The 221,746-nt window shown below is 42.9% G+C and overlaps 4 protein-coding genes and 1 pseudogene across 24 annotated transcripts in view; 3 read left to right on the top strand and 2 right to left on the bottom strand.

Moving 5' to 3' along the window:
* Positions 1-31,153: 31,153 nt before the first annotated feature.
* On the bottom strand, positions 31,154-113,269 carry med27 (mediator complex subunit 27). The gene is made up of 8 exons (XM_035784933.2): positions 113,032-113,269; positions 108,596-108,740; positions 68,486-68,616; positions 57,153-57,246; positions 42,353-42,460; positions 35,992-36,033; positions 34,751-34,828; positions 31,154-32,402 (listed from the first exon to the last, which is right to left on the bottom strand). Exons 1-8 carry the CDS (start codon positions 113,232-113,234, stop codon positions 32,268-32,270), a joined length of 936 nt encoding a protein of 311 aa, XP_035640826.1. The 5' UTR covers positions 113,235-113,269; the 3' UTR covers positions 31,154-32,267.
* Positions 113,270-114,087: 818 nt separating this feature from the next.
* Positions 114,088-197,622, top strand: ntng2a (netrin g2a). Its single transcript, XM_052461234.1, has 8 exons — positions 114,088-114,671; positions 115,503-116,211; positions 125,193-125,836; positions 175,923-176,095; positions 176,624-176,647; positions 194,782-194,949; positions 196,269-196,403; positions 196,700-197,622. The coding sequence occupies exons 2-8, from the start codon at positions 115,975-115,977 to the stop codon at positions 196,921-196,923; spliced, it is 1,605 nt and encodes a 534-aa protein (XP_052317194.1). The 5' UTR covers positions 114,088-114,671; positions 115,503-115,974; the 3' UTR covers positions 196,924-197,622.
* Positions 197,623-207,697: 10,075 nt separating this feature from the next.
* Positions 207,698-208,194, top strand: LOC118394028 (globoside alpha-1,3-N-acetylgalactosaminyltransferase 1-like; annotated as a pseudogene).
* A 1,035-nt stretch (positions 208,195-209,229) lies between these two features.
* Positions 209,230-211,099, top strand: endog (endonuclease G). Its single transcript, XM_035784930.2, has 3 exons — positions 209,230-209,946; positions 210,181-210,290; positions 210,480-211,099. Exons 1-3 carry the CDS (start codon positions 209,410-209,412, stop codon positions 210,760-210,762), a joined length of 930 nt encoding a protein of 309 aa, XP_035640823.1. The 5' UTR covers positions 209,230-209,409; the 3' UTR covers positions 210,763-211,099.
* Positions 211,100-215,993: 4,894 nt separating this feature from the next.
* Positions 215,994-221,746, bottom strand: part of dab2ipa (DAB2 interacting protein a) — a 116,173-nt gene continuing 110,420 nt past the window's right edge. For 6 of the 21 annotated variants that reach the window (XM_035784922.2, XM_052461224.1, XM_052461227.1 and 3 more), the window contains 3 exons: positions 221,017-221,219; positions 220,781-220,868; positions 215,994-220,285 (listed from right to left, as the gene is read on the bottom strand). In XM_035784922.2, coding sequence (XP_035640815.1) covers positions 220,127-220,285; positions 220,781-220,868; positions 221,017-221,219 — 450 coding nt within the window. In that variant the 3' untranslated portion in view covers positions 215,994-220,126. Of the gene's footprint in view, positions 220,683-220,780; positions 220,869-221,016; positions 221,220-221,746 lie in introns of all 21 variants that reach the window. The other 15 variants (XR_008063809.1, XR_008063803.1, XR_008063805.1 and 12 more) reach the window with 15 other exon arrangements.

The following is a 221,746-nucleotide window of genomic DNA, read 5'->3' as shown; positions in this document are numbered from 1 at the left end:
AAATCTGCATTGACCCTTTTTGAACAAACTGTTTTTTAAAAATCATTACATACACTGCTGCTACTGTTTATTATCTATCCCGTTGCCTAGTTATACACTGCGTGTACTAAACATTATGAATGCTCTTTCCATGACATAGACTGACCGAGTGAACTGAATATTAGGAAGGTATTCTTAATGTTTTATACACTAAGTGTATGTACACATCTACCTCAAATCTACCTCAATTACCTTGTACCCCTGCTCATCAACTCAACTCGGTACTGGTACCCCATGTATATAGCCAAGTTATTGTTACTCATTGCGTATTTGTTATTAATTGTATTATTACTTGTATATTATTTCTCTATTTTCTCTCTCTTTACATTGTTGGGAAGGGCCCATAAGCATTTCACTGTTAGTCTAAACCTGTTGTTTACCAAGCATGTGACAAATAATATTTGATTTGATTTGAAATCAGCAGGAAATCTGTCAGATCAATCAAGTCCATTCTTGCAGAGATTGCAGGATAGTTGGGCAGGGATGCACTACCTCTGCTCAGGGAAACTGATATATCCTATAGCCTATTATGTCCATTTGACAAAGGCAACTCTATACCACAAGCTGAGAATATTCCTTTTGTTATACCCTGTTGTTCAGTGGACATTGGTGGCCACTAGATGGCCATCTATCTCTATCATCAGCTAGTTGCTCAACAACATGATCTAATTGATGCACAGGAGCAGGTGAGTTTCCTTCTATAACATGTTTATTTTTATGTATCTTTTTGAACCAGGAAAGTTGCATCAAGATTGACATCTCTTTAAGTGAATCCTTGTCAAGAAAAGCAGCATATAAATACACAATATATTTAAAGTCCTCAGATTGTACTCCAATCTGTACATCGTAGAATGTGACCAATAATGACCTCACTTAAAGATATGACTACCTATCTCATTATTGAGATTTGAGTTAAGAGAAAAGTATTATTTGATGGTTGAGCTGAGGGTGAGAAAGTTTTCCATTGAGACAGCACACATCTTTGATGTTTATGTTTGTTGGGGTGTGTAAAAAACATTGAGAGCCACACTAACTGCCATAGCGCCGGCGACACACACACACACACACACACACACACACACACACACACACACACACACACACACACACACACACACACACACACACACACACACACACACACACACACACACACACACTCCTTTTTCAATGATTAAAATTACAATACCTATTCAAACTCTGCTCTTTCGGAGTATTCCTTCCCATGTGTTTTGTTTAACTTATATTTATGCTGTGACGATCACAAATACAATTTGGTAGACGGGTTCTGAACAACATTTCTACATACTGTAGAGAAGGCTTGTTTAATAAATGTATTGATCTGTTTTAGAGGGAGGTACTGTATCTGCAATGGGGTGTAGTTTCTAATGAGGTTTTACCTCTGGTAATGAGTTATTGGATGGGGTGAAACACAAAACCTAAAGACCCAGACATCAATGTGGTTTTACCATGGCTCAAAGCCATCGCATCACTAAAACTACAACAGCAGTATCACAATTTGTTTAGGACCCCAGGAGGTTTGCTAAGATATTAGTAATTCATTATTCATTCAAAAAAGTTTTTCAGTTGCAGATCTGTATGCTGTTTTCCTGACCCCCCTGGTTGCCTTAAAGTCTATGGGCATCTAGTTAACATCAAATAGGACAAAACAAACAATACCCAGCATTGAGCGAGTGGTCCAATTCATTAACAGCTTCACTAATAGCTCTATGAATAACAAACACACTATCCTCTCCTCTCCAAGGAACCCATACACACGGCATCAGGAGCTCAGTATGGGCTGCATGTGTTCAGCTGAAATATAAATTATAGTATACTCAGTCTATGCACTTCTCACTGCCTCAGTACATTTATTATCAAAGACCAAATTTACATTACTGAGAGGGAGGGAGAGAAGGGGGGTGAGGGTGTGTAGAAGGTAGAGGATGGCATGCATTTATGAATTCATGAAAAGTGAGAATCATGCTTTTCCATTTTGTGTGGGGTAAAAATGTGACATGCAGAGCAATCTGTCCAGAAAGAAGTCAACACCTTCTGACAGGCCATGTTTGATGTATACCCAACCCACTACACCACTGGTGCAACAACGGTGTCTTTGCGGCTTTACACAAACATAACTCGAGGATACCACACCCATTTCAATCAAATCAACCAATCACATTTATTTCTAAAGCCATTTTTACATCAGCAGATGTCACAAAGTGCTGTATAGAAACCCAGCCTAAACACCCAAACAGCAAGAAATGAAGATGTAGAAGCACGGTGGCAAATTATAAAAGTATATGGCCGGGACAAGGTAGCACGTCAGGTGAACAGGTCAGGGTTCCATAGCAGCAGGCAGAACAGTTGACACGAGCAGCAGCACGACCAGGTGGACCGGGGACAGCCAGGAGTTACCAGGCCAGATATCCTGAGGCATGGTCTTAGGGCTAAGGTCCTCCAGGAGGGGAGGGAGAGGGAGAGAGAGAGAATTAGAGGGATAATACTTAAATTCACACAGGACACCAGATAAGACAGGATAATTACACCAGATATAACAGTCTGACCCTAGCCCCCCAGCACATAGACTATTGCAGCATTGATACTAGAGGCTGAGACGGGGGGGGGTCGGGTGACACTGTTCAACAATACCCCTGGACAGGGCCAACCAGGCAGGATATAACCCCACCCACTTTGCCAACGCATAGCCCCCACACCACTAGAGGGCTATCAACAGACCACCAACTTACTACCCTGAGACAAGGCTGAGTATATCCCACAAAGTTCTCCTCGTCCGCACGAGCCCGGGGGGGCACAAAACCCAGACAAGAAGATCATGTCAGTGACTCAACCCACTCAAGTGATGCACCTCTCCTAGGGATGGCATGGAAGAGCACTAGTAAGCCAGTGACTCAGCCCCCGTAATAGGGTCAGAGGCAGAGAATCCCAGTGGAGAGAGGGGAGCCAGTGACTCAGCCCCCGTAATAGGGTCAGAGGCAGAGAATCCCAGTGGAGAGAGGGGAGCCAGTGACTCAGCCCCCGTAATAGGGTCAGAGGCAGAGAATCCCAGTGGAGAGAGGGGAGCCAGTGACTCAGCCCCCGTAATAGGGTCAGAGGCAGAGAATCCCAGTGGAGAGAGGGAAGCCAGTCAGGCAGAGAAAGCAAGGGTGGTTCGTTGCTCCAGTGCCTTGCCGTTCACCTTCGCACCCTTGGTCCAGACTATACGCAATCATAAGACCTACTGAAGAGATGATCTTCAGTAAAGAATTAAAGGTTGAGACCGAGTCTGAGTCTCTCACATGGATAGGTAGACATTCTATAAAAATGGATCTCTATAGGAGCAAACCCTGCCTCCAGCTGCTCGCTTAGAAATTCTAGGGACAATAATGAGGCCTGCATCTTGTGACCGTAGAGTAAAGTACATGTTGGTATGTACAACAGCACCAAATCAGAAAGATAGGTTGGAGCAAGCCCATTTAATACTTTGTAGGTTTGTAGTAAAACCTTGAAATCAGCCCTAGCCTTAACAGGAACAGAGGCTAGCACTGGAGTAATATGATCCAATTTGATTCTAGCAGCCTAACTGAAGTTTATTTAGTGCTTTATCTGGGTAGCCAGAGAGTATAGCATTTCAGCAGTCTAATCTAGAAGTAACAAAAGCATTGATTAGCTTTTTTGCCTCATTTTTTGAAAAAGGTTTCACATTTTTGCAACGTTACGTAGATGGAAAAATGCTGTCCATTAAAAATTCTTGATATGTTCGTCAAAAGAGAGATCAGGGTCCAGAGTAACCCAGAGGTACTTCACAGTTTTATTTCCGACAACTGTACAACCATCAAGATTAATTGTCAGATCCAACAGCAGATCTCTTTGTTTCTTGGGACCTACAACGACCTTTTGTCCCCGTTTAAAATGAAAACATTTGCCGCCATCCACTTCCTTATGTCTGAAACACAGGTTTCCAGGGTAGACAATTTTGGGGCTTCACCATGTTTCATCGAAATGTACAGTTGTGTGTCGTCCCCATAGCAGTGAAAGTTGACATTGTGTTTCAGAATTACATCACCAAGAGGTAGAACATACAGTGGGGAGAACAAGTATTTGATACACTGCCGATTTTGCAGGTTTTCCTACTTACAAAGCATGTAGAGGTCTACAAAGCATCATAGGTACACTTCAACTGTGAGAGACAGAATCTAAAACAAAAATCCAGAAAATCACATTGTATGATTTGTAAGTAATTAATTTGAATTTTATTGCATGACATAAGTATTTGATACATCAGAAAAGCAGAACTTAATATTTGGTACGGAACTTAATATTTGGTACATTTGTTTGCAATTACAGAGATCATACGTTTCCTGTAGTTCTTGACCAGGTTTCCACCCGCTGCAGCAGGGATTTTGGCCCCCTCCTCCATACAGACCTTATCCAGATCCTTCAGGTTTCGGGGCTGTCACTGGGCATTACGGACTTTCAGCAACCTCCAAAGATGTTCTATTGGGTTCAGGTCTGGAGACTGGCTAGGCTACTCCAGGATCTTGAGATGCTTCTTACGGAGCCACTCCTTTAGTTGCCCTGGCTGTGTGTTTCGGGTCGTTGTCATGCTGGAAGACCCAGCCACGACCCATCTTCAATGCTCTTACTGACGGAAGGAGGTTCTTGGCCAAGATCTCACGATGCATGGCCCCATCCATCCTCCCCTCAATACGGTGCAGTTGTCCTGTCCCCTTTGCAGAAAAGCATCCCCAAAGAATGATGTTTCCACCTCCATGCTTCACGGTTGGGATGGTGTTCTTGGGGTTGTACTCATCCTTCTTCCTCCAAACATGGCGAGTGGAGTTTAGACCAAAAAGCTCTATTTTTGTCTCATCAGACCACATGACCTTCTCCCATTCCTCCTCTGGATCCTCCAGATGGTCATTGGCAAACTTCAGACAGGCCTGGACACGCGCTGGCTTGAGCAGGGGGACCTTGCTTGCGCTGCAGGATTTTAATCCATGACAGCGTAATGTGTTACTAATGGTTTTCTTTGAGACTGTGGTCCCAGCTCTCTTCAGGTCATTGATCAGGTCCTGACGTGTAGTTCTGGGCTGATCCCTCACCTTCCTCATGATCATTGATGCCCCATGAGGTGAGATCTTGCATGGATCCCCAGACCGAGGGTGATTGACTGTCATCTTGAACTTCTTCCATTTTCTAATAATTGCGCCAACAGTTGTTGCCTTCTCACCAAGCTGCTTGCCTATTGTCCTGTAACCCATCCCAGCCTTGTGCAGGTCTACAATTTTATCCCAGATGTCCTTACACAGCTCTCTGGTCTTGGCCAATGTTGAGAGGTTGGAGTCTGTTTGATTGAGTGTGTGGCCAGATGTCTTTTATACAGGTAACGAGTTCATAGATGTGCAGTTAATATAGGTAATGAGTGGAGAACAGGAGGGCTTCTTAAAGAAAAACCTACAGGTCTGAGAGTGCCGGAATTCTTACTGGTTGGTAGGTGATCAAATACTTATGTCATGCAATAAAATACTAATTAATTACTTAAAAATCATACAATGTGATTTTCTGGATTTTTGTTTTCGATTCCGTCTCTCACAGTTGAAGTGTACCTATAATTAAAATGACAGATCTTTACATGCTTTGTAAGTAGGAAAACCTGCAAAATCGGCAGTGTATCAAATACCTGTTCTCCCCACTGTATAGTGAAAACTATAGTGGTCCTAGAAAAGGAACCTTGAGGAACATCGAAAGTTACCATTGATTTGTTAGAGGACAAACCATTCACCCACTCTGCATCTCACAAAGACACGGCGGTAGGAACCAAAAATCTCAAATTTGGACTCATCAGACCAAAGGACAGATTTCCACAGGTCTAATGTCCATTGGTCGTGTTTCTTGGCCCAAGCACGTCTCTTCTTCTTATTGGTGTCCTTTAGTAGTGGTTTCTTTGCAGAATTTCGGCCATGAAGGCCTGACTCACGCAGTCTCCTCTGAAAAGCTGATGTTGAGATATGTCTGTTACTTGAACTCTGTGAAGCATTTATTTGGGCTGCAATTTCTGAGGCTGGTAACTCTAATGAACCTATCCTCTAACTCTGGGTCTTCCTTTCCTGTGGCGGTTCTCATGAGAGCCAGTTTCATGATAGCACTTGATGGTTTTTGCGAATGCACTTGAAGAAATGTTCAATGTTCTTGAAATGTTGTCTTGAAGTAATAATGGACTGTCTTTCTATTTGCTTATTTGAGCTGTTCTTGCCATAATATTGACTTGGTATTTTACCAAATAGGGCCATCTTCTGTATACCACCCCTACCTTGTCACAATACAACTGATTGGCTCAAACACATTAAGAAGGAAAGAAATTCCACAAATGAACTTTTAACAAGGCACACCTGTTAATTGAAATGCATTCCGGTTGACTACCTCATGAAGCTGGTTGAGAGAATATCAAGAGTGTGCAAAGCTGTCATCAAGGCAAAGGGTGGCTTCTTTGAAGAATCTCAAATATGAAATATATTTTGATTTCTTTAACACTTTTTTGGTTACTACATGATTCCATATGTGTTATTTCATAGTTTTGATGTCTTCACTATCTTCACTACAATGAAGAAAAAAGTAAAAAAGAAAGAAAAACCCTTGAATGAGTTGGTGTATCCAAACTTTTGACTGGTATTGTACATTACCCGCCAATATCCTCTGTCATACCACATGAATGATCTCAGTTGAAACATTTAGGCTGTGGTTACTATATTCAAGTTGTTCTTTGGAAAAGTGATATCAACGACAGTAACTATAGGAACTGTGCTCTAATCTGCATTTTAAATGGAAGAGGTTTGAAAAAGATGCCCACTCTTCCAACCTTGGCAAAGGTCACCTCCAGCACTGAAGTGGGACTATGGCTGTCAAAGTACATAGACAGCTTGGCCAAACCACTCATCCATCACGAGCAACTATGTCTACTTTGCACACCCAGATAACAGGGGAATTAAGAACAAGTCCAGAGATCAATACATTATTTAAGAGGCAGCATGCAGATTGGTGATAAAAATGTATGAGTGTCCTCCACCCCTCCCCATCCCCCCACCTCTCTCTCTCATTCTCTATCTCACTCTCTCTTACCCATCTCTCTTTCTGCCCCTCTCCCCCCTCTCTCTTTTATTCCTCTCTCTTTCTCCCTCTCCCGGTCTCTCGAGTTCTCTCACACACACTTCTGTGTGCACATGGTGATTGCTTACAAAATTCACTAAAATGTAAAATCCCCCCCAGGCCTGAGAGATGCACCGTTCCCATCTATTATTGACGCAGACCTTGACAAGTCTTCCATGAAAGAGCAGAGGAAGGAAGAAGATCTCATCCCAGGCCCCTGTCAGTGGGGTCACGCTGTTTTATTTCAGGTGACAGGCCCTGTGATTCAATAAAAACGTATTGATGGTGAGCTACTATCCCATCCACATCTCTGCTCTGACCCCCAACACACACGCAGACACGCGCACGCAGACACGCACGCAGACACACACACAGACACGCGCGCACACAGACACGCACGCAGACACACACACACAGACACGCACACAGACACGCACGACACGACACGCACACACAGACACGCACACAGACACGCACACAGACACGCACGCAGACACGCACGCAGACACGCACACAGACACGCACGCAGACACGCACACAGACACGCGCACACAGACACGCGCACACAGACACGCACACAGACACGCGCACACAGAGACGCACACAGACACGCACACCTTTAAAATATAGCAATATTGTATAACAGTGCAGACAATTTTACAAGGTTTTAATTCCTCTGTTTGCTGGTCCATTCCCGATACTTTTCTTTGAGTATCGCTTCAGTCTGTATGACCTTTGACTGTGTACCCTTGAGGAAATGCAGTCTATCCTGGAATAAGAAGAACACATCCCTCATTACTGTAGTCTGCAGGAAGGACATGCAGCGACAGTCTCTCTGTGACCTTGTCCAAGCACACAGCAGTGGCCACGGTCCTAAACAGGCTTTTCCCCCGAGGTAAAGGAAAAGACAAAAGACAGTAATAATATAATATATATAATAATAATAATATATGCAGGCTTTTATCCCCTTACAGTCATGTGTGCATACATTCTACGAAAATTGAACAAAAGATGCTCTACCAACTGAGCTACAGAAGGACCAGTATGCTTAAAGAGTGATTACATGGGATCTGATAGGGGAAGCTGAGCGGGTCCTTTCAGCGATGCAGGAGAAAGATGGAAGCAGTTGGACAGGGCCAGGGGAGTAACACATCTGCAATACATGGCGTTTAGACCAAGCCATGTGGAGCAGGACAGAGGCATGGTGCTTAAAGCCACCTCTTTAACTTTCTGGCTCCTGATAAATAGAGGATAATGAAGACCTTGGAGAAGTGGCACCTCCAAGATCCATTATTTATCCATGTCCATATTACAAGCATAATGTACCGCTACACCAAAAAAAAACATCTTACATCACACATCATTAAGATTGGTGCACTGGTAGAGCAGACTTATTTTAAGAGTGCTCGATGAGACAGGATCTGATGAGAGTCTCTACAGTAAAGCAGTGGCAGCTGGTGATTTAAAAAGTTGAGGAGGATGATGGAGACACTGATGCAACAAGGAATAAAGGAGCAATTTAGAGGCTGAAAAGCCATGGGTTTCTGTTGCTTGGTCAATTCTCTCCAAAGTAGTTACTAAAACATAATCATAAATTAGTATACTACTTGGGACAACATACTTATGAAGGAACAGAGATATTTGAAGTGTATGCTACTTGCAGTAATGCCCAGGCTGACAAAGTGTACATAGTCATAGTCATGGAATTATATGAATTGGACACAATTTACTATTTTGGAAACATTATTTAGAGTTTTATTATTATTATATATTATTTTATTTTTTACTCAAAGGTTATTTCCAGAGAAATGCTCGGGAATATTTCACAGTATAATTGAAAATGTCTCAAACTACCTTTGGCGGTTTATAGCAGGAGTACTGATGTAAAAAAATATATATACAGTATTTGTATGATGTATCTTTAAAGAAAAACAGCTTGAAAGATATTCAAATAGATTTCCCATCAAAAGGAATTTCTAATATCCCTCCCTCATTGGAATGCATGGTATAGAGCGCTCTATTTTCTTTCTGCTTACATATTTAGTGGGAATATGACAGCTAGCATATCGCTCCCAAAGTAACGAGGAAAGCCAGGATAAATATTCACACATTAATAAAAGAATGATGAAGCATTTTCTTCTAAATGAATTTAGATGCGGTATGTTCTAACATAAACTAAAATAAACTGGGTGGTATCTGATTACAGAAATTAGCAGTGTTGACATTTCTTTCATCGCTGTAGTTTAAGTGGTTTCTTACCTCAAGGTATGAATTGGTAATGATTCAAAGTTATATACTTTTTTTGTAAGATTAAATTATTTTAAAGTAGTGCTTAATGAGGGGCTCCCAAGTGGCTCGACAGTCGAAGGCATTGCATCTCAGTGCTAGAGGCGTCACTACTTTGATTTGATTGGATTTATTATTTATTTATTATTATATATACCTTTATTTAACCAGGTAAGCTAGTTGAGAACAAGTTCTCATTTACAACTGCGACCTGGCCAAGATAAAGCAAAGCAGTGCGACACAAACAACAACTCAGACCCTGGTTCGATTTCAGGCTGTATCACAACCGGCCGTGATTGTGAGTCCCACAACTGGCCTAGCGCACAACTGGCCTAGCGTCTTCCGGGTTTGGGTTTGGCCAGGGTAAGTTGTCATTGTAAATAAGAATTTGTTCTTAACGGACTTGCCTAGATAAATAATGGTTAAATATATATTTTTTAAATGATGCTCAAACCTTCAGGACATCAAAACTTCCTTGACAAATAGTATTCCACATTCCATGGTTATCTTGCTCCTCTTTGAATAGAGGTCAATTCACTTCCTTTGTGAACAAGCACATACATTAGGTTAGTATTCTGGTCATGCACTTCCCCCAATCTAAGTAGGGGCCTTCAAACAGCAGAGAAATCTAAAATCAAACGCATTGAGGAATCATTTAAGAATGGCCCCTGGAGTGATCTGCTCATCTCTAATGAAGGTTAGACTTTCATGCAAATTAAGGAAGCTATGGTCATGTTAGAGAAGCTAGATCAGAAATAAATCTACACGTTTCCAGCTGAGTTCAAATTGTAGAATGCAACAGTGTAAAAGTGCACGTTTGTAATTGGTTGCCCATCTGTTGTATGGTAATTAGCTACCTCTTATTACTGACCCTCTGTGTATAATGACAGTATATACTGTAGTAAAATGAGAATAATACAACAATGTTGAATGATAATTAACTGCTACATCCAAAAAAAGGTGTGATCATGTGAATGTGCTTTACATTAGATTTGTTTCAGAAACAGAAAGCATTCGTTGATTGAAATTGTGTCTATATTCCAAATCCAATAGCAAATAAAAAATGAATACTGCATATTACATCCCGGTATACAAGGTTTTATGAACAAACTTAATGTAATAATCGGTAGTCACCTCTTACTTGATGATATATTTCATCATTTTGATTTGCTTATAAATTAAACAACATTGCAATTTCTTGGTGAACATCCTCTCTTAGAAGTTGACACGAATGAAAGAGAAATCAAATCTCTGGTCTGTCACTGAGTAAAAAGATAATCCAACGAAAAAGTTATAGATTTTGATAATGAGCCTCAAATAAACATTAAATGCATTATTAATTTTGAGTGAAGGTCATATGTGATCGTGCTCAACTAATACGATTTCATAAAGTATAATTATTTAATTCCATGACCTCTATCAGATCATTTAGCACTCCATCATATCCTTTCCATTAGGATGAGAGGGGGCAGAGTAGGGTAAAGCAGGGCTGCCATGCCCATTGAAGCTGTATACATTAGGTGCATGTTGTCTTTGGGGTAGGGAGATCAGAAGTGACATGCACCAATTAAGCAATGGCCAAATTTGATCTTTGAATGCACAGTGCATTCAGACCCCTTGACTTTTTCCACATTTTGTTACGTTACAGCCTTATTCTAACATTTATAAAATAAATGTTTCTACATTATCAATGAACACAATTGAACTCAGCACTTTCTTAAAGCTCCTTTGGCAGAGATTACAGCCTTGAGACTTTTTGGGTATGACGCTACAAGCTTGGCACACATGTATTTGGGGAGTTTCTCCCATTATTCTCTGCAGATCTCGTCAAGCTCTGTCAGGTTGGATGGGGAGCGTCACTACACAGCTATTTTCAGGTCTCTAGAGATGTTAGATCGAGTCCAAGTCCGGGCTCTGGTTGGGCCACTCAAGGACATTCAGAAACTTGTCCCAAAGCCACTCCTGCGTTGTCTTGGCTGTGTGCTTAGGGTCATTGTCCTGTTGGAAGGTGAACTTACGCCCCAGTCTAAAGTCCTGAGCGCTCTGGAGGAGGTTATAATATAATAATAATAATATATGCCATTTAGCAGACGCTTTTATCCAAAGCGACTTACAGTCATGTGTGCATACATTCTACGTATGGGTGGTCCCGGGAATCGAACCCACTACCCTGGCGTTACAAGCGCCATGCTCTACCAACTGAGCTACAGAAGTTATCATCAAGGATCTCTCTGTACTTTGCTCCGTTCATCTTTCCCTCGATTCTGACTGGTCTCCCTGTCCCTGCCGCTGAAAAACATCCCCACAGCATGATGCTGCCACCACCATGCTTCACTGTAGGTATGGTGCCAGGTTGCCTCCAGATATGATGCTTGACATTCATGCCAAAGAGTTAAATCTAGGTTTCATCAGACAAGAGAATCTTGTTTCTCATGGTCTGAGAGTCCTTTAGGTGCATTTTGGCTGTCATGTGCCTTTTACTGAGGAGTGGTTTCTGACTGCCCGGTCTACCATAAAATTCTGATTGGCAGAGTGCTGCAAGATGGTTGTTCTATGGAAGAGGGACTCTGGAGCTCTGTCAGCGTGACCATCGAGTTCTTGGTCACCTCCCTGACAAAGGCCCTTCTCCCCCGATTGCTCAGTTTGGTCAGGTGGCCAGCTCGAGGAAGTGTTTTGGTGGTTCCAAACTTCTTCCACTTAAGAATGATGGGGGCCACTGTGTTCATGGGGACCTTCACAGCTGCATAAATCTTTTGGTACCCTTCCCCAGATCTGTGCCTCGACACAATCCTGTCTCTAAGCTCTACGGAAGATTCCTTCGATCTCATGACTTGGTTTTTGCTCTGACATGCATTGTAGGACCTTATATAGACAGGTGTGTGCCTTTCCAAATCATGTCCAGTCAATTTAATTTACCATATGTGGACTCCAATCAAGTTGTAGAAACATCTCAAGTATGATCAATGGAAACAGGATGCACCTGAGCTCAATTTCGAGTCTCAAAGCAAAGGGTTTGAATAGTTATGTAAATAAGGTATTTCTGTTTTTTATTTTTAATACATTTGCAAAAAATTCTAAAAACCTGTTTTTACTTCGTCATTATGGGGTACTATGAGTAGATTGATGAGAAAAAAATCTAGATTTGATACATTTTAGAATAAGGCTGTAACATAACAAAATGTGGAAAAAATTGAGGGGTCTGAATACTTTCCGAATGCACTGTATATGCAAATATATATATATATATATTTTTTTTTTAGACTTTCAGTGTGCAAGTGGATACATTTGAGGAAGCCTCGGCCCTCATTTTCAAAAGACATCATGCCCCTGTGACAAGTCTATGTGCTATGGCGTAGGAACTGCATCTGTGGATCTCATCCCCAATCCACATAGATCTGATCTGAGAGTTTATATGTGGCAAGTTTAATGTGAGCTGATCTCCATCTTTTCTGCATTAATGTCTTTGTGTAGAAGAACAGGCTGACTCGACAGACGTTCTCTGCATGTGTTTGAAGAGTCTAACACCCCCCGAGCCCTGCGAGATACAGATGGTCATAGGGATACAGATTAGTCCGGAATGTGGATTGAGCGGCCCTCTCTCCACAGCTATGATTTAATCCAACAGTGTTACACGATTTCCATTTAAAAAGACAAAGGACGTGTGCAGTATAGTTGCCTGGCAGCCAGCGCTGGTTCTTCCTCTGCTGTTTTTATTTAGGATCATTCTCCAAGATTAATTCCTCTCCTTCCTTTTCCTGCCTGCCAGTTCAGGGATTAAAGTAAAACATTTTAACAAAGCTGTGCTCTCTGGGAGCAGGACGCGCTGTGGAAAAGATTGAGTAACACCGTTCCTCTGAGAGTTTTAAGAAAGGACTAATGTATTGCCCCCAAACGATCAGTGCATGTCTGAGAGTAATGTGCTTGGCAAACCCAAAAGCACTTGAGAATACATTTTTAATGCCACTGTCTACAGTATATCCCTTGATTTTGCAACATGTAATTTAGTGCCATGGTCAATTTTATCACATGGAAAGTGGTCAATAAAACCTGCTTGAAACCCCCAAATAATTAGTTAGTATCATGTATCTTGGATTATTTGATCAATTCAACTGTCTATAGTAAAACAAATTATTTACTTTGTTGGAATTGGAAAATTAAAACCTCAAAACCCTTTGAAGGAACAAAAATATAGGCCTGGAGTTGGAGGGTGGGTGACTGGGAGGTTTTGAACCTGGGTCCAGTTTCTCACGGCACTGCTAGCTTCCCAGGCTACAGCCGGCTGAAGCATGCATTGATTGGCTGATAAAGCACAAATGTATTAGCCGGCCCTCATTAGCATCCTGTTAGGGATGACCTATACCCACTGAGCCCTACCACGATCTGACGTCAATGGATTAACAAGCAGCACAATTCTGCCAGGGACAGAAAATCAGTTAACACTTGTCAGAGAGCCCAACATCAATACAATTCACATCATTAACCCCCTACGGACCCCACAGTAGCACTTTCAAGATGCAACTCGGATACAAACATCTATTTTAATATTTACATTTAATTAAATATCAATCAGTCTTCTGACCTCAGTGATTTGCTAATCTCCAATCTAGATTTCAAGGTGTGTTTACCACTGGGGGCTGTAGCTGCCCTGACTGTGCTGCCTTTAATGCTCTGCCAGGCTATTGATACTGTAGCTGCCCTGACTGTGCTGCCTTTAATGCTCTGCAAGGCTATTGATACTGTAGCTGCCCTGACTGTGCTGCCTTTAATGCTCTGCCAGGCTATTGATACTGTAGCTGAATTAACTTTAGTGGCTTCAACCAGCCAGGAAATGCTTGTTCCCAGAAGGAAGAGAATGGGGGAATATATTGCACATTGATTATAGTACTTTTTCTATGCTATTCTAGTTCCCTTGTTTTGTTTAGTAGGCACAACAAATAGTATTCAATTATCACAATAGGGCCCAATTTCCAGTCCTCCAAATCTGTTAACCTACATGCTTTTGCAGTAGTTTACTGAACTGATAGGGACTCTAATTTAAACACAATTATCAATGAATTAGAAGACTTCCACCCGGTGCCCACTGAAAACTTCTAGGAATAACGCATTCTTCTTTGAAGTAAATTCAATTCTGTCAAATATCACACTAAAGCACTGTTTCCAAATAAAGAAACTGACATTAGAATGCTGTAATTCAGCATTATGAAAAGTTCAAGCACTTATTCATAACTGTACATTTGCATAGATATATAAAACTGACAGCATTGAAGGAACAATGCCCTGGAGATGATATTTAATTGGATGACTATAATGAATATTTTCATACGTGGGGTTCATCAGGGCAGTACATCTCTCACTGTTTATTGCAAACTTATTCTGTGATTAGCCTGTCTAATCATGTCGTTGTGCTTTTCTTTTCTCTCGCCCAGTGCTACAACTTAATCATAGGCATTAACATTTACACAGAATAACGTTTAAGAACATCATCATAAAACTATATACTGCATGTCTACCATTACAAACTCGTATTGGTGAGTTCCAACTACTGGACAATGTACCAACAGTATCAATGTTATGGCATGTACATTAGTGAATGTCATTTCATCTGTTTAGCCAGGAAAGTCCGCTCAGTAATAATTCCCACTGTTTTCCAGGGAATCCTGGATTCCATAGAATCAATAAAAACACACAATCAAATAAAAGTGAATGTGATTGTAAGACCACCTGTGGCCAACTGCCGGGCTAGATTTGCCACAAATCATTCCCCTTTCTCCCTAATACTGTGCATCTTGTACTTGACTTTGGTTTCTCTCTATGAAAGTTTCACCATCTGTTATGGAATGGGATACAATTCTATTTCTGTCCAGGAGCCAGTAGAGCATCCGATTCAGAGAGCTTTCAGGGCTGGTGTATCACTAGCTTGGTGCCTCACTCCTCCTCAGCCAAGAGCCCCCCCCAACTGTCATTGAGTACAGTAGCATGCACACAATGTGATAATTGTGAATAGTCATATTAAAATATTTTGATTTTAACATTTACATGCTTTTCAAGAAGAATGATTTCCCTAATAATCCTGTTTACATGGACATCTAAAATCAGGCTTCCTGATGAAAACATTCTACCACAGTGACCACTTTATATTTGGGAAGCCTATTTCATTGAGTTTGGACATACAGTGCCTTCAGAAAGTATTCATACCCCTTGACGTATTCCACATTTTGTTGTGTTACAGCCTGAATTCAAAATAGATTAAGCAAAAATAAATATATTATTTACATAAGTATTCACACCCGAGTCAATACATCTTGGAATCACCTTTGCCAGCGATTACAGCTGTGAGTCTTTCTGGATAAGTCTCTAAGATCGTTGCACACCTGAATTGTACAATATTTGCACATTATTCTTTTAAAAATTCTTCAATCTCTGTCAAGTTGGTTGATGATCATTGCTATACTGCCATTATTAAGTGTTGCCATAGATTTTCAAGACAATTTATGTCAGAATTGTAACTAGACCACTCAGGAAAATTAAATGTTGTCTTGGTAAGCAACTCCAGTGTATATTTGGCCTTGTGTTTTAAGTTATTGTCTTGCTAAAAGGTGAATTTGTCTCCCAGTGTCTGTAGGAAAGCAGACTTAGCCAGGTTCTCCTCTAGTATTGTGCCTGTGCTTAGCTCTATTCCATTTATTTTTTATTCTAAAATACTCCCTAGGCTTTGTCGATGACAAGCATACCCATAACACGGTACAGCCACCGCCATGCTTGAAAATATGAAGCATGATACTCAGAGATGTGTTGTGTTTGCCCCAAAAATAAGACTTCTTTGCTACATTTTTTGCAGATTTACTTTAGTGCCTTACTGCAAACAGGATGCATGTTGTGGAGTATTTTTTTCTGTACAGTCTTCCTTCTTTTCACTCTGTAATTTAGATTAGTATTGTGGAGTAACTACAAAGTTATTGATCCATCCCCCAGCTTTCTCCTATCACAGCCTTTCAACTCAGCAACTGTTTTAAAGTCACCATTGGCCTGATTGTAAAATCCCTGAGCGGCTTCCTTCCTCTCCTATTGCAACTGAGGTAGGAAGTTTGCCTGTATCTTTGTAGTGACTGGGCGTATTGATACATCATCAAATGTGTAATGAATAACTTCCCCATGCCCAAAGGGATATTCAAATGTCTGCTTTAAAAAAATAGGTGCCCTTCATTGCGAAGCATTGTAAAACCTCCCTGGTCTTTGTGGTTGAATTTGTGTTTGAAATTCACTGCTCGACTGAGGGACCTTGCAAATATTTGTATGTGTGGGGTACAGAGTTGAGGTAGTCATTCAAAAATCATGTTAAACACTCTAATTGCATACAGAGTGAGTCCATGCAACTTGTGACTTGTTCAGCACATTTTTACTCATTAACTTTTTTAGGCTTGCCATAACAAAGAGGTTGAATATTTGACTCAAGACATTTCAGCTTTTAATTTTTAAACATTTCTAAAAACATAATTCCACTTTGACATTATGGGGTATTGAGTGTTGGCCATTTACACAACATCTCAATTGAACCCATTTTAAATGCAGTCTGTAACACTACAAAATGTGGAAAAAGTCAAGAGGTGTGAATAGGGTTGGACATTTTGGGAAATATTCAGAGGTGGAAACTTTCGGTGGGAATTAACGGGACTATATGGGAATTAACAGAAATATATGCAAATTAATATTAAATCCATTTAAATGTAGATGTTGTTTTAATTGGATATATTTGCCATATCATATGGAGACAGAAACATAAACCTTTTACATTATCATAAGTAGAAATCATTGCAAATGACTAAATCCTTCCAATAGAAATGTTAAAAAACAATTTAGTTATGAATTGAACTTTAATTAAATGAGTTGACTCTTCATATGGGATGATTTAACTGAACAACAAAAGAAAGGGAATATTGAATGATCCAATGACCCAATGATCCATCGCATCTCCCAAAAACGTTTTCAACATACATCTGTAAATTGATAGTCTAGAAACTAAAGCTGTGGTTGTCTTCCTCTCAGGCTACCATGTCTTCTCCCTGGACATCCTCAATGTCCACCTCTTGAACATCAGACTCTGAGGCCTCATCTTCACTGTCACTTTCCAACCTTGTTGAGGATGGCTCATTGTCAAGCTCAAAAAGCCTCAAATATGTCAACCCTTGTATTGGTCAGCCTGTTGCGTGCTTTGTTGTGCGTATTCCTTACAAGGACCAGTTGCGCTCTGAGGCGGCTGATGTTGGTGGGATTTGGAGGATGATGGCGGCAACAGGGGAAAGAGCCTCAGATCCACAAAGTCCCTTCCACCAGGTGGGTGATGGGATATGTTGGCATGACTGCCATATTGCATCTCCATCCCAAAGCACTTTATTGGAAGTGTACTTCGCCAGACCCTCATCCAGGCCAAGGTGGCGAGACACGGTAGTGATGACACTATAGGCCTTGTTGATCTCTGCACCAGACAGGATGCTCTTGCCAGCAAACTTGGGATCCAACATGTACGCTGTTTTTCAGAACTGCAGTTTCCTCTGCTTGGAGCAACAGTGAAGTGGGCAGGGCAGTACGGATTTCTTCTCTTACATCTGCTAGCAGAGTCTGAACATCAGACAGGATGGCATTGTCTCCCACAATCCGTGCAATGGCTACTACTATAGGTTTCTGGAGTTTCAGACTGCTTACCACTCTCTCCCAAAATACATCATACAGGAGGATCCTCTTGATGTGGCTGTCCATATTGGCAGACTGTGATATGGACATTTCTTGGAGAGACTCCTTCCCCTCCAGGAGACTGTCAAACATGATGACACCACCCCAATGGGTGTTGCTGGGCAGCTTCAATGTGGTGCTCTTATTCTTCTCACTTTGCTTGGTGAGGTAGATTGCTGTTATAACTTGATGACCCTTCACATAGCTAACCATTTCCTTGGCTCTCTTGTAGTGTATCAATTGTTTTCAGTGCCATGATGTCCTTGAGGAGCAGCTTCCATGCATGAGCAGCACAGCCATTGGGTGTGAAGTGAGGGTAGGACTCCTCCACTTTAGACCAAGCAGCCTTCATGTTCGCAGCATTGTCTGTCACCATATCTTGGCCAGGTCGCAGTTGCAAATGAGAACTTTTTCTCAACTAGCCTACCTGGTTAAATAAAGGTGAAATACATAAATCAATCAATCAATAAAAACCAGTGCAAATACTTTCTGTGGACCAAGGTCATTGATGACTGCCTTCAGCTCATCTGCAATATAGAGATCGGTGTGTCTGTTGTCCCTTGAGTCTGTGCCCTTGTAGAATACTGATTGAGGGGTGGAGATGATGTAGTTAGTTATTCTTTGCCCATAAACATTTGACCACCCATCAGATTGCAATACAGTCTTTCTCTATAAATTGTATTGACCTTCACTTCACTTGAACCGTATCTACATGTACATACAACCTCAATAAGCCTGACTAACCAGCGTCTGTATGTAGCCTCGCTACTTTTATAGCCTCGCTACTGTATACAGCCTCACTACTGTTTTTCGCTGTCTTTCTACTGTTGTTTTTATTTCTTTACTTACCTATTGTTCACCGAATACCTTTTTTTTGCACTATTGGTAAGAGCCTGCAAGTAAGCATTTCACTGTAAGGTGTATTCGGCGCATGTGACAAATAACCTTTGATTTGATTTGAACTCTGCATCCAGCAAATTAGTAGATAAATCATGTCTGGTTGGAGAGGTGTATGCTGGGCAAAGAACATTCAGAAATCTCTTCCAATACACATTGCCTGTGAGCATCAGAGGTGAACCAGTTGCATACACGGCTCGAGCAAGACACTCATCAGCACTTCTCTGACTACGTATTGAGTCAAAAAAACGTCTGATTCCAGGAGGACCATGAGTTGTTGCTATCGATAAGGATTCATCATTTTCACCTCGATTAGAAGTAGAGGGACTTTTGTCAGAGGTTGGTTGTTGTCAGCGCTGAGGGAACTTTATGCACTTGGCCAGATGATTCTGCATCTTTGTTGCATACTGTGATTTGGCACAGTATTTGCCAATGTACACAGCTTTTCCTTCTAAATTAGCTGCAGGGAAATGCCTCCACACGTCAGATAGTGCGCACGTGACATTGTCCTGTAAAGACTAGAAAAAAATGAGTAAAAGAAAAACTACAATTCCATGTACAGACAAATAGTTAAGCAGTTAGATTAAACAACTCCTTTGTAAGATACATGTTTTAAAATTAAATGTATGGAAATAATTAACACTCCTCAGTTAGCAAACTCAAGCAAGCTAAAACCCACATTGTAGCAAAAACTAACTAGCAGAAGTTGTTAACAAGTTAGAAATTATTTAAACACACTTTGCTGGAGGCTACTATTTACTAGTTAACAAATAATCATGTTCGTCATGTAAAATATATTCACCCCACCCAGTATTGTAATCAAAACTTACCAGAAAGCACGTAGTTCTTGGCTCAGACAGTGTAGTAGTGTGGGCTCAAAAGCATCTCATTAGTGTGCAAAATCTTGAGAATCAGCTGTACATGTGATGGAAGAATGAGCTGTGCATGCAGAGGATTGCAAATCCATTGAATTGGGGATAGTTTAACCAAAATATGCCACCAGACTTAGAACTGCCTTATGTGTAATTCCACAAAAAAAGGTTCACTGTTATAAGCTAACTTTTTTGATGAATTTAAGCAAAATTTCCCAAATTCCCGGGCTTAAATTCCCATGGAAAATTTCCAGTATGATTCCGGAAATTTACCGGAAAGTTTCCGACCCTTTTGAAAACCTAGGTGTGAATACTTTCTGAAGGCACTGTATAAAGTCTGTATGTGAAAACCATTCGCAATTTTTTTTTCTCCAAACTCCAAACTTGAACTACTGGTACATGTTATAAAATAATCCAAGATGCCATAGCAGTCAGATGTCTTTTGTCCCAGTCTTGTCGTGTCCCTTGTATATATCTTTAAAAAAATATTTTCTAAAGTATTATTCACCTCATATTCGGAATCCCCCAACAGAAGCTAGCCAGCTCACTACTAATCAATTAACCACTGCTAGCGGTCATCAGCTCGGAAAGCTCTCGCCAGTTTGTACAACGCGACTCAAACCAGAGCATACAGGACATATTTTCTCTCCATATCCCCAGATTCCTACCGCAAGCTCTGGACATTTACACCTGGATCTTCGCAGCTAGCTAGCTGCTATCCGAGTACTGGCTAATGTCTGTCCCGGAGCAAGCACCAATTAGCCTGGAGCTAGACCATGCTAGGCCCTTTCTCCCAGCTAGCTAAAGAGGCCCATCAGCCACTCCTTGTCTACAATACCCGGACCCCTTCTACTGCCGGTACGGAACCTCGCCGATCCTTCACGAATGGACTGCGACGTAATCTGCTCGAGGGGGTACTCAACTGGCTTCTACATCGCGACCACCCCTGAATGCTCATCCGATCGCCGCGTCCCGCTAGCTGCTATAGGTCTAGAGCATATTGGACTGTTAGCTGTATAGATCCATCGGCCAATTTCTTGGGCCACTATACCTATTTTGCCAATTGGACTTGGACGCCTCTGCTACTCGGAACCCTACTAATCCATCACGACAGGTCACCTCACGCAGGGACCAAAACAGACTTTCCTCTGTCGAGACGTCCCTATAAGGCCCTTCTGCTAGCCCCGGTCTGCTAGCTTGTTAGCCCCGGCCTGCTAGCTGCCTGAATCACTGTGTCTCCAGCCAGCCCAACCACTCACTGGACCCCTAGTGATCACCAGGCTACGTATGCCTCTCCCTAATATCAATATGCCTTGTCCATTACTGTCCTGGTTAGTGATTATTGTCTTATCTCACTGTAGAGCCTCTAGCCCTGCTCAATATGCCTTAACCTACCATTTAATTCCACCTCCCACATATGCGGGGACATCACCTGGTTTAAACGTCTCTAGAGACAATATCTCTCTCATCATTACTCAATGCCTAGGTTTACCTCCAATATACTCACATCCTACCATACCTCTGTCTGTACATTATGCCTTGAATCTATTCTCTCACACCCAGACCTGCTCCTTTTACTCTCTGCTCTGAACGCACTAAACGACCAGTCCTGATAGCCTTAAGCCATACCCTCATCCTACTCCTCCTCTGTTCCTCTGGTGATGCAGAGGTTAATCCAGGCCCTGCAGTGCCTAGCTCCACTCCTACTCCCCAGGCGCTCTCACTTTTTGACTTCTGTAACCGTAAAAGCCTTGGTTTCTTGCATGTTAACATTAGAAGCCTCCTCCCTAAGTTTGTTTTATTCATTGCTTTAGCACACTCTGCCAACCCGGATGTCCTAGCCGTGTCTGAAATCCTGGCTTAGGAAGTCCAAAAACCCTAAAATTTCCATCCCTAACTATAAAATTTTCCGACAAGATAGAACTGCCAAAGGGGGCGGTGTTGCAATCTACTGCAGATATAGCCTGCAGAGTTATGTCTTACTATCCAGGTCTGTGTCCAAACAATTTGAACTTCTACTTTTAAAAATCCATCTTTCCAGAAACAAGTCTCTCACTGTTGCTGCTTGCTATAGACCAACCTCTGCCCCAAGCTGTGCCCTGGACACCATATGTGAATTGATTGCCCCCCATCTATCTTCAGAGCTTGTGCTGCTAGGTGACCTAAGCTGTGACATGCTTAACACCTTGGCCATCCTACAATCGAAGCTTGATGCCCTCAATCTCATACAAATTATCAATGAACCCACCAGGTACAACCCCAAATCCGTAAACACGGGCACCCTCATAGATAATCCTAACCAACTTGCCCTCCAAATACACCTCTGCTGTTTTCAACCAAGATCTCAGCGATCACTGCCTCTTTGCCTGCATCCGTAATGGGTCTGCGGTCAATCGACCACCCCTCATCACTGTCAAACTCTCCCTAAAACTCTTCAGCAAGCAGGCATTTCTAATCGACCTGGCCCAGGTATCCTGGACATCCTGTCAGTAGAGGATGCCTGGTTATTCTTTAAAAGTGCATTCCTCACCATCTTAAAGAAGCATGCCCCATTCCAAAAATGTAGAACCAGGAACAGATATAGCCCTTGGTTCTCTCCAGACCTGACTGCCCTTGCCCAGCACAAAAACATCCTGTGGCGTTCTGCATTAGCAACTTTTCAGGGAAGTTAGGAACAAATATACACAGGCAGTTAGGAAAGCTAAGGCTAGCTTTTTCAAGCAGAAATTTGCATCCTGTAGCACAAACTCAAAAAAATTCTGGGACACTATAAAGTCCATGGAGAATAAGAGTACCTCCTCCCACCTGCCCACTGCACTGAGGCTAGGAAACACTGTTACCACTGATAAATCCATTATAATTGAGAATTTCAATAAGCATTTTCTACGAATACCCATTCTTTCCATCAGGCTACCCCTACACCGGTCAACAGCCCTGCGATCCCCACAGTAACTCGCCCGATCCTCCCCCACTTCTCCTTCACCCAAATCCAGATAGCTGATGTTCTGAAACAGCTGCAAAATCTGGACCCCTACAAATCAGCTGGGTTCGACAATCTGGACCCTCTCTTTCTAAAATTATCTGCCGGAATTGCTGCAAATCCTATTACTAGCCTGTTCAACCTTTCTTTCGTAACGTCTGAGATTCCCATAGATTGGAAAGCTGCCGCGGTCATCCCCCTCTTCAAAGGGGGAGACACTCTAGACCCAAACTGCTACAGACCTAGATCTATTCTACCCTGCCTTTCTAAGGTCTTCGAAAGCCAAGTTAACAAACAGATTACCGACCATTTCGAATCACACTGTACCTTCTCCGCTATGCAATCTGGTTTCAGAGCTGGTCATGGGTGCACCTCAGCCATGAACGATATCATAACCGCCATCGATAAGAGAAATAACTGTGCAGTCGTATTCATCGACCTGGCTAAGGCTTTCGACTTCATCAATCACAACATTCTTATTGGCAGACTCAACATCCATGGCTTCTCAAATGATTGCCTCGCCTGGTTCACTAACTACTTCTCTGATAGAGTTCAGTGTGTCAAATCGGAGGTCCTGTTGTTCGGACATGTGGCAGTCTCCATGCGGGGTGTCACAGGGTTTAATTATTGTGCCGACTCTCTTCCCTGTATACATCAATGATGTTACTCTTGCTGCTGGTGATTCTTTGACCAACCTCCATGCAGACGACACCATTCTGTACACCTCTGGCCATTCTTTGGACACTGTGTTAACTAACCTCCAGATGAGCTTCAATGCCATACAACTCCCCTTCCGTGGCCTCCAACTGCTCTTAAATGCAAGTAAAATTAAATGCATACTTTTCAACCGATCGCTGCCCGCACCTGCATCACTACTCTGGATGGTTCTGACGTAGAATATGTGGACAACTACAAATACCTAGGTGTCTGGTTAGACTGTAAACTCTCCTTCCAGACTCACATTAAATATCTCCAATCCAAAATTAAATCTAGAATCGGCTTCCTATTTCGAAACCAAGCATCCTTCACTCATGCTGCCAAACATACTCTCGTAAAACTGACCATCTTACCGATCCTCGACTTCGGCGATGTCCTTTACAAAATAGCCTCCAACACTCTACTCAACAAATTGGATGCAGTCTGTCACAGTGCCATCCGTTTTGTCGACCTGTACGCTCTCTTTGGCTGGCCCTCGCTTCATACTCGTCGCCAAACCCACTGGCCCCAGGTCATCTACAAGTCTCTGCTAGGTAAAGCCCCGTCTTGTCTCAGCTCACTGGTCACCATAGCAGCACCCACCCGTAGCACACGCTCCAGCAGGTATATCTTACTGGTCACACCCAAAGCCAGTTTTTCCTTTGGCCGTCTCTCCTTCCAGTTTTCTGCTGCCAATCACTGGAACGAACTGCAAAAATCACTGAAGCTGGAGACTCTTACCTCCCTCACTAGCTTTAAGCACCAACTGTCAGAGCAGCACACAGATCACTGCACCTGTACATTTGTAAATTAGCCCATCCAATCTACCTCATCCCCATACTGTATTTATTTATTTATCTTGCTCCTTTGAACATTTACATTTACATTTAAGTCATTTAGCAGACGCTCTTATCCAGAGCGACTTACAAATTGGTGCATTCACCTTATGACATCCAGTGAAACAGCCACTTTACAATAGTGCATCTAAATCTTTTAAGGGGGGGAGAAGGATTACTTTATCCTATCCTAGGTATTCCTTAAAGAGGTGGGGTTTCAGGTGTCTCCGGAAGGTGGTGATTGACTCTGCTGTCCTGGCGTCGTGAGGGAGTGTGTTCCACCATTGGGGAGCCAGAGCAGCAAACAGTTTTGACTGGGCTGAGCGGGAACTGTACTTCCTCAGTGGTAGGGAGGCGAGCAGGCCAGAGGTGGATGAACGCAGTGCCCTTGTTTGGGTATAGGGCCTGATCAGAGCCTGGAGGTACTGAGGTGCCGTTCCCCTCACAGCTCCGTAGGCAAGCACCATGGTCTTGTAGCGGATGCGAGCTTCAACTGGAAGCCAGTGGAGAGAGCGGAGGAGCGGGGTGACGTGAGAGAACTTGGGAAGGTTGAACACCAGACAGGCTGCGGCGTTCTGGATGAGTTGTAGGGGTTTAATGGCACAGGCAGGGAGCCCAGCCAACAGCGAGTTGCAGTAATCCAGACGGGAGATGACAAGTGCCTGGATTAGGACCTGCGCCGCTTCCTGTGTGAGGCAGGGTCGTACTCTGCGGATGTTGTAGAGCATGAACCTACAGGAACGGGCCACCGCCTTGATGTTAGTTGAGAACGACAGGGTGTTGTCCAGGATCACGCCAAGGTTCTTAGCGCTCTGGGAGGAGGACACAATGGAGTTGTCAACCGTGATGGCGAGATCATGGAACGGGCAGTCCTTCCCCGGGAGGAAGAGCAGCTCCGTCTTGCCGAGGTTCAACTTGAGGTGGTGATCCGTCATCCACACTGATATGTCTGCCAGACATGCAGAGATGTGATTCGCCACCTGGTCATCAGAAGGGGGAAACCCAGTATCTCTACTTGCACATTCATCTTCACCATTCCAGTGTTTAATTGCTATAATTACTTCGCCACCATGGCCTATTTATTGCCTTACCTCTCTTATCCTACCTCATTGTACATGCTGTATATAGATTTTTTTTCTACTGTATTATTGATTGTATGTTTGTTTATTCCATGTGTAACTCTGTGTTGTTGTATGTGTCACACTGCTTTGCTTTATCTTGGCCAGGTCGCAGTTGCAAATGAGAACTTGTTCTTAACTAGCCTACCTGGTTAAATAAAGTTCAAATAAAAAAATTAAATGTGCAGATCAAATACATCGCTGGAGCTCTGATTAAGCCGTTTACATGTCTAATAATTTTTTTTTTTAATCAGAAAACCAGGTGTTTTAATCAGCGTATGCTTACTTCGATTATTACGGTAAGGTGTTGACCAATGTCATACTCTGTCTACTCCCATAATCAGTTTAATATCAAATTATTAGAAAGCATGTAAACATACGGAGGACCAATGATATGTACTACTTGCTTAGGTTCCTCACTTTGTTGCATCATCATTTTAAATGCCATTCAAATGTGTCACTGTATCTTTCTATTCAAACATTATGATATACAATCATTATTGTGGTGTGGTTGGACAGGTTCACAGTTAATGACCTTTCCATGACCAGAGAGAAGGCAGGACTCACGTGGTGGAGTGCTGCTGATAACACAGTGCTAGTTGGAGATCTGGTGGTGGAGCCAAAGAACAGATGGGAGTTGGATGTGGCCTCCACTGCTGAGGCCGATCCCGGTGTACGCACCTCCTACATACGCCTAGGGCTGTGTGAATGGAGCCTGTCCAGGCTTCTCCTGGCATCGAGAGGAACTCATCACCATCTGCCTCTCGGGACAACGACTGACCTCCCTTACACAGACCTCCTTCCACCTCCCCTCTTCTCGGTAATGCAGGCAGAATGGGAGTCCATGGTTAAAAAAAAAAAAACACCTCCACTGTAATTAAGAAATGTCAGGGTGTCTGTTCAATAGGTTTTTGACAACCTGTGACATCGACTTAGCCACTCTTTTATTATGCTGTCAGTTTCCATTTTCATGACGAGGGGAAACTTTATAAAACAAGGAGGGAACACGTCTTGTCTGTGTATAATGTCAACATTTTATAACATAACACACATTATAGTGTGTATTTGGATAGTGAATCCTGTGAGGATAATTGAGTATTCTTAACTACCAGTGTGTGCACTGAAAAGTGTGCTGAAAAAAGGCTTACAGCGCGGGGCACAGTTGGCTCTATCGACACCAGCCATTCAGCAGCGTTGCTAGCTACACACCTTACATCCTGCTCTCTTGGTCTTCTTTCACACCTGAGGGGAGAGGAACACCAGCACTCATTATTAATCATAAGCAGTGTTGGGGAGCAATAATTAGGCATTCCAAGGGAGAATGTGTGTGAGGTGGGATGAGGAGGGGGGCTGGGAGAGGGTGGGATAATGGGAGTGGAAGGATTACGAGGAAATGCAGCAACAACGGGTAACTCAAAGGAAACAGGGGAGGCTAATGGAAATGCAGAGGTGGGACAAGACTCTTACTTGTAAAAAAATATATATATATAGTGGGGCAAAAAGTATTTAGTCAGCCACCAATTGTGCAAGTTCTCCCACTTAAAAATATGAGAGAGGCCTGTAATTTTCATCATAGGTACACTTAAACTATGACAGACAAAATGAGAAAAACAATCCAGAAAATCATATTGTAGGATTTTTAATGAATTTATTAGCAAATTATGGTGGAAAATAAGTATTTGGTCAATAACAAAAGTTCCTCAATACTTTGTTATATACCCTTTGTTGGCAATGACAGAGGTCAAACATTTTCTGTAAGTTTTCACAAGGTTTTTACACACTGTTGCTGGTATTTTGGCCCATTCCTCCATGCAGATCTCCTCTAGAGCAGTGATGTTTTGGGGCCGTTGCTGGGCAACACAGATCTAACATCTAGTGGAAAGTCTTCCCAGGAGAGTGGAGGCTGTTATAGCAGCAAAGGGGGGGACCAACTCCATATTAATAGCCATGATTTTGGAACGAGATGTTCGACGAGCAGGTGTCCACATACTTTAGGTCATGTAGTGTACATCGTTAGTTGTTAGTTATTTAGCTAGTGAATTTTATCCATATAATCATAGACATTGTGCAAGTAAAAACACCTCAAAACAAGAACAAAATAAACTACATTAAACTAGCAGGAATTGGCAGAGACGTTTGGATGCTCCTTCTTATTGTTCTATTAAAGTGAAACTTCACCGCTAGACACTATTTGGGGTGTTCTTCCAGTCTCCCTACATAATTCTGATTGATGATCGATCGGGTGTTTCGTACATAATTATGCACTAAAGCTGTGTTATTTTATTTTTGCGCAGGGATAGTTCAACCAATGACGTCATTGGTTGATTGAGCCTGCTGTCTGATATAAAAATGAATGGAGTCATGTTTTGTAGCAATGGTTGTGGCCTTTGTGTTTTTGGCCGATTGCCCCCTCACACTAGCAGAGAGTAGATATGGTTGCCCTTGTTCAATAGAGACACTGGACTTGTCTCATGGAAGTTCCCATAATTAGCTAAAATGGCTGCTTCTGAGGATTCCTCTTAACAAGAAGAGCTGGATGACACCATTTAAAAAATACACTGCTCATAAAAATAAAGGGAACACTAAAATAACACATCCTAGATCTGAATGAATGAAATATTCTTATTAAATACTTTTTTCTTTACATAGTTGAATGTGCTGACAACAAAAATCACGCAAAAATTATCAATAGAAATCAAATGTATTAACCCACGGAGGTCTGGATTTGGAGTCACACTCAAAATTAAAGTGGAAAACCACACTACAGGCTGATCCAACTTTGATGTAATGTCCTTAAAACAAGTCCAAATGAGGCTCAGTAGTGTGTGTGGCCTCCACGTGCCTGTCCCTACAACGCCTGGGCATGCTCCTGATGAGGTGGTGGATGGTCTCCTGAGAGATCTCCTCCCAGACCTGGACTAAAGCATCCGCCAACTCCTGGACAGTCTGTGATGCAACGTGGCGTTGGTGGATGGAGCGAGACATGATGTCCCAGATGTGCTCAATTGGATTCAGGTCTGGGGAACGGGCGGGCCAGTCCATAGCATTAATGCCTTCCTCTTGCAGGAACTGCTGACACACTCCAGCCACATGAGGTCTAGCATCGTCTTGCATTAGGAGGAACCCAGGGCCAACCGCACCAGCATATGGTCTCACAAGGGGTTTGAGGATCTCATCTCGGGTACCTAATGGCAGTCCGGCTACCTCTGGCGAGCATATGGAGGGCTGTGCGGCCCCCCCAAAAAATGCCACCCCACACCATGACTGACCCACCGCCAAACCGGTCATGCTGGAGGATGTTGTAGGCAGCAGAACGTTCTCCACGGCGTCTCCATACTGTCACGTCTGTCATATGTGCTCATTGTGAACCTGATTTCATCTGTGAAGAGCACAGGGCACCAGTGGCGAATTTGCCAATCTTGGTGTTCTCTTGCAAATGCCAAACGTCCTGCACGGTGTTGGGCTGTAAGCACAAACCCCAACCGGTAGACGTCGGGCCCTCATACCACCTGTTTCTGACCGTTTGAGCAGACACATGCACATTTGTGGCCTGCTGGAGGTCATTTTGCAGGGCTCTGGGAGTGCTCCTCCTTGCACAAAGGCGGAGGTAGCGGTCCTGCTGCTGGGTTGTTGCCATCCTACGGCCTCCTCCACGTCTTCTGATGTACTGGCCTGTCTCCTGGTAGCACCTCCATGTTCTGGACACTACGCTGACAGACACAGCAAACCTTCTTGCCACAGCTCGTATTGATGTGCTATCCTGGATGAGCTGCACTTCCTGAGCCACTTGTGTGGGTTGTAGATTCCATCTCATGCTACCACTAGAGTGAAAGCACCACCAGCATTCAAAAGTGACCAAAACATCAGCCAGGAAGCATAGGAACTGAGAAGTGGTCTGTGGTCCCCACCTGCAGAACCACTCCTTTATTGGGGGTGTCTTGCTAAATGCCTATAATTTCCACTTGTTGTCTATTCCATTTGCACAACAGCATGTGAAATGTATTGTCAATCAGTGTTGCTTCCTAAGTGGACAGTTTGATTTCACAGAAGTGTGATTGACTTGGAGTTACATTGTGTTGTTTAAGTGTTCCCTTTATTTTTTTGAGCAGTGTATATATTTTTCATAGGAACATACAGCCATATTTATTTGAACCGTAATACACTGAAGAGGAGTTGAAACCGCGAGAAAAAGTAATTGCGAGACCATCAAGCAGTGGCGACAGCCTAGAGCAGCAGTTACCAATAGTCCAGAGAAGTATTCTTCTGATGTTCAGTCAGACAACCGTTAGATTGCAACACTAGCTAGTGTAAACTATCATATACTGTACCATTTCATGTTTTCATGATTCATTATTAGGAGTGAGTCGGTTTTCCAAACATAAAAGGACATTCACATCCTCAAGTGTACAGTAGCTACCCAGTGTTCCAGAGTCTGGTCTTATGGTAACGTGAAGAGTCCAGACTAAACACTGCCCCTGGAGGCAGGGGTACGATCCCAAGGTCCCCCACTTTATTCTGTATATCAATCAAATTGTATTTATATAGCCCTTCGTACATCAGCTGATATCTCAAAGTGCTGTACAGAAACCCAGCCTAAAACCCCAAACAGCAAGCAATGCAGGTGTAGAAGCACGGTGGCTAGGAAAAACTCCCTAGAAAGGCCAAAACCTAGGAAGAAACCTAGAGAGGAACCAGGCTATCTTCTGGTGGCCAGTCCTCTTCTGGCTCATATCTCATATCGCGTTCCGGTGTATCCCATTAAACAACAAAACAGTGTGGCTTCCCAGGAGGACATAGAGCGGCCATTTTTTCAAACCTCTGATTAAGGCCTGGTGGCTATTTTACACAGCTAAATAAACTGGACGGAAGGGGTGTGTGGAGCTTCTCTGAACGGAACACTGACCGCTTCCAATGGACGGACGGACAAAACAGATGGACAGACACACGGTTCTGTCCTATGGAGGAGACGGCACTAACAGTATGCTGTTACCACCATCATCATTATTCCTTTTATGCTTCATCTGAATAGCTCTTTCTTTGGCTGATTCTACATCGTAACATAAACAAAATCAATCATTCAGAGCTGGAAAGCCAGAAAGCGACATGTACAGAGGTGACAAAGTACAATGTCCGTACTGTACTGGGGAGGTTACGAAACAATGGCCCATTCTACTTTCACTCTTCATGCAATCTCAACCCCTCACAAACTCATAGTTTTTTTCTAAACTGTGCAACAAAGTTTTTAGTTTGGAGAGTGTTGTGTGCTGTCTCTTTGTGACTTAAAATACCCTGATTTCAGTATTTCAGTTTTGCATGTGGTGTAAAACATTTACACTACATTTGACTGTGAACTGTACGCTCTTTGAGAATGTGCCACGGATCCTTGATAACTGCTGTTCACAGTCACAAAGAGCCCCATGAATGATGAAATGCATGCGTAATGTCTAATCTGAAAATTGATGTACAACATTGAAGACTAGAGATATTCAAAATGTGTTGTGAATTGACAAGACCCTTTCCTCCAGAAGACTGAGATAAGATGACAGACGGCTACAATTAAAACAATTCTGTACTTTATTTAGACAATGGTTATAAAAAAATACTATTTTGAAAATGTACAAAAAGGCAGGCATCTAATTCTACAGATGTAGGATCTTCATTTGAGCCAGTTTGGTACAGCAAGAAAATAATCCTGCAGCAACAGGAAACTGAAATTATTATGTGGATTATAATTTATGGACATTTTATGTAGGGGTTGATACATTTTTTTGTAAGGGAAAATCAAGTCAAACTACTAAATGGAAATTACAAACTTTTAAAACCTCAAATAGACTACAAGTTAAAAATTTCCTGCATTGCAGGAAAGTTCTCCTGCAATAGGTTCTCCTGCAATAGGGTGATAAAATTAAGATATTACATCTGTACAAAATTAGCAATTCCCTTCGCTTGCCATCTAAATACATAAGGGTCATGACCTACTTTTTGAAGTTGACTTTTTAACAACCACCTCACAAAAAATACTTTTCCCTCCACATATCCAGCATAGATCAAGAAATATTAAACCCAGCTCTTGTATAAAAGTGACCAATTACAACACAATGCTAAAAAACAGCACAAGATTTGGGGCATGAATATGTTCGCTCAGCCTTTGATGCAAAATAACTTTTTATTTTGTTATTTGGAGAGTTGTGTGGAACAGAAGAAAAGGGTTGCCGCACAACCAGGGGACTGGAGTAGGAGCAATGAACAACTCTCTATGAGGCAAACATTTGGTCAGCTGTGTGAGATTAGGTTAAAGGTAGACTCATTAATATGACATCATCATACACAGCAGGGGAGGGGGGGACTTACAGACCTAAACAACATTCATGTCATGTTAATGATGGAAGAGTCAACGGTGGCAGTCTTGGCATTTTAATTTGGATGTTGACGTCTGTAAACTGGAATTCCCCCTACGTACTGAAGCCCTCTCTTCATCCCAGTCGGCTACCTGATGCCTATTCAACCAGGAAGTGGACTACCGGGCATGATAGTCTATATATCCCGGGGTTGTTGATCTACATGCACAATGTAGACAGAGGTTGAAGAGAAGGTGAAGTCTTGACATGCTCTCGTCTTATCAGATGAGTTGTCAGAGCAGTTTCCAATGGAACCTGTCCCCACCGTTTCCTCATTGCCTGCACGTGTCGTGGAAGGCCTCCAGGGTACGAAAGTCTCTCCAGGTCGGGGGAAGTCCATCTTGCAGAAACTTTCCACAGCGCTGACAAGGGGTCTGGAACAGCTTGATGTAGCTTCTTAGCCAGGTCTGCCGAGGAGAGTAGAAAAGGGACATTCAGGCTGGAGGACAGTTATATATTTGTCAGGAGGATTCACCAATAGACTGATTCTAGTAAAACATGACATTTTTAATCAAAACTCAATGATGGCCACTACAATGAGCATATGTGCTGACAATGGTGAGAGAGACCCAATGTGGGGGCCTGCGGTTGATCCACCTAGGGGGGTGAAATGGAGCCTCTCCTCCTGCTTGGGCTCCACCCGCTTTCTCTCCCAGCCAGTCAGTGGGCTACAGCCAGCCACACCTCCTTCTCAGTCACACACCTGGCAGAACACATTCACCGGCACCATCAATCTAGAGGATTAAAACCCTGCTCCAAGATTCATCACCAGCCAGGGTAATGTTCACCACTGTCACTGGGAAGCGTGAGAAAAGACCCATTACAACAATCTCAGGTCAGCTCTGCAACCAGAAGGCTACATACAGTTATGTGTAAGGAGAGAGAAATGTCTCTGGAATAGCAATTGAGAAACAGGTGCAGAAAAGCCATATTTGTTTGACTGTTTTAGTAGCTATTTAAGACGGGACTTCGGGCCAAAAGTTCCCTTCAACAGGATTGATTGCAGACATACAGTACCTTCAGAAAGTACTCACACCCTTTTACTTTTAGATCAGAGGACAGGACCGCCGAATGCTGAAGCGCGTAAAATAATTGCCTGTCTTCGGTTGCAACACTCACTACCGAGGTCCAAACTACCTCTGGAAGCAACATCAGCACAATAACTTTGTACATTTAGCTTCCTACTTCTAAGAATCTGTACATTTAGTTTCCTATCATGACCATCTATTTTAATCAAACATTTTTTTTCACCTTTTTTCTCCCAATTTCGTGGTACCCAATTGGTAGTTACAGTCTTGTCCCATCGTTGCAACTCCCGTACAGAACTCGGGAGAGGCGAAGGTCGAGAGCCGTGCATCTTCCGAAACACAACCCAACCAAGCCACACTGATTCTTGACACAACGCCCGCTTCACCCGGATGCCAGCCGCACCAATGTGTCGGAGGAAACACTGTACACCTGGCGACCGTGTCAGCCTGCATTACGCCCGGCCCGCCACAGGAGTCCCTAGTGCGCGATGGGACAAGAACATCCCTGCCAGTCAAACCCTCCCCTAATGACGTTGGGCCAATTGTGAGCAGTCCTATGGGTCTCCCGGTTGTGGCCGGCTGCGACAGAGCCTGGAGTCATGCCCATCTTTTCTATCTGAATATTTACATATATTGAGAAATAATCACATACTTAAATGTAATATTGTATTTCACTGTTCTTAGGTCCTACTCTAGCACATCAGTGGTATCCTGCAAGTGTTGAAGTGATCTGTTTTAAACAGATCTGTTTGTAAAGTTTGTGCTAGAAATGAGTAAGTGATTGCCAAATCACTACAAGACAAACATGGAATCAATAAGTAAACAACTAAACCATATAAATACTATTTATAGTGCCTTGAAACGTCTCATTCATTCTAAGATTGTCTTCAAACGTATTGAGACAGTCTATAGATGCACCTTAAAGATGTCTTGACTTTTTAAGATGTCTTAAGACGTTTCAAAACATGGTGATGTCTGGGTATGTAGTGATCATGTCTTTCTGGACAGTGTCAAGCTGTAAATGAGGCCAGGCCAGTAAAGGAGGTGCCCCGCTGTTGGCCCTGAAGCCGAGCCGTTGAGCTGTCCGTTTGAAACCCCTCCCTAAAGGACGGCGGTGCTACCCAGCCCCCACACCCTGGCCGGGTCAGATCAAAATAGTATCTCATTGATTTTCAGCACCGGAGAGGAGCGGCTAATCAATCTCCCTCACTTCAGCACTAAGAGCATGGATCTACAGAGTGGACAGTCGGGCTATTTAAAGACTAAAACATCAAAACACTAATATATAACCCCGCCCTGCACTCCGGGAAGCCAGGAGTAAGAACATCCGATGGTACCTGATACATCACACAATAACAATGACAAGTATTTTCTATGCTTCCTGAGGTACCTCCTCTATTGGACTCTATGTGGTGTCTGGCTACTAGCGTCAGTGAGAGATGGAAGCTTTGTCTGACTCAACCAGTAGTTATTCAGTAATAGCCTGACAATTTTCAACCCCCTCCTCCCCTTATAAAAAATTAGTCTCTGAGCTTTAAATCAAATGAGGTACTGTTACAGTACTGTGTGATAAGATGCCTGGACTGACTAGCAATGGAAGTGCAATCCATCGGCTATGTGTACATGGTGAAGATATGGGACAAAAGACAGTGGATTATCAAGTAGAGGAGCTTAGACAAAGGGTGGGAGAGGGTTATGTAGAGCGTTTGCTTTGTGAATGTGCTCACCATGAAGGACCGTACCACCACGTCGGGCATTTGTGGAAGTTGGTAGTGCAGCAGAGCAGTGGTGGCATGATCCGTAACCTTAAGAGAGAAAACGGGGCTTGAAAAAACCCATGAACATTTGAGAACATTCCAGGTGTCTCTGCTAAACCTGAAACAATAAAATCACATTAAGCCTGCCAGTTAATTTTCAATTCTATATGGTTTTATGAGCAAGCATTACATAACATAATCAATTCAAGCAGTCAAGTAAAACAAGATGTTTTCAAAGAGAGAGTAATTATTACTCAACTTTTAAAATAACTAAAAGAGTTCTGGTAGAATACTGCATGGTTGTCATTGGAGCAATACTAATCATAGCGTATACTGTATCCATCTCTCACTCCTACACATTCACTTGGCAGTGACTGGGTTTTTTATTGTTAATACTTTGATCAAAATCAAATATTCATCCCACATGCAATTATCTGCGGGCCATCTATTACGTAACTAAGTTCTTCTGTCGATGTAGCTAGTATTGTTTTATTCTGTGTCCAGTCAATATGTCCACTGCTATTACATTTTTACCATCTGGCAAACCATGAGGGACACGGCTATTAGCAGCACATGGCAGGCATATAGTACACTAAATGCACAGGGAAAACATATCAAAGCAGAAGGGGTGGCTTTTTCCTCAAAGAAGATGTAAGGATATGACTGGGCGGTTAACAAAGAGGCTTTTGTGACAAGTCAGACCTTGGCAGTGCAGTGACAGATGGGAGGGGAAGCTGAGAGGTGCCATCCTTCCTTTCTCTCGCCTTCCTCACGGTCTGTTTGACTTAGCATTAGGATGAGATCAAGAAATAAACATACTGTGCTTTGAACAGCCAGGGGGCACAAGTGACAATGCTCTATGAAAAACACAATTGGGGGCTCTCTTTCTATTAATGCTGGCTCCATCCCAGTCGTTGGTGTGTGTGGCTCTCTGGCTGCCCATATGCTGCCATGGCGATGACTCCACCTGATGAGATTTGGTGAGGGAGGATGAGAGGGAAGTGAAGACGACTCATAACCCCCATATGCTCGCCAGAAATGAGTTTGAAATTAAATCCGACCGGAAACAGAGTACATTTTGGTATGACAGGGCTTGACAAGTGGGAGAGAACACCCAGCAACAGCTGGCCCAATGGGAGAGAGACAGAGGGTTGCACAGAGGGTTGTGCATTGTATCTCCGTTTGGAGTAAACATAGAGATAGGGTCTCACCTTCTGAAATACCTGATAGTTTGACTTTGACCAGATATCCAGCTGAGGAGAGAAAATGATATTATTCTCATATCTATGTAATCAATCGTACATTTTCAAATCCACACACATCATTTTCTTCAGTTGTATACGATACAAATCACAGCAAGTGTTAATTTTGAGAATTTAGAACAATGAGATTGGAGTACACGTGTCGTCATCATCAAGACTGACTTCCCCAAACTCAACTATGGACTTCGAAGCCAGTTCCACTGCAGTTTTTCAACTTTCCCCTCTAATCAGGGACTGATTTAGACCCGCGACACCAGGTGTGTGCCATTCATTATCAGGTAGAACAGAAAAGTTGTAAACGAGAACTTGTTACCAACTGGCCTACCTGGTTAAATACCTCTGGACTACACCATCAACATTCACTTAAGTCTATAATCTTTGTAATACCATTCATTAACATTGTATTGATAATTTGATCAGGTCTATATTTTAAATTCAAATGGCTCCTCTCTTCTGGATCTCCTGCTGTCCTGTGACTTGCATGGTCCTTCAGTGAACTGGGAGAGAAGGGCAGGAGATTGTGCGAAGGTCATCCAAACAGTTTCAAAGGCGATAACAAATCAAAACACTACCCTGAAACTAATATCAAACAGGCCTGGTGTCAGCATTTATTAGAGAAATCGGATTCAATCCCCCTCTGTCCCTTTACCCACTACCGACACACAGAGACCCTTTGAAGGGAAAATAAGACAGGATCACAAATTACCCAAGAGATGCATTCGATAGTCTTTGAAGCCCTCCTTTGATAGAGCAGTTTTCCTTCTCCTTTTCCCTCTCTCTCTGTATGCTAGAAGGTTCAGCTTGCTGCTCCTGCTGCTTCTTACCGTATGATAATTAGTGGAGAAAACGGCAGAAATAGGGATGTTGGAGCCTGAGGGGCGGGGGTGCGAGACATCCTAAACAAAACCCTGGCTGCTGTTGTGTCTGTCTAACTCATCCTAGGTGGAGCTTTGGGAATGTCTGGACTGCAAAACATTTTCCATGGAGCACATTATCTCTATAAAGTACCCTGGGTAGTTGTGGCAGTTACATATACACTACCGTTCAAAAGTTTGGGGTCACTTAGAAATTTCCTTGTTTTTGAAAGAAAAGCATGTTTTTTGTCTATTAAAATAACACCAAATTGATCAGAAATACAGTGTAGACATTGTTAATGTTGTAAATGACTATTGTAGCTGGAATATCTATGGAATATCTACAGATGCCCATAATCAGCAACCATCACTTCTGCGTTCCAATGGCATGTTGTGTTACCTAATCCAAGTTTATAATTTTAAAAGGCTAATTGATCATTATAAAAGTATTTTGTGATTATGTTACCACAGCTCAAAACTGTCGTACTGATTAAAGAATCAATAAAACTGGCCTTCTTTAGACTAGTTGTGTATCTGGAGCATCAGCATTTGTGGGTTCGATTTTACAGGCTCAAAATGACCAGAAACAAAGGACTTTCTTCCTAAACTCATCAGTCAATTCTTGTTCTGAGAAATGAAGGCTATTCCACGTGAGAAATTGTTAAGAAACTGAAGATCTAGTACATTGCTGTGTACTACTGCTGTGTAAACTGCTCTAACCACAATAGAAAGAGGAGTGGGAGGCCCCGGTGCACAACTGAGCAAGAGGACAAGTACATTAGAGTGTCTAGTTTGAGAAACAGACACCCCACAAGTCCTCAACTGGCAGCTTCATTACATAGTACCCACAAAACCTCAGTCTCAACATCAACAGTGAAGATACGACTCTGGGATGTTGGCAAGAGCTGCAAAGAAAAAGCCATATCTCAGACTGGCCAATAAAAATAAAAGATTAAGATGGGCAAATGCGGGTACTATTTAATGAACCTGCCAGTTGAGGACTAGAAAATATTCATATTCATTAAATCACAAGTGCAACATAGGAAAACACAGCTTAGCCTTTTGTTAATCCACCTGTCGTCTCAGATTTTGCTTTACAGCGAAAGCAATACAAGCGTTTGTGTAAGTTTATCGATTGCGTGACAAAATGATACGTACACCTAGCATCAGGTAACTTGGTCACGAAAATCAGAAAAGCAATCAAATGAATCGATTACCTTTGATGATCTTCGGATGTTTTCACTCACAAGACTCCCAGTTAGACAACAAATGTTCCTTTTGTTCCATAAAGATATCTTTTTATATCCAAATACCTCCGTTAGTTTGGGGCGTTATGCCCAGGAATCCACCGGAAAGAGCGGTCACGACAACACAGACAAAAATTCCAAATTATATCCATACTGGTTCCAATCTGGTTGATATCCCTTTCAAATGGGCCATAGGGATGCATAGGAACACAGGGGTTTCAAAATAAGAGTCACTTCCTGATTGGATTTTTCTCAGGCTTTCGCCTGCAATATCAGTTCTGTTATACTCAGACAATATTTTTACAGTTTTGGAACCTTTAGAGTGTTTTCTATCCTAATCTGTCAATTATATGCATATTCTAGCATCTGGTCCTGAGAAATAGGCTGTTTACTTTGGGAACGTTATTTTTCCAAACATAGAAATAGTGCCCCCTAGCTTCAAGAGGATAACAATGTCTACACTGTATTTCTGATCAATTTAGTGTTATTTTAATGGACAAAAAATGTGCTTTTCTTTCAAAAACAAGGACATTTCTAAGTGACCCTACATTTTTGAACGGTAGTGTATGTGAGAGCTCGATTTGAACACTAAATCCATGCATGTGCTTGTGTGTGCGCACACATACACACACACAGTTGAGTACATCAGACAGCATTGTTCTGGCAGGAGGTTCAGAAGTCTACCATTCATTGGCATAATTAATGGTGATCAAGGTTCTCTGTGGCTTTGATGGCCTCCTAATATTGATGTCAGTTCAAAGAGTCCTCACTCTCTGGCTGAGTGAGGGCGATACACCAACACAGAGCCACATTCAAAATTAATTAGGGATTAATGTTGAATCTGATAGAGTGGAAATCGTAGAGGAAAGCCAATGTCACATATTCTTTACAAGTTTTTCATGTGAGTGTGCAAGAAAGGAAGTGGTCACCTAAATTATTCAGCCGTGCCAACAGAAAACTGACAATGAGGAATGGAGGTCCAGATCCTGGATTGTATCGTCTTACGTTAGCAGCTGGAGACCATCAACCCCCTTGTATAAAAGGCTATATGAGGTCCCTTTGAATACATAGCCCAGAGGGATCCTTCATTGTAGCCAGGACAGTCTCAAGAAGACTGAAGTAGAGGTCTTCACAGGTCCAATAGACCAGAAACTCCGAGATCTGACCCGGGACCAGAGTGGTTCCTAAATTCAGACTTCTGTCTTGGATCTGGGTCGAGTCTGATACACTACATGACGAAAAGTATGTGGACCTCGACAAAGGTACTTCTGTATGGACCTCGCTTTGTGCACGGGGACATGCTGAAACAGGAAAGGGCCTTCCCCAAACTGTTGCCACAAAGTTGGAAGCACAGAATTGTCTAGAATGTCATTGTATGTTGTAGCGTTAAGATTTCCCTTCACTGGGACTAATGGACCTAGCCCGAACCATGAAAAACAGCCCCAACCCCATTTTTCTTCCTCCACCAAACTATAAAGTTCGGGGAAGTAACTTTCTCCTGGCATCTGCCAAACCCAGACCCGTCCGACAGACAGCCAAATGGCGGAGCACAAATCATCACTCAAGAGAAAGCGTTTTCACTGCTATAGAGTCCAACGGCGGCGAGCTTTACACCACTCCAGCCAACGCTTTTTCATCGCGCATTGTGGTCTTAGGCTTGTGGGCAGCTGCTTGGCCATGGAAAACCATTTCATGAAGCTCTTGATGAACAGTTATTGTGCTGACGTTGCTTACAGAGGCAGTTTGGAACTCGGTAGTGAGTGTTGCAACCGAGGACAGACTATTTTTATGCGCTACGAGTTTCAGTGGTCCCGTTCTGTGAGTTTGTGTGGCGTACCACTTCGCAGCTAAGACGTTTTTGCTCCTAGATGTTTCCACTTCACAATAACAGCACTTACAGTTGACCAGAGCAATTCTAGCAGGGCAGACATTTGACAAACTGACTTGTTGGAAAGGTGGCATCCTATGAGGGTGCCACATTGAAAGTCACTGGAGCTCTTCATTTAGGCCATTCTACTGCCAATGTTTGTCCATGGAGATTGCATGGCTGTGTGCTCGATTTTATACACCTGTCAGCAAAGGGGGTGGCTGAAATAGCCGAATCCCCTAATTTGAAGGTGTACCCACATACTTTTGTATATTGGCCACAGGTCTCGGGTATGTGCAATTAAAATTGATTTACTGACTGGACCCGGCCTCATAATTTAATGTGTGAGGTGATGACAATTGTGTGAACTTGCTTTCTATGTCAGCCAATAGCAACTCAATAAAACGTAAAGCTTATGTCCAGCTGAAACTGGTTCTGGCCACTTACCTCACATGTGTCTGCGGCTGTTGATTGCAAAGATGGAGGACATTTTTAATGAAGTAAAACGAAAGCTAGAGGAGAAAGTGTATAGTGAAAATAAACCGACAAGGGGAAAATCTGTGAGTGAACAAAGACGAGAAGGTTGGCGTGGCAAAATGGACTGTATGCAACTCGCTATTCAGGTTTGATGCAATTTTCGAACTTTTATTTATTTATTTTAATTTGGTTTCTCATCATTATTATTATTGACCTATTTAAGAATCTAAGCCAGTTCTTTAAATATGCTCAAAGTGTTTTTGTTTTTGCTGCAACATTTTTGTTGGCTAAATTAAGTTCCATCTGCCTTTTTAATTTAAGATTAAGGGGTAGCCTAGTGGTTAGAGCGGTGGACTAGCAACCGGAAGGTTGCAAGTTCAAACCCCCGAGCTGATATGGTACAAATCTGTCATTCTGCACCTGAACAGGCAGTTAACCCACTGTTCCTAGGCCGTCATTGAAAATAAGAATTTGTTCTTAACTGACTTGCCTAGTTAAATAAAGGTAAAAAAAACATCTACAAAAAAATTATGTGATGGCTTTAGAAGCTTCTGATAGGCTAATTGGCATCATTTGAGTTAATTTGAGGTGTACCTGTGGATGTACTTCAAGGCCTACCTTCAAACTCAGTGCCTCTGCTTGACATCATGGGGAAATCAAAAGAAATCAGACCTCAGAATAAAAATTGTAGACCTCCACAAGTCTGGAAATTGCTCCCAATGATGAACCAAACGCCTGAAGGTACCACGTTCATCTGTGCAAGTATAAACACCATGGGACCACGAAGCCGTCATACCGCTCAGGAAGGAGATGCGTTCTGTCTCCTAGAGATGAACGTACTTTGGTGCGAAAAGTGCAAATCGATCCCAGAACAGCAGCAAAGGACCTTGTGAAGATGCTGGAGGAAACCGGTACAAAAGTATCTATACCCACAGTAAAAACGAGTCCTATACCAACATAACCTGAAAGGCCGCTTGGCAAGAAAGAAGCCACTGCTCCAAAACCGCCATAAAAAAGCCAGACTACAGACCTCCCGGGTGGCGCAGTGGTCTAAGGCACTGCATCGTCGTCCGGGGTGGGGAGGGTTTGGCCGACAGGGATATCCTTGTTTCATTGCGCACTAGCGACTCCTGTGTCGGGCTAGGCGCAGTGCACGCTGACCAGGTCGCCAGGTGTACGATGTTTCCTCCGACAAATTGGTGCAGCTGGCTTCCGGGTTGGATGTGCATTGTGTCAAGAAGCAGTGCGGCTTAATTTGGCCAATATCGCTTGTTTATTGATGGCGCTAGCAGGTTTCTCTCTCTCTTTTTCTACTCTCGGAAGTGAATGGGTCTCTCTAATCCGAACCGGCACAGGTCTGTCCTCGAGTACATTCAGAATTGGTCTCTCTTAAAAAAGTTTTTTTTCATGGCTTTTAATTTTTTGATTTTACATATATATATATATTTTTTTAACATTTGAGCTATTTATCAGACACTCTTATTCAGAGTGACTTAAAGGAGCATTTAGGGTTGCGTGCCCTTGCTCAAGGGCACATCGACATGTTTTTTACCTAGTTGGCTCCGGGATGCATATTGGGTCATGTGGGAAAGCCACGGATCCATTTCAGAATGGATCAACATTTTTGGGACCCGTGAAGACCTTTCGACTGAAGTCTCCTGGGATGTGAACAGATAATATGCCTAGTATGAAGTCTCTTGACCTGAGTGTAAAAGTAATACTTTTTGTAATGTAATACCTTATGTGAAGTAATACCGTATGCATATTTTTTCAATGGAGAGAGGGTCGCACCTCACCATCTCATGCAGTACAACCCAATCCAGCTGTTTGGGCACTAACCTCCCTTTTAACCCTGAACACAATACCTTGCCATCCTCGGAATACACATTCTCGCTGAATCCTCTCACGATGGTCCGGTCTATGAACAAGCTTCTCATCACCACGATGGCTTTCAGCACCTTCCCCAACGTCACCTAAAGGAAGAGACAGCAGAGATGAAAAGACAACGACAAATGAAGCCTTGTTCAATCATCTCCTAACCAACTGCCATGTCAAAGAAATGTGCATAGACTTCTCTCCCCTTCTCTCTCCCCTTGAGGCGAAGGTTAACCTACAGTGCTCTCCACTGGATGGCCCAATAGGCTTATTATACTTTCCAGTGAATTAACCTTGGAAAAGAGCAGACACCTCTTTTCATCTGATACACACTTGACATACATAATTACGGAGTTGCAAAGTGTGCCCTGTTAGATATTGACCTTGATCTTTCAAGGCTGAGTAAAGCTTACAAAGGGCTTTGACTATCTCTGTGTAAGAGCAGGGGATAAGAAAGAAACAGCCGAAATTGACCTCTTTAGGTACCAGAGAGAGAGGGAGGGAGAGAGAGGGAAAGAGGGAGAAAGAGGGAGAGCGAGAAAGAGAGGAGGGAGAGAAAGGATTAGAGGGGGAGCATGCTAAGAGGGAGAAAAAACCTTGCTTCATTTGTCAAAGCTGTTCCAACAGCAGCAGCGTCCCTAAAACAAAACAGCGGTGCTTATCGGCTGCTCTACCCAGTCTGAATTATTCCTCCAAGTCAGCGCTCCGGCTCAGCTGGTGAATGGGAGCGAAGACGATCCCAGACTGACAGGGAGAGCACAATATTTGGGAGGGCTTTCAGGACTCCACTCAAACATTAGAAAGGGGGAGTGACTGAGAAAACCTTTGTTTAAACAAGCCAGTTGGATTCAATGGCATACTTAGCAAAACAACTTTGCATGAACTGAGCAACAGTTCATTCAAAGTTGTTTCAAAAGAAAAGAAAGATGTTTCAAAAGATGTTGCATGTTACAAAATATACTAAGTAGGCCTACACATTTTGAAATTCATTCTTCAATAAATTAAAGACCTAAATAATCAGAGGCAGTCTTTTTTATGAATGTTACCAGCCATTTACCTCAACATTAGGCTGGCTATATCTACAAAAAAAAATATTTTCATTAATATAGTATAGTGTTCACAACTAAATTGTCTTCATCAGGCTTCCCCAAGCTGAAAAGATTGTGTTGACATTGTTTGAGTCTGTGAAAGCCTTATGGTAGGCTTACATGGTAACATGTTAATTACACAGTAATAAGCTAACCAATTAAAGAATTAAACCGTTTCACGGGTACAATTTAGTGCCATATACAGTAGTTACCAATTGTGTTGAACTCTAACATATCAATTTGTTGCCAGATAATTTCCTGTTAATATCATACAAACATTGTGGAAGCAGTACCGTAAAACGAAGTGCCCCCGAGACATCTGCAATGGTCATTTCAGAAGGCTCATTAAATCGTTTCTTATTAAATATTCGACCAGTTGGATGTTTTTCTAGCTCTAAATACAATGGAAACTGATCAGTGTTTCAGTTCAGTGGATTAGTAAACTCTAAGCTATGAGAGAAAATGGTCATCTTACTGTGCTCGGTATTTGAATTTCTGCAGTGAGGAAAACAATTCAAAAGCATTTGACTTGATGGATTGTTCTGCACACCAAAAGAAAAAAAACAAAAGGATACGTATTAAGTCCGGTGACAGAGAATCTAACAACCCTCCATGCATAAATGAATAAATCCATTAATGGAGAAAATATCACCATTGAAAATAATTTGTTTCTCCACAGAAGACGGCCGAAGAGGTTTCTGTAAAAGGCTGGTCACTTCCACAGCTCTTATAACCAGCTAATTAGAGAGGTGATCAGCAAACAAATTTCAAGGAGCGCCTGAACCCATCGAGTGCACTTACAGTGTAGAAAGGAGAGAAACGTACTCCTGTTAAGTGTTAGCACAGATTAGTAAAAGACAGTGATGGTTCCAAAACAGTTCAAGGCTAACTAGGTAAATGCAGTATTTATGCAGTATGATGAGAGGAGGAAAGTCTTGCTGCATGGCCAGTCAAAGTAGGATAAACTGTAGATCAACCCAGAACCACTACTCAGAGAAGTACACACAGGTCTCTCAAAAAGTCCTTCAGAGAGATGACAAACCAAAATACATTTTGAAACAATTGAATACTGCAGACCTGGAAGGCCCCTTTAAGTTCAATGTAGGAGCGTGGACTAGAAAATCCTCTGACGTGATTAAACATGTCTAGAAAACGCAGGAGCATCCATTCATATTTCATGAGGGTTCCCTCAGCAACACACATTTTCCAGTCTTTAGCGGTTGGGCTGTGTCAGGGCGGCTCTAAGGCTGTCAAACTCTCCGGCGGCCTGCTCGCTACTTGCCAAGACAGGTGCTCAAAGGGAGAATACATTACTGACAACAGGCCTTTTATAAAGACAGGGCCCTGGCTCTCTGCTCTGCTTTACCCTGGCCAGGCCCAGGACATGAGGCTCAAGTACACATTGACCGAATGACTGAGTACTGACTTCTCCCATGTCTGACAAACAGTCACCAACCTCCCTTCAGCTACAGCAAATCCAAATCAATCCTCCATTTTAAGAGCCTTTCTGTAGTTTTAGTAGCCTTTTCAGTATTTATAAATTATTCTGCAAGAAAGTTTGTAATGGACAACAAATCAATCATCATTACATGAACAATTCACACCGAATCAAAGTTGTCAGAAGTTTATGTACAAGTCAATATGGAGTCTAGAAAAACATTTATTTGTAAACAGCTAAAATTACAGTTGACTAGAGGATGAAGAACCTGGCATGCTCCTACACCTGCATTGCTTGCGGTTTGGGGTTTTAGGCTGGGTTTCTGTACAGCACTTTGAGATATCAGCTGATGTAAGAAGGGCTTTATAAATACATTTGATTTGATATACAGTGCATTCAAAAAGTATTCAGACTCCTTTCCCTTCTCCACATTTTGTTATGTTAAAGCATTATTCTAAAATGGATTAAATTACTTTTTCCCCCCTCATCTATCTACACACAATAACCAATAATGACAAAACAAAAACAGGTTTAGACATTTTTGCAAATATATTTAAAATAAATAACAGAAATACCTTATTTACATACAGTACCAGTCAAAAGTTTGGACACCTACTCATTCCAGGTTTTTTTCTTCTCTTTTTTCTACAATAGTGAAGACATCAAAACTATGAAATAACACATACATCTGGTAGTAAACAGAAAAGTGTTAAACAATTTCAAGAACTATAAAACTTTCTTCAAGTGCAGTTGCAAAAACCATCAAGCGCTATGGTGAAAATGGCTCTCATGAGGACCGCCACAAGAAAGGAAAACCCAGAGTTGCCTCTGCTGCAGACGATAATGTTATTAGCTGCAGACGATAATGTTATTAGAGTTAACTGCACTTCAGATAGCAGCCCAAATAAAATGTTTCAAAGAGTTCAAGTAACAGACACGTCAGACCTTCATGGTCTGTTAGCTGCAAAGAAACCACTACTAAAGGACACCAATAATAATAAGAGACTTGCTTGGGCCAAGAAACAAAAGCAATGGATATTATAATGGTGGAAATCTGTCCATTGATCTCCAATCCAAAATCAAATCTAGAATCAGCTTTCTATTTCGCAACAAAGCCTCCTTCACTCATGCCGCCAAACTTACCCTAGTAAAACTGACTATCCTACCGTTCCTCGAATTCGGCGATGTCATCTACAAAATAGCTTCCAATACTCTACTCAGCAAATTGGATGTAGTCTATCAAAGTGGCATCCGTTTTGTTACCAAAGTGCCTTATACCACCCACCACTGCGACCTGTATGCTCTAGTCGGCTGGCCCTCGCTACATATTCGTTGCCAGACCCACTGGCTCCAGGTCATCTATGTCTATTCTAGGTAATGCTCCACCTTATCTCAGCTCACTGGTCACGATAACAACACCCACACGTAGCATGCGCTCCAGCAGGTACGTATATCTCACTGGTCTTCCCCAAAACCAACACCTCCTTTGGCCGCCTTTCCTTCCAGTTCTCTGCTGCCAGTGACTGGAATGAATTGCAAAAATCGCTGAAGCTGGAGACTTACATTTCCCTAACTAACTTTAAACATCAGCTATCTGAGCAGCTAACCGATCGCTGCAGCTTTACATAGTCCATCTGTAAATAGCCCACCCAATCAACCTACCTCATCCCCATACTGTTTTTATTTACTTTTCTGCTCTTTTGCACACCAGTATCACTACTTACACACCATCATCTGCTCATCTATCACTCCAGTGTTAATCTGCTAAATTGTAATTACTTTGCTACTATGGCCTATTTATTGCCTAACCTCATGTCATTTGCATACACTGTATATAGACTTTCCCCCCCCTATTGTGTCATTGACTGTACGCTTGTTTATCCCATGTGTATCTCTGTGTTGTTTGTGTCGCACTGCTTTGCTTTATCTTGGCCAGGTCGCAGTTGTAAATGAGAACTTGTTCTCAACTAGCCTACCTGGTTAAATAAAGGTGAAAATAATAATAATAAAATGATGGCGGCAGCATCATGCTGTGGGAATGTTTTTCAGAGGCAGGGACTGGGAGACTAGTCAGGATCACGGGCAAAGCACAGTGAGATCCTTGATGAAAACCTGCTCCAGAGCGCTCAGGACCTCGGACTGTGGCAAAGGTTCACCTTCCAACATGAGAACGACCCTAAGCACACAGCCAAGACAACGCAGGAGTGGCTTCGGGACAAGTCTCTGAATGTCCTTGAGTGGCCCAGCCAGAGCCCGCACTTTACCCTGATCGAAATTCCCTGCATTTAAACCAACACCAAGACTCGAGGCTGTAATCACTGCCAAGCGTGCTTCAACAAAGTATTGAGTAAAGGGTCTGAATACTTAAGCAAATGTGATATTTTTTATTTTTTATACATTTGCTAAATTAAAAAAACATTTTATTTGCTTTGTCATTATGGGGTATTGTGTGTAGATTGGTGAGGGGAAAAATATTAAATCCATTTTAGAATAAGGCTGTAACATAACAAAATGTGGAAAAAGTCAAGCTGTCTGAATACTTTCTGAGTGCACTGGAGACTGTAACGGTACTGTAAACAATTGGATTCCTCTCGGTTTTCTTTTCCCAGGTGGATTGACATCAACTATATTTAAATAAAGTACTAGGCTAAGTACTAGGCTACTTCCGTTATATAATATATTAAAGTAATAAAGTAATCTTTCATTTGAGACCTGCAGATTTCTCCAGTCTCAAAGGAATATAACGGTATCAACAGAACATGTGGTTTGGAATGTAGACCCGGGCTCTACTTTAGACAATTTGTCATTCCTAAAAGCCTCAGTTGATACATTTGTGGGAGCAGATTGTGAATCACCTTGTTATAGTCCATGATGCCTTCTCTTTGTGGAGGTCCAAACAGAGTGAGTTTGTGGAGCTCCAAAGTACTACATAACCTACACGAACGAGGCGCTAAAATACAATCATCAGCTAATGGCTCCGTCTATCCCAAAAAATGGGACAGACGAAAGCCTAGTAGCGTGCTCACACACAGGTGCACGTACGCTTACATGAGGAATTGATCTGAGTCTCCTTCCTGAACAAATTTTGACAGATTATGTTGGACATATTCCCAACTACAATAAGCACAAGCATAGAGTCTAAGACTTCTCTCTACACTCAGGTACTCTCTACTTAATATTTTCTGAATGTTTCAAAATGTGTTTGAAATGACTGACACACTACTATTACATATTATACAAATGAGACTAGCAGACTCCCTACCTAGGCAGCTATACTTCCTACGTTTACAAAGTGCTCTCCTGACGCCCAGACTAAAAGTATGACTCAGTGGGCAGAACAGAGCTCCACTTTGGTCCCCAATGAGCTGGCCTAGTGTGGTTAATTAGGAAAAGGAAAAGTGCATTTCTGTCCGTGGCTGCAGCATAGGCTCACAGATGGTGGGCCGTTTTATTTAGCGAGAGAGTGGGCAGCAGATCGCATACTGTAGAGAGCAGTTGGAGACACGATTTAAAAAAGTAACAGTTTCCAAGCAACAAGTGGGTATGGATGTGACTGACGTCCTCCATGGTCCCGAGAGGAAAAAAATAAATCTGACAAGTTGAGATGGAGAACAGAACAAGATAGTGAGAGAAAGAGGGAAGTCAGCCTCGCAATAAAATGCTCTGCCATTTTCACATCCTATTCACAGCAAACATGTCAAAGACATGTAGAGGCTCATAATTTAACATCCCAAACTATTAGCCCACTGATATGTCCCCAAAAGGAATGAAGTCAAGTTTGAGTTTGTGTGGCTCTGGGCAACAAATGGTAGAAAATACAACAATAACCTTTCCTCTTGACAGTTAATCATTTGGTCTGAAGAAAAAATTTGTCTCCCAGTGTCTGTTGGAAAGCAGACTGAATCAGGTTTCCCTTTAAGATTGTGCATGTGCTTAGCTCTATTCCGTTTCTTTTCATCCTAAAAAAACTCCCTAGTCCTTGCTGATGATAAGCATTCCCAAAACATGATGCAGCCACCACCATTCTTGAAAATATGAAGTGGTACTCAGTGATGTGTTGTGTTGGTTTTGCCCAAATCATAATTGTTTGTATTCAAAGTAGCCGCAGTTTTACTTTGGTGTCTTATTTCAAACAATATGCATGTTTTGGAACATCATTCAAAAACTACTCGCACCCAAAAGCATGAAAAGGAATTACCCAAGGAGGCCGCAATGGAAAAAATATATATAATGAATTGAATCCATGCTCAAAATATTTAAAAAAGTGAAAATGCAAGGTGCTAAACAAAATGAAATAGGAACGGAGCACACGTTTTGGCCTTATGCCTGCGACAGTGCTGTACAAATAAATGTTTCGCCTACTTGAGTACTTCATATCTATTGCTTATGATATTATATAGCCCAGACTGTTGTCTCTTTCCAGTTGTGTGTGACATTTGAATGGTCAATTTTTTATATTCTTCTATATATCCCTTGTTAATATGCATTGACTTCCGATTCGCCAGTCTCTAATCAACTATCTGCCTGCCCCTGTTACGCACAGCAGGTGTGTCTTAAGTACTTGTGTTGTTAATCTGTTTCTACAGCACAGATGAAGACATAAGGCCGAAACGTATGCTCTGTTCCCTTTTCATTTTATTCAGCACCTTGCACTTTCACTTTATGTATTCTTTCGAGCATGGATTTAATTAATTACATTATTTTTTACATCATCTCGGACTCCTTGGGATATTTGGACATAAATGATGGAACAAATCAGTAATTTATTGGGATTGGGATTCCTGGAAGTGCCTTCTGATGAAGATCCTCAAAGGTTAGGGGATTGTTATGGTGTTGTTTCTAACTGTGTTGATTCCAAAATGGCGGCTGTTCCTCTGGCTGTTTTGGGCTCTGAGCGCCGTTCTCAGATTATGCTTTTTCCGTAAAGTTTTTTTGAAATCTGACACAGCAGTTGCATTAAGGAGAAGTCTATCTTTAATTCTGTGAATAACACTAGTATCTTTTATCAATATTTATTATTAGTATTTCTGCAATAAATAAATATATAAATATGCACATTAACGAACAAAACATACATCTATTGTGTAACATGATGTCCTATGAGTGTCATCTGATGAAGATCATCAAAGGTTTGTGATTAATTTGAGCTATATTTCTGCTTTTTGACTCCTATCTTTGACTGGAATTTTTTTCCGACTTGAAGGTGATCTAACATAATCATATGTTGTGCTTTAGCTGTAAAGCATTTTTGAAATCGGACACGATGGGTAGATTAACATGATGTTTATCTTTCATTTGCTGTATTGGACTTGTTAATGTGTGAAAGTTACATATTCCACAAAAATATATAGCTCACTGGCACAGGAAACTGAGGGCCCAGAATATTTTATACAACGTTGTAAGTTTGCTAGCACAAGCTTCACACCAGACCAAGTTAATACAATGTTTCAAGTTCCTTGCAGATTGGCCACGCATAGTCAATGTGATGAATAAGGATATTTTAAAATCAGGATATTTTATACTTGCGGGCTGTAATGTTTTTATTTGTTGGCTTTATGTAGGCTGTTGTTAAATATTGGCAATGGCAACAGAAGTTAACTTTTAGATTTTTATAATTTCCATCACGAAAAAAGACTGCAGTAAGAGTGCAGTATAATTGCATTATAACTACAGTTAAAGTGCAGCATAACTGCAGTATGCTGCAAATACTGCGCCTAAAATAACTGGCAGGCAGGTCAGTAGAAATGGTACGATAACTTGGCACACCAAATGGAAAACATTGCCAACTGATGGTGTAGCCCATTACCCGTACCTTCTGGAGCTTAACGGCAGAATCTGGGAAGGCCAGCAGCAGCAAGCAAGGGGAAGAGGGTAGGGAACAGGATTTTTTCTTCTGGTTAGGCTATATTGATCTCTGGCTCCCCCTCTTTAGTAATTTGTGTCTTCATTTGTCGTCGCAGTGTTTAAAGCATCAAACAAGCGCAGTAGCCTACATGTAGTTGACTGTATTGTAAAATGTCGACCAATCGATTGGGCGATGGAACAGACAACTGTCTGTCGACTAACATTTGTTGATGTTGTCGGGGACAGCCATATTGTGTGTAGGCGAGTGTCAGAAAATCTACATTTAAACAATTTCTAATTCAGGCTGTAACACAACAAAATGTGGAAAAGGTACTTTCTGAAGGTACTGTAACTAAGATGTTCGGTGTAATAATTCTCAAGTGAAAAAATGTCCATGAAAACGAGTCGTCTATCGTTGAATGACAACACTATTGTAGAATCCCTACTGTTGACCAATTACTGACGAAGGGGCATAGTCTTGCCTCTAGAACAGCCAAAAAAATCCCTTGCCTAAGACCAAACCGAGCAAAAATGTCAAAATGTCATCATAATATATGCATGAAATGTTTCGAACAGTTTCGGATGGGAAGCCTGTGGACGCCTGTAGACTGCCACTGGAGGGGAGTACACGCTCTGCGCCTTTCCTCTGACCTCAATCAACCGCCCCAATTAGCGCTGCATTCCCTCTCGCTGCTGACGCTGTTTACAAACACAGAACGTGAGAGTGAGAAAGAGAGCGCGAGAGACAGGGAGAGAGGGTGGATGAATGAGCGAGAGAGAGAAAAGGGGGTGAGAGAGAGAAAATGGGGGCGAGAGAGAAAGAAAATGGGGGCGAGATAAAGGGAAAACGAAAGAAAGGGAGGATGGGGAGAGAGGAGAGAAAGCGAGAAAGGGAGAGAGCGAGTAACAGCACAAGCAGGGCCTTTCATTTTCTATTACAGGTTACCAGACGAAACCCATGGTGGCCTAGTAGACTTTGTTCCTCTATGCTATTGATTTCCCTTAGCAGAACACACGCTTGCCAGTTGTCAGTCATGTTCTACACTAAATTCCTTCAAGGACACACCACCCCAAAAGGCAAGATCTTCAGTTTTGTAAATTGTTAATTCGTACATTCTGGGCTTTTCGAAAGCTAACCTCTCTTTAAAAATCTTCTGACAATGAAGTACATTATATTCTGATGGGGTGACGCAAAAATGATTGTCCATCCCTTAAAACCCACTTTAAGAGATGGACAAATTATTAACTTTAACAGTGGCCAAACACACACACACACACACACAGTGATTGTTACAAAACTAACAGTCCATTAACAAATCCATGTGCAAGAAACCGACATTTGGGTTGTTTGTATTTAAATGACTGTGTTCTTTCGAGCTCTGCTGTGACAGTGACGGTGGTGGTGAGGTAATGAGGCCTGGGTGGACAGGGCTGGGAGTAGAACTGTATCTGGCTGGGCTGCTAGCCTGCCAACTGGGCCATCTGTGAGCCAGTGAACCCCTGTTGGTGGGGATGGAGCATGATTTATGTATACATTAGATGACTGACAGGGGGCGCTGTTTTAAAGCAACCGCGACTCCATCTTGGCACTTCCACAAAATTGTACAACAAATTATGGAAGCTTTTGAAATGCATTTATGTCTAGAATTGTTTTTGCGATGATCATTAGAGACAATTCATCCTTTTAAATTATCTTGCGCTAAACATTAAAAAGAATACATACAAAATTGTTCCTTAAAGTATACTTTTTAAAATCTTCTAATGTTACTGTCCCCACTACAACAAAAACCTCTTGCATTTTGTGCTTTAATAATTTCATTGAATTCCATTCATTCCTATGGAGGACTGTTCCTACTGAGGAATGCCAATATGGCTGACCGGTGGCAGCATATTGGCTATCCAGGGTTTACAGGGGGGCAAAAAAGGATTTAGTCAGCCACCAATTGTGCAAGTTCTGCCACTTAAAAAGATGAGGCCTCTACTTTTCATCATAGGTACACTTCAACTATGACAGACAAAATGAGAAAAGAAAATCCAGAAAATCACATTGTAGTATTTTTAATGAATTTATTTGCAAATTATGGTGGAAAATAAGTATTTGGTCAATAACAAAAGTTTCTCAATACTTTGTTAAATACCCTTTGTTGGCAATGACAGAGGTGAAGACTTACAGAAAACGTTTGACAAGGTTTTCACACACAGTTGCTGGTATTTTGGCCCATTCCTCCATGCAGACCTCCTCTAGAGCAGTGATGTTTTGGGGCTGTTGCTGGGCAACACGGACTTTCAACTCCCGCCAAAGATTTTCTATGGGGTTGCGATCTGGAGACTGGCTAGGCCACTCCAGGACCTTGAAATGCTTCTTACGAAGCCACTCCTTTGTTGCCCGGGCAGTGTGTTTGGGATCATTGTCATGCTGAAAGACCCAGTCATGTTTCATCTTCAATGCCCTTGCTGGTGGAAGGAGGTTTTCACTCAAAATCTCACGATACATGGCCCCATTCATTCTTTCCTTTACACGGATCAGTCGTCCTGGTCCCTTTGCAGAAAAACAGCCCCAAAGCATGATGTTTCCACCCCCATGCTTCACAGTAGGTATGGTGTTCTTTGGATGCAACTCAGCATTGAGTTTTTACCAAAAAGTTATATTTTAGTTTCATCTGACTATATGACATTCTCCCAATCTTCTTCTGGATCATGCAAATGCTCTCTAGCAAACTTCAGACAGGCCTGGACATGTACTGGCTTAAGCAGGGGGACATGTCTGGCACTGCAGGATTTGAGTCCCTGGTGGCGTAGTGTGTTACTGATGGTAGGCTTTGTTACTTTGGTCCCAGCTCTCTGCAGGTCATTCACTAGGTCCCCCCGTGTGGTTCTGGGATTTTTGCTCACCGTTCTTGTGATCATTTTGACCCCACGGGGTGAGATCTTGCGTGGAGCCCCAGATCGAGGGAGATTATCAGTGGTCTTGTATGTCTTCCATTTCCTAATAATTGCTCCCACAGTTGATTTCTTCAAACCAAGCTGCTTACCCATTTTACTTTCTTCTCCAACACTTTGTTTTTGTCACGCCTTGGTCATAGTATTTTGTGTTTTCGTTATATATTTGGTCAGGCCAGGGTGTGACATGGGTTTAAATGTTGTGTTTCGTATTGGGGTTTTGTAGGTATTGGGATTGCGGCTGAGTAGGGGTGTAGCATAGGTTTGGCTGCCTGAGGCGGTTCTCAATCAGAGTCAGGTGATTCTCGTTGTCTCTGATAGGGAACCATATTTAGGTAGCCGGAGTTTCACTGTGTATTTCGTGGGTGATTGTTCCTGTCTCTGTGTTAGTATTCACCAGATAGGCTGTAATAGGTTTCTCGTTCCGTTTGTTGTTTTGTATTTCTAAGTTATTTCATGTATCGCGATCATTCATTAAAGAACATGAGTAACACCCACGCTGCATTTTGGTCCGACTCTCTTTCGACAAACGAACGCCGTTACAGAATCACCCACCACACACGGACCGAGTGGCGTGGTAACAGGCAACGACAGCAGGAGCAGCGAAAGGAGGATGAATTATTAGGAGAATGGACATGGGAAGACGTTTTGGATGGCAAAGGTTGTTACACTTGGGAGGAGATACTGGCCGGAAGAGATCGCCTCCCATGGGAACAGGTGGAGGCACTTAGGAGAGCAGAGGCAGCAGGAGATAGGAGCCGACGATACGAGGGAACACGGTTGGCAAGGAAGCCCGAAAAGCAGCCCCAAAAATGTATTGGGGGGGGGGGGGCTCAGGGGGCTTACAGGGAGTATGGCTATGCCAGGTAGGAGACCTGCGCAAACTCCCTGTGCTTACCGGGGGGCTAGAGAGACCGGGCAGGCACCGTGTTATGCTATGGAGCGCACAGTGTTTCCAGTGCGGGTGCATAGCCCGGTGCGGTTCATACCAGCTCTTCGTATTGGCCGGGCTTTTACATTACATTTACAGGCTAGAGTGGGCATCGAGCCAGGTAAGGTTGGGCAGGCTCGGTGCTCAAGAGCTCCAGTGCGCCTGCACGGTCCGGTCTATCCAGAGCCACCTCCACACACCAGTCCTCCGGTAGCAGCTCCCCTCACCAGGCTTCCTGTGCGTGTCCTCGATCCAGTACTACCAGTTCCAGCACCACGCACCAGGCCTTCAGTGCGCCTCGCCTGTTCAGCACAGCCAGAGCCTTCCTTCCCTCCTGCGCTGTCGGAGTCTCCCGCCTGTTCAGCGCTTCCAGAGCCTTCCTCCTCCACAGCGCTGCCGGAGCCTCCTGCCTGTTCGGAGCAGCCTGAGCTGCCAGTCTGCATGGAGCAGCCAGAGCTGCCAGTCTGCATGGAGCAGCCAGAGCTGCCAGTCTGCATAGAGCAGCCAGAGCTGCCAGTCTGCATAGAGCAGCCAGAGCTGCCAGTCTGCATGGAGCAGCCAGAGCTGCCAGTCTGCATGGAGCAGCCAGAGCTGCCAGTCTGCATGGAGCAGCCAGAGCTGCCAGCCTGCATGGAGCAGCCAGAGCTGTCAGCCTGCATGGAGCAGCCAGAGCTGTCAGTCTGCATGAAGCAGCCTGAGCTGTCAATCTGCATGGAGCAGACAGAGCTGCCAGTCTACATGGAGCAGCCAGAGCTGTCAGTCTGCACAAAGCAGCCAGTCTGCATGGAGCAGCCAGAGCAGCTAGATCCGCCAGTCAGCCATGATCTTCCAGATCTGCCAGTCAACCAGACTCTTCCAGATCTGCCAGTCAACCAGAATCTTCCAGATCCGCCAGCCAGCCAGAATCTACCGGAGCCAACTACCTGCCTGAGCTTCAACTCAGTACTGGGCTTCCCCTCAGTCCCGGGCTTCCCCTCAGTCCCGAGCTGCCCCTCAGTCACGAGCTGCCCCTCAGTCACGAGCTGCCCCTCAGTCACGAGTTGCCCCTCAGTTCAGTGGGGTTCTGGGTGAGGACTATTAGTCCATGGTCGGCGGCGAGGGTGGATTATCCCAGGACGCGAAGGGGAGGAACTATGACATTAATGGAGTGGGGTCCACGTCCCGAGCCGCCACCATGGACAGGTTGAATACTTATTGACATTTCGGCTTGTCATTTTTTCTTAATTTCTGAAGGCACTGTAACTAATGCAAGAAAAAAAAGAACTACACCTCATAAGGAAAACAGCGCGGACTGTGAAGACACGCTAACACACGCACTCTACACACACTTACATTGTAATATTGTTATATCACTGTATTATGGATTTTGTATTGTAGATATGTTGTGGTAGAGTAGTGTGTTATAATGTGTTGTATTGTAGATATGTTGTGGTAGAGTAGTGTGTTATAATGTGTTGTATTGTAGAGATGCTGTGGTTGAGTAGTGTGTAATAATGTGTTGTATTGTAGATATGTTGTGGTAGAGTAGTGTGTTATAATGTGTTGTATTGTAGATATGTTGTGGTAGAGTAGTGTGTTATAATGTGTTGTATTGTAGAGATGCTGTGGTTGAGTAGTGTGTAATAATGTGTTGTATTGTAGATATGTTGTGGTAGAGTAGTGTGTATTAATGTGTTGTGTGATGTACTGTTTCATTTTGTATGCAATTGCATTAATCTTGTTTGGACCCCAGGAAGAGTAGCCTTGGCAACAGCTAATGGGGATCTGTAATAAAATACTAAAATACTTAAAGGGAAGGCCAAAGTGCTGAGTGCTGACGACCTGGCGGTCATGATTAAAATAGCAAGACTGACCAGAGTGCTATTTCTCTCATCACTAAGTCAGAGGCACTGACTTTGTAGGGTCCTTTTTGTGATAAGAGACGGTAAAGAACAGTAGCTGTGCCATTCAGCAGTATGTATGCTGCTGTAGAGCAGAGCTCCACTACACATCCCAGGGAACCATGTTAATAATTACAGGTAGTATTAATATTTAACAGCTCAACTCTTCTTTGAATGCTTAAGCACTTCATATAAATAAAACTCAGAGCAAAAGCAGAGCTGGGGAGAACCTAGTGTTGGTAGGAGGACTGAAGATGTTTCTCTATAATCTACCTCTTGCATGAACAGTCAGATGTGCAGTACCCTTTCAACTGCACATGACAATCATCAAGGAACTTAACCAGTGTCCCTCTATCATGGATATCTCGTCACAGAATACACACACCATAATAGCTCCTTGGTTGTGTATTTTTGGATAGCAGTCATGGACAGGAAGCTGCACTCATCCTGGTATCCGATGAAGGAAAAAACTGAGGACAAGGTGCATAGCTTGCATGTTCTTTTGTGGATATTGCTGACACCATGCAAATATCATCTTGGTCAGCATTTTTATATATTTATATTGGGAGTGGCCTTCCAAACTTGAATAATTGGTCAGATGTTGAATGTGTGAGAAGCAGTTTTGGACCAGAGGAGTGTTGTATTCCCGGTGGTGAGGAGGAATCTTACCAGAAGTACTGCTGACGTCCCGTTGGGTCGGAAGAGTTCAATCGACATGTCTGGAAACATCCTGCCGATCCTTGATATCACGTCGTCCACATACCTGGAGGATGACAGAGTACATTTTTACCCTTCGAAAAAAATAGCAAATGTTTCAAACTACAAAACAGTGCCTTTGGAAAGTATTCAGACACCCTTGACTTTTTCTACATTTTGTTAGGTTACAGCCTTATTCTAAAATTGATTAAATAAAACAATATATTGAGCAATCTACACACGATACCACATAATGACAAAGTGAAAACAGGTTTTTATACATTTTTGCAAATGTATAAAAAATAAACAAAAATACCTTATTTAAATGAGACTCGAAATTGAGCTCAGGTGCATCCTGTTTCCATTGATCATCCATGAGATGTTTCTATAACTTGGAGTCCCCCTTTGGTAAATTAAATTGATTGGACATAACTTGGAAAGGCACACACCTGTCTACATAAGGTCCCACAGTTGACAGTGCATGTCAGAGCAAACCAAGCCATGAGGTCGAACAAATTGTCCGTAGAGCTCAGAGACAGGATTCTGTCACAGTGGCTTCTTTCATTCTTAAATGGAAGAAGTTTGGAACCACCAAGACTCTTCCTAGAACTGGCCGCCCGACCAAACTGAGCAATCCAGGGAGAAGGGCCTCGGTCAGGGAGATGACCAAGAACCCGATGGCACTCTGACAGTGCTCAAGAGTTCCTCTATGGAGATGGGAGAACATTCCAGAAGGACAACCATCTCTGCAGCCCTCCACCAATCAGGCCTTAATGGTAGAGTGGCCAGACCGAAGCCAGTCCTCAGTAAATGGCACATGACAGCCCGCTAGGAGTTTGCCAAAAGGCACCTCAAGACGATGTAATCACTGCTAAAGGTGCTTCAACAGAGTACTGAGTAAAGGGTCTGAATACTTATGTAAATGTGATGTCTGTTATTTTGTTTCATATAAACTATCACAAAAAAAAAGTTATTGTTTTGTCGTCATGGGGTATTGTGTGTAGATGAACCTCAGGGTATGTGGGATGCTAGCGTCCCACCTGGCCAACTACCAGTGAGATTGCAGAGCGCCAAATTCAAATACTCATAAAAATTCTGAATTTTTATTTGTTTTAACTTAATTTAACTAGGCAAGGCAGTTAAGAACAAATTCTTATTTTCCAATGACAGCCTCGGAACAGTGGGTTAACTGCCTGTTCAGGGGCAGAACGACAGATATGTACCTTGTCAGCTCAGGGGTTTGAACTTGCAACCTTCCTGTTACTAGTTCAACGCTCTAACCACTAGGCTACCCTGCCGCCCCGGCAGGCCACCCTGGTTTAAAGAAGAACTTCTTGTGAATCCGACCACGGTGTCAGATTTTAAAAATGCTTCACGGCGAAAGCATACCTTACGATTATTTGAGAACATAGCCCAGCAGACAAATCACAGTAACCAGCCAAGTAGAAGAGTTACACAAGTCAGAAATAGAGATAGAATTATTCCCTTACCTTTGATGATCTTCATATGGTTGCACTCAGAAGACATTCATTTACTCAATAAATGTTCCTTTTGTTCGATAAAGTGTCGTTATATCCAAAAACCTCAGTTTTGTTCGCGCGTTTTCTTCAGTAATCCACAGGTATTCAGAACCTTCACTTTTTAAACATTGTTAGGTTACAGCCTTATTCTAAAATAAATGAAATTGTTTTATTCCCCTCGTTAATAGAATGCGATTTACCCGCTTTTCTTTTGGGGTGGAGATAGAATAGATGGTGTGATGGGGGTGTGTCTACAGATACGCCTTGTTCTGACCTTGAGTTAATTCCCTAATAACTCCACTACCTTTACCCGAGATGAAACCATGAATGAAGTAGAGCAAACCTGCTGGTTTCAAGTAAAAGTGGACAAAGTATATACTCTCTTTTTTCCGATAGAAATAACAGCATTCTCCATGCACTATAACTTACAACTTGATAAGAGCTAGGTAAATGAGTAATCAGTTTGGATAAGGGAATTGTAAATATAAATGACCGTTGTTTTTGATCAATTCTACCTTATAATAGCTGGAGAGGAGACAAATGTGAAACCAGTCATATGGCAGCAAACTGAAGCATATCAACATGACTTTTCCACAGTAAAGTTTATGAAATGCTGTGCCATTATGAAGAATTTAAATTGTAGAGCCTTTTAACTTGCAGGGAGGGGCAGTCTCGAATGTCTTAGTTATCGGCCAACCCAACTCTTTTCTATCATGTTAAATATTAGCAACTATCAGTATCGACCACATATACTCAACTGTCAATTTACTGTTAGTTCCCTTCAGCTGGTTGTTGCAGAGGATCATTAGTAAAAGTTGATAATATATACTACCGTTCAAAAGGGTCACTTAGAAATGTCCTTGTTTTTGAAAGAAAAACTTGTTTTTTGTCCATTAAAATAACATTGAATTGATCAGAAATACTGTGTAGACATTGTTAATGTTGTAAATGACTATTGTACCTGGAAAGGGCATAATTTTGGTGATGGAATATCCACATAGGCATACATAGAGAGGCCAATAATCAGCAAACATCACTCCTGTGTTCCAATGGCACGTTGTGTTAGCTAATCGAAGTTTATCATTTTAAAAGGCTAATTGATCATTAGAAAACCCTTTTGCAATTATGTTAGCAAAGCTGAAAACTGTTTTGCTGATTAAAGAAGCAATAAAACTGGCCTTCCTTAGACTAGTTGAGTATCGGCATTTGTGGGTTTGATTACAGGCTCAAATGACCAGAAACAAAGACCTTTCTTCTGAAACTCGTCAGTCTATTCTTGTTCTGAGAAATTAAGGCAATTCCATGCGAGAAACTGTCAAGAAACTGAAGACCTCGTACAATGCTGTGTACTACACCCTTCACAGAACAGCACCAACTGGCCCTAACCAGAATAAAAAAGTGGGAGGCCCCGGTGCACAACTGAGCAAGAAGTCAAGTACATTAGAGTATCTAGTTTGAGAAACAGATGCCTCACAAGTCCTCAACTGGCAACTTCATTAAATAGTACCCGCAAAACACCCGTCTCAACGTCAACAGTGAGGATGCGACTCTGGGATGCTGGCCTTCTAGGCCCATCTTAATCCCATTTTAATCTTTCCCATCTTAATCGTTTCTTTTTATTGGCCAGTCCGAGATATGGCTTTTTCTTTGCAACTCTGCCTAGGCGGCCAGCATCCGGGAGTAGTCTCTTCATTGTTGACATTGAGACTGCTGTTTTGTGGGTATTATTTAATGAAGCTGCCAGTTGAGGACATGTGAGGCGTCTGTTTCTCAAACTAACACAACATGCCATTGGAACACAGGAGTGATGTTTGCTGATTATTGGCCTCTCTATGTACGCCTATGTACATATTTCATTAAAAATCTGCCGTTTCCAGCTACAATAGTCATCTACAACATTAACAATGTCTACAATGTATTTCTGATAAATTTGATGTTATTTTAAATGGACCAACATTTTTTATTTTCTTTCAAGAACAAGGAAATTTCTAAGTGACCCCAAACTTTTGAACGGTAGTATATATATATTTTTTAAAGACATGTGGGCTAATTAAATTGTTATTTAGCGGAGCGCAGACCAAGCTGCAACAGTTTGAACCCGACGCATGGCACAATACTTGGGTGTGTTGTCACACAGTTCCATGGCTAGTGCAGGTAATAGACAAGGGTATAGCCTACTATTGTACACTATTCGACCTATTATAATTCTATGTACACTAATCTTCCAACATTACCATGGGTTGAAGAACTGAATGTTTTTAAAGGCTCTCCTAACTTGTTTAAAAAATATATTATTCACAAATATTTTCCTAACCCTAAATAATCTACAAGATCAGAGTATTTTAAAATGTACCAATTGGTGCTGAAACAGAGACGAAAATGCATGTATTTAGGTGGATTTCTTTCATTGAGCCCTAATATTCTGAATCCATTCTCTCCATATATTCTACTGAGTCTGTGGACAAAATTCCAACTAAAAAAGGTACACCATTTTTAAAGGGATGACTTAAGAGAAATGTACTGAAAAGCCTATTGAATGAAAACTTCATGAGAAAATCTGTTGGCCAGTAAGTGGGAGTGTTTTCAGCAGTTGAATTACATGATTTGGAATATCCTAAGTCGGAATCAGGTCCTATGTGCATTGGGTTGAACAAAGGCAGTAGAGTTGCTTAAAAAAGATGCAGAACAATGTCAATTGGCAGCATTGTAGGGTGCAGTCTGCCAGACAGTTACAAGACAAGTCTTGTTCTTACATCTAACTGCTTAATAATTCATCTACGGAGTGAAACTCATTTAACCAGAACACAACACATTTTCACTGACTCAAATCAGTATTGTAAATTAACATCTCCCTAGGCGTTGGATACTTGCCATTCTGGGCTAGGAGTTTCAAGTTCCACTTATAACTAAACCAAGTTATTTGAGCCTGACACCCGAGAAATTCCCCTGGTACATGTATGGTTGAACATTGAAAACTTCCGTACACCTTTAAAAAAAAACAGCGGCCTGTTTTTCTTGCAAGTTTCTTCCAGTCTCCATGTAAAGTTGACTTCCCTAAAACGAAACCATGCACCATGGGGATACTCAATTAGCATAGCACTAATTACTTGATATTGAGCTGCTCCCTAAATACAAAATGAGGATGGGTTTGAGAGAGACAAATATTTGCCTCTGTGTGTTGAAGTGGCTGCCATATCATCCATTGTCCTAATGAGGGCTTGAAATTGCCAAGAACTATATTATCACAATACTTATGTGCCAATACAATATGTATTGCAATTCTGCTGAAGAGAAACAAGAGAGAGAGCCAGGAGAAAACAAGTTTGAGATAAGTGCTCAAAAATGTTGGCACAACAAAAGATGGAGAACAAGCTATAGGATAAGAAATACCAGAGTTTTGGCACAGGTACAACCGACGAACACTAGCTAATGTTTACTACGTAGCAAAAAATTACATATATACACTACCAATCAAAAGTTTGGACACACCTACTTATTCAAGGGTTTTTCTTAATTTTTACTATTTTCTACATTGTAGAATAATAGTGGAGACATCAAAACTATGAAATAACGCTTCCGTCCATCTCCTCGTCCCAACCTGGGCTTGAACCAGGGACCTTCTGCACACATCACCAACTGACACCCACGAAGCATCAGTACCCATAACTCCACAAAGGCCGCGGCCCTTGCAGAGCAAGGGGAACCAATACTTCAAGGTCTCAGTGACATCACAGATCGAAACGCTATTAGCGCGCACCACCGCTAACTAGCTAGTCATTTCACATCTGTTACAACAGCTTTGCACAATCTTCAGAAATGTTGATCTCTCCCATGCCTGGTGTGCTCACAGCAAATGTGGCCCTGATGAGAGACAATAGTCTATAGATGGTTTGGAGGGTTAAAGATGAAAACATAATGGCGCAAAAACGTTCAGCTCGCTGTAGACTGACTAAATGTACTTTCATTTTCTTGTGGGGAGAGCACCCTTGTGCTCTGATTGGCTTCCCAATTTAAGCCTTCATTGACAGCCGAATATTCTAAATGTTGAATTGGGAAAGTCAACCACCCCTTGCCACCAAGTCCTCCATGGTGCAGGCAGCAAGTGATTCTGGGACATCATCATGTAACCCTAACCTAATTCAAATGCTCCAAACAGGGAATTTAGGCCTAACTCTATGCGAGAGTTGATTGTACATATGGATTAAAAAAATAGGACTTGACTAAAAGAAAACACATGAAGATTAGACTGTGTGTAGCAGCTAGTCTTTTTGAATATACAGTATGAATGTAAGAACAAGTCTTGTCTTGTAACTGTCTGGCCGCCGCCTGGCACCCTACAATGCTGCCAATTGACATTCTGCATCTTTATTAAGCAACTCTACTGCCTATGTTCAACCCAATGCACATAGGGCTTGATTCCGACTTAGGATATTACACCTTTATTACACATGTCTTTCCTACTCACTTCTCACTAAGTTGGTATTCAGACTTACCATGTGCAGGTGCTTAACGGGCTTTGCAGGCATGGCTCTCTTGTGCGCGCTAAATAAATGTAATTCAACTGCTGAAAACACTCACTTACTGGCCAACAGATTTTCTCGTGAATTTTTCGTTCAATAGGCTTTTCAGTACATTTCTCTTAAGTCATCCCTTTAAATACTGTGTCTATTTTTAGTTGGGATTTTGTCCACAGACTCACTAAAATATATGGAGAGAATGGTTTCAGAATATTAGGGATCAATGAAAGAAAATGGGAAGAACCATGTGATGGCCAAAACTTCATCGAGAAGACAAACCATCTGGAAATGATCACTCCAGTTACAATGTGATGTCACATTTAAGATCAATGTGAAAAAAAGCTTGTGTTTCAGAAATGTTCCTACTCTTGTTCTGTTACCGTGTTAATATGTGAGTGGACTTGTGTGTTTGTGTGATACTTGTGACAAGGCCAGACCTAAGAGAGCAGTGCAGTGGGGAAGGTGATGGGGTTGGCTCCCAATAGACCTGCTTAGCCTCTATGCTGATAGGAATAGACAAGTCCAAGGTGACAACTGCAATCTGAATTGATGTTCCAAGGACAAAGGTCTGTGTCCCAGGAGAGACAAAATTATCATTGTTGGCCAACAGACGACAACCCCAGCACTCGTCCCACCAAAATGACATTGCACAGCTCACAGATGACCTTCCAGAAGCAGATGCAATATCACCATATTACTACACATTACAAACCATTAGGAACACCTTCCTACTATTGAGTTGCACCCCTTTTTGCCCTCAGAACAGCCTCAATTTGTTGGGGTGTGGACTCCACAAGATGTCAAAAGCGTTCCACAGGGATGCTGGCCCATGTTGCTGCCAATACTTCCCACTGGTGTGTTAAGTTGGCTGCATATCCTTTGGGTGGTGAACCATTCTTGATACACAGGGAAACTGTTGAGCATGAAAAACCCAGCAGAATTAGTTCTTGACACACTCAAACCAGGGGGCCTGTCACCTACTACCATACCCCGTTCAAAGACACATTTTTTGTCTTGTCCATTCACCCTCAATGGCACACATACACAATCCATGTCTCAAGGCTTAAAAATCCTTCTTTAACCTGTGTCCTCACCTTCATCTACACTGATTGAAGTGGTTTTAACAGGTGACATCAATAAGGTATCATAATTTTCACCCCTGGATTCACCTGGTCAGTCTATGTCACAGAAAGAGCAGGTGATCCTAATATTTTGTACACTCAGTGTGTAGTGGTACCCTTCCAGAGAAAAAAATAGATCTGATATCAGTCAGTATGTTGGAATCACGATCATGCTTAATGGTTAGTTTGACTTTAATCTTACATTTATCTTCACTTTTAACAATAGATTGCTCTAACTCGGTCACTGCGTCTCTGGATTAGACAGAGCAGCAACTCTAGCAGCTCAAAAAGATGCATGATTAACCTAAATGTGTTAACCACTTAACTTAATAATCCAGACCGGGGGGCTAGCTAGCGGTCTAAGGGAGGTTGGCTTATGCATGAGAGGAGTCAGTCAATATGTTCCAGTTTAGCTGATTACATTCAGCATGACTCCATTTAGAGGATTAACACATATGCATGACAGTGATCTGCCTCATTGATACAGTGATCTGACCGGTTGGTATTTTATTAGGATCCCCATTAGCTGTTGCGAAAGGAGCAGCTTCTCTTCTTGGCATCCACACAAAAAATGACATAATACAGAACATTAATAGACAATAACAGAACTAAATTAATTTTACAATGGCGCACATAGCTACATATCTAGACCCACTTCTGTTTGCATAGCACACCAACAGGTCCACAGATGATGCAATCACCACCACACTGCTCTATCCCATCTAGACAAGAGGAATGCCTCTGTAAGAATGCTGTTCACTGACTACAGCTTAGCATTCAACAACATAGTACCTTTCAAGCTCATCATTAAGCGGGCTGCCCCCAGGTGGGGAAGGTAGGAAACAACATCTCCACTTCGCTGATCCAATACACTGGGGCCCCACAAGGTTGCGTGCTCAGCCCTCTACCGTATACCCAAGACTGCGTGGCCATGCACACCTCCAACTCAATCATCAAGTTCGAAATGACACAACAGTAGTGGGCCTGATTACCAACAATGACGAGACAGCCTACAGGGAGGAAGTGAGGGCACTCTGAGTGTGGTGTCAGGAAAACAACCTCTCACGACAAAAAAACAAAGGAGATGATCATGGACTTCAGGAAACAGTAGAGGGAGCACCCCCTTATCCACATCGACGGGACAGTAGTGGAGAAGGTGGAAAGTTTTAAAGTTCCTCGGCGTACACATCATGGACAAACTAAAAGGACCAAATCACTGGCCATTTTAACAAATGGATTTAATAAAAAGGTATCACTCGTCACTTTAAATGATGCCTATTTAATAATGTTTACATAACCTACATTACTCATCTCATATGTATATACTGTATTTCATACCATCTATTGCATCTTGCCTATGCCGCACAGCCAACACTCATCCATATATTTATGTACATATTCTTATTCCATCTGTGTGTATAAGGTACAGTTGAAGTCGGATGTTTACATACACCTTAGCCAAATACATTTAAACTCCGTATTTATTTATTTTTACAATATTTGACATTTAATCCTAGAAAAATTCCCTGTCTTAGGTCAGTTAGGATCACCACTTTATTTTAAGAATGTGAAATGTCAGAATAATAAGAGAGACTGATTTATTTCAGCTTTTATTTTTTCATCACATTCCCAGTGGATCAGAAGTTTACATACACTCAATTAGTATTTGGTAGCATTGCCTTTAAATTGTTTAACTTGGGTCAAACGCTTCGGGTGGCCTTCTACAAGCTTCCCACAATAAGTTGGGTGAATTTTGGCCCATTCCTCAAGACAGAGCTGTTGTAACTGAGTCAGGTTTGTAGGCCTCCTTGCTTGCACATGCTTTTAAAGTTCTGCCCACACATTTTCTATCGGATTGAGGTCAGGGCATTGTGATGGCCACTCCAATACATTGACTTTGTTGTCCTTAAGCCATTTTGACACAACTTTGGAAGTATGCTTGGGGTCATTGTCCATTTGGACGACCCATTTTCGACCAAGCTTTAACTTCTTGACTGATGTCTTGAAATGTTGCTTCAATATAGCCACAATTTTTCTCCCTCATGATCCATTTTGTGAAGTGCACCAGTCCGTCCTGCAGCAAAGCACCCACACAACATGATGCTGCCACCCCCGTGCTTCACGGTTGGGATGGTGTTCTTCAGCTTGCAAGCATCCCCCTTTTTCTTCCAAACATAATGATGGTCATTATGGCCAAACAGTTCTCGTTTTGTTTCAACAGACCAGAGGACATTTCTCCAAAAAGTACTATCTGTGTACCCATGTGCAGTTGGAAACCGTAGTCTGGCTTTTTTGGGGCGGTTTTGGAGCAGTGGTTGAATATCTAGTTTTAATGACTCCAACCTAAGTGTATGTAAACTTCCGACTTAAACTGTAGTTGTTGTGAATTTGTTAGATATTACTGCACTGTCGGAACTAGAAGCACAAGCATTTCGCTACACTCACATTAACATCTGCTAACCATGCGTACGTGACAAACAATTTGATTTGATCAATACATAAACACAAAATATCTAGGTCAAATAGGGGAGAGGCGTTGTGCCGTGAGGTGTTGCTTTATCCGTTTTTTAAAACCAGGTTTGCTGTTCAGGTATGACTATTTCGGCAAACTCAGAAAAATAGAATTTTGCCTCTTCGCTTCTCTCATATGCATCTGGAAACCCCCTTTCATACCAAAGCCACATCCCGGACAACGTCCTACCATGAGGCATGCTAGTTAGCAGTCAGATGTATTCTATTATTTGTTCATCTCTTCAGCATCCAGTCTTGACTCCTGCATGCCAAACTCTTCTTGTGACTTGTTGGACTAATAGGCTATTAGATTGTATAACCTGGTTTCTCCATATGTTGATCATGATTGTTTTCAAGGATTAGCTCACATGACATAGCAGATTCGATTTGAACCTTCACCCTGGCCAGTCTCTGTGTGTGTCTGTTAAGAACTTGACTCCTAGCTAGTGTAGCTAGTGTCTGCATAAACCCATTATTATACCATTTTCAGTACTATCATATCATTTTCACTACCATCAACATTTCTTTGGAATAATGTAATTACACAGTGCTCTTTCTGGGGCATTTCTGTAGCTACATAGAGAAGAAAAATGCCGGAGGGTGGATGCAAAAAAAACTTAAAGGTTGTGCTGCATAATTCATGCGCTGGCTGCTCCATTTAGAAACGGCAAATTCATCAGAACAATGAAGTTTGACAGAGGAGCCGCTGGTTGGCTTCACCTTGACCCACTCTTCATCCACTCTCTTCCTGTGCTGTACGGAGCCATTAGACTTCCCCAAAGCTCAGAGTCACCCCAGCACAACGCAGGTATCGGACAGTGAGAAGCTGCTCAGGGAAGATGTACAGTGACAGCCGTGCCTTCACTGTTGCCCACTATTGATATTTCCTTTTACATCCAGAGTGCAGACACTTTACTGAGCAAAGACAGCCCTACCTACCAAGCCAAAAACTGCTAAAGTGCCAGATGGGAAATATGGGGGGGAAAATGTCACCCAAACCCAGTGAATCTGACATTTTGTAAGGATCTTTCTTTTGTTGACAAGGGGTGTGAGGGTGAACAGAAGAGAGCACCAGGTGCCATTTTCACACATTCTGCAAACCTGATCCACCAGAAAGCTGCATTGTAATAACATTATGAAAACCGAAGCCTATATCTATCAAAAGGCACATTGATGAAAAAAGGTGGGCGATTTCAAAGACCAGCGTACAAAGATGATTAAGGGTACAATGCCACACTGATCAAGGACTATCCATAAGAGCCCAACACACAATGGATTTCTGTTTTGTAGCAGCATTTCCAGCTGGGGACCACGCACTATGCCCGCGGGGGACCACTATTTTCGCTCTCCTTCAACCACTTTCATCTTCCACAGGGGACGTCGTCCCTCAGTCCCTCCAACCAGGCCTCCTGCATGCCCTTCCCCCACTCTCATCACTCTCCTATCAAAGCAAGAGGTCTAAGACAACAAAATAAGACAATGCACCATTTGTATTAGTCACATGATCCTTCTGGACTATGACAACTCTAAACAGAAATACAAATAACTGGAGGGAGATCATTCATCTTTCAGTCATTCAGTCATTGCATTAGCAACTATCAGGGAAATGTTTAAGCAGGAAGAGGGGCTGTACTTACTGTGGTGGCAGAACCAGGGTACTGGGCTGGACTTTGGGTCTTCTCTTGGCAGATGCCCCCATTTGGTTAGCTGAGCGCTTCAATGACTGCTGGTTAAGGAGACTGGACGCCAAGCCAGCATGGTACTGCAACTGAATGGGGAGAAAAGAACAGAAAATAATAAAAATATGCCATGTTTTAATACAATAACTAGGCCTAACAGGAAACATGGGGCATTAGGGATTAAGACATATATGGCCAATGCTGAAATCCAAATGCACCTTGCTTAAGCAACCCACAGAAACATTGGAACCATCTGATCGGATATGTATGTACTGTGGTGAGAAGGACAAGACACTTCAGACGGTACTCTATTACAGGGTGGAGATCATCCTGAGCAGCTCTAAACCACATCACATCAAGCATACATAGTGAATACCCAAAAGCTGAGTTAGCCTGGGTCTGTTTTGTCACTAAACCTTGAGACACTTAAATACAGCTCCAAGGCCAAAGATATGACAGTAATGTGACAGGCGTCAGATTAAAGGCAATAAAAAGGTAGAAATCTGACCTTGAGTTAAGTGACACATGACAAGTTGAAAGCTGTACTGTTATATATTATAATGTGTCCTCTGTTCTAGCCTGGAGCAGCCCACACAAAACCAGAAAATTCACAAGATAACATTGGCAGCAGAGTAGAGAAAAATAAGAAAAGAAGTGACTCATCATCAAGTTTAATTGAGACACTGTAGTCGACTGTTTTCCCAAAGCTAAAACCCAAGCCTGACAACAATCTGCTCACTTAAAAAGGAGAAATATTTGGTTTGGTAGCCCAACTATATCCTCCACTCCTGCCCACTCTGCCTCCCCCTCTCCTCCTGTTGTTGGTTTGGGAGCGACGAGTGGCAAGTAAAGCAGCTCTCACTTTGATGTAGAAGCGACAGAAGCCTGTCGGCAGTGCCACTCCACGACTGATGAAATGGCGTGAAAGAGATGGAAGCTATGCAGAACACACAGGTGTTAAAATCAGCATCCGTCCTACAGCCCAACGGCAGGTGTCAAATGTGACAGTAAAGCCTAAAGGGACCAGCAATAAAAAATTAAAACAGGGTATGTACAGGCCTGATAAAGACATTACTAATTTGGTATGAATTTACAGGTATAATTAGCATAATGTTTAATAAGCATGTACACTGAGTGTACAAAACATGAGGAGCACATTCCTAATATTGAGTTGCACTCCCCTTTGCCCTCAGAACAGTCTCAATTCGTAGGGGCGTTCCACAGGGATTCTGGTCCATGTTGACTCATATGCTTCCCACCAGTTGGCTGGTAGTGGATCTCTACTCCGAATAGCTTGTTCCATCTCATCCTACAGATGCTCAATTGGATTGAGATCTGGTGACGGGACAGGCCACTGCAGTTAGCGGAATTAACTGTCATATTCGTGGAACCATTCCCGGACAATCCGAGCCTTGTGGCATGGGGCATTATTATCATTGGGGCATTATTATCCTGCTGAAAAAAAATTGATTTGCAGATGGAGACACTGCTGCCATGCAGGATGCACCTGACTGGCAATGATGTTCAGATATCCCGTGGAATTTAAAGGTTGCAAGGGGCCCAATGTGTGCCATGAAAACACAACATCACCACCAGCCTGCAATGTTGACACACGACAGGATGGATGCATGTACTCATGCGGTTTTCTCCATACCCTAGTCCTCCCAAAAGCATGAAATAGCAGGAACTGGGATTAATGAGATTCTCCAAGGTCCAGTGTTTTCGTTCCTGAGCCCACTGCATCCTCAGTTTTTACATTTTTGCTGAAAGAAGTGGAACTCTGTCGTCAGCTGCCATACCCCATTCGTGTCAAGGTATGATGAGTTGTGCATTCTTTTATGGGTCTTTGAGCACCAATGTTGTGCTGGATTGTCAGCTGACTAATTGTAACCCATCTGTTGCTCTGCACAATTCGTGTCAGCCTCCTTTGTCCGCTTTCATCAATGACCCATTTTCGACCACAGGCTTGCCTTTGGCTGGATGCCCTCTGGGTGGTGGACCATTCTGGATACACACGGGTAACTGTTGAGAGTGTAAAATCCAGCAGCATCGCAGTTCTTGACACACTCAAACAGATGAGCCTGGCACCTACTACCATACCCCATTCAAAGGCAGAATTACATTTTTTTGTCTTCACCCTCTGAATGGCATACATACACAATCCATGTCTCAATTGTCTCAAGGCTTAAAAATCATTCTTAAACCAGTCTTCATCTACACTGACTGAAGTGGATTTAACAGGTGACATCAATAAGGGATCATAGCATTCACCTAGATTCACCTGGTCAGACAGTGTCATGGAAAGTGTTCATAATGTTTTTTTACACTCCGTGTATAATAAATGTTTTATTAGTCAACTTATTCTGATCAAAAATATAAATTCAACATGTAAAAGTGTTGGTCCCATATTTCATGAACTGAGATAAAGATCCTAGATATGTTCCATTAGCACAAAAAGCTTATTTCTCTTAAATTGAGCACAAAATTTGTTAACATCCCTGTTAGTGAGCATGTCATCTTTGGGGAGATAATTCATCCACCTGACAGGTGTGGCATATCAAGAAACTGAGTAAACAGCATGATCAGAACACAGGTGCAACTTGTGCTGGGGACAACGCAAGGCCATTAAAATGTGCAGTTTTGTCACACAATGCCACAGATGTCAATTTTTTAGGGAGCGTGCAATTGGCATGCTGACTGCAGGAATATCCACCAGAGCTGTTGACAGTGAATTGAATGTTCATTTCTCTACCATAAGCTGCCTCGTTTTAGAGAATTTGGTAGTACGTCCAACCCAGCCTCACAACTGCAGAACACGTGACCTCGCCAGCCCAGGACCTCAACATCCGGCGTCTTCACCTGTGGGATGGTCGGAGACCAGCCACCCGGACAGGCTGATGAAACTGTGGGTTTGCACAACTGAAGAATTTCAAACAAACTGTCAGAAACCATCTCAGGGATGCTCATCTACATGCTCATCGTCCTTACCAGGGTCTTGACATGACTGCCTTTGAGCGTCGTACCTGAGTTCATTGGGCAAATTCTCCCCTTCGATGGCTTCTGGCACGCTGGAGAACGATGCTCTTCACGGATGAATCCCGGTTTCAACTATACCCGGGCAAAAATCAGGCAATGTGTATGGCGTCGTGTGGCTGAGCTGTTTGCTGATGTCAATGTTGTGAACAGAGTACCCCATGGTGGAAATCGGGTTATGGTATGGGCAGGCAGGCATACGCTATGGACATCGAAAACAATTGCATTTTATCAATGGCAATTTAAAGAGACACTGTGAGGAGATCCTGAGGCAGATTGTCTTGTCATTCCTCCACCGCCATCACCTCATGTTTCAGCAAGATAATACACGACCCTATGTCACAAGGATCTATACACAATTCCTGGAAGCTGAACATGTCCCAGTTCTTCTATGGCCTGCATACTCACCAAGCATGTAACCCATTGAGCATGTTTGGGATGCTCTGGAGCAACGTGTTTGACAGAGTTTTCCCGCCAATACCCAGCAAATCCATCATGTGAAGATGTGTCGCGCTGCATAAGGTAAAAATAGAGGTCACACTAGATACTGACTGGTTTTCTGATCCACACAATTTTTTTTTTAAAGGTATCTGACCAATAGATTCATATCTGAATTCCCTGTCATGTGAAATCCATAGATTAGGCCTAATGTATTAATTTCAATTGACTAATTTCATTGTATCAACTGTAACCCAGTAATATATTAGAAATTGTTGCATGTTGTGTATATTTTTGTTTAGTGTATAATGTTAAGGGTTTCTATGCAGCAATTCTTCAAAAGGTTGAAAAATGCTGATATGATAAAGCCATGCTTCTGATCAGTTTTAATGTATCCTGTATCAAAATGCAGTAAGCCTATACCAGTATGTCACATATATATGTCATCGTATTACCACAACAGGAGACAACAGAAATAAAATCAACAAGTAGAGGACAACCTAGCACCATTCCTCAGGGTCTCCTGGCTGCAGTGCAAACAGGTAGCAGGTCTCATCTGGACTGATTCCGCCAGCTATCTTATGGTACATCACCTCACTTTGTGGATTCGCCACAGGGCTCATCCACAGAAAGAGCACTTAAATTGGGGCTCATATAATCCCGCAGCTCATTAATTGCTATTCAAATATTCCTCCTCTTGAACTAATTAGCCAAGATGTGCGGCTATGGAGAGCCGTTTCAAATCAAATCAAGGCGAGAGGCAGACTACACAGCGCTCCCCTAGCTAAATTTAGCTGACCAAAGCAGCTGTGCTAACGGGGAATTATTTTAATTGACCAAGCTTCCTCTTCATGGCTAATGAGGCTACTTTGTTAGGCCTGGATTGTGAAGCAGCCCGATGCTGCAGGAGCCCAGTGAAGCTCAACCTGAATGCCAAACACACTAAATCCAATGGATAGACATAAACAAGCACAAAAGCTGCAGAGCAGATAATGTTGCTTTAGCCCAGGCTATTCAGGCTGTTCAATTGTAGACCTCGAGGGCCGAAACACTTCTGGTTTCTGTTTTGACATTTTTCTTTCAAATATGAAAACAAAAACGCCCACTATGCAAAACATTCTCCAAGGTGATCAACATACTGCATGTCCTCCAAATTGTCAAATCTCTCAATTGTTTGTTTAACTTTATAATATACCATATCTAAAGGGATGTAACTAGATACTTCTTTCCAATTGACGGCTATACATTTCTGATATTGATCAGTAATATTTACATTTTCAACAGACATAATCGTGAAGATGGATGAATATAAATTCCTAGACACAATGAAATGATACAAATATTATCCCAAAATGGTGTCAGCTTGACACAGGACCACAGAATATGTAATGCTTTTTGCATATCCAACAGAGATAGGACTTGTTCACAGACATATCACATGAATTATGTTAAATTGTAGTAGTTTAGGTTGTAGGAACAGGTATGATGAGCATTTTCACATATCTGTGACCAATGGTTCTCCTCAATTTCTTAATTTAGATCCTTTCCTAATTTTTTCCTTATCGGTTCTGAACTAGAGGTTGACCGATTAATCGGAATGGCCGATTAATTGGGGCCGATTACAAGTTTTCATAACAATCGGAAATCTGTATTTTTGGGCGCCGTTTTTTTTTTACACCTTTATTTAATCTTTATTTAACTAGGCAAGTCAGTTAAGAACACATTCTTATTTTCAATTACAGCCTAGGAATGGTGGGTTAACTGCCTTATTCAAGGGCAGAAAGACAGATTTTCTGGAACTGCCGATCTGCGGCCAACAAGGCAGAGTTCATCTCAGCCTATGCCTCCCTCCAGTCCCTCGACTTCTTGGCACTGACGGAAACATGGATCACCACAGATAACACTGCTACTCCTACTGCTCTCTCTTCGTCCGCCCACGTGTTCTACACACCCCGAGAGCTTCTGGTCAGCGGGGTGGTGGCACCGGGATCCTCATCTCTCCCAAGTGGTCATTCTCTCTTTCTCCCCTTACCCATCTGTCTATCGCCTCCTTTGAATTTCATGCTGTCACAGTTACCAGCCCTTTCAAGCTTAACATCCTTATCATTTATCGCCCTCCAGGTCCCCTCGGAGAGTTCATCAATGAGCTTGATGTCTTGATAAGCTCCTTTCCTGAGGACGGCTCACCTCTCACAGTTCTGGGCGACTTTAACCTCCCCCACGTCTACCTTTGACTCATTCCTCTCTGCCTCCTTCTTTCCACTCCTTTCCTCTTTGACCTCACCCTCTCACCTTCCCCCTACTCACAAGGCAGGCAATACGCTCGACCTCATCTTTACTAGATGCTGTTCTTCCACTAACCTCATTGCAACTCCCTCCAAGTCTCCGACCACTACCTTGTATCCTTTTCCCTCTCGCTCTCATCCAACACTTCCCACACTGCCCCTACTGGATGGTATCGCGCCGTCCCAACCTTCGCTCTCTCTCCCGCTACGCTCTCCTCTTCCATCCTATCATCTCTTCCCTCTGCTCAAACCTTCTCCAACCTATCTCCTGATTCTGCCTCCTCAACCCTCCTCTCCTCCCTTTCTGCATCCTTTGACTCTCTATGTCCCCTATCTTCCAGGCCGGCTCGGTCCTCCCCTCCCGCCTCCGTGGCTCGACGACTCATTGCGAGCTCACAGAACAGGGCTCCGGGCAGCCGAGCGGAAATGGAGGAAAACTCGCCTCCCTGCGGACCTGGCATCCTTTCGCTCCCTCCTCTCTACATTTTCCTCCTCTGTCTCTGCTGCTAAAGCCACTTTCTACCACTCTAAATTCCAAGCATCTGCCTCTAACCCTAGGAAGCTCTTTGCCACCTTCTCCCTCCCTCCTGAATCCTCCTCCCCCTCCCCCCCCTCCTCCCTCTCTGCAGATGACTTCGTCAACCATTTTGAAAGAAGGTCGACGACATCCGATCCTCGTTTGCTAAGTCAAACGACACCGCTGGTTCTGCTCACACTGCCCTACCCGGTGCTCTGACCTCTTTCTCCCCTCTCTCTCCAGATGAAATCTCGCGTCTTGTGACGGCCGGCCGCCCAACAACCTGCCCTCTCGACCCTATCCCCTCCTCTCTTCTCCAGACCATTTCCGGAGACCTTCTCCCTTACCTCACCTCGCTCATCAACTCATCCCTGACCGCTGGCTACGTCCCTTCCGTCTTCAAGAGAGCGAGAGTTGCACCCTTCTGAAAAACCTACACTCGATCCCTCCGATGTCAACAATTACAGACCAGTATCCCTTCTTTCTTTTCTCTCCAAAACTCTTGAACGTGCCGTCCTTGGCCAGCTCTCCCGCTATCTCTCTCAGAATGACCTTCTTGATCCAAATCAGTCAGGTTTCAAGACTAGTCATTCAACCGAGACTGCTCTTCTCTGTATCACGGAGGCGCTCCGCACCGCTAAAGCTAACTCTCTCTCCTCTGCTCTCATCCTTCTAGACCTATCGGCTGCCTTCGATACTGTGAACCATCAGATCCTCCTCTCCACCCTCTCCGAGTTGGGCATCTCCGGCGCGGCCCACGCTTGGATTGCGTCCTACCTGACAGGTCGCTCCTACCAGGTGGCGTGGCGAGAATCTGTCTCCTCACCACGCGCTCTCACCACTGGTGTCCCCAGGGCTCTGTTCTAGGCCCTCTCCTATTCTCGCTATACACCAAGTCACTTGGCTCTGTCATAACCTCACATGGTCTCTCCTATCATTGCTATGCAGACGACACACAATTAATCTTCTCCTTTCCTCCTTCTGATGACCAGGTGGTGAATCGCATCTCTGCATGTCTGGCAGACATATCAGTGTGGATGACGGATCACCACCTCAAGCTGAACCTCGGCAAGACGGAGCTGCTCTTCCTCCCGGGGAAGGACTGCCCGTTCCATGATCTCGCCATCACGGTTGACAACTCCATTGTGTCCTCCTCCCAGAGCGCTAAGAACCTTGGCGTGATCCTGGACAACACCCTGTCGTTCTCAACTAACATCAAGGCGGTAGCCCGTTCCTGTAGGTTCATGCTCTACAACATCCGCAGAGTACGACCCTGCCTCACACAGGAAGCGGCGCAGGTCCTAATCCAGGCACTTGTCATCTCCCGTCTGGATTACTGCAACTCACTGTTGGCTGGGCTCCCTGCCTGTGCCATTAAACCCCTACAACTCATCCAGAACGCCGCAGCCCGTCTGGTGTTCAACCTTCCCAAGTTCTCTCACGTCACCCCGCTCCTCCGCTCTCTCCACTGGCTTCCAGTTGAAGCTCGCATCCGCTACAAGACCATGGTGCTTGCCTACGGAGCTGTGAGGGGAACGGCACCTCAGTACCTCCAGGCTCTGATCAGTCCCTACACCCAAACAAGGGCACTGCGTTCATCCACCTCTGGCCTGCTCGCCTCCCTACCACTGAGGAAGTACAGTTCCCGCTCAGCCCAGTCAAAACTGTTCGCTGCTCTGGCTCCCCAATGGTGGAACACACTCCTTCACGACGCCAGGACAGCGGAGTCAATCACCACCTTCCGGAGACACCTGAAACCCCACCTCTTTAAGGAATACCTAGGATAGGATAAACTAATTCCCCCTTAAAAGATTTAGATGCACTATTGTAAAGTGTCTGTTCCACTGGATGTCATAAGGTGAATGCACCAATTTGTAAGTCGCTCTGGATAAGAGCGTCTGCTAAATGACTTAAATGTAATGTAAATGTAAGGGCAGAAAGACAGATTTTCACCTTGCAAGGTTGGATCCCCCGAGCTGACAACAGTTAACTAGTCCAACGCTCTAACGACCTGCCTCTCTCTCGTTGCACTCCACAAGGAGACTGACTGCCTGTTACGTGAATGCAGTAAGCCAGGGTAAGTTGCTAGCTAGCATTACACTTATCTTATAAAAAAACATCATTCATAATCACTAGTTAACTACACATGGTTGATGATATTACTAGATATTAGCTAGTGTGTACTGCGTTGCATATAATCTGACTGAGCATACAAGCATACAAGTATCTAAGTATCTGACTGAGCGGTGGTAGGCAGAAGCAGGCGTGTAAACAGTCATTCAAACAGCACTTTCTTGCATTTTGCCAGCAGCTCTTTGTTGTGCGTCAAGCATTGCGCTGTTTATGACTTCAAGCCTATCAACTCCCGTGATGAGGCTGGTGTAACCGAAGTGAAATGGCTAGCTAGTTAGTGAGCGCTAATAGCATTTCAAACGTTACACTGGCAATACTAAAGTGCCTATAAGAACATCCGATAGTCAAAGGTTAATGAAATACAAATGGTATAGAGGGAAATAGTCCTATAATTCCTATAATAACTACAACCTAAAAGGAACCACCAGCTTTCATACAGTGGGGCAAAAAAGTATTTAGTCAGCCACCAATTGTGCAAGTTCTCCCACTTAAAAAGATGAGAGTGGCTTGTAATGTTCATCATAGGTACACTTCAAGTATGACAGACAAAATGAGGAAAAGAAATCCAGAAAATCACATTGTAGGATTTTTTATGAATTTAATTGCAAATTATGGTGGAAAATAAGTATTTGGTCAATAACAAAAGTTTATCTCAATACTTTGTTATATACCCTTTATTGGCAATGACAGAGGTCAAACATTTTCTGTAAGTCTTCACACGGTTTTCACACACTGTTGCTGGTATTCTGGTAGATCTCCTCTAGAGCAGTGATGTTTTGGGGCTGTTGCTGGGCAACACAGACGTTCAACTCCCTCCAAAGATTTTATATGGGGTTGAGATCTGGAGACTGGCTAGGCTACTCCAGGACCTTGAAATGCTTTTTACGAAGCCACTCCTTCGTTGCACGGGCGGTGTGTTTGGGATTATTGTCATGCTGAAAGACCCAGCCACGTTTCATCTTCAATGCACTTGCTGATGGAAGGAGGTTTTCACTCAAAATCTCACGATACATGGCCCCATTCATTCTTTCCTTTACACGGATCAGTCGTCCTGGTCCCTTTGCAGAAAAACAGCCCCAAAGCATGATGTTTCCACCCCCATGATTCACAGTAGGTATGGTGTTCTTTGGAAGCAACTCTGCATTCTTTGTCCTCCAAACACGAGTTGAGTTTTTACCAAAAAGTTATATTTTGGTTTCATCTGACCATCTGACATTCTCCCAATCTTCTTCTGGATCATCCAAATGCTTTCTAGCAAACTTCAGATGGGCCTGGACATGTACTGGCTTAAGCAGGGGGACACGTCTGGCACTGCAGGATTTGAGTCCCTGGCGGCGTAGTGTGTTACTGACGGTAGGCTTTGTTACTTTGGTCGCAGCTCTCTGCAGGTCATTCACTAGGTCCCCCCGTGTGGTTCTGGGATTTTTGCTCACCGTTCTTGTGATCATTTTGACCCCACTGGGTGAGATCTTGCGTGGAGCCCCAGATCGAGGGAGATTATCAGTGGTCTTGTATGTCTTCCATTTCCTAATAATTGCTCCCACAGTTGATTTCTTCAAACCAAGCTGCTTACCTATTGCAGATTCAGTCTTCCCAGCCTGGTGCAGGTCTACAAATTTGTTTCTGGTGTCCTTTGACAGCTCTTTGGTCTTGGCCATAGTGTAGTTTGGAGTGTGACTGTTTGAGGTTGTGGACAGGTGTCTTTTATACTTATAAGTTCAAACAGGTGCCATTAATACAGGCAACGAGTGGAGGACAGAGGAGCCTCTTAAAGAAGAAGTTACAGGTCTGTGAGAGCCAGAAATCTTGCTTGTTTGTAAGTGACCAAATACTTATTTTCCACCATCATTTGCAAATAAATTCGTAAAAAAATGCTACAATGTTGTCTGTCATAGTTGAAGTGTACCCATGATGAAAATTACAGGCCGCTCTCATCTTTTTAAGTAGGAGAACTTGCACAATTGGTGGCTGACTAAATACTTTTTTGCCCCACTGTATGTTGTCATGTTCTGAGCAATGAACTTAAACGTTAGCTTTCTTACATAGCACATATTGCACTTACTTTCTTCTCCAACACTTTGTTTTTGCATTATTTAAACCAAATTGAACATGTTTCATTATTTACTTGAGGCTAAATTGATTTTGTTGATGTATTATATTAAGTTAAAATAAGTGTTCATTCAGTATTGTTGTAATTGTCATTATTACAAATACATTTTAAAAAAGCAGATTTAAATCTGTATCTGCATTTTTGCTCCTCCAATAATCGGTATCGGCATTTTGGCTCCTCCAATAATCGGTATCGGCGTTGAAAAATCATATTCGGTCGACCTCTATTCTGAACCATCAGGTATAGTTTCAATCAACCCTTGATATAACTTGGCAACCAACTTCTTTGGCGTAGCAGCTTCTTTCAGAATTTTTTCTGCACTAGATGCCTTAGGTTCATCCAGATTCTGTTGAAGCAATTGAATACGATTTCTGAGTTGGAAGAACTCGGCCTTGGATATTCCTAATCTTTCCTGTAATTAATTGAATGACAGTTGAGATCCATCATAGTACACGTTCAAAATTCATGATACCACTTTGGAACCAGGACTTAAAGGACACTGGCAGAAAGGTGGGGTTATTCCAAACAGGGGTGCCTGATGATATAGGTTTTTCCACCTCATGAATGCATGTACATTTCCCCCAAATACAAATGGAATTGAGAATCACTGGAATGTCTGTTTTTTTCATCGATGCCTTGGACCCGAAGTAGTGAATATATTTTACATAACAATGTATTATTTTTGTGGCTTTGATACTCCTGAATGCACAAGGATAGTCTGCTGTTCATTGTTTAAGTGAATGCAATTGTGCATCTCAGTAATACATCTTCATAAGAGGTAGTCCAAGAACTCCAGCTTTATAGGGTAAGTGTAAAACAGTCAATTTGACTCAAGGTCTTTCCATTCCAAATAAAGTTGAGAGCAGGCCATTTATTTTATTTAAACATGTACATGGAATTAAAACTGGCAGGGCCAGGAATAAATACATCAACCATGGTAATATATTCATTTGGATTATGCTGACCATATCTAACAGAGGTGACCGAATACAAACAGTGGTATCTATTCCCTCCGCAAGGCAATCAAACAAGCTAAGCATCAGTATAGAGACAAAGTAGAGTCGCAATTCAACGGCTCAGACACAAGAGGTATGTGGCAGGGTCTACAGTCAATCACGGATTACAAAAATAAAACTAGCCCCATCGCGGACCACGATGTCTTGCTCCCAGACAAATTAAACAACTTCTTTCCTCACTTTGAGGGCAATACAGTGCCACTGACACGGCCCACTACCAAAACCTGTGGACCCTCCTTCACTGCAGCCGATGTGAGTAAAACATTTAAACGTGTTAACCCTCGCAAGGCTGCAGGCCCAGACGGCATCCACAGCCGCGTCCTCAGAGCATGCGCAGACGAGCTGGCTGGTGTGTTTACGGACATATTCAATCAATCCTAATCTCAGTATGCTGTTCCCACATGCTTCAAGAGGGCCACCATTGTTCCTGTTCCCAAGAAAGCTAAGGTAACTGAGCTAAACGACTACCGCCCCCGTAGCACTCACTTCAGTCATCATGAAGTGCTTTGAGAGACTAGTCAAGGACCATATCACCTCCACCCTACCTGACACCCTAGACCCACTCCAATTTGCTTACCACCCCAATAGGTCCACAGACAACGCAATCGCAACCACACTGCACTCTGCCCTAACCCATATGGACAAGAGGAATACCTATGTGAGACTGGTGTTCATCAACTATAGCTCAGCATTTAACACCATAGTACCCTCCAAACTCATCATCAAGCTCGAGACCCCGGGTCTCGACTCCGCCCTGTGCAACTGGGTACTGGACTTCCTGACGGGCCGCCCACAGGTGGTGAGGGTAGGTAACAATATCTCCACCCTGTTGATCCTCAACACTAGGGCCCCACAAGGGTGCGTTCTGAGCCCTCTCCTGTTTTCCCTGTTCAACCATGACTGCGTGGTCATGCACGCCCTCCAACTGAATCATCAAGTTTTCAGACGACACTACAGTGGTAGGCTTGATTACCAACAACGACAAGACGGCCTACAGGGAGGAGGTGAGGGCCCTCGGAGTTTGGTGTCAGGAAAATAACCTCACACTCAACGTCAACAAAACAAAGGAGATGATCGTGGACTTCAGGAAACAGCAGAGGGTGCACCCCCTTATCCACATCGACGGGACAGTAGTGGAGAGGGTAGTAAGTTTTAAGTTCCTCGGTGTACACATCACGGACAAACTGAATTGGTCCACCCACACAGACATTGTGGTGAAGAAGGCACAGCAGCGCCTCTTCAACCTCAGGAGGCTGAAGAAATCCGTCTTGTCACCAAAAGCGCACTCAAACTTTTACAGATGCACAATCGAGAGCATCCTGTCGGGCTGTATCAACGCCTGGTACGGCAACTGCTCCGCCCATAACCGTAAGGCTTGATGTAATAAATGTAACATTAGCCACTTTAAACAATGCCACTTAATATAATGTTTACATTACTCATCTCATATGTATATACTGTACTCTATACCATCTACTGCATCTTGCCCATGCCGTTCTGTACCATCACTCATTCATTTATTTTTATGTACATATTCTTCATCTCTTTACACTTGTGTATACGGTAGTTGTTGTGAAATTGTTAGGTTAGATTACTCATTGGTTAGTACTGCATTGTCGGAACTAGAAGGACAAGCATTTCGTTACACTCGCATTAACATCTGCTAACCATGTGTATGTGACAAATAAAATTTGATTTTAAATAGAGCAAGATCTCTGAAGACATCCTGTTTCATATAAATCCTTTTTGATCTGAATGAATAAACTATGCATTACCGTTTCTATGCAAAAAGCAAATACCTTACCAATGATTTTATAATCCACATTCAAGAGTGATACTGGGCAGACGGATCCGCATTACAATGGATCCTCATTTATTTTTAAGTAGGGTGATTGTAGCCAAACATAGTGACTGGGGAAGTTCATTTCTCTCTAGAGCTGCTGTGAGCATAAGTAACATGGACTTTAGCAATTTGAGACAAAGTGTCTTCCACTGGGATTTCCCATTTTGTAAATTATTGATGGCCAACCATTCATCTGGGGTAATGTTTCTATCCATATTCATCTTCTCTGGTTCACATACAGTGCCTTCGGAAAGTATTCACACCTCTAGACTTTTTCCACATTTGTTGTTGTTAAAGCCTGAATTTAATATGGATTAAATTGAGATATGTTGTCACTGGCCTACCCACAAAACCCCATAATGTCAAAGCAAAATTATGTTAAGAAATTTGTACAAATTAATAAAAAAATGAAAATCTGAAATGTCTTGAGTCAATAAGAATTAAACCCCTTTGTCATGGCAAGCATAAGTAAGTTCAGGAGTTGCTTAACAAGTAAAATAATAAGAACTCACCCCTGTTTAACATGATCTCTGCAATGTCCCTCTATCGAGCAGTGAATTTCAAACAGATTCAACCACAAAGACTATGGAGGTTTTCCAATGCTGGATTGGTAAAAATAAAAATGCTGGGTCAATAACGATGCTGGGCCAATTTTGAGCCGCCCTATGGGACTCTCAATCGTGGCCAGATGTGATACAGCCTGATACAGATTCGAATCCAGTGCCGCTTGCACTGAGATGCAGTGCCTTGGAACGCTGCGCCACTCGGGAGCCCAGAAAGAGACTTACCCAGAAAGACTCACAGCTGTAATTGCTGTCAAAGATGCTTCTACAAAGTAATGACTCAGGGGTGTGAATGTAAATTAGATATTTCTGCATTGCATTTTCATTAATTAGCAAACGTTTCTAAAAACATGTTCTCACATAATCATCATTGAGTATTGTGACCAGATGGGAGAAAAAAACAACAACAATTTAATCCATTTTGAATTCAGGCTGTAACACTAAAATGTGGAGTAAGTCAACGGGTATGAATACTTTCTGAAGGCACTGAATAATTAGTAAGATGGCCTTAAGGAGAATGTCTATATCATCCGTTGAACTTTTGTTTTCGGACTGATACAGGTGTAATCATGTTTTAAAGACTGGATCCTTCTGAAATCAATTAATTGTTACGCTACCAACTGCAATTTCACCTTGCTCAACATATTGTTGCTTGGGTTTCATGGCAGCAGTCTCAGCAGGTGTTCGTGTAATATTAGAGCTTCAAAGTGTTCAACTGTTGAAGGGTGTCAGCATTTCTATCTAAACTGTTTTCTTTCTAAGTCGTGGATTTATGGTTCTAGTAATTCTAATTCTTTATGAATTAGAAATAATGTGAAGAGTAAGACATGATACACCATCTCATATATGCGTTGAGAGCTTCCCAGACAACAGTTGGTCAAAATTAATTATCTACAGTTTCTTACCCAAATATGTCTGTGTTGAGATATGAGGTAAATTCCTTATCTCCAAGGAACATTGTGTTGAATCACCATGTCTTTGTTATTGGCATAGGAGGTTTGAGCTTATTGGGCTATAGTCTAATTATTCAAGGGTATTTACACTCAGAAACAGTCAAATGAAGAAAGGTTTACAAATTTGTTTAAAGTGAATACTTGAATATGAGTTGTGAACATGAGTGTAAAAGGAGTATTGTCTTTCAGTTGGATGTTAATATCTCCACAGTTCACATATCAACGAGATGGATCTGTTGTGGTTTAATACCTTAGACATGTTAGGAATAGTATACAGTTTAGTTGATGATTTGTTTAGATCTGCATCCCGCACACAAATAAACCCCCCCCCATATAATATTGCTTCACATTGAGATAGTTTCAGTATAAGGTCATTAATGAACTTTGGGTCATCTTCACTTGCGCAATAACAATTCAGCAAAGTGACTTTTTCTTGTGCCAGATTTCCTTTAACCATTATAAAACGTCCATTTGGGCATTTTTCTGTAGTAAAAAAAAGTATAAATGAGAATTGATACTTCTCTGGATCTTGAGGAGTAGGTGGAGGACAACCTATCTCAAGGTCGCCAAAAACTTCCCCTTTCACTGCTAAAAAAAGTGAGTTTCTTGTAAAAAATAAAAAAAAGACGTTGGCATTATTATTTTTCAAATAAGAAAATACCTTAATTCTTGTAGCTGGTTGAACAATTCAATTGACATTCCATCTTACGTATTATCCACAACACGTGATACTGAGAAGGGTCTTCACATATTTTTGTGTCTCATATTTACTCCATACATTATGAAAGGCTGATACACTACTTAACGGCTACAATTAGAATAGTGTTGATCAATCCTCAAGCTTCTTAGTGGGCATGTATTCACAAGACATCTTCTTTTCTTTTTTTTTAACAATAAATCCTTCATGTTTCTCTTTCCACTCCTCCCCGTTGATGATTCCTGCATGAATCCATCATGTACTGTTGCAGAGGTGAGAGAGCAACCATATTGGTGCCTCGGTAGTGGCTATTCCTTTTAATGCAGGTTACTGCTTAATGACCATGTCTCTATGCAATACATTTTTTAAAATAATAATATTATACACTGAACAAAAATATAAAGTGCTGATCCCATGTTTCATGAGCTGAAATAAAAGATCCCAGAAATGTTCCATACACACAACGCTTATTTCTCTCAAATTGTGTGCACAAATTTGTTTATATCCATGTTAGTGAGAATTTCTCCTTTGCCAAAATAATCCATCCATCTGACAGGTGTGGCATATCAAGAAGCTAATTAAACAGCATGGTCATTACACAGGTGAACCTTGTACTGGGGACAATAAAAGGCCACTAAAATGTGCAGTTTTTGTCACACAACACAATGCCATAGATGTCTCAAGTGTTGAGGGAGCATGCAATTGGCATGGTGACTGCAGGAATGTCCACCAGAGCTGTTGCCAGAGAAGTGCATGTTCATTTCTCTACCATAAACTACCTCCAACGTCGTTTTAGAGAATTTGGCAGTATTTACAACCGGCATCACAACCGCAGAACACGTGTATGGCGTTGTGTGGGTGAGTGGCTTGATAATGTTGTGAACAGAGTGCCACATGGTGGAGGTGGGGTTATGGTATGGGCAGGCATAAGCTACGGACAATGAACACAATTACATTATATCAATGGTAATGAGAATGCACAAAAATAGCGTGACTAGATTCTTAGGTCCATTGCGAGGCCAATTTTTATTTAAGGTATCTATGACCAACAGATGCATATCTGTATTCACAGTTATGTGAAATCCATAGATTAGGGCATAAGGAAGTTATTTAAACTGACTGATTTCCTCATTTGAACTATAACTCCTTAAAAATCAATGAAATGCATTTATGTTCAGTATATATACACACACACTACATGACCAAAAGTATGTGATCAACAGCTCGTCGAACATCACATTCAACATCGCATAAATATGGAATATGCCACCCCCTTGCTGCTATAATAGCCTCCAATCTTCTGGGAAGGCTTTCCACTAGATACTTGCTTCCATTCAGCCACAAGAGCATTAGTGAGGTCGGGCACTGATGTGGGGTGATCAGGCCTGGCTTGCAGTCAACGTTCCAATTCATCCCAAAGGTGTTGTGGTCAGGGCTCTGTGCAGGCCAGTCAAGTTCTGCCACACTGATCTCGACCAACCATTTCTGTATGGACATCACTTTGTGCACAGGGGCATGGTCATGTTGAAACAGGAAAGGGCCTTCCCCAAACTGTTGCCACAAAGTTGAAAGCACAGAATCGTCTAGAATGTCATTGTATACTGTAGTGTTAAGATTACCCTTCATTGAAACAAAGTGACCTAGCCCAAACCATGAGACCATTAATTCCACCTCCACCAAACTTTAAAGTTGGCACTATGCATTCGGGCAGGTAGTGTTCTCATGGCATTCGCCAACGCAGATTTGCCCATCAGACTGCCAAATGGTGAAGCGTGATTCATCACTCCAGAGAACGCGTTTCCACTGCTCCAGAGTCCAATTGCAGGGGGCTTTACACCACTCCAGCTGATGCTTGGCATTGCGCATGTGGATCTAAGGCTTGTGTGCGGCTGCTCGGTCATGGAAACTCATTTTATGACGCTCCCGCCGAACAGTTCTTGTGCCGAAGTTGCTTCCAGAGGCAGTTTGGAACAGATGATTTGTACACGCTACAGTATTCTGCGGTTCCGTTCTGTGAGCTTGTATGGCCTACCACTGCGTGGCTGAGCCGTTGTTGCTCCTAGACCTTTCCACTTCACAATAAGAGCACTTACAGTTGACTGGGGCAGTTCTATCAGGGCAGAAATTTGGCAAACTGACTTGTTGGAAAGGAGGCATCCTACAGTGGTGTAAAGTAGTTGAGAAAAATACAAGTACCACTTAAGTAGTTTTTTGGGGTATCTGTACTTATCTATTAATATTTTTGACAACTTTTACTTCACTACATTCATAAAGAAAATGATGTACTTTTTACTCCATACATTTTCCCTGACAACCAAAAGTACAAGCTACATTTTGAATGCTTAGGACAGGAAAATGGTCTAATTAACACACTTATCAAGAGAACATCCCTGGTCATCCCTACTGCCTCTGATCTGGCAGACTCACTAAACAAAATGCTTTGTTTGTAAATTATGTCCAAGTTGGAGCGTGTCCCTGGCTATCTGTAAATAAATAAACTAGAACATGTGGCCAGCTGCTTTGCTTTATATAAGGAATTTGAAACAACATTTTTATTTTGATACTTAAGTATATTTAAAACCAAATACTATTTTACAGGGTGACTTTCACTTTTATTAAAAAAAGGTCCTATACTTTTACTCAAGTCTGATAATTGGGTACTTTTTCCCCGCCACTGGCATCCTATGACAGTGTCACGTTGAAAGTCACTGAGCTCTTAAGGCCATTCTACCGTCAATCATGGCTGTGTGCTCTATTTTTTTTTTTGTTACACCTGTCAGCAAAGGGTGTGGTTGAAATGGCAAAATCCACTAATTTGAAGGTGTGTCCACATACGTTTGTGTATATATACAGTACCTATCAAAAGTTGGCACTCACGTACTCATTCCAGGTTCTTTATTTTTACTATTTTCTACACTGTACAATAATAGTGAAGACATCAACACTATGAAATAACACACATGGAATCATGTAGTAACCAAAAAAGTGTTAAATCAATATAAACGTTGCAATGATGCCCCTGCTCCCCTTTGCTGCTCGTGTCCCCTCTCGGGCCACCTGTTTGATTTGCTTGTTCAATTGTGGGAGCCCGTGTGAAGTTCTACTGGCCCAATAGTTTTGGTATGACCTTTTCCAGGAATTCGTCCATTCCGTTGTTCTACAGCTTTAGGGAAATTTACGAAAAGAAGATTTGAACGGCGACTGAAGACCTCCATCCCGTTTAATCTTTCAGTAAGCCCCGTAATTATGTATTTTGTTCGGTTTCGGCCTTCTCTACATGTTCACCCAGCTCAGCCATATCAGTTTAGATTTTTTTAACATCAGATATTTTATTAATCTGCTTAGAGAGTTTCTCATTGCCAGTACGAATTTGTCAGTAGCGTCTCTAAACTCACTTCGTCAGCTACTCAGTCCATGGTCACATTGTTTAGCTGTGCTTGTTTGTCTCCATTTCTAGATGTAGTATTTGCCATAACATGTAGTTGCCAAGATAACGTTTCAGTTATTTCTTGAATCACCTTCACCCGACTACCTTATGTCGACACATATAGAAAATTTGATAGCTAAAAGCTGGTTTCTGTTTCTAACTGGTAGTTAAATTGCACTTACCTGGTATCCCTGTTTAAAGGAGAGGATGAAAACCAGAAGTGTTTTGACCCTCCAGGACTGGAATTGAACAGTCCTGCGTTAAGCCCATATGTCAGATGATGGTAGTAGCTAGCCACGGCAGAAGTAAACTGCAGCAGCAACGTAGCGCAGTGTATACAGTAAGGCCTACATATTATTCAATACTAGTGGCTCTACTCCCAATTCAGAATATTGTTTGGGAACTCTTTCACAAAGAAGATAATACTGAATAAACATGTCATTTCCGAACGTTCTGACAGCATTTCTTCCCCCTTTTCAGTCAAGTTACAGAGCGCTCCCAAAAGCCTCATATGTGGGAGAGAGCGGGAACAACAGGGTGCTGTGTGAACGTAACCGGTTATTATCTCCATTCAGCTCTGACACGAGCTCTAGTTACCTGCTACCCATTCCATTCAATTAGAGCCATCTGTCTCCTTGCCTGTCCAGGTCCCCAACCTCCACAACTCCCTGCATCTCCTCCCAATGGCGAACCGTGACTATTGGACCTAGTCCTTCAGTTGGAGAAAACATTTCCAATACATCAAATCAAATTCCAATAACAAACAGAGCATCACTGAAAGCACCAGGAGAAGGAGGAGAAGCAATGCTTTTACGACATTGCTCACAGAGAGACAGCACACGGACACAAGAGCGGCACAACAGTCACGGTGTGTGTTAATCACGAGGGAACCAAGCCAGAAAAATCCATATTACAACCTGCTGTGATAATTGCATTGTTTAGGCTAATTTAATCTCTTAGAAATGCATTCATACGCCACCGTGATATAAGGACAAAAATACATACATTGTTTCAAAGAAACAGTTCCAACAGACAGTCAAATACAGGATTAACTACTGATTCAGGACCACGGAGAGTTACTGCAACTCAGAGCAAAGAAAACAGGTGCCCTGCCTCCACTATTTCAGCATGCTGAAAGAGAGTGCTGATAGACACAGCAGTCACACACAGCATGCAATAATGTGAAAGAATTAGCTGCCCATTCACTCAAATAAGCCAGTAGACCTCAATCATAATAATAGAAAAACAACCATTTAGTAGTCCCAACACAAAATTAACAAGCCAGCTATTACTTCATTGCAAACATATTTTAAATCACTTTCAACACACCAAATAACCAGCGATCTAAAGTTCAAACGCAAATGAGATTGGACATATTCCTCACAGGAAACTAATTTGGGTTTAAACAAGTTTCTACGGACTCTGATTAAAAAAAAGAAGAAGAAGAAGCGGTGTGACAATGCAGTCCTAACCACCAATGACCGCTGCCAGAATGACTGAACAAATGCTCCCGTTTTATTTTTTTCTTTCAGTAATTTAATCAGGGCATACACTACACGTAAATGTAAAATCTTATCTTGGATGTGCTCACATTTTGCGATTTCTTTGTCCCACATCTTTTATTCCTCAACCCCAGGACGTGGGCGCTCTTATTACACGATGATTCCCAAGTTGATCCAGCCCTGCGTTTTTTCGGTTGTCATAGGAATTTTGTTTTGCACATTATTAAGTGCAGAAAAACATTTTTTTTAAAGAAATGGAGGCGCAGAATATGGACACGATATGAAATAATGATAATATTAAATGATCTTTTGGTTTCTGTCATGGTAGGACGCACGCGGTTTAATATTGATGGAATTCGTTTTGCATGGCCTGGTGCCTCTCATATGATGCAAAACGCATCATCATAAGATAAAAACTTTGCAAAATACAACATCAAATTATGCAAAATGTATCATACTTGGATGATTTCAGTATCTTTAAAGTTACATTTCGCTCAAACCACGCGAGTCCCAACGTACTGATTGATCATTGCCCAAGTTCATAGGATTTCAACCCGATCATGAAAATGTGTCTTGGATGGCAAAACGTGACAAATGTGGCAAAATCATGTAGTGTATGCCTGGTATTAATTACACCCCCCCAACTCTTTTACGCTGCTGCTACTCTCTGTTTATCATATATGCACAGTCACTTTAATTAACTATACATTCATACATACTACCTCAATTGGCCCGACCAATCAGTGCTCCTGCACAGTGGCTAACCGGGCTATCTGCATTGTGTCCCACCCACCACCTGCCAAACCCTCTTTACGCTACTGCTACTCTCTGTTCATCATATATGTATCGTCACTTTAACCATATCTACATGTACATACTACCTCAATCAGCCTGACTAACCGGTGTCTGAATGTAGCCTTGCTACTGTATACAGCCTCGCTACTGTTCTTCACTGTCTTAACTGTTGTTTTTATTTCTTTACTGACCTATTGTTCACCTAATACCTTTTTTTGCACTATTGGTTAGAGCCTGTAAGTAAGCAGTTCACTGTAAGGTCTACCTACACCTGTTGTATTCGGCACACGTGACAAATAAACTTTGATTTGAGCAACCTCTTACAAACAGCATAGACTCATTTTAGAATACACTTAGATATCAGAAACAACATGGGGTCGTGCACATTGGTGAGGCAACCGCTACAGGCATAGGCTAATGCAATTGACAAAGTGTACTGTGAAAGATTATGGAATATTCCAATTCTTGGATTGCTCAAGGAAGATTGGCTGAAAAATCATCATGTCCACAGGGTTCTACACAATGTGTTGGCTAGTTTTGGAAGAAAATACACTGCAAATAATGAAAGAAATCCAAGATGAAAAGGTCCTTCTGAAAGCATCAGACATGAGCAGTTACAGATGAATCTGTGGTATTCAGAAAACAAATATTTGGAAAATATTATCAAAAGGTCCCCTGCTGTCCTGAACTTTTTTAATGAGGAATTAGCAGGCGAAAGCAAACACAGGCGACTGTTCTCTACGCTTTATAGTCCCGTGTCTGAGAACTAATAAGGGATCCATGCCAGCAAAGTTTGAACATCAAACATCTTTTCTCTGAGCAGCATATTTTCAAAAGGTCTCTGCTTTTTAAAAGTTGATTCCCCCTCCCCCCTCACAGTCCAGATCTTCCAAACTGACCAGCCATTAGTTGTGCCTTTTGCAGCAATCTGCAGACATGTGCTCCATCATTACTGGCAGAGCAGAGCAGAGCCATGTTGTGTGGTGTGGAGGCAAGCTTTCTGCTCTCTGATCATAACTTGGGTAAGGGGCTGAGCCCCGTCATTCACCTGTTTTGACAGCCATGTTCAACAGATAATTAAGACTTACAACCTGTTGGTGGAATATCGGGACTGTGCAGAGAAAATAATTATCAGCTTATTCTATTGCCATCAGGGTTTTTGATAAGACTAGTTTACCAAGAAAGATAGACATAAGTAATGACATTGGATGAGAAATGCTGTACACGATACCAGTCAGAAGGATTTTTACCAGTAGCAAGTGAGGTCATTCAAAAGCCACATTAATACATTCTAGCATTGAATTCTAATGCATGAAATTGTATATTGAATTTCACACCAGCATTACGGAAAAGCAAGATGTGAACCTTCACTAATTAAAATTGAATGCAAGTGAATGGAGTAATGTAGATCTAGAGAGGTATTTTTAAAGATAACATCGATGCATAATTTGCTATTAGACCAATTTTCAGAAAGATAGGACTAATAGTGCCTTCTTAATCTCTGAGATCATTAGCTGTCTGGATTTGTGGCCGCTGGCCTTTTGCTTTTTAAGTGGGGAATGTAAGACTGCCGCTGGCAATGTGACCTTGAAGAAGCAAACAGGGCTGAAAGGGTTGAGGGGAAATGTAGCAATGCAGTCCGGAGGATACAGCTTAGCACTGTACATCAGTAGCCGCGCCACATCTGCAGTGCCTTCAGAAAGTATTTGCAGACCTTGACTTATTTCACATTTTGTTGTGTTACAGCCTGAATTCAAAATGGATTAAAATTGTTTTTTTTCTCTCACCCATCTACACACAACACCCCATAATGAAAGAGTGAAAACATGTTCTCAGACCTTTTTGCTAATTTATTGAAAGTGAAATACAGAAATATCTAATTGACCTATGTATTCACACCCCTGAGTGAATACATGTTAAAATCACATTTGGCAGCGATTACAATTGTGTGTTTTCTGGGCAAGTCTAAGAGCCTTGCACACCTGGATTGTACAATATTTGCACACTTTTTTATCTTCTTCAAGCTCTGTCAAGTTGGTTCTTGATCATTGCTCGACAGCCATTTTCATGTCTTGCCATATATTTTCAAGCCGATTTAAATCGAAACTGTAATAAGCCACTCAAGAACATTCTATGTCTTCTTAGTAAGCAACTCATGTAGATTTGGCCTTGTGTTTTAGGTTATTGTCCTGCTAAAAGTGAATTTGTTTCCCAATGTCTGTTGGAAAGCAGACAACCAGGTTTTCCTCTAGGATTTTGCCTGTGCTTAGCGCTATGCCGTTTATTGTTATCCTAAACATAACATGATGCAGCCACCACCATGCTTGAAAATATGAAGAGTGGTACTCAGTGATGTGTTGTATTTGCCCCAAACATAACACTCTGTATTCAGCACAAAAAGTTAATTTGCCACATTTTTTGCAGTTTTACTTTAGTGCCTTACTGCAAAAAGGATGCATGTTTTGGAATATTTTTTATTCTCTACATGTGTCCTTCTTCTCACTCTGTCATTTAGGTTAGTATTGTGGGGTAACTACAATGTCGTTGATCTATCTTGAGTCCTCCTAACACAGCCATTAATGCTACCGCTGTATCTGATTTTAAAAAACTTTACGGAATAAGCAAACCATGCAATAATCTGAAATAGTCACAATAGCCGCTGTGTTGGTATCAACATAAACAAATGATAAATATTCCCTTACCTTTGATGATCTTAATCAGAAAGCATTCCAGGAATCCCAGGTCCACAATAAATGTTTGTTTTGTTCGATAATGTCCGTTATTTATGTCCAAATACCTCCGTTTGTTAGCGCGTTTGGTATACATATCCAAACGCTCATTCTGGTCAGTGTTACGTCGGACAAAAACTTAAAAAATGTATATTACAAGTTGAAGAAACATTTCAAACTAAGTACAGAATCTTCAATAAAGTTCCAACCGGAGTATTCCGTTGTGACTTGATGAGCAATGGAACGCAAGTGGATACCATGATGAATGAACATGATCAGAAAATGTCTGACTGCCAGTCACCTGATAGATTCTGCTCTCATTCAGTCCCACAACACAGTAGAAGTCTCATTCAAATTTATATAGATGGTTGACATCTTGTGGAACCCCTAGGAAGTGCAACATCATTAATATCTCAAGGGGATTTCATTGGGAACTGTGGTGAATACATACGAAGCTCAGATTTCTCACTTCCTGTTTTGATTTCTCCTCATTATTTTGCCTGCCATATGAGTTATGTTATACTTACAGACATCATTCAAAAGGGATTTTGGGGATTTTTTTTATGTGGCTATTTTCAATTAAATGCCTATAGAGTATCTAACGGGTTAGGACCCAGGTTGCAGTTCCTATGGCTTCCACTAGATGTCAACAGTCTTTAGACATTGTTTCAGGCTTGTTTTCTGAAAAATTAAGAATAATGAGACCTTTCTGCCTGTGGACTGAGGAAGAATGCAGGGCTGGTTTGCGCGCGTGATCAAGAAGAATCAACAACAAGTGGGACACAATCATGAAGTGGAAAGACATTTATTGGATATTTCAAACTTTTTTAACAAATCAAAAACGGAAAAATTGGGCGTGCAAAATTATTCAGCCCCTTTACTTTCAGTGCAGCAAACTCTCTCCAGAAGTTCAGTGAGGATCTCTGAATGATCCAATGTTGACCTAAATGACTAATAATGATAAATACAATCCACCTGTGTGTAATCAAGTCTCCGTATAAATGCACCTGCACTGTGATAGTCTCAGAGGTCCGTTAAAAGCGCAGAGAGCATCATGAAGAACAAGGAACACACCAGGCAGGTCCGCGATACTGTTGTGAAGAAGTTTAAAGCCGGATTTGGATACAAAAAGGTTTCCCAAGCTTTAAACATCCCAAGGAGCACTGTGCAAGCGATAATATTGAAATGGAAGGAGTATCAGACCACTGCAAATCTACCAAGACCTGGCCGTCCCTCTAAACTTTCAGCTCATACAAGGAGAAGACTGATCAGAGATGCAGCCAAGAGGCCCATGATCACTCTGGATTAACTGCAGAGATCTACAGCTGACGTGGGAGACTCTGTCCATAGGACAACAATCAGTCGTATATTGCACAAATCTGGCCTTTATGGAAGAGTGGCAAGAAGAAAGCCATTTCTTAAAGATATCCATAAAAAGTGTTGTTTAAAGTTTGCCACAAGCCACCTGGGAGACACACCAAACATGTGGAAGAAGGTGCTCTGGTCAGATGAAACCAAAATTGAACTTTTTGGCAACAATGCAAAATGTTATGTTTGGCGTAAAAGCAACACAGGCAATCACCCTGAACACACCATCCCCACTGTCAAACATGGTGGTGGCAGCATCATGGTTTGGGCCTGCTTTTCTTCAGCAGGGACAGGGAAGATGGTTAAAATGGATGGGAAGATGGATGGAGCCAAATACAGGACCATTCTGGAAGAAAACCTGATGGAGTCTGCAAAAGACCTGAGACTGGGACGGAGATTTGTCTTCCAACAAGACAATGATCCAAAACATAAAGCAAAATCTACAATGGAATGGTTCAAAAATAAACATATCCAGGTGTTAGAATGGCCAAGTCAAAGTCCAGACCTGAATCCAATCGAGAACCTGTGGAAAGAACTGAAAACTGCTGTTCACAAATGCTCTCCATCCAACCTCACTGAGCTCGAGCTGTTTTGCAAGGAGGAACGGGGAAAAAATTCAGTCTCTCGATGTGCAAAACTGATAGAGACATACCCCAAGCGACTTACAGCTGTAATCGCAGCAAAAGGTGGCGCTACAAAGTATTAACTTAAGGGGGCTGAACAATTTTGCACGCCCAATTTTTCAGTTTTTGATTTGTTAAAAAGGTTTGAAATATCCAATAAATGTCGTTCCACTTCATGATTGTGTCCCACTTGTTGTTGATTCTTCAGGAAAAAAATACAGTTTCATATCTTTATGTTTGAAGCCTGAACTGTGGCAAAAGGTCGCAAAGTTCAAGGGGGCCCGAATACTTTCGCAAGGCACTGTATTAGGAAACTGAATGTACATGTTTTTTTGCTGTGTTATTTCTTACATTATTAGCCCAGAACATTTTGTGTGTTGTTATTACATATAACAGGGAAGAACTTTTGGATATCAGAATGGAGGTAACTCCACAGCATGACCAGCATTACGACAAGGAATACAATTTACCCTGATCGGATCCTTTGTTCGTACCCCCCAGGGCAATTGAACTGATTCCAGAGGCTGATCCAAAACACCGCCGGCGGAGGAGAGGTACTCGGAGTGGACTTCTTGTCCGACCCAGGAAGGGCACACCACCCACCACTTCTGAGTATATTACTGGCTAATGTTCAGTCTCTGGATAATAAAGTTGACGAGCTCAGGGCGAGGATTTCCTTCCAGAGACATCCGGGACTGTAACATAATCTGTTTCACGGAAACATGGCTCTCTCGGGATATGTTGTCTGAGTCCGTACAGCCAGTTGGGTTCTCAGTTCATCGCAGTTCATCGTAATCTGTGAGCTGCTCGGACAGCTGGTGCTTAAAGCTAGTGAGGGAGATACGAGTCTCCAGCTTCAGAGATTTTTGCAGTTCGTTCCAGTCATTGGCAGCAGAGAATTGGAAGGAAAGATGACCAAAGGCGGAATTGGCTTTGGGGGTGACCATTGAGATATACCTACTGGAGCGCGTGCTACAAGTGGGTGCTGCTATGGTGACCAGTGAGCTGAGATAAGGTGGGGCTTTACCAAGCAGAGACTTGTAGATAACCTGTAGCCAGTGGATTTGGCGACGAGTAAGAAGAGAGGGCAAATCAACGAGAGCACATAGGTCGCAATGGTGGGTAGTGTATGGGGCTTTGGTGACAAAACAGATGGCACTGTGATAGACTGCATCCAGTTTGTTGAGTAGAGTGTTGGAGGCTATGTTATAGATGACATCACGGAAGTCGAGGATCAGTAGGATGGTCAGTTTTACGAGGGTGTTTGGCAGCATGAGTGAAGGATGCTTTGTTGCGATATAGGAAGCCGATTCTAGATTTAATTTTGGATTGGAGATGCTTAATGTGAGTCTGGAAGGAGAGTTGACGGTCTAACCAGACACCTAGGTATTTGTAGTTGTCCACATATTCTAAGTCAGAGCCGTCCAGAGTAGTGATGCTGGACGGGCGAGCAGGTGGGGGCAGTGATCGGTTGAATAGCATGCATTTAGGTTTACTTGCGTATAAGAGCAGTTGGAGGCCACGGAAGGAGAGTTGTATGTCATTGAAGCTTGTCTGGAGGTTAGTTAACACAGTGTCCAAAGATGGGCCAGAAGTATACAGAATGGTGTCGTCTGCGTAGAGGTGTACCAGAGAATCACCAGCAGCAAGATCAGATGTATACAGAGAAGAGAGTCGGCCAGAGGATTGAACCCTGTAGCACCCCCATAGAGACTGTCAGAGGTCTGGACAACAGGCCCTCCGATTTGACACACTGAACTCTATCAGAGAAGTAGTTGGGAAACCGGCGAGGCAATCATTTGGGAAACCAGGCGAAGCAATCATTTGAGAAACCAAGGCTGTCGAGTCTGCCAATAAGAATGTGGTGATCGACAGAGTCGAAAGCCTTGGCCAGATCGATGAATACGGCTGCACAGCAATGTCTCTTATCGATGGCGGTTATGATGTCGTTTAGGACCTTGAGCGTGGCTGAGGTGCACCCATGACCAGCTCTGAAACCAGATTGCATAGCGGAGAAGGTACGGTGTGATTCAAAATGATTGGTGATCTGTTTGTTAACTTGGCTTTCGAAGACCTTAGAAAGACAGGGTAGGATAGATATAGGTCTGTAGCAGTTTGGGTCTAGAGTGTCACCCCCTTTGAAGAGGGGAATGACCGGGGAAGCTTTCCAATCTTTGGGAATCTCAGATGATACGAAAGAGAGGTTGAACAGGCTAGTAATAGGATTTTTTTGGCAGATAATTTTAGAAAGAAAGGGTCCAGATTGTCTAGCCCGGCTGATTTTTAGGGGTCCAGATTTTGCAGCTCTTTCAGAACATCAGAATATCTGGATTTGGGTGAAAGAGAAATGGTAGGAGCTTTGGCGGGTTGCTGTGAAGGGTGCCGGGCAGTTGACGGGGGTAGGGGTAGCCAGGTGGAAAGCATGGCCAGCCGTAGAGAAATGCTTATTGAAATTCTAAATTATAGTAGATTTATCGGTGGTGACAGTGTTTCCTAGCCTCAGAGCAGTGAGCAGCTGGGAGGAGGTGCTCCTATTCTCCATGGACTTTACAGTGTCCCAGAACTTTTTTGAGCTAGTACTACAGGATGGAAATTTCTGTTTGAAAAAGCTAGTTCTGTCTCCCAGAGATTAATGTACTTTGGTGTGAAAAGTGCAAATCAATCCCAGAACAACAGCAAAGGACCTTGTGAAGATGCTGGAGGAAACAGGTACAAAAGTGTCTATATCCACAGTAAAATGAGTCCTATATCAACATGAAAACCTGAAAGCCACTGCTCCAAAACCGCCATAAAAAAAACAGACCATGGTTTGCAGCTGCACATGGGGACAAAGATCGTACTTTTTGGAGAAATGTCCTCTGATCTGAGTTAACAAAAAAATAACTGTTTGGCCATAATGACCATTGTTGTATTTGGAGGAAAAAGGGGGTGTTTGCAAGCCGAAGACCACCATCCCAACCGTGAAGCATGGGGGTGGCAGCATCATGTTGTGGGGGTGCTTTGCTGCAGGAGGGACTGGTGCACTTCACAAAATAGATGGCGTCACGTCAACATCTCAAGACATCAGTCAGGAAGTTAAAGCTTGGTTGCAAATGGGTCTTCCAAATGGACAATGACCCCAAGCATACTTCCTAAGTTGTGGCAAAATGGCTTAAGGACAACAAAGACAATGTATTGGAGTGGCCATCACAAAGCCCTAACCTCAAACCCATAGAAAATGTGTGGGCAGAACTAAAAAAGCATGTGAGAGCAAGGAGGCCTACAAACCTGACTCAGTTACACCAGCAGGAATGGGACAATATTCACCCAACTTATTGTGGGAAGCTTGTGGAAGGCTACCCGAAACGTTTGACCCAAGTTAAACAATTTAAAGGCAATGCTCCCAAATACTAATTGAGTGTATGTAAACTTCTGACTCACTGGGAATGTGATCAAAGAAATAAAAGCAGAAATTAATCACTCTTTACTATTATTCTGACATTTCACATTCTTAAAATAAAGTGGTGATCCTAACTGACCTAAGACAGGGAATTGTTACTAGGATTAAATGTCAGGAATTGTGAAAAACTGAGTTTAAATGTATTTGGCCAAGGTGTATGTAAACTTCCGACTTCAACTGTATGTATAATATATTTGCAAAAATGTCTAAAAACCTGTTTTGCTTAGTCATCATGGGGTATTGTGTATAGATTGATGAGGAAAATAATTGATTTCAGCTATTTTAGAATAACGCTGTAAAGTAACAAAATGTGGAAAAAGTCCAGAGGTCTGAATACTTTCATTGTACATCAAACAATGAGTGTACATGTTACTTAGGATTTAAATCTTCTCAAACAGCCTAATTCATACTCTTCAGTGGAACAATGAACCTTAAGTGTCCTGCTATTAAAATAATGTATATATACACTGAGTGTACAAAACACGCTCTTCCTATGACAGACTGACCAGGTGAAAGCTATGATCTCTTATTGATGTCACCTGTTGAGGGAAACGCAAAATAAATTCCAGCCCTTTTGAGAGGACAATAGCGGCAATATATGATATTCAGCACCACGGATAGCAGTCGGATCAAATTACCATGAAATCTGACGTTCAGGGCCACAGAGCAGTGGACACAATGGCTGTCTGGTGAAGTTGCAGGGATAATCGAAACTCGTGAACATACTTTTTGGATTTAAAAACCTACCAACAAAAGGAAATATTGCACTCCAGTGATTAATTGAAATACCCACATCAAGCCACACGAAATTGAATAATAGAGCACAGATACAAGTAGTATAATACAAACAGGTTTGATTGTAATCAATATTTATTACACCGTTTTAAATAAAAACCAAAAATCACGGGTTGCCGACCTCTGACCTAAGAGAATGAGGTGTGATGGAACCACTATTCAATTATTGACTAAAATAATGTAGGCTACCGCATTGATTTAGAAGACAAATATGATTAAGCAGTCAATACTGATGTAGTTAACAAACCAAGATATTATTTTCACTGGCACATAGCCAATGGTCTTAGACACTGAAAAGTCTTTGTCACAAGCATTTTGGATTTGGATCAGAATGCTGCTAATAATACTAATACTGCTTATTATATATCCTGTTGTTTAGTCACTTTACCCCTACCTATATGTACATATCTACCTCAATTACCTTGTACCTTTGTACATGTGTATCCACTTAGTGTACAAAACATTAGGAACACCTACTCTATCCATGATAGATTGACCAGGTGAAAGCTATGATCCCTTTTTGAGGTCACTTGTTAAATCCACTTCAAGCAGTGTAGATGAAGGGGAGGAGACAGGTTAAAGGAGGATTTTTAAGCCTTGAAACAATTGAGACATGGATTGTGTATGTGTGCCATTCAGAGGGTGAATGGGCAAGACAAAAGTACCTTTGAACTGGGTATGGTAGTAGATGCCAAGCACACCGGGTTTATGTCAAGAACTGCAACACTGCTGGGTTTTTCACACTCAACACTTTCCCGTGTGTATTAAAAATAGTCCACAAACCAAAGGACATCCAGTCAACTTGACATAACTGTGGGTAGCATTGGAGTCAACATGGGCCAGCCTCCCTGTGGAACACTTGACACCTGGTAGATTGTTCATGCCCTGACAAATTTAAGCTGTTCTGAGGGCAAAGGGGAGGGGGGTGAAACTCAATATTAGGAAGGTGGTCCTAATGTTTGGTATACTCAGTGTATAGCCAAGTTATCGTTACTCATTGTGTATTTATTCCTCATGATGTCATCTTTCTATTATTTTTCTCTCTGCATTGTTGGGGCCCGCAAGTAAGCATTTCCCTGTTAATCTACACCTGTGACAAATACAATTAGATTTCAATGTAATAGGTTTAGAAAACGTATTATGTATCAGTGTATCACACAGTGAAACAGCAGTCAGAGGAGTTGGCTAATATATAATTCACCTTGCTTAAGGCCAAAAAGAACATGACAGGGCAAACAGGCTACCAAGTGAACTACACAGTCACCTTAAATTAGAGCAATAGGAAGAAAAATATGTTTTTATTAAACATAATAGTCTAGGCCTAAGGACAAAATGGACCTTGAGCTTTCTCAAACTGAACATATCTTAGGTTGGGCTATGGTGAGTGACAAGTAGTAGCCGTGGGCTGAACATGTTTCCCTTTAATGAAATGTTTGTTTACTCATTCTTGCATATATCCCGTCTTGAAATCTGGTTGTATTTCTAAAACAGGCTGTATCATTTTTCACACTTTGTTATCATTTTATGCGAACTACAATCCATGTTTTTGAATATCCTGGAAAGCAATTAATGGAGAAAAAGAACCTGAGATGAATGGCAATTCCAGAAGCATCATGTACCCTTGTGAATGACCTTGGTTTACCACCGGCTTGGGTATAGCCTACCATTTGTGCACACATGAGTCACAGCACAACTGTGCAAACTTTTTTTGTTTGTTGCTTCCTCTATATTTGCAGAACTGGTAATTCTCTAATCAATTGTGTTTACATTAACATAAAGACTGCAGGAGAAAGGGTCAGTTCTGTAGTCTTTGGCCAAGTGCAAGGGGAGCGTCGATACTCCTGCACCAGAACCCCGGCCCTTCTGTGGACCCCTCTGGAGGCATGGGGGAGACAGAGATAATCTCCCTCCAACTCTGCTTCACACCTGGGCTGTGGGCTGGGGAAAAAACACCAGAGGGTGGAGGTGGGGAGAAGATGGACAAAGACACCTCCCTCCCTTCACCAACCACTGTACAAGTCTTTCTCTTTTACACAGAATATTGTACTTTAAGGAGAGGAAAAAAATAATGCAACAGCACTCACCCGTGACTTTAACACAGCAAAACACAAAACAACATTGAATAGCCTGCACAATCTAGGAAGAGTATTCGGTACGTAAACTCAGAAGTGCTACACAGAAAGACAAACCCAAAGGAAAACACATACCTGAGTGGATCTACACTGAACCAAAAAATATAAAACGCAACATGTAAAGTGTTGGTCCCATGTTGCATCAGCTGAAATAAAAGATGCCAGAAAGAGCTTACTTCTCTCAAATGTTTTTACATCCATGTTAGTGAGCATTTCTTCTTTTCCAAGACAATGCACGCAATGATCAGTACACAATTCCTGGAACCTGAAAATGTCCTAGATCTTCCATGGCCTGCATACTCACCAGACATGTCACCCATAGAGCATGTTTGGGATGCTCTGGATAAACGTATACGACAGAGCATTCCAGTTCCCCCCCAATATCCAGCAAATACGCAGTCATTGAAGAGGAGTGGGACAACATTCCACAATCAACAGCCTGACCACCTCTATGCGAAGGAGATGTGTGGCGCTGCATGATGCAAATGGCCAACAGATGGATATCTTTATTCCTAGTCATGTAAAACCGATAGATTTAATACATTTATTTCCTTATTTGAACTGTTACTCAGTAAAATCTTTGAAATTGTTGCATGTTGCATTTATATTTTTGTTCAGCATACATCCAAAAAGCAGTTCAACAACATCCGGAGTTCCTATGCACTGGTAATGACAAATGAAAGTACCGTTGACGGGAGGCAAACTACCATAAGAAGTGAAACTTCAGTGTATTTGGGTGGGTGCCCTCTGCCCATGACCGTGAGGAATCAAGTTGGCGAGCAAGTCAGATAGAGACATGGGAAAAGACAGCAGAGGTATGCAGCCTTAGCCGACTGATCAATAGCTGGAAAACGGCTATCGATCAACTGTGTTTATCCTCCCTTTGGGCAAAAGAAGCAACACGCTGGAATGGGAGACAGTTACGTGTATTTTTTGGGGCAGAAAAGTATTTAGTCAGCCACCAACTGTGCATGTTCTCCCACTTAAAAAGATGAGAGAGGCCTGTAATTTTCATCATAGGTACACTTCAACTGTGACACAAAATGAGAAAAACAAATACAGAAAATCACATTGTAGGATATTTTATTTATTTATTTGCAAATTATGGTGGAAAATAAGTATTTGGTCAATAACAAAAGTTTATCTCAATACTTTGTTATATACCCTTTGTTGGCAATGATAGAGGTCAAACGTTTTCTGTAAGTCTTCACAAGGTTTTCACACACTGTTGCTGGTATTTTGGCCCATTCCTCCATGCAGATATCCTCTAGAGCAGTGATGTTTTGGGGCTGTTGCTGGGCAACACGGACTTTCAACTCCCTCCAAAGATTTTCTATGGGGTTGAGATCTGGAGACTGGCTAAGGCCACTCCAGGACCTTGAAATGCTTCTTATGAAGCCACTCCTTCGTTGCCCGGGCGGTGTGTTTGGGATCATTGTCATGCTGAAAGACCCAGCCACGTTTCATCTTCAATGCCCTTGCTGATGGAAGGAGGTTCTCACTCAAAATCTCACGATACATGGCCCCATTCATTATTTTCTTTACACAAATCAGTCGTCCTGGTCCCCTTGCAGAAAAACAGCCCCAAAGCATGATGTTTGGTATGGTGTTCATTGGATGCAACTCAGCATTCTTTGTCCTCCAAACACGACGAGTAGAGTTTTTACCAAAAAGTTATATTTTGCTTTCATCTGACCACATGACATTCTCCCAATCTTCTTCTGGATCATCCAAATACTCTAGCAAACTTCAGACGGGCTTGGACATGTACTGGGGGACACGCCTGGCACTGCAGGATTTGAGTCCCTGGCGGCGTAGTGGTAGGCTTTGTTACTTTGGTCCCAGCTCTCTGCAGGTCATTCACTAGGTCCCCCCGTTTGGTTATGGGATTTTTGCTCACCGTTCTTGTGATCATTTTGACCCCACAGGGTGAGATCTTGCGTGGAGCCCCAGATCGAGGGAGATTATTAGTCGTCTTGTATGTCTTCCATTTCCTAATAATTGCTCCCACAGTTGATTTCTTCAAACCAAGCTGCTTACCTATTGCAGATTCAGTCTTCCCAGCCTGGTGAAGGTCTACAGTTTTATTTCTGGTGTCCTTTGACAGCTCTTTGGTCTTGGCCATAGTGGAGTTTGGAGTGTGACTGTTTGAGGTTCAAACAGAAGTTCAAACAGGTGCCATTAATACAGGTAATGAGTGGAGGACAGAGGAGCCTCTTGAAGAAGTTACAGGTCTGTGAGAGCCAGAAATCTTGCTTGTTTGTAGGTGACCAAATACAGTGCCTTGCGAAAGTATTCGGCCCCCTTGAACTTTGCGACCTTTTGCCACATTTCAGGCTTCAAACAAAGATATAAAACTGTTTTTTTTTGTGAAGAATCAACAACAAGTGGGACACAATCATGAAGTGGAACGACATGGCTGCATCTCTGATCAGTCTTCTTGTATGAGCTGAAAGTTTAGAGGGACGGCCAGGTCTTGGTAGATTTGCAGTGGTCTGATACTCCTTCCATTTCAATATTATCGCTTGCACAGTGCTCCTTGGGATGTTTAAAGCATGGGAAATCTTTTTGTATCCAAATCCGGCTTTAAACTTCTTCACAACAGTATCTCGGACCTGCCTGGTGTGTTCCTTGTTCTTCAAGATGCTCTCTGTGCTTTTAACGGACCTCTGAGACTATCACAGTGCAGGTGCATTTATACGGAGACTTGATTACACACAGGTGGATTGTATTTATCATCATTAGTCATTTAGGTCAACATTGGATCATTCAGAGATCCTCACTGAACTTCTGGAGAGAGTTTGTTACACTGAAAGTAAAGGGGCTGAATACTTTTGCACTCCCAATTCTCCCAAGGTTTGAAATATCCAATAAATGTCGTTCCACTTCATGATTGTGTCCCACTTGTTGTTGATTCTTCACAAAGAAATACAGTTTTATATCTTTATGTTTGAAGCCTGAAATGTGGCAAACGGTCGCAAAGTTCAAGGGGGCCGAATACTTTCGCAAGGCACTGTACGTATTTTCCACCATAATTGGCAAATAAATTCATTAAAAATCCTACAATGTGATTTTCTGGATTTTTTTTCTTCTCATTTTGTCTGTCGTAGATGAAGTGTACCTATGATGAAAATTACAGGCCTCATCTTTTTAAGTGGGAGAACTTGCACAATTGGTGGCTGAATAAATACTTTTTTGCCCCACTGTATCAACTGTATTTCTTGATGTCAATATAATTTTCAATATCAACAATTTGAATGTTTATATCAGTAATTCAATGTTTTTATATAAAAATGTAATTATCAATAACATATTCAAAAAAAATATATTAAACACTGAATAAATTGAATTATTGATAAACATTACAATTATTGAAAGATATTCAAAATGTTTTATATAAAAAATGGGATATGATAGATAAAAGATTGTTATAAAAATATATATTTATTTATGTCGATATATCCATTTTTTTTATATCAGAATTGCATAATTCCAGACTGACCACATTTCCCATAAATTAAATAACTTGCAGGCGGCAGAAGACATTCATTTGTTTATGTCCCTGTTAGTGAGCATTTCTCCTTTGCCAAGTTAATCCATCCACAGATGTAGCATATCAAGAAGCTGATTAAACAGCATGATCATTACACAGGTGCACCATGTGAATGTTCAATTCTCTACCGTAAGCCATTTTAGAGAATTTGGCAGTACGTAGAAACGGACTAAAAACCTCAGACCACTTGACACCACGCCAGCCAAGGACTCCACATCCGGCTTCTTCACCTGCGGGATCGTCTAGGACCAGCCACCCGGACAGCTGATGAAATTGAGGAGCATTTCTGTCTGTAATAAACGCCCTTTTGTGGGGAAAATCCCATTCTGATTGGCTGGGCCTGGCTCCCAAGTGGCTTTCCCAGACCCACCCATGGCTGCGCCCCTGCCCAACCATGTGATATCTATAGATTACAGCCTAATTGATTTCCTTAAATTGACTGATTTTTTCTTAAATGAACTATAACTCAGAATCTTGAAATTGTTGCATGTTGCGTTTATATTTTTGTTCAGTATAAATCCGCAAAAACGTGGCAAAGCAGCTTACTTTTTGTCTTGGATACAAAGTGTTATGTTTGGGGCAAATCCAATACATTACTGAGCATCACGTTCCATATTTTCAAAAACAGTGGTGTCTGCATCATGTTATGTAATCGCTTGTAATCGTTAAGGACAGGGGAGTTTTTCAGGGGGGAAAAATAAGCTGAATGGAGCTAAGCACAGGCAAACAGTCAGACACTGGGAGATGAATTCACCTTTCACCAGGACAATAACCTAAAACAGGCCAAATCTACACTGGAGTTGCTTACCAATACAATATTGCATGTCCCTGAGCGGTCTAGTTACTCTTGACTTAAAATCGGCTTGAAAATCTATGGCAAGACTTGAAAATGGCTGTGTAGCAATGATCAACAACCAATTCAACAGAGTTTAAAGACTTTGAAAATAATAAAATGCGCAAATATTGTACAATCCAAGGTGTAGAAAGCTCTACAGACTTAGGCAGAAAGACTCACAGCTGTAATTGCTGCCAAAGGTGATTGCAACATGTATTGACTCAGGGGTGTGAATACTTATTTAAATGAGATATTTCTGTATTTCATTTTCAATATATTTGAAAAAAAAATTCTAAAAACATGTTTTCACTTTGTCATTATGGGGTATTATGTGTAGATGGGTGAAAAACAGTTATTTAACACATTTTGAATTCAGGCTATAACAACAAAATGAGGAATAAGTCAAGGGGTATAAATACTTGAAGGCAATGCAACTTCCTTAATGAAGATACGCTACCTTGCCTTCTCTTAAGAGCACTAGGAGGGAGTCTTGTGTGTAAGGCAAATAACGTTCATTGAGTTATTTTCTTGTGAAAGCCAAGTGATCAAAGGAAGCCAAAGTACCCCATGAAAATGGACATTGAAAATGGGGACATGGGGTTCAAGATCACTTCAGGCACAAGTGTATCAGATACTGGAGTGGGAGACATCTGTGCATTCTCAACAGGAGAGCCCTGGACTTTATATTAGGCTACATCAAACATTGTGACTGGCTCCATCACAAGCACTCCAGAACATGGTCAGAAAACTGCCACAGTGATACATAAACAATCTTATTTCTAAAACAATATTAGTCCATTAGTGAGCACCCTTTCCAGTGAGAAATAAAGGCAACAGTCACCCTGAAATAAAAATAAGCTAGTTTGGGGTAGCTTAGAAATGTCCTTGTTTTCCATGTATTTATTTCACCTTTATTTAATCAGGTAGGCCAGTCGAGAACAAGTTCACATTTACAACTGCGACCTGGCCAAGATAAAGCAAATCAGTGTTACTGATAAAGCAAAAACAACAGAGTTACATGGGATAAACAAACGTACAGTCAATAACACATTAGAAAAATCTATGTACAATGTCGGCAAATATAGTAAGTTTAGTGAGGTAAGGCAATAAATAGGTCATAGAGGCAAAATAATTACAATTTGGATTAACACGAGTGATAGCTGTGCAGATGATGATGATGTGCAAGTAGAGATACTGGGGTGCAAAAGAGCAAAAAAATAATAATAATAACAATGTGGGGATGAGGTAGTTGGGTCTCCGGCTTCAGTGATTTTTGAAATTCGTTCCAGTAATTGGCAGCAGAGAACTGGAAGGAAAGGTGGCCAAATTTGGGGATGACCAGTGAAATATACCTGCTGGAGCACATGCTATGGGTGGGTGTTGCTATGGTGAACAGTGAGCTGAGATAAGGCGGGGTGATGAATATGTAGCTAGGGCCAGCCAACGAGAGCATACAGGTCGCATTGGTGGATAGTATTTGGGATGCTTTGTTGACGAAATGGATGGCACTGTGATAGACTGCTTCCAATTTGTTGAGTAGTGTTGGAGGCTATTTTGTAAAAGACATCGCCGAAGTCACGGATCGGTAGGATAGTCCGTTTTAAAACGGTATGTTTGGCAGCATGAGTGAAGGAAGCTTTGTTGCAAAATTGGAAGCCGATTATAGATTACATTTTTGATTGTAGATGCTTAATGTGAGTCTGGAAGGAGAGTTTACAGTCTAAACAGACACCTAGGTATTTGTAGTTATCTACATATTCTAAGTCAGAACCGTCAAGAGTAGTGATGCTAGGAGGGCGGGCACAGGCAGCAATCGGTTGAAGAGCATGCATTTAGTTTTACTAGCATTTAAAAGCAGTTGGAGACCACGGAAGGAGAGATGTATGGCATTGAAGCTCGTTTGGAGGTTTATTAACACAGTGTCCAAAGAAGGGCCAGATGTATACAGAATGGTGTTGTCTGCGTAGAGGTGGATCAGAGAATCACCAGCAGCAAGAGCGGCATCGTTGATATATACAGAGAAAAGAGTTGGCCTGAGATTTGAACCCTGTGGCACCCCCATAGAGACTGCCAGAGGTCCGGACAACAGGCCCTCCGATTTGACACATGAAAACATTCATGAAAATATTTGCAAAATGAATAGGAAATATAGTCAAGATGTTGACAAGGTTATAAATATATATTTTTTTAATTTAAATAGTAATTGTGTCCTTCAAACTTTGCTATCGTCAAAGAATCCTCCATTGCAGCAATTAAAGCCTTGCAGACCTTTGGCATTCTAATTGTCAATTTCTTGAGGAAATCTGAAGGGATTTCACACCATGCTTCCTGAAGCACCTCCCACAAGTTGGATTGGCTTGATGGGCACTTCTTACGTACGGTCAAGCAGCTCCCACAACAGCTCAATAGGGTTGAGATCTCGTGACTGTGCTGACCACTCCATTATAGACAGAATACCAGCTGACTTCTTTCCTAAATGGTTCTTGCATAGTTTGGAGCTGTGCTTTGGGTTATTGTCCTGTTGTAGGAGGAAATTGGCTCCAATTAAGAGCCGTCCACAGGGTATGGCATGGTGTTGCAAAATGGAGTGATAGCCTTCCTTCTTCAAGATCCCTTCTACCCTGTACAAATCTCCCACTTTACCACCAACAAAGCACCCCCAGTTATTTGTTACAACCTTACTGTGAAATGCTTACTTACAAGCCCTTAACCAACAATGCCGTTCAATAAATAGTTAATAAAATATTTACTAAATAAACTAAAGTAAAAAACAAATCTAATCAATCAAAAAGTAACAACAAATGTACATTATAACGAGGCTATATACAGGGAGTACCGGTACCGAGTCAATGTGTGGGGACACAGGTTAGCCGAGATCATTTGTAAGGTGACTATGCATAAATAATAAACAGCGAGTAGCAGCAGCCTATGCTTTAAAAACTTAACAATTTCGCAACAATAGGGTGGTCCTGTGTTTTTGTGGCTAACAGAGATGCTAGCATGTCATTGTAGGTCTTTAGCTAATGCACTGGAAGCGTATCACGGAGGAAACGGGAGCTCCTTTATCAATGAGTTTACAATGTCTAAAATTGGGATAATCGATGGGATACAAACAAGTATTTTTAAGGATGGAGGGGCTTCACATTGACATTCAAGGAAATAGTCCACAAGATTCCAATATTTCACGCAGCATGAAAGAAACTGCATTGCAGAAAATCCAGTACGCACTACGACTGAATACTGGCCTTATATTTTGTAGCCCAGTAGAAAAGCTTAGCCTACCTTGTTAGACCACTTGTAAGCCTGAAGGAGCTGACTGTACAGCGGAGTCTTGTCCTGAACTGGGTCCAGACTCAGCAGGCCACTGTTGTGAAGGGGATGACTCTCTGAAGGTCTGCCAACCAGCGTACTGAGGCGTTCCAATTCACTACGCAAGTACATAGAATAGCAGCTGTTAGAATAGGCTTGTTGTTCCCTTTAACACATCAATAAAAATACAACAGAATAGATTCACCACAATGGAGACAACAAAGAATTTATATCAATACACGTGTATATTAATCATCTAAGATTTACAAGACTATCCAAAGAAAACAGCACACATAGCAAATGCCTAATATTTTCAATTAAAAGTGCTTTCCTGTTAATATTTGACAAATCTGATGTAATTTATACTTTTGCAAAAGTTTTTTTTTTTTAATCTTTTTTTTTAGGTGCATGGTTCTACAGCATTGCTAAATATGCAAAGTGGTCCACAAAAAAAATCTTGATTTTTCAGCATATTCCTTTTTGGGAGAATAATATTTACAGTGGGGCAAAAAAGTATTTAGTCAGCCACCAATTGTGCAAGTTCTCCCACTTAAAAAGATGATAGAGGCCTGTAATTTTCATCATAGGTACACTTCAACTATGACAGACAAAATGAGAAACAAAATCCAGAAAATCAAATTGTAGGATTTTTAATGAATTTATTTGCAAATTATGGTGGAAAATAAGTATTTGGTCACCTACAAACAAGCAAGATTTTTGGCTCTCACAGACCTCTCTTCTTTAAGAGGCTCCTTTGTCCTCCACTCGTTACCTGTATTAATGGCACCTGTTTGAACTTGTTATCAGTATAAAAGACACCTGTCCACAACCTCAAACAGTCACACTCCAAACTCCACTATGGCCAAGACCAAAGTGCTGTCAAAGGACACCAGAAACAAAACTGTAGACCTTCACCAGGCTGGGAAGACTGAATCTGCAATAGGTAAGCAGCTTGGTTTGAAGAAATCAACTGTGGGAGCAATTATTAGGAAATGGAAGACATACAAGACAACTGATAATCTCCCTCGATCTGGGGCTCCACGCAAGATCTCACCCCGTGGAGTCAAAATGATCACAAGAACGGTGAGCAAAAATCCCAGAACCACACAGGGGGACCTAGTGAATGACCTGCTGGGACCAAAGTAACAAAGCGTACCATCAGTAACACACTACGCCGCCAGGGACTCAAATACTGCAGTGCCAGACGTGCCCCCCAGTACATGTCCAAGCCCGTCTGAAGTTTGCTAGAGAGCATTTGGATGATCCAGAAGAAGATTGGGAGAGTGTCATATGGTCAGATGAAAGCAAAATATAACTTTTTGGTAAAAACTCAACTCGTCGTGTTTGGAGGACAAAGAATGCTGAGTTGCATCCTAAGAACACCATACCAACTGTGAAGCATTGGGGTGTAAAGAAAAGAATGAATGAGGCCATGTATCGTGAGATTTTGAGTGAAAACCTCCTTCCATCAGCAAGGGCATTGAAGATGAAACGTGGCTGGGTCTTTCAGCATGACAATGATCCAAAACACACCGCCCGGGCAACAAAGGAGTGGCTTCATAAGAAGCATTTCAAGGTCCTGGAGTGGCCTTATGCAGTCTCCAGATCTCAACCTCATAGAAAATCTTTGGAGGGAGTTGAAAGTCCGTGTTGCCCAGCAACAGCCCCAAAACATCACTGCTCTAGAGGAGATCTGCATGGAGGAATGGGCCAAAATACCAGCAACAGTGTGTGAAAACCTTGTGAAGACTTACAGAAAACGCTTGACCTCTGTCATTGCCAACAAAGGGTATATAACAAAGTATTGAGATAAACTTTTTTTTATTGACCAAATACTTATTTTCCACCATAATTTGCAAATGAATTCATTAAAAATCCTACAATGTGATTTTCTGGATTTTTTTTTCTCATTTTGTGTCACAGTTGAAGTGTACCTATGGTGAAAATTACAGGCCTCTCTCGTCTTTTTAAGTGGGAGAACTTGCACAATTGGGAGCTGACTAAATACTTTTTTGCCCCACTGTATGTTAGAGTCCTTCATGTCAACAGTATCTAGCGAGTGCAACAAATGTTTTACATTCAACCAGGTTTCCATCCAACCTTTTTATGTGAGTAAAGTAAGTCAGATACAAAATGTCATGACAGGCCTGATGGAAACAGAATTTTTGTTGGTAAACTTTCCAAATGTCTACAAAACAGAATATGCTAGACAGGGTGAGATCTTTCTGTGTCTGTAAAATTAATTATGCGAGAAATGTTGCTGGAAAGCGTACGCGCAAATATTGATAACAACCATCATATCAAAGTAAACTTGGAGTCACAAGATGACATGTGTGGTCCTCCCACTAGACTCGTTGGGAAAGCATGCAGTTTATTAGGCTACAGATTAAATGAATTGTGATACAGTGATGAGCTTGATGCTCCTTTCCAATAAACATTGGGGGTCTTATTCGGATGACACCATTCTGTATACTTCTGGCCCTTCTTTGGACACTATGTTAACTAACCTCCACATGAGCTTCAATGCCACACAACTCTCCTTCCGTGGCCTCCAACTGCTCTTAAATGCAAGCAAAACTAAATGCATGTTCTTCAACCGATCGCTGCCCACACCTACCCAACTGTCCAGCATCACTACTCTGGACAGTTCTGACTTAGAATATGTGGACTACTACAAATACCTAGGTGTCTGGTTAGACTGTAAACTCTCCTTCCAGACTCACATTAAGCATCTCCAATCCAAAATTAAATCCAGAATTGGCTTCCTATTTCGCAACGAAGCCTCCTTCACTACCCTAGTAAAACTGACTATCCTACCAATCCTTGACTCGGCAATGTCATTTACAAAATAGCCTCCAACACCCTACTCAGCAAACTGGATACAGTCTATCACAGTGCCATCCGTTTTGTCACCAAAACCCCATATACTGCGACCTGTATGCTCTCGTTGGCTGGCCCTCGCTTCATATCCATTGCCAAACCCACTGGCTCCAGGTCATCTATAAGTAGTTGCCATGTAAAGCCCCACCTTATCTCAGCTCACTGGTCACGAAAGCAGCACCCACCTGCAGCACGCGCTCCAGCAGGTATATTTCACTGGTCACCCCCAAAGCCAATTCCTCTTTCGGCAGCCTTTCCTTACAGTTCTCTGCTGCCAATGACTGGAATGAACTGCAAAAATTACTGAAGCTGGAGACTCATATCTCCCTCACTACCTTTAAGCACCAGCTGTCAGAGCAGCTCACAGATCACTGCACCCGTACATAGCTCATCTGTAAATTAGCCCATCCAACTACCTCATCACCATATTGTTATTTATTTTGCTCCTTTGCAACCCAGTATAGCTACTTGCACACTCATCTTCTGCACATCTATCACCCCAGTGTTTAATTTGCCATACTGTAATAATTTTGCCACTATGGCCTGTTCATTGCCTCACCCCTCTTATCCTACCTCCTTTCGCACACACTGTATATAGACTTCCTCTATTGTATTATTGACTGTATGTTTGTTTATTCCATGTGTAACTCTGTTGTTGTTTGTGTCGCACTGCTTTGGTTTATCTTGGCCAGGTCGCAGTTTTAAATGAGAACTTAAATAAAGGTGAAAGAACCGTGATCGTTGCTTGCTGCCATTTGACAGATAAAAATATCACTCTTTTGTCCATAATAATTTCATCATGTAGACTATATGGCGCTGTTGGCCACAGCGCACGTGCCAATTGCAGAGTGGGCACTCGCTATATAATGGAACATTCATCAGTAGAGTTGAAAATGTGATGGAAACCCATTTCATTTTATTTGCAAAAAAGTCTAAAAACATGTTTTCATTTTGTAATTATGGGGTATTGTGTGTAGACGAATTCAGGCTGGTTAAATGGAAACCCATTTAACTTGTATTTTTTAATCAGTAGATGGGAATTTAACCCCAATAGGTTTTTTTTAAATGTTAACCACATCACACACAGCCTTTTATCTGCAACACGTCAATTTGATGCAAACACGTCTCTGGTAGGAAAATGCGCATATTATTTTTATGCTGATTTTAGAATATTTGCATTAAAAAACTGTCGCCAATTGGATGGAGACATAGCTATTGACAATCACCATGTAATGGAAAGCACTTTGAGGTGTGCATGCAAGACTTGCTAGTGTGCTGGGGTTAGCTAGCTAGCTAGTTACTATTATGCGTTTTTGAGAATTCTTGTAACGAAAAGCGCTATATAAAATACATTATTATTAATTGCTCTTGAGCACACACACAAGCTAACGTTACATATATACACGCACACCATTTCTACTTCAACAGTACATTCCTCACGGACTATAACTAAACATCACGCTGTCTGTTAACAGCAAATATTTCGCATTTTCTTGTGTTTACAGCTAGCTACGGCTAACGTTACTCACTTCAAGTCGCGATTCACAGACTGCAGGTTATCTTGAAACTCGGTAATAAAAACCTTTTCGCGTCCTTCAAGGGTTTCTTTGTTTTTCATCCCATCTTTCAGAGAGTCAAAAACCCTTGTTACACTCGAACGAAGTGCCTGAATAGCATTTATTGCTTGAGAAAATGCTTCTAAATTCACACCGACGTTCATTGCGTCCGCCATTTTTTCCACACGCTGGGACTGTACGTCGCATAAACAACGTCATTGATTTGGAATGCATGTAGCAAGGGAATTGTAGTTCTCTCTTCCCATGCCCACACTTTTGCTCTCATTTGCCAACAACAGGTATAACATTCCCTCTTAATCATTTTTTGTTAATCATTGCTAAGTTTTCTGTCTACAAACGTTGTGTCACTGCCTGCCTGTGACAATAATTTGGCTTCATGTGACCCTGTAGAAATGTGTTGCTTCCCTCTACTCCCAAGTGGCGCAGCGGTCTGAGGCGCTGTGTTTCAGTGCAGAGAGGCGTCACTACAGTCGCTGGTTCGATTCCAGGCTGTATCACATCCGTCCGTGATTGGGAGCCCCATAGGCCGGTACACAATTGGTCCAGCGTCGGCCAGGGTAGGCTGTCATTGTAAATAAGAAGTTGTTTTTAAACTGACTTGCCTAGTTAAATCAAGGTTAAATGTACAGCAACAAATAAAGTGTGTGTGACCATCAGGACCATGGACAGCTCAACTTAGTGTTCCTTAATAGGTAAGAAGCTACCCTTGGCTTGATGCCATTACTTGAATTACACCTATATCCTAAAGTCGCACCTTTAGGGTTAGGCTACTTTTTCGTTTTACTGTCCATCTTAATTATTCATTAATGCAATTGTCAACAATAAAAAAGCATACGCTTTTTAGGCTACAGGCCTAGACTGTTTAGAATGCATAGACTATACTTTTCAAGAGCCATAAAGGAACTTCAAGTTGTTTAACTGTAAAACAATTTGCGTTAGTCTATTGCTGAGTGAAAACTAGATATCCATATCTGCCTTGAGTGACTCGTTTGAGCTGTTCCTTTAAGCAGGACAGGTAGCCGGATCGACTCATGGGATGGTTATATTACTGGGCGGTAGATGAAGTTGCGCACCCTCTTCACAAACACGCAGTTTGCAGATCAGATTCTGATCCGAAAAGAGCGCAGGAGAACAAGAGCAGTAGGGATTTTTGAAATAAGATAGTGTGTTAATGCATGGGGAAAGTGAGGTCGAGAGAGAGAGAGAGAAATTAAGCTATTTCCTTCTGCCCTTGAGCGCGTAGGACAAAACTGATATCGTAAAAAGTAGGGGAACATGAACAGACGCAATGCCTTTCCTGAAAAAGTATTGAAATATGATATATTTAGAAGTAATCTATTGCGCGTACGGGATGTAGTCGGTATTATCATAACAACGCACTGCTTTCCTCAAAAGTATCAAACAGAAGAGAAACAAACAGAAGGGGAGAGCATCTCATCTTATCCTCTTACTGAAGGGAATACAGTGACGTTAAGCTTCTTTTTAACGACGAACCAAGGTGCAACGGCAGGCTTCAGAATGCTGACAACACTTTTGCAAAGGGATGCACCCATGGCAGAATATGAACATGCCTACCTTCTCGGAGCAATTTGGTAAGTGCAGTGCTATTCGAGTTCTACCTAGAACACGAGGAATTGATGGTGCTTATTTATGTATCTATTAAAAACGAATTACACCGTCAAAATGAATCATGCTTGCAACCATGCAGTAATGACTAGCCACATATTTCGTATTACCTTTATACATTTGGAATCATAAATACACTTCAGAGAGCTTTAGAGGTTTGACATAGGCTGTAGTGTCAAAGTTGAGAACATCCGTACCCCACCTATGGGAGTCCAAACATTTTCAAAGTTTATAGAATTAGTCACAATGCGACATTTCTAGCGTGTTTATTTGCTAAGTGTAGTCTAGGTATGTCTCCATTTGCCTGGGAGAAATGGTCGACAATTCCGTCACCTCTAATGGCAGAGTATATGAGTTCAACAGTCATCCTTCTGTGGGGACGTTGGATAACTTTTTGAACTTGCATTTGAGTTAGGAAAATGCATCAATTATGGTCGTCTTATGAATATGAATTGGTTGTGAAAACAAAGTGAAAGGCTACAATATTTCAGATTTAGGTCTACACCGATATGTAATATAAAGGGTTTCAAATATGTTCAAGTTTATCTAATTAAAGATTGATGGTTGTTAGTTGTCGTAAAAATAAATAATAATAATAATAATAACAATAAAGAAGTAGCAGTAGCCTACAGTAGAGTTTTAGTGTGCCTTATTTAGTTGAAAATGTGAGTGGCAAGTCTCCCCCCAATAAGCTGCCCACTGGGCACAGACATCAATTCAACATTTATTTCACGTGGAAACCACGTTTATCGTCCAGTGTGTGTTAAACAAATTGTCTTTTCTCCTTCTCGATATAGCCAAAAATGGAGCATGTAAACCCATCATTTGAATGACATTAAACTCAACAAAATCTCATCAAGAGGGAGCTTCTGAGTGGACCGCGGGAATCTTCTAAATGGTATAGGCTACTCATGGACATGCGACTGCTTTTACTGTGACTTGCCTGGAGTGCCAAAGGTGTTTGATCTGCGCAAGATTTGCATGTCACCAATATCAAACACAACAGGCTCCTTTTAAAGTGCAACTAACTATACTTTAAAGGAATGCTTTCATTGATGTAATTTCAACGTAGGACAACACATATTTCGAAACTAAAGTACATGTAGCTTATTTGGGAAGGCATAGGCCTAGATTTGTATAGACATCCAGCAGATCCTACAAGCGGCAGGTGTCTCAACATGAAAACAAAACGGATTCGAAGCTGATCCTCTCTCTGTGTGGACCGACGGTGGCACATCTTGCCTCCCTCCAGACACTCGGTCTTGGACGATGGATGTGGTCTCTACGAGTGCCATGCTCTCACAGGTGGTCTTTCTTCTGCACTTTGTGACTTTGACACTTGGACAGTATGACATATGCAAGAGTCTGGTTAGTATGGATAATGGACAGACATGGGAGTTTTACGCATGCCAACCCAAACCCACGGCTATGAAGGAGTTCATGCAAATTACGGTGGATCCCCTTGGCATCACTTGCGGCAATCCCCCGGAGAGGTTCTGTACTCTGGTAAGTTTCAGGTTCATGATTTTTACAATAGGCCTAAACTTTGAAGTGTTGTCTCTATAACAGGAAATTGACATGGAAGGAGTTGTTCATTAGGATGTGGGTAGGGTATCTGATCCTTTTACCTCGAGCTAATGGTAGGACAATGATGGCATGACAATGTACCTTTTCTATGAGACAACTCAGGACAGAAGAGTTGAAACCGACTTTTATTACTTTTTATTATAGTGAAAAATGTAAACAAGATTAAAGACAATTAAAATTGTGTGGAATCACTGTCTCCATAAATGCACCAATATAATATAATAACTTAATTATATAAAAAATATTTTTTATATAAATATGAAATATATTAATTTAATATTACTATATTTATTTATTTTTAGCAGCAGAAATACACTCAAACAAATCAGAAAATACTTTATCTTCCAAATCATCAGGTAATTGATCATTAGTACATTGGACAATGTTACACAGGTTTCTGCATCAATACAGTTATTTATTACCTAATGGTTGCATACTAAAACCCACTAAGTCTATCTCTGGTTATTTAACTAAATAAAAATGTGTTTGATTTTCAAACAATATTATTAGATTACATTTGTATTGTGTTTGTGTAAGAGATACTAGGTACTGATATGAATTACTATTCTATGTATTGCAATTGGATACTACGGTTTTATTGGGATTTGATGTTCCAAACATATTGCTCACTATACTGTATGTCTGCTGCAGAGGGACAGGAGATAACATGATAAAATTAGTTATGATCAGTCATGGAAATAAGTGCTGAAAACATGTTGGCAATTTAAAAAGAAGATGGAGAAGCTATAGGATGCAAAATACCAGATTTTTGGCGCAGATACAGCCGACCAGGTAGACTTTAAAAAAAAAAATTTTACAAATCGATCGAGTCAAGCATTATCTTCCCAAAATATTTCCATACAGTATGCAACTAACGATTTCCCACCCCCCATCACTAACTTATAACCAACATTGTTTAAACGGACACACTAGACTATGGGGCTATGCGAGGTGCACTATCATGCATCATGGTATAGGGCTACATTCACATTTCTTTGTAGTATTTTGTATCCTGTAAAGTTATAAGCTTGTTTATGTGTAAGCTCAGTTTTTTTGGGGGGGTCTAAGAGAGGTTGACAATGTTGCTGTGGGCAACCAGCTGGCTTGATTGTAGAATAAACAGATGTATAATTTGTCCAGTTGGGCTGTACTACATGGGGTCAGAATAATGATCACAAAGCATACTATGTACATTTTGATACTGTGTTATCTGCAACTTCTGCTGATCAATTGTCATATAGCCATAGACTTACTCACTGATTTGAGCATCTGTCTTTGTGTTTAGTGACAAGTCACTTAACATCCTAAATATCACCAGTGGTAATTATGATCATCACATTTACAACTAAACATGCAGCAATATGTAGCATCCACCCGGGTAATGCTCACAGCAGCTTTCTTTGTGCCAAATTGCAAACCTCACATTGGCTGTGGTAGTGGAGAGGTTAGGATGGATTGTGGCAAATTGAAAGGGGGATAATTAGAGATAGCATGAACCAGGTTGCGACATCGAGCCTAACACTCTGTCTCTCACAATGATTGATAAGGGATCTTTAGAGGCCACAGGGAGTCCAGACAGGCAGTCAGATTTCAAGTGTCATCCAATGGAACACCTTCCATTGGAAATTAGCATTGTATCTGTGTGCTACTTCAGAGACAACATCAGTGTGAATGAGCAAATCTTATATGGGTCACATGTAAAACTGAGTGTGGAAAGGCAGAAAAAAATATTGGATATACACTGAACAAAAATATAAACACAACATGTAAAGTGTTGGTCCCATGTTTCATGAGCTGAAATAAGATCCCAAGAATATTCCATATGCACAAAAATCTTATTTCTATAACATTTTGTGCATGTCCCCATTATTGAGCATTTCTCCTTTGCCAAGATAATTCACCTACCTGACAGGTATGGCATAACAAAAAGCTAATTGAACAGCATGATCATTACATGGGTGCACCTTGTGCTGGGGACAAAAGACCACTAAAGTGTGCAGTTTGAGGGAGCGTGTAATTGGCATACTGACTGCAGGAATGTCCACCAGAGCTGTTGCCAGGAAATTAAATGTTAATTTCTCTACCATAAGCCACCTCCAACGTCATTTTAGAGAATTTGGCAGTATGACCAACCGGCCTCACAAACGCAGATCACATGTAACCACGCCAGCCCAGGACCTCCACATCCGGCTTCTTCCCCTGCAGGATCGTTGGAGACCAGCCACCCGGACAGCTAATAAAACTGTGGATTTGCGCAACTGAAGAATTTCTGCACAACTTTCATAAACCATCTCAGGGATGCTCATCTGCATGCTCGTTGTCCTCACCAGGGTCTTGAACTGACTGCAGTTCGGCATCATACCCGACTTCAGTGGGCAAACGCTCCCCTTCAATGGCCACTGGCACGCTTGAAGTGTGCTCTTCACAGATTAATCCCGGTTTCAACTGTATTGGGTAGATAGAAGACAGCTCGTATGGCAGCGAGTGGTTAGCTGAAGTGAACATTGTGAACAGACTGCCCCATGGTGGGGTTATGGTGCCTTCATACTCACCAGACATGTCACCCATTGAGCATGTTTGGGATGCTCTGGATCGACGTGTACGACAGCGTGTTCCAGTTCCCCCCAATATCCAGCAACATCGCACAGCCTTTGAAGAAGAGTGGGACAAGATTACACAGGCCACAATCAACAGCCTGATCAACTCTATGCGAAGGAGATGTGTGGTAGTCACACAGGTCACACCTGTTTTTTTTTTTATCCACGCCTCTACTTAATTTAAAAAATAAATAAAAATGGTTAATGCAGGTTGCCTATTCTGAATGCACTGGGTGAGGTAGGTGCTGTTACAGAAGCAGGTGTCCCAGATAGACGACAACGATAGGGAGAGCGACGTCAGGTTGCATTTTAGAGTCTATGCCCCCGTTCATTTTCTTCTTTCAGTCATAATCCATTCAATGTCTATTATTGACTTGTGTGTGGCTGGATACTGTGATGCACAGATGACCGAAATAAAAGGATAAATGCAGGAGAGTTCTTCACGACTACATGGCTTGTTTGGCACTGAACTAAAAGACAAAGGAAAGCAGGTATTTAATGAGGGAAATTGGTTGCAGGTGCTCTCAGAGCATAGAGATGTATAGAGACCGCTAACGCTCAATAGCCTGTATCACTCAGGAAGCTCCATTTGAGGACTGATACGTAGCGATCTCTACACGTCTCTGTGGCTCAGAGGTGCCTCCAATTATAGGGAGAGTTAACAAAAGGGAGAGTCAACAAAAAAGTTACATTAAAGGGAGAATTAACTAAAAAGCAACTTCATTGCTTAGAATAAGCCACCCCCCTATTGAGTATGTTGACTTTCCTTGGAAAAGCTTTCCTGTTCATGAATGATTTAGAGCAAATACTGTATCTGTCAATGTAGGCCCACAGGAGATGCCATTGCATTTTTACTCAGTGCTGGGAGCAGAGCAGACTCTGTATGTACCATTGCTGGGAACAGGGCAGACTGCATGTAGCATTGCTTAATGAGAGGAGGGAAGAGGGAGTCAAAGGTAAACAAATAATTTGATTGCTTTTCTGATTTTCGTGACCAAGCTTCCTGCTGCTAGATGGACATAATGCTATTCTAGGCTATCGATAAACTTACACAAACGCTTGTCTTGCTTTGGCTGTAAAGCATCATTTCAAAATCTGAGATGACAGGGAGATTAATAAAAGGCTACGCTGTGTTTCACTATATTTCACTTGTGATTTCATGAATATGAATATTTTCTAGTAATATTCTTTGACCGTTGCGCTATGCTAATTAGTGTAGTTGATGACAATTCTCCCGGATCCGGGATGGGTAGTTCCAAGAGAGTTAACCTGAGAGGAGGGAAGAGGGAGAGAATGAGGGAGAGAATGAGGGAGTGAGGGAGGGAGCTAAGCAAAACAACAAAACTCAGACCCACTTCTGATGTAATTATACACAGTTTGAAAGACAAAGAGAGGAGACAGACAGTGTCCATATGTGAAGTGAAGCATCACTGCCACTCTCAATCCTATGAGCTCAAATGATTATTTACCAGTACTCTTTTTCAACAGAAATGCCCTACATTACAATGTAAAAACATCCAAAACTAACAATAGCACTGCAGGTTACAACACAGCAGTGGAGTGCATTATAGAAAGGGCTTCAATTTGGTACATTGTTTGCAGTGTGTTATGAGAACTGTTTAGATTAGATATGTCACCATGGTGTATTTATCCTACCGGTGTAGAGGTACTGTGATGTCACAAATGTGCAGCTTTGGCCAGTTTTGTCCTGTGTGATGAATTATACATAAGTCCTGGTAGCTTCAGCCCCCCTCCTGTGCTCCCAAAGGGGAAAGATTTCATCCCATTTGGCTATGACCACAAGCAATAATCTCCATCTGCCTGTTGTCATGCCATTGGAGGTCTTGGGGAATTCTTCAAATTAAGTTGTTAGTGTGGTAATCGTCTACGTCACCTTTCAGGGAATTACAAGATTTTTAGGAAACCAACATGAAAAAAATTAGGTTTTTGATTGATTTACAGCCCTTTTACAGTGCTATGAACATCATAGTGTGTGTGTGTTCGTGCAGATTAAAAGACAGTAGGCTGTAGTCCATGCTGGGAAAGGTGAGGCTCTTGTGAGGCTTGTTTTCTCTCTGGTATAATTAGGCTGCTGTTTCCCAGCTGTTATATCAGCAGCCCTCCCACAGGAGCTTCTTTCACTGTAATTAAGTCAAGCAAGAGAGCCAGAGAGGAGAGGAGACACATCTCTCTAGGTGGGTAAATAGCAGCGCTAAACACTAGCTTCCCATACAGTACATGGCTCTCCATCCACACCAATGCAGTTTGGCATGTGTGTGGACTGTGGTCCTGTCCAAATCTGTGGGCTCGCTTCTCTTCACTTATCCTCTCCTCTCCTCTGACATGTCTCTTCCTTTTTCCTATTTCGGTCAGTGCAGTTCCACAGATTGGATCTGATTGGATTTAAAGACAATGTCTTAACAATGTTGACTGGCTGACTATGATTGGGATTAATAATGTCGACTGGCCTCTGACTGTGTGAACGAACTGGTGAGGTCATCTTCAGGGTAGGTCAGAGGTAGGGTTGCAAAGGGTCGGAAACTTTCCAGTAAATTTTTTCTGAAATTTTCCAAGGGAAGTTAAGCCTGGGAATGTTGCTTAAATTTATTTTTAAAAGTTAGCTTATAACAGTAAAAAAAAAATTGTGGGATACACTAGGCAATTCTAGATCTTGTGGCATATTTTGGTTAAACTATCCCCAATTCAATGGAATTACAACACTTTGCATGCACATTGCAATCTTCCATCACATGTACAGTCGTGGCCATAAGTTTTGAGAATGACACAAATATTAATTTCCACAAAGTTTGCTGCTTCAGTGTCTTTAGATATTTTTGTCAGTGTCAAAGGCTTTTATTGACAATTACATCAAGTTGATGCAAACAGTCAATATTTGCAGTGGAAAGGGGATTCATCAGAGAAAATGACTTTACCCCAGTCCTCAGCAGTCCAATCCCTGTACCTTTTAAATAATACCAGTCTATCCCTGATGTTTTTCCTGGAGAGAAGTGGTTTCTTTGCTGCCCTTCTTGACTCCAGGCGATCCTCCAAAAGTCTTTGCCTCACTGTGTGTGCAGATGCACTCACAACTGCCTGCTGCCATACCTGAGCAAGCTCTGTACTGGTGGTGCCCCGATCCTGCAGCTGAATCAATTTTGGGAGACGGTCCTGGCGCTTGCTGGACTTTCTTGGGTGCTCTGAAGCTTTTTTCACAACAATTGAACAGCTCTCCTTGAAGTTCTTGATGATCCGATAAATGGTTGATTTAGGTGCAATCTTACTGGCAGCAATATCCTTGCCTGTGAAGCCCTTTTTGTGCAAAGCAATGATGACGGCACGTGTTTCCTTGGAGGTAACCATGGTGGACAGAGGAAGAACAATGATTCCAAGCACCACCCTCCTTTTGAAGCTTCCAGTCTGTTATTTGAACTCAATCAGCATGACAGAGTGATCTCCAGCCTTGTCCTCGTCAACACTGACACCTGTGTTAACGAGAGAACCACTGACATGTCAGCTGGTCCTTTTGTGGCAGGGCTGAAATACAGTTGTCATGGGCGTCGTAAGAAGTGGACCAAAGTGCAGCGTGGTGAGTGTACATATTCCTTTTATTTATAGAAATGTAGCCAACAAAACAAGGAAACGACCGTGAAGCTTAATGCACTGAAAGGAGGGGAAAAGGGCTACCTAAGTATGATTCCCAATCAGAGACAACGATAGAAAGCTGTCCCTGGTTGAGAACCATACCCGGCCAACACATAGAAACACAAATCATAGAAATAAAGGACATAGAATGCCCACCCAAATCACACCCTGACCAAACCAAAAAGAGACGTAAAAAAAAGCTCTCTAAGGTCTGGGCGTAACAGCAATGGAAATGTTTTTTTGGGATTCAGTTCATTTGCATGGCAAAGAGGGACTTTGCAAATAATTGCAATTAATCTGATCATGCCCAGTATCTAGGATGACCACCATTTGCCCCATGCAAAGTGACACATCTCTTTCGCAGGCTGTTTGATTGCGGCCTGTGGAATGTTGTCCCACTCCTCTTCAATGGCTGTGTAAAGTTCATGGATATTGGTGGGAACTGGAACATGCTGTCGTACACGTCGACCCAGAGCATCTCAAACATGCTCAATGGGTGACATGTTTGGTGAGTAGGCAGGCCATGGAAGAACTGGGACATTTTCAGCTTCCAAGAATTGTGTACAGATATTTGCGACATGGGGATTCATCCGTGAAGAGCACACTTCTCCAGCGTGCCAGTGGCCATCAAAGGTGAGCATTTTCCCAATAAGTTGGTTATGAAGCCAAACTGCAATCAGGTCAAGACTCTGGTGAGGATGACAAGAACATAGATGCGCATCCCTGAGACGGTTTCTGTCAGTTTGTGCAGAAATTCTTCAGTTTGCAAAACCACTGTTTCATCAGCTGTCCGGGTGGCTCGTCTCAGACGATCCCGCAGGTGAAGAAGCGGATGTGGAGGAGCTGGGCTGGCGTGATTACACGTGTTCTGCGGTTGTGAAGCTGATTCGACTTACTGGCAAATTCTCTAAAGCGACATTGGAGGTGGCTTATGGTAGAGAACTGAACATTAAATTCTCTGGCAACAGCTCTCGTGGACATTCCTGCCGCCAGCATACCAATTGCACGCTCCCCCAAAACTTGAGACATCTGTGGCATTGTGTTGTGTGATGAAACTGCATATTTTAGAGTGGCCTTTAATTTCCCCAGCACAAGGTGCACCTGGGTAATGATCATGCTGTTTAATCAGCTTCTTGATATGCCACACCTGTCAGGTGGATGGATTATCTTGGCAAAGGAGAAATGCTAACTAACAGGGATATAACATTTTGGGGATATTTGATTTCAGCTCATGTAACATGGGACCAACACTTTCCCTTTTTGCGTTTATATTTTTGTTCAGTATATTTGAAATATACCTAATGCCTGTCTGTCTGGAGTTCCAGGAAGCTGGGGTTTAAGACATTTTGTATAATTGTTTATTGGTTCAATTGCAACAGGCAAGCTCAATCAAACACAAATACAGTATTTGAGATGATTTGCACACACTTAATGTATTGTGAAACCTGTTGTAAAATGTATTTTAATGTTACCTTTCTTTTATTTTAATGTATATTACCGCCTTAATTTTTGCTGGATCACAGGCAGCAGCTAATAGGGATCCTTAATAAAACAAATACAAATTCAAATAGTATTTGAACCCAGGCCTGGAAGCTGTGTGGGTGAGTATGACTGTTGGTGACGAGTGTGACAGTTTGCACTCAGGCAGACCAATGTGACGTATTGACACTGGGATTTAGAGGTCAGGGATGACCACATAGCAGGCAAGCCTCCTTGTTGATCCGTTCCATGTGTAATCCATCTGTGTCAGTAGAGTAGTATTACACCTCAACACTGTTGAAGCTATCTATTTTAAGACATTTAGGTATGCAACCCATCTCATTAGTCTTTCTGATGTTTTTTTGTTGTTGAGTGATGTCATTTGATTAAATGGAAACACTAATTCACAATGTGCATTAAATGAGTGTTGATATAACCAGAGGCAATGATTCCTGCATACAGGGCAATTCCCAGATGGATATCCACCAAACACAGCCTACAAAGTGTTTAATGGAGACATATGCTGAGTGTGTTAACATGTTGGGACAAACACACAAACATGGTCCCAGGGGGACCCATTAAAAAGGTTGGCTAGATTGTTTTGGAAAATCTGTTTCCAGGTTGTTTCAGGTTTCTTTGTTAGGCCCCCCCCAGACTATATAAGATCATGCAAATGTTACTTTAATTTTATCTGACTTGTTTCTCATAAGCAAAGGCTTCCAAAGAACCAATAAATACTACCAAAACATCAGTTGCGTACTTTGTGAGCTTGTGGGAACCTTTAGGGGGTCATTCCTACACTTAAAAAAGGTGCTATCTGGAACCTAAAAGGGTTCTTTGGCTATCCCCATAGGATAACCATTTAAAGAACCCTATTTGGTTCTAGGTAGAACCCTTTTCGGCTCCATGTAGAAGCCTTTCCACAGACGGTTCTACATAGAACCCAAAAGGAATCTACTTGGAACCAAAAAGGGTTGTCTTATGGGAACCGCCTAAAGACGCTTTTGGAACCCTTTTTTCTCCGATTGTATAATTCATAGACACTATGCTAGATGAAATAAAAACTCAGTATGGATTTAGAATGTTATAAAATGGTGAGATAGTAAATGTGTACTATATTCTAAAGGGAAGAGAGTAGAACAGTGTTTTCCAACACTGACCAGTTGTCTTTCCCTCTTTCAGGAGAACCCGTACCTGTGTAGTGATGAATGTGACGCCTCCAACCCGGACCTGGCTCACCCTCCCCAGCTGATGCAGGACCGTGAGAGCAGTGGCCTCATCACCTACTGGCAGACGGTGACGTGGAGCCGCTACCCGGAGCCCCTGCTGGCCAACATCTCCCTGGCCTGGAACAAGAGCTTGGAGCTGACCGATGATATCCAGGTCACTTTCGAGTATGGCCGCCCCACCATCATGGTGCTGGACAAGTCCCTGGACAAAGGGCGCACCTGGCAGCCCTACCAGTTCTACGCCGACGACTGCATGGATGCCTTCGACATGCCCGCCAAGCGGGTGCAGGACCTGTCGGCCACCAATGTGACGCGGGTCATCTGCACAGAGCAGTACTCTCGCTGGGTGGGTTCCAAGAACGAGAAGGTGCTGCGCTTCGAGGTGATGGCGCGCTTTGCTATCTTCGCAGGGCCCAAGCTGCTCAATATGGACAGCCTGTACACACGCATGGAGAGTATGAAGGGCCTGAGGGACTTCTTCACCTTCACCAACCTGAGACTGAGGCTGCTGAAGCCGGCCTTGGGGGGAACCTACGTCCAGAGAGACAACCTCCTCAAATACTTCTACGCCATCTCCAACATAGATGTACCAGCCAGGTAAATACACACACCCTTACCTTTCTTTGTCTCATTGGACAATATCTCTTGCAAAAATATTTGAGTAAGGGTCTTTTTTTGTAGTCAAATGGTAAAATGCACAGTCCTAATGTTATACTGTACAGTGTACACTGTATACAATAGTCCAGAAGGAAAGCGTGGCCACGGTCTTGGTTTCTGATGAGGAGCTGTGCAGGAAATTGTCTGAAACACAAACCGGCTTGATACTGTCAAAGAAACAGTCGCTCTTTCTACTGACAGTGAAATCTATAGCAATCCAATCTTAGTGCTAAATCAGTAACCTTTGCTAATATAAATATTGATAAAAATGTATGAATTAGCCCCTCGGTGCATCATTGCATTGCCCAAACCTCCTGTAATACAAGCTGTCAGTCAATAGTTATTCCTGTACGTCAAAGAGAAAATTGTTTTTAGAGGGGGTTGAGGATGGGGGTAGGGGAAGATGAGCGGTCAAATGGACACAGAGAGATAAGGTAAAGAGCCCATGACTGATGCTCACTGGTTTATAATGATTAGGGGATAGGGACATGTTAAGCTAATAACCACCAGGAAATTCTTCTTGGATATTTTGATCATCCCTAAGTATTGAGAAGCACTTGCAGTGTTTAAATGAAGGGGATGGGACGGCCTCCCTTATGGCCTGTGTGTGTGCCTCCCTAAATGGACTGCACACACAGATGGAGGAGGCCCAGGGCTCTGTAATGACATCAGGCCCATCAGCACAGGGATGGAACTGACTCCTTCTCCTACTCCCCCTTTTCTCTCCTCGCCTCCCTCTTCACTTCTTCCTACTCCTCCTTTTCTCTCCTCATCTCCTCTTCGCCTCCTCCTCCACCTCCTCTTCCCCTTCTCTCCCTCCTCCTTCTCCAACCCCCCCTTCTCCTCCACCTCACCTTCCCCTTCCTCCTCTCCTCCCACTGCTCCTTCTCCTCCCTCCCTCCTTCCCCCTCCCTCGTTCCTCAAAGTGCTAGTTTGAAGTGGCCTCAAGGAGGAAGGACCGTAGCTTGCCTGTCCTTAGATGGTACATATTATTTTGAGAAACAGCGTACTAGAGCAAACCAGATATATCTGTTTCTCCCATTCTGTCCGTGTGCCTGTTAAAAGAAGAATAGAACAAGAAGAAAAGAAGGAAACCATTCTCAGACCTTCACTCTGGTCATTACTATCCTACAGTCTGAAATGAATCTGTCTGCTTAGAAAACGACTAAACCTCACACGCACACAAGCCTGATACGGCAATATCTAAATAATCACCAGCTGGTGTGGATGAAGTTGAGCTGTCCGGGTAGTCTACAAATAGAACATTACAAAATATTTATGGTGTGAAGCTTATTTGTGTCCAGAAGGCATTTGAAAACCCTTGGTTTGTATTATACAAACACATATCTAAATTAATCATATTGTGACAATCAGGAAACGATTAAATAAAGGGTGGAAATAGGGACGCTGTCATTGATAGGTGGATTGGGGTGAGAGTCCAGTCCCCAACAACCAGATGTTCCAGTTTTGAGGGGAAATGGAAAGAGAGCCTGTGATGCGACTTCCACTTTTGGACGTTAACAAGGCAGCACTCTATCTTAACTCCTCCTCCACATTTACTGGATTGGTTGAACAGCACAGAAGATAAAACTGTCGGGGGAGGTTTTTATTTATTTTTCTTCTTGTCAAGACCAATAAGTAGGGGATCTAGTTTCAGGTGTATCTTTTACGCCTGCTACGTTTGGTTAGTGTGAGAGGGACCCTGGTGCATACAGTATTATCTTGTTTCAGGAGACAGATGGCTCCAGTTGTTGGGTGTAATATATTGGCATAGCCATCATCTGTCTGACCTCCTCGCCCACCTTCCCCTAATACACAATAATAGGAGACGTCAAGCTGTCAGCAGAAACCCAAGTGTCAGACAGACAAGAGGCCCCACTAATGCTGTCTTCATCTGCCTGGGCTCTGTGAGGTGGTCTGTGTAAACTTTGGTCCTGTTTCGGCACCTGTCACAGTGGGAAAAAGGACCTTGACACTAACAACTGTTTATAATTAATAATTTTCCACGAAAGCTTGAAGTTTACAGGCTTGTCTCAAGTTAGGGTTCCAGGCGCTAACTTTTGCCTGTTGGGTTTCTGTGATTTTTTTTCTTCTCCAAAACCTAGGTAGTAAGAATGTAATACTGTATAATGTTAGGCCTGATCCTCCTTCCACATAGTCTAACTAAGGGACTGTGGAACAGGGGATTACCTTGGGCTGGGACTAGGGAGACACATGGGCAACCTGATTATAGAAGTGTGGAGGAAAACCTCTGCGTGCTAACATGATTAATTTTTTTCCACAAGGATCCCGTAGGCAGAGCTGACAGTGACATTTTGACCTCTCGCACTTTAAATCTCCTGCTTCCTCTCCGGTTGGAAAACAGCTCCATGTAAAAAATAATAATAATAACATGTATCCAGACGGGAAACTCTTAGAAAGTAAGTGGATTATGGGAGAGACCAATAGGACAGACACTATATTTCTCTCCAGATCCTCCCAATCCAACCACCTCTAAACATGCACCACCCCAGCACACAATGGCTGTTAATAATATAGTAATATACAGAACACAGGCATTACTTTGTTAACTGTGTTTAGCAGTGTTGGAATGAGAACTCTACCATTGGAGAGAGTTTTCCAGCCTATCATTTATATCCACACAGACAGTCCAGTCGGCATGGCATCCAGATAGTTGTCAAACGGTGTCCTCTCAGGCCTGTGCACAGCATGGAGGGAGCTCTGAGTGGCTTTTCTCCATTGCTTGTGTTGCTGTGTTGTGACTGTGGAGAGATTTGAGCTGTGAAGAAGACCGGGTGGCTGATATTACGAGGAGCACAGAGAGAGTGTCTCCCTAAGATGACAGACAGTCTGTCACACCTGACAGTGACAGCAGTGACCCTCTCAGCCTTATGGGCCTGTCCAATCACAGATGTGAAAAGTATTATGGGATATATCCTTAACTGTCACTATGACAAAGGGCCGGTCTCTGACACCATTATTTTACCTGCCTATGTCCTTGTAAGGTCATTATTTGAGTGGGGGTAAAAAGGACACGTGTATCTGGAACTCAACTGAAGGCACACTCTGGATAGATCTCTGTAGAGCACAGAAGAACAAATGTCAGTGTGACCTCAGCACAACTTTCTTGTCTTGGGTAAGGCAAGGGTAGGGATGAAGTTAGTACGCTGCTGCTACTGTGTCTATAGGCTACAGTCTTTCTGTACATTTTTTGCTTTGGTCTGCAATCGGTTGTGCATGATGTAGGACTTGGCCTAGTTTTGGGAGCAGCTTGTGTTTCTAGAGCGGAGTCGTGTGCTGTGGAGCAGTAGTATGAGGAAAAACATTATGAATGTAATGACTGCAGGTTGGGAGTGAGGGGAGAGGGCACTTAAACAACTTCCATGAGATTTGTGAGTTTGCTTCTAAAAAAAATCCTTATGCCATCACAATCAGTGCTGTCTGTCAAACATCCAGCAATGGGCCTTAGCTTCAGTGAGGGCGAGGTCAAATGCTCAGTCACACCCTGTCTGGAGTCAGCAAGCCACAAGGGAATCTATGCCTGCCCTTCCATTGTACAAGTAATTATATACGGTACATATATCATTACTTGTATGTAACTGACAGAACTGTTAATTGAGTGTGAAGTCCTCTTCATCAGATTCTTCTGTTTTCTGGTCTTCCTCATCTTTCTGCTATGTCCTTCAGCAGTTAATGAGGGGATGAGTGTAGCCAGTAATTACATTGAGTGTAAAAAACATTGTCATAGACTGACCAGTTGAATCCAGGTTAAAACTATGATCCCTTATTGATGTCACTTGTTAAATCCACTTCAATCAGCGTAGATGAAGGGGAGGAGACAGGTTAAAGAAGGATTTTAAAGCATTTTCTTGCCATCGAGAGGGTGAATTGTCAAGAAAAAGATTTAAGGGATACTTCGGGCAATGAGACCCTTTATCTACTTCCAGTCCGATGAACTGGTGGATACCATTTTTATGTCTGTTGACAGTATGAAGGAAGTTAGAGTAGTTTTGCAAGCCAATGCTAACTAGTGTTAGCGTAATGACTGAAAGTCTATGGGTATCTGCTAGCATGCAGAGACATAAAAATGCTATCCACAAGTTCACCTGACTCTGGGGAAATAGATACAATAACTATTTGCCAAAATCCCAAAGTATCCCTTTAAGTGCCTTTGAACAGGGTATGATAGTAGGTGCCAGGCACAACGGTTTGAGTGTGTCAAGAACTGCAACGCTGCTGGGGTTTTTACGCTCAACCTTTTCAACACCCAAAGGTCCACCACCCAAAGGACATCCAGCTAACTTGACACAACTGTGGGAAGCATTGGAGTCAACATGGGTCAACATCCATGTGGAACGCTGTCGACTCCTTGTAGAGTCCATGCCTCAACGAATTGAAGCTGTTCTGAGGGGCAAAAGGGGGCGCAACTCAATATTAAGAAGGTGTTCTTAATGTTTTGTACACTCAGTGTAAATACTGTGGCGGACTGCAATAGCATTGAATAGTCGAATAGTCCCCGCGATATGCAACTGTTCAGGGACGTCAGGTACCAATAAACGCAGTCAGTCAGGAAAGCAAAGGCCAGCTTCTTCAGGCAGAAATTTGCATCCTGTAGCTCTAACTCCAAAAAGTTATGGGACACTGTAAAGTCCATGGATAACAAGAGCACCTCCTCCCAGCTGCCCACTGCACTGAGGCTAGGTAACACGGTCACCACCAATAAATCCATGATTATCGAAAACTTCAACAAGCATTTCTCAACGGCTGGCCATGCCTTCCTCCTGGCTACTCCAACCTTGGCCAACAGCTTCTCCGCTGTGCAATCTGGTTTCCGAGCCGGTCACGGGTGCCCCTCAGCCATGCTCAAGGTACTAAACGATATCATAACCGCCGTCGACCTGGCCAAGGCTTTCGACTCTGTCAATCACCATATTCTTATGGGCAGACTCAGTAGCCTCGGTTTTCCTAATGACTGCCTTGCCTGGTTCACCAACAACTTTGCAGACAGAGTTCAGTGTGTCAAATCGGAGGGCATGTTGTCCGGAGGGCATGTTGTCTCTGCCACAGGGTTCAATTCTCGGGCCGACTCTTTTCTCTGTATATATCAATGATGTTGCTCTTGCTGCGAGCGATTCCCTGATCCACCTCTACGCAGACGACACCATTCTGTATACTTCCGGCCCTTCCTTGGACACTGTGCTATCTAACCTCCGAACGAGCTTCAATGCCATACAACACTCCTTCCGTGGCCTCCAACTGCTCTTAAACGCTAGTAAAACCAAATGCATGCTTTTCAACCGTTCGCTGCCTGCACCCGCACGCCCGACTAGCATCACCACCCTGGATGGTTCCGACCTAGAATATGTGGACATCTATAAGTACCTAGGTGTCTGGCTAGACTGTAAACTCTCCTTCCAGACTCATATCAAACATCTCCAATCTAAAATCAAATCTAGAGTCGGCTTTCTATTCCGCAACAAAGCCTCCTTCACTCACGCTGCCAAACTTACCCCAGTAAAACTGACTATCCTACCGATCCTCGACTTCGGCGATGTCATCTACAAAATAGCTTCCAATACTCTACTCAGCAAACTGGATGCAGTTTATCACAGTGCCAATCATTTTTGTTACTAAAGCACCTTATACCACCCACCACTGCGACCTGTATGCTCTAGTCGGCTGGCCCTCCCTACATATTTGTCGCCAGACCCACTGGCTCCAGGTCATCTACAAGTCCATGCTAGGTAAAGCTCCGCCTTATCTCAGTTCATTGGTCACGATGGCAACACCCACCCGTAGCACTCGCTCCAGCAGGTGTATCTCAGTGATCATCCCTAAAGCCAACACCTCATTTGGCCGCCTTTCGTTCCAGTTCTCTGCTGCCTGTGACTGGAACGAATTGCAAAAATCGCTGAAGTTGGAGACTTTTATCTCCCTCACCAACTTCAAACATCTGCTATCTGAGCAGCTAACCGATCGCTGTAGCTGTACATAGTGTTACGGTTTTCTTCCGTTGAAGGAGAGTCGGACCAAAATGCAGCGTGGTTCGTTCGATACATCTTTAATGAAGAAAAAAACACGAACAATACAAAAACAACAAACAGAATGTGAAAACCTATACAGCCTATTTTTTTATAAAAAATTATTTATCTTCAATACCATTCATTCTTTACAACTCATAATTTACATACATACTCAAATAATGGTATTTTAATTAAACTAATTAAACTAAACATAAACCCCAAACAACCTCAGGGGAGCATCTTCCCTCCCCGTCACCCTACAAAATACCTTTCCCTATCTCCCCATCCCTAATCTATCCTCTTACAAATCTAAATGACACCCAGCCCTTAACCCCCCTTCCACCTCTCCCGAGCAGCATGCTGCCCCCACTTCCTCTCCTCCCTCTTCATCCTCCCCTCAAATCTCCTTCCACCCTCCTCACTATCCCTTCCACCCCCAATCTCTCCCTGTCTTTACCATGTTCTGCCTTGCTTCCCACAGCCCCCGTTTAAAGAGACTCATGAGAAGCCAGAGCAGAAACCTGTCCCTATCCGTCCCTCTCGCTCTCCCTACACCCCTCTCTAACCTGGCCCACGTCAATACAAAATCCCCCTTTACCAAACCTAACAACACCCGTGCCCTAGTCCATACTACTCCCAAAAGACATGGTGCACAGTCTCCTCCCTGCCACAAGAGGATCTTGGACAGGTGGGGGATTGCACCAAACTATACCGGTACAAGATGGAACGTACCGGCAAACATTTATGAAGGCTCAACCAATTCAGGTCCTTGAGCCTGTTGTCCAGACCCCGCGCCTGCACTCCCTCCCAGACCACTTCCGAGATGCCCACTACAGGTGCCGGACTCCCTGCCTTTCTGACCTCCTCGTACAGGTGCCTATGATCTAAACCTACAGGAGGTAACCGGACCCGGTGTATCACTGGCTGAGCAAGCTCCGTTAACAAGAAAGAAACAAAAATTGAGTCCAGCTTGAGGGGAAATGTGGTACCCCCTACCTCCCTCCCCGATGGGACAGATCATGCGTGCCCTGGCAACACACTCGCACCTGCCACTCCACATAAACTGAAACACAAGCCTCACTAGAGGCCTCCTCAGACAAGCCGGCAAAGGGTAGATGTATGCCAAATACAAAAGAGACGGCAACACATCCACCTTTAGGACCAGGACTTTGCCCATAAAAGACAAATACCTAGCCTTCCACATTGCTAGCTTCCTCTGTACCACTGCGATACGCATGTTCCAGTTTAGCATCGCTGAGCCGGAGGTCTCAAAATGGACCCCGAGAATCCTCAGGGCCCCCTCACAGAGAGATAACCCCGCAGGCACATCCATTCTACCGCGCCATCTTCCGAAAAACTTGACGGAAGACTTTGCATGGTTCAGAACTGCTCCCGACGCTCGGGTGAAATCCCCAAAGATGGCAAGGGACCTTGTCAGGCACGAGTCCTTGCACAACAGCAAGGAAGTGTCGTCGGCGTACTGCGTCATCTTAACACACAGCCCACCACTTCCAGGGATCAGCAAGCCTTCCACCCCTGTGTCTGCCCTAATGGCAGCCCCCAGAGGCTCCATGTACAGAACGAAGAGGAGAGCCGAGAGTGGGCACCCCTGCCTGACCCCAGACGAGAGGTCAAAAACGTCACCCAAGTGACTATTTACACTAACTCGGCACCCCGCTCCGACATATAATGTACGAATCCATCCTATAAACTTCTCCCCAAATCCTAATCGACCTAACACTCTGAACACACTGAATAAAAAGGCTTTCGCCTGATCTAGCGCTGCTACCATTAAAGGCAGACCTCTATCTTCAACCCAAGCGATGGAGTCCCTGATCTAATAGAGCGGCCCTCTACCCCGCACGTCTGATCCTCATGAAAGACGTAGGGAAGGGCTGTGCGCAACCGGTCTGCTAAAACCTTTGCAAGTAGCTTGTAATCTACACACAGCATTGTCAACGGCCGCCAGTTGCCAAGGTCTGTTACTTCCCCCTTCTTATATAAAAGTGACAGCACACCAACAGCCATTGATCCCCCGGGACCCCGTCTCAAGGATGGCCCTCAAGACTTCGAGGACCACTGGTCCAAGTATACCCCAAAACTTGAGATAAAACTCAGCCGGCAGCCCATCTATCCCAGGCACCTTCCCTTTTCCCATCCTCCTAAGAGCGCTCTCAACCTCTTCTAGTGAGGTCTGGGCCTCCATCACTTCTCTAATGTCCTCCGGCAACCGCCTGGACAAGTGTTCTAAAAACACATTTCCCTGCTCTACATCTATTTCCCTTTCCTTAAATAAACATTGGAAATGATCAGTTGTCACCCTGACCATATCCTCTGGTTCTCTAACTATGCTACAATTTTCTTCCCTAACACCATGCATTACCTTCCTACTCTGTCTGGCCCTAACCAACTTAAAGAACATAGCAGAACAAGTCTCATTATGTTCTAGAAAGCCACTATGTGCACGCTCCAGGAAAGCTCGAGCATTCCGCTCCTGCAACTCCCTGAGCTGCGCCTTTAGGGTTGCGGATCTCTCCCAGTCAAACGACCCGCCGAGGTCCCCACCCAACAGAAGTTGAGGGCCTGGGGAAACCAGCAGCAACCCAGAGGTTTCTCCCACCCCATCACTCTCTTGGCCATCCCCTCCCCCTCACTGTCGGCCAATCGCACCCTCCTCTTCATTCTCTTCTTTGGTGATGGCGGCAGTGGAGAGATACCACCCCCCCGCCAGCTCCTCCACCAGGGCACTTTCCCCCAGTCCACTTGCTCTTCCACCGTCTCCTTCTCCACCACTCCTCCCTCGCTTTCTTCTCTCTCCTGCTCCTCCACTCGGTTGCCTTCTTCCACCGCTTTTCCTGGTTCTCCTACTCCCGTGCCTTCCGTTTCCTTCTCTCTTCCATCCGCCGCTTCTTGCTCCTCTTCCTTCCTTGTGGCCTTCCCCTCTGGACCTGTACTCTGGTCATGAGGCGTGCTTCCTTCCCCTCCTCTTCTTCCCCATCCCCCGCTCCTGCTCCCCCAGCCGCAGACGCATATGACCTCTGACGGGCCAGGCACCCCCGCCACAGGTGTGCTGACGAGCCACACCCATGGCACGTCTTAGGCTTGTCACAATCCCTCGCCTCGTGATCCTCAGATGCACAAAATCTGCATTTTCTTGTACTGCACGAGGCGAATATGTGACCGTAGGCCATACAGCGCCTGCAAAATGGGGGCTGACGTGCATAAAACAACGTCCCCTGTCAGCCCCGAGGGAGAACATAGCAGGAGGATGGAGGTAGCCACCATGTCCCTTTGGGTCCTCTCTGAGGAGGGCCTGGAAGCCTCTCCTCCCATTCCAAAACCCAAGGGAGTCTTTGAGGTGCCTTGCTGAGGAGACGTTATCCATGTATCTCCCCAGAAAAGCCCTCACCTCTTCGTCCTTAACGTAAGGGTTGTAAATGTTGACAGTTACAACCCTAAAGTTATTCTTCGCCAGGCTTGTTATTTCGTAGTGGCACATCGGCCTCTCACCTCCCACTGCTCTTGCCCTTCTCAGGATATCATCGTGTTTTCCTCTGTATATAGTGCCACGTCGTATGCTCCCTCAACGAGTTGCCTTGGAAACAAAACACATCCTTCACCGTCAGCTTTAGAATCCCCATCAATATTATCCTTCCAAAAGATTCCCGTCCTAAAGGCTCCAACTCCTTTTCCTTCCAAGCAAACCGAATCGTGTTGGCCAGCCCAATCCCAGGGACCGACCGTGTTGATGTATTTAGCACCATCTCCGCAAGGAGAATGGCGCTCGTTCTCTTCTCTTCCAAAACAAGTAAAAATAGAAACCAAAGTGACCGAGCCTATCTGGTGAAACGACACAGAGACAGGAACAATCACCCACGAAACACTCAACGAATATGGCTGCCTAAATATGGTTCCCAATCAGAGACAACGATAATCACCTGCCTCTGATTAAGAACCGCCTCAGGCAACCATAGACTTTCCTAGACAACCCTACTCAGCCACAATCCCAATACAAAAACACACCACAAAATAAACCCATGTCACACCCTGGCCTGACCAAATAAAGAAAGAAAACATAAAATACTAAGACCAAGGCGTGACACATAGTCTATCGGTAAATAGCCCACCCAATTTACCTACCTCATCCCCATACTGTTTATATTTATTTACTTTTCTGCTCTTTTGCACACCAGTATCTCTACCTGTACATGACCATCTGATCATTTATCATTCCAGTGTTAATCTGCAAAATTGTAATTATTTGCCTACCTCCTCATGCCTTTTGCACACAATGTTTATAGACTCTTGTTTTTTTCTCTTTTTTTCTACTGTGTTATTGACTTGTTGATTGTTTACTCCATGTGTAACTCTGTGTTGTCTGTTCACACTGCTATGCTTTATCTTGGCCAGGTCGCAGTTGTAAATGAGAACTTGTTCTCAACTAGCCTACCTGGTTAAATAAAGGTGAAATAAATAAAAAATAAATAAATAAAACATCATATATCATTAGTGGTATGTTCAGTGTGTTTTGTCGGAAGCACTGAATCAAAACCCAAAGGACTGTTAATTGAGTGGGAAGTCCTCTTCATCAGATTCTTATTCTGTTTTCTGGTCTTCCTCATCTTTCTGCTATGTCCTTCAGCAGTTAATGAGGGGATGAGTGTAGCCAGTAATTACATTGAGTGTAAAAACATTGTCATAGACTGACCAGTTGAATCCAGGTTAAAACTATGATCCCTTATTGATGTCACTTGTTAAATCCACTTCAATCAGCGTAGATGAAGGGGAGGAGACAGGTTAAAGAAGGATTTTAAAGCATTTTCTTGCCATCGAGAGGGTGAATTGTCAAGAAAAAGATTTAAGGGATACTTCGGGCAATGAGACCCTTTATCTACTTCCAGTCCGATGAACTGGTGGATACCATTTTATGTCTGTTGACAGTATGAAGGAAGTTAGAGTAGTTTTGCAAGCCAATGCTAACTAGTGTTAGCGTAATGACTGAAAGTCTATGGGTATCTGCTAGCATGCAGAGACATAAAAATGCTATCCACAAGTTCACCTGACTCTGGGGAAATAGATAAAATAACTATTTGCCAAAATCCCAAAGTATCCCTTTAAGTGCCTTTGAACAGGGTATGATAGTAGGTGCCAGGCACAACGGTTTGAGTGTGTCAAGAACTGCAACGCTGCTGGGGTTTTTACGCTCAACCTTTTCAACACCCAAAGGTCCACCACCCAAAGGACATCCAGCTAACTTGACACAACTGTGGGAAGCATTGGAGTCAACATGGGTCAACATCCATGTGGAACGCTGTCGACTCCTTGTAGAGTCCATGCCTCAACGAATTGAAGCTGTTCTGAGGGGCAAAAGGGGGCGCAACTCAATATTAAGAAGGTGTTCTTAATGTTTTGTACACTCAGTGTAAATACTGTGGCGGACTGCAATAGCATTGAATAGTCGAATAGTCCCCGCGATATGCAACTGTTCAGGGACGTCAGGTACCAATAAACGCAGTCAGTCAGGAAAGCAAAGGCCAGCTTCTTCAGGCAGAAATTTGCATCCTGTAGCTCTAACTCCAAAAAGTTATGGGACACTGTAAAGTCCATGGATAACAAGAGCACCTCCTCCCAGCTGCCCACTGCACTGAGGCTAGGTAACACGGTCACCACCAATAAATCCATGATTATCGAAAACTTCAACAAGCATTTCTCAACGGCTGGCCATGCCTTCCTCCTGGCTACTCCAACCTTGGCCAACAGCTTCTCCGCTGTGCAATCTGGTTTCCGAGCCGGTCACGGGTGCCCTCAGCCATGCTCAAGGTACTAAACGATATCATAACCGCCGTCGACCTGGCCAAGGCTTTCGACTCTGTCAATCACCATATTCTTATGGGCAGACTCAGTAGCCTCGGTTTTCCTAATGACTGCCTTGCCTGGTTCACCAACAACTTTGCAGACAGAGTTCAGTGTGTCAAATCGGAGGGCATGTTGTCCGGAGGGCATGTTGTCTCTGCCACAGGGTTCAATTCTCGGGCCGACTCTTTTCTCTGTATATATCAATGATGTTGCTCTTGCTGCGAGCGATTCCCTGATCCACCTCTACGCAGACGACACCATTCTGTATACTTCCGGCCCTTCCTTGGACACTGTGCTATCTAACCTCCGAACGAGCTTCAATGCCATACAACACTCCTTCCGTGGCCTCCAACTGCTCTTAAACGCTAGTAAAACCAAATGCATGCTTTTCAACCGTTCGCTGCCTGCACCCGCACGCCCGACTAGCATCACCACCCTGGATGGTTCCGACCTAGAATATGTGGACATCTATAAGTACCTAGGTGTCTGGCTAGACTGTAAACTCTCCTTCCAGACTCATATCAAACATCTCCAATCTAAAATCAAATCTAGAGTCGGCTTTCTATTCCGCAACAAAGCCTCCTTCACTCACGCTGCCAAACTTACCCTAGTAAAACTGACTATCCTACCGATCCTCGACTTCGGCGATGTCATCTACAAAATAGCTTCCAATACTCTACTCAGCAAACTGGATGCAGTTTATCACAGTGCCAATCATTTTTGTTACTAAAGCACCTTATACCACCCACCACTGCGACCTGTATGCTCTAGTCGGCTGGCCCTCCCTACATATTTGTCGCCAGACCCACTGGCTCCAGGTCATCTACAAGTCCATGCTAGGTAAAGCTCCGCCTTATCTCAGTTCATTGGTCACGATGGCAACACCCACCCGTAGCACTCGCTCCAGCAGGTGTATCTCAGTGATCATCCCTAAAGCCAACACCTCATTTGGCCGCCTTTCGTTCCAGTTCTCTGCTGCCTGTGACTGGAACGAATTGCAAAAATCGCTGAAGTTGGAGACTTTTATCTCCCTCACCAACTTCAAACATCTGCTATCTGAGCAGCTAACCGATCGCTGTAGCTGTACATAGTGTTACGGTTTTCTTCCGTTGAAGGAGAGTCGGACCAAAATGCAGCGTGGTTAGTTCGATACATCTTTAATGAAGAAAAAACACGAACAATACAAAAACAACAAACAGAATGTGAAAACCTATACAGCCTATTTTTTTATAAAAAATTATTTATTATCTTCAATACCATTCATTCTTTACAACTCATAATTTACATACATACTCAAATAATGGTATTTTAATTAAACTAATTAAACTAAACATAAACCCCAAACAAAACCTCAGGGGAGCATCTTCCCTCCCCGTCACCCTACAAAATACCTTTCCCTATCTCCCCATCCATAATCTATCCTGTTACAAATCTAAATGACACCCAGCCCTAAACCCCCTTCCACCTCTCTCCCCGAGCAGCATGCTGCCCCACTTCCTCTCCTCCCTCTTCATCCTCCCCCTCAAATCTCCTTCCACCCTCCTCACTATCCCTTCCACCCCCAATCTCTCCCTGTCTTTACCATGTTCTGCCTTGCTTCCCACAGCCCCCGTTTAAAGAGACTCATGAGAAGCCAGAGCAGAAACCTGTCCCTATCCGTCCCTCTCGCTCTCCCTACACCCCTCTCTAACCTGGCCCACGTCAATACAAAATCCCCTTTACCAAACCTAACAACACCCGTGCCTAGTCCATACTACTCCCAAAAGACATGGTGCATAGTCTCCTCCCTGCCACAAGAGGATCTTGGACAGGTGGGGGATTGCACCAAACTATACCGGTACAAGATGGAACGTACCGGCAAACACTATGAAGGCTCAACCAATTCAGGTCCTTGAGCCTGTTGTCCAGACCCCGCGCCTGCACTCCCTCCCAGACCACTTCCGAGATGCCCACTACAGGTGCCGGACTCCCTGCCTTTCTGACCTCCTCGTACAGGTGCCTATGATCATAAACCTACAGGAGGTAACCGGACGGGTGTATCACTGGCTGAGCAAGCTCCGTTAACAAGAAAGAAACAAAAATTGAGTCCAGCTTGAGGGGGAAATGTGGTACCCCCCTACCTCCCTCCCCGATGGGACAGATCATGCGTGCCCTGGCAACACACTCGCACCTGCCACTCCACATAAACTGAAACACAAGCCTCACTAGAGGCCTCCTCAGACAAGCCGGCAAAGGGTAGATGTATGCCAAATACAAAAGAGACGGCAACACATCCACCTTTAGGACCAGGACTTTGCCCATAAAAGACAAATACCTAGCCTTCCACATTGCTAGCTTCCTCTGTACCACTGCGATACGCATGTTCCAGTTTAGCATCGCTGAGCCGGAGGTCTCAAAATGGACCCCGAGAATCCTCAGGGCCCCCCTCACAGAGAGATAACCCCGCAGGCACATCCATTCTACCGCACCATCTTCCGAAAAACTTGACGGAAGACTTTGCATGGTTCAGAACTGCTCCCGACGCCTCGGGTGAAATCCCCAAAGATGGCAAGGGACCTTGTCAGGCACGAGTCCTTGCACAACAGCAAGGAAGTGTCGTCGGCGTACTGCGTCATCTTAACACACAGCCCACCACTTCCAGGGATCAGCAAGCCTTCCACCCCTGTGTCTGCCCTAATGGCAGCCCCCAGAGGCTCCATGTACAGAACGAAGAGGAGAGCCGAGAGTGGGCACCCCTGCCTGACCCCAGACGAGAGGTCAAAACGTCACCCAAGTGACTATTTACACTAACTCGGCACCCCGCTCCGACATATAATGTACGAATCCATCCTATAAACTTCTCCCCAAATCCTAATCGACCTAACACTCTGAACACACTGAATAAAAAGGCTTTCGCCTGATCTAGCGCTGCTACCATTAAAGGCAGTCCTCTATCTTCAACCCAAGCGATGGAGTCCCTGATCTAATAGAGCGGCCCTCTACCCCGCACGTCTGATCCTCATGAAAGACGTAGGGAAGGGCTGTGCGCAACCGGTCTGCTAAAACCTTTGCAAGTAGCTTGTAATCTACACACAGCATTGTCAACGGCCGCCAGTTGCCAAGGTCTGTTACTTCCCCCTTCTTATATAAAAGTGACAGCACACCAACAGCCATTGATCCCCCGGGACCCCGTCTCAAGGATGGCCCTCAAGACTTCGAGGACCACTGGTCCAAGTATACCCCAAAACTTGAGATAAAACTCAGCCGGCAGCCCATCTATCCCAGGCACCTTCCCTTTTCCCATCCTCCTAAGAGCGCTCTCAACCTCTTCTAGTGAGGTCTGGGCCTCCATCACTTCTCTAATGTCCTCCGGCAACCGCCTGGACAAGTGTTCTAAAACACATTTCCCTGCTCTACATCTATTTCCCTTTCCTTAAATAAACATTGGAAATGATCAGTTGTCACCCTGACCATATCCTCTGGTTCTCTAACTATGCTACAATTTTCTTCCCTAACACCATGCATTACCTTCCTACTCTGTCTGGCCCTAACCAACTTAAAGAACATAGCAGAACAAGTCTCATTATGTTCTAGAAAGCCACTATGTGCACGCTCCAGGAAAGCTCGAGCATTCCGCTCCTGCAACTCCCTGAGCTGCGCCTTTAGGGTTGCGGATCTCTCCCAGTCAAACGACCCGCCGAGGTCCCCACCCAACAGAAGTTGAGGGCCTGGGGAAACCAGCAGCAACCCAGAGGTTTCTCCCACCCCATCACTCTCTTGGCCATCCCCTCCCCCTCACTGTCGGCCAATCGCACCCTCCTCTTCATTCTCTTCTTTGGTGATGGCGGCAGTGGAGAGATACCACCCCCCCGCCAGCTCCTCCACCAGGGCACTTTCCCCCAGTCCACTTGCTCTTCCACCGTCTCCTTCTCCACCACTCCTCCCTCGCTTTCTTCTCTCTCCTGCTCCTCCACTCGGTTGCCTTCTTCCACCGCTTTTCCTGGTTCTCCTACTCCCGTGCCTTCCGTTTCCTTCTCTCTTCCATCCGCCGCTTCTTGCTCCTCTTCCTTCCTTGTGGCCTTCCCCTCTGGACCTGTACTCTGGTCATGAGGCGTGCTTCCTTCCCCTCCTCTTCTTCCCCCATCCCCCGCTCCTGCTCCCCCAGCCGCAGACGCATATGACCTCTGACGGGCCAGGCACCCCGCCACAGGTGTGCTGACGAGCCACACCCATGGCACGTCTTAGGCTTGTCACAATCCCTCGCCTCGTGATCCTCAGATGCACAAAATCTGCATTTTCTTGTACTGCACGAGGCGAATATGTGACCGTAGGCCATACAGCGCCTGCAAAATGGGGGCTGACGTGCATAAAACAACGTCCCCCTGTCAGCCCCGAGGAGAACATAGCAGGAGGATGGAGGTAGCCACCATGTCCCTTTGGGTCCTCTCTGAGGAGGGCCTGGAAGCCTCTCCTCCCATTCCAAAACCCAAGGGAGTCTTTGAGGTGCCTTGCTGAGGAGACGTTATCCATGTATCTCCCCAGAAAAGCCCTCACCTCTTCGTCCTTAACGTAAGGGTTGTAAATGTTGACAGTTACAACCCTAAAGTTATTCTTCGCCAGGCTTGTTATTTCGTAGTGGCACATCGGCCTCTCACCTCCCACTGCTCTTGCCCTTCTCAGGATATCATCGTGTTTTTCCTCTGTATATAGTGCCACGTCGTATGCTCCCTCCAACGAGTTGCCTTGGAAACAAAACACATCCTTCACCGTCAGCTTTAGAATCCCCATCAATATTATCCTTCCAAAAGATTCCCGTCCTAAAGGCTCCAACTCCTTTTCCTTCCAAGCAAACCGAATCGTGTTGGCCAGCCCAATCCCAGGGACCGACCGTGTTGATGTATTTAGCACCATCTCCGCAAGGAGAATGGCGCTCGTTCTCTTCTCTTCCAAAACAAGTAAAAATAGAAACCAAAGTGACCGAGCCTATCTGGTGAAATGACACAGAGACAGGAACAATCACCCACGAAACACTCAACGAATATGGCTGCCTAAATATGGTTCCCAATCAGAGACAACGATAATCACCTGCCTCTGATTAAGAACCGCCTCAGGCAACCATAGACTTTCCTAGACAACCCTACTCAGCCACAATCCCAATACAAAAACACACCACAAAATAAACCCATGTCACACCCTGGCCTGACCAAATAAAGAAAGAAAACATAAAATACTAAGACCAAGGCGTGACACATAGTCTATCGGTAAATAGCCCACCCAATTTACCTACCTCATCCCCATACTGTTTATATTTATTTACTTTTCTGCTCTTTTGCACACCAGTATCTCTACCTGTACATGACCATCTGATCATTTATCATTCCAGTGTTAATCTGCAAAATTGTAATTATTTGCCTACCTCCTCATGCCTTTTGCACACAATGTTTATAGACTCTTGTTTTTCTCTTTTTTTCTACTGTGTTATTGACTTGTTGATTGTTTACTCCATGTGTAACTCTGTGTTGTCTGTTCACACTGCTATGCTTTATCTTGGCCAGGTCGCAGTTGTAAATGAGAACTTGTTCTCAACTAGCCTACCTGGTTAAATAAAGGTGAAATAAATAAAAAATAAATAAATAAAACATCATATATCATTAGTGGTATGTTCAGTGTGTTTTGTCGGAAGCACTGAATCAAAACCCAAAGGACTGTTAATTGAGTGGGAAGTCCTCTTCATCAGATTCTTATTCTGTTTTCTGGTCTTCCTCATCTTTCTGCTATGTCCTTCAGCAGTTAATGAGGGGATGAGTGTAGCCAGTAATTACATTGAGTGTAAAAAACATTGTCATAGACTGACCAGTTGAATCCAGGTTAAAACTATGATCCCTTATTGATGTCACTTGTTAAATCCACTTCAATCAGCGTAGATGAAGGGGAGGAGACAGGTTAAAGAAGGATTTTAAAGCATTTTCTTGCCATCGAGAGGGTGAATTGTCAAGAAAAAGATTTAAGGGATACTTCGGGCAATGAGACCCTTTATCTACTTCCAGTCCGATGAACTGGTGGATACCATTTTTATGTCTGTTGACAGTATGAAGGAAGTTAGAGTAGTTTTGCAAGCCAATGCTAACTAGTGTTAGCGTAATGACTGAAAGTCTATGGGTATCTGCTAGCATGCAGAGACATAAAAATGCTATCCACAAGTTCACCTGACTCTGGGGAAATAGATACAATAACTATTTGCCAAAATCCCAAAGTATCCCTTTAAGTGCCTTTGAACAGGGTATGATAGTAGGTGCCAGGCACAACGGTTTGAGTGTGTCAAGAACTGCAACGCTGCTGGGGTTTTTACGCTCAACCTTTTCAACACCCAAAGGTCCACCACCCAAAGGACATCCAGCTAACTTGACACAACTGTGGGAAGCATTGGAGTCAACATGGGTCAACATCCATGTGGAACGCTGTCGACTCCTTGTAGAGTCCATGCCTCAACGAATTGAAGCTGTTCTGAGGGGCAAAAGGGGCGCAACTCAATATTAAGAAGGTGTTCTTAATGTTTTGTACACTCAGTGTAAATACTGTGGCGGACTGCAATAGCATTGAATAGTCGAATAGTCCTCGCGATATGCAACTGTTCAGGGACGTCAGGTACCAATAAACGCAGTCAGTCAGGAAAGCAAAGGCCAGCTTCTTCAGGCAGAAATTTGCATCCTGTAGCTCTAACTCCAAAAGTTATGGGACACTGTAAAGTCCATGGATAACAAGAGCACCTCCTCCCAGCTGCCCACTGCACTGAGGCTAGGTAACACGGTCACCACCAATAAATCCATGATTATCGAAAACTTCAACAAGCATTTCTCAACGGCTGGCCATGCCTTCCTCCTGGCTACTCCAACCTTGGCCAACAGCTTCTCCGCTGTGCAATCTGGTTTCCGAGCCGGTCACGGGTGCCCCTCAGCCATGCTCAAGGTACTAAACGATATCATAACCGCCGTCGACCTGGCCAAGGCTTTCGACTCTGTCAATCACCATATTCTTATGGGCAGACTCAGTAGCCTCGGTTTTCCTAATGACTGCCTTGCCTGGTTCACCAACAACTTTGCAGACAGAGTTCAGTGTGTCAAATCGGAGGGCATGTTGTCCGGAGGGCATGTTGTCTCTGCCACAGGGTTCAATTCTCGGGTCGACTCTTTTCTCTGTATATATCAATAATGTTGCTCTTGCTGCGGGCGATTCCCTAATCCACCTCTACGCAGACGAAACCATTCTGTATACTTCTGACCCTTCCTTGGACACTGTGCTATCTAACCTCTAAAAATGAGCTTCAATGCCATACAACACTCCAACTGCTCTTAAACGCTAGTAAAACCAAATGCATGCTTTTCAACCGTTCGCTGCCTGCACCCGCACGCCCGACTAGCATCACCACCCTGGATGGTTCCGACCTAGAATATGTGGACATCTATAAGTACCTAGGTGTCTGGCTAGACTGTAAACTCTCCTTCCAGACTCATATCAAACATCTCCAATCTAAAATCAAATCTAGAGTCGGCTTTCTATTCCGCAACAAAGCCTCCTTCACTCACGCTGCCAAACTTACCCCAGTAAAACTGACTATCCTACCGATCCTCGACTTGGGTGATGTCATCTACAAAATAGCTTCCAATACTCTACTCAGCAAACTGGATGCAGTTTATCACAGTGCCAATCATTTTTGTTACTAAAGCACCTTATACCACCCACCACTGCGACCTGTATGCTCTAGTCGGCTGGCCCTCCCTACATATTTGTCGCCAGACCCACTGGCTCCAGGTCATCTACAAGTCCATGCTAGGTAAAGCTCCGCCTTATCTCAGTTCATTGGTCACGATGGCAACACCCACCCGTAGCACTCGCTCCAGCAGGTGTATCTCAGTGATCATCCCTAAAGCCAACACCTCATTTGGCCGCCTTTCGTTCCAGTTCTCTGCTGCCTGTGACTGGAACGAATTGCAAAAATCGCTGAAGTTGGAGACTTTTATCTCCCTCACCAACTTCAAACATCTGCTATCTGAGCAGCTAACCGATCGCTGTAGCTGTACATAGTGTTACGGTTTTCTTCCGTTGAAGGAGAGTCGGACCAAAATGCAGCGTGGTTCGTTCGATACATCTTTAATGAAGAAAAAAACACGAACAATACAAAAACAACAAACAGAATGTGAAAACCTATACAGCCTATTTTTTTTATAAAAAATTATTTATTATCTTCAATACCATTCATTCTTTACAACTCATAATTTACATACATACTCAAATAATGGTATTTTAATTAAACTAATTAAACTAAACATAAACCCCAAACAAAACCTCAGGGGAGCATCTTCCCTCCCCGTCACCCTACAAAATACCTTTCCCTATCTCCCCGTCCATAATCTATCCTGTTACAAATCTAAATGACACCCAGCCCTAAACCCCCCTTCCACCTCTCCCGAGCAGCATGCTGCCCCCACTTCCTCTCCTCCCTCTTCATCCTCCCCCTCAAATCTCCTTCCACCCTCCTCACTATCCCTTCCACCCCCAATCTCTCCCTGTCTTTACCATGTTCTGCCTTGCTTCCCACAGCCCCCGTTTAAAGAGACTCATGAGAAGCCAGAGCAGAAACCTGTCCCTATCCGTCCCTCTCGCTCTCCCTACACCCCTCTCTAACCTGGCCCACGTCAATACAAAATCCCCCTTTACCAAACCTAACAACACCCGTGCCCTAGTCCATACTACTCCCAAAAGACATGGTGCACAGTCTCCTCCCTGCCACAAGAGGATCTTGGACAGGTGGGGGATTGCACCAAACTATACCGGTACAAGATGGAACGTACCGGCAAACATTTATGAAGGCTCAACCAATTCAGGTCCTTGAGCCTGTTGTCCAGACCCCGCGCCTGCACTCCCTCCCAGACCACTTCCGAGATGCCCACTACAGGTGCCGGACTCCCTGCCTTTCTGACCTCCTCGTACAGGTGCCTATGATCATAAACCTAGGGTGCAGGAGGTAACTGTTCCGCCCGAGGACCCGTGTTAGTGCTTCTCGCCTGATCACTGGCTGAGCAAGCTCCGTTAACAAGAAAGAAACAAAAATTGAGTCCAGCTTGAGGGGGAAATGTGGTACCCCCTACCTCCCTCCCCGATGGGACAGATCATGCGTGCCCTGGCAACACACTCGCACCTGCCACTCCACATAAACTGAAACACAAGCCTCACTAGAGGCCTCCTCAGACAAGCCGGCAAAGGGTAGATGTATGCCAAATACAAAAGAGACGGCAACACATCCACCTTTAGGACCAGGACTTTGCCCATAAAAGACAAATACCTAGCCTTCCACATTGCTAGCTTCCTCTGTACCACTGCGATACGCATGTTCCAGTTTAGCATCGCTGAGCCGGAGGTCTCAAAATGGACCCGAGAATCCTCAGGGCCCCCTCACAGAGAGATAACCCCGCAGGCACATCCATTCTACCGCACCATCTTCCGAAAAACTTGACGGAAGACTTTGCATGGTTCAGAACTGCTCCCGACGCTCGGGGTGAAATCCCCAAAGATGGCAAGGGACCTTGTCAGGCACGAGTCCTTGCACAACAGCAAGGAAGTGTCGTCGGCGTACTGCGTCATCTTAACACACAGCCCACCACTTCCAGGGATCAGCAAGCCTTCCACCCCTGTGTCTGCCCTAATGGCAGCCCCCAGAGGCTCCATGTACAGAACGAAGAGGAGAGCCGAGAGTGGGCACCCTGCCTGACCCCAGACGAGAGGTCAAAAACGTCACCCAAGTGACTATTTACACTAACTCGGCACCCCGCTCCGACATATAATGTACGAATCCATCCTATAAACTTCTCCCCAAATCCTAATCGACCTAACACTCTGAACACACTGAATAAAAAGGCTTTCGCCTGATCTAGCGCTGCTACCATTAAAGGCAGACCTCTATCTTCAACCCAAGCGATGGAGTCCCTGATCTAATAGAGCGGCCCTCTACCCCGCACGTCTAATCCTCATGAACGACGTAGGGAAGGGCTGTGCGCAACCGGTCTGCTAAAACCTTTGCAAGTAGCTTGTAATCTACACACAGCATTGTCAACGGCCGCCAGTTGCCAAGGTCTGTTACTTCCCCCTTCTTATATAAAAGTGACAGCACACCAACAGCCATTGATCCCCCCGGGACCCCCGTCTCAAGGATGGCCTTCAAGACTTCGAGGACCACTGGTCCAAGTATACCCCAAAACTTGAGATAAAACTCAGCCGGCAGCCCATCTATCCCAGGCACCTTCCCTTTTCCCATCCTCCTAAGAGCGCTCTCAACCTCTTCTAGTGAGGTCTGGGCCTCCATCACTTCTCTAATGTCCTCCGGCAACCGCCTGGACAAGTGTTCTAAAAACACATTTCCCTGCTCTACATCTATTTCCCTTTCCTTAAATAAACATTGGAAATGATCAGTTGTCACCCTGACCATATCCTCTGGTTCTCTAACTATGCTACAATTTTCTTCCCTAACACCATGCATTACCTTCCTACTCTGTCTGGCCCTAACCAACTTAAAGAACATAGCAGAACAAGTCTCATTATGTTCTAGAAAGCCACTATGTGCACGCTCCAGGAAAGCTCGAGCATTCCGCTCCTGCAACTCCCTGAGCTGCGCCTTTAGGGTTGCGGATCTCTCCCAGTCAAACGACCCGCCGAGGTCCCCACCCAACAGAAGTTGAGGGCCTGGGGAAACCAGCAGCAACCCAGAGGTTTCTCCCACCCCCATCACTCTCTTGGCCATCCCCTCCCCCTCACTGTCGGCCAATCGCACCCTCCTCTTCATTCTCTTCTTTGGTGATGGCGGCAGTGGAGAGATACCACCCCCCCCCCGCCAGCTCCTCCACCAGGGCACTTTCCCCCCAGTCCACTTGCTCTTCCACCGTCTCCTTCTCCACCACTCCTCCCTCGCTTTCTTCTCTCTCCTGCTCCTCCACTCGGTTGCCTTCTTCCACCGCTTTTCCTGGTTCTCCTACTCCCGTGCCTTCCGTTTCCTTCTCTCTTCCATCCGCCGCTTCTTGCTCCTCTTCCTTCCTTGTGGCCTTCCCCTCTGAACCTGTACTCTGGTCATGAGGCGTGCTTCCTTCCCCTCCTCTTCTTCCCCCATCCCCCGCTCCTGCTCCCCCCCCAGCCGCAGACGCATATGACCTCTGACGGGCCAGGCACCCCCGCCACAGGTGTGCTGACGAGCCACACCCATGGCACGTCTTAGGCTTGTCACAATCCCTCGCCTCGTGATCCTCAGATGCACAAAATCTGCATTTTCTTGTACTGCACGAGGCGAATATGTGACCGTAGGCCATACAGCGCCTGCAAAATGGGGTCTGACGTGCATAAAACAACGTCCCCCTGTCAGCCCCGAGGGAGAACATAGCAGGAGGATGGAGGTAGCCACCATGTCCCTTTGGGTCCTCTCTGAGGAGGGCCTGGAAGCCTCTCCTCCCATTCCAAAACCCAAGGGAGTCTTTGAGGTGCCTTGCTGAGGAGACGTTATCCATGTATCTCCCCAGAAAAGCCCTCACCTCTTCGTCCTTAACGTAAGGGTTGTAAATGTTGACAGTTACAACCCTAAAGTTATTCTTCGCCAGGCTTGTTATTTCGTAGTGGCACATCGGCCTCTCACCTCCCACTGCTCTTGCCCTTCTCAGGATATCATCGTGTTTTTCCTCTGTATATAGTGCCACGTCGTATGCTCCCTCCAACGAGTTGCCTTGGAAACAAAACACATCCTTCACCGTCAGCTTTAGAATCCCCATCAATATTATCCTTCCAAAAGATTCCTGTCCTAAAGGCTCCAACTCCTTTTCCTTCCAAGCAAACCGAATCGTGTTGGCCAGCCCAATCCCAGGGACCGACCGTGTTGATGTATTTAGCACCATCTCCGCAAGGAGAATGGCGCTCGTTCTCTTCTCTTCCAAAACAAGTAAAAATAGAAACCAAAGTGACCGAGCCTATCTGGTGAAACGACACAGAGACAGGAACAATCACCCACGAAACACTCAACGAATATGGCTGCCTAAATATGGTTCCCAATCAGAGACAACGATAATCACCTGCCTCTGATTAAGAACCGCCTCAGGCAACCATAGACTTTCCTAGACAACCCTACTCAGCCACAATCCCAATACAAAAACACACCACAAAATAAACCCATGTCACACCCTGGCCTGACCAAATAAAGAAAGAAAACATAAAATACTAAGACCAAGGCGTGACACATAGTCTATCGGTAAATAGCCCACCCAATTTACCTACCTCATCCCCATACTGTTTATATTTATTTACTTTTCTGCTCTTTTGCACACCAGTATCTCTACCTGTACATGACCATCTGATCATTTATCATTCCAGTGTTAATCTGCAAAATTGTAATTATTTGCCTACCTCCTCATGCCTTTTGCACACAATGTTTATAGACTCTCTTGTTTTTCTCTTTTTTTCTACTGTGTTATTGACTTGTTGATTGTTTACTCCATGTGTAACTCTGTGTTGTCTGTTCACACTGCTATGCTTTATCTTGGCCAGGTCGCAGTTGTAAATGAGAACTTGTTCTCAACTAGCCTACCTGGTTAAATAAAGGTGAAATAAAAAATAAATAAATAAATAAATAAAACATCATATATCATTAGTGGTATGTTCAGTGTGTTTTGTCGGAAGCACTGAATCAAAACCCAAAGGACTGTTAATTGAGTGGGAAGTCCTCTTCATCAGATTCTTATTCTGTTTTCTGGTCTTCCTCATCTTTCTGCTATGTCCTTCAGCAGTTAATGAGGGGATGAGTGTAGTCAGTACTCAGCCAGTACATTTCATTACTTTTAAAGATGTTCTGATTCAGCTCTTTCTTTCTCTCTCGACAGCATCCTCTTCTACCTGCCATCAAATCCTGTACCTGTATGTTGAGAAAAGGTTCATTTTGAAAAGATTATCAATAATGATATGTTTCTGGAGGAAACTGCAAGGAGTCACTTAGTTTGTGCACATACAGTTTGTTTGTCTGAGGGATTCTGCCGATAGAACAGAAACCTGGCTGGCATGATGACACCTGTGCACGGCATGAAATAACACACACACACACACACACACTCACACACACTCACACAGTGGCATGGAGTGTAGTAACATTTTGTGGAATCACGCTGACTCGGCACTTGATTTTGTGATTATGTGAACTTTGTGTTGCTTTGTCGAGGCACATTACATTTTTATTTTTATTTATTTAACCTTTATTTAACTAGGCAAGTCAGTTAAGAACAAATTCTTATTTATAATGACGGCCTACCCCGGCCAAACCCGGACGACATTGGGCCAATTGTGCGCCGCCCTCTGGGACTTCCAATCACGGCCGGTTGTGATACAGCCACTTGGGTATTCCCAACATTTTCAAGACTGTCTGCAGAAACGGACCGTTCTAGAAAATGTATGAGAAATGCATTGTGTTATTATGTCTGTTTCTAACTTTCATTTGAAAGACTTTTAAGGAATTGCTGTCTGCTCCCACTGAATGTATAGTAGGCCTACAATATATCAGTACAGTATGCCTGTTCACAAGACATACTGTACTGAACCATAGTTTTCCAACAGTTATTTTCTCTCTGTGTTTCCCTGTAGGGGAGTAGCTTATTGTATGACTAATGATGCTCGGTCCAGGCTTAGGATGATAACAGAGTTAACCAGTCCATGCTTTCTGCCCTGACGTTGTCAGCTTTGGGTTGCAGATGAATTATGAAAATAGAAAACACTGCTCGCCGTCTGGTACTCCAACACTTACAGTTCAACCCTAATGCGGCTAATGAAATTAACATTTCAGGGGGTTGGAACATGAGGAATTAATGCTGTCATCTCAGGAAGTAAGCTCTGTATGAGTGGAGAACAGCACACTCTCTCCCACGCTCGCTCTCCCCAGTCCGCCTGCTCTGCTATCCGGTGTATGTGACAATAAAACAGACTTTTTGGGGGGTTGGTTACTGTTGGAGCATCATTACCCAATGAGATGAAACAGCCATTTGACACTATGAGCTTCTAGTGTGTCAATTTGAGAATAAAAAAGTAATCTTCTGACTAGCTTTGCATTGCAATAAAGGTGAAAAAAAATCTAATTGAATTGTCACTCAGCAGGATCATTTTGGGTCTTTTATCATTATAGTTTATTGTCAAAAACTCTATCTTCCAGATTGCAGAAGTAAGATGTTAAGCAAGAGATGGATAAAGGTTTCTATTTGTAGAGGGAAATATTGAAATGTAAATTTACAAAGGTTTAATTGAGGGAGTAAAGCATCATTTGAAGTGAAGAGTGGTTTGTTTCCCAATGATGCCAGTTTTTTCAAAGGTTACTCTGCGGACAATTTGTCTCTTAGGAAAAGGCTGGAAATGTCTGGTTTTTATGCAGCGAGCAACGTTTGCAGATATGGGATCTTTGAAAGGCTGCTAAGTGTGGGATCCTACTTGTACGCCAGCAGCACCTCAGGCGTAAATATCATGGCAGCCTACATGGATCCCATGCCCTCAGGGGCACAAACAAAAGAGGGTGTCCTTATGAAGGCAAACAGAATATTTCAGCAGCACGCTGTCCCTCATCAAATTTTCATCTGCCCAATTCTATGATGAGGAGGACTATTTTTGGTGCAGCTCCATCACAGTAGGAGATCCCTGGCCAGCCAACCTGTCCATCCGTCCTCTAATGATCGAGAGCATACGGTTCATTATCATTACCCAGCTAGCACATTTGGTTCTTTGGAAGTTGTGGGAGCGCAAGTTTTTGGTTTCCCATTGGTTCTGGGAACAAAGCCATACATACCTGAACGTTTTAAAAATGTTCCGTTTAACCGTTCTGAGAATGTAAGTGAACATTTCACCTGTTCTGGGAACGTACATTTTTAGGTTGCAGGGAGGTTCTGAGAACATTTTACTATTGTAACTGTAACTTTTTACTGGGAGTTTATTTAATTTTTTTACGCTTTGAGAATGGAAATGATAGGTTATTTGAGGTTTCTGAATAATGTTTCAATAAGACTTTTGATAACACTGCTAGATTAGGTTTTGAACTCATGAGCTGTGTTCAAATACTCATACTAACCATACTATTTGTGATGTAAATTGAGTATTCTCAGAACCTCCCTGCAACCTAAAAATGTTTGTTCCCAGAACAGGTGAACAGGTGCTTATTGGTCATATTATGGATATAGTGAGTATGCAGTGGACACCATTTCTGTGCTTTTAGGTCCCATGATGCAATTCTTCAGAAAATAGGCACGGCTTCACATCGTTTTCAGATTTGAAGAAAATGGCAGAAAATATGCAGCCGAAGTCCAACGAGAGCGGATACAAATTCATTGCTTTAACTAATTATGACAAATGTTAAGAAAATGTTGAGCAATGTAATAAAGTAATGACTTTTCCAGTAAGTTAGCTTACACATTATGTTGGCTGACAATTTGTTAGCTATGCTATCCTTATGTACCACATAGCATATCATTACAGCAGTATGTACTGGTATGTTAGCTAGCTACCTAACGTTAGTTGGCTTATAATATATCAAACTTACCAGTATATTGACTATATGCTATCTAACTAATTACCCAAGAGTTTATTGACTTGATTATTCACGTCATTCTTAGCTTAGCTAAGTGGTATAGTCGTTGTGCATTCTTAATGGACATTCGGGTGCTTTCGTAAATTCGCTCTGGCGATCTACTCCAATTTCAGAGAACTCTCCACTGAGTGTACCAGAGCGCAGAATAACTGATGAATTTACGAACACTCAACACCCGTTGAATATGGCCAGTGTCAGTAAACATAAGCAAAACATCGTAATTAAATTGTTGCCAGCAGCACAGTTAGTCACCAACGGTCTGGATAACATGAAAACCGTCTAACCAGCTCTGCTAGGTTGAGTAAAATGGTCAGTGAGGTGTTCACCAAAAGGCATGTGGGACACTCCCCAAACATATGGAAGAAGGTACTCAGATGAGACTAAAATTGAGCTTTTTGGCCATCAAGGAAAACGCTATGTCTGGCGCAAACCCAACACCTCACATCACCCCAAGAACTCCATCCCCACCATGAAGCATGGTGGTGGCAGCATCATGCATTGGGGATGTTTTTCATTGGAAGGGACTGGGAAACTGATGGATGGCGCTAAATACAGGGAAATTCTTGAGGGAAACTTGTTTCAGTGTTCTAGAGATTTGAGACTGGGACGGAAGTTCCCTTTCCAGCAGGACAATGACCCGAAGCATACTGCTAAAGCAACACTCGAGTGGTTTAAGGGGAAACATTTGAATGTCTTGGAATGGCCTAGTCAAAGCCCAGACCTCAATCCAATTGAAAATTAGTGGTATGACTTAAAGATTGCTGTACACCAGGGGAACCCATCCAACTTGAAGGAGCTGGAGCAGTTTTGCCTTGAAGAAAGGGCAAAAATCAGAGTGGCTAGATGTGCCAAGCTTATAGAGACATACCCCAAGAGACTTGCATCTGTAATTGCTGCAAAAGGTGGCTCTACAAAGTATTGACTTTGGGGGGGGGGGGTGAATAGTTATGCTTTATGTTTTTTTGTCTTATTTCTTGCATCTTCAAAGTGATAGGCATGTTGTGTATATCAAATGATCCAACCCCCCCAAAAATCTATTTGTGTTCAGGCTAACACACCTGAACACACTTAACAAGATAGAGGATAGAGGTCATTTTCTTGATGCTGAGAATGGAATGTATATGTTTATAAATAACATTCTTAGAGGATTCTTTGAACAATGTTGTTCCTTAATGGTCTCTGGACATTCTGAGAACATGACTTTAATTAAAACCATGAAGAAACCTCTAGGAGACTTTATGCTGAAATACTGAAATTCACGCTTGGAACACCTGTATTTGGGGAGTTTCTCCCATTCTTCTCTGCAGATCCTGTAACGCTCTGTCAGCTTGGATGGGGAGCGTCACTGCACAGCTATTTTCAGGTTTTTCCAGCGATGTTCGATCAGGTTCAAGTCCGGGCTCTGGCTGGGCCACTCAAGGACATTCAGAGATTTGTCCTGAAGCCACTCCTGCATTGTCTTGGCTGTGTGCTTAGGGTCATTGTCCTGTTGGAAGGTCTTGAGCAGGTTTTCAACAAGGAGCTCTCTGTATTTTGCTCCGTTAATCTTTGCCTCTATCCTGACTAGTCTCTCAGTCCCTGCCGCTGAAAAACATTCCCACAGCAAGATGCTGCCACCACCATGCTTCACTGTAGGGATGATGCCAGGTTTCCTCTAGAAGTAACACTTGTCATTCAGGCCAAAGAGTTCAATCTTGGTTTCATCAGACCAGAGAATTTTGTTTTGCTTTTTGGCCAACTCTAAGCGGGCTGTCATGTGCCTTTTACTGAGGAGTGGCTTCAGTCTGGCCACTCTACCATTTCCACAGGGGAACGCTAGAGCTCTGTCAGAGTGACAATTGGGTTCTTGGTCACCTCCCTGACCGAGGCCCTTCTCCCCTGATTGCTCAGTTTGGCTGGGCAGCCAGCTCTAGGAAGAGTCTTGGTGGTCCAAACTTCTTCCATTTAAGAATGATGGAGGCCACTGTGTTCTTGGGGACCTTCAATGCTGTAGAAAGTTTTTGGTACCCTTCCTCAGATCAGTGCCTCGACACAATCCTGTCTCGGAGCTCTACGGACAATTCCTTCGACCTCATGGCTTGGTTTTTGCTCTGACATGCACTTTCAACTTTAGGACCTTATATAGACAGGTGTGTGCCTTTCTAAATCATGTCTAAACAATTGCATTTACCACAGGTGGACTCCAATCAAGTTGTAGAAATATCTCAAGGATGATCAATGGAAACAGGATGCACCTGAGCCCAATTTTGAGTCTCATAGCAAAGGGTCTGAATACTTATGTAAATAAATCAATTATAATTTTTTATTTAGAATTGAATGTAATACCTTATGTTGTTCTTGTCTATATCTGTTCTGTACGTTGTCATGTATTAGTATGTTATATGTGTACCCCAGGAAGAGTAACTGCTGCATGTGCAATAGCTAATGGGGGTCCTAATAAACTTAACCATTCCCAGAAAGTTGTGGAAAGGTTGTATGCAAAATAACCATAGGACAATCACACTCCCACCAAGCTCTAAGACACATATGGTTCTCGGAATATTATCTCAGACAGTGTGTGTCAAATCATTTACAATGACAATAATTACTTTGTCGTATAGCTTTTTACTCTCTTCATTTGCTGTAGATATAAATTGCACAGATACAGATACACCGGGTCAGAAGCGTCTCTGCCTATATGCAGACTACGCATTGTGCATAGGGCCCCGTGGCCGCTAGGAGTTTAGGAACTCGACTTACCGCTGAGAGTTTAAAATGTACACAATATGCAATTTCAAAATTCGGCAGCGCATCAGCAGTTTTCCACTGACAGTTACCCAATTAACCCATGTCAGCTAAACATTTTTAGATAGCTGGCTAGACTACCTTACCAAGCAATCTAAATCTTGTAGTAATCATCACCAAATTACTGACCAGGCATGCAGGGCATGTGCTCAGTAGCCCTGATATCATATTTATTTTATTTATTTATTTTTATTTATTTCACCTTTATTTAACCAGGTAGGCAAGTTGAGAACAAGTTCTAATATATGCCATTTAGCAGACGCTTTTATCCAAAGCGATGTATGTGTGCATACATTCTACGTATGGGTGGTCCCGGGAATCGAAACCACTACCCTGGCGTTACAAGCGCCATGCTCTACCAACTGTGCTACAGAAGGCATTTACAATTGCGACCTGGCCAAGATAAAGCAAAGCAGTTCGACAGATACAACGACACAGAGTTACACATGGAGTAAAACAAACATACAGTCAATAATACAGTATAAACAAGTCTATATACAATGTGAGCAAATGAGGTGAGAAGGGAGGTAAAGGCAAAAAAGGCCATGGTGGCAAAGTAAATACAATATAGCAAGTAAAACACTGGAATGGTAGTTTTGCAATGGAAGAAATAAAAATAATGGGGTGCAAAGGAGCAAAATAAATAAATGAATTAAATACAGTTGGGAAAGAGGTAGTTGTTTGGGCTAAATTATAGGTGGGCTATGTTCAGGTGCAGTAATCTGTGAGCTGCTCTGACAGTTTGTAGTTAGTTCCAGTCATTGGCAGCAGAGAACTGGAAGGAGAGGCGGCCAAAGAAAGAATTGGTTTTGGGGGTGACTAGAGGGATATACCTGCTGGAGCGTGTGCTACAGGTGGGAGATGCTATGGTGACCAGCGAGCTGAGATAATTGGGGACTTTACCTAGCAGGGTCTTGTAGATGACATGGAGCCAGTGGGTTTGGCGACGAGTATGAAGCGAGGGCCAGCCAACGAGAGCGTACAGGTCGCAATGGTGGGTAGTATATGGGGCTTTGGTGACAAAACGGATTGCACTGTGATAGACTGCATCCAATTTGTTGAGTAGGGTATTGGAGGATATTTTGTAAATGACATCGCCAAAGTCGAGGATTGGTAGGATGGTCAGTTTTACAAGAGTATATTTGGCAGCATGAGTGAAGGATGCTTTGTTACGAAATAGGAAGCCAATTCTAGATTTAACTTTGGATTGGAGATGTTTGATATGGGTCTGGAAGGAGAGTTTACAGTCTAACCAGACACCTAAGTATTTGTAGTTGTCCACGTATTCTAAGTCAGAGCCGTCCAGAGTCATGATGTAGGTGGGTGCAGGTAGCGATCGGTTAAAGAGCATGCATTTAGTTTTACTTGTATTTAAGAGCAATTAGAGCTCACGGAAGGAGTGTTGTATGGCATTGAAGCTTGTCTGGAGGGTTGTTAACATAGTGTCCAAATAAGGGCCAGAAGTATATAGAATGGTGTCGTCTGCGTAGAGGTGGATCAGAGACTCACCAGCAGCAAGAGCGACCTCATTGATGTATACAGAGAAGAGAGTCGATATGAATGATATGATATGAATATGGTGTAAGTATTGACCAAATCTGTAGAATTGCAGGAAATTAGCTTCAAAACTGCAATATTTTCAATGAAAATTTTGCCCACACAGTGGGGGACCCCCAAACCAAATGTCGCTTTTTGGCCCCCAAAAAGCTAGATGTGCTTCTACACATGGTGTGTCAGTGGTGGTCAGTGCTGTTTTAAGATGAGGGAGGACGATGCATTTTGTCATGAGCATGGCCTTATTTCTATAACAGCATATTGGATAGCCCTCATTCATATTCCATTCGCCCAGTTCAATGTAACAGCGATAGGTTTAGGCTACCAGATGATAGTAAAGTTTTCCTTATACCCATCATGAGGTTGCTACGACAGAGCCTATGAAAATAACATTTACAACATAGGTGAACACAGGTCGAGAGACAAATTGGAGTTTTCTTCCGTTTAAGAAACGTTTTTCAACAGAATCGGCAGAATGAATACACCCCTGATCCCACGTAAACAGTTCACTCTCATAACAGCCAAGCCAAACCTCTACAAACAGCCTACATCTTTGTCACCATATTATCTAAAGTAACGTCATAGTCAGCATAGCTAATAGAACTAGCGTGTTTGTAAACCCGCTACAATAATGCAGTACCGTTAGTGTACAGTCAGTAAGCAGTTACACCGGTGGGCCCACGGGGGCAATAAATTAGTAATACCAAAAGCTTATCTTGACTTGGAAGAGTTCCAGTTTTGTGTTGGAAAGTCATAGCCAGCTAGCTAACATAGCACCCCTCTGTTTGAGCAGGGTGTTTCAGTAGGCTTCTCCTTCATTTTGGGAGAAATTAATTTGTTCAAAACTGTTCAACTACTGTCTTTCACTCTCTTTTGAGACAGCTACTCACCACATTTTATTGCAGTGCTAGTTAGCTGTAGTTTATGCTTTCAGTACTAGATTAATTATTGTATCCTTTGATTGGGCGGACAACATGTCAGTTCATGCTGCAAGAGCTCTGATAGGCTGGAGGACGTCCTCCGGAAGTTGTCTTAATTACTGTGTAAGTCTATGGAAGGGGGTGAAAACCACGAGCCTCCTAGGTTTTGTATTGAAGTCAATGTACGCAAAGAAGGACGAAAGCTATCTGTCCTCTGGCTACACCATGGTACTTACCACTTTACAGAGTGCTGTTGAGGCTACTGTAGACCTTCTTTGCAAAATAGTGAGTTCAGTTATTTGGTGACGTGACTATATTTAGTATAGTTTTATCTAAAGATGATAACTTAACTTTTTTAACCATTTACATTTTTAGGAAATTCACTGAGGAGGATGGTCCTCCCCTTCCTCCTCTGAGGAGCCTCCACTACAGTGTATAGTGGGAGAAGTGCAGGGGATCCAGTCCCTAACTGTCTCTGCTGTGGACAGTTGCACTGCGGGTGCTTTCAAAACACTCTGGTCATCATTGGCAGAATCCCACTGAGACTCAATTCACGGAGCCCACAAATTAATTATGCAAGGACGGACCCTTTTATTTTGCCCGTGTGCTATTTTGGGGTGCTCTTGGAAATTTGAAGCCGTCTCCCTTTCTAAAGCTCCCCTTTGTCTACACTTCTCACTTACACTAATGTATCTACAGTATATCTTTGCCTATCTGCATATCCCTTCAGGAAAAGGAGCTGCGCTTTGCATTTGACTTCCGCCCTTGCTGGTTGGGAGTGCAGTAGAAGTTTGTTTTTTGCATCCTGTGTGAATAATTTAAAGGAGCTGTACATGCCAAAGCTTTCAAGGTCGTTGGCAATTGGTAATAAAATAGCCAGTAGCTTGATGTTGTAGAAGGGCTGCTGCTCCCTTCATGAGGTGGTGTCTCCCTGGTCCGTGCCGGCACTCACCAACACTTAAATCGCAAAATTCTCCAGTAGGGGCAAGGGTGAAAAATATGGAGAAAAAGTATCCTGTAGATGTCCATCCCTCCGGGTTGCGTTGGGATCCAGTGCTCTCGTGGGTATTAGCTGGAAACAGCAGAGATTTGTTTTCTTCTCATATCAGACGTTCCTCAGAGAACAGTGAAAGAGAAAAGAGAGAAAATGCAAAAAGCATGTGGAGCAATGAACCCTGTATGACTGCTTCTCTCAGACATTTCCCTGGCAAGGGGCTAGCAGAATTCTAAAGCAGCTGTGCCTCAGAACCTCTATAAGAATGTACAGGGGCTGTTAGTTTCACTGTTAGTCAGGTGAAATGTGGAGAGCTGTTGTGAAAACCCTGAGCAGGTTATCATTAGTGGAGGTCAGAGTCCTTCTGGTCCCAGGCACAGATCTGAACCAAAGCAGAAAAGCCTGTTTAACCCTCCTATTGTGTTCGTTTCATGTTAATTAATTCTGTGTTCCCGGTCCAAAATGACCGCCCCATTATAGTTGATTATAAATCCATAATAATACATAAATTATCACCTAATGATGTGTTAGATCACTTTATCAACTTAAGTTCTTGTGAACATGACAAGTTTTGAACTTCTATTGGCTATTTATGGCTTGTAGGCCTCATTAACCTGAGCTCATACAACTCGTTTTTGAGTTTAAAAAAAACATTATGTATGGATTATTTTGATTATAAAAAACACTCAGATGAAACATATTCTGCTATTTATCACAGACAACTTTGTGTCAAAGGACTCTCTCCTCCTCACCAGTGTCATGATCAAAGATATGATCAAGAGCCTGACATATAGTATATTGTATGGTCATTGTGCTGCCACAGAATGAATAGTGAGCAAGCCCTCAAAAAAGAGCTGTGAGAAAAGTTTGATATATTATTGAAACAATGTTGCGATTGTATGTGAGAATGCCAACAGGTGTGGTTCCCATAGGGGAAATATTCTACTCAGGAAAGATTCCTGTGGGGGTTGCCATGGAAGCCAAGAAGGGGAGTGAGGTGTGTGTGTGTGTGTGTGTGTGTGTGTGTGTGTGTGTGTGTGTGTGTGTGTGTGTGTGTGTGTGTGTGTGTGTGTGTGTGTGTGTGTGTGTGTGTGTGTGTGTGTGTGTGTGTGTGTGTGTGTGTGTGTGTGTGTGTGTGTGTGTGTGTTCAAACACACATGCATGTATGGGTCTGGTAGAGGACGTGTGTCCATCTGATGAATGGGCATGTGCCTGAACTTTTATACACTAATTTTAGTCTCACCCATTCATTTCTAATCACTGGTCATTTTTGACCAGGAACACCACAGGTGTACAAAAGTTAAATAAAACACCCCAAATTTTATGAAAATAATCTAAATGTATTTTGTGTGTTCAGATGCCCTGTGTGGACAAAGTCATGGAACCTTATGACAATCAGATCAAATGAACTACATTTTTCAGAGAGAACTTGTAAATCGGTCCAATTCGACCAGAACACACCAGGAGGGTTAAAGCCAATTCTACATATCCTCTTCAAGGCCCATGGAGACAACCTGTATTCCTGAAAATCAATATGAGTAGCAGTACAATGTTCCTCCTAAACAACCAATACTGATATTCAGAATGAAGTCATGCAATTACTTTTATCCTCTCAGATTCATCGACCATCACAATAGTCAAGTGTAGCCCACTCTATAAATGCATCATGGTGGTTATGAGCCTAGTTGTGCCGGCTGAGTAGTAGGTTATCTTTAACTCTGCATTGTTGAAAAAGGACCCGTAAGTAAGCATTTAACTGTTGTTTACGAAGCATGTGACAAATGCAATTTGATTTGATTTGAAAAAGTGATTGTACATTTATACGTTTGAGTGTTTCTGTCCTTCTCTATTGTACTCGTCTTTCTATGCATGGACAGCCCCATTGGGAAAGAAGTGAGTGTTAACAGCTGTAATAATGATAGTTGTGGCCCCCTCTGTGCAGGAGGGTGAATCGGAAGGCACCATTTGTCCCTGTGTCCTCGCTATCCATTCTTATTTGGGATTAAGCAAGTCATCATGAGGCAATGGGAGTGGACACCCGGCAATTCTCCCGAGAGAAGTTTAGGAATTAAATAAAGCTCCCATTAACGGCAGCTCCCAGCTGTGAGCGAGCGGGGCACCTGACTCTACGCCAGCCTTTGATCTGTCTATCCATATTTGTTTAGCACTTGCTGTTATTTACTCACCTAAATGCGGAATTTCTCATTTCCGGCAAATGCAAACCTTTTTTTGCGTGTTTCTTATTGAAAGGTGGAGCTGGCGTCTCTGGCTCACCAATGGTAATAAACGTTCAGCTGTTTACAGGCTGTGATTGTCTTTACATTAGGCGAATTAAAAACACTGTTTCTAAGTCTGTGTTTGAAATTGCAACTGACTTCATATGACTTCAACCCATACATGGTAGCAGTAGTGTGGCCTGGCCGGGGCCACCTCTCCCCTCAACATCTCACTCCCTCTTCCCATCCTACCAACCACCTTCCCATCCCGGCCCCTCCTCCCCACCCCCTTTGTAGAATAAAGGAGAAGGATGATTTATGAGGAGCTGACGGATGCTTCGGTTATCGATCCTGCATCCCAGGGCTGCTGCTGTCATAGTGCATCTGGGATCACATTACATCAAAAAGGGTCAATCAGAGCGAATGAAACAGGACTTTATTGGGCTGATCAACACTCTGAAAGGCTCTGAAAATCAGCCTATTATCTCTGGCCCGTGCTGTCGCTGGATTGTGGTTATGAAAGGTTCTGCAGCACTTCATATCTGGCTTAAAGATTACTGCCACTCAGTTGGCATAACTGTTATTGACCATTTCTGCAGTTTTTGGAAACAAAAGATGCTCTACAGAGATATTGGACTCCACCCAAACCATCTAGGAGCCTGAACCCTCTCTTCAGCTTTTCAAGGCCGCGTTAAGATATTGACGCAGTGGCAGACCAAACCCGCTCAGGTAATACTTCCCATCCTCTCTAAGCGTTATCGTCATACTGTCTATACTGCCAGGGGTGTCGTCAGTTGTAATCTTGTACCTATTCGTTTGAACTCCACTCTTAGATCTGCTATTGTTAGCTCAAAATAGGAGCCCACGGTGGCCTGCTCACCCAGTGCTTTTAGTTCAAATGTGAATTCCATCACCTTTAATTCTCCATCGGTTTCCAAATCACATAGAGGCCTTGGGCAGTTGCACAATAGCAACCAAAGCCCATGTAAGTCAGTTTATAACATTCTATCATTGGTTACTCTGAGAGTTCCTCATATTGACATTGGCTGGGGCCTCAGGCCCTTTGGTGCTAACTTTAGAAAAGTAATTGGAAAAGTCATTCAAATGTCTTTTCCTTCCTCTAATACTAATAGGGATAGATATACCAAATGGTGTAGTTCTATGCAATCTTATAGCCATACCAACTATATCAATATCAACCATCAAACTGGGTCTGCAACCGCCTATTGAACGTACAGTGGCTTGATTGAGTTGGAGACTCCATGTGACTTTTTAAATAATCGTTAAGGACTTGGGTTGATGCATCTGAACATCAGGATTTTAGTTCCTAAACTGGATTACATCAAGATTTGGGCTATGCAGATGAATCCAGACACTCTGGTACTGACGGAAACTTGGACCTCTGGGGACATTCTGGATTCTGATATTAATATTGAGGGTTATAATGTGTTTAGAGCTGACAGACAGGGTAGACTGATTATTCTTTAAAAAAATATATAGCTGTCTCTTTACTGAAATGTTTTGCTACCATAGTTAAGACTTTTGTCTGGAGAAAAATGTATCCATAACTGTTGTAGTGGTCGACCAACCTCCCTCTGCTAATCTTTGTGTACTTGAGGAGGTAACTAGTTATCTTATTTTACTAAATCAGAAATGATCCTGGGTGACTTAAATTATGAAGAAATGCATTCTTCAGACAATCTAAAATACATTTGTAATGAACTAAACCTAACCCAGATGATGACTAAGCATACACAGCTCAACCCTAAAGATCCTTCAAAGTAAACTCTGAGCTTGTGTTAATGAATACACCAAAGAAATATGTTTCAACTGGTGTCTTCGCCCAAGACATTAGTGACCTTTTCCCAGTTGTTTGTGTTAGAGATTGTCACGATCAGGAGTGGACCAAGATGCAGCGTGGTATGTTTCCATCCTTTCATTTAGAAGAGAAACTTAAAGCACAAAAATAATAAAGCGAAAAAACGAAACGTGAAGCTACATGCAGTGCAGAAAGCAACTACACACAAACATAGTCAAGATCCCACAAATCACAATGGGGGAAATGGCTACCTAAATATGATTCCCAATCAGAGACAATGATAAAAAGCTACCTCTGATTAGGAACCATATCAGGCCACCATAGAATTCCCCTAGATAACCCACCCTAAATCACACCCCGACCCAACCAACATAGAGAATAAACCGCTCTCTATGGTCAGGGCGTGACAGTACCCCTCCCCAAAGGTCTGGACACAAAACCTGACTCAATAGGGGAGGGTCCGGGTGGGCATCTACCATCGGGGGCGGCTCCGGTGCGGGGCGCGTCGCCAGATGCTCCGGACCGTGGATCGCCGCCGGGGGCTCCGGACAGTGGATCGTCGCCTAGGGCTCCGGACAGTGGATCGTCGCCGGGGGCCCCGGACAGTGGATCGTCACCAAGGGCTCCGGACAGTGGATCGTCACCAAGGGCTCCGGAAGGTGGATCGTCGCAGGGGGCTCCGGACCGTGGATCGCCGCCGGGAGTCCCGGACAGTGGATCGTCGCCGGGGGCTCCGGACCATGGATCGTTGCCGGGTGCTCCGGACCGTGGATCGTCGCCGGGGGTTCCGGACCGTGGATCGTCGCCAAGGGCTCCGGACAGTGGATCGCCGCCGGGAGCCCCGGACAGTGGATCGTCGCCGGGGGCTCCGGACCGTGGATCGTCGCCAAGGGCTCCGGACAGTGGATCGCCGCCGGGGGCCCCGGACAGTGGATCGTCGCCGGAGGCACCGGACCGTAGATCATGGCCGAGGGCTCCGGACTGGGAATCCCCGCTGGAGGCTCTGGACCGCAGACCGTAGCTGGTGGCTCTGGACCGCAGACCGTCACTGGAGGCTCTGGACCGCGGACCGTCTTAGGAGGTTCCGGACCGTGGACCGTCGTTGGAGATTCTGGACTGTGAAACGTCGCTGGAAGCTCTGGATTGGGAACTGTCACCGGAAGCTCTGGACTGGGAACTGTCGCCAGAAGCTTTGGACTGGGAACTGTCGCCGGAAGCTTGGTATGTGGGGCCGGCACTGGTGGTACCGGGCTGATGACACGCACCTCAGGGCGAGTGCGGGGAGGAGGCACAGGACGTACTGGACTGTGGAGGAGCACTGGAGGCCTGATGCTTGGGCCTGGTACAGGTGGCACCCGGCTGGTGACACGCACCTAAGGGTGAATGCGAGGAGCAGGAACAAGACGGACCTGACTCGGAAAGCGCACTTGAGGGAGAGTGCGAGGAGCTGGCACAGGACATACTGGTTTGTGAAGGGGCATTGGAGACCTGGTGTGTATTGCTGGCATCAATTGTTCCAGAACTTTAACAAACTTCTCAGGACGAGTACGGGGAACTGACTCAGGTGGCACCAAACTGACAACATGTTCCTTAATTCCGTGCATCCTCCACCAACTCAACAACTCTCCCATTTCTCTCTCCTCCAAATTCTTCTTCTTCTCCCAGACTGGCTCTGGTTCACTCCTCGGCTCCGCCGACTGCTCCATGTGCCCCCCATTTTTTTTATTGGGGTTTCTGTGGCCTTCCTCCCTGACTTCGTCGCTGTCCCTCCTTCGCTGCTTCCACCTACTTCCATGGCAGGCTCTTGTCTCCTGCCATTATTTCTTCCCAAGTCCAGGCTATTCTCTCCCTGATCTCCTTCAAAGACCAGGATGCCATCTCCTCCCGAGCACACTGCTTGGTCCTGTTGTGGTGGGACCCAACCAACATAGAGAATAAACAGCTCTCTATGGTCAGGGTGTGACAGAGATGTGAGAATACAAAAAATGTAAACCTCGTGTCATCACAAACAGGAACTTTAAAACGTAAGTGAACAAGCTTTTTTTCACATTATCTTTATTTTAGTGACCTTGATTGTATTTAAGCGAACCCTGAACTTGATTTAGTTTTGAGCCTGATTTAGCTTAGTCTTCAATACTATTGTGGATAATCATGCTCCCTTCATAAAAGTAAGGTTTGAAGGTAGATCGAATGCCTGGTACACTCCAGAATTATCAGATGTCATTCATAAAATAGATGATGCTTGGGTCAAGGCCAGGAACATAGACTTAGGCACAGACTGGCAATTGTTTAAGCAACTGAGGAATGATTGTGTAAGACAAAGCAGAAAGGCTAAATCTGATTATTATGTTTTATTTATTTATTTAACCTTTATTTAACTAGGCAAGTCAGTTAAGAACAAATTCTTATTTTCAATGACGGTCTACCCCAGCTAAACCCAGACAATTCTGGGCAAATTGTGCGCTGCCCAATCACAGCCGGATATGATACAGCCTGGATTTGAACCAGGGACTGTAGTGACACCTCTTGCACTGAGATGCAGTGCCTTAAAATGTTGCGCCACTCGGGAGCATTATGTAACCACTCTTTTGGATTGTAATGGGAACCTGGCTAAATTCTGGAAAACTGTCATATCCCTGACGGGTCTGCTTCCTCTCTGCCACAAAAAAATGTATTCAGACATTGGCCTCATTAAGGGAAAAATGACATCATTGATGCATTTAATTACCATTTTATTTCAGCGGACTCTCTTTGAAATAACTTCTAAGCCTATTCACAATGATATTGTGCTGGATACTGATAGGGGAAATTTGGTGAATGTTCAGAGAAATGATAGTCAAAGCTTTTCTTTTAGGCTATTTACAAAAGAAAAAAAGTCCTGGATGCTTTACTAGCAATAGACAACAAGACATCCACAGGGGCTGACCAATTGGATCCTGGTCTGCTTAAGTACCTAGATTTTTTTATTTAACATTGTTATCAGGAAATATTCCAAAAGTACAGAAATCAGTTCTTGTTCTGCCACTCCATAAGGACGGGGATAGTAGTGATCTTAATCATTATCTACCTATTTCAAGGCTTCCTTGTCTAGCTAAGATTTTTGAATCGTTGGTAAATGTACTGTTGTGGAAATTCTTACACAGGTACACTCGAAGTCAATCTTAAATGAATCATTGTTTATTGTCAGCATGCTGTAGATGTTCCAAGAAGCTTGATGAATATCTGTCAGGAGCTCTAATGGGGCAGTCCCGTTAGTTCCCTTATATACTGACAAGTCATATTTGCATGAATTAGCTTATTCATAATGAATTAATCATTAATATTTGCTTCATTCATGTGACCGACCAATACCTCACAAGGCTTCTTCTCTCTAAGCTGAGACCTTGAAACTGAGATGTCTTTCGTTCTCCAAACAAGGTCTGGGCGTACTACCAAATTGCAGATACTGATAAGTGAGGATTTGTTCAATCAGTCACTTGCATGAAAACAGAAATTGGTTATTAGAACAGCACATGAATAGAACACAGAAATGAGTTATTAGAAAAGCACAAGTATAACATTTCCATCACAGTTCTTTGCTATTTTTTATTTTAGAAATGTATTTTGAATGTAAACTAATCAGGGTTTATGCCTGGGCATAGCACTAATACAGCAACCAGTTAATGATCTTGTCCATGCTTTAGACACTAAAATGAAATGTTCTGCTTTATTTGTGGACCTGTCAAAAGCTTTTGATACTGTTGATCAGGTTATTTTATTGAATAAGTTGTCCTCAATAGGCCTGAGCTCTGACACCTGCTCATGGTTTTATGATTATCTTAGTGATTGAACTCAGGCCATCATGATTGATGAATTTAAATCTGCTTTTTTTAAGTACATAAAGATGTACTGATACTATTATTGTAACGCTCGTCGTTGGAATGAGGTGAGGACCAAAGTGCAGCGTGGTAAGTGTTCATCATTATATTTATTAAACAGAGAACACTAAACAGAATAACAAAAGGAGAGCAAAACTAAACAGTTCTGTAAGTTGACATACACATAACTGAAAACAATCACCCACCCTACACAGGTGGGAAAAGGCTACCTAAGTATGATTCTCAATCAGAGACAACGAACGACACCTGTCTCTGATTGAGAACCATACCAGGCCAAACACAAAACAACAACATAGAAAAACAAACATAGACGACCCACCCAACTCACGCCCTGACCATACTAAAACAAAGACATAGCAAAAGAACTAAGGTCAGAACGTGACAGTACCCCCCCAAAGGTGCGGACTCCGGCCGCAAAACCTGAACCTATATGGGAGAGTCTGGGTGGGCGCCTGTCCGCGGTGGCGGCTCTGGCGTGGGACGTGGACCCCACTCCACCATAGTCTTTGCACGCTTCTTTCCCTGCCTCAGTGGTGCCTTTAGAGCGGCGACCCTCGCCGCCGACCTCGGACTGGGGACCCTAGCAGCGGGCCCCGAATGGACGGAAGATTCCGGCAGCACCAGACGTGTGGGAGATTCCGGCAGCGCCAGACAGGCGGGAGACTTCAGCAGCTCCGGCGTGAAGGGTGACTACGACAGCGCTGGGCGACTCCGGCAGCTCCTGACTGGCGGGCTGCTCTGGCAGCTCAGGACAGACGGGAGGCTCTGGCAGCTCAGGACAGACGGGCGGCTCTGGCAGCTCAGGACAGACGGGCGGCTCTGGCAGCTCAGGACAGACGGGCGGCTCTGGCAGCTCAGGACAGACGGGCGGCTCTGGCAGCTCAGGACAGACGGGCGGCTCTGGCAGCTCAGGACAGACAGGCGGCTCTGGCAGCGCTGGACAGGAGGGAGACTCTGGCAGCGCTGGACAGGAGGGAGACTCTGGCAGCGCTGGACAGGAGGGAGACTCTGGCAGCGCTGGACAGGAGGGAGACTCTGGCAGCGCTGGACAGGAGGGAGACTCTGGCAGCGCTGGACAGGAGGGAGACTCTGGCAGCGCTGGACAGGAGGGAGATTCTGGCAGCGCTGGACAGGAGGGAGATTCTGGCAGCTCAGGACAGACGGGCGGCTCTGGCATGTCAGGACAGACGGGCGGCTCCGGCAGCTCAGGACAGACGGGCGGCTCTGGCAGCGCTGGACAGGAGGGAGACTCTGGCAGCGCTGGACAGGAGGGAGACTCTGGCAGCGCTGGACAGGAGGGAGACTCTGGCAGCGCTGGACAGGAGGGAGATTCTGGCAGCGCTGGACAGGCGGGAGCACCTGGAGGAAGGAGACGGAGAGACAGCCTGGTGCGTGGGGCTGCCACCGGAGGCCTTGTGCGTGGAGGAGGCACCGGATAGACCGGACCGTGGAGGCGCACTGGAGGTCTCGAGCACCGATCCTGCACAACCTTACCTGGCTGGATACTCCCCGTAGCCAGGCCAGTGCGGTGAGGTGGAACAGACCGCACTGGGCTGTGCTGGCAAACCGGGGACACCGTGCGTAGGGCTGGTGCCATGCCAAGATCCGTTCTGTGTCAAAACTACTGTCAGATTTTATAGCTATGCAGGAATCCCTTGCTGATTTAAAACTTGTGCTTAATAGGAGCAAAACCAAATACACATTGTTTTTAAACTCTTGTAAGAATGTTTCAGATTGTCTACATGTTCACTCATTAGATGGTTCTCCAATTTAATGTGTTCCCGCATATAAATACTTATGCATTTCGATTTATATGGATTTGACATTTTAAAAAATTATATAGATGAGCTGGTTAAGAAGTTAAGATTTAAAGTTGACTTTTTCTACAGAAACAGAGCGTGCCTTTCTCTAAGTAGTAGGAATCACATTCTCAGTCAACCTTTTTATTTGTTCTTGATTATGGTGATATTATTTAAGTGCAGCTGCTACTATTCTTAATCCCTTGGATGCCATCTACAGTACCATATGCTGTTTTGTTACAGGTCACAGTTTTGATACTCATTACTGCATCCTGTATCAAAAGGTTGGCTGGACTTCGCTAAAAGACCCACAGATCTCTGCATTACTTCCTTCGTGTTTACAAGGCCCTACTTCATAAACTTCTGTCTTATCTAACTTTGCTGTTGAAGTATATACACCTGAGTTGCCTAACCTGTTCATAGGATTGGTTAAGTCTTGAGGTTCCTAAGGTCTCCACCGAGCTAGGTAAATCTGCTTTTAGTTTTAATGCACCATATCGCTGGAACAAAATACCAAATACATTTCATCTTGATGTTCTGGTGCCGTTTGGGCAATTTAAAGTATTGATTGAGGACTTATGTGTGGAGGAATGCTGTATTTCCAGGTGGTTTGTAATGTTTTATTTGTGCTTCCCATGACTGGATTTTTCTATTTTAATGTGTGTGTAAATATGCATATATACAGTATTTTGTGTATAATGTGTATAGTTATGTTGTATTATACAGGGCCAATTTTGAAAAAGAGACCTAGGTCTCAATATGTCTTCCCTGTTAAAAAATATATAGAATGTACGGTCCTGTTTCTTCTTCCTCTCCAGATGGCCGGATGGGGGTTTGATCCTGGCCCAAAAGCAGGGCCTGGCTGGCGCTGGCCCTTAACATGAGCTCATGAGCCCAGGCAGCGGGGGTGTTGCCCTGCAGCAGCCGGATATAGCTGCCCTGGTTCTGGGAAGGAAGGAGAGCATTTTCCTCCGAGAGCACAGGAGTGAGGCTCCTTCACAATCATAACGGGGGTTTCTAAAGGCACTTTGAAAATCCAACGCACACATCCTCACACCTTGACAAAAGCATAATTTTCCGCGCACTATTTTTGCGCTTGAAAATCTAACGTGGTCTCAGTAATGAATGACACTGTGTGCGTGCGTGCTTGTGTGTGTACATGTGTGACTGTGTACATGTGTGTGTGACAGCCACTGCGTGAAGGCAGGATACTTCCTGAATGTAGAGCGTAGGGTGAGCAGAGCCATTAATATATAGTATACGGCTTGGTGTGAGGTTCTCTATTCCACAGCCACCCCCATGCTTCAGTGACTTCTCAAAGGAGAAGGGAAAACAATATGTTTTTGTCAAAGACAGAGCGACCTTGTCCATATTGTCCTTTACAGTGTAGCAAATGATTCATCCTGTCCTTGGCTCACTCTCCATGTTTAATCATGGGGCTTTACTGTCCACTTTGCACTTTTGTGAGGTGTCAATAATTTGTAATATTCATGTTGATGGTGATGCATACCAGTCTGCCTACTAGTGTGTGCACATTGCATAGTGTTTCACAGTCCATAACTAAGCACATTTAGAGTATGCCAGCAGGCATTTATTCTGCCATCAGACAAGACAGATCTCTTTTGCATCAATGTTTTTTAGAGCTTGCACTTTCTCCTGGAAGCATTACAATCAGGGATAGGGCTTGGGTAGGGTCTCTGTCATTAAATAAGGCACAGTGGCTTTGTTACAGTAATAAGGGACCATCCAGTGGATGCAAATGTTCATGCAGTATTTGTAAGCATAAATGGTGGAGGAGGATGGAAAATGTCCCTATGAAAGCCAGAAATAGTTTGGGAAAGACTGTATTTATTCAATGTTTAGAGCTTTCTTGCAAAATAGTTGATGAGCAACTTCCATGAGCATGTTAAGTAGTGAATAAGATTATCTTTGTTCATAGATGTTTGGTGGGAGATCGCTAACTGCCCAAATAGTTCTGTAATTGATTAATAGTGTAGCTAAAGTGGAGGACCTAGTGATAAGCTGGAGCGCCAGGGGTTTTCACAGAAGGCACTGAGACAAAGTGGGCTGCTGATTTATTTGTAATGAAGAGGCACTTGATGGGAGTTCTGTCTCCAGGAGCCCGGTGATGAAAAAGCCCTGCGATTGTCGCCAAGTTTTTAATTATGGCTTACAGGTCTCAAGAGGGTGGGAGAAACTCCAACAGTTTCCAGAGGGGCTTTTGAAAACAGACTTAATTGAAGTCAATCGGTTTGGAATGAAACCAGGCTGTCTGTCAATTATCCTCCTCATTGTGTTCAGTTTGAAATGAGAAAGAGCCACATCTTCACATGATCCACCCTTGTATCTATCTTTACCAGGAGGAAAGTATATCTAACCTTTAATTAAAAACCTCTACGGGATCGGTGTCCCTATACCGGGACGGTTGATGCTAACGTGCGATAATTTGACTAATTAGTTATTTTTATTAGGATCTCCATTAGCTAACACCTTAAATGTTCATGGAGAGCTAACATTATTAATAACATGCATCTCAATCTGTCCTGCATCACTACTTGTCTTGTGGTTTAAACTACTAGCACACTGCTCAGACACCCATGCATTACCCACAAGACATGCCACCAGAGGTCTCTCCACAGTCCCAAAGTCCAGACCATGGGGAACGCACAGTACTTACACAGAGCCATGGCTATATGGAACTCTATTCCACATCAAGTAACTCATGTAAGCAGTAAAATCAGAGACCAAAAAAACAGATAAAACTACACCTTATGGAACAGTGCATCCTGTGAAGAGGCACACACACAGTCACAGACACATGCACTCTACACATTGTAATATTGTTATATTGCTGTATTATGGATGTTGTCTTGTAGAGATGTTGAGGTAGAGAAGTGTGTAATAATGTGTTGTATTGTAGAGATGTTGTGGTAGAGTAGTGTGTAATAATGTGTTGTATTGTAGATATGCTGTGGTAGAGTAGTGTGTAATAATGTGTTGTATTGTAGATATGCTGTGGTAGAGTAGTGTGTAATAATGTGTTGTATTGTAGAGATGCTGTGGGACAGTAGTGTGTATATAATGTGTTGTATTGTAGATATGTTGTGGTAGAGTAGTGTGTAATAATGTGTTGTATTTTAGAGATGCTGTGGTAGAGTAGTGTGTAATAATGTGTTGTATTGTAGATATGCTGTGGTTGAGTAGTGTGTAATAATGTGTTGTATTGTAGAGATGCTGTGGTAGAGTAGTGTGTAATAATGTGTTGTATTGTAGATATGCTGTGGTTGAGTAGTGTGTAATAATGTGTTGTATTGTAGATATGCTGTGGTAGAGTAGTGTGTTATAATGTGTTGTATTGTGTTGTGTTGTATTGTAGATATGTTGTGGTAGAGTAGTGTGTAATAATGTGTTGTATTGTAGATATGTTGTGGTAGAGTAGTGTGTAATAATGTGTTGTATTGTAGAGATGCTGTGGTAGAGTAGTGTGTAATAATGTGTTGTATTGTAGATATGTTGTGGTAGAGTAGTGTGTAATAATGTGTTGTATTGTAGAGATGTTGTGGTAGAGTAGTGTGTAATAATGTGTTGTATTGTAGAGATGCTGTGGTAGAGTAGTGTGTAATAATGTGTTGTATTGTAGATATGTTGTGGTAGAGTAGTGTGTAATAATGTGTTGTATTGTAGATATGTTGTGGTAGAGTAGTGTGTAATAATGTGTTGTATTGTAGATATGTTGTGGTAGAGTAGTGTGTAATAATGTGTTGTATTGTAGATATGTTGTGGTAGAGTAGTGTGTAATAATGTGTTGTATTGTAGATATGTTGTGGTAGAGTAGTGTGTAATAATGTGTTGTATTGTAGATATGTTGTGGTAGAGTAGTGTGTAATAATGTGTTGTATTGTAGATATGAGAGTGTTGTAATAATGTGTTGTATTGTAGATATGTGTGTAGAGTAGTAATAATGTGTTGTATTGTAGATATGTTGTGGTAGAGTAATGTGTGTTATAATGTGTTGTATTGTAGATATGTTGTGGTAGAGTAGTGTGTAATAATGTGTTGTATTGTAGATATGCATTTAGATTTACATTTAAGTCATTTAGAGACGCTCTTATCCAGAGCGTAATAATGTGTTGTATTGTAGATATGCTGTGGTAGAGTAGTGTGTAATAATGTGTTGTATTGTAGAGATGCTGTGGTAGAGTAGTGTGTAATAATGTGTTGTATTGTAGATTGTAGATGCTGTGGTTGAGTAGTGTGTAATAATGTGTTGTATTGTAGAGAGTATGCTGTGGTAGAGTAGTGTGTAATAATGTGTTGTAAGATAAGAGTAGTGTGTAATAATGTGTTGTATTGTAGATATGTTGTTGTATTGTAGATATGTTGTGGTAGAGTAGTGTGTAATAATGTGTTGTATTGTAGATATGTTGTGGTAGAGTAGTGTGTAATAATGTGTTGTATTGTAGATATGCTGTGGTAGAGTAGTGTGTAATAATGTGTTGTATTGTAGATATGTTGTGGTAGAGTAGTGTGTAATAATGTGTTGTATTGTAGATATGCTGTGGTAGAGTAGTGTGTAATAATGTGTTGTATTGTAGATATGTTGTGGTAGAGTAGTGTGTTATAATGTGTTGTATTGTAGATATGTTGTGGTAGAGTAGTGTGTTATAATGTGTTGTATTGTAGATATGTTGTGGTAGAGTAGTGTGTAATAATGTGTTGTATTGTAGATATGTTGTGGTAGAGTAGTGTGTAATAATGTGTTGTATTGTAGATATGTTGTGGTAGAGTAGTGTGTAATAATGTGTTGTATTGTAGATATGTTGTGGTAGAGAGTAGTGTGTAATAATGTGTTGTATTGTAGAGATGCTGTGGTAGAGTGTTGTGGTAGAGTGTGTAATAATGTGTTGTATTGTAGATATGCTGTGGTAGAGTAGTGTGTAATAATGTGTTGTATATGTTGTGGTAGAGTAGTAATAATGTGTTGTATTGTAGATATGTTGTGGTAGAGTAGTGTGTAATAATGTGTTGTATTGTAGATATGTTGTGGTAGAGTAGTGTGTAATAATGTGTTGTATTGTAGATATAATGTGTTGTATTGTAGATATGTTGTGGTAGAGTAGTGTGTAATAATGTGTTGTATTGTAGATATGTTGTAGAGTAGTGTGTAATAATGTGTTGTATGTAATAATGTGTTAATGTGTTGTATTGATATGTTGTGTTGTATTGTAGATGCTGTGTAGTGTGTAATAATGTGTTGTATTGTAGATATGTTGTGGTAGAGTAGTGTAATAATGTGTTGTATTGTAGTGTGTGGTAATAATGTGTTGTATTGTAGATATGCTGTGGTAGAGTAGTGTGTAATAATGTGTAATAATGTGTTGTATTGTAATATGCTGTGGTTGAGTAGTGTGTAATAATGTGTTGTATTGTAGATATGTTGTGTTGTAGAGATATGTGTGTAATAATGTGTTGTATTGTAGATATGCTGTGGTAGAGTAGTGTGTAATAATGTGTTGTATTGTAGAGATGCTGTGGTAGAGTAGTGTGTAATAATGTGTTGTATTGTAGATATGCTGTGGTTGAGTAGTGTGTAATAATGTGTTATGTGATGTACTGTTTTATTTTGTATGTAATTGCCTTAATCTTGTTTGGAACACAGGAAGAGTCGCTGCTGCAGGGCAGCAGCTAATGGTGAACCGTAATAAAATACAAAAATACAAATCCTTGTGGAGGTGTGGAGGTCCGTCCTATGAATATTTCATGCAAGTGAAGGGTGGTCGGCTCACCAGAGTGGAACACTTTATATTGGAAGTGACTCCCTCATCTGATTATTATTGTTATTGAAATGTCACCATTACCATGCTATCCTGCTTGCCACCTTTCTCGCCATCTCAATCTTAACCCTTCAAAAAATTATTTGGATGTAAATGGGCTAGTAATTTCTCGAGATCAGGAAATGTTGTTTGACCTGATACTTTTTATTTTCTTATCTATTTATTTGATTCTGTTTCCCTGAAAGATTTAGCTCTTGCCACTTATAAAACATGCAAATGCATACTGCTGATTGTCAATCACGATCTTCAAGAACGTTTTATCTCTTGTTCTCTCTCTCTCTCTCTCTCTCTCTCTCTCTCTCTCTCTCTCTCTCTCTCTCTCTCTCTCTCTCTCTCTCTCTCTCTCTCTTTCTTTCTCTCTCTCTCTCTCTCTCTCTCTCTCTCTCTCTCTCTCTCTCTCTCTCTCTCTCTCTCTCTCTCTCTCTCTCTCTCTCTCTCTCTCTCTCTCTCTCTCTCTCTCTCTCTCTCTCTCTCTCTCTCTCTCTCTCTCTCTCCATCTTTGAGCCCACAATAAATTAACAATGTGCTATAAATCGTACTCTTTAGGCTTACTCTTTAACACCACAATTTATCCAGGAATGTGATTTAAAAAAAATAATATTGATCAAAAACTGTGTCACCAACCCGCAAGGAGTACTTGATCATGCATGATTAGCGCAGGAGTTGTTCAAGTGAGGCCATCACAGTGTTGTGGATTGATGTTGCTTCTACCCCCCCATCCATCTTGCCATAGGTGTAAGTGTAACCTCCATGCTGGCCAGTGCACCTTTCGGGAGGGCAGCCTGCAGTGTGACTGTGAGCACAATACGACGGGCCAGGACTGCACTCGCTGTGAGAGGGGCTTCAAAGCCAAGTCATGGAAACCTGGATCCTACCTACCCACCCCCAACGGATCCCCCAATACCTGTACGTAGCTGACAGCTGTACACTTCAAACATCATATTATACCAAAAATACTGTACCAGGCACGTTACTTGATGGATGAAGTAATGGCTGAAAAATTATTTGGGCCATCTGCTCTATACAGCCACAGAGTGGTGCAGCCGAAGCTGTCACATTTCACAAGAGAGAAGTCCTTTTTCTTGAGGAATTCTACAGATGTACACTGACACTGTATGCAGAAGCACCCTATTCTTTACTCACAAACTACAGCGGGAAAGGGGGCTTGCTGCTTCCAATGACAGATTTGGTGCCTGATGTTCTGTACATTAAGCACTGAAAGCTGAAAAGCCTTCATCTCTTTAAAAATAAAAATATATAAATAAAGACACTTATTCTCAAAAATAAATGAGTAAATCTCTATTTGTTTCTCTCACTCTCTCTCTCTCTGTCTGTCTGTCTGTCTGTCTGTCTGTCTGTCTGTCTGTCTGTCTGTCTGTCTGTCTGTCTGTCTGTCTGTCTGTCTGTCTGTCTGTCTGTCTGTCTGTCTGTCAGGTGAGGCTGCTGGGACTCTTGGCAGTAAGTAACAATCCTAATCAAACGGGATAGAGCTTGTTATCGTTTCTTTTTCATTCTCTGTTCGTATGCCATACTTTAAAAAAATCATTTTTATTGTCTATCATGTATGTCCCTCCACTCTGGTGTTGTGGTGGGTCCCTTCATGGTAATCATGATGATCACACTCCCAACACATTTTTCCACAGTTTTATATCTCTCAGTGCCGGTCTATAATTCAAATGGGGGGAGGGGCTTCAAAGTGTTTCAGTGTAACAGGTTTTGTAGATGAGGGCTAGCCAAGGACATGGTGTGAGAGGGACTGTGAGTGCATGTGGGTTCTGTGCAGACCTAACGATGTAAGATCTTAATTTAAACCAGTTTGCCACAGCAGGACAATAATGCTGCAGCAACAGGAAATGTAAATTATTATATGGATCATAATTAATGGACATTTTTGTAGGGGTTGATACATTTTTTGTAAGGGAAAATCAAGTCTGAAATTTCAAAGTGGAAATTTAACTTCAGAAGCCTTTTTAAACCTCAGATGCACTATAAGTTTTATATTTCCTGTGTTGCAGGAAAGTTTTTCCAAATGAAGATCGTACATCTGTATAAGAGATGCTGTACAGCCACAGCTGTGGTGGAATAACCATATTGTGAAAGCAAGGTGCTCTCATCAACGGCCAAACAAGTGATGGCTCTGTACATGTGTCTGTGGCAAGCAGAATCACATAATGGGTTATTTGATGGTATATCCATGATCCGGATATTCCCATGTTAGTGCATTTGTTGATATAATTTGATTTTCTCTCTACCTTCTTGGTGTTGTGCCCTCTCAGCCCCCACAACAGTCCAGCCCCCGCCAACAACCACACCTGCGTTGGCAACTACAGCCAATCCACCCACAGACCAACTGCCCACATTTACCACTAGTATAGAAGGTGGGAGAGCAACTATGGTTGGAGTGTCTGACAGCCAGGCAGAGTGCCTGTCTAAAAGGAACATAGGCTGCATCCGAAATGGCACCCTATTCCCTATATTGCCTATATAGTGCACTACTACTACAGAACCATATGGGCCCTGGTAAAAAGTAGTGCACTATGGGCCCGATTCAGACTTAGGAAATGTACGCCTTTTCTACGCACTTCTCAGAAGTTGGTATTCAGACGTACCTTTTGTAGCTGCGTAACAGGATTTGCAGGCGTGGTTCCCTTGCGTGCTCTGAATGAATTTAATTAAACTGCTGAAACCCTCCCAATATAATTTCTAGTGGAGTTTTCATTCAATAAGGTTTTCAGTACATTTATCTAAATCCATCCATTTAATACGGGGTAGTCTACCTTAGTTAGAAAATATACAGGAAAACATTTCAGAATATTACAGATCAATAAGAGGAAACCATGTAGCACTAAATGCATATTCCTCCCCTTTCAGCACCAATTGGTACATTTCAAAATATTATTATTATTATTTATAAAATAATATTTATATTATTTAGGGTTAGCAAAATATTTATGAATTAAAAATAAATACATTTGGAGAGCCTTTGTGCACTAAATATATTGGTAAATCAAAAATACAGTGGTTTGATTCATCCTGAAAGCTGCCATATTCAATTGTTCAGTCCATTAATTATTGGTCAGGGAGAAAGCATACAATAGGGGTTGAATGGTAGTCCTATACATCTACCCTAATAATCCTCACTAATCATGGAACTGTGATGACAACGGTCCAGTCGTTGTGAACCGTGCACCAGGATCCATGTTTAAACTGCTATGTATGGTCTGCGTTCCATAATGACTCAAATAGGTTACAATGTTTCATATTATTGCACAACTTGTAATATGTTAGCCACTATTACTAGCGATCCTCAGGAACAACCACACAAACGTGACAGAGGAAAGAAAGGTAAACTAACCATGTAATAGAATGATGCAAAATGTAAGGAAACTAACACTAAAGTTAGTGACAGTTATAAATGTACGTTGGTATAAGTGACGGTGGCTACCGATAATGGCTAGTATTTTTTTTAAATACAGTGAAAAGTCTGGTGTTTTTATAAAAAATCATGAATCAACTTGGTAGGTTTGGTGCTACACTGTCATTTGCGATAGGCTACAGAAGCCTATTGCTTGGGTCTCCACATTTGACATTTTATAAATTATAAGGCCAGCATTTTATAAACTTCACTGTGGAAATGGTGACATGTTGATATGCTTCAGTTTGCCACCATGTGACTGGTTTCACATTAATCTCCAGTGATCATATGGTCAAATAAGATCTAAAACAATTGTCACTAAATTTTCAATCCCCTTATCCAAACACATGACTAATTTACCTAGGTCTTATTAATAGCTCTTATCAATTTGTAAAATACAGTGCATGGAGAAGGGTGTTATTTCTATCAGAAAAAATTATGTAGATGATGTTCCACTTGGAACCAACAGGTTGCTCGACCTTATTCATAATTTCATCGTGTGTAAAGGTGGTGGAGCTGTGAGGGAATTTAAGTCAAGGTCAGAATACGGTGTATCTGTAGACACACTTTCATTTCTTTGATCTCCTCCCCCAACGAATAGTGAGGTGAGTAGCATGCTATTCTCATGCTTGTTCAAGATCAGACTACGCGTTGAGAGAAAATCGCATTAAAAAAGCAATTACGTTCCATTTAAGCGCACTTATTATAACTCGGGTATATGACAGACACAAGGTGCCATTTCAGACGCAGACAGCCTGAGAGCTCATCAACCTCCTGCCTCCTATTGACTTTTAAACCAGAGTACATTTACTAAAGCAGCACATACAGTAGAATGTGTCCCCGGTGCATTCCTGATGACCAGGAAATGTGTAGTACTGCAAAGCTGAAAGGGAAGTATACTATAGTGTTGACGTAGCACAAAGGCAAAGGAGAAGAGAGGAGTTGATGAATCTTGGTCATTTAGTTTGTAGTAGTAAAGTGGCTGGTTGAGTATGAGTGTTGTTTATCTCACGCATAGTTTTTACCAACCCCACTACAGTAGTTTGTGATGCATAGCATACTGGAAAGAATAGAACATATTCATATCTGCATGTGTGTTGTGTTATCACAGGAGTAAAGATGTCGTTATTTGTAATAAATCATTTCTGTGCGTGTCTGTATGTGTGTGTTTGTGTGTGATGGTTTGCATTCATGCACATTTCTGTTTTGTATTTGCATGCATTCTTTTCTGTGTGTGCGTGTGAGAGAGAATTTGTGCTGAATTATACTTCCATAGAACTGGATCTCCCGTAATGTCAGGCTGGACAAAGGCCTAGTGATTTCTGATGATGTGCGTGTGCGTGCGCGTGCGAGTGCATGCGGCTCAGTAGATTGGAACCACCTCATGGCTCTGTCTACTGCCGTGAAGTGACAAAATCTCACAGGCGCTGAGTGTGAGAGTTTTTACAGCGTGTGTTCCCTGTCAGTAGTGACTTCAAAACCTCACGAGTGAAAATGTAAAATTCCACAATACACTTGCCCAGAGGAAATCTTTTAGTTTAGCTGTCTGAAAATAGAGAAATTCTAGGCTAGTTTGTAGAGTGTAGTAAAGTCTAAGGACAATCCCCATGGGAACAGCATAGGACAGGATACTGAACTGTGATTACGCCAGCCACTGTCCATTGGGAAAGTGATATGGTGTTAACAGTGGAGAACTTCAGGGTCAGTTGTCCATTTAGCTTTCACTGAAAGGGGTCTTTCTAATGTCAAGGACTCATAGTTGTACTATGAGATGTTTAAAATGTTCATGATAGCTTGAACTATTCTAAGCTCATGGGAGGAAATTAGTCATTTTTTTATTTCATAATTGGAAACCTATGGCTGAAGCCCAGGCCAGTGGGGGGCCGAAGAGGCCGGAAAACAAAAAATGTAAAGGATATATATTTCTATTGTTGGTTGCGGCTGTTGGTTTGCCTTTTGCAGATTTCAAAATACAATTACTGGAAAAACACACAGTTTGGTGTTTTGGGACTATAAAAAAAACAAAGCCTTGGGGTCCAAAGATTTCTTAATCCGGCCTTGGTCATGTCTCCCCCCATCTGTCCTGATGAATTATGGAATATGCTCAATATCAATACTCAAGAGGAAAGGTAATCCATATTTATTTTTAAGCACCTTGCTCTGATACCTTTCTCTGTGGTGACACAAATCAAATCAAACTTTATTTGTCACATGCGCCTATTACAACAAGTATAGACTTTACCGTGAAATGCTTACTTACAAGCCCTTAACCAACAGTGCAGTTCAAGAAGAAGAACATATTTATCAAGTAGACTAAAATAAAAAGTAATAATAAAAAGGAACACAATAATAATAACGAGGCTATATACAGGGGGCACTGGTACCGAGTCAGAGTGCAGGGGTACAGGCTAGTTGAGGTAATCTGTACATGTAGGTGGGGTGACTATGCATAGGTAACAAACAAACAGTGAGTAGCAGCAGTGTACAAGAGGGGGGTGGGGTATGTCAATGTAAATTGTCCTTTGGCAATTTTTATGAATTGTTCAGCAGTCTAATGGCTTGGGGGTAGAAGCTGTTGAGGAGCCATTTGTTCCTAGACTTGGCGCTCCGGTGCCACTTGCCATGCAGTAGCAGAGAAAACAATCTGGAGTCTCTGACATTTTATGGGCTTTCCTCTGACACCGCCTATTATATAGGTCCTGGATGGCAGGAAGCTTGGTCCCAGTGATGTACTGGGCCGTTCGCACTACCCTCTGTATCGACTTACGGTCAGATGCCGAGCAGTTGCCATACCAGGCGGGGATGCAACCGGTCAGGATGCTCTCAATGGTGCAGCTGTAGAACCTTTGGAGGATCTGGGGGCCTATGCCAGGTCTTTACAGTCTCCTGAGGGGGAAAAGGTTTTGTCGTACCCTCTTCATGACTGTCTTGGTATGTTTGGACCATGATAGTTCGTGGTGATGTGAACAGCAAGGAACTTGAAACTCCCGACCCGCTCCACTACAGCCCCGTCAATGTATTGGGGGCCTGTTTGGCCCGCCTTTTCCTGTAGTCCACGATCATCTCCTTTGTCTTGCTTACATTGAGGGAGAGGTTGTTGTCCTGGCACCACACTGCCAGTTCTCTGACCTCCTCCCTATAGGCTGTCTCTATGTTGTCGGTGATCAGGCCTACCACTGTTGTGTCGTCAGCAAACTTAATGATGGGGTTGGAGTCATGTTTGGCCGCGCAGTCGTGGGTGAACAGGGAATACAGGAGTGGACTAAGTACACACCCCTGAGGGGCCCCCTACTCTTACCACCTGGGGGCAGCCCATCAGGAAGTCCAGGATCCAGTTGCAATTGGTGTGAGTCTAGGGTGTCCGGGAGGATGATGTTGATGTGAGCCATGACCAGTCTCTCAAAGCACTTCATGGCTACCGACATGAGTGCCATGGGGCGGTAATAATTTAGGCAGGTTACCTTCGCTTCCTTGGGCACAGGGAATATGGCTTCGCTTCCTTGGGCACAAGGACTATGGTGGTCTGCTTGAAACATGTAGGCATTACAGACTCTGTCAAGGAGAGGTTGAAAATGTCAGTGAAGACACTTGACAGTTGGTCCGCGCATGCTTTGAGTACACGTCCTAGTAATCCGTCTGGCCCAGCGGCTTTGTGAATGTTGACCTGTTTAAAGGTTTTGTTCACATCGGCTACCGAGATCGTTATCACACAGCCATCCAGAACAGCTGGTGCTCTTGTGCATGCTTCAGTGTTGCTTGCCTCGAAGCAAACATTAAAGGCATTTAGCTCATCTGGTGGGCTCGCGTCACTGGGCAGCTCATGTCTGGGTTTCCCTTTGTAGTCAGTAATAGTTTTCAAGCCCTGCCACATCCGATGAGCGTCAGAGCTGGTGTAGTAGGATTCAATCTTAATCCTGTATTGACGCTTTTTACTTGCTTGATGGTTCGTCTGAGGGAATAGCGGGATTTCTTATAAGCGCCCGGATTAGTCTCCCGCTCCTTGAAAGTGGCAGCTTTAGCCTTTAGCTCGATGTGGATGTTGCCTGTAATACAGGCTTCTGTTTGGGGTATGTACATACAGTCACTGTCGGGATGACGTCATCGATGCACTTATTGATGAAGCCGATGACTGAGGTGGTGTATTCCTCAATGTGTCTGTGCTAGCAAAACAGTCCTGTAGTGGAGCATCTGCGTCATAACACCACTTCCATATTGAGCGAGTCACTGGTACTTCCTGCTTTAGTTTTTGCTTGTAAGCAGGAATCAGGAGGATAGAATTGTGGTCAGATTTGCCAAATGGAGGACGGGGTAGAGCTTTGTTTGCATCTCTGTGTATGGAGTAAAGGTGGTCTAGGATTTTTCTTCTTCTTCCCTGGTTGCACAAGTGACATGCTGGTAAAAATGTGGTAAAACGTATTTAAGTTTGCCTGCATTAAAGTTCCCAGGCCACTAGGAGCGCCGCTTCTGGATGAGCATTATCTATTTTGCTTATGGCCTTATAGGAGTTGGTTGAGAGCTGTCTTAGCGCGAGCTTCGCTTTGTGGTGGTAAATAGATGGGTACGAATAATAAAGATGAGAACTCTCTTGGTAGATAGTGTGGTCTACAGCTTGTCATAAGGTACTCTACCTCAGGCGAGCAATACCTTGAGACTTCTTTAATATTAGACATCGCGCACCAGCTGTTATTGACAAATAGACACACACCCCCGCCCCTCGTCTTACCAGAGGTAGCATCACTGTTCTGCCGGTGCATGGAAAATCCAGCCAGCTCCATATTGTCCATTTCTTTGTTCAGCCACGTTGCGGTGAAACATAAGATGTTACAGTTTCACTCAAAAGGCGTCGATCTGGGCGAAAGAAAGCAAGATATCCTTCTCGTCAGACTCGTTAAAGGAAAACGATTCTTCCAGTCCGCGGTGAGTAATCGCTTTTCTGATGTCCAGAAGTTATTTTCAGTCATAAGAGACAGTAGCAGCAACATTATGTACACAATAAGTTAAAGGATCAGAGGGAGAGTTCATATGGTTTGAGCCAGTTTGCTACAGCAGAAAACGTATCCTGCAACAACAGGAAATGTGGATTATAATGGACATATTTTGTAGAGGTTGATAAATAGACTACAAGTTTGCATTTCCTGCTGTGCAGGTTAATTATCAGCAACAAAATAGTGATCAAATTAAAAGACTACATCTGTACCCAGTAGACGATTATGAATTTGCTCGAAATTAATGGCATGAGAGTAGATTCTACTCTACATCCACCTACGATGCTTGGCAGTCATGTTTTTTTCTCCAAATTAATTCGACATGCTTGTTCATTAGACAATTCTCACTTGTTTGTTAAAGTACAAAGGCAGCGTTTTCTTGACTTGGAGGGCTGATCTATGAACAGTTTGGATTATTTGTATTATAAAATCTAGAGTCAAATCTGTCAGTTTGAACTAGAGAGACCTGCATCCGCCAAAATCTCACTTCTGCATCTGCGGTGAATGGTGGCAGAGCTAGAGGTGTTTTGTCATTCCCTGAGACATCCCGAAAATCCGACCTTCTCATGAAAACGTATGTAGCGTCCGAATGGTTACACCTACAAACTATTATGACCATTCTATGGAAAGGGGAGGCTCTCACGATGTTGGTATCCGTTTTCCACAAGTGTCACGGGAGTCGTCTGAAGGTAACCGGAATCAGTTTTAAAGGATGAAGGTGTCACGTCCTGATCTGTTTCACCTGTCCTTGTGCTTGTCTCCACCCCCCTCCAGGTGTGGCCCATCTTCACCACTTATTCCCTGGGTATTTATACTTTTCCCTAGTCTCTCTTCTCGCCCTTATGGTTTTGACCATTGCCTGTCCTAACTCTGAGCCAGCCTGCCTGACCTCTCTGCCTGCCCCTGAGCCTTCCTGCCGTCTGGTGCCTTTGCCCCTACTCTGGATTATCGACCCCTGCCTACCTTGACCTGTCGTTTCCCTGCCCCTGTTGTTGTAATAAACATGGTTTCTTCAACACAGTCTGCACTTGGGTCTTACCTGAAACGTGATAGAAGGTAGTTTTGTGCCTACCCAAAAAAGGGTTTAAATATGTGTAAAAAATATACAGTATGCATGTGTGTATATCACTTAGAAATGTCCTTGTTTTTGAAAGAAAAATAATAATTTGTTCTTTAAAATAACATCAAATTGATCAGAAATGCGGTGTAGACATTGTTCATGTTGTAAATGACTATTGTAGCTGGAAACTGCATTTTTTTTCATGGAATATCTGCATAGGGGTACAGAGGCCCATTATCAGCAAACGGATAAGTACATTAGAGTGTCTAGTTTGAGAAACAGACGCCTCACAAGTCCTCAACTGGCAGCTTCATTAAATAGTACCCGTAAAACACCAGTCTCAACGTCAACAGTGAAGAGGCGACTCTGGGATGCTGGCCTTCTAGGCAGAGTTCCTCTGTCCAGTGTCTGTGTTCTTTTGCCAATCTTAATCTTTTCTTTTTATTGGCCAGTCTGAGATATGGCTTTTTCTTTGCAACTCTGCCTCGAAGGCCAGCATCCCAGAGTCGCCTCTTCACTGTTGACGTTGAGACTTTTAAAATGATAAACTTGGTTTAGCTAACACAACGTGCCATTGGAACACAGGAATGATGGTTGCTGATAATGGGCCTCTGCACGTCTACGTAGGTATTCCATAAAGAATCTGCCGTTTCCAGCTACAATAGTTATTTACAACATTAACAATGTCTACACGGTATTTCTGATGAATTTGATGTTATTTTAAAAACAAGGACATTTCTAAGTGGCTCCAAACTGTTGAACGGTAGTGTAAATATATTTCCTGAGCTGTTTTATATCTCCTAGATATAAGACAAACACTTCAAAACCTTGTTTCTTATTATTTATTTTTTGACTGTTATGAATGTTTTATTCAAAGCGTTTCTCTGGGCTATAGTAGTAAAGGCCAAATTCAATATATATATTTTATACCTAAAGGGGCCCTAAAATTTTAATCAAATAGCTAAATGATCCATAGTATGACCACTCCCAACGGCTTAGACTTTTAAGAAATAATGAATAAGATTATGAACAGGGGAGGTCCTGATCCTAGATCAGCAGTCCTGCTCTGAGACGCTTTGTGAATACAGATCTTGGTGGGGTTCCTATCAATTCCAGGTGTGTAGTCAGTCCCAACCATAGGATTAAAGGTGATTAAAGATTGGGTATAACAGAGGATGGCTGTATCATTCTATATCATATTAATTCCACACATGATCCCTGTATCACAGCGGCGTTGTTCTTCAAGGTGAGATTCCTCACGTTGACAGAATCTTTCCCTGTCTCCGGGAGGGAGAAAGGTTGGAATGATGGAGGGATGAGTGATGAATATTTATATCCCTCCATTCTCACCACAAATAGTGCATACTGTACAATACATTCCCCACCAAGGACAATCTTTTTAGATATTAATACTATAAAACAATCACAAGACGGTTGTGATAGGATTTACTATACAATACAGTGCCTTTTGGAAAGTATTCAGACCCCTTGACTTTTCCCACATTTTGTTACGTTACAGCCTTATTCTACAACTACACAGAATACCCCATAATGACAAAGCAAAAACAGGTTTTTAGAAATGTTTACTAATTTATTAAAAATAAAAAAACGATAATATAACATTTACATAAGTATTCAGACCATTTACTCAGTACTTTGTTGAAGCACATTTGGCAGCGATTACAGCATTGAGTCTCCTTGAGTATGACGCTACAAGCTTGTCACACATGTATTTGGGGAGTTTCTACGATTCTTCTCTGCAGATCCTTCCAAGCTCTGTCAGGTTGGATGGGGAGTGTTGCTTGCTGCACAGCTATTATCAGGTCTCTCCAGAGATGATTGATCGGGTTCAAGTCTGGGCTCTGGCTGGGCCACTCAAGGACATTGAGACTTGTCCCGAAGCCACTCCTGCATTGTCTTGGCTGTGTGCTTAGGGTCTTTGTCCAGTTGGAAGGTGAAACTTCTCCCCAGTCTGAGGTCCTGAGTGCTCTTGAGCAGGTTTTCATCAAGGATCTCTCTGTACTTTGCTCTGTTAATCTTTCCCTCGATCCTGACTAGTCTCCCAGTCCCTGCCGCTGAAAAACATCCCCACAGCATGACGCTGCCACTACCATGCTTCACTGTAGGGATGGTGCCAGGCTCCAGACGTGACACTTGGCATTCAAGCCAAAGAGTTCAATATTGTTTCATGAGACCAGAGAATCTTGTTTCTCATGTTCTGAGAGTCTTTAGATTCCTTTTGGCAAACTCCAAGCAGTTCTAACATTTGCATTTTACTGAGGAGTGGCTTCCATCTGGCATAAATGCCTGAATTGTGGAGTGCTGCGGAGATTGTTGTCCTTCTGGAAGATTCTCCCATCTCCACAGAGGAACTCTAGAAATCTGTCAGAGTGACCATCGGGTTCTTGGTCACCTCCCTGACCAAGGCCCTTCTCCTCCGATTGCTCAGTTTGGCCAGGTGGCCAGCTCAATGGAAACAGGATGCACCTGAGCTCAATTTCGAATCTCATAGCAAAGGGTCTGAATACCTATGTAAATAAGGTATTTCTGTTTTTAATTTTGAATTAATATGCAAACATTTCTAAAACCCTGTTTCCACTTCGTCATTATTGGGTACTGTGTGTAGATTACAGAGGAATTGTTTTTCTCACTTTTAGAATAAGGCTGGTAAATGTCAAGGGGTCTGAATATTTTCCGAATGCACTGTATGTACAAGGTGAAATTCATTGCATTTATGGATGACCGATGACAAATTCAACCAATGGCACATTGTAGTGGTGTTAATTTACATCTCCTTCAAGCACACACCCACACACGCAAGCACACACAGACACGTCAGTGTAACTCCACCATCAAGAGGCTGAGAGTAATATATGATCTAGGGATGTCATTCAGAGAACAGATCTTCTCTGGTAACATTATTCTCTAAACTGGTTGTCCATTGAGGCAGATAGTAAGTGTTACCCCACAGCTGCAGTGCATATGAATTGTGACTTGCCTCAGTACCTAGCTCTGCTCCACATACGTGTGAGTCCCATGTAGCCCAGATAGTTTACCACAGGTAAATTCACCTCCAGCAGACATATGATTTCAGCACGGCCATTTGTCAATAATACCCCACCCTAACGAAGCCATAATGTTGTTCTTGGCACGTAGTTGTCACGCACTTTTATTTTTCCTTTATTTAACTAGGCAAGTCAGTTAAGAACAAATTCTTATTTTCAATGACGGCCTAGGAACAGTGGGTTAACTACCTGTTCAGGGGCAGAACGACAGATTTGTACCTTGTCAGCTCGGGGATTTGAATTTGCAACATTTCGGTTACTAGTCCAACGCTCTAACCACTAGGCTACCCTGCCGCCCTGACCTTAGAGAACCTTTTATTTCTCTATTTTGGTTAGGTCAGGGTGTGACTAGGGTGGGTAGTCTAGTTTTTTATTTTCTATGTTGGCCTGGTATGGTTCCCAATCAGAGGCAGCTGTCTATCGTTGTCTCTGATTGGGGATCATATTTAGTCAGCCTTTTCCCACCTGTTGTTTGTGGGATCTTGATTTTGTATTGTTGCTTTTAAGCCCTACAAAGCTGCACGTTTGTTTTGTTACTCTTTATTTGTTTTGCTGCTGGTTCACATTAATAAATAGGATGAACGCCTTCTATGCTGCACCTTGGTCCAATCCTTCCAACAACTAACTTTACAGTAGTATTCAGATATGTAAATACAGATCATAAGAAAGCGGAACAGAATTGAATTCCCCACATGGATGCTATTAAGATATGCTCCAGCAGTTGTCCCAAAGTACATGCACAAACATTTCCTTAATGATATGCGCTTGTGCCTTGGTGCCCAGTGTGTATTAACTCTTCCCGGCTGATAATTGGGCCTCTTTTTAAGTAAAGATTGAATTGAGAGTGTGTCCTTTTGGCCATGTGCTAATGATCAACCACTGGGGAGGGATTCTGCGTTAATAAAACATCAGCATGCCAGACAGCAGGAATGCTCCCACTGTTCCAAGTGCGCCCCACTGAATCCCAATGCGCCCATCTACAGGAGGAGGGTGAGTCGCTCCTCTCTGCCACGTCTCACTACACTACAGGGAGACTCCACGCTTAGTGCTATACCTGAACCATGTTGACGTTGACGCATAATATTAGTATGATTTGAAATATTGGACATAGGGGATAATAAAAACATGATTTGGTTATAGGCCAAGCGCAAAGAAACCAATATTGTGTGTGTAGGCATGTTTGCATGCATCTACGTGTGTGTTTTATATGTGCGTTCATTAATTTGTGTGTGTGCTTGTATTTCTGTCTCTCAGCCAATGTACCTTTAGTTAGAAGCATAGCGTTCATTGTTAGAATACTTCAAAATGTCAGACCCTTACGAGACACTGTATGACCCCCATCATCTTCTGTGCCAAATAGACACCAGTAGCATCACTGACACAGTGACAGCTGTGGTGGGTCCCACATCCAGCACGCAGCTCAGGGACTCCCTCGCTGACACACCAGGTGGGAAACTAGTGAACACACGTCTCGTAGTAGTAGTAGTAGTATAGAGTATGATCACCTCAAACTGTATATGAATTCAAAGTATTTTAGTCGGGATACTTTTAGTCTCACTAGGCAAACACTAGGATTGCAGTTGTAATATGATGTTAGACAACATCTGGAGAGCATTGGTGTGTGGCTGTTGAAGTTAATGAAAGAATACCTGCCTTATGAATACACAATAAACCTCTCAACCTAACTACCTCATTACTGGCTCAGTAAATGCTCTCCAATTACTCCCTCAAGTGTTGCTTGTGGCAACTGACCAAACCTCCACTATACCAGCCACTGTGCCAGTCTCTGCCAGTCCCGACCAGACAGATAGTCCATCCTTAAACACAGTGACCTCGCCACCCCTGGAGGTAATACCCCCCACAACCACAGTGAATGCGCAGCCGAAAGGTAAGTACCCAGATACACCGGAGGAATCCCTGACCTCTGACCTTGCACCCTTACACTACATTAGCTTTGACACCTTTTTTCTGTAAATGTCTTTTTGATATTGTTTATAGATCCAAAAGTGTGAATATTGGTTTGACTATTCTTGCAATGCATCCACCTTGGACCTACTGATAAGTCATAGAAAAATCTGTGACTATCATTTAGTACATTTTACAAATGTTTGGGACTATAAGGATAGCGAAACACACCTCACTTGAAACAGATGTGTAAGAGTGACAGGCAAGAGATTCAGAAATCCTCACTGTTTGTCAGAGAACTCAAAGAAGCCTGTAGACCCCCTATTTACACCCATTAACCTCTTTCAGTGTGGATCATGACTGCTGGAGGCCATAGAGTGCCTTAATCACCCCGTAGGTTGCACTGGGGTAAAGAGATTAAACATTATTACTGGGCTAAAGTAGTCCTTAAGGCACGATACGATATGTGGGCCATGATGCTGCTCTGTTAACATCTCCATGTGCTAGGGTATTTACACTTCAGGGGTTCCTGTCTAGTGTCAGCTACTAGCTTACACTTAGTCGTGTCCCTCAGAGGCTGGGTGAGTATTAGAACAGAGGCTTGTTTTTTTACTCACTGTACAGAGCCCACATTTGTAACCCCCAGATATAAAGAGACAGTGGGAGTGAATAGGGGAGTTTGGAGAGTATGGAATGCATACTTTGACAGGACCAATGATGATAAGGTAACTCTATCATTCTACGCTGTTTTTTGTCTATTTTGACAGTGACAGTTTGTAAATACTGAAGGAGAGAAGTTGGCCAGGTGTTTTCTACTCTCTTGTTTGGAAGATTAAATACCCAGCAGGCTCACTATTTCTCAGGAACTGGCAGCATGTTGATCTTATCCCAGGGATTTCTAGAACACAGATGAATGTAGCTATTTTGATTCCCTTGGGAATGTTTGATAGGAAAGAGAATGCAACAGAACGTTTCCAATCAACTGCAATAAAAACGACACCAAAGTGCTTTGTGGCATTTTACTTTTAAATCAAATGGCCATTCTGTTTGTTGCCCCCTTAGCACCTTCCTCCTGCTTAGCAAGGGTCTGATTATATCCACCGGTGGGTGCATTGTGTGCATCCACCGGTGGGTGCATTGTGTGCATCCACCGGTGCATTGTGTGCTGCCCGCCCAGCCGGTGCTATACCTCACACCGTACAGGGAAAGTGCTGCCACTGGACACAATCAACAGCCAGGGGCGATAAATCATGAAATACACTATCATTGTGTAACATCATCTCTTTCTGGAGCACAAGGTTGAGCCAGCATTACTGTGCTGGGGGTCAAAGCTCAAGCATTTCTGATCTATTTCTGAATAACAATTGAATGAACAGCTGCTAAATATTTCACAAGCCGAGAGAAGACCGGTCATGGTAAGGGAGACCAAAACAGGCAAAATTATGGAGCCCGTGGAGATAGATACATACATGAAACCATAACAGGATGGAGGCACAGAACACTGTGCCTGAGGTTGGGCCACAGGGCAGATGCAATGGAAGTGATGATATCAGGGCATGGGGTATTCCATTTCTACTGATACTGACTGAAATGGGGGAACAGTTGGCAATGTCACTGGACAATGCCAGCGAGCCAACATCAATATATGATAGATATAGTGGTTAATATGCCATCTTGACAACTCGTGATTTTTCTGTACACAATTGCAGTTGCTCAATCATCTGAAGCAGCTGACGTCACATTTGATGCAACCATTCCAACATCAGATGGATTTACTCAAACACTAGACAGCACAATGACAACTTCTTACAGAGTGACTTCTGACACCAGTCCCACAGCATCTGACACCAGTCCCACAGCATCTGACACCAGTCCCACAACATCTGACACCAGTACTACAACATTTTACACAGTGACTCCAACATCTGACATATTTACCACAACTTACTTCAGCATCTGATGAATTCACTTGGACATCTGGTGTGCCCTTTCTGGCATCGGACACAGTTACTCCAGTAACTGATATAGTAACACCACTAAGAAATGGATTTACCTCTGCACCTGATGCTGATACCTCAGTATCTGCTACATTTATTCCAGCATCTAATGGAGATACATTCACCTCTGACGTGGCTACTTCAGCATCTGATGGACTTATCTCAACATCTGTTGGAGCTATTTCAATACCAGGAGCAGTTCCTCCACCTCCCGACACCGTTACTTCAGCACCTGAACCTCTTTCCCGGGCACTGGTTGATGCAGCTGTTCCATCCCCTGACACAGATACCTTAACATCTGATGATCCTATCCAGGCACCTGATGTAGTTATTACAGCTCCAGACTCATCTTCAGCAACCCCATCTCCTGACACAAGTGATCAAGCTCCTGATTCAGGTGATCCAGCTCCCGATTCAGGTGATCCAGCTCCTGATACTGGGGATAGTGAGATTTTCCATAAAGAAGAAAATGTTCAACAGGAAACGGGTACATTGTGATATATATTTTTTCTTCCATTTATAAGTTTATGCATATTCCATCAGTAAACTATGGTAACACTGCAAATATTGAAGGAACCACATTTAGAATGAACAAAATGATACTCTAATATGCAGTTGTGTATGCAGTCTATATGCTGCTAATATGCAGTCGTGTCAGTAAGGTGTTATGACCTTCATACAGGGTGTTGCCTTAATGGCTTCCTCAAATAGTTGGGGGGATAATACCTAAAGGTTCATTCAACACTAATAAAGAATGAATAAACAGTTTGAAGTTGCTATTTATTTTGATCTCTCACAATCTCTCTGGTGTACATAGTTACCCCCAAAACTGAAGCCAAATGGGAAAGCAAAGGGAAGGTGAAAAAGAAAGAGACAACAAAAGGTATATTGATCAACAGTAGTCTAGTAGTGTTTGTACTGTATGCTAATTCTGCTATCATTAGCATGTCAGTTTGTAGCGGTGTCGGTAACCATCCATTTTGAATTCCCTGAACCCACTCACGGTGACTCAGCAATGGGGTTGAAGTTGACGTGTTAGTCGCCTGGTTGCTACAGGAAAACATCCCCACTGGGGGGTCAGAGTGCAAATAGATAATTGATGGACAAAATAGGAGTAGAAAAGCATTGAGACATTTTTTGGGCTGAGCCTATGTCCCAGTAAGATACCTGATCCATGGTTTCATGAGGCTATTGACTCAAAGCACCAGGCTGCTAACATGCATTAGGAGTGGTGTGTGTGTGTGTGTGTGTGTGTGTGTGTGTGTGTGTGTGTGTGTGTGTGTGTGTGTGTGTGTGTGTGTGTGTGTTTGTATGAAACCTAATGTATTTTTGTTGTTGACATGTTACAGAATGGGCCACATAATATTGTGTGGGTGATTCTGTCACCACTTAGACTCCACTCATCAGCTGTAGATGAACCAGTATTGAAAACTAACTTTGTACGGTGATTACTATCACTTCAGGGTGGTGTTCATTAGGCACTAAAACTGAAGAAAACAGTTACACGTTTTTTCCCATTGCGTTCCCTAATATACACATCCCTAGTAAGGCCTCTTACTGCTGGTGAGGTGGATTGTCTGTTTGGGAATGAGATGTTGTTCTGGTAGAGCAGTAAATAGCTATGCTTTGTTAATTACAGAATGCTGTAATGCACAATGCTTTGTGTTAATGGGTAGATTTACATGGTTGATAACTATTTATGGATTGTATGCTGTCTTTGTCTGTGAATCCTGTGAGATGTCTGACAGTGACTCACTATTAGCAGGTCGTAACCTCTTGTGTTTGGCAGACATTTTGATTTTAGTGGTCATTATATTTCAGCGACTACGTAGTAGAGGCGTGTTCAGATGGGCATGTTAGTATTAGCTATAACTCAGTTAAATATATGCTTTATTTCTCAAGCGGTTGTCAAACTGTTGATTCCTGGTGGGTCCAAATACAGCCAGTCTAAGATTGCATACGTCCAGTTTCAAGGTAAGAAATCATTTCCCGCATTAGATCTGTTTGGACAAGATAACTGTGGAAAAATGGCCAAAGGTTGCCAATTATTTTCATTCATTCATCTTTTGTTGTTTCTTTGTTGCATTTTGGTGTTCTGTTTGTTTCATAAGGTAAGCAACTAATTTCCGTTCCATTTTAGTAATACTGTCGTTCCTTTTTATTGTGAACTTAATGAAATCTCACAACCTATAGCGTCTATGTTTCCACTGATTGCGTAATGTGATTAGTGTGGATGTCTGTTTGAACTGTGGATTCATTTGTGAGACAGTGGCCATTCTTTCAACAAATTGTAGGGTAATTGGCCCATTCATATTTGATAAGCTGTTCTTGCCCCCCCCGTCCCACTGCTCTACTCTGTGGCACAGCAGGTCTTCATATTGCACCAGCAGCATCTTAAAAATAATGTGTCAATAATGAATCCCATCTAAACAAAGAGATGTAACATGATGCCTGATTAAACAACTAAACCATAATCTAAATCTCCTTGTAGTATTATTTAGCTTCTTGTAGTATAATGGAACAAACTGCTAATGCATAATAAGCTCCATTATGACAATCAATTGATCAAGACTGTAATGCAAACAAAATTGAAACAACTTATTTGGTGTATTTGCGCTACCATTAATTACGTTACACCTCTGTAAATCAATGTACAGTATTGAGGCCGGATCGTTAGCTGGTTAAATAATGCAGATTTTGACTTATTGAGGTCAATGGATTTCCCATGGGGCCACAAAGTCAGGAAGTGGTTTCTGAACTCAGCATAATTCAGGCCTATGGATCCTGCTATGTCTTATCCATTTGGCTTTTGTATAATGAGTGAAACAGTTAAGTTGTACACTTAGAAATAAATTTGCTATCTAGAACCTTGAAGGGTTCTTCGGCTGTCCCCATAGGTGAACCCTTTGAATAACCTTTTTTAGTTCCAGGTAGAACCCTTTTGGGTTGCATATAGAACCCTTTCCACAGTGGGTTCTACATGGAACCCAAAAGTGTTCTACATGGAACCAAAAAGGGTTCTCCTATGGGGACAGCCAAATAACCCGTTTGGAAACATTTTTCTAAGAGTGTAGAGTGAATAAGTTTGAGTGAATTGTTTGAATAGGACCATTCCTCCTCCTCCTCCTCCTCCACTAACACTACTCCGCTCTTTCCCCTTGTCAGACTGTGAGTGCTATGGCCACTCGAACCGCTGCAGTTATATTGACTTTATCAACATCGTGACTTGTGTCAGCTGCAAACACAACACCAGGGGGCAGAACTGTCAGCACTGTCGACTGGGATACTTCCGGAATATCTCTGCCGAGCTGGACGATGACAACATTTGTATAGGTCAGGACCTCTCATCAGTTCCTTAATGTACATTACACAATGATATGCACAGTAGAAAATGTTTGATAAAGGCAAAACAAGACAGATGTATCATTGTGTATTACCTTCAATCCGTACTAATCACCTGCAAATCTGTGATGTCTCCTGTATGACCCCTTGCAGGTCAAGAGTATTAAAGCATGATCCTTTGAGCCTATAACAGCTAAATAGAATCATTATAGCTAGCTAATAATTTATTCAGAAAAGGTTGAAAACATTGCGATTCATACCATAGTAGCCTAAAATATTAGGAATTACAATTACACCTGCTGGCTCTAAATTAATCCGAATACAATGTTTGTAAAGCCGCATATGTAACAATACATGAAGGTACCCTGCCTAAAGCTGTTAACTGTTACGTTGTTAAGTATACTTTAAATGCTCTTTTCACATCTATATTAGAATTGGTGGAGCCCATTGCCATGCATCCTATTCGACTCCCCATTTATCATAGGTAAGATGAAAAAATGACTGTAACTAAAGAATACAGCCAGTGTCTAAATTTAATGTAACTGTCGACAATTTTAAACAGCATGCAATATTCAGGTGTATTTATAAACAAATGATTTGTAAACCAAGAAAATTACAATTACACAAATTCAACCAATGAGGTTGAATGATTTATTACTGATTTATATATATACACTCATAATAAATAGTCTATGAAAGTATACACTTTTCAGCCCCTTTATAAACCCTTGATTAACATTTTACTACATAAATACAGTATCACTACACAAAGTAATGCACAGTGCCGAGCAAGAATGACACAATGGCACACTGACACCTACTGGAGGATCTATCATACACAACAGCAATACTGTTAGTACTGTTGTGATCTATTGGACATTCTACATTTGGTAATGGAATCAAAATCAGGCACTTTTCTTACTTGACAAATTCCCCCGTTTCAGTCCATTTCCTTCTGTTTGGTTGCGAATGAAGACGACCCTGTCCTACCTTGTACTAAAGTAATAATACATGTACTAAAGTAATATTACAGAGAAATGGTAAAGCAATGCCTCAGGCTGTCAAAGTTTCCTCAGGCTGAGAGATGTGTCAGGGAGTAAAACACAATGTTCCTTCATGTAAAATGATTAAACGTGCATAGAATGGGCAGTGTAATACCACTGACATGTTTATGTTGATGTAGGTCTATGTGACCGGGGCTAGTGACACTGCTGTTCCAACTAGATTGATGAGCACTTGGCTTATGTAGATGTGCTGTGCTGTATTTCTACCCACTAAAACAGCAATATCTTGTTAATCGCTTTGTGCAGAGTGTAACTGTAACCAGCTGGGGTCCTTCCACGCCCGCTGCAACGAGACAGGGTACTGCCAGTGTAGGGATGGCTCCACTGGGACGAAGTGCGAGGACTGCCTGCCTGGATACAGCTGGAGACAAGGCTGCTCCCGTAAGGAGTGTGTGTGTGTGTGTGTGTGTGTGTGTGTGTGTGTGTGTGTGTGTGTGTGAGCACCATGTGAGCGCCATGAGTCCTTTGCAAGGTTGTGTAACAATCTAGCAAACTTTACTGTATAATCACTAATTCAAGAGAAAATTTGAACTGTACAGGTAAGGTCAGAACAGGTGTCTTGTTAATGTACAGTAATTGTTGCCAGAACCAGAGTATCCTGTATCCTTGAGGCATTCAGCGGGCCACTTAGTTTCCTCCCTCCTTACTCTCCATCTCTTCCCTGTCTCCCCTTGTAGCCAACGTCTGCGACGACGACATGCTGCTGTGCCAGAATGGAGGCACCTGCTTCCAGAACCAGAAGTGTCTTTGTCTGCCAGAGTACAAGGGCCTGCTGTGTGAGCAGCTGCTCTGTGAGGGAGAGAGGGGCTGCAGCGGTGCCTCTGCCTCCTACCTCAGCCTGGTTGCCATGCTGAGTTACCTTCTAGCCAACGCCCTGCTTAGACAAGTCACTGCTTGCTGAGCTACACCCGGGACAGCTGGAATACACCTGGCTACATTTTTGGGATCCGCCATTCGCAGTGCTTAGCTCAGTCTAACTGTACTGTTGCATTCTGGGAGAGTGTTTGAGGGCTCCAGCCTTCGCCACGATGAGACAGAGAGGGTTCCTCTCTATGAATGCCAGTACTGAAATAACTTATACCAAAAAAACAAAATCACTATCTTTGAGTTTAGAGCGAATTGTATTGTCGTACATCTAAGTTTGTTCTCACTGAAATACTGCACTTACCCAACTTGCTTTCTGAACAGAGATGGCTGTAATCACTGCTGAGGCCTACTAATGCCAAGTTTATCTTACTCTCAAATTCATGTTTCCTTACTTTGCTGCATAGTTTTTGTTTCCTGGAACAATCATTGAACTGAAAAGTGGAGAAAAAGTAAACCTTTTTTGTGTGTTTTTTTTTACCAGAGTTGATGTTTCAGTAGCTTGTGGTGGAGAATCAATTGTCGCATGGAAATCATGAAGCAAAGAGAGAGAGTATAACCAATCCAAATCAAACAAATCTATGTATGAATATTTTTTTGTAGAAATTGTTATTTTTGTTCCAAGTAAACGTTATCATTCTGAAGAAAATGACCCATGATGAGCTTTTTATTATTCTAAAAATTCATGGGAATGTGACTGTTAGATGATGTTCCTGTTGCCATTGCAGGAATAAAGCCTGAAGGTCTGAAAGTTGAAGAATTCAGTCCAAGGTTTTACCCAACAAGCACACACACACACACACACACACACACACACACACACACACACACACACACACACACACACACACACACACACACACACACACACACACACACACTCTCTAATAGGTGAATATAATACTTCTGGAGGAACACATTTCTGGAACCTGGCTTTAGATATTTATTTTTACTTGTTATTACATTACACGTTGAGATCCCAAACGAGCATTATCACGTATGTCTCTAACAAAACATGTACAATGCTAGAGCTACAATTAGGTGATTGATTTAGGTCACACAATATGAAACCATGACATTGATACTACAATATTGTGATATGAAGCCATGACATTGATACTACAGTATTATGATATGAAACCATGACATTGATACTACAGTATTATGATATGAAACCATGACATTGATACTACAGTATTATGATATGAAACCATGACATTGATACTACAGTATTATGCTTTTCTATGTATCCTTATCCTGAGCATCAGAAACCTGGTATGCAAGGGATATCATATCTGGATATGTGTCATGAAATTCTGTTTTGAAACTGTGCATATGAAATGTGAGAGCCCATATCCAAAATTAACAAGATCCCAGCTCTGGATTTTAGCAGCCAATGATTTGTTGGATGAAAGTTGTAAAGAACAAAATAAGATTGAGACACTACAAATCTTCAATGGAAGAATAGCACCGGAGTCAGAAAATATGGTATGCAAAATCTTCTATTTTGTGTTTGTGATTTCTTTTCTATTTTGTGTTTGTGACCTCTTATAGAATATTAGCTCAAAAGTATTGTAGAGCTCCTGCACCTAAATATAAACAGTAGCAGTACCCAAAATGAGTACCGGCACCTACAGTATTTCAGTCAACGTCAAGCACATGCTATTAACTCTGGGTGCCCAGTTCCCTTCTTGACTTTCTCTTCCACTAAATGATATGTTTAATATTCAAGCACTATGCCTATTATTGACATTTCAGAGTCAGGGATCAATCGATCATTGGGCAAGGAAAGAAAATGGATGTCAAAGAAACATGGAGACAAATAAAAGTAGAGGTCACCTCTCCTGACAGGTGAGTCATTCAATGTAATTTCAGTAAGGTAAAACCTCATTTCCATGTTGTTTTTAGACGTGTCTACACACAGCACAAATGTATGAATCAAAGGTAACAGTTAATTCACTGTGTTTGCAAACGTAAAATTATGAATTGCTGAAATCTAATAGAAAAAGAAAAGCAATATGCCAAGAGTAGAAGATAGTATTTTATATGATAATGATTCTCTGTATCTGACTTCCTCAGACACTGCAGAACTGAAGAGCAGACGTTCCGACAGCGACGTCGTGGTTGGCACCCATCATCTGGGAGTGCACCTTCAATTTAGACATCATTGACAACATGTATCAAAAATGTCACTATAGCAACTACGATTTTTGCTGTTGGATAGTAAATACATATTAATGAATTAAACCAAATTTGAGTTGTTTTCAATGTTTTTCTGAATTATAATACCTGTTATTATTTGAACTTAATTGACATTTTATTTGATGTGATTGGCAGGTACATTCGCTTCCTTGGGACATTTTTGGTGACGGCAGAGCATAACTATTTGTTTGGGTTCAGAGTCCACTATTATATATTCAGTGACCGAACCCAGGAGGTTCCAGCCATACCCATGGCCACTGGGATTTTTTAATTTTTTTTATTTCACTTTTATTTAACCAGGTAGGCTAGTTGAGAACAAGTTCTCATTTGCAACTGCGACCTGGCCAAGATAAAGCATAGCAGTGTGAACAGACAACACAGAGTTACACATGGAGTAAACAATTACCAAGTCAATAACACAGTAGAAAAAAAGGGGAGTCTATATACACTGTGTGCAAAAGGCATGAGGAGGTAGGCGAATAATTACAATTTTGCAGATTAACACTGGAGTGTTAAATTATCAGATGGTCATGTACATGTAGAGATATTGGTGTGCAAAAGAGCAGAAAAGTAAATAAATAAAAACAGTATGGGGATGAGGTAGGTGAAAATGGGTGGCTATTTACCAATAGACTATGTACAGCTGCAGCGATCGGTTAGCTGCTCAGATAGCAGATGTTTGAAGTTGGTGAGGGAGATAAAAGTCTCCAACTTCAGCGATTTTTGCAATTCGTTCCAGTCACAGGCAGCAGAGTACTGGAACGAAAGGCGGCCAAATGAGGTGTTGGCTTTAGGGATGATCAGTGAGATACACCTGCTGGAGCGCGTGCTACTGATGGAACTGAGATAAGGCGGAGCTTTACCTAGCATGGACTTGTAGATGACCTGGAGCCAGTGGGTCTGGCGACGAATATGTAGCGAGGGCCAGCCGACTAGAGCATACAAGTCGCAGTGGTGGGTGGTATAAGGTGCTTTAGTGACAAAACGGATGGCACTGTGATAAACTGCATCCAGTTTGCTGAGTAGAGTGTTGGAAGCAATTTTGTAGATGACATCGCCGAAGTCGAGGATCGGTAGGATAGTCAGTTTTACTAGGGTAAGTTTGGCGGCGTGAGTGAAGGAGGCTTTGTTGCGGAATAGAAAGCCGACTCTAGATTTGATTTTAGATTGGAGATGTTTGATATGAGTCTGGAAGGAGAGTTTACAGTCTAGCCAGACACCTAGGTACTTATAGATGTCCACATATTCAAGGTCGGAACCATCCAGGGTGGTGATGCTAGTCGGGCATGCGGGTGCAGGCAGCGATCGGTTGAAAAGCATGCATTTGATTTTACTAGCGTTTAAGAGCAGCTGGAGGCCACGGAAGGAGTGTTGTATGGCATTGAAGCTCGTTTGGAGGTTAGATAGCACAGTGTCCAAGGACGGGCCGGAAGTATATAGAATGGTGTCGTCTGCGTAGAGGTGGATCAGGGAATCGCCCGCAGCAAGAGCAACATCATTGATATATACAGAGAAAAGAGTCGGCCCGAGAATTGAACCCTGTGGCACCCCCATAGAGACTGCCAGAGGACCGGACAGCATGCCCTCCGATTTGACACACTGAACTCTGTCTGCAAAGTAATTGGTGAACCAGGCAAGGCAGTCATCCGAAAAACCGAGGCTACCGAGTCTGCCGATAAGAATATGGTGATTGACAGAGTCGAAACCTTGGCAAGGTCGATGAAGACGGCTGCACAGTACTATCTTTTATCGATGGTGGTTATGATATCGTTTAGTACCTTGAGTGTGGCTGAGGTGCACCCGTGACCGGCTCGGAAACCAGATTGCACAGCGGAGAAGGTACGGTGGGATTCGAGATGGTCAGTGACCTGTTTGTTGACTTTGCTTTCGAAGACCTTAGATAGGCAGGGCAGGATGGATATAGGTCTGTAACAGTTTGGGTCCAGGGTGTCTCCCCCTTTGAAGAGGTGCTTGCCTACGGAGCTGTGAGGGGAACGGCACCTCAGTACCTCCAGGCTCTGATCAGGCCCTACACCCAAACAAGGGCACTGCGTTCATCCACCTCTGGCCTGCTCGCCTCCCTACCACTGAGGAAGTACAGTTCCCGCTCAGCCCAGTCAAAACTGTTCGCTGCTCTGGCCCCCCAATGGTGGAACAAACTCCCTCACGACGCCAGGACAGCGGAGTCAATCACCACCTTCCGGAGACACCTGAAACCCCACCTCTTTAAGGAATACCTAGGATAGGATAAGTAATCCTTCTCACCCCCCTAAAAGATTTAGATGCACTATTGTAAAGTGGCTGTTCCACTGGATGTCATAAGGTGAATGCACCAATTTGTAAGTCGCTCTGGATAAGAGCGTCTGCTAAATTACTTAAATGTAAAATGTAAATGTAATGACTGCGGCAGCTTTCCAATCCTTGGGGATCTCAGACGATATGAAAGAGAGGTTGAACAGGCTGGTAATAGGGGTTGCGACAATGGCGGCGGATAGTTTCAGAAATAGAGGGTCCAGATTGTCAAGCCCAGCTGATTTGTACGGGTCCAGGTTTTGCAGCTCTTTCAGAACATTTGGGTAAAGGAGAACCTGGAGAGGCTTGGACGAGTAGCTGCGGGGGGGGGGGCGGAGCTGTTGGCCGAGGTTGGAGTAGCCAGGCGGAAGGCATGGCCAGCCGTTGAGAAATGCTTGTTGAAGTTTTCGATAATCATGGATTTATCGGTGGTGACCGTGTTACCTAGCCTCAGTGCAGTGGGCAGCTGGGAGGGGGTGCTCTTGTTCTCCATGGACTTCACAGTGTCCCAGAACTTTTTGGAGTTGGAGCTACAGGATGCAAACTTCTGCCTGAAGAAGCTGGCCTTAGCTTTCCTGACTGACTGCGGGTATTGGTTCCTGACTTCCCTGAACAGTTGCATATCGCGGGGACTATTCGATGCTATTGCAGTCCGCCACAGGATGTTTTTGTACTGGTCGAGGGCAGTCAGGCCTGGAGTGAACCAAGGGCTGTATCTGTTCTTAGTTCTGCATTTTTTGAACGGAGCATGCTTATCTAAAATGGTGAGGAAGTTACTTGTAAAGAATGACCAGGCATCCTCAACTGACGGGATGAGGTCAATGTCCTTCCAGGATACCCAGGCCAGGTCGATTAGAAAGGCCTGCTCACAGAAGTGTTTTGGGGAGCGTTTGACAGTGATGAGGGGTGGTCGTTTGACTGCGGCTCTGTAGCGGATACTGACAACGAGCCTGGGAATGCTGAAATCCTGGTTGAAGACAGCGGAGGTGTATTTGGAGGGCCAGTTGGTCAGGATGACGTCTATGAGGGTGCCCTTGTTTACAGAGTTAGGGTTGTACCTGGTGGGTTCCTTGATGATTTGTGTGAGATTGAGGGCATCTAGCTTAGATTGTAGGACTGCCGGGGTGTTAAGCATGTCACCTAACAGAACAAACTCTGAAGCTAGATGGGGGGCGATCAATTCACAAATGGTGTCCAGGGCACAGCTGGGAGCTGAGGGGGGTCGGTAGCAGGCGGCAACAGTGAGAGACTTATTTCTGGAGAGAGTCATTTTCAAAATTAGTAGTTCGAACTGTTTGGGTATGGACCTGGAAAGTAATGACATTACTTTGCAGGCTAACTCCTCCCCCTTTGGCAGTTCTATCTTGACGGAAGATGTTATAGTTGGGTATGGAAATCTCTGAATTTTTGGTAGCCTTCCTGAGCCAGGATTCAGACACGGCAAGGACATCAGGGTTAGCAGAGTGTGCTAAAGCAGTGAGTAAAACAAACTTAGGGAGGAGGCTTCTGATGTTGACATGCATGAAACCAAGGCTTTTTCAATCACAGAAGTCAACAAATGAGGGTGCCTGGGGACATGCAGGGCCTGGGTTTACCTCCACATCACCCGCGGAACAGAGAAGGAGTAGTATGAGGGTGCGGCTAAAGGCTATCAAAACTGGTCGCCTAGAGCGTTGGGGACAGAGAATAAGAGGAGCAGGTTTCTGGGCATGGTAGAATATATTCAGGGCATAATGCGCAGACAGGGGTATGGTGGGGTGCGGGTACAGCGGAGGTAAGCCCAGGCACTGGGTGATGATGAGAGAGGTTGTATCTCTGGACATGCTGGTTGTAATGGGTGAGGTCACCGCATGTGTGAGAGGTGGGACAAAGGAGGTATCAGGGGTATGAAGAGTGGAACTAGGGGCTCCATTGTGAACTAAAACAATGATAACTAACCTGAACAACAGTATACAAGGCATATTGACATTTGAGAGAGACATACAGCGAGGCATACAGTAATCACAGGTGTTGAATTGGGAGAGCTAGCTAAAAACAGTAGGTGAGACAACAACAGCTAATCAGCTAGCACAACAACAGCAGGTAAAATGCCGTTGACTAGGCAACGGGGCCGACAGATAAAACATAAACAAGCAGAATGGAGTACCGTGATTAATGGACAGTCCAGCGTGCATCAGCTATGTAGCCTAGTGATCAGTGTCCAGGGGGCAGCGGTGGATGGGGCAGGGAAGCTGGACTGGCGAGTGTTATCCAGGTTTAAAAAAACTAACAATGACTAAATAGCTTGTAGCTAGTTAGCTGGTTAGCTTCTGGAGGTTCTTGAGTGCGTTCTAAAAATTAAAAATAATAGCGATTCCGTATCACATTGGGTGAGGCAGGTTACCGGAAGGTATAAACACATTAAAAATCAAAAAGAGATAGAAAGTAAATATGGGTCCAGTGAGTGTTTGGGACGCGGCGATTCAGACGGTTAGCAGGCCTGTGCTAACAAGCTAACAGTTAGTAGGCCGGGGCTAAACAAGGTAGCAGTTAGCGGACCGGGGCTAAACAAGCTAGCAGTTAGCAGGCCGAATTAGCAAGCAAGGAGATAGCAAGGGCTAGAGAGTTAGCCTTTGGGGGACGTTGCGATGGGGTGAGTCTGTTTATTCCTCTTCATGTGGTGACATCGATAGACCGGTCGTGGGTCCGGGTATTGTAGCCCAGGAGTATGCTACGGTGGTAGCACAGGGGCTCTGGCCGGGCTAGCTTCAAGCTAAGTGGGTGGAAATGCTAGCCAGGAGTAATCATCCGGGGTTGCGGTTTAGCTAGATAGCTTGTTGTGAAGATCCAGCTAAAAAATGTTCTGTTTGCGGTGGGAATCCGGGGATAAAAAAATAAATAGGTCCGTTATGCTCTGGTTAGAGTCGCGTTGTTCGAACTGGCGAGAGCTTTCCTAGCTAAAGGTTAGCTGATGACCGGTTAGCTGAAGACCGCTAGCATAGCTTGTAGTTAGCTGGCTAGCTTCAGTTGAGGGGTTCCAGGTCCGAAGTAAATATAAATACTTTAGGAAAAATAGCTACATTGGGTGAGGCGGGTTGCAGGAGAGTATTTAGAAGCTGAGGTTTAGTAAAATGTTTTAAAAGATATGCGAAGAAAAATATGTAAAAACGATATATACAAGGGACACGACACGACAGGACGTCTTACTGCTACGCCATCCAGGAGCACAAACAGGGATGTCCCATACCCTGAACCTGGTACCCAGGTTTACACACTGGCAGGAGGATGGAATTCATCAAGAAAACCATATAAGAAGTGGTACATTTCCCAATGATCTCAAAACAGCTTGGTTGGTTCCGCTCCACAAGAAGAGCAGTAGAACAAATGTAGAAAACTACAGGCCTGTGTCACCTTATCCAAAGTTGTTGAGAAATTAGTTTTTAATCAACTTGAGGGATACCTTCTCGAGCACAAACTTCTTTATGAACTACAATCTGGCTTTGGAACAGCTCATTCTACTGATTCTTGCCTTATCCACCTTTTTGACCACATTAAGCAGAAAGGTGAGAAGGGGAACTACACAGGTATGGTCATGTTAGACTTGCAGAAAACTTTTGACACTGTGGACCATGATATTCTCCTGATGAAACTGAAATGCATGGGTCTAAATGATGTAGCAGGGAATTGGTTTAGGTCTTATCTGATCAACAAAACACAAGTATTGTAACATCTGCGTCCAACTCACACTCCCAAACACTTAGATCCCCGGAACGCAGCCCACTTTCCAGCTCACTCTCTAGCTCACTCTGCAGATCCCAATCATCGGAATTCTAATCACCTGTTCACACACCTGCATGTCATCATCCCACACTATTTAGTTCAGTTCTTTGCACCCCATCACTGTGAGGTATTGTTCGTTTTGAGACACACTATTTCGGAGCGCTGTGTTTTTCCCGTCCTTCTCTCCTCCCGTGTATGATAGTCTGCCTCAATCACGATGCCTTTTGCCTATTCCCTGCCTGTACTGTTGCCATTTTTGGACCTACCGTTTATGACCTTCTGCCTGCCCCTGGACCCAGCTACCTGCCTCCTCCTATGGTCCCTTTCACTAAACACCTGTTGCGCTTGAAACCAGCTCTCTGTCTCCCTTGTGTTTATTGCAAGTATGTCATGTTGGTGATGTTCTGTCAGAGGCCAAAGAAAAACCCTGTGGAGTACCGCATAGATTCCATTTTTTTCTTTATATAAGAAATTGTAGTTCTTCTATACGTTAATGATATGCCAGATACAGTAAAGAGCAAACTCCTGCTTTATGCTGATTCAACCATACATAAACTCAGCAAAAAAAGCAATGTCCTCTCACTGTCAACTGTTTTAATTTTCAGCAAACTGAACATGTGTAAATATTTGTATGAACATAAGATTCAACAACTGAGACATAAACTGAACAAGTTCCACAGACATGTGACTAACAGAAATGGAATGTGTCACTGAACAATGGTGGCGTCAAAATCAAAAGTAACAGCCAGTCAGTTGCAGGTGATGTCTGGTGAGGACCTGCCTTAAGACAGGCCTACAAGCCCCCAGTCCAGCCTCTCTCAGCCTATTGTGGACAGTCTGAGCACCGATGGAGGGATTGTGAGTTCCTGGTGTAACTCGGGAAGTTGTTGTTGCCATCCTTTACCTGTCCCGCAGGTGTGATGTTCGGATGTACCGATCCTGTGCAAGTGTTGTTACATGTGGTCTGCCACTGTGAGGATGATCATCTGTCCGTCCTGTCTCTCTGTAGTGCTGTCTTAGGCGTCTCTCACAGTATGGACCTTGTAATGTATTGCCCCGGGCACATATGCAGTCCTCATGCCTCCTTGCAGCATGCCTATGGCACGTTCACGCAGATGAGCAGGGACCCTGGGCATTTTTTTGTGTGTGTTTTTCAGAGTCAGTAGAAAGGCCTCTTTTAGTGTCCTAAGTTTTCATAACTGTGACCTTAATTGCCTACCGTCTGTAAGCTGTTAGTGTCTTAACGACCGTTCAACAGGTGCATGTTCATAAATTGTTTATGGTTCATTGAACAAGCATGGGAAACAGTGTTTAAACCCTTTACAATGAAGATCTGTGAAGTTATTTGGATTTTTATGAATTATCTTTGAAAGACAGGGTCCTGAAAAAGGGACATTTATTTTTTTGCTGAGTTTAGTATCGGGGAAGGATACATTTTACATAGAGGAGACCCTGAGTAAGGAATTGGTTGACTGGCAACAAATTGTCGCACATTTGGGAAAAACTTAATAGATTTTGTTTGGAACAAAATGTAGATTGCTTAGGGCTGACAAGATAAAGGTAAACTGTGCAAGCAAAGAGATTGAATCTAAAACAAGTGGAACTTATCATGGTGTGTCCTTAGATCAATCCCTTTCCGGAGACCTGATTTCTGCTAAAATTCTTCCTAAAATGGCAGACAAATTGAAATATTGTAACACTAGATATTTTAACATTAAAGTTAAGAAACTGCTTATCTCAACCTTGATTCAGTGTCATTTTGTTTATGCCTGCTCTGCTTGGTATAGTGGGCTATAAATAAGCTGAAAAGGAGAATGCATGTCATGCAAAATAATGTTGTCAGGTATATGCTGAATGTCCCCCCCTAGGACCCACATAGGGGTACAGGAGTTCTGGGGGGTGGCCTTGTTGCTTTTGGAGTCCAGTGTGGACCAACTTAAACATAATATTAAAATCTTGCCTCAGGTTATATGAAAAACCACATTGATATGGTATATAACCAACACAGATTCAATACCAGACCTGGTGTTATGTCTTGTAAACTCCCAAGAGTAAACAGTACTGCGAGGAGCATGTTTTTCTATACAGGCATTTGTCTATGGAATAGCTTCCCCTTGGAGATCCAAGTAACGAAAAAGTAAAAATAGCTTTAAAAAGGAGGCAAAGATTTTCATTTGGACAAGATTGTCTAAGTAAGAGAAACCACTCCACTGCCTCTTGTGCCCCCCTACTGCTGGTCAGGTGTATTTATTTTGAAGGATTGGTATGATGTTCAATTAATAGATTGTTTTAATGTGAAATGAATATGGTTGATTTTTAAGGTTAGGGGGAAGTGCAGTGAATAGTGACACTTTTTAGTATGTCAATATAAATTAATGTGTTTATGGTTGTTTGTCATTTTGTCTTGCCTTTTAATCATTATATGTATTATTGTTTTTACCATTGAGAACCAATTTGGAAACAAGCATTTTAATGAATACTTTCAAGTGATATCCTCTGGGTCCACATTGTACATTTTGTTGTATATGTCTGTTACCCAAAATAATTCCAATTAAATTCAAGAAAGGATTCGAAAAGAGGCCCACTTCCTGTTTTGTCTGGATGTGGACATGAAGTTTCACCAGCGCTGGGGAGCTGAGGCGCTCAGCCAGCTTGTAGCTGCAGTTCACCTATCTTACTACTATGAGAGCCGGGACAAGTTCCCCTACGAATGCAGACCTGCCTCATTATCCTTTGTGCCCCTGAATGAGGGGGACTTCTACTATGCCGGAGCAGTGTTTGGAGGGACTGTGGAGGAGGTCTACAAGCTGACTAGGACATGCCAGGAGAATCTGGACAGAGACAGGGTTAATGTTATAGAGGCAGTGTGGCAAGAGGCGAAACATCTCAACTGCGACCTTATCTACAACAAACCCACCCAGCTGCTCTCCCCTGAGTACATATGTGGGACTACAGAAGGGGTCATGATGCACCTGAGATCAAGGTCATAAGGCTGGCCTCTGTCATTAAGAATAACGTAGAAATACGACAATGTAAAAATGTAGAGGGTCATTAACCTCAGTTTCGGATGAAAAACAAAAACGTGAAATACAAATGATTTTAAACAGAGATTGATCTGCTTTGATCTTATACTCAATATTATTAGGAACTTTGTTTTTTAAGTTCGCTTTTTTCATTAATATTTTGTTGTATTAAGGCCACAAAAGACAACAGGCAGAAATGTTATAACGATTGAATTGATTAATTAAAGATGATCTACCACCACCAATGTATTTTGTTAAACTGAATGCGTTGGTCACATGTTGTTGGTATAGTCAGAGCCATACAATTGTACAGTGCTTTCCGAAAGTATTCATACCCCTTGACTTATTCCACATTTTGTTGTGTTACAGCCTGAATTCAAAATTGATAACATGTAATTGTTTTCTCACCCATGTATACACACAATACCCCACAATGACAAAGTGAAAACATGTTTTTAGAAATGTTTCCAAATGCATTGAAAATAAATACAGAAATATCTAATTTACATAAGTATTCACACCCCATTTCTATGAAGCTCCAAATTGAGTTAAAGTGTATCGAATTCCCTTTGATCAACCTTGAGACATCACTACAACTTGATTGGAGTCCACTTGTGGCCAATTCAATTGTTTGGACATGATGTAGAAAATCTGTGGAAAGACTTGAAGATTGCTGTTTACCGCCACTCCCCATCTAATTTAACAGAGCTTGAGAACACCTGCAAGGAAGAATGGGAGAAGATCCCCAAATCCAGTGCTAAACTGATACAAACATACCCAAGATGACTTAAAGCTGTAATCACCGCCAAAGGTGTAGTATTGACTCAGGGGTCTGAATACTTATGCAAATGTGATGTTTAATTTTCAATAAATTTGCTAAAATGTATAAACATTTTCACTTTGTCATTAAGGGGCATTGTGTGTAGATGGGTGAGGAAAACAAATATTTTTAATCAATTTTGAGTTCAGGCTGTAACAACAAAATGTGGAATAAATCAAGGGGTATAAATACTTTCTGAAGGCACCGTAGTTTACGCTGTACTAGAGCCTACTAAAATCTGTATTGTACCTTTAAGACGAAGCTCCTGAAATCGTCATATCCATGCGCCCATTCCATAACAGCGAATATTGAAAAAGAAACGAGCATGTGGAAATGTGTGATATGAAATTAAGTTTTTATGTAGCTGATTGTTGTAAAAGCGGTAAAGACTTGGTAATAGTTTGTGGTAATTATTCCGGTGCATAAAATGTATCGTGTTATCTGTTCTAAGTGGTTTATCTCCGGCGTGTCCTTGACTGTGGGAGCGACCATTGGTGCGTCTCTGAATGGAGATTCGACGAATAGATGCATAAATCCGAGCCATGGATTACTCAATCGAGTACCCGTTATTCCTATTCCAAGTGTGGACGCAGCAACCGACCTTACCACGTACCAAGGAGGCGGTCAAATGGTAGGGTCCCGATCAACAGCTGCAATGAAGTACGGCTTCCCATCTCTCGCCAACATCAAGACGAGGGAGTCCTACGTGACATCTTATGATCCCAGAAACAGGACTGCTGCATGGGTTATAGAGCAACTCAGTCCTGATGGCTTGACAGGACCTTCAGATAGGAAATTTTGCGACTTTAAAGAGGATGATACGGTGCACGTATACCACAGGGCTACCAATGCAGACTACAGAGGCAGTGGATTTGACAGGGGGCATTTGGCAGCAGCTGCCAATCACAAATGGAATCAAAAGGCAATGGATGACACGTTCTATCTCAGTAATGTCTCACCACAGGCAAGTCATGTATTGTGGGGAAACATGGCATATTAGGCAATGTGAAGATGAATAAGTGTTACACAGTGTGCGAGTGGTAAAGGTGGCAATATAAGTGTGCAGTTTAAAACGCGAATGATGAGTCAAAAAGGCTTCTGAATCCCATGTAGCTACACTTCCAGAGCAAAGTGCATGAATCAATGAATGGCTGTTCAAGAAAATCAAGTTTCTTTTATTCACCTCGTCTTCCCCTAGAACCCAAATTTAAATCAAAATGCATGGAACAACTTGGAGCAGTACTGCCGTTCACTTACCAAGCACTACATGAATGTGTTTGTGTGCACGGGACCACTTTATCTGCCCAGGTGAGTGTCATTTGAAACAGACTTCCATAACAAACATAATGGTATTTTTCAGTGTTGCCATCTTAAACGCCATTCACACTGTGATCTGCTTTTGCAAACAGGCATTATGCAAGCGTCATGATCTGTGTGAATGGGGTCCAAGGTGAGAATGATACAGAAGTCATAACTGTTCCTTCTCTCTGCTTATAGACAGGAACCAGATGGGAAAATGTATGTGAAGTACCAGGTGATGGGGAGAAACCACGTGGCGGTCCCCACCCATTTCTTCAAGGTGGTGATCCTGGAGAAGCAGAGGGGAGAGGTGGAGCTGCGCTCGTATGTGATGCCCAACACACCTGTGGATAACAAGATTCCTCTGGAGCGCTTCCTGGTGCCCATCGAGAGCATTGAGAGAGCCTCAGGACTGCTCTTTGTACCCAACATTATGAAGAGGACAAACAGCCTGCTGGCTATCACTGCTGGAGGCAAATGAGTCTGGTCAGCTCTGTGTAGTGTGGTGGGTCTGGTTCATTAGGGCAAACTGTAGCAAAAATGTTAGAATTGAAAACAAACATTTTCATTGGACAGTACTGACCCGTTTCACTCTATTTTTAAGTTTACTTTAATTTTTGTCTGCTGAACACAACCTTGGTCATTCAGCTCTATGTCGTGTAATGACCAACCTCAGTAAGGTTTACATGTGACTGCACCAAATCCATCTGCTTTATCAATGTAGTGCTTATCTTGCATTGAATTAAACAAAAAGTGAAACAATCCAATTATTGTCCAGTAGGATGTGATGCTAATAAATATTTAGGAGCATTAGAGTAGTTCTGAATGATTCTTGCTTATTATTTTTGATCTAAAGGGGACACACATCTTCACATTAAATAATCTGTTCCATCTTTGAAAAGAGTGGTGGCTGGCCCTGATACTGGAAAAGGACCAAGCAGAAATGCTGAAGGCAGGGCTTACACTTTCTAAAGTACTGCTCATTTTTCGAGGACAGGTGAAGACTGTTTTGTTCTACTAGTCTTGGTCTTATTACTGTACCATTCTAGTGATGAAAACATGTCAACCCCTTGATAAAAAGACAACATCCATATTTCTGTGCATTTTGTTGTGGCAGAGCCACAGAACATAAAAGATACAGGCGAAGAACCAATATGTTTAATAGGGAATCATATCAGCCCTACTTGTAACATCTGCACCATTCTGGATGCTTAAATTAATATCACTCTCCTTCCTACACACATTGAACCACAAATACTATGCACAGAGACTTCACCACATGTCTGCAGTCCACATTGCCCATGGCATCTGTAAGATTCTATAAAAAATGTACAATGGGTTCATGTAAGTCAATGTATGTACATAAGTCCCTGTATGTAAGTTCCTAAACAAGTACAGTAAATCCCCTCCACCTTCCACTGTATTTACTTGAGGGCAATTCTACGGTAATGAAATTACAGTGAGACTAAAATGTATGCCAAACAGAAACCATTGATTTCAAAGTTTAACAAACCATACAATACCACTTAACAATTTACACAAAAAAAACACTTACTGGAAAACCTGTGGAGATGGAAAGGTAGGTAACATAATTACAGTAAAATCTCCCTCACTTTTATTCTGTGACCAAACTTTGAATCTGCATAGTTCTTCCTGTAAATTAGTTTTTTGGAAAAACTGTTGAAAGTAGTCCGTGCGCATAGAGTTAGTTCTATGGTTTGTTAAACTTTGAAATCAATGTTTTTTTGTTTAGAATGCATTTTAAAGTGAAAAATTGGAGTATCTGAGAGTAATTCCGTTATCATGGAATTGCCCTTGAGCTGCTATTTGTCATGCCAGGTTATGTTCTGTGTACCTGGCTCAGACTGGTTTCTCAGACCCCTTGGGACTGTAGTGTCTTTTAGAAGGTACAGAACTGGAATGCTCCAGAAAATCATGAGGATTAACTTAAAAACAAAACCGATAAATATGCAAAACATGCTTAGGAGCACAAGGAGTAGGCCTATCATTTAAAATGATGGATGTGTAGCTTTTGGAACTACTGCCATTTCTCCAGCAAAACGCAACCTGAAGGTACGCTTTATGTTGATGTTTTCCGTTTAGAGAATGACTGACCTGCAGTGACACATTATTATGGTAATTGAGGTGGGTGGCAGCATACAGGCATATTTAGCTAAGGGAACTGAATGAAATATGACATTCTTCAGAATACAGCAAGGATTGTTGTTTAACAAAAGTCCTGGACATGCACACGGTGAGATACTGTTACTGTTTTCATATTTTCCTGTCTGAACACTTTTACAACAGATGAATTAGCTCTAATATACAGTTAGAATGGATTTGACTTCACAACCTATATGTCTCATGTATCATTTCTCCTTAGGGAAACTGAACATCTGAACAAAATACATATTGGGGAAAGGGAAGCACATCTGCTTAGCAACATACTAGGTAGGCAGAGACACCAAACTCTCCCTGAAAATGATAATACTGACCTCTTATTATCCGTAAGAAGACATGTAAGGGATTTATCATTGAACGCCTTGTCCTGAATGTTCAAAATCATTGAGATCAGAGACCTTCGGAGGTAGAAGTAGCAGAATGATCAAATGTGTGGCTCTCTGTCAGAGTGTTGCTGAGGTACTGTAGTAAAACGCCAAATGGATCTACCTCCTGGTCCTCTTCCCCTGTCTTACCCACCAAGGGTAGAGACAGAGATGACCTCGCCTACTGAAATACCGGATTTGGCAAAGCCACCAGAAGACGACTCAAGCCAACCAACTACTGAACCTGACTGGTGTCAGGAAGAATCACCCTCTGCCTCAAGTGACACCTCTGAATGGGAAAAGTGTTTCCTCATTGTTGCTAGAGTAATGGGCACTGTCATGACCAGAGGCCCATATATGCACTGTAAGAAAAGTGTTTCCTCATTGTTGCTAGAGTAATGGGCTCTGTCATAACCAGAGGCCCATATATGCACTGTAAGAAAAGTGTTTCCTCATTGTTGCTAGAGTAATGGGCTCTGTCATAACCAGAGGCCCATATATGCACTGTAAGAAAAGTGTTTCCTCATTGTTGCAAGAGCAATGGGCTCTGTCATAACCAGAGGCCCATATATGCACTGTAAGAAAAGTATTTCCTGTTGTAAGATATGTCATCACCCTCTCTGCTCTGAGGGAATGGGAGGAGCAGCAGATCGGGTGCAGAGAATCAAAAGGTATATAAAGAGACATTTGCCATTACTTTGGCGCTGACTTCTTGAATTCTGAATTCATTTAGACAACCATTTGACTTCGGGTAAATTGACACCTGACTCAAATTACTTAAAAGATTCTAACTTGTTGGATCTGAGAAGTGACTCTCCGATATACCGTTTAACTGTCGATCAGCTGTTTTGTCGCTTTGCGCCAGGTACGTGGGTGCTGATGCAAATATATCCAGAGAGTTCTTTGTAGCCTCTCGATTGAGCTCAGTATCGCGACCTCGTTGCGAGCCGCGGACACTGCGGTAGTTCAACGGGTTTAACTATCGATCAGCTGTTTTGTCGCTTTGCGCCAGGTACGTGGGTGCTGATGCAAATATATCCAGAGAGTTCTTTGTAGCCTCTCGATTGAGCTCAGTATCGCGACCTCGTTGCGAGCCACTGACACTGCGGTAGTTCAACGGGGGTGAGAGCACTCTAGTCCTTAAGGTTATCCCTTGCTTTCTCTTATGGATGTCTGAATTGACCCTGTGGTTTTGCGCCAGGTACGTGGGTGCTGATGCAAATATATCCAGAGAGTTCTCTGTAGCCTCTCGATTGAGCTCAGTATCTCGACCTCGTTGCGGACACAGACTTTTTGAATATTCCGTTTGGGGCAGGGAATCACCAGCGGGTTTTCTCATCCGAGCCAAACTTGAATCTCTCAATTTAGTAAAACACCAACTTCAAGTCAACCTTTCAGCCAGTAGAGGGAAGTCGCTACTAACTAAATTCTAAAAAGAACTCTGACCGATTGAAACTCTGCTCCTGATCTCGTGGGTCTCCTCGTCATCTCTCAAAGGTAATTAAATAACTATTATAAGCATTTAATGTAGAGATAAGTGTTATCATTGTACCAGGCATTTTATAAGAGCATTAAGTCAATTGCATGTTTTTGATTAACGCTGTGTGTGACCGAGTAACAATTGTGTATTTTGAAGTGTGTTCGATTGTAAAAGACAAAAACAGAGTGTTTTCAAAAATAAACGGTAGTCTTATTTTGTCTCGAGTAAACGGTTCTCTCAAAGACAGTTAACGGCACGGGAGATAACAACTCTGACACTCCCGCTACCGGGACACTGGAAACGGAGATCAATACTCTATGACAGAATGAGTTACTATTAAAAGACAAAGAGGAAGGTGTGTCCAGTAGTGATTCATTTAATTGTCTTATCGATCTATCTAAGTTTTATTTTCCAAGCGATACATAGCCGACGGGCAGAGTAGTGAGACTAAGTTGACTAAAGGTCCTCACACTTTAAACTAGATACATCACAGAGGGGAAACACTCAACCACAGGGAAATTATATAGAGACTGGTAGGACTAGTGCTTAATAATAACTCAAGGACCAATTAGTGGTGAAACAAAGAGTCTAGAGGATAAAGGTGGGGTTCCCACATCCCAGCTAGAGCTAGACCGTTGAGAGTGACAAGGCAAAAGACCTCTCTACGCGGACAACGCTTCGATATAGAAAGAGAGGCAGGGCTACGCGAGCGGTCCTGGTTATACCGAGATAACCTGAAGTACCTATAGTGCCCTGTCCAATCCAGGGAACGGGACGCTAACCACCTCTAGCAACCCCGCTGCCGGCCAAGGGGCGGGGCCGAAGGTTTCGTATCGCGACACTACCATGGGGTGTGTGATGTGTACCCCACTGGATGATATGTGCAATGTGTCTCTGCTGCTGTGGAGAAGAAGGAAGAGGCCAGTGGAACTGTCTGAGTTCCCACAGGTTGATTATGAGGGCTATCAGAAATATTCTGGACTGAATTACCCTCCCACCTCTGGGATGTCGTCTGGTCAACAGCCCACCTACCAGATAGTGATCAGAGCATTAACAGTCTAGATAAGAATCCCGGGTCTACTCTGTATGGATAACGACAGATCACTAAGATGAGCATTTGTCTTTGTGTTTTTGGTCAATTGGTGCTTATATTGGTCCTATTTCACACATGTACAAGTGTGCATTATACATATGTGAATTTGATTTTTTTTATATATCCCACTGAGACACCCTCGGAGAGTGGGGTCGCAACCAGGAATCAGCCATTATTGACGGCGATTAGCAATTAGGGTTACCTACAAGTGTGTATTAATACGAATGCATAAATTGGTGCAAAAAAAGTATGAAAATGTATGTAATAGGAGCATCTGCTAATCAAATGTAAAATGATAAATATATATAGATATATATATTTTTTTACATATCCCAGCTCTCCTTGAGACATCCTTGGAGAGGGGGATGTGTATTAATTCTAGATTCATCCCAGCGGACAAGTGATGTCATTAGTTTCTGGTTTCTTGTTGATGTCCATTCAACCAAGTTTGCCTGCTGCTTGTTTTGTGCATACTAATGGTTTAATTACTGTACTTGCTTTATACCGCTAGGTGGCAATATTTATATAAATGTCACTGATCAATGACAGCATTTCAGGTAGTTTGTAAAAATAAATACATGAGAAACACTACATGATTAAATTAGCGAAATAAATCTTTAATTGTAGTTGCATTTCTACATAAATTACATACATGTTTTTACTTTTACAATGATAGGCCTATTCTTGTTACCATTTATACACATAACATTATTATTTTAACATTCATAGAAATGTTTGCAGTAAGGAGTTTGCAGTAACAGCATGGCAAAAATATTGTTCAGTATTATATAGGGCAAGGAAAAAGGAAAGAGAATAGTTTTGGTCACTCTTTTGCAAATCGTTGGCAAAACGTCCCTAAAAGAACTGGGAGACAACGAAGATGCACTATACTGTGAACTGATCTGTGGTTTCTATTGCAGTGCAGTATATATTATTTCCTTTGAATAAAATAACACCAAAGCAGGAGGACGCACCTTTCGCTTTGAAAGAGAAAATCAATTTAAATCCTCCAAAGAGATTTACTGTGTGCAGGTTGGGTGCAACATGAACACTTGAGGGAAATAGATGCACATTGCTATCAGAATGCAGATGTTCTATACCTGCAGCACATTGCTATCAGATTGCAGATGTTCTATACCTGCAGCACATTGCTATCAGAATGCAGATGTTCTATACCTGCAGCACATTGCTATCAGAATGCAGATGTTCTATACCTGCAGCACATTGCTATCAGAATGCAGATGTTCTATACCTGCAGCACATTGCTATCAGAATGCAGATGTTCTATACCTGCAGCACATTGCTATCAGAATGCAGATGTTCTATTCCTGCAGCACATTGCTTTCAGAACGCAGATGTTCTATACCTGCAGCACATTGCTATCAGAATGCAGATGTTCTATACCTGCAGCACATTGCTATCAGAATGCAGATGTTCTATACCTGCAGCACATTTCTATCAGAATGTAGATGTTCTATACCTGCAGCACATTGCTATCAGAATGCAGATATTCTATACCTGCAGCACATTTCTATCAGAATGTAGATGTTCTATACCTGCAGCACATTGCTATCAGAATGCAGATGTTCTATAACTGCAGCTTCAACACAATCCATCACAGACTGACAAATACTATTCAGCATTTTATTAAAACAAAAAAACAAAGATATTCAATAAATAATGTTGAACTGATTGAAACAAACATAATTTATAGCATAACATAAATACCACTTTACACATAACTTTACATTTAAATAAAACATAACGTACTTTAACAATAGTCTAGTTGATAAAAAAAATCAAATTATGTTTAAGCTTAACATTTCCACAGACCAAAACACAGGTCAACACAGTAATTCAGGTGACTAATTTCCTGAAAGCAGACCACTGGTGTTTTCAGATGAGAATTAGCAGAAGTCAGAATTGAGAAGTCATGCAAAGCCACTTGTTGAGACCACCTTTGAAGGTTGCTAAAGTTAGCTACCTGCATCTTAAATAAGACTCCAAAAAAGGCCTTAAGTCCACTCCATGTTCATAGCTTCAATCAACACTAGAGGGAACTTGAACTGACAATGAATCTGGTTTATACCTCAGTTACAGCCTAAAACCCCATGTGGATGTACTGCCCGGAAGAGACGTTCATCACTCACTTTGGATAGAAGGTATTCTAAATGAAGGAGTGTTTGTGTAGGGCCGTTAGTGAAATGACTCTTCCAGAAACGCAAGGGTAGAGGAGTGGCCAGAGGAGTGGCCAGGGGAGTGGCCAGGGGAGTGGCCAGAGGAGTGGCCAGGTATTTGAGTTCAGTCCTATTCTATTCAGCACTGTCAAACTGCAAACAGTGAAGGTTTGGCCTACACATAACAATTCAGATACGCAGAGGACAAAACAGTAAACTATGTTTATCAATATTATATAATAGCATCAATAAATTATTCATTTTTAACAAAGAACCCACATATGAAAAGGGGATAATGGGGGAAACGATGTGTGAACTGTCTACTGAAGTAGACATACAATTACAATCAAACTCTTACTATTGTCTTGCAATATTAGCACAGCAGAGTTTAACACAATGAACATATACAGTACAAAATACTATTCCCCTTCCAGACAATCAATATAAATACTGTGAACATTTTATATACATCTACGAGGTATGTAAACCTCTAAATATACTAATATTTAAGCATATACAAAGTATGCAAAAAATGATATAGCTGAGCTCTTTCTTTACCATTATCAATTTAAAACACAGCACGTTTGTTGTGCTACTGTAGTCCTGATGAGGTAAGAACAGCAGAGTATACGTAAAATATACAGGAAGTATATAGAAACACTTTCTATTGGGACGTGCTTTCGGGAAAATTTCAAAAGCTTGTCAACATGAGGAGGCTTTCACTGATAGAGTTGTTCACTTGGCAACATATACTGTATGCTTTTGAAGTAAAACAAAACAAAACACTGGGATAAAAAAACAGCCATTGAGTAAAATCAAATATTGATGCTACAATGTACTATACTACACTTGTGCTGTACTATACTATTGCTGGAAGAAACAGCTTGGCTGTGAGTATGACGTACTTACTCTGTTTACTAAACTCTGAAAACATAGGGTCCATAAACAAGCGTCCTCTTTTAGCACCAGGTGCTATATAAACACAGTGACTGGAAATTATAAGTGGAGATGAGAAACCGGAAACATTAAAGCTTATAATTGTTCAAATCACTTCAAAACAGGCTCTAAGATAACAGCACAACTGTTGTTTTATGTACTAGGATAGCGAGTTTAGGATGTCTTGCAGCCAGGTGTAGACGTTATAGCTTTCTCTAAAGTCAATCTGGAATGCCTATCCATGTGAGAGACGCAGACTTGGTCTCAACCTAATTAAGACTCATCTCTTCAGTAGGTCCTATGATTGAGTGTCGTCTGGCCCAGGAGTGTGAAGGTGAACGGAAAGGCACAGAGCAACAAACCGCCCTTGCGGTCTCTGCCTGACCGTTTCCCCTCTTCCCACTGGGATTCTCTGCCTCGCCTCAAACCCTATTACGGGTGCTGAGTCACTGACTTACTGGTGCTCTTCCATGCCGTCCCTAGGACGGGTGCGTCACTTGAGTGGGTTGAGTCACTGACGGGGTCTTCCTGTCCGGGTTGGCGCCCCCCCCGGGTTCGTTCCGATCTTTGTGGGCTATACTCTGCGTTGTCTCATGATAGTAAATTGGTGGTTGAAGATATCCTTCTACTGGTGTGGGGCCTGTGCTTTGGCAAAGGTTATATCCGGCCTGTTTGGCCGTGTCCGGGGGCATCGTCGGACAGGGCCAAAGTGTCTCCCGACCCCTCCTGTCTCAGCCTCCAGTATTTATGCTGCAATAGTTTGTGTCGGAGGGCTAGGGTCAGTCTGTTATATCTGGAGTATTTCTCCTGTCTTATCTGGTGTTCTGTGTGAATTTAAGTATGCTCATATGCTCCCTCTAATTCTCTCTCTCTCGGAGGACCTGAGCCCTAGGACCATGCTTCAGCACTACCTGGCATGATGACTCCTTGCTGTCCCCAGTCCCCAGTCCACCTGGTCGTGCTGCTGCTCCAGTTCTGTTCTGCCGCGGCTATGGAACCCTGACCTGTTCACCGGACGTGCTACATTGTCCCAGACCTGCTGTTTTCAACTCTCTAGAGACAGCAGGTGCGGTAGATATACTCTGAATGATCGGCTATGAAAAGCCAACATTTATTCCTGAGGTGCTAACCTGTTGCACCCTCTACAACCACTGTGATTATTTTTTATCTGACCCCGCTGGTCATCTATGAACGTTTGAACATCTTGGCCATGTTCTGTTAGAATCTCCACACGGCACAGCCAGAAGAGGACTAGCCACCCCTCCTAGCCTAGTACCTCTCTAGGTTTCTTCCTAGCCACCGTGCTTCTAAACCTGCATTGCTTGCTGTTTGGGGTTTTAGGCTGGGGTTCTGTACAGCACTTTGTTAAATCAGCTGATGTAAGGAGGGCTTTATAAATACATTTGATTGAATCTGATCAAGTCCTTTATATTTTTAAGCAACAGTTTCAGTCAGTCTAGCCCTTCTTTCTGTGATCCTGACCACATCCATTGAAAATAATGGATTTGGACAGTATAAATCTATTTCTCTGGAGAGTGGCTGGGTGTTGGTAGTTCCTCCTCCCTCCCCCAGCCCAAGTGTCATTGAGATGGGATTAGCCCCCTCTCCCCTCCCTAGCAGTTGCTGCTGTTCCTGAACTCTCCGTTCTCCGTGATCTGGAGCTTGGTGGGGGAGATGCCGTTACGGGTCTGCATGCTGTAGCGCTCCTTCAGCTGGGTCAGAGCGCTCATCAGGCGGGCGTTGGCCGCATCTAGAGAGGCGATGCGTTTCTCCTGCAGAGTGAGGAGGGAGAGAGAGGGAGGAAGGGAGGAACAGAGAATGATGGAGGAAGAGAAAGACGGAGGGAGGAAGAGAAGAGGGTTGTCATCACACAATCCAATGAATCCTTCATAACATGGCTCTGATCGACTGTACTACCGCTTCTAAGCAAACCAACATGACTTAAACAAAACAAGCAGCCACTATTGTAAACAGAAAAGGAATGTTGCTGAAGTAAAAACGTAGATTGTCCACATACAGTACATTTTGTACTTGTCACAGTAATTCCAGTGGCTGGATTGTTTGCAGTGAGTGAGACCTATCATTTTCAATCTGAGGAGGTTGTTAACATTTATAAAGCCAGAGGGCGCTGTTCTCTTCAAGTCCGTAGTCTGACATGTTACAGTAAATCTGTGAATAAAATATTTGAGTAAATACTTTATATTGACAGTTGTGTAAAAAACATCTATTGCCAGGCAAAACATTTCTTGTGGACACTAAACACTCACCTGGGCTTCAATGATCTTCTGTTTAGAGTCCACTATCGACTGCATATCTGAATGATCTTTTTTCAGTTCCTCCTCAACTGACATCAGCCTGAAAGAGTAACAAAGATATGTTTGTATTGATGGCTGTTCAATACCGTTCCATTTATTCAGCCACAGACATTATAACGAGCCACAATGAGCCCGTCCTCCGATTTAAAGTCACACCAGTCTCCACTGGAAGGTAAAGGACACCTCACCTCGTGATGATGCTCTTCATCTGGAGCTCCTTGTCGTCCTGCTGCCGACTCAGACGCTCCTCTGTGTCCTCCAGGCGCGCCTGGTACTCCAGCAGCATCGTCTGGGTCTGCTCGTCCTGGCCCTTCAGGTGACACTCATACTCCTCCAGCTTCTTGGCTGACTGACACAGCCTGTCCTGCAGGATGGCTATTTCCTGCTGGTACTGGACACAGGACAGAGTGGCAGTCAGACCAGTGTCACACACACACTTGTCATTCTCAAAGCAGCCCCCATTCAGTGGGCTAAGAGACTGTTTGTGGTTGTTTGTTATGCTTTCTGTTCACTGCAGCTAGCGACTGGAACGAGTTACAGACACTCAAACTGGACAGTTTTATCTCCATCTCTTCATTCAAAGACACAATCATGGACACTCTTACTGACAGTTGTGGCTGCTTTGTGTGATGTATTGTTGTCTCTACCTTCTTGCCCTTTGTGCTGTTGACTGTAACCAATAATGGTGTGTACCATGTTTTGTGCTGCTGCCATGTTGTGTTGCTACCCATGTTGTTGTCATGTTGTGTTGCTTCCATGCTATGTTGTTGTCTTAGGTCTCACTTTATGTAGTGTTGTCTCTCGTGTCCTGATGTGTGTTTTGTTTCAGTTGTAATTTTAAAATCCCAGCCCCCGTCCCCGCAGGAGGCCTTTTGCCTTTTGGTAGACCGTCATTGTAAATAAGAATTTGTTCTTAAC

The sequence above is a fragment of the Oncorhynchus keta genome, chromosome 14 (genome assembly GCF_023373465.1).
Source record: "Oncorhynchus keta strain PuntledgeMale-10-30-2019 chromosome 14, Oket_V2, whole genome shotgun sequence".
Taxonomy (NCBI): domain Eukaryota; kingdom Metazoa; phylum Chordata; class Actinopteri; order Salmoniformes; family Salmonidae; genus Oncorhynchus; species Oncorhynchus keta.
This window is presented reverse-complemented; position numbering and strand designations above follow the sequence as displayed.

What these genes read in the sequence shown, in the direction of transcription:
- ntng2a (XM_052461234.1), top strand. Translation starts at nt 115,975, where the DNA reads ATGGATGTGGTCTCTACGAGTGCCATGCTCTCACAGGTGGTCTTTCTT. An exon ending in CGGAGAGGTTCTGTACTCTG is followed by an intron (nt 116,212 to 125,192) that starts GTAAGTTTCAGG and finishes TCCCTCTTTCAG; the next exon opens with GAGAACCCGTACCTGTGTAG. An exon ending in CTGGAGACAAGGCTGCTCCC is followed by an intron (nt 196,404 to 196,699) that starts GTAAGGAGTGTG and finishes CTCCCCTTGTAG; the next exon opens with CCAACGTCTGCGACGACGAC.
- med27 (XM_035784933.2), bottom strand. Translation starts at nt 113,234, where the DNA reads ATGGCGGACGCAATGAACGTCGGTGTGAATTTAGAAGCATTTTCTCAA. An exon ending in ACCCTGGTTCTGCCACCACA is followed by an intron (nt 57,247 to 68,485) that starts GTAAGTACAGCC and finishes GTCATCCTCCAG; the next exon opens with GTATGTGGACGACGTGATAT. An exon ending in TGGTGGTACGGTCCTTCATG is followed by an intron (nt 32,403 to 34,750) that starts GTGAGCACATTC and finishes TCTCCTCGGCAG; the next exon opens with ACCTGGCTAAGAAGCTACAT.
- endog (XM_035784930.2), top strand. Translation starts at nt 209,410, where the DNA reads ATGTATCGTGTTATCTGTTCTAAGTGGTTTATCTCCGGCGTGTCCTTG. An exon ending in TCAGTAATGTCTCACCACAG is followed by an intron (nt 209,947 to 210,180) that starts GCAAGTCATGTA and finishes GTCTTCCCCTAG; the next exon opens with AACCCAAATTTAAATCAAAA. An exon ending in GGACCACTTTATCTGCCCAG is followed by an intron (nt 210,291 to 210,479) that starts GTGAGTGTCATT and finishes CTCTGCTTATAG; the next exon opens with ACAGGAACCAGATGGGAAAA.